We start from the raw sequence: 243,793 nt of genomic DNA on the forward strand, positions 1-243,793 counted from the left end.
CAGGAAAAATGAACAATATCTAATATAAACGAGTGTTTGTAGGAGGTGGAATTTAAACAAGCACATTGTTTCACAACTGTAGAGAAATGTCAAGAGGTCAAAATACTGCAGCTTTGTGCTACAGCATCAGAACTAGAAAGTGAATCTAACCAGACTAGTTTCATTAAGCCTAGCAAAGTGCAAAAAATAAACAAAAAGCATTAGTGTTAGACTTGAGATTTTGACATTAAAGGTGACAGTACCTCTTTAAAAAGTAGTTAAAAATTATTTATATGAAGTGTAAGTCAAGTTAACACATAAAACTTTGCACTGGTGCAGGATGCACTGCCGTAGTTTGTACTAAGATGCTTCTACACAAATGGGAGAACTTCTCTTCTCAATGTAGTTAATCCACCACCCCAAGAGGTGGTAGGTATGTCGGCAGGAGAAGCTCTTCTGCCGACATAGCGCTCTCTACACGGGGTGTGGAGGGGCGGGGGGGGAGGATGTGTGTTTAGGTCGGTATAATTATGTTGCTCAGGGGGTGTCGATTTTTCATGCCCCTGAGCAACGCAGTTATACAAATATAGGTCTCTAGCATAGACTTGGCCTTAGTAATGCTGACAATGTTGTATACTGCATTTCAAGTTGTTAATTATATAGCTTGTTTATATGATGGCTCACCTTTGTAAAAAAAAAAGTGAAAGTTTGTAAGTTAGTGAATAACCTATTTAGGGGAAGTAAACATGAATGATGTGCAGTTAAAAAAAGATTTCACAAATTATTAAGACAAATCAAAATAATATACTTTATTAAGTATCAACTTGTATACTAAATTAAAGCTTTTATTTTAAATGTAAAGCAAATAAAAATATATAAGAAAAGTGGCAAACATTCAATTTATATTTATAAAAATGTTTGAAGTCATACAATCTGTTGCAAGACCAATTGTATTTAGCCAGCTAAAATCATATATATATTTATTTCATATAAATCTATGAATATAACAGATGAGATAGAACAGTATATAAATAAGATGTCTTTAAATATTTACACTCATACAGAAACTAGCCAAAGTGGTGCTATAAAGAAGGAAATATTGACTGTTAGAAAAATGAGATTACACATTTTGCATACATATGCATTACCCTAATAGTTTTTTAACTTGTGTATTTAATATACTAGTTATTAACTTTAGATATATATTTGCATAGAATCACTTTAAAATATGACAATTCTGCATTTCACATCACAGTAAAAGCTATTAGAATAAAAATACCAGCTCTGTAAAAGCCAGTTAGCTTCCTTGCCTGTCAAAATGTAGTCTCTGGCTTCTTGCTTTTAGGAACAAGGAAGATGCTGCCATCTTTTGTTTGCTGCAGTGAGTATTCACTGGGAGAGTAAGGCTTTCCATTTTCATCATGTAGCATGCTGAAGACCTCAAGATACAAGTTGCTAAGCTGCTTTTTCATTAGACGGATGCTTTTGTCATGCTCTCCTTTTTGTTTAAGCAATTTCTCTTTTTCATCCTTTAAATGACCCAAGTCTTGCTCCAGTTCCACTATGTTTTCCAGTTTCCTTTTACGGCAGTTTTGAGCAGCCACTTTATTCTTGCCTCTCCTGCGTATATCTCGAATAAGTGCAAGCTGGGCCTCATTGAACTGCTCCTTAGACATCATTTCATTGAAGTCATCCACAGGAAGGTTGATGATTTTTTCTACAGAGAAAGGGATATGCAGAGCTTTTGCTCTTTGCTCATCTCTTGTGAAATGAGCTTCAAGGTAGCGTGAAGGTTTATCTCTTGTAAATGGAGCTTTGGGGTGGCCTGGACTGGCAGGTAGTTCTCTCTTTGGTGTATTTACACATTGCAGATCAGACTTTTGAGTGCTTGGCCCCAGGGAAGGAGAAACTGGATCATGGAACTGCAATGAATACATCTGAGCATTGCTCTGTTGCAGACTTCCAGGAGCACTCTCCATTTCTTCCATTTCAGAATCACTGTATCCAAAAGCTGTATCTCCAAAGACAGAGGATTCAACAGAATGTTCAGGTGATGCAGTACTGGAATGTGCGTTCAATGAAATACCAGAGTCAGAATCATTACATTCTGGTGCATTTCCTTGATGGTCACCATTAAAAGCTTTACACAGTGAGAAATCAGAAATATCAATAGGTTCATATGGAATTTCAGCAAATGACTCACTGACAACATGTGGTGCTGCTGTGTCACCATTCACCTTTGGATCAATGAAGGTGGAGTAGAAATCTTCAGAAAAGTTGGAGCTTAAACATGAAGTGGTATCTAAAGAGTCCAGTCTCAGCTGGCTGAGGTCTTCTGGTGGTAGGATGCTAGAAAAGGAATCCTCAAAAGTGTTGAGGAAATCTGAATTGCAATTAACAGTAATGGATAATGAGTTGTAGAAGTTACTGTGAATCTCTGATGGCTTGGTTTCTGGGTTTGCAATAGTGGTTACTTCAGCCAGGTTATCATTTTCAATATTAAGACACTATATGAAGAAATGTTACAAAGAGAAGTTTATCAATAATAAATTCACAAAATATTTTGATATCTATATCCACAAATTTAATATTGCCCTTCTGAGATCAATATACAGTACATATAAAATGGCCATTTAAGCATTGTTATACAACTTGGTGATCATAGCACTGCCAACTGCTGTGCTTATTTTATTACAAAGGATCAGTCTCTGGGAACTGCAAGACCTAGCAGAGGATGAATCTTTTTGTTCTCAGCAGAGTCACCAAGTAGATAATATAGCATTCTGGCACCTGTAGCGTCCCAAAATCATACCAATAAACCAAAGAAAAGACTTGCTGCAATATGCTCCCATTATATGGAAGCTAGATGCATCCATCCTGCTCTGGTAAATTGCCAATATGGATCTTGGTGCTGCCGAATCTGAATACACCTTAAGCAGCACTATAATACAAATAGATTTAATATTAATATAGCAACTTAAAGTCACAGCATACGATTTACTGAATGATATTAGCAAACAACTATCCCTTAAATGTCAAACTATGGAAAAGATTTTTACGAGATCTTTGGTCTTTTAGGTGGTACTCAATGAAGCAGCTGTTTGGTGCAGAGAAATTTAATTTACTATGTAATAAACAGTACTAACATGGGGCTTTACAAACATTAATTCAACCCACATACACTAATGTTAACCAGCTTAACTAAAAGAAGTGTTGAAGACTATTATTTGGATGGGCTTTATTGGCTACAAAAACAACATTCTTTCCAACAGGGTAGCAATCGTAACATTTATGGAAGGAAGCTGGTTTCAAAGTATGCCTTCTGTCCTTTCAGAATTAGGCAATTACAAAAATAATTCTAGTCCTCTTAAAGAGGGCCACACGCTGATTGTTTAATCACAAATAAAAATCATACCTAAACTAGGATTTACCAGATATGAGATCTTTTGTTTTTTTCTTTACTCATTAAACTAATCCTTTAAAGGGGATACCCTCAACTTAAATCTCTGTCTTCTCCCAGAAAATTTGTTCAACTTCTACTCAAAATTATAATAGTGACATTTAAGGGTTTTTTCTTTTTTTGGTTTACTTTTTGTATTGTCAGTTTCACTGTTGCCCCTATATAGTCACTCAATTCCCCATTTTGGTTATGTGGGTCTTTCACACAAACAAACAGGGAAGATTAAAAAAAAAACAAACAAAACACACCAAAAAAACCAAACCCACCACAGGAAAATTAATTGTAAAAAACACAAAAATTAGCAAAAGGAAGACGGGGTCAGAGCAGATGTAGTACCCGATATTATTTTCTAACTAAGTTTTGTTAAATGGACTTGCTTTCACATTGACAGTGTCCTTTTAAGTATTCCTTTGATCGGTTTGCAATCCAAAAAAAAACCAGCAGCTTTGTGCTTGTGAAAAACATTAAAATAAATAATTAAAAATAAACTAGTCTAATTTTACAGTCCAATTTGGGTGAAGTTCAAGTAAAAACATAGCAGAGGTGATTAAATAAATAAGCTACATAGTCTCTATAATGCTCAGATTAGTAAAAGAGCAAATTGATTTTTAGCCTGACATATTCACTGCATGTACTGCACCTAACAGAGTTTCACTGCAACTGAAATACAAATGTTTTAATAGAACAAGCAGCCATAATTAGTTTTGAATATACCAATACTATTCTTTTAAAAGCTTTTTTCTCCCACGATGGAAGGTAAATGCAAAATCTAAATAAAAGCAACTTCAAAGTTTCTAATTGCAAAGACAATCAAGAAATGCCGAGTTATGACCCCACCACATATGCAATATTCTGTTTTGTATTTTATATATACTGTAATATAATAATGTAAATAATATAAAGTTAAACATTATACCACAAAATACTTTTAGAGTAGTATCTGGGGATAGACTAATGGTTGCTGTAGGAACCATAATTTAGAGGTTCCTCACATTTCTGCAGGTACAATTTCAAATATGACAGTGTAGTAACAGGTTTCTGTATTTAACACAGAGCCAGCTCAAGAATCAATAAAAATAGAAACATTATGGCCAGGAAGACAGAATATAATTTTCATATAGTATTAGGTAAATAACCCTATTCTCTTGAAGTCTCCCCTCTTACACTACTTTTGATTAATTGTATTTTAGATACTCAATTCTTATTAAAGCAAACACTAATTTACAAAAACTCTGCAGCTACTAGCCTGATGGGCTTGTTACCATTCCTTAAGAACGATTGCACTGTTATTGTTTTGAATTCTTTGGAGACGTCCCAGAATACTCTGCCATTCTTTCAGCTGCTGCTTACATTAACCCTTACCTGTAGTTCTGGAATGGACAGTAATTCTTCCCAAACTTGCTCTATGTTTTGCATATTATCTACTTCAGCAATAGGAGATTGAAGGACTGATGATTCAGGTGGCTGAGTCTGATTAGAAGTAATGAAGATTGGGTTGCTATCTATATGAGCAGGTACCAACACTTGAAATGCAGCCGAAGAAACCTGGAATTTTATAAATATACATAACTCGGTAAGGCATCAAGCAAAAGCCATTCTTGGTGCTCTCTGTATTATTCCCATAGAACAGATCCACACGTGTCCCCTTGAAAGAGTATTAGATACATATAAATCACTGTATTTTGCCTAACATAGTACAATAATGTGAAAATATTCCATTAAAAGACTCATCATAATAACAGAAGTAAAAAAAAAAACCCCTCAAATAAAGTTGTGCAAAAGCAGATGTGTTATCATTGCCTCCCCGCAAAACCCCCCAACTATATTAAGCATTAGGTTGGTATTTTACCTCATCATCATCTACAAATGAGAATGTTTCTGCCAAAAGCTGCATGCAGTCATCAAAGGACAAAGCATCTGCTTCTGGTTTTGATATATGCGTAGTCTACATAGGAAAGATATGGAAAAAATGTATTAGTTTATTTTTGGATGACTGTGAAGATTCCTCCCTTACAAATACAAACTAAGTTTAGGTAACCAGCAGTTTTATCATCTTATTCACAAGGTGGAGAAATGAAGACACATATACATGATATATATCAGCATAAGAGAAAAAATTACTGTTTTTTACCTTTGAAAAATTGATTGGCATGCCTGTGTTGTCTGACTCAATGTGCTGGGCAGGCTGAATGGGAATAAATTCACCTGTTTCTTCATCCAGCTGCAGCTGAGCCAGTAAAGCTTTTTCTTGCTCTTTTTGGAGCTGTTCTTGTCTCTCCTTTTCAAGTTTCTTCTGCTTTTCGAGTTCATATTCCTTCTGTCTTTGACTAAAATCGAAAACTTCACGTCTTGCCCCAAGGTCTATATCTTGCCTCCAAAGAATGTCAATCAAGTTCATGTCCTGTGGATAGGAAAGATGATAATTTTTTAAAAGGACAGCCGCCTCTACAGCAAAATTGGTTTAAAATGTTAAAGCATAGTAATTCTGTACTAAACAGTTAAACTTGTATAACTGTCTGAGGTTTTCAGGCCTACCAAATCACCTAAGCAAAACGTATGTTTATTTCTAATTCCAAGCATTGATTTTGTTCTTTCTAAAACAGCTCCCAGTTTTATATAAAAAAATGTGAATAGGCTGGTTTCTCATTGTAGCAAGCACATGTGCGTGCATGCACACACACTCAAAAAATGTTTCCTCATAAAGCGCATCAATAATCAACACATTACAGTTGGTTACTGTAATGCATACAATTTGCAAGATGTGGTCATTTGTCAGCCAGCCAGAAGGGCATAAAGAAATCCTTCCTACTTAATTAGCTATTAGAAAGCATGAAGATGGAGGAAGAATTAAGAGACATGTGACTTAATATCAGCTGGGTGAATTCTTTCTGCATGTATTGCATACAATTTCAAAGTTGACTAAACATATATTGTAAGATGTTGAGTAAGGACAATTAACCACCATCTATATATTGTAAAATACAAGTTTAAAAAAAAAAAAAAAAAAAAAAGAGTTCTGTTCCTTCATGCTTTTAAAAATGAATATTCATTAGAGGCTACAGAATTTCAAAAAAAGTCACCAATCTTACTACCATTGTACCTGGAGGAATTTTCACTACACACACACACAATTATTAACAATAAATTATTACAGATTTGTAATTTAAAGGTTAAACCAGGTCAACCATACCAAAAGTGTTCCAGAGATGGATTAGCACAGTTTGTATAAATCAATAGGTGCCAAATCTGATGATTGTGGTTCTGGCTCACCACTTAATAGAGAGAGCTTATAAAGAGGCAACTACCTTTGAAATCAGATATCCCCATACATATTTAATTTGGAAAGTGCAACTCTATGTCGTCTCAGAATATAACTAAATTAAGTTTCACCATTTAGAAAATGCCACTTGATCAATGAATTTTGTTTGGTTATATATTTTCACTTTTTAGTTAATAAAATTATATCAATGTGCATTTTCTAGTGTTCAAATATTCAGAATTTTTAGAGGCTGAAATTTTGCGTATATTTTAGTGTGAACAAAATCAAACATCCCAAGAGATCATCAACCAAGAAATTAATTAAGATGATGAACATAGTTTATGGACATATAGTGCTAATGTCTGTGATATAATAGTAATAAATAATAATAAATAATAAATAATAATAATAAAAAGACTAATTTATGAATGGAAAAGATAAGGCAACTGTGTGTTTCAGGGGAAAAAAAAGTAATCTACACTTCAATAGTAGACACATGCAAACTCACAGCTTAGTCCTGAGCATTTGCATCAAGTTAGTACAACAATAATATTACACCAACATTCACTTAATTAAATCAAAATTGTACCAGTTCAGATAGCAATCCCAGAACTTGGGATAATTTACCTTGCCAAAATAGTAAACCAATAACTTCTCTTAACTTTATAAACTAGCTTCAACTAGAGCACAAGTTTAAGGCCAACATTTTAATGAGAGTCCATTTTGAACCACAGATAAGTTCAATAATCTTTGATTTCTTCACTGAAATCTTCTCTGTACCATTAGTAGCAATGCTTAGGGTTAGAAGGAATTATGATTTCTAATGATTATTAAGGAACTGATTGTTTTTAATTAATTGGTATATTTAGAATACCTGCTTGTAATACAGAATATATGCATTACTACATATTTACATATGTATTTGATATAGCTAACTGTAAGAGACTAAATTCTGCTTTATGGCCAGCAATGAAGAAGCTGAAATTATTAGAGTGGCTGTCCAAGACAACGGTTTGGTCATATTGGCAGGGTAAACCTAACTAATTAAATTGTGCAGTAAATGAAGATATTGTAATATGGTATGGCTTCATTCTGGGCCAGTAGTTTACCAGCTGCTCATCCTCTTTTCTTGTAGCAGATTTGAAACTCCTTTTTAGTGTCAGAGCATCTGCAATATGTTCTGGATAAACCTGCAGGATCTGGATTTTAGGGCACGTTTCTGAATTATTGATTTACAAGGCACCATGACAATTTGTGACTCAAAACATTTCTCATGATGTGTGGGAATGAGATAAATCAACTGAGCTCTATTTCTCCCTGGTCTCCAACAGACGAGGCCATTGGAACTACAGAACTGTTAATCAGTTTCAGTTTAAAATTTCAACAAAACTGATCAGAAAAATAGAATGTGGAAGGTACACTTTATTCTCTTTAGAGGAGAAACCCACAGCTTAAATATGAAAATGCATCTCCTAAAGTAGTGGTTTTAAAAACTTTTCGTCATTTAAGGACCCCCAAAACATTTCAAATAGAAGTGCAGACCCCTTTGGAAATTCAACCTGTGGTCCGCGGTCCCCTACCATAGAAGTCTTAGACTGAAAACTGACTGAACAGAATTCAACTATAAATGTTGCACATGCTTGGCAGCATGAGAAAGGGTGCTAAACTGTGGGCTTCTATGGTAACATCACTTCTGGGTTCTGACCTGTAGGTGGGGGTATTCACATAGTTTTGATTGATCAGAAAAACAGAATGCCTTTTCTGGGATCTGAAAACTTTATTTTCATATTTATTTTCACTTTTCATGGACTTCTTAGACATAGTCTGCAGACCCCCAGGAGTCCACAGACCACAAGTTGAAAACCACTGTCCTAAAGCCATCAGCCAACCCACTTCAGGCTGTGGGCTTCTAATCTCAAAGTAAGCGGTGCTGATCTGGATCAGTACTTGGGTGGGACACCTCCAATGGGAGACCTCCAAATAAACTCCAGCTGCTCAAAGAAGCAGTTTAGGCATCTCAGTAAGCCATCTTCTTCTGAATCATTTAGAAAGAATGCAGGATCATAATAATAGAGGTTCAGTTGTGCTGTCTTTTGGACAAGTAAGTCAGAGCGCTGACTATCTGAGGTCACTAAACATCTCCCACGTTTCATAAGAGGGTGGTTAGTCCCAGTGTCCTGACTGCATTCCAAAACTGTTAGTTATACTCTGCACATCTGAATTCTCTCTATCTAAAACTGTTGTGCGGTATTGCTATATTTTGTTACACAGTTGCTGTGTTCCCCTCGGGAGGCGACTGCTTTTTTTCCAGAAATACTTTACTTACACAAGCTGCACCTATCCTAAAAAGTGCTTGAGGTGTTTCAATGTACAAAATTAATTCTATGTAGTCTATAAAAGAAAAGGGCTTTGGAGTTCACTGGAATGAAAGGTGCTATAAAACTTTAACACTAGTAAAAATTCAAGCAAATTCGATTCCTGGGGGAGGGTCATGTTCTACTCAAGATATTTTAGATGTCAAATTTCCACTAGCAAGATATTTAAATATGTTATATGTATTTTAACATTGTAAACCAATAACTTGATAATGGCAATAATACTCAACAAAATGTACAGAATTTTGGGCATTATTCCAAAGCATCAGGTCAAAATATAGGAAACCCCTAACAATCTACTCTGAAGTGGTTTGATTAAAGCTATTTTAATATACATATCTGACTCTTAACAGTTATTTTCTAATTAACATATTTTCTACAAACATGTGTGTGTGATATGCTAAGCCAGAAAGACTCAAGTGGAAGTGCTGATAGGAACAGCAGGTGCACACTTATGTCCAAGCTAAATTAAATGAATTAAGAATTCCATATCAGATTTATAAATGATATGTGTACACACATGTCACTGCGCCTTTTCAGAGCCCTGCTTACCACATCCTTAATACAGAAGACATTTACTGTAAGGGCTCTAGTGGTTCACCATGTGACTTACTTCACAAGTGGCTGTTTGTTCTCTCCTCAGTTGTGTAAGCTCTTGCATCATATCAGAGGAAATAACTGTTTGGGCAAAAGCTAAAAAGAGGAATGCCAAAGGAAGAAGCTGGGCCATCTCAGTATTTGGAAAATAATCTGTTATCTGAACTAGTTTTCCCATCAGGGATATTTTTCCCTAGTTTAGGCTAATAGTTCAATCCTGCTCTCACTGAAGTCAAGGGCAAAACTCCCACTGATTTTAAGGGTGCAGGATTAGGTATTTAAAAAAAATAAATATAAATATATATATATAAAAAGTAAATCCCCACACCTCAAAAAATATGTTTTAATGGAAAATACAAAGCATTAGGTTATTGAATGTGTAGGTCACATTCCTCAGTATCATAGTACAAGTATTTTATGCTTCAAATGGAGCGGTGTGCGCACAGTACTTTTGAAAATTAGGCTAACAATGATTTTGGGGGATTTTTCTTTACCTATCTATACATGGAGGAAGAACCACCTCTCCAATCAGACATGGATCTGCTTTTCTCTCCCATGGTCCATGCAGCAAATGTTGCCTTCTGCTCAGTATTTGCTTTTTTGTTCATTTAGTGATAGGCTGTTCCAGAGTCTTTTCCAAACCACACTGCTAACTTCTACAGCTTTGGACTTGTAAAGGCAGTTTTAATAAGATAAGCATAAAATGTTAAACAGTTCACATTAAGCCACCATCTGGCCCCCCAGTGGAAATTTTCATGTTTTTAGATTTACATATCAGCATTTGCCATCTGGGTAGTCTGTTATACATTTTATGTCAAACTATGGATTGCAAAGTTTGACTATAAACTCTTATTGCTTTTAAGCAAACATATTTGCAATAGGGTAAACAGAGGAGAGGGATTCTAAATATATATCCATGTTGTATTTGTTATTTTCATGGAGTAGCAGGTTTTTGTGGTTAAAACAGTAATTTTAAAAACTGCTCATTGTGTTGGATTTGGGGTTTTTAATTCAATTTTTGGAGCACAAGACATTTACAGGTAGAAATGATAAAATTCAAACATCTGATGGCATAAATGTCACCCTGGAAAACAATCCACCATCCCAAATGGAATTTTCACAAGCCATTATTATCTAATCCCTTCTGAAAGGGCACATTAATGCTGTTATTTTAAGCAGAGTCACATCCTTTGACAAAGAACCCTACACAAATTGGGACAGCTTTAGCAATAGAGATCCCAAATGGAATGTTAATAGAAACGACATAGGAAAGAATGATGGGATGTCACATGTGGAAAAAAAAAAGTCAAGATAAAATTTCACATACACATAAATAAGTAAAGGTTGGAGCAACAGATTAAGGGATGGTTTACAAAGGTTCTGAATTCAGCAGAGGGAAGGCAGCCTTCAAATAAGGGGAGAGAAATGATACTTCCTTCAAACAGGAGAGGAGTGGGCAAAGCAGCTTAGGCATTGCTAGTTGTTTTTCAGGAAGTGAGAGAAGTGGACAGGGAGCATCTAGAGCTGCAGCTGTGTTCACAAGAGAGGAAGGGAAGTGAGGAACAGAGCAGGTTCTGAGCTACTACTCCACATACCAGGCGGGAGGAAGAGCACAGGGCCAAGTGCAAGAGAAGGAGCTGGAAGCTTTTTGCTTATTCAGAAAAAGGGGAACAGGAGGGGTAACAGTAGCAGTGGCTGAGCCATAGCCCACCACATTTTGCAGGACAGGACTGATTTGTTTGGGCACTGTGGGAACCACACTGTCAAGTCTCATGATTTTATCACAAGACTCAATATTTAGTTGTTTGGTTTTATTTTAAAAAATACTTAGACCCTGGAATCTTATGATTAGGATAAATTCTCTTATTTTGTTAAAAACACATTGCTACCCCTCATGGTTACAGAGAAAAGCTTGAAAAAATGACCCCAGACAACCCCAAAGGCCCAGAAAGCAGATAAAGAAAATGTTAAGTTCATTTAAAAAAAAATCTTGATTTTTAAGACCATCTCATAATTTTTGGGAGCCTGACTCATGATTTTTAAACATTTGGGGTTGGCAATAGTGGAGGTGGGGGGAAAAAGGATTGTTTGATGGTGGTGAAAAATGACACAAAAATGTAATTGGGCACAAGAATTGACTGGGAGAGCAGAAGTAATTTATTTTTGGAAGAATGAAGAGATGGCAGGGTCAATGAAACAGGCATGGATTTGGGGGCAAAGCAGTTCAAGTAATCTGATTCCAGACCACATGAAGAATGAGTAGAGCAAGCTGTGCCTCATGAACAGTAGGGAGGCCAAACCCCGACCCAGCCCAGCCATTATGGACCTGGCTGCTGGCCCACATTGTGAGCCAAGACATAACACTGGGTAAGTGGGGATATTGGTGTGGGTTGGGAGGTCAGAGGCCTCTCCTCTCTGTCAGTCATACTTGTTTTAATGACCCAATTATTGAAGATGATTTGACTGAGGATGAATCAACCCTTTGACCATTGCCTGCACAGGCTTCTGGATCACCTTTTATTCCTTCTGGACTCCATTGTGTCTGTCACTGCCAGTACATCCTCTCAAAAAATAATTTTAAGCATGGGGGGTGGGGAGGTTGAAATATTACATGAAAGGGGTCCCCCAGTGTGCCTGAACCACCCCTGGCTTTACAGAAAGGATGTTCCTCTTTATTAGGTAAATTCCATTCTCTGTCCAGGAGGCTATTCCTGCTGCGATATTGGCCATAGGTCCCATCCCCAGTCCAGAGAGCGGAGATAGGCTTATCCCTTCACATTTCAATGTTTGTTTAGAAACAAACTTAAGTTTGACATTGGGAGAGAAAAATCTTTTATTCCACAGTTTGTCAATTTACCACTGTTATCTAGACACTTATTTTAGCTTGTGCCAGCTAAAACAGTTATCTGATGCACTGAATCTAGAACCTCCCAGATACCATCATACACCTATGAATGTAGGCTCATATTATTTGTATAAGTATAATCACTATATTCAACACACTGTAGCTCTTGTTGTACACCAGTATGCTCTAATATAAATACACAGTTACCAGTATGCTCTGTTATAAACACAATGTTATCTTGTCTGAATTGCCCAGTGTTAAATAAAATTTGCTAGGAATGTTATCTTGGGTTATTCTAAATATGCATGGGAGGAGAAAGACATATTGATTACCTGATTTTATCCTTTGGGTGAAATACTCCACTAAAATCCTCCCTATCAACACGACTACTCCAGGAATATCAATTTTAAAAAGTGAATGATTAATATATTGTCTGAAATTAATCTTCCTGGAACAGTTTCAACTCATTCAAGGTGTGTGTGGGAGGACTGTACTCACTTGCTCCTCACAATTTGATACTCTTCCCCAACAACAACATACATTAGTTTATAATAGTCTCTATCATGCCCAACAATATGGAGGGATCCTCATAAGTTTCCATATTTACAAGACAACAAAAGTACTAGAAACAAGCAACATTTCACAAAGACCCCCAAAAGGATGTAGGGCAGTGTGATGGACAAGGTTAAGGAGAGCTGGAGAACTCAGTTAGTGCTTATGGATGATGAGCTAAAATCAATTTAAGATGAGACACAGCTGGGGAGAAGCTGGAGAGCTACTATAAAGGAGGGGCTTCAGGAAGCCTAGGGGCGAATAGACCATGGGATCCTCTATTCAGAAGAAGCTCTGGCAAAAAGTCAGGAAAGACATGGAGCATGCTCCAGTGATGAGCCCTGATTAAAAGATCTGGACTTCCTGAGAGACTCCAGGAGGTGTTCAAGAGAGGAATGGAAAGTCAAGCACAGGAATGCAGAATTTGGTGTAACTTTATATCTTCACCTGGAATTTTTTAAGAGGACTCCAGAGGAATCCCTCCAACCTCTGGATTTGAAACAGGGATGACCCTAGAGAGGCTGTGGATTCTGGTACACAGTGGCTTGAGGAAGATATGGAGAAAGGCCTGCTGACAGGCTGAGGTGGAAGGAAGCCCAGGGAGATAGCAAAGGGTGGGTCTAAATAGACAGACCTTGTCTGCTCACTATTAGGTTCTTGGGTTGGAACCCAGAGAAGAGGGAGAGCCTGGGTTTCCCTAGCTGCCACCAGGGAAGGTGGCATGAAAACCCCTGATATAAGGGGATAAAGTCTTTTGAAAGTCCTGACATTAGTTTAAGTACCATAGGGTCCGCAGTTCAAAGCCTAAAACATGTAAGATCATGGGGCTGGTTTTGGTGGGACTTCGTTGCTTCAGAGGGGGAAAGAGACTTAAAGTGATCTGGCTGGAGGGCCAAGGTCTGTCTACACCTAAAACTTAGTTGACCTAGCTACATCGCTCAGGGTTGTGAAAAATTTCATTACTTATGCAACATAGTTAGGTCACTAACCCCCACTGTAGACTATTCCTGAGGGCATCCTGTGCCAAAAATTTAAACATTCTGCACCAAAAAATTAAAAATATTTTAATTCTGCAAAATTCTACAAAATTTTATTTGTCAAATAAATGTGGAGGCTCCAGCATGGCACTGGGAAGCACAGACCACTGGCTGCCCAGAGGTGGGAGATCACTGTGCAGCTCCTCCTCCCCACACAGAACACAGACTCAGCAGTGAGGCTGCACACAACCCTGACACAGCACAAGGACTGGGCCTGCCCCAGAAACACCCCAGTGCCTCACCCCTCCGTGGTAGGTGCAGCAGGTGTGGGCAGGCAGTATCAGGAAGGCAATATCCAAGTGTGGAGGGGCTTAGTGTGGGGATCCAGGTGTCAGTTGAGAGGGTTCTGGGTGCAGGTGGATCAGTGGGAGATCCAGGTGCGGATCTGGATGCATAGGGGCTTGTTGGGGAATTCTGGGTGCAACAGTAATGGGACTCTGCTGGGGGGGTGAAGGTGGTTGAGGCTAAGCAGGGGGGTCTGGGTGTGGAGAGGATAGAGCTTGGAAGGAGGGTCTGGGTGTAGGGTCCAGATGCTGGGAGAGTGGGGCTCAAGTGCGGTGGGGATCCAGATGCAGCTGGTTGGGGTTGGAATCTGGGTGTGGGGGGTGGCTTGTTGGGGTGGTGCAGGTGGAGTGGGGCTCATCAGGGGGGATTCAGAGTGCAGAGGGTGAGGCTTGATGGATCTGGGAATGAGGGGGTCTGGACACATGGAGGATAGGCAGGCAGATGGGGGAGCAGCTCTCTGTACAGGGATCCCTTCCCCTGCAGCTGAAGAGAGATGGGTGCAGGAAGTGTGTGTGGGGGAGGAAGGGAGGAGTTTGCAGAGTTTCCTGCAGCTCAGGGAGAAATCTGGGGGTGGGTCTGACATGGCCCTGGATGCCATGCAGTGGAAGAGGAAGTCCCGTCCTCCCCAGCCCAGCTGGGACTAGCAGCTGAGCCCAGTGCAGGGTAAGAGCCACCAAGTCCTGTCCCCTACCCCACAGTGATTTACCTCTCTGCCAGCTGCCCTAGGCACCTAAAACATATTGCTGGGGAGGGTCTCATGACTGCTCTCGTGGCTTTCCTTTGCTTCCCCATCAGAAAGTCATTTTTCTCTGGGGAAGCAAAGAAATCTGTGGGGGATATACATTCTGCACATGTGCAGGGTGCAGAATTCCCCCAGGAGTAGTAGATGCAGCTAAGTCAATGGAGGAATTCTTCCATCAGCCTAGCTACTGCCTCTTGAGGAGATGGATTTACCACAGTGATGGAAAAACCTTCTGTCACTGTGAGAAAGTCTTCAGAGTAGCAGCTGTGTTAGTCTGTATTCGCAAAAAGTAAAGGAGTACTTGTGGCACCTTAGAGACTAACAAATTTATTAGAGCATAAGCTTTCGTGAGCTACAGCTCACTTCATCGGATGCATTTCAATGAAATGAAGTGAGCTGTAGCTCACGAAAGCTTATGCGCTAATAAATTTGTTAGTCTCTAAGGTGCCACAAGTACTCCTTTTCGTTTTGTGAGAAAGTCGTGACTGGAGCAGCATTTGGCAAGAGGAGAGCCTGCTATGCCATGCCCAGCCACTAGCTGGCTGTCATTTTACTGACAGGTCTCCCAAAACTTAAAGAACGTAAAATGCGTAAGACTGACCACAAAGAATAGCCATTCTAGGATGATAAAGCAATCTGATGTACAGGTCCAGTTTCATTCTTGTACTAATAGCTGCAGACACCTAATGCCAACCACGAGACAGGACCACAGTCAGTAAGCAAGAAAGGGACAAAAAGGGTGCTTCCTTTCTTCTCTTTCTCACAGATATATTTTATACACAGTACTATGTTGTAGTCACCATCCTTCTTGTGTGCAAAATAGATACAAATTCCCATCTCATTCTTGCTCCTTAAAAATTGCTTGCATGCCCGGAGCGGAGTATATTGCCTCATTAGCACTCTTTGCTAGAAAGTAGTGTAATTATATGATTGTCATTATTGTCTGCTAAGGCTGTTCAGAACACCAAGAGTTAGATCCAGAGGGATTTAGGCACCCAACTGCCACTTTAAGTGCCCATGTCCAAAATTCAGATCCCCAACACATCCCACCAGCTGCTGCCTACCCTGTAGGCATCTGCATTTCCAATGACAGTCACCTAGGTACCTAAAAATCTCCAAGTGGGCATGTGCACAGCCACTTAACTTCCGATACCCATCCATTGTATAAGAGCCTTATTTGGGCTGTGGATTCCATTAGGTGGCAAGGCACCTAAAGTTAAGCTCAGTGTTGTAATGCTCAAGTCCCTTTTGTGGATCTGCCCCAAGTCACCAGGTTGGCTTGTGAATATTATTTCTGGATGCTGACATCTTAAAAAGTGTTACATACTAGTTTAAAAAAGAAGTTTATTTCTCATACCAGTTGTTGCACTTCCTGAGAACCAAACAAGAATTAAACACAGTTGGTGAAGCTAATGGACACATGTAGGGAATTTTGAGTTTCTCTAGATTTTTTCAAGCAGATTCCTTGGCATTTTGCTATAATGATTCTTATCAAGCACATTCTAAATATTTGTCTTCATAAGTTTAGTGAATTTGTATCTAGTAATAGTTTTTAAATGGACTTCTGTTCTACCAAGTCCTGCCATATAGCATGGAATTTTAAAGAGCCAAGCAAAGCGACAATTCCTAGAATTATCTTCCCACAACACCTTCTAATCAATCCAGAGGGGAAAAAATATCAGCCCCTCTAATTTCTGTGCCTTGAAGGATGCTGACATGCCCCTACTTAACTAGAAGAATAAACAAACAGTGATTGTAATTATCTGATTTTTCAAAGGTCAGTCCTAGCATTCATTGCCATAACTGTATCATGCTGTCAACTTCCCCATTTCTACCCCTTAACTGCTAGGCCAAAGGAAGCCATTGGGAGTCTTGATTTAGTCTGTGAGTAAAGCAAACTTCCCCCTTGAACAAATCCAGGTTCAGTGTCCTACTCCTGGCTGGTCACCACTGCCTCCCAGGTTCTTGAAACTACTGTCCTAAATCACGAAGTCCCAAGTTGATTTCCAGGTTATCAGTAACCAAATTATATACAGTCCTACACATTTTCACTTCCTTAGAGTTTCAATGTAAGGCAGGAGATGGTGATCATACTTCATCTTTAAATCTTAATTATATTGTTTATTCAGGTTAATCTGAGATCCACCCACTGTGCACAAAAATTACTCATATCCCCTTAACTAGTCCAAAAAACAAAAAAAACCAACCAAACAAACAAAAAAAAAAAAAAAAACAACCACAACACCTTCTCTGGTCTCTGTTTTCATAAAAGAATTGGGCCCTGTCCACAATCCTCCTAATGTAGCTGTATCTTATATTGGCATACAAGTGCTTCTGCCTTAAGCTATACCAACAAAAGTGCTTTTATGCCAGTATAAATACATATGCACAAGGGCTTATACCAGCATAGCTATGTCGGTATAAGTTTTAAATCTAGATCAGGCCTTAGTGAATTAACATTATTTCCAAACAATATCAACACATTGAGTCCAGCCTCCTTTTGGTCAAATATAGCTCTTTGGTCAAATTATATATATATATATATATATATATATATATATATATATATATATATATATATATATATATGCACATATACATGTACACACATATACACAAACAAATCTGACGTTCAAATAAGTTTTTAAAAATGTAAGCCAAATTCAGAATCCATCTTTCAGCTGAACAAAACAGAGTCTTGTTTTTTCTATACTGTGTTTTATTGGCAGTATTACAACATGATTCTGTCAACTAGCTAACAGAACTAGTGTATATAGAGTTACAATAGATTACACAAGCTGCCTAAGGAAATTGGGTGGGTCAGGCAAAAAGATCTGTTAAGGATTGGGTTGGGCTTCGTTAGTTTTTACATGTTTGGTACAGCAACGAAAATCTGCACTGCTGCAAAAGCAAGTGGACTGAGCGGTTCTGTTGTGGCTCACTTTTGTAACTGCTGTCTAATCACTATATACAGTACCCAGCTCCATTTTGAAAGGTGTTTGAATAGCAGCCATCTCAGTGGGAGACTACTGTACTTTAGGAAAGCAAGTATTAATACGGTTTTCTTTCCAAGTTAAACTCAGTACAAGCCTATATTATACTAAATTCAATAAATGCCAACTTTATTTACATCCTTAGGTACATAAAAAGCAGACAAACACCATTAAACACACATTTTAATTCACCAGCATCTAAAGAATTGCTGCTATCTCAACCATAGCTATCCAGAAGCATTTGTTTGTATGTCAACCCATTTTAGACACTGAATCTACATTACTTGGAAAATAAATTACCTGTTAAATGATGTCTTCTAACTATCCTGCTAACCTAGCCATGCATGTACTATGTGTGGACAGTGCCACAAACTACAGACTGATTTATTAGGAGGGTTTTTATGATAATGGTGCAGTCATCTGGGAAGCATGGTTCAGCCAGTTTACATAACACTTGTTGTCCTTCTAGATTTGTTTTACGGTATATAAAAATGGATGAACATATAACCAAATAAAGAATCTAATAAACTGCAAAGAATTGGCTATTTGTCACTATTGTGGTTTCACCAGGATTATCCAAATTTTCCCTGTTTTGACCCAAACATAAGAACACATCTGTCCTTACAGAGATTCTAAATAAATGTATGAAAAAATTCTGTCTAAATAAACACCCATCTAGTATAAAATTACTATTTATATTATTTGAGCCTCAATTTAATCCCTCTCCAGTGATAGTTGTCCATGTCAGAGACAGACAGTAGATGGTTACTACAGTTATACCTTGCTGTAGGGGATGAAAGTGGGGTGTTCTAGTAGTAAAAGCAACATCTATCACTAGGCTCTCTCTCATCCCTTGTTTTTTGTACCATAGGGGAATTTTAACTAGAAAAGCATTGAAATGACTGTCCTCTGAACAAGTTAAATATCTTCTACGTAAATCAGATAAGCCACGCAGTTTACTAGATATTGCACTAGCACACAGAATTTTATCCCATCAGCCCCATTCTTAGGCATGGGAATCCATTCCACAAAGTTGAATCAAGTTCCAACATGAACCATTTCTACTGTGTTTCCTAACTGAGTGGACCATTACTAGAGCCCATCATATATACACACACAGCCAATCTAGGAGCAAAAGAGAGCTTAAGATAAAGTTACCTTTGTTGCAGCCTTAACTCTATCCACTTATGCATTACAATATTCTCTTTGCATCCGGGGAAGGATTAGAACAGTTCTCAACATCCCAGCATGTTGACACTTTTTCCTGGTGGCTGTCAACCTGTGCGCCAGAAACTTGGGTTCCATTTAAATAAATAAATAAAAATCCCTACCCTGATCATTAAAAAGACAAACTTCAAAATGTTACATGTAACATGATGCACTGTTATCCGGAGGCTTCAAACAGCCTGAAGTAGTAGAATTAATAGAAGAGAATTGTTGCCAATCGCTTAAATGGGAAGTTATCTCTGGATGGCGAACCACCACTTATTTTTATCCCAATCTGAAACCCATAGGTGCTGGAAATAGGGGTACTGCCACATACCCTGGCTCAAAGTGGTTTTCATTGTATACAGGGTTTATAGTTTGGGTCAATGTCTCAGCATCCCCATAATAAAAATAGTTCCAGCACCCCGGCTGACCCCTGCTTTAAAAAGGCATAATCATGCATTATTTCTCAATTAGTACATTTGTTATCCTCTTAAATCCACATGGAACATCTCCCCAGGATACTTAATTTTGTTAACACTCATGTTGATGCTGCACATTTTCTTCTCAACAGCACAGCTTTCCTTAGGTGCAATCCATATGAGTCAATGAGCTACAAAGTGAATTTTCTAGGATAAGCATGTATATAGAAGCCTTCCTTAGGTGCAATTCAGAGGACACAGTTACCTACAGAGATAGCTGTAACAGATGGGCAAACTTTCATTATTAGTCAGTTATACTTATCCTGTACCATACTTAGAGAGAGTTTACTGTGTACTTTTCATAATCCATGAGTCTTCTTTATGAATGCCTGGAATACACAGTAGTACACAATACTTGAAAGTATGCATTTGTAGTACCCAAGGTTATAGAAAAAATGTATGATATTGTATTTAAGAAATAGCATGCATTTGTGTATTTGAGCCAGCCCATAATGCAGACACACAAAAGCAGAGTTCAGGATTCAGAGTAGCAGTCGTGTTAGTCTGTATTCACAAAAAGAAAAGGAGTACTTGTGGCACCTTAGAGACTAACCAATTTATTTGAGCATAAGCTTTCGTGAGCTACAGCTCACTTCATCGGATGCATTCGGTAGAAAATACAGTGGGGAGATTTATATACACATACAGAGAACATGAAACAATGGGTTTTATCATACACACTGTAAGGAGAGTGATCGCTTAACATGAGCTATTACCAGCAGGAAGGGGGGGGGAGGAAAACCTTTTATGGCGATAGTCAAGGTGGGCCATTTCCAGCAGTTAACAAGAATGTCTGAGGAACAGTGGGGGATGGGGTGGGGTGGGAAAATAACATGGGGAAATAGTTTTACTTTGTGTAATGACCCATCTACTCCCAGCCCTGGTCTACACTAGGTGTTGAGGTCGAATTTAGCAGTGTTAAATCGATGTAACCCTGCACCCATCCACATGACGAACCCTTTTTTTCGACTTAAATGGCTCTTAAAATCAATTTCCTTACTCCACCCCCGAAAAGGGGATTAGCGCTGAAAACGGTTTTGCTGGGTCAATTTTGGGGTACTGTGGACGCAATTAGATGGTATTGGCCTCCGGGAATTATCCCAGAGTGCTCCATTGTGACCGTCTGGACAGCATTCTCAACTCTGATGCACTGACCAGGTAGACAGGAAAAGGCCCGCGAACTTTTGAATTTCAATTTCCTGTGTGGCCAGTGTGGCAAGCTGCAGGTGACCATGCAGAGCTCATCAGCAGAGGCGACCATGATGGAGTCCCAGAATCACAAAAGAGCTCCAGCATGGACCGAACGGGAGGTACGGGATCTGATCGCTGTATGGGGAGAGGAATCCGTGCTATCAGAACTACGTTCCAGTTTTCGAAATGCCAAAACATTTGTGAAAAATCTCCCAGGGCATGAAGGACAGAGGCCATAACAGGGACCCGAAGCAGTGCCGCGTGAAACTTAAGGAGCTGAGGCAAGCCTACCAGAAAACCAGAGAGGCGAACGGCCACTCTGGGTCAGAGCCCCAAACATGCCGCTTCTATGATGAGCTGCATGCCATTTTAGGGGGTTCAGCCACCACTACCCCAGCCGTGTTGTTTGACTCCTTCAATGGAGATGGAGGCAACACGGAAGCAGGTTTTGGGGACGAGGAAGACGATGATGAGGTTGTAGATAACTCACAGCAAACAAGCGGAGAAACCGGTTTTCCCGACAGCCAGGAACTGTTTCTCACCCTGGACCTGGAGCCAGTACCCCCCAAACCCACCCAAGGCTGCCTCCCGGACCCACCAGGTGGAGAAGGGACCTCTGGTGAGTATACCTTTTAAAATATTATACATGGTTTAAAAGCAAGCATGTTTAATGATGAAATTTGTCCTGGCATTCGTGGCTCTCCTGGATATGCTCCCAAAGCCTTTGCCAAAGGTTTCTGGGGAGGGCAGCCTTATTCCATCCACCATGGTAGGACACTCTACCACTCCAGGCCAGTAGCACGTACTCAGGAATCATTGTAGAACAAAGCATTGCAGTATATGTTTGCTGGTGTTCAAACATCCGTTCTTTATCTCTCTGTATTATCCTCAGGAGAGTGATATCATTCATGGTCACCTGGTTGAAACAGGGTGCTTTTCTTAAGGGTCATTCAGAGGTGCCCATTCCTGCTGGGCTGTTTGCCTATGGCTGAACAGAAACGTTCCCCGCTGTTAGCCACGCGGTGGAGGGAGGCAAAATGCGACCTTGTAACGAAAGCACATGTGCTACGTATGTAATGTTAACAGCAAGGTTTACCGTGAAAGTGTACCCATTGTTCTATAAAATGTGTCTTTTCAAATACCCCTGTCCCTTTTTTCCACTCCACCAGCTGCATGTGTTTCAAGGATCACAGGATCTTCTCCTTCCCAGAGGCTAGCGAAGATTAGAAAGCGAAAAAAAACGCACGCGATGAAATGTTCTCTGAGCTCATGCTGTCCTCCCACACTGACAGAGCACAGACGAATGCATGGAGGCAGACAATGTCAGAGCAGGAAAGCACAAAATGACCGGGAGGAGAGGTGGCGGGCTGAACAGAGGGCTGAAGCCGAAAGGTGGCGGCAGCGTGATGAGAGGAGGCAGGATTCAATGCTGAGGCTGCTGGAGGATCAAACTAGTATGCTCCAGTGTATGGTTGAGCTGCAGGAAAGGAAGCAGGAGCACAGACTGCTGCTACAGCCCGTGTAACCAACCGCCCTCCTCCCCATAGCCTCCTCACTCAGACGCCCAAGAACGCGGTGGGGAGGCCTCCGGCCACACAGCCACTCTGCCCCAGAGGATTGCCCAAGTAACAGAAGGCTGGCATTCAATAAGTTTTAAACTTTTAAAGTGCTGTGTGGCCTTGTCCTTCCCTCCTCCACCACCCCTCCTGGGCTACCTTGGTAATTATCCCCCTATTTGTGTGCTGAATTAATAAAGAATGCATGAATGTGAAGCAACAATGACTTTATTGCCTCTGCAAGCGGTGATCGAAGGGAGGTGGGGAGTTGTTAGCTTACAGGGAAGTAGACTGAACCAAGGGGTGGGGGATTTCATCAAGGAGAAACAAACAGAACTTTCACACCGTAGCCTGGCCAATCATGAAACTGGTTTTCAAAGCTTCTCTGATGCACACCACGCCCCCCCTGTGCTTGTCTAATCGCCCTGGTGTCTGGCTGTGCGTAACCAGCAGCCAGGCGATTTGCCTCAACCTCCCACCGTGCCATAAACATCTCCCCCTTACTCTCACAGATATTGTGGCGCGCACAGCAAGCAGTAATAACAGTGGGAATATTGGTTTCGCTGAGGTCTAACCGAGTCAGTAAACTGCGCCAGTGCGCTTTTAAACGTCCAAATGCACATTCTACCACCATTCTGCACTTGCTCAGCCTGTAGTTTAACAGCTCCTGACTACTCTCCAGGCTGCCTATGTATGGCTTCATGAGCCATGGCATTAAAGGGTAGGCTGGGTCCCCAAGGATAACTATAGGCATTTCAATATCCCCAACGGTTATTTTCTGGTCTGGGAAGAAAGTCCCTTCCTGCAGCTTTTGAAACAGACCAGAGTTCCTGAACATGTGAGCGTCATGTACCTTTCCCGGCCATCCCACATTGATGTTGGTGAAACGTCCTTTGTGATCCACCAGTGCTTGCAGCACCATTGAAAAGTACCCCTTGTGGTTTATGTACTCACCGGGTTGGTGCTCCGGTGCCAAGATAGGGATATGAGTTCCGTCTATGGCCCCACCACAGTTAGGGAATCCCATTGCAGCAAAGCCATCCACTATGACCTGCACATTTCCCAGGGTCACTACCCTTGATATCAGCAGATCTTTGATTGCTTTGGCATCACAGCAGCCCCCACAGTAGATTTGCCCACTCCAAATTGATTCCCGACTGACTGGTAGCTGTCTGGCGTTGCAAGCTTCCACAGGACTATTGCTACTCGCTTCTCAACTGTGAGGGCTGCTCTCATCTTGGTATTCTTGTGCCTCAGGGCAGGGGAAAGCAAGTCACAAAGATCCATGAAAGTGCCCTTACACATGCGAAAGTTTCGCAGCCACTGGGAATCGTCCCAGACCTGCAACACTATGCGGTCCCACCAGTCTGTGCTTGTTTCCCGGGCCCAGAATCGGCATTCCACTGCATGAGCCTGCACCATTAGCACCATGATGCCCACATTGCCAGGGCACGTGCTTTGAGAGAAGTCTGTGTCCATGTCCTCCTCACTCTCGTAACCGCGCTAACGTCGCCTACTCGCCCGGTTTCGCTTTGCCAGTTTCAGCTGCTGCATATACTGCTGGATAATGTGTGTGGGGTTTAATGTGCTCCTAATTTCCAAAGTGATCTGAGCGGGCTCCATGCTTGCCGTGGTATGGCGTCTGCACAGAAAAAAGGCACGGAACGATTGTCTGCTGTTGCCCTGACGGAGTGAGGGGCAACTGATGACATGGCTTACAGGGAATTAAAATCAACAAAGGGGGTGGCTTTGCGAGAAACTGAATGGCCGCCTCAAGGCTAGAACTCAAAACTGGGTTTAGCAGGCCATCGATTTCACAGAGGGAGGGAGGAGAAAATGAATACAAAACAAATCTGGTCTATTTCTTGTTTTGAGCCACCTCATCTATCTTTATACATCTTGCTGGCAGCAGACTGTGCAGTACGACCGCCAGCCATCGTTACCTCCTGGGTGCTCGGCAGAAGATGGTGTAGTATGACTGCTGGCCATCATCTTCTGCTGGCTGCAGATTAAAAGACAGTGCACTGCTGGTAGGACTCAATCGCCATGAGACGAAACAAGGGAAATGACCTGGCTCAGTCACTCCCATGTTTACCCAGGCCCCTGGTTAAAAGAGCACCCAGGACTACGTTGACGATGGCTACCAATCATACTACACTGTCTGCTGCCAAAAGGCAATAAACTGCTGCTGTGTAGCAATGCGGTATCACGTCTGCCAGCAACCAGGAGACATACGGTGACGGTTAGTTGAGCGGGCTCCATGCTTGCCATGGTATGGCGTCTGCACAGGTAACTCAAGAAAAAAGGCGCAAAATGATTATCTGCCCTTGCTTTTACAGAGGGAGGGAGGGAACAGGGGCCTGACGATATGTACCCAGAACCACCTGCGACAATGTTTTAGCCCCATTAGGCACTGGAATTTCTACCCAGAATTCAAATGGGCGGTAGAGACTGTGGGAACTGTGGGATAGCTACCCACAGTGCAAAGTTCCGGAAGTCGACGGTTGCCTTGGTACTGTGGACACAGTCCGCCAACTACATGCACTTAGAACATTTGTGTGGGGACACACACACACTCGACTGTATAAAAACGCTTTCTACAAAACCGACTTCTATAAATTCGACCTAATTTCGTAGTGTAGACACACCCTCAGTCTCTATTCAAGCCTAAGTTAATTGTATCCAGTTTGCAAATTAATTCCAATTCAGCAGTCTCTCATTGGAGTCTGTTTTTGAAGTTTTTTTTGTTGAAGGATAGCCACTCTCAGGTCTGTAATCGAGTGACCGGAGAGATTGAAGTGTTCTCAATCAGATGAAAAAGCCTCTGATAGTGTGGCTGAGGTGATGCATTCACCTGCGCATCTACCAATGTGAATATGCCATCATGTGCCAGCAATGCCCCTCTGCCTTGTACACTGGCCAAATTGGACAGTCTCTACGTAAAAGAATGAATGGACACAAATCAGACGTCAAGAATTATAACATTCAAAAACCAGTTGGAGAACACTTCAATCTCTCCGGTCACTCGATTACAGACCTGAGAGTGGCTATCCTTCAACAAAAAAAACTTCAAAAACAGACTCCAACGAGAAACTGCTGAATTGGAATTAATTTGCAAACTGGATACAATTATCTTAGGCTTGAATAGAGACTGGGAGTGGATGGGTCATTACACAAAGTAAAACTATTTCCCCATGTTATTTTTCCCCCCACCCCACCCCACACTGTTCCTCAGACGTTCTTGTTAACTGCTGGAAATGGCCCACCTTGATTATCAGCATAAAAGGTTTTCTTCCTCCCTCCTGCCCACTTCCTGCTGGTAATAGCTCATCTTAAGTGATCACTCTCCTTACAGTGTGTATGATAAAACCCATTGTTTCATATTCTCTCTCTCTCTCTCTCTCTCTGTGTAAATCTCCCCACTGTATTTTCCACTGAATGCATCCGATGAAGTGAGCTGTAGCTCACGAAAGCTTATGCTCAAATAAATTTGTTAGTCTCTAAGGTGCCACAAGTACTCCTTTTCTTTTTGCGAATACAGACTAACACGACTGCTACTCTGAAACCTGTTACTACACTTGCTTGATGTGCAGTTTTTTTTCCTCCAGTCAGTCATGTTTTGATCTGGCAAAGTTGTTTTCATTGAAATGGCGCTTCTTACTGATGGCTCTTTTCCATTCCAAAATTCAGCCTCATACCTACAGACATTGATATAACCACACCAAAGGGAGGGGCAGGAGGAGTGGAAATCACAAGAGCGTTTTTCACTGTAACAGGGAAAGTGTATATTTTGTTTATTCTTTTCATGGTCAGAAACTGATTATTAAACTTTCCAAAAGTTAATCAGTCTTTCATGACACCAATTGTGTACATCTTCTGCCCTAAATTGAAAGTTTCAGAAAGCTATGAGTGATGAAAAGAAGGATTTGGAAAGGAAACAGTTATGTAACCATAACCTTTGCCATCTTCTCTGTTTCCAGTCCCACTTAGAGGTATTGTACAGTTAAAACGACCAAGACAAAAGAACCAAATATTAATGATACATAGTTGACAACAAGTCAAAAGTCATAGTGCAAATGCAGATACTTCACCAGTGCACACAATCATGGCAGTTGTGCAGGAAAATATAGGCCCATTATGGCACATAACTGCACTTTATAAAATGATGGGTCTTTATGTCCTCACTTCTTAAAAGTTCTTAAAGACATAGTACTCAGTTTATTACCTTGGAGTGAGACCATCCTACAAAGATTTTACCCTATTGTTCCAGTACAACTTATTCTTACACCATTCACCAAATTAAATCAAACAATTCTTTACTCCTACAAAAACAAAACAAAATGAAAAAGGCTGCCCCTCAACGGATTTTGTCCCCTACCTCTTTGCAAGGCTCCTCTCCTACGGCTACCCTTACTACTCCCCAGTGTGCCTGGGAGATTTTCTGCCTCCTAGCTCCTCTATAGCTAAGCTATCTGCTCTTGCACTGCTACCCCTTCTTAAAAAAGAACTAGTAACTCTGGGACTGTACTGCTCCCTGCCTCCCCCGAAAAAGGGGCCTAAGTATTGAATGAGTCAGGCCCCATAGAGCTATGCTGGCCAAAACAAAATGGTTGGCAAATATGAATAAGATTATATCATTATATCTTTCTTACCCCCAAGATGTAGATCTGTTCTATTCACAAGAAGATGTTTTACAAATACTCATTTCTGAAATAAACTGTTCAAACAGGTAAGGAAATCATGAGACTAAACCCAAGGCCACTCAATGCAGTGTCTGTTAAATATTTATTAGTTTTATGTAATAATTGTATCTGTTATCTTAGCAGAAATGGATTGCTCATACATTTATAATCCACATATTTATACAATAAATATGTTAAAGGTGACCTGCAGCTTTGTTTTAAGGTACAACCTTAAAATCAAATGCTGGCTGAATGCCCTAAACAAACAACGCAAGAGGCATTTCTGCACACTTTAAACATTTTCTAGGGCTGCAACAGGTTATCTCCCACAACTGCTGGCTACAGTTCGATAAGATGCTCCAATGTGCATTCTATAAGGGAGGTCATACTGAATGTTGAGCTATGATAGAGAATACAGGCTGCCTGTAGGATTAAGAAAGTCTAGTTCTTCCCCAAACCAGTATTGTGTAGCTTTGTAAGTTTTCAGTGTTATTCTGTATGCTATAGGACAGAGATGACAAGTCTTTTTTTGCTCTAAGAGTGAAAGAATGGCATTTGAAGATAAAACTGGTTTTCGTTGTAGTTCAGAACCACAGTCCATTTTATACAGCCTTTCCCGTCTACCTCTTATCACAACAACTGTCTTTGGTTGAAGAAAGTTATATGGAATTCCTTTGGGAATTCATCAATACCACCCTTAGCTCAGCTAAGAAGTCTTTATTTCCCTACAAGGGTCAAGCTCTCTGTCATTACAGAGCTCGGTGAAGAAATAGGCGAGGCTGGTAAATCCAGCAAATAAAAGAAGGTTATCCCCAGATACAGCACCCTTGGCTTGTTCTCCTTGTTCAGTCCAGCTCTTTCCTACTTTGTGGTTCCCCTGAATGAGCTTACCTCTGCTGCCTCACCTTCTGTGTGCTATGTTATACAGGTGGGGGCGTGAGATAACCCGCGCTGGCTGCCACCTCTGGATGACTCTCATGGTAGTGTTAATGTTGACACCACTGTTAGAACAGAGCAAAAGAACTTTACAAAAAAGCACTTTGGGGGCAGAAGAAGGAGAAAAACATACTTATCTTGCTTCCTTGGTTGCATTCCCTAAAAGGTGTGGCAACATTACCAACAGCAACAGCACAGTGAATGCTGGGGCATATTATTCAAGAACTGAAGGATGGCAATTTACTGATGTACAAAACAAAAAAAGAAAAGGAGTACCCGTGGCACCTTAGAGACTAACAAATTTATTAGAGCATAAGCTTTCGTGAGCTACAGCTCACTTAGCTGTAGCTCACGAAAGCTTATGCTCTAATAAATGTTAGTCTCTAAGGTGCCACGGGTACTCCTTTTCTTTTTGCGAATACAGACTAACACGGCTGCTACTCTGAAACCTGTCATAAAACAAAAAAAGCACAGTTATCCTGAATATCTGCTGACAAATTACGGTTTGTGTGCTGAATGTCTCAAGTCAACAAGATAACCTTTTGTTTACTAGATCACTTCTATAAGTACTTGCGTTAATTTTCCAAAGGAAGATACTATGGAAGAAGGCAGAGATTTAACTTCTTCTTGTCTAAAATTAGAAGCAGCTTGTTAGGCAAAGGAACAGAATTCTAACATATAGGTCATGGCTTCAGGAAAATACAGTAGAAGGAGGATCCCAAATTCTAATTCTGGCTGAATCATTTTTTCCCCTTGGGCAAGTTACTTGACCTCCTTGTCCTAAAGTGAGTAGAAGGAAAATTAGATTAAAAATAGCTTGTAATTAAAAAATATGAGCTAAAATATTCTGGGCAACACAGTGAATTCACATTATAAAAGATTAGTAATCTTTTAAACATATTTTAAAATAGATGTCTGCTAGAGTCTAATATTAAAATATGGTCATATGTCATAAGGATTTTTTAATATTCTGCCACAACACACACAATTTATTAAAAGCTTATTTTTCCAGAGTACCACATCTATTTGCATTTACAATAATTCTATGTTTCTGACGTAAACAATACAAAGATCTTACAGAATGATCTGGACTATATTTAGAGATTCCTAACAATAACTTAATTACTTAAATGGCTGCCATTTTTCCTTTTACCAGCAAACTAAATACAGAGGGTTATCTGTAGACATCCAGAATTGCTAAAAGGGGAGCAACGTTCCCCAGCGTGGGCTGGAAAGGCCAAGTTCCTAATGCAACAGATGGAAAGGGGCCAGAACTTCATTGGAATTACACAGATGTACGCCAGATGAATTCAGTTGAGCTATACCAATTTACACCAATTGAGGAACTGACCCATTTAAATTATATTCCCAAATAGAATTTGAGAGGGTTATAGAACGCAAGAGAGAAACTATTGTGTTTTCCTTTCTGTTAAAATGTCTGTCGTTGTGTGTCTTATGCTGGCATAACATAAGAACACACTATTTCTACATGCAAGGTTTGAAGCCCAAATGGTCAAATTAGAAATTCAGAATCCAACTGTCAGAAGTTTCTGACTCTGACCTTCCTAACTTTTAACAACTTTTTTCAAGTTACAACACTGTAATGAGATTATTTTTAAAGTACTTCTGCTTTCAGTCTTAACGATAATGATGATATGGGAATCTACTTAGGAATCTAAAAAATAAAAAATCACCATTGGCATCGAGATAATTTATACTTTTCAATAACAAGTGAATTTGTTTCTGCTGCATAGTGCATTTGACTAGTGATGCAACACTTGAGTCTGTAAATTTAAACCTCTTACTAACTTTTGAGTGCATGACCATTCCTCTGCAGAATTACTGTTGAAAATCTACATAGCCTGATGTATAAACAGCTATTTTGCTTGAAGATGTTAAAAGTATTCCTTGAATTGAAGGAAATTCCTTGAATTGAAGATGTTTGACTAAAAGAAACAGAATTGTAAACAGTGCACACACAGATGATCATACCACTGACTAAACTACATTTGCTCTAAAGAAGTCTAAGCACCGTATCATCCACCACTATGTCAATCTCTATCAGTGCAACATCAGTGTAGACGACAAGCACTAGCTGCAAAGGAACAATTAGTCCACTTACCACCGTTTCAGAATATACCAGTCACTCCTTGGGAGGCTTCTCTGGTTCAGTTTGCATGAGATCAAGCTTTCCCAGAATCCTGCCACTTGTAGAAACTGAGCTGCACCAATCTTTAGATCATGATGCACTTAACTCTCTAACCCACAACCCCTTCTTCGAGATTACCATGTTACAAAGCAGCTTTTGGAGCACAACACTGAAGAAGCCAGCCTGTGAAAATGCTGCAAGATGGCCCAAAGCAGAAATTAGGGCACTTGTTAATGTGAAATCATGAGATGATTTAGGTGCAACTGAACCTAATTTGGAATATCCTGTTTTATGACAGTGTCCCCAAGCATTTTGCCCAGCAGGGTATCTATCACTCTGGGAAACTGCCAGAAGATAAAGGGACTGAAGATCCAACATACTGAGATGTGGAATGCCAAAAGCAGCTAGGGGCAGATAGAAAATCCTGACCAGTTTATGCCATGCTGCTTGTAAGTTTTGAGCAGGATACTTCAAACAACATCCATTCCAGTGGTACAATCACTGTTCCATTCTAATTCCAATGGCAAGCAGGCAAGTACCACTCTTAGTCACAAGCATTTAAAAAAAAAAAAAAATAAAAGGAATTTCCTCTTAGCTTGTTATGACCAAGCAGCCATGAAAATATTGAATAGCTCCATTTAGTCATAACTTTTCTTTAGATGAGTTATCTGAAGATTTTTTCGAAGTATCATAATGGGATATTAATCTCAAATGCAGCAAATAGGCAAGCCCTCAAGAGTAAAACAAAAACTGATTTTTTTAAAAAACGTGTCTTGACAGATTAACACACAAGCACAGTCAACTTGTCAAATATGTAAACCATGTTTTACAAGAGGCTCTGCCTGGATTATATCATACTTACAAAACATAGCATGCAATACCAATACAATAAACAGTACTAATTTTTAAACTGCAGGTGGGTAACTTTTTTCAATGTCATACAGCAACAAAGAAGGCCTTTTCTTAAAAGGTTTGAAATAATTTAAATTTAATTTTCAGCTCCAGTTTTAAATCCTGGAAATTTGACATTTTCAGTCTGACTGTATACCACCTGGGGCTGAGATACTGGGATGCCATTAAATTCAACTGATATTTCTTTACCCCTCCTCTTTAGTTTTATTGCTCATTTAAAAAAAAAAAAAGTTTGTCTTGGAGAGTGATGTCCTCTGTCTATAACACAGGTACAGAAATGGTTGGACAGTGCAAGCTGCCCTGTAGTAATGTGCCTCAGTTCTGACCTGAAGGGACCACATCAAGACAAAAAGAGCTTATTTCAGTACGGAACCTTTTAAGACTGCTGACAATATTCCTAAATAGCACTAGCTGTGGTTGTTTGTGTGGATAAATGTCAAGTTAAAAACTGGACTTAGCAGAAATTAAAAAGGTATATAATCAGTGTAGAAAGACCTCATGATCTTCACAATATTGTATATGCGGTTAGTCTCCTAAGCAAAAGTTGCAACACTGCTAAAATCCCAGCATTTTATGCGTATGACCACAGGAAACTAATTTACCATATCTGACAGTGTGTACATGGCCATCATTTCATCGCACTGTTCTACCTGCTTCCCCATGCCTGCGACGTATCAGGGGACTGACATTCAGAAAAGGCCTGCTCCCAGAGGACTTCAGAAAGTAGATTTCATATCAGTTTTTATCCCCTGCCCACTCAAAAGAATGAAGTCGGTCAGGAGAGCACAATACTCTCATGGCTGTTGCATTTCTTGTTGGAGGGCCATTCAGCTACTGATCTAGGATTAAATTGTTTTGGAGGACTAGCATTTTGCCTCCCATTATCACAGGGGCATTTTTTCAAACAAAGCAACAAATACTGTAGGTTTGGTCAAGGGTAAGGTCTTTTTAAAGGAACACTGCTAAGGGATATAGCCATTATTGTATTTGCACAGTAACATTTCTAAAAAACTTTAATATACATTCCAACTGCACGGCTAACTTTACACTGAACCAATTAGTCTAATTTGCATCTTCATCCTGCTCTGCAGCATATAAATTACCCCAACCTATGTATAACCTCTGAATTTTACTTAGTGTCACATTAATATCTGTGCTAGGTATTAAAAAAAATAAATTGATTGAGAGGGAGCAGTTATACTGTTACCAAAAATAAGCTTATTTTAAACCTTTATTATGAGGCCCACTTATTAACATTTCCATAGTATGGCTCTGATGCATCAAATTGTCATTTTTGTGTTAATTGTTATGAAGTGAACGTAAGACAAGATGTAACATAAAACCAAATAAAAAGCAGACATAAAAACATGTATTCAATCACTGTTTTGGTTTATCGGTGCAAGAGCTACAATAAAATGTCTGTAACAAAATCTGAGCAAATATTTTAGAAAGAATTCAAAATGGCTGGAGACTATAAACAGAAGAGCTTCATAAAAAAGAAAAACTGTTCATAACTACACCACCATTTTTCTCCACATTTGCTGACAGATTTCTCAGTTACCCAAATAACTTTATAAACCAAATTCACAGCCCTAGTTAGGGCTTCAGACAGTTGCGTGCTTGGAAAGGGCTTTGTTTAAAACACGTACTTTTGGGTCACAACGATACAAGCTGAAAATAAAACAGTGCACTCCTTTGCAGAATCCATACTTTCCTCTTGTTCTAATGTTTTTTCATTTTACTTTTCTCTTTATAAAAATTCTAAAGATTAATTTTAAAAGAAATCCAGAGTTAAGGTATTCACTGCACATGCTTCACTAGTATATTGTATACAGCAGGAATCGGCAACCTTTGGCACACGTCCAGACAGGGAAATCCGCTGGCGGGCCAGGACGGTTTGTTTACCTGCACCATCCACAGGTTCGGCCGATCGCAGCTCCCACTGGCGGCGGTTTGCCGTCCAGGCCAATGGCGCTGCGGGAAGCGGTGCGGGCTGAAGGATGTGCTGGCTGCCACTTCCCGCAGCCCCCATTGGCTTGTGACGGCGAACCACAGCCAGTGGGAGCTGAGATCGGCCGAACCTGCGGATGCCGCAGGTAAACAAACTGTCCCGGCCCGCCAGTGGATTTCTCTGATGGACCGTGTGCCAAAGGTTGCCGATCCCTGGCGTACAGTAACCTGCTATTCTCAGGACTTCAGCAATACCTAAGTTTATGGTTAGTAAACATATTACCAACAATTAAGGCGTGACTGTTGCTACCATTGCTTTTTCCTGTCCAAACTCCAACTCTAAGTATAAAAAGATTAAAATACATTGAGTACTTTAACTCCAAATTCCTTTGCTCATTTTATCTTCAGACTAGGCTTTCATGTTTTAATGTAGTTATATATTTATATACCACTAATAGTTCTATTGGCTACATTTCTTATTGGTTGATTTAATTGCTTAGCCTTATTACATATTTGTTTTACTAAGCTATTAGGTAGATTGCTGCTGATCAGTATTAAAGTTCTACTGTAAATCAATCTGCTTTTGAAAAATGCCAAGTTTACAATTTCATGTTTTCAACTACTCTTATCTGACTCTTTGCTTTAAGTAAAAAGGTTGCATAAGCAGTAGATGAACTTTTTCCAAAACCTGTTAAACTAGATTACTACAAAGAAAAAGAATCTGTACAATTTGTTGTGACTTTCCATTTACCTAAATTTGCTCTTTGCCACATCCTGTATACACAATCTTTAAAGTTTGACAGAGAAAGTTATCAAAAAAAGGAATAGATTTTTGAAACATTTTGTTTCCGTTTTTTTAAGAAACTGTTGAAGTAAAGAAATACATTATTTAGGGTTGGAAAGTGATGCTTTTTGAGTCCAAAACAAACTTTAACTAGGTGATTAACCTGGTGACTTTGGAGGACTTTTTGCTCATTGCAATTCAAACACAGCAGCAAAGGATTAATATTTAATTGATGCCAACAGGGTTACTGTTGAGACTTGTGCTCCAGTAAGCCTCAGTCAATACAATTATTGTAAATACACTGCACCTTCAGAAGCTGGCACATTTATACTCAGTGGTTTAACAATACTAAACTTATATTTGCATCATTTCAAAGAGAAAGGGAAAAAAAGCAAATGTGGCAGATACAAAAGCAAATTAAAACCCCACCTTCACCCAGCCCAAAGTCATTTTTACGTAACTAAACCTTTCCTGACACCCCTAGTTTCTTTGATTTAATATACAGATGCAGAAATGTGAATATGTTTGTTAATAAACAACACTGATTAGAAACGGCATTGTACGGTACCATTCTATAGTCAAGACAGGCAACAATCTTGCTACAGAGTAGTTAAAATGAAATATCTTTATTTCCCCCCTTTCCATTAAAAAAAATTGCATAGCTCTGATGTTATAATAAGAAAATGCATATTTCCTTCTTAGGTATAAAGAAAAGGAGTACCGGTGGCACCTTAGAGACTAACAAATTTATTAGAGCATAAGCTTTCATGAGCTACAGCTCACTTCATCGGATGCATTTGAAGTGAGCTGTAGCTCACGAAAGCTTATGCTCTAATAAATTTGTTAGTCTCTAAGGTGCCACCGGTACTCCTTTTCTTTTTGCGAATACAGACTAACACGGCTGCTACTCTGAAACTTCTTAGGTATGTCAGTTTCCCATGTTTCTGTATCCACAGACTTGCGTTGTTTTATTAAGACAGTCTCCTATCAATACTTTTTTGATGCTTTTGAGAAGCTTCTACAGCTTCTTGTTGAAGGTCCAAAGTTAATATTAAGTTTGGTAATTATCAGTAGAACAATGGTATAATTCAGAAGTAGATAAATGAAGTGTCATGTGTTCATTAGCTGCTGCAAAATCCTACCTCAACATGGCGCAGCAGTTAGCCTGGCTTATCTGACAGCGAGGATAGAGGAGTGTATTCTTCAATAGGTTCAACCATGCTATTAAGGCAGAGGTGGACAAACTACGGCCCACGGGCCACATCTGGCCTGCGGGACTGTCCTGTCCAGCTCCTGAACTCTTGGCCCAGAAGGCTGTCCCCCATCCCCCGCAGCCACACCGCTACGCGGCGCAATACTCTGGGAGGCAGGGCTGCAGAGCCCAACCCTACCCAGTGCTCAGCACGGCTGCCTGTCCTGGTGCAGCTGCACTGCCAACCATCAGTGCTCCAGGCAGCACGGTAAGAGGGAAGGGAGAGGTGTGTGGGGGAGGTGGGGTAGGATAAAGAGCAGGGGAGGAGGGGTTGGATAGGGCGGCGGTCAGGGAACAGGGAGCAGGGGGGGAATGGATGGGACAGGGATTTCAGGGGGTCAGGAAGGAGAGGGGGGGTTGAATGGGGTGGAGGGGGCATTTAGGGGCAGGGGATAGTTAGGGGCGAGGGTTCCGGGGGCAGTCAGGAGGGGGGGAGGGTTGGATAGGGCAGGGGTCCTGGGGAGGCAGTCTGGAAGGATGGGGGGTTGGATGCGGTTGTGGGGGGCAGTTAGGGGCAGAGGGTCCGGGGGTGGTCCCCAGGGGGGGTGTCAGGGGGCAAGAAGCAGGGGCTGGTCCATGCCTGGCTGTTTGGGGAGGCACAGCCACCCCAACCAACTCTCCATACAATTTCAGAAATCCGATGCAGCCGTCAGGCCAAAAAGTTTGCCCGCCCCTGTATTAAGGCGTCAGACTTCCAACCCAGGGATAGGACAGCTGTCTTCTGTCTTGAGGCTGGGTGCTATGCAAGTTGAGGAGGTAAACACACCACTAACAGCATAGCCAGTGGATGGATGAAAAAATGGCTAAAACCACATGAATAAATGGGCCCCAACTCCTCATGCACACCTCAATCTGTTCTATGACGTTGGTAGGGAGTTCAGTTGATGAGGCTGTCAAGAATCTCAGGAGCCAGAAAAAGGACTGCCCTCTCAGCGTGCACCTATAACTGCAGGACACTGACGAGAGACTATTCTATCAACCATCAAATGGAGGAGAAGGCAAGGACAGTTTGGGATGGACATCTTTGGTCTCTGTGAAACACGGCGAAGAAAGGAGATGGAAGTTAAGTGGAGATACAAAAACACCATCATGTTGGGAAAAGGAGAAGGCGTGAAAACCATCATCATCAACAAGGAATGGTTTTCAAAAATCATCTCTGCAAGTTCAAGTCATCGTGCATCGGAGTGCTACACCTCCAACTGAACAAGAACAGCATCTTCAAGATTATTAAGCTCTATGCTCCCACAAGCAAAGATGCCAATATGGAGGAAATCTATCAAGAGTTCGAGGAAACCCTCACTCGAAAATCCACATATACAATCATGATGGGAAGATTTCAATGCCAGAGTTGGAACCAGGAAAAAAAGTGAAAAGTTCATTGGAAGGTATGGCATTGGCAAACGAAATCCACAAGGAGAGTGACTGGCAACTCTGGTGGAGACAAAAGAAATGTTCATTGGTAACACCTGGTTTAAGAAGAAGGGTTAGAGGAGGTGAACATGGATTGTGCCCAATGCGAAGAACAAGAATGAGACTGACTATATTTTGATTGATAAGTGGCGTATTGTACTAGACATCTTAGTAGTACCATCATTTAACACCAGTAGTGACCATCGCTTGCTCAGAGCATGGCTCAACTTCAACGAAAAGGTGGAGAAGCAAGCGCTACAGATAGCAAATCAGAGACAGCGGCCAAAAATATTTGACGAGGCAATCTTGAAAGCAAACATTTCCAAGGAAGACTGGAGTCTTATAGATAACTGTGACGAGGATTATAAAAGGTAACTAATAAATTGAGGCAATGTGTGAAATTAACCAAGGAAGAAAGACCGAAACGAGCGAAGGGAAGAATCTCGGAGGAAACTAGGAACTTGCTAGAGAAGCGGAGGAATATGAAGCAAAATGATGGTGACGAACTTCAGTACCCCCTCCTCTGCAAGTTGATAAGAAGCCTAAAGGAGGATTTTGAGAAGTACAGAAATGAAATTCTCTAAAAGATGGCTGAAGATCGCAGAAGCCTAAAAAATGCAAAAGGGAATTGGCGCTGTACAGGTCAACAATAATGACACTGAAGAACAAGAATGGAAAACCAGTAATTGACAGAACATGGATGGAAGCGGTCTTCAAAGATTTCTACATTTATCTGAGACACAAACAGTTCAGGTTTCAGAGTAGCAGCCGTGTTAGTCTGTATTCGCAAAAAGAAAAGGAGTACTTGTGGCACCTTAGAGACTAACAAATTTATTAGAGCATAAGCTTTCGTGAGCTACAGCTCACTTCATCGGATGCCAAACAAACAGTTCAATGTCCCAGCACCAACACTTCAATAGACCAATGAGCATGTATGCCTAGTCCTTGTCAGCAAAGTTTGACATGCAGTTCGACAAATGAAGGAAGGAAAAGCCCCAGGTAAAGATGGACTGACAATCAAAATTATAAGAGCTGGAGGCTAAGACCTCTGGGAAACCCTTGCTCAGAGGTTTAGCTGTTACTTGGAAATGCAGAAGATACCATCTAGCTGGAAGGAGTCCAATACCATTCCACTGTACAAGAAGGGCAATTGTGAAGATCTAAAGAACTATCGTCCAATATGTCTACTCTCACAAGTCTACAAGCTGTTCACCAAAATAATAATAAAATGACTCTCACAGAGTCTGGATGAGCAGCAGCCGAGAGAGCAGGCAGGCTTTCGAAGGAATTTCAGCACAATGGACCATATTTTCCACTATAAACCAGCTATTGGTATGCTAAAGGAAATACAAATTCCATTTATGTATTGCCTTAGTCAACTATGGAAAAAGCATTCAACAGCTTAGAGATCAATGCAGTGTTGAAAGCTCAAGCAGGGCATCAACACAAACTATTTCAAATTATTAAAAGCAGCAAATTTTGACTGCACTACAGATATAACTTCATTTGGCACTCCCCTTCACATCCCAGTTAAGAAAAGTGTGAAACAAGGAGACACAGTTTCACCAAAACTCTTCACCACCTTCCTCGAAATGATAATCAGGTGGATGAATTGGAAGGGTGGAATCAACATCAAGGGAGAGCAGTTAAACCATCTCAGATTCACAGATGATAGTGTGTTGATCGCCGAAAATACTATCAAACTACAGAAAATGCTGCGAGAACTCAACACAAAAAGCAGCCAAGTCAGACTGAAAATTAGCCATTTCAAAACAAAGTTTAGGCAGTCTGATACCTTGCCAAAAGTCCAAACAACAATCAAGGGAGAACAAATAGAAGAATTTGAGCAACATGTCCATTTGGGCCAAGAAATTAACATGCCACACGATCAGGAAGGTGAACTCTCGCGAAGAAAGCAAGCAGGTTGGTGCGCATTCAGGTCTATCCAGGATGTCCTCCAAGGGGGAGAAAAAAAAACAACCCAACAACAACAACCAACAAGGCAACATGCGCCAGCCTCTTCAACTCAACAGTACTGCCAGCAATGTTGCACGGCAGCGAAACATGGGCGCTGATGAAGACAAAGGAGTAGTAACGGTCTGTCACAGAGAGGGCGATGGAAAAAAGAATTCTGGGAAATTCAGTGTGCGACTGAGTCCCCAGTGAAATGATCAGACGGCAGAGTGGAGTGCAGGATGTCATCACTGAGAGCAGACATAGTAAACTGCAATGGGCCGGGCATATAGCGAGGCTTATTGACATTGATGGACTGCAGCTGTCACCGAGTGTTACCCACGGGAACTGAAACGACCGCTCAGCCAATCTCCAAAGAGATGGGAAGAATTTATTGTGAAAAAAGACATGGCTGCATATGGAGATGGAAGGCCAGGATACGAGAAGAATGGAAGATGTGTTGTGATCGGTGCAATCTATATGAGGGTCTGAAGGACCGATCGATCAAAGTGTTGATTAGAATTTTCTTCTTCCACTTCCAGTGTTTCTCAAACCAGGTAGTCTTATCTATTCCACAGAGGTTCCATGGAATTTAAGAAAATTAATACCCTTCCCCACTCTGGCTTACTAAATTGATTTTGGTCAGGACCACAATGGCAGCATTATCCTCCAAACAGTAAATATTCTGTTTATGGTGAATTCTAAAGGGAAATGACCCAACAGAAAAGAACAGAACAGATTTTGGATATAGGAAATGGTATAGTTTGTAAGTATTTTATTTTGATCAGTCATTCATTTTCGGTTACATATTTTGGCCTTTATGATTGAGTAAGGAATATTCCATTGTTGATTGAGAGCCAATGTAAATTTTCCCCCTTTTTCAGAAAAGGTAGGGATAAGGAGCCAAAGTTATTCTTCCCACTGAAACATTGGTGGGAAATGTAGACAAACCTCCCACACAGTACCATAAAAATGGCTGTACTTCTTCCATGCAAGTGAGATAATCCAGCTGCTCCTTGCCTACACTGAATGTTTTCTTTTCCTCCCAGTTTGGTCTCTTGAAAACATTTTTCAAATTTTAGGCCAAACATCTCTAACTTTAGGTGCTAAAACTTGAGTTCTTTAGGACCGGATTTTAAGAGGTGCTGAGCACTCACACTTCTACTCATTTCAATTGTAGTTGTAGATTCTCAGCAGGACACAGGACTGTGTACACATTTTAGATATTTACAGAAAAAATCCTGCCTATTTGAAATGGTGGGAGTTAGAGCTTTATCAATGCTACAGCAAATTCTGGTATTTTACCACCATTATACCTAGACCCACAGAAACAGTTAAATACATCAGAGACTCCTGGAGCCTTGTCTACACTACAGCTTCTACTGGTTTCACTGAAGGAGTGAGTTTTTGTTTGCTTTGTAAATTTTCTTAGTGTAGACAAGAGCTACGTCTCAAGTTTAGCACACTAAAATGGGGACACCCACAACTAATGGACACTTTCTAAAGGTTGGGTACCAATTTTTTTAATGTTTTTTTTTTTTTTAAGAGATTGTGTTTTCTTTCCTCCTCTACTCCTCTGTTAAATTTTGTCCTTATTTTTAGAGACATGGCTTTATTCAGATTTTAATACTTATCCTCACATGCCATAGAGCTGCAGAATTCCACTGTCAAGGGATAATGGTGAGGCTCTTTCACTGACTCAAAAGTTCTCCGTTAGTGTGACAAATGGGGTTTCTGTCTGTATCACTTCTGATACTGTATCATGAAATTACTGTCATGCATGATGGATCCCCTATGAGTTACCAGGGTTGTTTCATGTCTCTGCCAGGCCAGAGACTATGGTGAATGATCAGAACTCAGCGATCATTAATTCAAAAGTAAAACACTTTGAGACAACAAGCTCTACCTGGGAGAAGAAGCTTCCTCCTCCTGTCTGAAAGGAGTGTATTTTGGGCAGAACAAAAGAAGGAGAGGAGAAGTCTATAAAGGAGCTTACAGGGCAGAACACACAATCCTATAGACTCTCCCCCCCACCCCTCCCACACAAAGACAACCCCAACCAATCATACAGCCCCATATGGAACCCCCCTTCAGCAATACAACCCATGCAGGAGCTTACCCTCCCCCTCTCTCACACACACACACAGACACAACACACACACACACACAGACATATATAACACTTGCACACAGAGAACAGGCATCTCCTCTAGGCCTTTCTGTACCAGGCTGAGCTGAATTGCAACAAGACCAATGTCTGCCCATTTGGAACCAGCGTGGGACTCCCTCCCCAAGCCCAGCTCCCTCTGGACTCCCTTCCTAGAACAGACAGTTGGGAGAATCTGTGGAAAGCTGCAGTAAAGGGCCCACACCCCAGCACCTGGCACATTGTGACCATTCTCCAAAATAAATACTGAACAATGACAATAGGACCCTGCGCTGATGAGAAGCCACTCCTCAGTCTCCCAGTGGGGGGAAAGGGAAGGATCATCAGCACATAACACCCCAAATGTCTGTGTGTAGTCTCTGAAGCCCACAGCAGCAGACAAACATTCTGGAACAAAAAAATCCAGCACAAGAGAATGAGAGAAAATAGAACTGTCCCATTACTGTGAAGTTGGGGAAGGCACAAAGAATGGGACAAATGGCTTCCCACACTAGGGAACATCAGATCCAATACAGCCCCAAGATGGGGAATGGGACATGAGGCCTTTTCCCTCTAAGGGGCACCAGCTTAGGGGCACAGCATCCAGCAAGCCAGTTCTTGGAGACAGTAGCACCTGCTCGAGGATTTGGGGTGTTCTGCAAATGATCTGTTCTGTGCCTCCTGGGCAGGGCTTGGATCCACCTCTGTATATAGCATCAGGCACAGAGCCTCTCCATTTCTTCCTCTTAAACCACTGCCCCTGGGAATCTGGAGTGTAGAGGTAGTGGTTTGGTTTTCCCCAAATCAAAGGCTTTAATCCTTTTCTTTTCTCTATTTAAAGAAAAATAAAATTGCCAGGAACTCAACACTCCTGAGCAACCCTACAATAATAAACCATTGAGTACAAGTAACCCTACAATAACAAACCAGTGTGGATAACCTGCAGAGCCCAGCACTGCTGAGCAACCCCATAATCAAAATACAGACCAGGCATGCCAAGGGAGGGGAAAGCATTGGATGGGAAAACACATTTACGTGATAAGTTCCTGCTCCTCTTTGTTCCAAACAAATATGAAGGACAGAGTACACAGTGACCTGACAGGGGAATCAGAGCTGCCTGCATGGAGCATCCACCCCATGGTAACAGGCTGGGCACGGCACTCATCTGCCACTGCAGATGACAGGGAAGAGGCAGTAGGGAGGATGAGGGTCAAGGAGGGGGTGACTGAAAGGGAAGCAAGGGGATGGCAAGGGCAGAAGAGAGTCAGAGGGGTAGAAGTGGTCTTTCTGGGAGAAGAGAAAGTAAGAAGTTGAGTGGCTCAGTTTGAGACTTCAAGTCCCCAGCTCCCTAGGGCCTTACTCTGAGGGCCAGCACAGATGCAGGCTGTGGAGCTGGGGTAGAGCCATTTTGCACCAGATGACAACGACAGAGGATGCTGCAGGGGCAAGGAAAGCAGAGGGGTGAAGGATCCTGCCTAACGAACACAAATAATCCCCCCAGGACTCCCAAGGGAAGGGTGAGCTAGTGAGGGACATTGCATTTAGAATGTTTTATTGTTTTGGGTATGATCTATACTTTCCTGTGCTTTTCATAATTAAATATAAAGAGCATAAATACAAGACTGAACAAAATGAGTGTACAGACTGCTTCACAACTGCTGCATGCTGCTGAGTGTTAAATTATAAACCAGAAGCCTCACACCTTATGGGTGGAATTCTGTCAGAAGGGTGTGTTTAAATACTAGGGAGTCTGAAGGGCCAGTACTGCGTCCAGAGGAACACAGCAGCTGGATAGCAGGTTCTGACACTTGGAGGGGCATGCCAGAGAAGGTCTGCACCTTAAGTGTGCGCCCAGGGACCCAGATATTGGGGCAGTGGCTGGACTCCATTTGGATTTCAGGAGCCTGAAACATTGTGGGGATCCAGAGCACAGAAGCTTGGATTCCCTTCATAGCGATCCTACTGGACGGCCAGGACAGAATGCTCACTAGCATCTGTTGATGAATGTCATAAATGGCTGCAGGATATATTTGTTTGTCTTCTCCTGAAGTCCCTCTCTTATATGCAAGGCCCTACCAAATTCACGGCCCTGAAAAACATGTCACGGGCCATGAAATCTGGTCTTTTGTGTGCTTTTGCCCAATACTATACAGATTTCATGGGGGAGACCAGCGTTTCTCAAATTGGGGATCCTGACCCAAAAGGGAGTTGCAAGGGGGTTACAAGGTTACTTTAGGGGCTCATGGTATTGCCACCCTCACATGACACTGCTTTCAGAACTGGGTGGCCAGAGAGCATCAGCAGTTGGCTGGGCACCCAGCTCTGAAGGCAGCACCCTGCCAGCAGCAGTGCACAAGTAAGGGTGACAATACCATACCATTCCACCCTTACTTCTGCACTACTGCCTTTAGAGCTGGGTGGCCAGAGAGTGGCAGCTGCTGACTAAAGGCCCAGCTCTGCAGACAGCAGCGCAGAAGTCAGGTTGGCAATACCATACCACGCCATCCTTACTTCTGCACTGTGCTGGTGGTGGTGCTGTCTTCAGAGCCGCCTCTCTCCAGCTGCCCAGCTCTGAAGGCAGCGCTGCTGTCAGCAGCAGTGCATAAGTAAGGGTAGCAGTACCACAACTCCTGCATAATAACCTTGCAAACCCTCCCCCACTCCAACTCCTTTTCAGGTCAGAACCCCTATAATTACAACACTGTGAAATTTCAAATTTAAATAGCTGAAATAATTAAATTTACTATTTTTAAAATCCTATGACTGTGAAATTGACCAAAATGGACCACGAATTTGGTAGGGCCCTACTTATAGAAAGGTGATCCAGCATGAAGATATGAGACAGAAATTCATTTAGTTGGCAATTTAGTTAAAATCCAACAGTTTAACAAGTAATTTGCTTTGTAAAAACTTGGTAAAATCTTTCTGTACTACAGATAGCATGACAGCAGATTCATATTCTTCAGGATACTTTGCCAGGGGAAAAAACCTAACACATTCCCCTATTCAGATACTCTAATATTTTCCGAGACAATTTACCAGTTTTTACTATTGGTCTCACTCCAGTCTAAACTCTTAACTACATAGCTCTCCCTTCCTCACAACTTTAATCATATTGGGAAGATGCTCATTTTCCACTCTTTCCCATCATGATGCTCAAAACTTACAAGTCAGTAACATTTGTTAAGTTCACCTGGATACCTTACAAAGCTACAAGAGGTATACACCACTATCTCTCCATTTAATTCAATGTTATCCGTCATCCAACAAGACCTTTAAATGAGGCCCAACACAAATCTTATACTATTCCTTTATCTTTCCTTTCAGAAGTGAAGCACTTGACACTTATTTCATTGTACTCTTAGATTCATAGATACTAAGGTCAGAAGGGACCATTATGATCATCTAGTCCGACCTCCTGCACAACACAGGCCACAGAATCTCACGCACCCACTCCTGCGAAAAACCTCACCTATGTCTGAGCTATTGAAGTCCTCAAATCATGCTTTAAAGACTTAAAGAAGCAGAGAATCCTCCAGCAAGTGACCCATGCCCCATGCTACACAGGAAGGCGAAAAACCTCTAGGGCCTCTTCCAATCTGCCCTGGAGGAAAATTTCTTCCCGACCCCAAATATGGCGATCAGCTAAACCCTGAGCATATGGCAAGATTCACCAGCCAGACACTACAGAAAATTCTTTCCTGGGTAACTCAGATCCCATCCCATCAGGCCTATTTACCATGAATATTTAAAGATCAATTAATTACCAAAATCATGTTATCCCATCATACCATCTCCTCCATAAATTTATCGAGTTAAATCTTAAAGCCAGATAGATCTTTTGCCCCCACTGCTTCCCTTGGAACGCTATTCCAAAACTTCACTCCTCTGATGGTTAGAAACCTTCATCTAATTTCAAGTCTAAATTTCCTGGTGGCCAGTTTATATCCATTTGTTCTTGTGTCCTCATTGGTACTGAGCTTATATCATTCCTCTCCCGCTCCGGTATTTATCCCTCTGCTATATTTATAGAGAGCAATCATATCTCCCCATAACCTTCTTTTAGTTAGGCTAAACAAGCCAAGCTCCTTGAGTCTCCTTTCATAAGACAAGTTTTCCATTGCTCGGATGATCCTAGTAGCTCTTATCTACAGTAAGCATATTCAACGACCTGTTAGCGTTTAATAGGGGGGAAAAAAAGCCATTTTCACCTTCCTACACACAAGTAAAATTCACCCCAAGAACCATGCAGAGAGGGCTATCGTCATTCCCTCTCCTGGGGTTTGGATCAGAAGAAAGCAACTTAACATTTTATTTGGGGCTCCATCCTGGTCCCATTCCCTCCTGGGTCTCTCACATTCACTTTTTAGAGCTATGTCAGGCCCTTTTTGGAGCAGGGATTGCTGGCTGCTTGGACATCTGCCCTGTCCCTCCACAAACAAGTGGGCATATTGCTTTGAGGGCCCACACCTCAGGTTCTACTGGCTCACAGAAATCAAAGGGTTAAACTGACAGTGTTTTAATATACCGTCCCCATCCCTTGTTATAAATTTAAATATTTTATAGAATATTAGAATTTTCCATGTAATAAAATTTAAGCATTAGTTTTATTACACAATAAAATATGACAACGTATTAGAATAGCTAAACAAAGAGTGGGTCTTCAGGAAGAGAGGATTTGTGGCTCTGCAGACCAGCTCGGGAAAGGTATTACATGTTTAAGGGGCTGCATGGAACAAAGGATGAAGTCACTTATAGAAATGGGCAAGCAGGCAATGAAAGCTAGCATTACTGACAGAGCAAAGAAGATAAAAGAGTAGATAAGTAGGAGGAGGCAAAGCCCTGGTCTACACTACAAACTTACATCGATATAACTGTTGCTCAGGGTTATGGAAAATCCACTCCTGGAGCAACATAGTTACACCAATTTAACTCCTGATGTAGACAGCGTTATGTTGACCAGAGGGCTTCTCCTGTCAACACAGCTACCTCCTCTTGGGGAGGTAGAGTCCTACGTCAATGGGACATGCTCTCCCATTGGCATAGGAAGCATCTTCATTAAGCACTACAGCAGCACAATTGCACTGGTGCAGCTGTGCCACTGCAGTGCTGTAAGTGTAGACAAGCCCTATAGTTGCTAAAGGCCTTAAAGATGAGAACAACAAAAAAAAAAGCTTGAATTTGATGCAGTACACAAGGTGGTACCAGGAGTCATTCAGAGGGGGCCCGACAGTCAAAATAAGCCAAGAAAATGACCTTAGCAGCAACATTTTGCAAGGAACTGATAGGTGTCAACCAAGAATGAGGCCAGACACAAGGCAGTTATAGTAGCGAAGTTAAGAGATGACGAAGGCCCAGGTGGAACTTTTCATGATATGAACAGAGAGAAAAGAAGCAGTGTTGGATAGAAGGAGACAGGTCAAGAGTGGGGAGGTAGATTTGCGATATACTGGCATAAAGGTTTCAGAGTAGCAGCCGTGTTAGTCTGTATCCGCAAAAAGAACAGGAATACTTGTGGCACCTTAGAGGCTAACAAATTTATTAGAGAATAAGCTTTCGTGGGCTACAGCCCACTTCATCGGATGTATAGAATGGAACATATAGTAAGAATATATATATTAATTACACACACACACACACACACACACACACACACACACACACACACACGGTGGAAGTTGCCATACAAACTATAAGAGTCTCTATTCTGTGGCAATTTTGCAACAGAAAAGCTTCAAAAACACACTCCAACAAGAAACAGCTTAACTTGAATTAATATGCAAACTAGATACCATTATCTTGGGTTTGAATAGAGACTGGGCGTGGTTGGGTCATTACACGTATTGAATCTATTTCCCTATGTTAAGTATCCTCACACCTTCTGGTCAACTATCTAAATGGGCCATCTTGATCATCACTACAAAAGTTTTTTTCTCCTGCTGATAATAGCTCATCTTCATTAATTAGCCTTACAGTTTGTATGGCAACTTCCACCTTCTCTTTCTGTGTGTGTGTGGCACCTTAGAGACTAACAAATTTATTAGAGCATCCGATGAAGTGAGCTGTAGCTCACGAAAGCTTATGCTCTAATAAATTTGTTAGTCTCTAAGGTGCCACAAGTACTGCTTTTCTTTTTGCGAATACAAACTAACACGGCTGCTACTCTGAAACCTCAAAGAAACTGCGGAACCACCTGATCAACATCCTCTACAGCAAACAGGGAAAGATTAAGAATGAGCTCTCAAAACTGGATACTCTCATAAAGAACCAACCTTCCACACAAACTTCCTCGTGGCTGGACTTTACAAAAACTAGACAAGCCATTTACAAAACACACTTTGCTTCTCTACAAAAGAAAAAGGACACTAAGCTATCTAAACTACTATATGCCACAAGGGGCCACAACAATGGTTCCCGTAACCCACTCAGCAATATTGTTAATCTATCCAACTATACTCTTAGCCCAGCAGAAGAATCTGTCCTATCTCGGGGCCTCTCCTTTTGCCCCTCCACCCCCACGAACATGATACAGTTCTGTGGTGACCTAGAATCCTATTTTCGACGTCTCAGACTCAAGGAATATTTCCAACACACCTCTGACCAACATATTAACCCACAGAGACCTTCCTGCCAACACTACAAAAAGAAGGATTCTGGGTGGACTCCTCCTGAAGGTCGAAACAGCAGCCTGGATTTCTACATAGACTGCTTCCGCCGACGTGCACGAGCTGAAATTGTGGAAAAGCAGCATCGCTTACCCCATAACCTCAGCCATGCAGAACACAGTGCCATCCACAGCCTCAGAAACAACTCTGACATCATAATCAAAAAGGCTGACAAAGGAGGTGCTGCTGTCATCATGAATAGGTCGGAGTATGAACAAGAGGCTACTAGGCAGCTCTCCAACACCACTTTCTACAAGCCATTACCCTCTGATCCCACTGAGAATTACCAAAAGAAACTACAGCATTTGCTCAAGAAACTCCCTGAAAAAGCACAAGAACAAATCCGCACAGACACACCCCTGGAGCCCCGACCTGGGGTATTCTATCTGCTACCCAAGATCCATAAACCTGGAAATCCTGGACGCCCCATCATCTCAGGCATTGGCACCCTGACAGCAGGATTGTCTGGCTATGTAGACTCCCTCCTCAGGCCCTTCGTTACCAGCACTCCCAGCTATCTTCGAGACACCACTGACTTCCTGAGGAAACTACAGTCCATTGGTGATCTTCCTAAAAACACCATCCTAGCCACTATGGATGTAGAAGCCCTCTACACCAACATTCCACACAAAGATGGACTACAAGCCGTCAGGAACAGTATCCCCGATACTGTCACGGCTAACCTGGTGGCTGAACTTTGTGACTTTGTCCTCACCCATAACTATTTCACATTTGGGGACAATGTATACCTTCAAATCAGCGGCACTGCGATGGGTACCCGCATGGCCCCACAGTATGCCAACATTTTTATGGCTGACTTAGAACAACGCTTCCTCAGCTCTCGTCCCCTAATGCCCCTACTCTATTTGCGCTACATTGATGACATCTTCATCATCTGGACCCATGGAAAAGAAGCTCTTGAGGAATTCCACCATGATTTCAACAATTTCCATCCCACCATCAACCTCAGCCTGGACCAGTCCACACAAGAGATCCACTTCCTGGACACTACGGTGCTAATAAGCGATGGTCACATAAACACCACCCTTATCGGAAACCTACTGACCGCTATTCCTACCTACATGCCTCTAGCTTTCATCCAGATCATACCACGCGATCCATTGTCTACAGCCAAGCACTACGATATAACCGCATTTGCTCCAACCCCTCAGACAGAGACAAACACCTACAAGATCTCTATCATGCATTCCTACAACTACAATACCCACCTGCTGAAGTGAAGAAACAGATTGACAGAGCCAGAAGAGTACCCAGAAGTCACCTACTACAGGACAGGCCCAACAAAGAAAACAACTGAACGCCACTAGCCATCACCTTCAGCCCCCAACTAAAACCTCTCCAACGCATTATCAAGGATCTACAACCTTTCCTGAAGGACGACCCATCACTCTCACAGATCTTGGGAGACAGACCAGTCCTTGCTTATACACAGCCCCCCAATCTGAAGCAAATACTCACCAGCAACCACACACCACACAACAGAACCACTAACCCAGGAACCTATCCTTGCATCAAAGCCCGTTGCCAACTCTGTCCACATATCTATTCAGGGGATACCATCATAGGGCCTAATCACATCAGCCACACTATCAGAGGCTCGTTCACCTGCGCATCTACCAATGTGATATATGCCATCATGTGCCAGCAATGCCCCTCTGCCATGTACATTGGCCAAACTGGACACTCTCTACGTAAAAGAATGAATGGACACAAATCAGACGTCAAGAATTATAACATTCAAAAACCAGTTGGAGAACACTTCAATCTCTCTGGTCACTCGATCACAGACCTAAGAGTGGCTATACTTCAACAAAAAAGCTTCAAAAACAGACTCCAACGAGAGACTGCTGAATTGGAATTAATTTGCAAACTGGATACAATTAACTTAGGCTTGAATAGAGACTGGGAATGGATGAGTCATTACACAAAGTAAAACTATTTCCCCATGGTATTTCTCCCCCCCACTGTTCCTCTGATATTCTTGTTAACTGCTGGAATTAGCCTACCTTGCTTGTCACCATGAAAGGTTTTCCTCCTTTCCCCCCCTGCTGCTGGTGATGGCTTATCTTAAGTGATCACTCTCCTTACAGTGTGTATGATAAACCCATTGTTTCATGTTCTCTGTGTGTGTGTATATAAATCTCTCCTCTGCTTTTTCCACCAAATGCATCCGATGAAGTGAGCTGTAGCTCACGAAAGCTTATGCTCTAATAAATTTGTTAGTCTCTGAGGTGCCACGGGTACTCCTTTTCTTTTTGCGAATACAGACTAACACGGCTGCTACTCTGAAATCTGAAACCTGTGTGTGTGTGTGCGCGCATGATCGCTTACTATATGTTCCATTCTATGAATCCGATGAAGTGGGCTGTAGCCCATGAAAGCTTATGCTCTAATAAATTTGTTAGTCTCTAAGGTGACATAAAGGTGTAGCTGAAACTTTGTGAATGGATGCTATCCCCTAAAACAGTGGTTTTCAATCTTTCCAGACTACTGTACCCCTTTTAGGAGTCTTATTTGGTCTTGCATACCCCCAAGTTTCACCTCACTTAAAAAAGACTTGCTTACAAAAATCAGACATAAAAATACAGATGTGTCACAGCACACTTACTGAAAAATTGCTTACTTTCTCATTTTTACATTATAAATCAATTGGAATATAAATCTTGTACTTACATTTCAGTGTTTTGTATATAGAGCAGTATGAACAAGTCATTGTATGGAATTTTAGTTTGTACTGACTTTGTGCTTTTCATGTAGCCTGTTGTAAAACTAGGCAAATACTGTATCTAGATGAGTTGATGTACCGGCTGTAAGACCTCTGTGGACCCCCAGGAGGTACACATACATATCCCTGGTTTCAGAGTAGCAGCCCTGTTAGTCTGTATTCGCAAAAAGAAAAGGAGTACTTGTGGCACCTTAGAGACTAACAAATTTATTAGAGCATAAGCTTTCGTGAGCTGCATCCGATGAAGTGAGCTGTAGCTCATGAAAGCTTATGCTCTAATAAATTTATATCCCTGGTTGAGAACCACCGCCCTAAAGAAAGGGTATAGGATATCTAGCCCCTGAGAAACATATATATGCTCGCCACTGTGTTATCTAAATGTTTGTACAAGCATAATTCATATGACCAAGATTAGAATGAACCTAAACATAGGACATGAAATTTAGAATACACAATTTTACTCCTGAATTTATTCCACATATTTCCCTATAAACAAGAGGGGAAAAAATGAACACAAGACATCTATAAACTGAAACTGGAGAATAAATTGGTTTACTTTTCAAACTATTCTCTCCACCCTTTAAAAACTAGTTTTCTATAAAGGAGTGAAATAACTTCGATTAATTTTTTCTGCATTTAGACAATTGATACATTTGGTAGCACAAGATTATGAAACAGAATGTCATTTTATGCCCCTGAAGAAACTTGTTATGGAGTGAAACTACTCCACTCTACATATAATTTTATGCAGAATCAGGAGATAAAGCTAGCACAAAATAGTTGAAAGACAATTTTTAATATTTAAAACTTATGTTCAGATAGCAAAACAGAGATTATACCCACCACCCTTTAAATTAGCTAAGGCAACACAGCACTATATATGCTCGTTTACACATTTTGAAGCTGCACTTGAAAGGCTAATTCCAAAAACATAACAGCCCTGGGGAACTAAATGATTGTGCAATAGCTCCAACTTGTTCCTGGCTCAGCACACTAAAGATCGCACGCTAAGGGCCCATTTAGGGAAATTGTGACAGACGACAATCAACTTTCAACTAAAGCCAAAAGCCACCCACACTAAGATAATTCACCTAAATAAGGAATAAGAAATGCAGGGCCTTCAAAATTCTAGTGCAGTGACATGTTTTATATTTTATGCAGACTAAATATCACACAGATCCATGGGGTCTTGAGGGCCACCAAGGTGCTGAACCAATTTGTGTAATGGAGATGCTGAGAGCTATTGAACCAAACTGTAAACCCTGTATATGATGGAAATGACTTCAAGCCAGTTCCAGCATCTCGGAAGGCCACTGCCCAAATCAGCATTGCAATCTCTCTTACCCATACTAGCTATCCTGAATGTTACCAGGTACTAAAGTGATGTAGTTAAGATTTTCAAGGCTGTAGTAAAATTTGGAAAGGAGTCAGCTGTTACAGTGCATGCTGGGGGAAGTGGGGACGTAGTAAAAGAAATAATCTTTTATATTTAGTTAAATCTGTTGCGGTTAAAGAGACTCTTTGAAAATAATGCTTGCTATGGCTTCTATCCCTTACAGCTAAAACAGAAAGCTTTGCAACCCATTTTCACTCACAGAGCATTTTGATCTCACCCTAGCTTCCTCAGTCGATAGATTTTTCAGAAAATCAAGAGGATCTGATCTACATCTCTGGGAGGTGAGGCTGACTAGAAGTGGGAGGGTGCAGAGGATCCACTCTTGACCCTCCCACGGCTCCTTGCACGGAGGGGCGGCCCCTGTATAAGATTTGTTGGCACCACAGGTGGCTGTTACTGGCTTTGCCTGACCCACATTTCAGGCTTCTTCCAAGGGGAAACATTGTGCAGATGGGGAAACTGAGTCACAAAAGGGTAAGTCCCAAGCTCTCAGAAGATCAGAAGCGGCTGCTAGTTTTGGGCGCCCACCACCCCGACGCGCCAGTTTCCCAGGAGCACAGGGGACTCCGCGCCAGGGCTGCTCCCTGGGCCCAGAAGGTACCGTGCTCGGCTCCGCTCTGCCCGCCCGCCTTGCCCAGGACCCAGCGGGAAACAGCCTACCCCCTAGCCGGCCCCAGTGACTCATCACGTTCCCGGAGCCGGGGGAAGCCGGGCAGGCCCCGTCTGCAGAGGCGGGGCTGCCGCTCTTGCGCCACCCCCCTTCGCCTGACATCCAGCAGCCCCCCGTGACCCGGCGTGTCAGCACCCGGCCGGGACCGCCCCACAGCTTAGGGCAGCGGGGGCTTCGCTGGGGGCGGCACGCGCCAGCGGCACCCCGGCCTCCCGCCCGGGAGCATCTCCCTCCCGGCAGAGGGGCCCGGGGGTCCAGACCCCGGCTCTCACCTGCGGGGCGGGCGGCACCTCGAGCTCCATCATGCTGGCGGCAGCGGGCACAGCCACCCCCGGCGCGGCGACCCTCGCTCACTGTCCCGCTGCTCGCTTCGACGCTGCTGGGGGGAGTGAAGCGGGCGGCCCCGGACGCGGGCGGCTGGGACAGCGAGCCGCCTCCCGTTCCGCCCCGCCTTCGCCCCAGCCACTCACGGGCGCGGGAGCCGGAGAGGCGGCCCTTATCCCGGCAACAGCGGTCACACGGAGCAGCGCGGGGGTGGCAGGCCATGCTGACTCGGCCCGGCCGCGCCCCGCTCATCCTCACAACCCTGTCCTGTCACAAACCACCCTGACCCCGTCCGAGTCCCTCCCTGCCCTAAACCTGCCAGTCCCCCCCAGAGCCCTGCTACAAAGCAGCGCGTCTGGGCCCCTCCTCTTTCCTCCCGTCACTGCCACACACACACACACACACACACACCTGGCCCCCATCCTCTCACATCTCTCCCCAGAACCACCCACCCCCATCAGATCCCATCCCTGCCACAAACATCAAACATCAAGTAAAGGAGTACTTGTGGCACCTTAGAGACTAACAAATTTATTAGAGCATAAGCTTTCCTGAGCTACAGCTCACTGCATCGGAAACATCAAGTGATTCCCAGATCCCTCCCCATTCCAACATATCTCTCCTCAATCTATTCCAACTCACCAGATCCATCTCCATGTCTACCACATTGCTTCCCCATCCAGATCCTTTATCAACCTATCCCCACCAGATCCTGCCACAATTTATCAAACCTTTCCCAGTTTACCATAACTCATCCCATTTCCACCAGATCTGACAGATCCTTGCCTGCCTAATCTCAGCAGATTCCAATGTACCAGATCCATTTCCCCATCCCACAATATCACAGCCCAGCAGATTCACTGGATACCTTCCCAACTGATCCTGCCACACCCCAACTGATCAGCTCCTTAACAGATCATACTAGATTCTTCCCCACCCATCCCACCAGATCTCTTCACCATCACACCCCACTAGATCCTTCCATGTCACCATCAGTTCTGTCCCCACATCTCTGAGCTGATTTAGCAACCCTCACAGGAGTATCTAATAGAATTGGAGAGGAAAAGGAATGTCACTCCCACCAGATCTCACCCCACAGTTATTAACTAATATGGCAGCTGCCATGGAAGCACCAGGCATGATAATAGGAAAGCAGGGATCTATGGAAATTCCAACACATTTCTCAAAACTCTAAATATAAACTGATAACCATAATGGGAACTCCTGAGACACTCATAGGAGAGGATTGCTCTGAATGACTCTCCTAGATACTTCCCCACAGCTCTAAGTAACTTTGCTTAGTTCCTTGCAACCCACCAAAGAATTATTACTTTACAACGTTATTTTATTCCTACTCCTAGAAATCCTGTGCTGTTTAGCTGTGGAACAGTACTGTAGTTTGCAATATGAAGCTGTACATCAAGGCGTATATGGATCTACATCCATGAAGAAGTGTGCATGGTGCAATTTTACTGCCTGTTTTCACAGAAGGTATTGGAAGGTAAAGGTAAACTCAGTCTGAGTTAAGTCCATAGTTTTGGGTTTGAGGACATTACCCTGGGAGGTATACTGTTATGCTGGCCCTGCAGTAGTACGACCAGGTCTCACAGTTTATGCATGTTCAGTTCTTGGAAGAGAGGCCTCCAGGAGAAACCCCAGAGTTCTGAAAGTGTAGATTTAGTAGGTAGCACCAAGAAAAGGAGTACCTGTGGCACCTTAGAGACTAACAAATTTATTTGATCATAAGCTTTCGTGAGCTACAGCTCACTTCATCGGATGCATTTGGTGGAAAATACAGAGGGGAGATTTATATACACACAGAGAGAACATGAAACAATGGGTTTTATCATACACACTGTAAAGAGAGTGATCACTTAAGATGAGCCATCACCAGCAGCAGGGGGGGAGGGAGGAAAACCTTTCATGGTGACAAGCAAGGTAGGCTATTTCCAGCAGTTAACAAGAACATCTGAGGAACAGTGGGGGGTGGGGGGGGAGAAATAACATGGGGAAATAGTTTTACTTTGTGTAATGACTCATCCATTCCCAGTCTCTATTCAAGCCTAAATTAATTGTATCCAGTTTGCAAATTAATTCCAATTCCGCAGTCTCTCGTTGGAGTCTGTTTTTGAAGTTTTTTTGTTGAAGAATAGCCACCCTCAGGTCTGTAATCGAGTGACCAGAGAGATTGAAGTGTTCTCCAATTGGTTTTTGAATGTTATAATTCTTGACGTCTGATTTGTGTCCATTCATTCTTTTACGTAGAGACTGTCCAGTTTGACCAATGTACATGGCAGCGGGGCATTGCTGGCACATGATGGCATATATCACATGGGTAGATGCGCAGGTGAACGAGCCTCTGATAGTGTGGCTGATGTGATTAGGCCCTATGATGGTGTCCCCTGAATAGATAGATATGTGGGCAGAGTTGGCAACGGGCTTTGTTGCAAGGATAGGTTCCTGGGTTAGTGGTTCTGTTGTGTGGTGTGTGGTTGCTGGTGAGTATTTGCTTCAGATTGGGAGGCTGTCTGTAAGCAAGGACTGGCCTGTCTCCCAAGATCTGTGAGAGTGATGGGTCGTCCTTCAGGATGAGTTGTAGATTCTTGATGATGCGTTGGAGAGGCTTTAGTTGGGGGCTGGAGGTGATGGCTAGTGGCGTTCTGTTATTTTCTTTGTTGGGCCTGTCCTGTAGTAGGTGACTTCTGGGTACTCTTCTGGCTCTGTCAATCTGTTTCTTCACTTCAACAGGTGGGTATTGTAGTTGTAGGAATGCATGATAGAGATCTTGTAGGTGTTTGTCTCTGTCTGAGGGGTTGGAGCAAATGCGGTTATATCATAGAGCTTGGCTGTAGACAATGGATCGTGTGGTATGATCTGGATGAAAGCTAGAGGCATGTAGGTAGGAATAGCGGTCAGTAGGGTTCTGATATAGGGTGGTGTTTATGTGACCATCGCTTATTAGCACTGTAGTGTCCAGGAAGTGGATCTCTTGTGTGGACTGGTCCAGTCTGAGGTTGATGGTGGGATGGAAATTGTTGAAATCATGGTGGAATTCCTCAAGGGCTTCTTTTCCATGGGTCCAGATGATGAAGATGTCATCAATGTAGCGCAAGTATAGTAGGGGTATTAGGGGATGAGAGCTGAGGAAGCGTTGTTCTAAGTCAGCCATAAAAATGTTGGCATACTGTGGGGCCATGCGGGTACCCATCGCAGTGCCGCTGATTTGAAGGTATACATTGTTCCCAAATGTGAAATAGTTATGGGTCAGGACAAAGTCACAAAGTTCAGCCACCAGGTTAGCCGTGACATTATCGGGGATACTGTTCCTGATGGCTTGTAGTCCATCTTTGTGTGGAATGTTGGTGTAGAGGGCTTCTACATCCATAGTGGCTAGGATGGTATTTTTAGGAAGATCACCAATGGATTGTAGTTTCCTCAGGAAGTCAGTGATGTCTCGAAGATAGCTGGGAGTGCTGGTAACGAAGGGCCTGAGGAGGGAGTCTACATAGCCAGACAATCCTGCTGTCAGGGTGCCAATGCCTGAGATGATGGGGCATCCAGGATTTCCAGGTTTATGGATCTTGGGTAGCAGATAGAATACCCCAGGTCGGGATTCTAGGGGTGTGTCTGTGCAGATTTGTTCTTGTGCTTTTTCAGGGAGTTTCTTGAGCAAATGCTATAGTTTCTTTTGGTAACTCTCAGTGGGATCAGAGGGTAATGGCTTGTAGAAAGTGGTGTTGGAGAGCTGCCTAGTAGCCTCTTGTTCATATTCCGACCTATTCATGATGACGACAGCACCTCCTTTGTCAGCCTTTTTGATTATGATGTCAGAGTTGTTTCTGAGGCTGTGGATGGCATTGTGTTCAGCACGGTTGAGGTTATGGGGCAAGTGATGCTGCTTTTCCACAATTTCAGCTCATGCACGTCGGCGGAAGCACTCTATGTAGAAGTCCAGTCTGTTGTTTCGACCTTTAGGAGGAGTCCACCCAGAATCTTTCTTTTTGTAGTGTTGGTAGGAAGGTCTCTGTGGGTTAATATAAAGAAAAGGAGTACTTGTGGCACCTTAGAGACTAACAAATTTATTAGAGCATAAGCTTTCGTGAGCTACAGCTCACTTCATCGGATGCATTTGGTGGAAAAAACAGAGGAGAGATTTATATACACACACACAGAGAACATGAAACAATGGGTTTATCATACACACTGTAAGGAGAGTGATCACTTAAGATAAGCCATCACCCACAGCAGGGGGGGGGAAAGGAGGAAAACCTTCCATGGTGACAAGCAGGTAGGCTAATTCCAGCAGTTAACAAGAATATCAGAGGAACAGTGGGGGGTGGGGTGGGGGGGAGAAATACCATGGGGAAATAGTTTTACTTTGTGTAATGACTCATCCATTCCCAGTCTCTATTCAAGCCTAAGTTAATTGTATCCAGTTTGCAAATTAATTCCAATTCAGCAGTCTCTCGTTGGAGTCTGTTTTTGAAGCTTTTTTGTTGAAGTATAGCCACTCTTAGGTCTGTGATCGAGTGACCAGAGAGATTGAAGTGTTCTCCAACTGGTTTTTGAATGTTATAATTCTTGACGTCTGATTTGTGTCCATTCATTCTTTTACGTAGAGACTGTCCAGTTTGGCCAATGTACATGGCAGAGGGGCATTGCTGGCACATGATGGCATATATCACATTGGTAGATGCGCAGGTGAATGAGCCTCTGATAGTGTGGCTGATGTGATTAGGCCCTATGATGGTATCCCCTGAATAGATATGTGGACAGAGTTGGCAACGGGCTTTGTTGCAAGGATAGGTTCCTGGGTTAGTGGTTCTGTTGTGTGGTGTGTGGTTGCTGGTGAGTATTTGCTTCAGATTGGGGGGCTGTCTGTAAGCAAGGACTGGTCTATCTCCCAAGATCTGAGAGAGCGATGGCTCGTCCTTCAGGATAGGTTGTAGATCCTTGATGATGCGTTGGAGAGGTTTTAGTTGGGGGCTGAAGGTGATGGCTAGTGGCGTTCTGTTGTTTTCTTTGTTGGGCCTGTCCTGTAGTAGGTGACTTCTGGGTACTCTTCTGGCTCTGTCAATCTGTTTCTTCACTTCAGCAGGTGGGTATTGTAGTTGTAGGAATGCATGATAGAGATCTTGTAGGTGTTTGTCTCTGTCTGAGGGGTTGGAGCAAATGCGGTTATATCGTAGCGCTTGGCTGTAGACAATGGATCGAGTGGTATGAACAAAAAAAAACAGACTCCAAGGAGAGACTGCTGAATTGGAATTAATTTGCAAACTGGATACAATTAACTTAGGCTTGAATAGAGACTGGGAATGGATGAGTCATTACACAAAGTAAAACTATTTCCCCATGGTATTTCTCCCCCCCACCCCACCCCCCACTGTTCCTCTGATATTCTTGTTAACTGCTGGAATTAGCCTACCTGCTTGTCACCATGGAAGGTTTTCCTCCTTTTCCCCCTCCTGCTGTGGGTGATGGCTTATCTTAAGTTTCAGAGTAGCAGCCCTGTTAGTCTGTATTCGCAAAAGGAAAAGGAGTACCGGTGGCACCTTAGAGACTAACAAATTTATTAGAGCATAAGCTTTCGTGAGCTACAGCTCACTTCATCAGATGCATTTGGATGCATTTGCAAATGCATCCGATGAAGTGAGCTGTAGCTCACGAAAGCTTATGCTCTAATAAATTTGTTAGTCTCTAAGGTGCCACCGGTACTCCTTTTCCTTTGGCTTATCTTAAGTGATCACTCTCCTTACAGTGTGTATGATAAACCCATTGTTTCATGTTCTCTGTGTGTGTGTATATAAATCTCTCCTCTGTTTTTTCCACCAAATGCATCCGATGAAGTGAGCTGTAGGTCACGAAAGCTTATGCTCTAATAAATTTGTTAGTCTCTAAGGTGCCACAAGTACTCCTTTTCTTTTTGCGAATACAGACTAACATGGCTGCTACTCTGAAACCTGTCATTATGCAAGGCACTGAATTTAGCCGTATAGAGTGGAAATCTGTCAACTTCATGAAAAAACTCGCACAGATACAGACAGACATCATCTTCCTCTCCAAATGCAAACAGATGGACATCATACCGAAAGGACTGAAGGTAAAAAATCCATTACAATCTACATACCACACAGACTATGCTGACAGCTTGTGCCACACACTCTCAAGGAAACTGCGGAACCACCTGATTAACATCCTCTATAGCAAACAGGGAAAGATTAAGAATGAGCTCTCAAAACTGGATACTCTCATAAAGAACCAACCTTCCACACAAACTTCCTCGTGGCTAGACTTTACAAAAACTAGACAAGCCATTTACAAAACACACTTTGCTTCTCTACAAAAGAAAAAGGACACTAAGCTATCTAAACTACTATATGCCACAAGGGGCCACAACAATGGTTCCCGTAACCCACCCAGCAATATTGTTAATCTATCCAACTATACTCTTAGCCCAGCAGAAGAATCTGTCCTATCTCGGGGCCTCTCCTTTTGCCCCTCCACCCCCACGAACATGATACAGTTCTGTGGTGACCTAGAATCCTATTTTCGACGTCTCAGACTCAAGGAATATTTCCAACACACCTCTGACCAACATATTAACCCACAGAGACCTTCCTGCCAACACTACAAAAAGAAGGATTCTGGGTGGACTCCTCCTGAAGGTCGAAACAGCAGCCTGGATTTCTACATAGACTGCTTCCGCCGACGTGCACGAGCTGAAATTGTGGAAAAGCAGCATCGCTTACCCCATAACCTCAGCCATGCAGAACACAGTGCCATCCACAGCCTCAGAAACAACTCTGACATCATAATCAAAAAGGCTGACAAAGGAGGTGCTGTCGTCATCATGAATAGGTCGGAGTATGAACAAGAGGCTACTAGGCAGCTCTCCAACACCACTTTCTACAAGCCATTACCCTCTGATCCCACTGAGAGTTACCAAAAGAAACTACAGCATTTGCTCAAGAAACTCCCTGAAAAAGCACAAGAACAAATCCGCACAGACACACCCCTGGAGCCCCGACCTGGGGTATTCTATCTGCTACCCAAGATCCATAAACCTGGAAATCCTGGACGCCCCATCATCTCAGGCATTGGCACCCTGACAGCAGGATTGTCTGGCTATGTAGACTCCCTCCTCAGGCCCTTCGTTACCAGCACTCCCAGCTATCTTCGAGACACCACCGATTTCCTGAGGAAACTACAGTCCATTGGTGATCTTCCTAAAAATACCATCCTAGCCACTATGGATGTAGAAGCCCTCTACACCAACATTCCACACAAAGATGGACTACAAGCCGTCAGGAACAGTATCCCCGATACTGTCACGGCTAACCTGGTGGCAGAACTTTGTGACTTTGTCCTGACCCATAACTATTTCACATTTGGTGACAATGTATACCTTCAAATCAGCGGCACTGCGATGGGTACCCGCATGGCCCCACAGTATGCCAACATTTTTATGGCTGACTTAGAACAACGCTTCCTCAGCTCTCGTCCCCTAATGCCCCTACTCTACTTGCACTACATTGATGACATCTTCATCATCTGGACCCATGGAAAAGAAGCTCTTGAGGAATTCCACCATGATTTCAACAATTTCCATCCCACCATCAACCTCAGCCTGGACCAGTCCACACAAGAGATCCACTTCCTGGACACTACGGTGCTAATAAGCGATGGTCACATAAACACCACCCTATATCGGAAACCTACTGACCGCTATTCCTTCCTACATGCCTCTAGCTTTCATCCAGATCATACCACTCGATCCATTGTCTACAGCCAAGCGCTACGATATAACCGCATTTGCTCCAACCCCTCAGACAGAGACAAACACCTACAAGATCTCTATCATGCATTCCTACAACTACAATAACCACCTGCTGAAGTGAAGAAACAGATTGACAGAGCCAGAAGAGTACCCAGAAGTCACCTACTACAGGACAGGCCCAACAAAGAAAACAACAGAACGCCACTAGCCATCACCTTCAGCCCCCAACTAAAACCTCTCCAACGCATCATCAAGGATCTACAACCTATCCTGAAGGACGAGCCATCGCTCTCTCAGATCTTGGGAGATAGACCAGTCCTTGCTTACAGACAGCCCCCCAATCTGAAGCAAATACTCACCAGCAACCACACACCACACAACAGAACCACTAACCCAGGAACCTATCCTTGCATCAAAGCCCGTTGCCAACTCTGTCCACATATCTATTCAGGGGATACCATCATAGGGCCTAATCACATCAGCCACACTATTAGAGGCTCATTCACCTGCGCATCTACCAATGTGATATATGCCATCATGTGCCAGCAATGCCCCTCTGCCATGTACATTGGCCAAACTGGACAGTCTCTACGTAAAAGAATGAATGGACACAAATCAGACGTCAAGAATTATAACATTCAAAAACCAGTTGGAGAACACTTCAATCTCTCTGGTCACTCGATCACAGACCTAAGAGTGGCTATACTTCAACAAAAAAGCTTCAAAAACAGACTCCAACGAGAGACTGCTGAATTGGAATTAATTTGCAAACTGGATACAATTAACTTAGGCTTGAATAGAGACTGGGAATGGATGAGCCATTACACAAAGTAAAACTATTTCCCCATGGTATTTCTCCCTCCCACCCCACCCCCCACTGTTCCTCTGATATTCTTGTTAACTGCTGGAATTAGCCTACCTGCTTGTCACCATGAAAGGTTTTCCTCCTTCCCCCCCCTGCTGTGGGTGATGGCTTATCTTAAGTGATCACTCTCCTTACAGTAAAAAGAAAAGGAGTACTTGTGGCACCTTAGAGACTAACAAATTTATTAGAGCATAAGCTTTCGTGAGCTACAGCTCACTTCATCGGATGCATCCGATGAAGTGAGCTGTAGCTCACGAAAGCTTATGCTCTAATTTGTTAGTCTCTAAGGTGCCACAAGTACTCCTTTTCTTTTTGCGAATACAGACTAAGACGGCTGCTACTCTGAAACCTCTCCTTACAGTGTGTATGATAAACCCATTGTTTCATGTTCTCTGTGTGTGTGTATATAAATCTCTCCTCTGTTTTTTCCACCAAATGCATCCGATGAAGTGAGCTGTAGCTCACGAAAGCTTATGCTCTAATAAATTTGTTAGTCTCTAAGGTGCCACAAGTACTCCTTTTCTTTTTGCGAATACAGACTAACACGGCTGCTACTCTGAAACCTGTGGGTTAATATGTTGGTCAGAGGTGTGTTAGAAATATTCCTTGAGTCGGAGACGTCGAAAATAGCACTGTTACTAGTCCTAAAGCAGTGCCCCAGCACAGGAAGCTGTTTTGGCAGAGGTGCCATCTTTCAAATGAAGTCCTGACCACTTTTGATAATTAAAGATCCCATAACACTTTTCAGAAGAATAGGAGCATTAATCCTGGTGCACTGGCTAATTTCCAACTAAGGTAATTACATTCTTCCTACTTTAATTCCCCCTGAAATTTAAATCTGAGACAGTATTCTTCACTTCTTGACCTCAAATGTTGCTGTATTAAACAGCTGATGTGTATCACTAGAAGTTTGTGCATTTCAGCAGTGGGTGAAAGTAAATCTTGTTAAATTTGTGATCTTTTGGGAGTGAAAGTCACTATAAGAATGCAAGATGTTGTTATTTGTTATAAATTTATAACAGGTCAAGATCAGTATCCATAATGCATATACGGTGGTGGAGCTAATGGCGGCCTTTAGGTGTATGTGTGGCTCCTTTTAAAGCCAGTAAATATAATTGAAGGTGGCACCAGTAATGACCCATCACCCATCCTTGCTCTGCCACTGCTGAAAATGTGGTTCCACTACTGTGCATATACCTGTTCTAAATGATATAGATCACTGTGTTATTTAATCCTCTCATATCTACTATAATAAAGGATGTTGCTCTGTTGGGACAAAACATACAAATGAATGTACATAGTGTCAGGTTTATAGATTTGAGACCATGGACAGAGAAAAGAGATTGAATTTCCTGTTTGTCATTTAAATCTGGAACAGCTGAAAATATGCTATTTTATATTTTAAAATAAGATTCTACGTGAATTATGTATAGCATTTATATAGTTAATTTCATCTGCAAAGTGCTTTACAAGCATTAACTGAGGTCTTCTTCTAACTGGAGGATTTGCAGCTGTGCAAATGTCTAACACAGATGTGCTGTCCCAGTATACTGATGCAGCTTCCCTGGTTTGAAAAACCAGGGTGAGCCACACCAGTGCAAAGTTTAAAGTTTCTCACCACAAACCTGAATATTCCCATTAATAAGAGGCTTATATAAACTGCAGAAATTTGATCTTATGTCTCTTTAATATTATAGTGCTTGGTGTATTTACACCACTCCTGTCATTATTATCATCATCACACATTTGTCACTGTAATCACTCCAGAAAACTATAATCAGAATGCCTTTAATTACATGACTCTCCTTTGTTAAATATACCAGGTTCCTTTACCTAGAATACACCTGCTCTGCTCTGGTAATTCAGGTAGAACATGCTGCAGTGTCACTGGACATATTCGGTATGTATAAGGAGAATTCATACGTTCTATCACTGAATGTACTGGGTATGTCTATGCAGTGTTATAGTAGCCATGTCAGTGCCGGGGTATTAGAGAGACATTGTATGTGAGGTAATATCTTTTATTGGACCAACTGTACGTGGTGAGAAAGATAATCTTTCGAGCAGAATACACAAAGCATTCTGGTTATGCTATGTCCTTGATTTCAAGGAGAAATATTGCATGACAGCAAGACAGCAATTGTGATGGAGGACCAGGAGCAAAAAAGTTAAGTCACTTTTTTTCTTTCACTGGTCAATTCCAGTTTGCTCTGATCCAAGAATGACCCCATTGGCAGTTGAAACCAGGTTGAATGCTGGAAACCCTGGAGAAACAGAACTTTAAAAAGGGAAAAGGCCTGTCAGTAGTTAAAAAACCTTTTGACTCCAAGTGCTCCAGTTCCAGACTATTTCCTTCAACATGGTAGTTTTATTGAATACCATTTATCGAGTTTTTCAATATCATAAAAGAACAGCACCAGGAAGACATGGAACATTAGCACTGAACAAATAACGCAAAGTGTCTGTGCATGAAAAATTGCATAGATGTCCTTTCCATATGATCCATCGAATGGAAAGTTGTACAAATAGTGAAAAGAAGCAAATATGAGCCATTAGAGTGGGCATATATATTGTATCACAGTATAGAAATACCATGGCAAACAGTTTGCTTGGCGAGTGTGGGGAGGATAAAAGCGAAAGCATACTTTCTGGCCAGGCCAGATAAAGGAGCATTGAATATATATTTTAGTTTGTGTTCCTTGTTAATTTATTTTTTCTTCCTCTCCTTGTCTTCACACCCTCAGTGCAGGAACCCTTTGGCCTTCACCACTTACAAGTAATGCAACCATCCCAATCTCATTTTAATTTAACTGTCTTATCACACTACACCATTCTCACTAAACCATAGGAAAGTACATTGAGATCTTTCTCTGTGAAAGAAGCTGTATGAAATGTGAGCTATAACTTTATTAAAATTATTGCTGTTATTTTCATTTGATTAGACTAAAGAGTCTGAGGCATTTTGACATGAAGTTCTACTGATTTGCTTGTTACTTAACCCTTAGCATTTTTCTGTTCTTCAAATTAAAACTTTTTAAAGAAAGTGTTTCTACCCAATACTTCTTCAATCCCAGAAAGAATCCTTGAGGAGCATTCAGCTTTTTTTGTGATAAAATAACATATCTCTATAGAGGCAGGTACATACAGGGCCTGAATATAAGACTTTTGGCCTCCACTTCTAGATATTAAAGTTTGTTGATGCACATGAATGTACATGCACTTTTCCACCTCTCAAATTTCGATGCATAGCTATGCATGTAGCTAATACAATCTGCATGTATAAATGCCATTAACTACACATGCTGATATTCATTTTTGAATTGTACACCTAGTTCTTATACCACAGTGATGAGCTTCTAAAAATGCAGATCAGTAAATAGATGTTACTGCTAGAAAATTTGCAGCAGGTGTGTTTGTGTGCTAACGAGCATGTGCACAAGGGCCATGTAAGTTGATGCCCTATGGAAGAATCAGGCCCACTAAATGTATGATAGCATATGCAGGGTTTTTTTATCAAGTATATATAAAAATACATAATTTATTAAAAAATTACATTTTCTCCATTGTCTCCTTTTATTCATTCTCTATATTTTTGTTCTGGCATTAAATCTTTCCCTACCATGTAGAGCTTCAATTAAAATTGATTTTTTTTTCAATTTGAGCAGCATTGTTTTAAATAAAATACTTTATTCTGTTGATTAGAATGTGTTTGCAGATATTGTCTCTGATTTTTTAAAGACAAGATTAGCAATTATAAAATGGAAACATTTGTTTTGGGATATTTCTGGATTAAAGTTATAGCATAAGAGGGCTTTGGAGAAACTCTGTTTTCTAAAAGACCTGAGTAACTATTCACAATTATTACAATATAGAAACAATATTATTGTGAAGGTAGAAACCACCAGTGCCACCTGCTGCTTAAAACATACAACTAAAAAAGACTTGCAAGTTTGTATATTTTCAAATTAAAAAAAATAAAATAAATTAGCTTTGCTTAAAATTATTTGAAAGATATTGAAAGATGCTTGAGATAGATTCTGAAATCCTGACTGGGGTAAAACTCTAATTGAATTTAATGAGAGTCTTGCTTGAGAACTGACTGAGCACTTTTGCCCTTGGTTAATTTGAGATCTGTGATTTTGTGTTGGAAGTACTTATTGATGTTGTATTTTTAACAACTCTTAACTTTCGAATTGATCACCATAACACCACTGGGAAAATATTGGTGTGGAGAAAGGGGTTCAATGTAAAAAGATTTATATAAACTCCACTATGAGGCAAAGTTCTATCTTTAATTGAGGGATCTGGACAAGACAGGAGGTTGGGAGAGTGAGGCCAACCACACATATGATACAAAAGCCACCTTGCTGTGTTAAGGCAGGATCACACAGATGTGGCAAATGAGCTGCTGACCACAATGTAGCTTGATGTGCTTCATAGCTGACAGACCATGCCCTCATGTGGCCAAGATGCAATAGGCGCTTCGTTTTCTTAACCTCTTGAGAAAGACCCTATTATACTATTAAGGGGAGAGCAAGCATACCCATGTGATCTCTCTTTCTCCTAGTTTGTTAGCACAGGACAGGATTTCTCACAATGTGTGGCACCATGATCACACTAACTTTATAACAGAAAAGAGGTAGGACTTTATTCACACCTATCACTATGATGGTATGCCATTCCTACTCTCCGACAGGAGCATGTAGCTGCTTCCATTCTCCATTGGGGACAACAGCTTTAAATTCTGCTCAGCAGAGTCAGAAACAATGCATTTTTTACAGTTCCTGGGCCCAGGCCCTTCTTAGCTGATCCTACCCACTTTGTAGCCCAGGGACCAGGACTGGGATTTTTTGGATTTGTGACCCTCAGGCTTTCTTTCTTATTTAAATGTTGTGTACTTTAAACCTTAGATTTTAAAACCCCTTCAAGACAAGAATTGTCTTTCCTGAGGCTAGCATATTTGAAATCACTAAAAGGATTTATGAGGACAATTCAGCTGCTTTGTGATAGAATTTTAGAAGCCACAAGAGGAACACTACACTGTCCCCTTCTTTATTCACACTGAAAAATGACTGGTGCTATGGCTATATCCATCGACTGTGATTGTCCCTGGCACAAGCAAACTCTTTTGCTCAATGGACTAGTTTTAGTTTTGAAAAGAATTTGGTTGTAATTCTTTTAAACTGCCGTTTCCATGCAGTTTTTGCCAGCAGTGGACATTATACAAGAAAAATTCTGTTCCTGCTGCCAAGGAGTTAACTTGATAACATTGTAATAAGTAAAAGGGTGTTTGTTTCTCTGTTATTGAACTGTCCCTGACTTCCACAAAGCACAAAATCATGCTGAGTTTAAAAAACAAGTCACGTCAAATTTGCTGTATTCACTTTCAAAATTTTTGTATTTCTATCCAGGCACAACATTGAAACTGCTGTTTTCAGGAGAAGGCGAAGGAGGCCACTGGCAGCCTCCTCATCTCTGGAAGGAGGAGCAAGATTCCCCTGATAACATTGCAGTCTAGAGATGGGGAGAAAGTTCTTGTTTGCCTCTTAGCTGCCAAGGAGCTCTGCTGCCCACACAGTTATGCAGCAAGTATCTTTCGTTTTAATATAATTCAGATTAAGTAATTACAGCAATGCACAATGTACTCTAGAAAAATAGAAAGGTTGAAAATTTGTGTTTTTTTTTTAATATGCACACACAAATCAAAATCAACAGGAAAATGAATGACCTATTTGGTGGTAGAATGTACCAACAAAATAGTGTAATAAAAATGAAATTATTTAAAGTAATATTCCGATCATATAGTCATCATTGATTTAGTTTCCAATTATACAGAGGTAATTGTATTAAGGAACTGCCTCATTCACTGCTTTCTGAGGAAATGCTTGAGTGTTTTAATGCCCTGGCATCTGCAGGTAATAAATGATCTAATCTGCACTCTTCACCTGACTGGAATCCTAATTCTTGTTTTACTTCAGGTGACCTAGGGCATATATTAGACAGCATCAGTATATTTGAGGATTTATGACCTGATTGTCTACACATGGAATAGTTCTATTCCTGAATAACTCTGTGCGTTTAGACACTTATTCCAGAATAAGCATGCCTTGTTCCTGTTTAGCTTAACCCACTCTGAAAGTGGATTAAGCTAAATAGGAACAAGGCACTCTTATTTTCAAATAAGAGTATCTACATAGAGAGTTATTCAGAAATAGCGATTGTGCTTTATTTAAATTTACACTATACCTTAATTATACATTAATGTTAGTCTCTCTGCACTTTCTCTCTCCACTGTGCTTACTGGCTGTTTGCACCAACCCTCTCCTTTCCCCTCCTCAGTGGTGCTCAATCTGCAATTTACTGACTATATAGGAAACATCTTTAAAATATTAGCACTAGACTAGTGCACCTTATGACTCAAGGAGTTATATATCTGTAAGGAAAAATATTATACAACAGATTGGGGGCTAGCACATGCCTAGTAGTCACAACTCCATGCTCAATATGGTATTGAGTTGCACTGCTGTTATTTAGGAATTTAAATCCAATTATAGCATAGGTGTCCTGACCCAAACTCTGTCTGCCTTTCCCACTCCATTTGGGGTGATGAGTGCTCCCAGGGACTCAGAGAGAGACTAGTTTCTGCATTAGCCCAGAAACTGCGATTATTCCTGGACTTTGCACAGAGCATACAAATGGTGTGTAGGGAGGGCGTGGGGAACAGAAACAATATGGTCCTATTGTCAAGGTAATTGTGGCCTTTCTTTCGCTGATATCAGACACAAGACAAAGCATGTGCTGGAACACTTCTCCTATTCAAGTATCCGAGGGTGCCACAGGTGCTTAAATAAATGTGTGCATGTGTGTCAGATTATCTACTATATATTCATCACCCCTCCTTAGCTTCTTCCTAAACTTCCCTAACCCATATTTACCCCAAATCATGAAAAGATTGCACAACAAGCAGGAAAACCCATGCTGTTTCTTATTTGACCTATTAGGAGAAGAAGAGGATATGGCTGCCATAGCCTCCAACTTCCTCTCTACCCGGGGTGGGGGGGTGCTTGACAAGCTCCGCCCTCAGTCCACCCCTTCCCCAAGCCCCCTGCCCCACCTATTCCCACCACATTTCTTCCCCACCCTCTCCCCGTCCCCGCTTCTCCTCCTCCCTTCCAGCACCTCCTGCACGCTGCGGAACAGCTAATCTGCAGCAGGCGGGAGGGGGAGAAGTTGATCAGCAGGGCTGCTGGCGAGGGTGGAGGCGCTGGGGGAATGGCTGCTAACATGACCAGCAGCTCTTCATTTATGAGAATTTCCTTCTGGTGTCTTCATGGTGTGGGAATACAACATATGTCTATCCCTCCTCCTGTGAGGGCTCACAGGCCTTGAACACAGATCCACAGGTCCTCAGGTAGCACTTGGGCCATGACTGCCACCCAACAGCTCACCTGAGTAACATTTAGCTTTCAGAGGGCTCCGCCTCCAAAGCTCCCGACTGGGGGAACCATTCAGATCCCAGTTGGCTAAGGAGTACTACATAAACCAGGAAGTGACAACAGGAAATTGTCTGAGCAGCTAGAGGAATCTTTGGCTGACTGCTAGTATGGACCCCTCTTGCTTCCCAGATTCCTGAGACTTCCTTCCCTGCCTGCTCCTGGTTCCTGTCCTCTCATTCCAGACTCCTGTCTACTCCCAGTCTTTCCCTCCTGCAGGCCCCTGCTTCTTCACCTTACCCCTGACTTTGTCTCTGGTTCTGACCCCGGCTTAGTACTTGATATTGTCCCTGGCTTGGCACCTGATTCTTCTCCCCCTCCTTCTGGCTCTGACCTTCGGCTTGGAACCTGATGCTGGCTTTGGTTTTGATCCTCTGTTCTGAGTGCCCAGGCCTCGGTCATTATACCTCCCTCCTATATATTTTAACTGTTCTGCTACCCAAGCATTGATCAGCATGTTTAAAGTGTATTGCAATCCCTGATTATTGATTCCTCTTTATCCTGTACAGGGGTATCAATAATCAGTCAGAGATAAAAAAAAAAATCCCTGTTAAGTCATCCAGGCCCAGCCATCTCCATGTCTGTACTTTTCCCCTAATGTTTTCTGCCTCTAAAGTGATGGGGGTTTTATCTGCTTCCCTTGTTCCACAGCCTATAAAGGATCTCACTGTCAGGAAATTTCTCTTGATATTCAATCTGAATTTTCCTTTTAATTTAACTGTTTACTTCTAATTTACATCTCCTAGTCCCATCCTAAATAATTCCACTTGATGCCTGGTTTACACCCATGAAATATCTGTAGACAGTTATTGGCTTGGACCCTGCAAATTCCTGTGTAGTGCTCAGCAAGGAGTGCAAGGATATTTTGCTCAAACATAAGTGTGAGTAAAGACTATGTTTTGGCACAAGGAATAAGCAAAGGTGTCTTCCTTTTCAGTGAGCAGAATATAAGTCCCTTGGGTGCCCACTCTTTTATTCTCAGAGCCTGGGCTAAGAAAGGGGAAAGGTCTATATGAAAATGGGTAGTTCTGAGGAGATACAGCTCTAAGCATGATTCTAGGAATGCAAATAAGGCATTTAGCTATCCACTCATTTTTTTTTGCTTGATTGCTGCTTTTGGCTTACTACTAGGCAGAAGTAATTTAGCTGTTGCTCAGCAGCCCTCTCTTCAAAGCAGGATTGGGTTGCCCCCTGCACTCCCTGGCTAACTCATGCTTTTGCTCTATGTTTATATACACTCTACAATATTGAACCCATCATGTATCCCCTCAGTCATCTTTTAGACAAGTTATATGAATTTAACTTTTTAACATTTTCCTTATAAATCAATCCATCCAGCCTGCTGATTATTTTTTGGGGGGTCTTTGAATTTCCTTCCATTTGTCAGTGTCCTTCTGAAAATATGGTGGCCACAGTTGAATGCTTAAATCCAGGTTCACAAAGAGAAGGTTTTTGACCTTCCTACTCCATGCTGTGATACCTTTCCATATACAGAGCTAAACTGCATTGGCCTTTTTTTCCAGCCATATCATATTGCAAACTCATGTCTAGCCTGCTGTCTCTTTCACACCCAGGTCTCTTTTGGCATTACTGCTTTCCAGGTTACTCCCTTGCATTAACTAACTGCTTTGGATTATTAGTTTTTATATTTATCAATTTGCATAATTCCATATTAACTCTCATTTTGTTATTTTCTGTATATTTTAGTAAACTCTTTAAATCCCATTTATAATTTCTCTGTCCTCACTATCATTTGCAGCTTTTTGCAGTTTACTATTATCTATAAAGATCAGTGACCTGATGCAATTTACTCCCCCTTCCAGATTATTGATGAAGATGTTAACAAACAAACAAACAGACCTGCCACCAAATCCTGCAGTACCCTATTAAATACCTCTCCTAACTCAGTGCATTTGTTTACAGTCTTTCAGCCAGTTTTCAAAGTATATTAGGGCGTTGTAATGAACCTGCAGTGCTAGCTCATTACTGGGTATCTCTCCCCCATGCTGGCAGAACTAAGGATCTAGCCATTAGATGGCACTATGTTACTCAGTTCAATATACAGCCTGTAGAGAGTATAGGAAAAGGAAGTAACAGCCTCCTGAGCTCAAAGGGACCAGTCAGAGAGAAAGAGAGGGCATGTCTACACTTACGGGGATCGATGCTGTGGTGATCGATGCACCAGCAGTCGATTTAGCGGGTCTAGTGAAGAGTCTAGTTGATGGAAGAGTGTCTCCCGTTGACCCAGTGATGCATAGACACCGCAATAAGTCGAACTAAGTTGCATTGACTCCAGCTACCTTATTCACATAGCTGGAGTTGCGTAATTTAGGTCGACTTACCCCCTGTAGCGTAGACAAGGCCAGAGAGAGAGCGAGGCCATGTGTAAACAGAAGCAGCAGTCTGGGAGTTGGCAGTGTAAGGAAGGCTGGCTTGCACGCAGCGAAATAGTTTGCTGGCAGAGCACTATTAGTAGCAGCAGGAGGATACTTGGAAGTAGGATACATGACACAATTTCATATATTGTTTGCAGGACCCACTGGTTACTTCTATACCCCACTACTGGGCTGCGCCAAGGGCTGGGTTAGCTATCACTGGGTTGATTAACGTGTCTACAGTAATTGGCCCATTTATTTCTGTCAACTCCAGTAAAATAATCCTGTTACTTCCCCAGACTCTGACAATGTTAATGTTGACCCACGGCGGGCTAGAGCCTAGTGCTTAATGCAAGTACAGCGTTTGCCTCTGGGACACAGAGCACACTGCCAGACATTTAGGGGACCGGTGTACCACAGCAACACCCTGCAGTGGGGGCAGTCATAGTATTCCTATAAAGCCAGTTTTCATAAGACATAGTATGAATCCTTTCCAAAACCCTAGTATATTACATCTATAGCCTTCCCTTCATCCATCACATTTATAAATCTGTCAAAAAAGAGCAATCAAGCTTGTGTGACAAGATTTATTCTTCATAAATTCATAGTGCTTATTGCTCATGCTTTCACTATCATCAAGGTGTTGAGTGATTATCTCCCAGTGAGAGCTGTATTATTTTACCAGGTATAGAAGTTAGACTTCTTATGACCCTAATGGCCAGCATTGTTCTTTTTGCTTTCTTTTGAAAACTGTTATTACATTTACTAAGTAAATGTGCCCTGGTTTACTAATGTGGCTACTTATGATGTATTTTCTTGGGTTACAAACTGCCTGTCAATGATGGAAGTTGAAGATATATTGCCTGACAAAAGCAGGCTCATGGGAATGTGAAGTGGTAATTGTTTTCTTGATGCTCTACTGTATTGAAGTGGACATTAGCGAACATATTGTGAATTGAACAAGCAGGCCTATAGCAGGCTGGTTGCTGAAAGAAGAGACATTTGGAGGCCCTACAACTAAACAAATAAGTATCTCAAAATAGTTTAATGTGCACACTTAAAATCACTAATCTCTGTTGGAAATCTGAGCTGTTTCCTTCAGTTAACATAGCAGTTTTTACTCTGCAAACGTAGCCTGGTCTACACTAGGAGTTTAGGTCAAATTTAGCAGCGTTAGGTCGATTTAACCCTTCACCCATCCACACAACCAAGCCTGTTTTGTCGACTTAAAGGGCTCTTAAAATCGATTTCTGTACTCCTCCCCGGAGAGGGGAGTAGTGCTAAAATCGACCTCGCTGGGTCAAATTTGTGGTAGTGTGGATGCAATTCCTCCCCCGGTATTGGCCTTCAGGAGCTATCCCAGAGTGCTCCATTCTGATTGCTGTGAACAGCACTCTCAACTCAGATGCACTGGCCAAGTAGAGAGAAAAAGCCCCAGGAACTTTTGAATTTCATTTCCTGTTTGGCCAGTGTGGCGAGCTGATCAGCACAGGTGACCATGCAGAGCTCATCAGCACAGGTGACCATGCAGTCCCAGAATCACAAATAAGCTCCAGCATGGAGCGAACGGGAGACATTGGATCTGATTGCTGTATGGGGAGAAGAATCCGTGCTGGCAGAACTCCGTTCCAAAAGATGAAATGCCAATATATTTGCCAAAATCTCAAGGGCATGATGGACAGAGGCTACAACAGGGACACACAGCAGTGCCACGTGAAAGTTAAGGAGCTGAGGCAAGCCTACCAAAAAACAAAGGATGCAAATGGTTGCTCCAGGTCAGAGCCCCATACATGCTGCTTCTATGATGAGCTGAATGCAATTCTAGAGAGCCCCCCTACCATTACCCCACCACTGACCATGAACACCTGCAAGAGGGGAGTCTCACACAACAGAGGGGAGGATTTTGTGGATGAGGAAGAGGAGGAGGAGGAGGTTGAGGATAGCACACAGCAGGCAAGCGGAAAATCCCTTATCCCTGGCAGCCAGGAACTCTTCATCACCCTGGAGCCAATACCCTCCCAACCCTCCCAAGGCGGGCTCCTGGACCATGAAGCCAGAGAAGGCATCTCTGGTGAGTGTACCTTTGTAAATATAATACAGGGTTTAAAAACAAGCATGTTTAATGATTAATTTGCCCTGAAGACTTGGGATGCGTTCGTGGCCAGTATAGCTACTGGAAAAGTCTGTTAACGTGTCTGGGGATGGAGCGGAAATCCTCCAGGGACATCTCCATGAAGCTCTCCTGGAGGTACTCTAAAAGCCTTTTCAGAAGGTTTCTGGGGAGGGCAGCCTTATTCCGTCCTCCACGGTAGGACACTTTTACCATGCCAAGCCAGTAGCAAGTAATCTGGAATCATTGCAGAACAAAGTATTGCAGCGAATGGGCCTGGGCTTTGGTGGCATTCAAGCAACATCCGTTCTTTATCTCTTTGTGTTAACCTCAGGAAAGTGATATCATTCATGGTCACCTGGTTCAAACACGGGAAATTTGTTTAAGGGGACATTCAGAGGTGCCTGTTCTTGCTGGGCTTTGCCTTTGGCTGAAAAGAAATCATCCCCGCTGTTAGCCACGCTGTGCAGGAGGCCTGTTCATGCTGAGCTGTTTGCGTCTGGCTGACAGGGATCTTCTGTGATACTAGCCACGCAGTGTGTGTGTGAAGCGATCATCCCAGAGAATGGGGGCGCTGGGGTTGGGTTGTGCTGCACATTCACCCTAAAACCGCAGCCGCTCCTTTTAAATGGCCAACCCAACGGGCTTTGCTTAGTATGGGAAAGGAGGGCACCGCTGTTTGAAATCGTTCCCACATGTTATGAAGGTTGAAGAAGCCAAAACCCTTTGCCTTACCATGGCTGCCTGCAAGCTGAATTCTGTTGCCCAGCCGAGCGTGTGTGATGTCTCACACCAAACTGGCAGGCACTCAATATAAGAGGCAAAATGCAACCTTGTGCCAAAAGCACATGTGCTATGTAATGTGAATCGCTTGATTCAGTGTGAAATAGTCTTCCCTTTGTTCTCTACAATGTATCTTTTTAAATACTACTCTCCCTTTTTGCCTCCCGCAGCTGCAAACGTTTCTACGCTCCCCCTATCATCTCTATCCCAGAGGCTAGTGCAGAGTAGAAGGTGAAAAAAACGCTCTCGTGATGAAATGTTCTCAGAGCTCATGCAGTCCTCCCGCACTGAAAGAGCTCCGCAGAATGCGTGGAGGCAAACAACGGCAGAGACCAGGAAAGCATTAAATGAACGTGATGAGAGGAGGGAGGAATGCAATGAGAGGAGGGAGGAGCATGATGAAAGGAGGCAGGATGCAATGCTGAATCTAATGGGAGAGCAAACTGACATGCTCAGGTGTCTGGTGGACCTTCAGGAAAGGTAGCAGTAGCACAGACTGCTGCTGCAGCCCCTGTATAACTGCCTGTCCTCCTCCCCAAGTTCCATATCCTCCTCATCCAGATGCCCAAGAACGCAAGTGGGGGGAGGCTATGGGCACCCAGCCACTCCACCCCAGAGGATTGCCCAAGCAACAGAAGGCTGGCATTCAATAAGTTTTGAACTGTAGTGTGGCCTTGTCCTTCCCTCCTCGCCTCGTCCACACCCCACCTGGTGCTTCCCTCCTCAGCCACCCCTCCTGGGCTACCTTGTGAGTTTTCCCTCTATTTGTGTGATGAATTAATAAAGAATGCATGATTTTGAAACAATAATGACTTTATTGCCTCTGAAAGCGGTGATCGAAGGGGGGAGGTCGGTTGGCTTACAGGGAAGTAGAGTCAACCAAGGAGGCAGGTTTTCATCAAAGAGAAACAAACAGAACTGTCACACCATAGCCTGGCCAGTCATGAAACTGGTTTTCAAAGCTTCTCTGATGCGCAGGGCACCCAGCTATGCTCTTCTAATCGCCCTAGTGTCTGGTTGTGCGTAATTGGCTGCCAGGCTATTTGCCTCAACCTCCCACTCCGCCATAAACGTCTCCCCCTTACTCTCACAGATATTGTGGAGCACACAGCAAGCAGCAATAACAGTGGGAATATTGGTTTCGCTGAGGTCTAACCTAGTCAGTAAACTGCGCCAGCGAGCTTTTAAACGTCCAAATGCACTTGCTCAGCCTATAGTTGAACTGCTCCTTTCTTTTGTCTAGAGTGCCTGTGTATGGCTTCATGAGCCATGGCACTAAGGGATAGGCTGGGTCCCCAAGGATAACTGTAGGCATTTCAACATCCCCAATGGTAATTTTCTGGTCTGGGAAGTAGGTTCCTTCCTGCAGCTGTTCAAACAGACCAGAGTTCCTGAAGTTGCGAGTGTCATGCACCTTTCCCAGCCATCCCACGTTGATGTTGGTGAAACGTCCCTTGTGACCCACCATTGCTTGCAGCACCACTGAAAAGTACCTCTTGTGGTTTACGTACTGGCTGCCAAGGTGGTCCGGTGCCAAGATAGGGATATGCGTTCCGTCTATCGCCCCACCACAGTTAAGGAACCCCATTGTAGCAAAGCCATCCACTATGACCTGCACATTTCCCAGAGTCACTACCCTTGATAGCAGCAGCTCAGTGATTGCCTTGGCTACTTGGATCACAGCAGCCCCCACAGAATATTTACCCACTCCATATTGATTCCCAATTGAACAGTAGCTGTCTGGTGTTGCAAACTTCCAGAGGGCTATCGCCACTCGTTTCTCAACTGTGAGGGCTGCTTTCATCTTGGTATTCTTGTGCTTCAGGGCAGGGGAAAGCAAGTCACAAAGCTCCATGAAAGTGCCCTTACGCATGCGAAAGTTTCACAGCCACTGGGAATCATCCCACACCTGCAACACTATGCAGTCCCACCAGTCTGTGCTTGTTTCCCGGGCCCAGAATCGGCATTCCATGGCATAAACCTGCCCCATTACCACCATGATGGCCCGGGTTTTGAGAGAAGTCTGTGTCCATGTTCTCATCGCTATTGTGATCACCCTATTGTCACCTCCTTGCCTGCTTTTGCAGGTTCTGCACATACTGCAGGATAATGCGCAAGGTGTTTGCAATGCTCACAACAGCAGCAGTGAGCTGAGTGGGCTCTATGCTTGCCGTGGTATGGCGTCTGCAGGAGAGTAGAGTTGCAGCGGAAGCGGTGGATGACGACAGATGCCACGAGAATAGATGTTTATACAGAACGACGAGAGGACCTGAGAGGTGGATTCATGGCACCAGGAGAGCAGGAGAGCAGAGTTGCAGCGGAAGCAGTGGATGACGACGACGGTTAGCAGTCCTACTGCACGGTCTGCTGACAGCAGTATGGCGTCTGCACGGAAAAAAGGTGCGAAACAATTGTCTGCTGTTGCTTTCATGGAGGGAGGGGCGACTGACAACATGTATCCAAAACCACCCGCAACAATGTTTTTGTCCCATCAGGCATTGGGAGCTCAACCCAGAATTCCAATGGGCAGCGGAGACTGCGGGAACTGTGGGATAGCTACCCACAGTGCAACGCTCCGAAAGTCGACACGAGCCACGGTACTGTGGACGCACTCCACCGACTTAATGCGCTTAGTGTGGACATACACAATCAACTGTATAAAATCGATTTCTAAAAATTGACTTCTATAAGATGGACCTAATTTTGTAGTGTAGGCATACCCTCAGTTTCCTGGAAAATGAAAAGTTGTTTAAATTTCAGGAGGGTTTATGATAGGATAGAAAAGAGTAAACTTCACTAAGGTCATCATGATGAAAGGGGAAAGAGTTGCAATAATAGAGAATAGGGTCCAATAAATAAATATGAGTAAACATAAATCACAAAAAACAATTAATAAATCATATTACTAATATGAACTGCGATACCAGATCTATCAGTGAGCTGGCAATAGCTGTTACCAGATATTTCAGAGGAAATTGCCAAAAAACCCATAATGAACAATTACGTAATAACATGCCTGTAGAGGAAGTTACTTCCTAATTTCAGGTTGATGCTTGATTTATGTCCTGAATTGTGAAGGTTTGTATCCCTTATGAAATTTTATGTGGACTAAACTAATTAGGGATCTTCTCATTCATTATTCGTATAAATGCACAACTTTTTAAAAATCTTATTAAGCACTTGAGCTCAGTGATACCTTGTGGCAGTGAGTTTCACAGATTGTGTATTGCTTTTTATTAGTTTTAAATTTGTTGCCTTTTAATTTCTCAGATGTCCCCTTTTTATTATAAAGATCAATTTTTAGGAGTGTTGCCACATCCCACTTCACATTTTTTTGTGGGGACTATCAGCTGTAACAGCTGCCCCTAGCATCTTCTGTTCCCACCAGTCACTCTCTGACCTGAGCAACCCAGGCTGGCCTTATTTAGGTCTCCCTGCTCAAGAAGGTGGTAGAAGGTTGCAGATCCCTTCCAGCTGCTACAGACCTATCTCCGTCAGACTGGTAGTCCCCACAAATGAACAGAAAGGATCCAGTCCTTACACTATAGGGCCTCATCCAAGAAGAAAATAAAGGAAAGATTAAAAAAAACAACAACAACTTTAGGATGAAAAAGCTAACGTCCATAAAGTTCAGTTTTTGTTCTAGTACCAGTTACTTCCTGAATTTGCCAAGTGTCACTGGAATTTAATATATGGTGGGAGAAGATTTCACAGTAGCATCCGTGTTAGTCTGTATTCGCAAAAAGAAAAGGAGTACTTGTGGCACCTTAGAGAAGAGTTTAGCTGAATGGGCGGGCAATTGCTTTTGATTGCGGAGACTGATGAAATCCATTTTGATTTGTTTAGGAGTGAGGGAAGCTGATTTGTGAAAAAATTTGATTGGGGACAGGAATTGATTTTGATTGTGGAGATATCAATTATAAATGTGCTGAGGTGGATGGGTGGGTTTGAACTGATTTTGAATTGGGTGGTAAGAAAGACTGATTTTTGTCTAAGGATGGAGCTTGATTGTACATGTGGGCTGACTATTGACTTTGAGAGGTCATCTGATTTTGAGTGGAAGGGGAAGAAGAAAGGAATGGACAGACAGGAGGAGAAAAACACATAGGAGTAGTAAGAAGGGATACTTATTTTTTTTTCCAAATGGTGAAAGTCATTTCACTCTAATATTTATTGACATTAACAGAATTCATACAGATTTCAGAGGTTAATGTACAATTCCAAATCTAAGTTTGATTGAAAAGCCATAAGAGAAGGTGGCTCATGAGAATGGCCTCACTACTAACAGATAGTCCACTTTATGAAAATGTTTAGGAATCCTTGAATTAATGAACCTCATAACACATCTGTGATTAAAGTATGTATTTTCTAGGTGGGGAAACTGAGGCAAAGAGGTATTATTCAATATGTAAGGTCCCCAGTTTGAGATTCAAATCTTGATCTAAATTTCCCCAGAGTTTGAGAATGCTCAGATCTGGAACTTTGGTTCAACTCATTATAGTGACCAGCTGTGAAGTTCTAATTCAGATCCAGATTTCTCCGGAGTTCAAGATGGTTTAGATCTAGGCTTTTGGCTTGGGTACATCTCTGATTTGTATTGAATATAAATTATTGCGATAGAACCACAACATGTCCAATCTATCCTCCATATTAGACAGCTGAGTAGCACATGCATAATTCTGTACATATAGCACTTTCTGTAATCTACTATGACAAATATAACAAGTGACAAACTGATAAATAAGGCATTTTGTTTTAGTCCTGAATCCAGACCCACACGCCCAGCTCAGCTTAAATATCAGGCACTAGCAAAAAATATTTGAGTTAATTGGTTTGAATCAATTCCAAATACAATCACTGTGCAAATTCAAAAAGAAGAGAAAACCTGAAGCAGAACCAGTGATTTATGCACTGGAACATAAGGCTAGTAACAAGCAGCAATCAAAGTAACAGTAGAACAGTGATGTCACGGAAAAATCCACAATTTTTCATTTGAGTGACAATGTTTCAGGGATTGGGAACAAGGATTGTATTTTGACACAAGGGTAATGACTGCAAGAAAGGAAGGTTCAGGGACCAACATGTATGCTTTCACCTACCATCTAAAAGCCCTCTCAAGGGCTCTGTGAAATGCTTACATATGATCTTTTAGATTCTAAGCTTTTCAGTGCAGTAGAAAAGGAAGCATATCATTAATCCTTCCGGAGAAAAGAACAAATAATTTTATTTCACCTCGCTGATGGGACTGTTATAAAAATAATAATATGATTTAAAACACCTATGTACAGTATGAGCTATATTCAGAAATGGGGAACCCCTTGCATTGAATTTGGAGCTTTTGAGACAGTGTTAGAATAATCATTGTTGGCATAACACCAAATCAGTATTGATTGGTCTGTTACTAGCGTGGGTTTAGATGGAAGGTACTGAATGGATTGCCTAAGCACTACCTAGGGAAAAAGCAGAGCTGATTGGAATTGTTTCAGCATTAAAAATCCTCAATGGCTAGTCATTAGCCAGGGTGCTTCTGTACTCTGTCATACTCTTACTTTTCTGAGGGCTTACTATAATATATAATAATATCTTTCAAATAAGGCTGTGTTTGTACAACCATATTGTAAGATTTAGTTCAGTAAGACATCCAGGATAAAATTCAACCCACTGTGAGCAAGCACAATTCTCACTGCAGTCAATGAGAGTTGTGTAGTTCTGCGTGCCCTGAACTTGGCTCAGAAAAGGGGCATTGGGAGTAATTTTAAAAAAGGGTTGCTCTCACAATTATAGCCATAGGATACATGTACCTAAAAAGATTTCAACTATATGTTCTCTGAAGAAATACATAGAAAGGTCTGATTCCCTAATCTCAGTTCAAGTGATTTGCTCCTGAGTCAGGGATCCATCCTCAGGTTTGATGGTTCTTGGAGGATTTTTTTTTTTTTGCTCTAAGTTGCTATGCCAAATAGTTGTCCACTTTATTTTTTCACAAAAAGGCTGTTGCAGTGGCTTCTGAGACCTTATCCACTCAGTAACCTCTGAGACATTTTCCATTTGGTTCCTAAGAACTCAGCTCAACTCCAGACTTGTCACTGAGGTTTCTTTATTGGCATAGAGTCAAACTATAATTGAGTTGATGAGGCTCAAGTGTAGGGAGTGGGTCCAGGGCATACCAAAGATCCAAAGTTACACAGCAAACCTCTTTATTTATATACAATTACACATTACATTGCATTTCCTATACATTGCATCACAAGTATTGGGATTGGCTTGGTCACTTTGTAAGAACCCATCCCTGTAGAGCATGCTCTGTCCATGCACTATCCATCCATGCCTTACTCATTACCTTGTCTTACATTCCAGGCTTATCTTATCCATTGTTATCTTGTCCATTGTAAAGGAGAACCCTTATCTTTGTAAAGGGAACCCTTATCTTAGCTAGTACAGACATTCTGTTTCTAGCATGCTGCTCCATTTACCTCCCTAATTGTGGCTCCCAAGAAATGAGGCCTCATCCATGTCCAATTTTGGCCTACAGGAACCTGTTCAATTTTAGATACTGCTCAGTCAATTCCACTCCAGCAGCCTGCATTGGTCCTCTGAGGGTCCTGAGCTCTTTAAATATTTTAGGTTGCCAACTTCTTTTATGTTCTTTTCTTCAGCAGCCAATTTATTCTGAAACTCTTGTGAGTGGGCCAAGTTAAGCTATTTTATAAAGGGATGGATGCCCTCTTATTACTGCTGTTGATGAGTCCCATAAGGGGCTGCTTATCTTTCTAGAGTGCTGTTATGTGTCATAAAGGTTTGAGTTAAAGCTTTACCTAATACTTGTTCATGCAGTATTAATCTATTGGCAAACTACACTGATTTCCGCTGATGACAAGTATTTCTTGGTTTATTTCCAATATAATTGTTGCTTGTTCAGATAAAAATATGACTGAATAAATACTTTCCGCTGTGTATGAATAAGAGGAGAGGGTAGATATCTGACTTCACTACAATACATGTATAAAACCAAAGCAATCTCTGAATCATTAGTGACAGGTTTCAGAGTAGCAGCCGTGTTAGTCTGTATTCACAAAAAGAAAAGGAGTACTTGTGGCACCTTAGAGACTAACAAATTTATTTGAGCATAAGCTTTCGTGAGCTACAGCTCACTTCATCGGATCATCCGATGAAGTGAGCTGTAGCTCACGAAAGCTTATGCTCAAATAAATTTGTTAGTCTCTAAGGTGCCACAAGTACTCCTTTTCTTTTTGTGAACCATTAGTGATTATCTGCAAGAACTGATAGAGAATGTCCTATAGGACTAGAGAAGAAATAGTACCTATTTTCAACAAGGGGAAAAAAGGAGGACCTTGGGTATTATAAACCAATCAGCTGAACATCAACAGAAAGTTACTGGAACAAATTATTAAGCAATCAGTTTGTTCAAATGTAGAGGATAATAAGGTGATAAGTAACACCCAACATAGATTTGTCAAGAACTAAGGTTGTCAAGTGATTAAAAAAATTAACCACGATTAATTGTGTGATTAAAAGTATTAATCGTGTGATTAATTGTGCTGTTAAATAATAGTAGAATACCATTTATTTAAATATTTTTGGATTTTTCTATATTTTCAAATATATTAAAATCAATTACAACACAGAATACAAAGTGTACAGTGCTCACTTTATATTTTTGATTACAAATATTTGCACTGTAAAAAACAAAAGAAATTGTATTTTTCAATTCCCCCATTAGAAGTACTGTAATGCAATCTCTTAATCATGAAAGTTGAACTTACAAATGCAGAATTATGTACAAAAATACCTTCATTCAAAAACAAAACAATGTAAAACTGTAGCACCTACAAGTCCACTCAGTCCTATTTCTTGTTCAGCCAATCACTCAGAGAAACAAGTGTGTTCACATTTGCGGGAGATAATGCCTGCTTCTTGTTTACAATGGCACCTGAAAGTCAGAACAGGCATTTGCATGGCACTGTTGTTTCCAGCTTTGCAAGATATTTACATGCCAGATGCAATAAAGACTCATATGTCCCTTCATGCTTCAACCCCCAGTCCAGAGGACGTGTCCATGCTGATGACAGGTTCTGCTCAATAACGATCCAAAGCAGTACGGACCGATGCATGTTCATTTTCATCATTTGAGTCAGATGCCACCAGCAGACAGTTGATTTTCTTTTTTGGTGGTTCAGGTTCTGTAGTTTCCACATCAGAGTGTTGCTCTTTTAAGACTTCTGAAAGCATGCTCCACACCTCATCCCTCTCAGATTTTGGAAGGTGCTTCAGATTCTGAAACCTTGGGTCGAGTGCTGTATCTTTAGAAATTTCACAGTGGTAACTTCTTTGCATGTTGTCAGATCTGCAGTGAAAGTGTTCTTAAAATGAACAACATGTGCTGTGTCATCATCCAAGACTGCTATAATATGAAATACATGTCAGAAAGCAGGTACATACAACTCTCCCCCAAGGAGTTCAGTCACAAATTTAATTAATGCATTATTTTTTTAATGAGAGACATCAGCATGGAAGCATGTCCTCTGGAATGGTGGCCGAAGCATGAAGGGCATACAAATATTTAGCATATCTGGCACATAAATACCTTGCAATGCCAGCTACAAAAGTGCCATGCGAACGCCTGTTCTCACTTTCAGGTGACATTGCAAATAATAAGTGGGCAGCATTATCTCCCATAAATGTAAACAAACTTGTTTGTCTTAGCAATTGGCTGAACAAGAAGTAGGACTGAGTGAACTTGTAGGCTCTAAAGATTTTCATTATTTTGTTTTTGAGTGCAATTATTTAACACTTTCATGATAAAGAGAATACACTTTCATACACATTGGACACAGTAATCCAGCTGAGACCTCACCAGTGCCAAGTACAGCAGAACATTTATCTCCTGTGACGTACATACAATACTCCAGTTAATACATCCGTGAATGACATTTGTCTTGTATGCAACAGCATCACAATGTTGACTCATTCAGTCTGTGCTACTCTATAACCCCCAGATCCTTTTCTGTAGTAACTAGCTGGGCAGTAGTATTCTCCATTTTGTATTTTTTTTCCTTCCTAATGCAGTACTTTATACTTGTCTTTACTGACTTTCATCTTATTGATTTCAGTCTAATTCTTCAATTTGTCAAGATCATTTTGAATTCTAATCCTGTCCTCCAAAGGGCTTGCAGTCCCTCCCAGTGTGATGTCATCTGGCTGTCTTACCCACGTGCTCAGGCTTTAGCTGATTGCTATATTTGGAGTCGGGAAGGAATTTTCCTCCCCGGGCAGATTGGCAGAGGCCCTGGGAGTTTTTTGCCTTCCCCTGCAGCGTGGGGCACGGGTCACTTGCTGCAGGATTCTTTGCATCTTGAAGTCTTTAAACCTTGAGTTGAGGACTTCAATAGCTCAGACTTAGGTCAGGGGTTTGTTACAGGAGTGGGTGGGTGAGATTCTATGGCCTGCATTGTGCAGGAGGTCAGACTAGATGATCATAATGGTCCCTTCTGACCTTAAATTCTATGAGTCTATGAGACATTATTTTAGTGCACTGCAGTCTGGCTATTCTTGGCTAGCAGATGGCTCCCTTGGGGGCAACTGTAGCTAGAACATAGTTCTAGCACAGGAATGAAAGAAGAGAGACTCTGCGCTAAAGAAAGAAGAGAGCTTCTGTGGATTTTACAATCTAAACTGGATTGAAAATACAACAAAAACAATAGCACATCTGTGTGGCAAGAGCAATAAGGACTGGGATGGATTGCTCTTCCTGTGGGAATGCATGAATGTATTGATCTGCATGGAGAACAGATCAATAGAAGCTGTTTTGTTTTGCATATTTCTTGTAAGTCCCACTTTATAAATACTTAACTCTTTATTTTATTAATTTCAGTTTCTTTCTTTGGGGGTGTGACGGAGTCTGCTTACATTGCACTAGCCCAGACAGGGTTAAGTCCATATTATTGACAGTGGAAGTCCCGCCTCCCCGGCAGGACTGGGCATGCTCCAAATGCTCTAGCAGTATAAAGGGAAGCCAGTATAAAGGGCCAGCCACAGCACCTGACTACACCAGGAATCAGAGCCTCCCGGGTCCGCTTGAACTCCGGCGACTGTAGGAGCCACAGGAGGCGATGGGCCCAGATGACCACAGAGAATCCGAAATCTCATGGGAGAACCCAACGCAGACACTGGTAGGAAGTGACCCAGGGAAGGTGATGGAATGGTACCTCCCACCCAGGAAACCTCAGCGTGTTTTGGTAGGACCCCCCCGCTGAGTCAGTGGCAAGTTGCTACGCCACTGTTAGGGCCCTGGGTCAGGGCCCGGTGGAGTTGGGTGGGCCTGGACCCCCTTACTGAGGCCACCACACCCCTTGGTGGGCTCCCCACCCCAATAGACTCTGGCCACTAGGCCCTGCTGCCCCGCACCTAAGGGCTACTTGATAGACTCTGGCGGTTAGTCCACGCTGCCCTGACCTAGGGGCATAAACTGTCACAGGGGGGAATTATGGAAAAGCTGTGATATAAGTGTTGAGGGAGGGATTTGAATAGATATGATCAAGTGGTCTAAAAATAGCAGACTTCTTCCATGCTCCCCTTTGATACCTGGAACAGGCCCAAATGTGAGAGGGAGAAGGGTCACAAAGGAAACAGGTAGAGGAGGAAACTTTGTAGAAGGGAGCCATAGAGAAAGGGCAGGAGGCAGTGTAAGCATGTGTTCATGTAACAAATGCAGAGCTAAGAGGACAGGGTTGTAGAAAGCAACTAACAGGAGGCTGATGACAGAAGCAGGCCCTCTCTCGCTTCCTCGTACATACAAATCTGGCTAGTTGCTTTATCTGTCACAACCTCATAATTCCATCCCCTTAGTATTTCCTAGCTCACATCAATTTCTGAATGTGTAAATTAGACCATTGTTTGTCACCCCTGAATTTCACCCTTTATGACTAAAATACATGATATATATAGTGTATGTTATGTTCATACAGTTTATATAACTTTTTCTGAATGGTCTAACCAATAAATAGTAGTATTCTAAAGTATTCTTTGTCCAGGTAATAAGAACTATTGTATAGAACTGTAATTCCAGATTCATGTGCGAATTGGATTGAAGTAGGTTTTATTTTAAGTTTGTTCCCCCAAATGCACTAGGAGATTTTGTATACAGAACAGCAAAATATTTGTCTTCAGAAGGTAAGACACATATTGTATTATCTTTTGGTTTAGTAGAGAGCAAAAGTGCAAGCACTCTTTGCACAACACATTGCAAATAGTGTTTATATAATGCAAAAAGCTTGTTTAAAGGGGCACTGTCAGCTTGAAATCTGGGCAGTTTCAAAGAAGTGTTTCAATGCTCCTTCAGTAACTATACCTGGCTTTAAGCTCCCCTGTCAGTTTTTGTAGTTTTGCAATCACATTTCATTTTTTTAACATTCTTTCCTATGTTGTCATATGAAAGGCCCGCCCACACAGGAAAAGCTGAATGATTGTATTGGGGAAACAGTAAAACTATTACACAAAAAGTGCTGTCCAGTGCACCAAATAAAGACATTGAAAGAGCAGGAAACTGTTTTTCTCTGAGCTCCTTAACTATAGTAATCTCAGGGTGATACTTGTAACTAAGGTAGGAAAGAAATTTAGACAAATGCGATTTCTACTTTGGCTGTATCCCTTTGTAGCTGTTTGATTGACGTGCCCTATCTCAGCGTTCCCCTTAAATAAAGGGTGGTCCTGCTGATCCAGAGGGATTGGTCGTAGGGGTAAAATCCTAGTTCCAGACCAGATATTCAGACTTCCATCTGGAAGACCCTTCCTGAGTTGAGGGAAGCAAATGCAGGAGAACCTAACTAGGTAGGATGACTAGATGTCCCGCTTTTAAAGGGACATTCCCGATATTCTGTGCTTTTTCTTATATATAAACTATTACCCCCCACCCGATCCTGCTTTTTCACACTTGCTATTTGATCACCCTATAGCTAGGCCTTTTAGAGCCCATAGAAGCCAAAAGCAGATTTCTGAGAAGAAGCTAAAACAGGGAGTGGTGGACAGTGAAATCTCTAGTTTTGTGCTTTGAGATTGTTGAGTTTCATGGAGGCAAAATGGCCAGAAACCATACTAGTTTTGTTCTAACTGCTGCAGAAAACCTAGAAATAAACCCAAAATTCCCAAGGAGGCTCTCTCTACTAGAGACTCCTGCTAAATTCCCACCCAGCTGCATGGACCTTGACCCTGACACAATGAGACTGGGACTCAGAGCTGTAACTTCAAGACAGTTGTTGATTCTTGCCCCTTTTTCATAGAATGTAATATTCTGAGGCGTTTTAATGTTACGGAGTTCAAGATTTTAAGTTTGTTTGTTACAGCCCAGTATCCTCTCTCATTTCTTCGGAGGGAGGCAAAACTCATCTCTAGGACACATATTACCGTTACCAGTGGCCTTGTTTGTATTTACTACTTAAAGAGAGTTGTCCCTAAGGGAGGGAGATCCTTCCCTGAGTACAAAAAAACCCCTAGGCTTTGAATTTTAAATTACTAGAGGTTTTTGAACAAAGCTGTCTTTCCTCTCAGCATGCCCAGCTGCAGAACTATAAGCTGTTAGCTAAGAAGCCTCTGCTTGGGTTTTATTTTCTGTTACCAGGAGCAGTCAGCCATCTGCTTGGTAACGGAAGAGCTGTGCTTTGCTGCTTTTGGAAGCCAGGGTCACAAATACAGCACTACAGTTCTTAGCAGGTGACGTGTTCATATGGTTTCATATCACAAAACTTGTCTGTGACTTCTCACATTTTTTCCAAGTTGCTATCCAGCCTTGTTTAGCTTGTAAGATCTCACAGAATCACAGCTTGTTGAGTGGGACTTAAACTATGTATCTTTAAAGATACTGTCTATGGAGGTTCTCACCATTTCCTCACTAACGTTGAGACAGATGAACAGATCAGTCCCAAACTCTGGGGTGCAGCCTCAGCTCATGCTACCACATGAGACATTTGCACCAGTAGAGAGCACCAGAGCCTGCTGCCTACTCCCCTTGAGTGCTATGCTAAATGAGGGTGCTTGGCATCTCCTCAGCATCATGGAGCTTGCTGGTCCGCCTTGGTATTAGAGCATATCGGTGGGGAAGGGGGGGCTCCTCAATGCATAGGCATCTGCAGGAAAATGTCCTCTGTACTCCACTGACTCCTGAAGAGTGCAGTGCTGGAGCTGAACTTGGTGCTAGAAAAGGCATTGATCCTAGAGAAAAATACCTGGATCATTTGCAGAGGAAGGGGTGATGTCTCAATAAGCCTTACCTGGGTAGATGGTTCATTTGGAGGGGACTCTTCACAAGTCAGCATTCCATGTACCTAGAAGACCACTGGGCTTCGCTACTGCTGACCCATATGAAAAGTCTTGCCCTATCCCACAGGGCTTGGAGTCTCTTTGCACTCAGTATACAAAATAGGACTGAGTGGAAGTTGGGACTCAACAGAAAAAGCAAGTCTAGCCCCTCATGGGTCACTACAGTTGGAGCTAAAGTTGTGGTGATTAGAACGGTTGGAGAGCTTCTTCACTGCCTGCAGTCAAAAAGTAACTTCCTGCAGCGGAAGAACTCGAGTTTAGAGCATACATGGAAAGGAACAGGCCTCAGACCTACCTACAGGTTCTTAAGAGCTAATGGTATTTTTCAATGACTAATGTGAGAGGCACTAAACCAAGGAGTGTGGATATCATCAAGGAAACAGAATTGTGAGGCAAATAACTTTATTGATTTCATTCCCTAATAATGAACATGTTTAGAAGCAACCTTGTAAACAAACACCTTTGAGTTGATTATGTAAAGATGGATAAAAGGAGCTTCCTATTGAAGGAAAGTGCTGGGTCGCTGAATTCCTGCTCTTGGATCATAGAAATTTCTGCTGAAGCAGTCAAATCCAGAGTGGGACTGCTGCACTTTCAATAAGGCTTCTCTTATAGGGAAGTCTGAGTACCACATGGAGGGCTGGATGATGGATGCAATACCTCTTTCCTAGGATTGTTCAGCATATGGGTTGTTCAGCATATGAAAAGGGCTAGAGCATGTTCACTTAAATTTTACTTTACTTTTGTGGCAAGGAGTGGGGGTTGACCAAATCTTTGGATTTTAGCAAGCAATTGTCTCTCCTTAGTCTGATCTAGTAATCTGCATATTTGCTTATATAACCAGGAATATTGTGTACATCAGTTTTCATGCTCTCCCAAATCCATGCATTTTAGTATGTTTGTGGCCTAATACAATCTTTTGTGATAGGCAGAGGTATATGTGGCTGTAGTTCTTGTTATACAGCACTGTAAATGTGCACGACATTTTATCATACAGATGAAAATAGAGATGAAGATTTTTTTTAAATGACCAGTGTCTCTTTAAATAAAGCACACGGTGACTAGCTGGTGTGGAAATTTTTAATCAACAATTTTCTTACACCATCTAGCAATGGAAGGCAAGTGCAAACAGAAAAGAAAATACACAGATGAAAATCGAGGCTTCCAACAGGAGTGGTAGAATAAGTACTTTTTCGTTGAATGTAAATGGTAAGGCCATGTGTTTTCTTTGCCAGACGTGTATCTCTCAGTTCAAATCTTCAAACTTGCAGTATCATTTCATTTCTAGCCATGCACCTATGGATCAAGAATTCCCACAAGGTTCTGAACTCCGCACTTTGAAACTGAAAACTTTGAAAAAACAAACAGCTGTAGAAGCCCAGTTCTTCACCAGATTTGCCAACTGATTGCAGACTGTAACATTAGCCTCCTATTATGTGGCTTGGCACATAGCCCATGTGAAAAAGCCCTACTCTGAAGGAGAACCTATAAAAATGTGTCTCACTGATGTGATTTCAATCCTGTCACCATAGAACGAGAATCTAGAGAAGAAAATTTCTGGCCTGCAACTTTCACGCCACACAGTAGAATACAGAATCTCCGACCTGAACAGTGACATCGAATTGCAACTGGACTCACAACTTCAGCAGTGTGAGTATTTGAGCATCACCTTGGATGAGTCATGCCGTGCACAGGATAAACCTTATTATTGGTATTTGTCCACACTTGTGTCTGATGACTGTGTTGTAAGAGAAGAACTCCTCAATATCATGTCACTAAAGGACAGAACTCATGGATGAGATCTAAAGGAAGCGCTGATGTTGGTAGTTGTGAAAAGCCACTTGCCTTTACGAAGCTCACTGCCATTGCAATGGATGGGCTTCGTCTATGTGGGGATCTGCGAATGGATTAGTAGGGCTTTGTAAGTCTGACGAGAGCTTTCCCGAATTTTGGACATTTCACTGTATTATTCATCGGGAGCAACTGGTATCTAAAAATCTCAAATTTGATCACGTCATGAAACCTGTCTTGCACAATATGAAATTCATTCTCTCAAATGCACTCAATCAGAGACAATTTCAAAATCTAATTGAAGAACTGGATGAAGACGACTCCCCTGACGATTTGCCATTTCACTGTGAAGTTTGATGACTCTCGAGAGGTAAAGTTATTTCCCATTTTTTGAGCTTCTGGAACCGGTAAAATTGTTTATGGAGGAGAAGCACAGAATACACTCTGATCCTGGATGGGTTCTTGACTTGGCATTTCTTGCAGACACGCTGCTACATTTGGATAAACTAAACATGGACTTACAAGGAAAATTCCGGTTGCTGTCTGATCTAGTGCAAGCTGTATTTGCGTTCATGAACAAACTGCAGTTGTTTCACAGACAAATGCTTGAGAGGGAGCTGACACACTTTCCCTCAATATGACAACTTCAAGCCAGATCAAAAGAAGAAGCAGCAGAACCCCTAAAATGGAGCACAATTAGGTATGTGAGCATGATTAGAGATCTTAAGGACAGTTTTGAGGAAAGATTCCAAGATTTACAGCAGAAAAGACTTCAAATCCAATTTCTGATTGACCCTTTTAGTGCTGAAGCCGATTGTCTGAAGCCCCCTTTAGTCACTGATGAAGCAACATCCTAAATGGAAATAACAGAACTTTTGGAAGATGACAGACTGAAATCTGTTGAGAAGACAGAAGGGACCCTTACTTTCTAGAAATCTGTACCAAAGAATAAATACCCCAACATCAGAAGTGCAGCCCTAAATTAATCTCGATGTTTGCTTCGACCCTATCTTTGTGAGTCTGTTTTCTCAACACTCAGACATTAAATCCAAGCACTGATCCGTTTTGACAGACAGCCACTTAAAAGAACAGCTGCATGTGAGCACAACTGAACACAAACCAAACTTCAAGGGAATGATTGAAAACAAAGATTGCCAGAAGTCCCACTAAGTAAAAGATTAAGTTGTTATTATCGTTAACTATTACATTTATAATGTATAATAAATATACATTATCAACTTATATAATGATTATGTGTGAACGCATATATCATTACATATTATTGTGGGTCTTTGGCATTGTACATTGGTAAATTCTGGCTCTTTCTCAGGCTCAGGTTGGCCACCCCTATATGAGAGAAACCTTGTGGCAATCATTCCCAAGGTCACTGGAGACTAACTGCATCATGGGGCAAGCATACTAAAGTCTCCAGGGAAAGAATGCTGGCACCCCTGGTATCTGAGGACCCTCTGCTGGCCAAATCTATAGATTAGCATTAAAGATGGCTACTAAAGAGAACAGTACTACCTCCTGACAGGAAGTAAAGTGAAACAGAGATAATTTGCTAATGGACAAGGAATTAGAGAATAAAGAAATGAAGCAGAAAGACTGTCCAGGTTGACCGAATGGTAGTACCTCTACTGGACATTTTAGTACAAACAGACTGATAGCACTTTTAGAGGCAGATCTTATGTTGTACCATCTTTAACAGTGCAGGTATTCAGGGCTTTGTACAATGATCTGCCCTCATTTCAAATATGTTTTGTTTTTCAAACAGGATAAGACCAATTAATCATTACAACCATTTTATTACAATGATGATTTTAAAGAGAAATCATTTATGATACTGTACTAATGAGGCGAGAGAGAGCACTGAAAAGATGTGGGATGTGTTGATCTTATTTTAGTGATTTTAAAGATCCACACAGCTACATATATAGACTAAACTCTTCTGGGCAGGGAACCAAGAGAAGATTTTGTTCAAATGACTAAGTGATATTGGGTGTCCCAATTTTGGGGTGCTTAACTAGATTTTCAGAAAGTGCTGAGCACTCACTCCCTGAAAATCAGGCCCCTTTATGGTGTCTTATGCTGGACCCCTGGCTATGTCCCAAGCCCCAACCCCCACCTCCGCCCTGCCTCTTTCCTCCCCTGAGTGAGCTGTGTCCTCGCTCCTCCCCTCTCCCACGCCGAGCCTCCTGCACATTGTGTAAGGGGACTGTTGCCCCCTTACTAACATTCAGTGGGGGTGTTTTGGTTGGCTAGCTCCCAGTACTAAAAAGGGGGAAGGGTCGATGGGGAATCAGGACCATGAGACTGACAGCCCCCAGGAACAATGGGGGGAGGCCAATGCTCCAAGTCAGCCTGAATGACAGGGCGAGCAGGCTAATCAGGGAGTCAGGAGGCCAGGGAGGTCCCGTCCTCCTCTGTGTGAGCTGGATTTGCCTGGGTCAGACAGAGTGGGGCCGAGCTAAGGAGAAAGTAGGGGTCCAAGCTAAGCTGGGGAGCAGAGCTGTGCCAGATCCAGAGGGAACAGAAAAGCAGCCCAGAGAGAGCAGACCCTGTCATGGGAGCAGAGCTGCAGCCCCAAAGCTAGAGGCACAGCCCAGAGAGAGAAGACTTGCCATAGGAGGAGAGCTACAGCAACCAGAGCCAGAGGGCCCAGAAAAGCAGCCCACGAAGCAGGTCAGTGCTGGGAGCAGAGTCACAGAAGCAGCCTGCAGAGCAGACCTGTCCTGGGAGCAGAGCTGCAGCAACTAGAGGCAGAGGGGCCAAAGAAGCAGCCCAGGGAGCTGGAGGCAGAGCAGCAACAGTGCTGAGACAGAGCGGTGCAGCTGGGGCTGGAGCAGTCTGGAGCTGGGTGTGGTGAGCAGCTGGGGAAACCTAGTGGGACCCTGGGCAGCGGGCCCAGCACAGGGAGACGCCTCAGCCAAGAGGTTCTGCAGGCCAGGCTTGGATCATAACCCCGACAGGGCGGGGGCGACACTGGGAAGAAGGGTCCTATCACTTAGAGCCTGAGAGCGTGTGGCCACCACCAGAGCAAGTGTCCAACCCACAGCATCCCTGCAGCACAGCCAGGCCTGAGAAGAAGGCCTGGGACTTCCAAGGAACAGACTGTGAACTGCCCTGACATTCCAGAGACACTGTTTGTGATGTTCCCTGCCACAGAGCGGGCTGGTGTGTTTCCTTTAACCTTTCCCATTTTTCCTTATTCTTTTTAAAATTAATTGTTGATTAAATAACTTGCATTTGCTTTAACTTGTATGTAATGGTCAGTGGGTCAGAGAAGTGCCCAGTGCAGAGAGTGTACCCTGGAGTGGTGACACCCTAGCCCCTGTCCTAAGTGACCACAGCAGGGTTGGGGGTTGAGCCCCCCAGGAATCCTGGGCCCAGCCTTGTTGGGGTTACGAGGACTCTGCCAGACAGAAGAGTGGAAGGGGAGTCCTCAAGGGCAAGGAGGCCACTGGGTAAAGGAAGTGGGAGCGAGGACTCAGATCCTTTCGATAGCGCACTTCACCAGGGTAGTGCAGAAGCCAGGAAAGTTCCCCACAAGAGCAGGACTATTCCCCCGCTTACAATTGCAAAACAGCGGGCAGGAAGCACAGGGAGGGAGGAGGAGGTGCTGGGGGAGGGAGGGGTGAGGCTGTGCACCATGTCCTCTCTCCTCCTTTCTCCCCACAGAGCCTCCTCAACACTGGGAAACAACTAATTGTGGTGGGTGGGAGGTGCTAGGGGAGGGAGGGGGGCTGCACGCCAGATACTTACTCCTCCGCCCTTCCCCCCCAGAGCCTCCTGAATGCTGCAAAACAGCTTATCACAGCAGGCAGGAGACATGGGAAAGGGAAAGGAGGGGAGGGCTGCCAATGGTTCCTGAGCACCCACCATTTTTTCCCCAGAATTGCCTCCTAGCGGGAGCTGCATATTGTCTTCTGAACAGCCACATGTGGCTCCAGAGTCACAGGTTGGCCATCCCAGCTCTCAAAGCATATGAACCTAAAGAATACCAGTGCAATTCTTTTTACTCCCAGTCATTCAGGATGTCTGCAGTAGCTCTTCTTCCCTCAACCCTCCTTGGAGTCCGACACTTCCTTTCCTCATCCTCGCATTCGGTTTTCATGCCTATACTTAGTGCTGAGGAACGTTGCACACAAAGAGCGACAATCATTTTTGGCAACATACAAAGAATGTGTTCAAGACAAATTAAATTACTTTTTTTTGGTCTCACTCATTTGAAAATGTCTGTCTTTTCTATAGGGATATCAGTGCATGTAATGGAGCAGTAAGCTAGCCTGCTATCAAACAAGGAAAAGTGGTATAGATTAATTATCTCACAAATATTTTGGAAAGTCAAGTAGTTCACCCATTTGTGCTGCTACATTTCCTGTGTTTTCAGCTGAAAGAGCAAGCTGCTGTCTAAATTGTTGGGAGCTTTTTCAGATGAGACCAGCATTCTTCAAAAGGGAGCTGCCATTGTTATCTCTTGTATGTTATCTCTATATTACCCTATTGTAAACAATATGTTTCTTTTCTAATAATAGTAGTATAGTGTTGGTGAAAGCTGTCTGCTTGACAGTGCTAGAGAAAGAAATCCTCTGTTTTATTCATGACAGGTATGTTGTTAGTGGCTGAACAAGCATATGGTTGCTATGCCAGAGCAGACTGGTTGTCCATCTAGCCCAGTATCTTATTTCCAACAGTGGGCTAAACCATTTGCTTTACTGAAACTGTAAATCTCACCCCTTAATGGACAAATTTAACAGTTGCAAGGGGGTAAATTCACTCACAATGTATCCCTGCTCACATCTGTAAAGGAGGAGAGAATTGTTCCATACTTGGCCTCTCAGATGAGTCTGCCAATGAAGCAGCCACTTGGAACGATGCTGCTTGTGATGTGATGTAGACACTTAGGCCTACAACTTCAAAGCTATTTAGGTCCCATTGGCAGTTAGGCATGTATCTGTGCCACCTATTATTAATATTATACAATGTTAATATTCTCTAGGTGGTTCATATCTTTTGTGGTTTTCCTTTTCTATGTTTGTACATTAGGGTTTTTTTTTCCTTTTACTGCTTGTATTTTAAGTTGCATTGTCTATTGTCAAAGCTACTAATTTTGAAAAACTTTTACATTCCAAATATACACTCTCTTCATTTAGAGGTGGACTCTGCCTTCTCTACAGCACGATGCAGGAGATCAATGGCTGTTGCTATACAAGAAGATGTCTTCCCCAAAACATACTCATTGCTATTATACTGGGTTTCCACATCTAAAGTATCGGAGAGAGATTGGATAGTTCTGCTACTCCAAGTTCTCTATTGTGGGTCTGCTGAACACTTGGTAAATTAAAACTAAAGATCTGATCCAGCATATATTTCTGCAGTTTTCTGAGAATCACAGCCCTAGAAAGACCATAGATGCTGGCATGCCTTTGAGAACCAATTTGTCCCATCCCTCTAGAAAGCAAAAAGTTCTTGGGGTTCCTCTGTTTATTCGTTCACATCATCATATTGTTGCACCCTTGCTGACCTCTGCAACAGTGAGGTGAGTTAGGGAGTCTGGTAACCTTGGACTGGTTCCTCTTTAAAAATTCTTTCCTGATGTTCACTCAGCCAGGAAACAGCCCAGGCCTGCATTATAATGTGAGCAAGTCCCTGTTGTCGACTGGACACAGCCATAAACTGCACCAAGTATTGGCCAAATTCTAGTGAAGGCTTTTCTAAATCCTTCCTGCAGTTTCATTTGAATAAAACATTCTTCACATCCAGCTCTAAATGTTTGTATCATTGCTTTGCACTCATTCCACCCCAGGGCCAGCTGCATTTCAACATTGGTTGATGGGATTCTGCATATCTTATACTTACATCTCAAGGATCATGATGCTATATTAGTTAATGTTCATAAATCCCTTCAAGAATTTCATATGTAAATCATTTAGAGTCACATTGTACCTGGCATTTATGAAGGTGTGAAAGTTAGGGGAGGATGTAAGTAGCCTTTTCTTTGCAGACCCTGGGCATGGGGTAGGTATAGCTGTATTACTTCCACACAGTGGAATGGAGGAACTGTTCCTTCTCTACTCTCCTGGGTGTGTACGAAGTAATAGAGCCCTCAGAGATTTTTATTGTGGATGCTTCCCTAAGAAAAGTAAAGCTCTATTATTTGTTTTTGTTTAGACTATGAGCTATTTTATTTTGATGTATTATGTGCTTTGAAATTTTTAACTTGCAAAACTCTAAAAATCCACATCTGTGTTGACTATACAAGCCAAACCAATGAGCTGGCATCACACCCTAAAAACAACATCCCACTTTTACAAATAGACCTTTAGGTGTGTTGGAGAAAGGATCATGTGCACTGAAAGAATATTTTAGTCTTGACCTGACAACAGCTTGTGATATGTCAAACTACCAGTTTGTAGATCTGCTAGATTTTTTATTGGAAATTGTATGAGCTCTCCCTTTTGTTACAATTATTGTACATTACAAGTTCATTTGTTTCCTAGTGATTATTTTCAGTACAAATATTAAGTAGTTAGGGTACTATCCTGCATATATGCATATAATTAACGTTAACAATGTGAATGGAACCACCCTCTTGCTTAAAGTTAACCAAATGTGTGTCTGTAGGATTGGAACCTTAGGTGATAAACTTTGCTTATCAGCTGTTAATCATTGTCCCAGGGCAGCAGTAGCCCTTTAAGAGGGATGACGCCAGTGCATCTGTGACAGGTCAGGGGATCTCCAGTTTGGCTATGAGAGAAGGTACCAGAGGAAGGGAGGATGGTCTGGTCTGAGAGTCATTCAGTCAGGAAAGAAGCAGGCAGGCAGCGATGGCTGGGGTTCCCAGTGCCTGCTCCTTGGGAACAGGAAAACAGGCTGAAAGCCTGGAGACCTGGGTAGTGGGAGAAGAAGCAACAAAAAGTTCCCTGGGACTGGCTGATAGTCCCTTAAGATGGCAGGCATTGGAAACCTGCAGGGAGAAAAGGGTTTCTAGGGAGAGCTGTGCTTAGTTGAGAGAGCATAGGAGAATGTTGCAGTAGGCCCCAAAGCAGGAGGAATTGAGAGAGACAAAAGAGCTATAGCCCAGATGGGCTGAGGAACTGTTTGTTGGGTTTTGCTTATTTTTGTGAAATAAAACTGTCTGGAAAAGAATTGCTGAGTGTGGCAGTGGGTCCCTCATGGGCTGGGAATAAGCCAGCACCCTACAGTCATCTTTTACCTTATTTTAATCTAGGGACTGCCATGACTAGGAATCAAATAAATTCAATTCTGGAATTATTACTGTTTATACATGGACTGTGATACAAAGACTCCAGCAAAGAATAAAGCTTCAGAGGATCAATTGGATGAAAGACTTTTCAGAGTATGCTTTGGCATAACTTAAAAATCTTTCCTGGGAAGTCACAGTAAGTCCCAGCAGTACTTCAGAAAACACAACCCGTCAGGACTTACATCATGCACACAGAGATGTGGAGAAACTGGCAACAGTTTCTTAGCTACAGTTCTTAGTACTTGAAATCTTCAGCTTTTGAGAATGGAGAATCTGAGTCTCTTTTCTATTTAACTCCAAGTCCATGTTCAAAAAACATTTTGACATTTTAATCAGATTTTAGTCCAACTGTGTGTGTTTATTTTTAATTCCATTTTCTCTTTTGAGACCAATCTTAACAATTGTGGAATCCATGCAGCACTTCAGGAGTAGAAGTTGTTTATGAAGTAAAGGACTGATGCTGTTTTCAGTCCTGACAGTTATCATTCGTGTGATGAGTGTGTGACTCTCTTTAAACTGCCCAATCCTATTGGCCTAGAGCTCTAAGCATTAATTGATTAAGCAATCTGATCACATGTTAATTCAACCTCTTTTCCTCCTAATTTTATTTATTTAAATACTTTGGTTTATAAAATATAAAAACTGTATATCCCATGCTCAGGACACAAAAAGTAATTAATTCTCACAATTATGGAAAGTTGACCCCATCTCCCTACTTGAGATTGCAATCAGCTTCCTTTATAAATTTACTCTAACACAATGAAGAGTGTTTTCAGAACCTGTAACTCCAAAACAGAAGTTTTTTAAACGTAACAGAAACAAACAACCCTGATTCAAAATGGTGTTTTCAGTCTAACATTTCTTTGTCTCCTTCTATTTCAAAAATGGGCTGTTACAAATCATCTCCTTGAAAACTCATGTGCCAGATATATTTAAAAAAATATAAGTTCTATTGCTGCAAAAAATAAAGTTTTATTGTGGATAACTGTGGTCCCAATCCTGCTCATATTTATTTCGGTAGAAGTTTTGGGCCCCATCCTGGCCCCATTTTATATTAATGGGAATGTATTCAAACTCACTTCAGTTGGCTTGTGACTGGGCCTATCAATGGTTCACTGTCAAACTGGGAAGACATATCTAGTGAGGTCCCAGATCTGTCCTGGGCCTGGTACCAGTGAATATTTTCATTAATGACTTGGATATTGGAGTGGAGAATATGCTTATAAAATTGCAACCCCTCCCAGCTTGCTGTCAAGCATTCTGGAGGATAGGATTAGAATTCAAAATGACCATGATAATTGAAGAATTGGTCTGAAATCAACAAAATGAAATTCGGTAACGCAGTACAAACTACTACACTTAGGAAGGAAACATCAAACGCACAAATACAAAATGGGGGATAACTGGCTAGGTAGTAGTACTGCAGAAAAAGGTCGGGGGATTATCATGGATCAGAAATTGAATATGAGTCAACAATTGGACATGGTGAAAAAAGCAAATATAATTCTGGAGTGTATTAATAGAAGTGTTGTATGTAAGAGAAGGGAGGTAATTGTTTTGCTGTACTCAGCATTAGTAAGGCCTCAGCTGGAGTGTTGTGTCAAGTTTTGGACACCACACTTTAAGAAAGATGTGGAAAAACTGGAGAGTGTCCAGAGAAGAGCAACAAAAATGATAAAAGGTTTAGGTAATCTGATCTAGGAGGAAAGGTTAAAAAAAAAAACTGGGCATGTTTACTCCTGAGAAAAGAAGGCTAAGGGGGGAACTGATAACAGCCTTCAAATATATTAAGGGCTGTTATAAAGAGGACTGTGATCAGTTGTTCTTCATGTCCACTGAAAGTAGGACAAGAAGTAATGGGCTTAACCTGCAGCAAGGGAGATTTAGGTTGGATATTAGGCAAAGCTTTCTAACTATAAGGATAGTTAAGTTCTGGAACATATTGCCCAATTTGTGGAATTCCCTTCATTGGTGGTTTTTAAGAACAGGTTGGACAAACACCTGTCAGGGTGGTCTAGGTATACTTGGTCCTGCCTCAGTGTAGGAGGACAGACTTGAGGTTCCTTCCACCCCTACATTTCTATGATTTGACACCACCTCACCTGCACATTAATGAATGGGGGGGCCAATATCATTCCTGCCACTTCAGTTTGGCAGCTGCTCAGAGATGGAGTCCTAAAGCAGCTCCAACAAAAAGGTGATACGCTGTATTGGGCCATTGCTCTGATTTGGCCTGAGGGCTGGGATTTTGATACAGACAATGCAGAGTACATTTTCATATGCTGTGTATAAATAATCCAAACCAGCATACCCACTAACTCTGAGTTTAGTCATTTATTCCTTTTAATGTAAACAAACTCTGATCTACTCATCACAAATTTGTATTAGTTTTCTTGAGAGGTGCAGTGGTGTCTTGTGGCAAATTATTTGGTAGTCTTGGATTCATTCTAATTAATTCTCTCTAATTCGGCATTCCATCAAGCCATTTAGGCAATGCCACCTGATTGCAGAGTGTTGGATGGTTTGAAGCTGGAATCCCCAATCGCCTCTGCAGGGGAGCACTCTCTAATCCCATGAGAGTATTCATAAACATTCTTGCAAGTGGAAACTCATTTCTGGACTTTAACCTGGGTTCTTCCTAAGTAGGGAAGAGAGAGTTCCAAAGACAGCAAGGGCATGACCATTTCTAAGAGCAGATTTGAGAAATTCTTCTTGAAAGCATATGTTTGCTAAGATTCCTGACAAGCTTGTATCTTTTCCTTTCCCCCTCAGCCTTGAGCTCTGCCTTCCTCAATTCTAAGGGGAAATAATGGTACTTTTTTTGTTGTTGTTCTCAGTAAGCAGATTTAATATCCTGGGAAGATTTGTGTTCCTGTCCAGGACTTTGGAACAAGACACTATCCCCACTGGTAACTTGACCCTGAGAAAAAGCCTAGGGAGAGATTTGGGGCTGAGTGCTGCTGCCTGACATAGGCTGGGAACTGTGAGCAAAGAAAATATCCTGTTGTTTGACTCCTCCTGTGCACAAGGAAACAGGACTTTGTACAGTCTTTGTAAATAAACAGGATTGCATCAAAGAAATACCTGTCTCCATCATCTATTTCTCCTCCTAACTGAAACAACCCACCAGATTGTGAATTTTTGCTAGTCACTCAGGTCGAAAAGAGTCAGTACTGGTGCTAGAGGTGGGATCTAGTTTTCAAGGAGAGAAATTATGAGCTAGTACTTTTCTTCTCAATTTGTAACCCACAGAGGCCTAAAGGGGAGAGTTGGATTGTCTCAATTCATGTGATATAAAACCCCACTATCTTTCAGGGGAAAACTCCCAGGGAGGCTTATCTGGCTCAGTTCAACATCAAAACCCACATGAATGTCTGGGAAGAGGAAGGGGGGATGGATTAGAAGCCAACATGAATAGTCCATCTCTGATATCTACTCCCAGAAAAGAGACAAGAGTTATCCAGACCTCGTAGAAGCTCTTGACACGTGTGGGGCCAGCAATCAATTTGAGCTGGCCAACGCTCCAGCTAAGGGCTAGAAGGACAGGGAAAAAAGAGACTTCATCTGAATTGGCAGAGGACTTGCAGACACCTATGTAACTGGCATATCCAGATACCAATGAGGACTGGATATATTGGCAGTGGACCAATTTGTAAACAGTCGGCTAGACTTGTGCTCGCAAATCAAGATCAGTGAGGGAGACCAAAGACCCTACAGGAAGCTACGGAATCTGCCATAGAACTTGAATCTTTCCATATAGTTGTGTACCAGAAGAGGAAGTCACTAGTGAGGAAGATGGAAGCTGATTGGCATGAATTCTGCAAGTACAGATGTGTATCGAATATGTATGATAGAAAAGGGGATTCCAATCTGGTTTATGACATTTTTGAACAATTAGAAAAAGTGATAAATTCAGTTTGTAAAACAAGGGAAATCAGCAATAATTCAAAAATTAAGGGGAGCAATTCAGTTAAATGGTACTGCTGGAACTGTGAAAAAATTGAGAACAGAAAGGAGGATTATTATAAATATAAGGCTGGCCAGGACAAAGTATCACAATTCCCTAGTGAAAGCCCCTCTCCCAGTTTGGAAGTGAGGGGAACCTAAACTGAAGGGACAAAGCGTGGAGATCCAAGAATCAGCCCTACAGTTGTTTTAGATCTGGGCATAAAACAACCTTAATGAGAATTTGGTAATTGAATATGTAATAGGATCTGTGAAATGTGTGGGAAAAGTGGACACTGGCTCAAACACAAGTTGTTAAACCAAATATGCTAAAAAGACTAAGGAATCAACAGGGGATCCAAAACTGAACCATCGAAGGAGAAGCTAAGCGAATTTCTACTGGGTGCAATGCAGGCAGGATATAGAAAATTAGTGCAGGAAATATGATGCTTGTGTAGCAAAGAAGGGTCTCTCTAAGACAGGGAGAGCCCGTATGTGGCAGCATCTCATTGAGGCAAAGGAGTGCATTACTCTTGATTTGCTTAGGCCTCTGCCTGAGACAGAGACTGGCAATCAATATTTGCTGATATGGACTGTTTCACATAATGGCCTGAAGCTTACCCAATAGCAAAGATTTTAGTGAAAAAATTCTTCACCAGAGTTGGGATTCCGGGTGTTATTGGCTTTATCTGAGGAGAACTTAGAAGGGATTTGAAGGAAGTTGGGTTAAGGGCTAACTTTTTTCCATTGGCTTTTCCACATTATTCAAGTTGCACATGGATATCAACAGGTGTTGCTGAAATGGCATTGAACATGGTTTATCTTTGTTTATACTTACAGCTAAACTGTAGCCAGCATGAGCTGAGTGGCACTCATTATTGACTTCCATTGTCAGCAATACATATTTTTTTCTGCTGTAGCTAAGCTCCGAGCAATCTCTAATGCTGTAGATATTTATTTCTATTGACTAGAAACCAGTAATTGTGTATTCCTAATATTTTCTGTTCCCTTTTTAATAGTTAAAGACAAATTTCAACTATAGGATTTTCCTGTTTGAGCAATATTTTCTCTGCTTTAAATCCTTAGCATTATAACTCCTTTAAGGAGGCATCTTCACTCTCACTCCTTGATTACATTTCCTAAAAGAAGATGAAGAGTCAGGAGAGGATTCACTATAGAAAATTTAATATCAGCTGACCGTACCATTATATCAAAAGGGATTAATACTGTAATGTGAAGAGCAGGTTCTCTCTTGCCTTCCCACAAGAGCACAAAACCAGGCAAAATAACTCAGCCACACAAATATACCAATGTGTATTATCAATTAATAGTTGTAATTTAAACTAAATATTTTTGAATTATTATATGTCCTTTAAACTTTGGTTCTTATACAGGCTGGGTGAGTTTAGAAGGATAATCTCATCTCTTAAGAGGGGGTGCAGTGGCTGTGCTGTAAGGATGAATGAGATATAGCATAGTCACTCCATGCACTGGGAGGGATTAAATTAGCAGAGATATCTAGTCTCCTAAATTGGGACAGGCTCCACATTAATTTATGAGTGCTGGCAGTAAAAGTTTAAAATGTTCTGGTAACATGACTAAGAAGATTTAGGCCCTCTTTGTATATTAGATTATTTTTGATGGTGCTATTTTGTTTCTGTGTACACATATGTGTACATGTTATACACATGTAACCCAGTTATGATTCCCTGTTATATATACCTGCCCCTCTACTTGACACCACCAACCCAAAGCTGCTGTGACCTATTCTTCTGCTTAACTGGCCCCAAAGCCCTGAAACTAGGCGAGGTTCAGAAGCTAGCTGTTTTATATATATTGGTACTCGGTAACTTCTTATTCTCCTCTACAAGAAACTATTATTGTGTAAAAATAAGTAGCACTAATTGATGTTAAAATACTAGTAATAGTCATATTATTATGTATGCAGACTATCATAACTATACAGATTAGAATTAATTAGGAATAGGCAAGGCCAGGGCCAAACAAGAAAATGGAGTTATATACATATATTGCTATGTTTAGGAACAGCTAAGAGCAATAATTTATACTGAATTTCTCTGAATCCTCTAATATCCACTAAATTGTGGATTATGTTGCAGGTACCTGAATATATTCAGCAGGAGGAACCCAGGTGCCTGCACTGAATGTAAGGAAGAATGAGACAAGGGATAAAAACACCAGGTGGTGCTGAGATGGTTTAGGAGGCTCTAATCCAGTGGTGGGCAAACTATGACCCACAGGCCACATCCGGCCTGCCAGCTGATTTAATCCAGCCCTTGAGCTCCTGCTGGGGAGCAGGGTCTGGGGCATGTCCCACTCCTGTGCTCCAGCCAGTGAGTGGGGTCGGGGGCCGCTCTGCACGTGCATGCCGCAACTTTGCACAGCTCCTGGAAGCAGCAGCACGTCCCTCCTCTGGCTCCTATGTTTAGGGGCAGCCAGGGGGCTCCATGCACTGCCCCTGCCCCAACTGCTGCCCTTGTAGCTCCCATCTCATTGACCAGGAACTGCATCCAATGGGAGCTGCAGGGGCGGCGCCTGCAGACGGGGCAAACGCCTGGCCGTGCCTCCACGTAAGAGCTGGAGGGGGGCATATTGCTGCTTCCGGGAGCTGCTTGAGGTAAGCACCACCAGGAGCCTGCACCCCTGAGCCCCTCCGGCACCCCAACCCCTTGCCCCAGCCCTGATCCCCCTCCCACCCTCTGATCCCAGCCCAGAGCCCCCTCCTGCATCCCAACCCCCTCATCCCCAGCCCCACCCCAGAGCCCGTACCCCCAGCCAGAGCCCTCACCCCCTTCTGACCCCAACCCCAATTTCATGAGCATTCATGGCCGGCCATACAATTTCCATACCTAGATGTGTCCCTTGGGCCAAAAAGTTTGCCAACCCCTGCTCTAATCCCTGTTCAGAATGGTAGGATGGCAGTGTTCAAACTCTTGAGTCAGGCTCCCTAAATTCTTGCAATTGGTTTGTAAAATGTGAAGTTTAAAAACCATACTCCATTTCAGAGCTTTTGATTTACCTTTTGGTTTTTGAGCCTGTAGGCAGGGGTGCTGCAACCATTTGTATAGTAGGTGGTGCTGAGAGCCACTGAACCAAACCATAAATCCTGTATATGATGGAAACCACTTCAAGCTGCCCCCCCGTCCCCAGTTCAAGCCCTTATGCCTGTAGGGTACAGTCAGCTCACGTTTTCAGACCCGTCTTCCTAACCACAGGGGCAGACCTGTACCAGGGCTTTTCCAAGGTGACAGCTAAAGTTATCCTCTCCTCCCAGGAGTGCAGACGCTGGGGCTGCTGGACAAACACCACCCATCCCACAGTTTGTGAACAGGGTGAGAGGGGGCCACAGCGGGCTGGACCGAGAGGGGTGCAGCCTCTGTTGACGGGGCGGAGGGTTCAGAACCAGCAGGCTCCACTCCTGCCGCCGAGTGCCTGGGCGCAGGGATGGCGGCAACTGATGAGCGGGTTTCCTTTGCCATGGAGAGAAGGGGGGAGGGGGCGGAGGCTCAGCTCTCCTGCTGGGCCCGGGCTCCACACGGCAAGGGGCGGGCTGGGCAGCGAGAGAACGCCGTCCTGGCGGGGGTGCCCTGGATGGGGACGGGATGCAGGGGAGGGGGCGAGGCGCTGCCCTCCGCACAGGTGCGAGGGGCGGGGCCCCGTCTCCGCCGGCGGGTGGGCTGGGAAAGAGGTGCATGCCGGGAGTACCTATAAGCGCTCGCCGCGCTCTCCTCCCCCTCTCGCCTGTGACCTCTTACCCGGCGGCGCAACGCGGAAGTGCGATGGCGGCGGCCGAGGCAGGCGGCCCGGGGTCCCAGCCCGCTGCCCAGCGGAGGCTGCGCATCCTCTCTGGCCACCTGCGGGGCTCGCCGGCGAGCCGGGCGCCCGAGGCTGAGCGGCTCCTCTCCCCGAGCCAGTGCAGGGCGGGGGGCGCAGCTGAGCGGCCGGTCGCATCCACCATCCCTAAGAAACGGTGAGTGGGGCGGGGCCCAGGGGGAGCCGGGGAAGGCGCCTCCAGGCGGGCAGGGAGGTCTTGGCGGAGAACGGTGGCCCCGGGGAGCGGCGCCCATGTCGGGGGCCTGCCCGGCCTGGGTGCTGGGGCAGTTGCTGTTGCCCCGGCCCTCGGCAGTGGGGAGCCACCTAGAGAGGGGTGGCGGGGTGTACTGGCTCTCTGGGTTTGTCGCCCGTCTGGAGATGGAGGCTGCCTGGGAGGGGCCGTGGGTGGACGCGGGGATCTGGAGGATTCACGTGTCCAGGTGAATTGATGAAGGCGTTAATTAGGGTGGCCCTGGCGGGGAGGGGGAGGGGGCGTAGGGTTAACCTGAGGCGGGGAAAATGCTGGGTAGGAGCGAGAGGAGCCCTATCCTTCTGGAGGAAGCTTGGGATGAAGGAAGGAACAGCAAGGATTTTCCCTGCCTGCTGGGGCCATGGGCTGCAGGAAATCAAAGGGCCTAATTTTCTCTCTGTTCCGCTAGTAAGTGGAATACTTATGTAGCTATTCAATGAAGAATCTGAGTGTGTTTTATCAAATTGGCAAGGGAAGCAGATCCTTGATTGATGTTGGTAAAACAGTTAAAACTGGTGGAAAGTGCAGTTTGTGTGAGGGGAAAAAAACTTAGAACTAGTTTATGTTAGAAATGCTACAGCTGCACCGATGCAGCATGTAATAACACAAGAATGGCCCTACTGGGTCAGACCAAAGATCCATCTAGCCCAGTATCCTGTCTTCCGACAGTGGCCAATACCAGGTGCCCCAGAGGGGATGAACAGAACAGGTAATCATCAAGTGATCCATTCCCTGTCTCCCATTCCCAGCTTCAGCAAATGGAGGCTAGGGACACTATCACTATTATAGTTTTGGCCTTCACAACATCCTTTGGCAAAGAGTTCCACAGGTTGTCTGCTGAAGACACTCTGTACTGACTGGAGAGAGCTCCTCTGTCAGCGTAATAAAACCACCTCTTCTGCTGTCATAGCTCTGTCCACACCAACACTTAAGTCAGTGCAACTTGTGTAGCTCAGGGAGGTGGCTTAGTCACATCCTGTGTGACATAAGTTATACGGACAGTATGTACAAGCCTCAGTTTTGTTTCTTCCTATGAGTTTTTCACTGTCCAGTTCCGAGTTATTTGCAGTTTCTACCTGATGTAGATACTATAGAAGAAACTTGTTTTCATATACTGGGCACTAAACTATGGGCTTCTGGAGTTAATAGCTTTGCCAGGAGGCTGAAGTTGGTTCTTTATATGTGGTTTTGAGTTCTTTATTTCAAGAACAACTTAAAAAATAGTGTAAGATTACCTTTTTCCAAAAGTCGTACTAGTAGTATTGGGTGGAGGCATTTCAGTTTCCAAATGGTCAGTGAATGATATTTGAAAAGGTGCAATTCAGTTCTTGGTGTAACAGTCAAAATGCATCTGGTTTTCTTTCAACTTTCTACCATGCACAGAAATTGCTGGAAATACAGTAGTTGAGAATCAAACTTTTGTGTTTTTCTGTGATCAAACTTAACTGGCTATGTAATAAGTAAGAGGAGGCATGGGTCACCATTAAAGGTATGACTTTTTTCATGGAAAATTCCAGTAAATGTCATGTAAGAGATGTGGGAAAATAAGGATGTGCCCTGGAAAGGCAGGGAGGGGGCTGTGTGCATGTGGAGGAGGAAGTTGTGTAGCTTGGGCTCTTGTCTTTTGGGGGTGGGGCTGGCTCCTTGCCCTGGGTGTTCTGACTTGGTTCCTGTGGCTGCAACACCAGTCAGGTGTGGTGTCTGCTTTTCTGTAGGTGGAGACAGAGGACTAGATTTGATTGGTGTTATGACCTAATCCACTGGGTTGCAATGCCAATCAAACTTGGCCCTCTGCCCCTGTATCTACACAGAGCTGGATGCGCTAAACCTGAATGGTGCTGCAACACCCGGAGGGGAAAGGAGCTGCCAGTGTGGTGGTCACAGAAATTATTCAAATTACTGTGAACACATTGACCTCTGCACCAAAATGGTAGCCTTAGTCACCACATTTATACAGTTGACATAATCCATTGCACTTGTGTAGTTTGACTCTGAAACTGTAAGTTAAGTTGCTGTTTGATATTTTAATTGAGCAGTTGTTGCTGATCATTGGTGTTGCCTACATTTAAGCATTCCTAAGGACTTGTATATAAGACCCTCGTAGACTCTAAGGCCAGAAGGGACCATTGTGATCACTTAGTCTGACTTCCTGCAGGTTTCTGGCCATAAGCTTCACCCACCCCTTCCTGTAATAGATCATGGTTTGAGGACTTCAATAACTCAGCCAGAAGTTACAGGTCTAAAGACTTCAAGTTATTCAAGTTTACTCTAGTTTAATTGAGCAAGTGTCCCATGCTGCAGAGGAAGGCAAACCCCCCAGGGTCTCTGCCAATCTGACCTGGGGGAAAATTCCTTCCTGACTCCAAATATGGTGATCAGTTGAACCCTGAGTGTGTTGGCAAATCCACCAGCCAGGCCTCTGCAAAATTAATTCTCTGTAGTAACTCAAAGCCTGCCCTATCTCTGACTATTGGGGATTTTTGCTATTAGCAGATTGCCTACAATGGTAAAAGGCCCATCTCATCATACTATCTCCTCCATAAACATTCCGAGACTGAACTTGATACAAGTTAGGTTTTTTGCACACTCTGCTCCCATAGGAAGGTTATTCCAGAAATTCACTTCTCTGATGGTTAGAAACCTTCATCTAATTTCAAGCCTACACTTGTTGATGGCTAGTTGATATCTATTTGTGCTTGTGTCAAATTAGTATTGGTAGGCCAGAAATCTTGCTGCAAGTTTTATCTAGGCCTGCTAACGGGTTCTGAAATACTTTGTCGTCCTAATGCGATATGAATACTGTGATCCTGGCAGACCAGATGCCAGTCCATGCCAAGGCCCGTGGCCCTCACTAAACGTTGACAAATGCTTAGCTGGAAACCAGTCTGGCTCACCTGTTAGTATTGTTAACATAGATATTAGTTATAAGTAAGGCTGCGAGTCTGTCAAGGAAGTCGTGGATTCCGTGACCACCATAACTTCTACAGCGGCTGATGCTGGCTCAGAGGCTGCCCTGCCTGAGCAGCAGAAGTTTGGGCATGTGGGAGGGGGCTTAAGGGCAGGAGGTTGGGGAGTGTGAGTGGGGGTGCGGTTCCCAGCCAATAGAAGCTGCGGCTTGTGGTGGGAGCAGTGGAGCCTCTGCCCTGGCCCCTGCGTCTGTTGCCTAGGAGCTGCAGGGATGTGGAGCTGGTAGAAAGCCCCTGCCAGCCCTCCCAGGACCCCTGCTGGTGCTGGGGGAGGGTGCTTCGTGGGGCCACAGCCATTTGCCCTGCTACCCACTAATGCTGACCCTGGCTTTTATATGAAAAACAGTTGTTGTGGCACAGGTTTTTATAGCCTATTGTGGGGGGAAGGCAGCTTGGAGAGAAAAAGACTGAACTCCGTTGTAAGGGATCATCTCTCTTAAAGGCAGGCTTGCCTGGGTGGCAAGATAGACTAGAGTGCCAAATAGTACGGTTCTTGACTCCAATTTAAGGCTGTTTGTAGTGCTTTACGAGTTCACGCTTGTTACTTGTTTTATAATTAAATTTCACCACAAGTTTGGGGTTCATGTCCTGTTTCCTGACAGTCTGCCCTGAGGTTGGCCGACACTCCAGGCAGCTTGACAAATACACCATCCTTCTTTACAGATACAGAACAGAAATATTTAACACTGTTGCTTTCCTGCATCATTAATGCTATTACCATATTAATTTACCAATGTGTTTATATTCTTGCTAGGGTTTCTTTTGTTCCTAATAGACATTAAAACTACATCCGATTGTCCTTAGCCCTGCTAGTCATGGATTTTTCCATATCTTTAGATTTCCTTATGAATTTTCTACACTTCATAACTTCTAATTTGACTATTTCCCCTATTTTCCATATTTTTTTATTTAATTGCTGCCTTTACTTTTAGGCAAAGTTGTCTTAATTCTTGATTGTGGACTCATGACTTGTAGGCCACCTAATAAATTCTTCTTTTTGTTAACTCTCCCAATTTTTTCCTGTATTTTTTTTTCCCCCTGCAATCAGTTTAGTTCATAATTTTCTTTAACTTTGGGAAATTAATTCTTTTGAAGTATCAAGTGTACATATTACTGTTGGAACTGTCTTCTCTTTCCCTATATTCAGTGTAATCACTTCATGGTCACTGTTCCCTGAACAGCCATAGTTGTCCAGTCCAATGCTTTCTTCATCTTTATCCATCATAAAGAGATACAAAGTAGTTACCCTCATGGTGGGTACAATAATAGTTCTTAGGAAACTATAATCTACAACTGTGTGTGGGCACGCGCGTGCCTTTCTCTCTGATCCTTGTGTATGCAATGAATTACCTTGGGAGATCCAGTGTACCTAACTTCATAGCCTATACAATGTAGTAATGTTAGTAGCAGAGTCGTCTTGTCATGGAGATTGTCAGCAATTAGGTGGGAAGTGAGTGTGGTCTGTGTATAATGAAGGATGACTGTTGTGTGCATAAGGATTAAGGGGATGTCAAAGGTGGGTGGGTGTTGAAGGAGTTGTATAATTTAGGCTATGTCTTCATTATGGACCTTATAGTGGCACAGTTGTATTGTTGCAGTTGTGTTGCTGTAAGACTGTGTGATTGACTGCTCAATCCTAGAGACTCTCCCAGTCAATCGTGATATCTGGCCACTAAAAGTCTGGTGGTGCAGCAGGACTGCTGCTAAGGCAGGCTCCCTGCCTGCCCTGGCCCCACATCGCTCCCAGAAGTGGCTAGCACACTCCCGCGGCCCTGGGGCATGTTGCTCCCTTCTGGGAGCGATGTGGGACCAGGGCAGGGAGAGAGCCTACCTTTGCATTGCTGAGCCACCAACCAGAAGCCGCTCGAGTTAAGTGCCGCCTGGCGGGAACACACACCCCAGGCCTCTTACTCCCTCCCAGAGCTTGCACCCTCAACCCCTTCTGCACCCCAACCTCCTGCCCCAGGCTCAGCCCAGAGTGCCCTCCCACACTCTGAATCCCTCAGCTTAGAGCCCAAATCCCAACCCCCTGCCCCAGCCTGGTGAGAGTAGGGGAGAGCGAGTGATTGGGGGTGGGGGGATGGAGTGGGCAGGGTTTCAGGGAGGGGGTAGGGTAGATCTTAGGTTGCACTTAAAATCAAAAAGTGATCTTGTGCATAAAAAGGTTGGAGACCACTACTGTAAGGTCTCCCGTGTAGCAGCTCTGCACCGGTGGGGGAGAGCTCTCCTGCTGGCATAATTAAACCACCCCCAGCAAGCAGCTGTAGCTATGTTGGAGGAGAAGGTCTCTCACCACCATAGCGCTGGACATATTAACTCTTGTGCCGGCATAATTTATGTCATTTGGGCAGAATATTCATACCCCTGAGCGACATAAGTTTTGCCAACATAAGTGGTAGTGTAAACCTAGCCTTGGAGAGTGGCTTATTGGGGCATTGCTCAAAGAAGGCAGAATTTAAGTTGTATGGGTGTGTAGCTTAACTGTGTTACCTGGCTTTCACAAGTTTGAATTTTGCTGAACTCAACTTGTACCCTTCCAGAATGTTATCACTGGGCAATCTTAACTTTGCATTAACAGTTTCTGGGTTTTTTTTACCATTTAATTTCCTAGTGTTTTAGCAGAAAAATAAATGTTAGGAGTTCATTTGGGCAGCAGTATTTGTTATAGGTGTGCAATTCAGATGCTCGTGTGGACAGGCAATTATAATTCCTAGTTCTTATTTACCACTTTTCTTCAGTATATCTCAGAGGGGAGTATCATTATTCATTTTATAGATATAGGGAACAGAGGTGACATGGCTTTTCCAAAGTCACCTAGCAGGCCCGTGGCAAAGCTGGGAATAGAGCTCAGGTTTTCTGAGTCAGTCGACTGATCTCTTCACAAGGCCACATTATTGTTATGTGTTCTCTAATGGTGTGCAGCCTCCACCCTGCAGCCATCTTCTGTACACTTTGTTGTAGTGGAATGGGGATAAGTCATGCATTGATATGTTTGGAGTGTATAATTGCTAACAGCTTGTGAGAGAAATCTCAGACATGGTCTGTGCACCAAAAACTTGAGGTTTTTTGTTACATGGTGGTTACAGTAACTTTTAAGCATGTGACAGAACACTGGGTGTACGTCGTCTCTTCCCCATTCCCACTATTCCCTGGAACATATAGCCCCCCCCCCACCCCTGACATTTCCAGCTCCCCCTGCCCTCACTGTCCCATTAAGCCATTAACAATTTAGAAACCAAGGGTGCACAAGAAATATAGAATCTGAGCTGTAAGAAAATCTGGGGGGTTTTGGTGGTGGGGTGTTTATCTCAAGGAACCCATTGGTTAAATGGCCCCAATACAGCTTTCAGATCAGTCAGATAAGGTCCAGTTGATAAAACAAGCTTGTTTTCAGTATAGGATTGGAATAATCCATGAAATTAAGATGGCAAATCAATCCTTGTAAATCTCAAGAAGGGACCAAAGGAGGTCACTATCTGCTTGATTGAAAGAGTTTTACCAAAGTCCATCAAATCTGTATCTTGGATTTGGTTCAGTATTTTGATATTGAAATCAAATTATCTAATGTCTACATCACAACCTCAGACAATTGTAAAGCTTCCTTCTTAGATTTCGTCTTTTAATGTGGTGGCTAACCCTTTCTTCCCCCACCCCAGGAGACTTTAACAGAGGAGTGATAAGTAGAAGTTTGACAATTCTTAAGTACTAAAATTTACATACGACATTAAAAAGTTTCTTAGGACCTTTTTTAAATACAGAATACTCATTAAAATATCTTCTGTATCTTTGAGACTCTTTGGGGCCGTTTAAACCTGGAAAATTTGCTTTCTAGCTCCTTCCTGTGTGGATTTTATAGGTACTAATACATGTGTGCATGCACAGCACTTTCACTCCCTAAAATTGTAGAATCAAAGTGCTGGTCTCTCATCTCCCAGCTAACAAATATAAAAGGCAAACCTGGAAAAGAAGATACATTAAGATAATGGGGTTGGGAGTTGTGAACTCTTCAGAAAAGAGCAAGAGCTGGACTTTTGTGGAATAGGAGCTGGAATTGCTCTCAAGGAGCCAGATAGCAATGTTCCTGCCATGGTGCTTTTCACTAGTAGATGTGAAGGCTCTGGGAGATCTTCTTGCCTTGTCTTCCTCTCCCCAAAGTCACTGATCTTTATGGGCAGGAACATTAGTCTGCCCTAAGGTGGCTTGTTGGCCCCGGTAAGTTCAACATGCTTCTTGCCCTTATCCTTGAATCTTATTGTTTTGCAAGTTTTATTCACTTTGCCTCCCTCTAAGGCCTTCAGCTAAATCAGGTGTGAGGTCTGCCTTGGAGCCATGCAGCTTGGTCCAATTGGGTTTAAATCCTTAACATCAATTTTTGGAAAGGTCCTACTTACACCAGCAAATTTCTAAAATACTTGGTGTGTTGTATAGCACAGTGTAAATTTATGATCCTCAAATGTACAGAACACAAGACAATTGTTGACTAGGCTGATGTGACCTTGTGCGTGAAAAGGTCATGATATTGTTTACAGCTTATGGGAAGTTCAGCTCAACTAAAGTAACTGATTGTGAGTTCTTTTTCCACAAGTAGTCACTTAATACAGCAGATGGATGGATGAAAGTTAAAACTATGCTTGGGCGTCTTACGATGAAGTTACTTTAAAACTCTCCTATGTCATGGCTTTTAGTCAAGGATTGTATCTTTAATTAAGAGTGCCTATAGCTTGGGACCAGTGTCTTAGATTTATTTTGTTAAAATGATTCTGTACTTTTGAGGCATCTACAAAGTGAGTTTGATAGGTGTTCTGGCAAATTTTCTTTGTTTATAGGTGACTTATGATATCTGAGTTTTGAATGTAAATATCTAAAAGTAGGAAAGGGAAAAATTTGCAAATATATATTGTCTAATAGTACTGTGACTGGTTCGGTCACAGAGACCCCCTTGGGACTGCCACCTGATGTGCTGAGATTGCCTCTGAGCCCATTTTCCCTGCTAGCTTGGGACTTCAGAACCCTGCCTTGTTGAGCCAGACACGCTCACCTGCTGCAAATGCAGACCCAGGTCTGACCTACAACCCCAAAGCTGCAGACTTAACTGAAAATGGCTTCGCAAGTGCTCCTGTCTCTAGCACCCAGACACCCAGATCCCAATGGGATCCAAACCCCAAATCTGTTTTACTCTGTATTAAGTTTATACAGGGTAAACTCATAAATTGTCTACCCTCTGTAACACTGATAGAGATATGCACAGCTGTTTGTTCCCCCAGGTATTAATTACTTACACTGGGTTAATTAATAAGCAAAAGTGATTTTATTAAGTATAAAAAGTAGGAATTAAGTGGTTCCAAGTAATAACAGGCAGAACAAAGTAAGTTACCAAGCAAAATAAAACAAAACATGCAAGTCTAAGCCTAATACATTAAGAAACTGATTACCGATTAAAATCTCGCCCTCAGAGGTATTCCAATAAGCTTCTTTCACAGACTGGACTCCTTCCTAGACTGGGCCCAATCTTTCCCCTGGTACAGTTCTTGTTAGGTCCAGCGGTAACTAGGGGATTTCTCATGACTGGAACCTCTTTGTTCTGTTCCACCCCCTTATATAGCTTTGGCACAAGGCGGGAATCTCTTGTTTCTCTGGGTCCCCACCCCTCCTTCTAAATGGAAAAGCTCCAGGTTTAAGATGGATTTCAGTACCAGGTGACATGGTTGCGTGTCCTGTGAGACCCCAAGCCTTCATTCTTCCTGGCCCGACGCACAGGAAGGCTTGCAAGTAAATGGAGCCACTTGCAAACAATTGTCCTAGTTGATGGGAGCCATCAAGGTTCCAAACCACCCTTAATGAACTACACTTTGCATAATTACAATAGAACCTCAGAATTGTATTTCATATTTCTAGTTTCAGATACAAGAATGATACATTTATACAAATAGGATGACCATACTCAGTAGATTATAAGCTTTGTAATGATACCTTTCAAGAGACCTTTTACATGAAGCATGTTCCAGTTACATTATATTCACTCTCATTAGCATATTTTCATAAAATCATGGAGTCACAAGTACTGTTTAATATTTACTCTTGTTTCAGCATATCTTGTGATCAAATACATTCAGATACTTGTGCTCTTGGGTTAGGCTACATCAAAAAATTGGTATGACGAAACTTGCTTATATCCCTGTTTTATGCTGGTAGAGCAATTTGAATTGAATCCTATAATTTCATACAAAAAAGATTTTGACACCAGATTAGAAAGTCCTTTCATAGATCTTTCCTGTGATTTAACTTTCCTGAAAATATATAGACTAACTTTTTGTATTTTAGAAAACTTCTGTCAATTAAAATAAGTTCACAATTACATTGATGTCCTCTGAACGTTTAAGTGTGTGTCTAAGGGCTTTTAAAAATACTGATCGTACTGCTTTAACTATACTAGTATACTTATGTTGTGCAACCCTCTTCCTGAGGATATATTTACACCTCAGCTATCCATATATGAGAATAAACTATACCTACACAAGGCACCTTTATACTGACATAAAGGTCAGTGGACTGTCTCCACACTAGAAGTTTTTACTGAAGTAGTTATACTAGTCAAAGTCATACCCATAACCAATATGATTACACCGGTACAAAAAATGTTTGTAGACCAGATTTATTTAGGTGCTGACTCGAGCGGCAAAGAGAGAGGAACTCTGTGCTTATTCCTGGAGCAAGCAATATCTGTGCAAGCTCTCTTGATTGACTTTACTATTTTATGCGGGAATTTCCTCTTGGTTGGATTTGAATGTCATTATCCAGGATGTGGATTGACAGCAGTTAATTTTTGCATAGGCTATAAAACAGCTGATCTAAGAAGTTTAGCCAAGTCTGTAGTCATGAGTTTGAACTAGTAATGTAGAAGTTAGAGGACCCATATTTCATTACCAGTATTAAGAGTCCTCTTTTTATTGCTGTGAATTTGCAAGCATATTACCAAGTAAAATTATAAAATATTTCTAATTTCCCTTTTAGAAACGCTTGTGAAACAATGGATAACTTTGTTTCTGATGATAAAAATGCTTTGTCAATTTCATACACCTTTTGATATATGTACATCCTCGTTGTTAATGCCGGTCTGCTAGGATTTAACTTCCCTTGCCATAGAATCCAAATAGTCCTAGGTTCTGCATTCTATAAGTTTGGCTCTTTATTTCAACAATACGAGTCTTTTTTTAAATATAAACTTGGGGATATTTTCCTATTAGATAAAACTAAAAGTGCTGGTTATATAAGAAAATAGTTTATGAAACCATGTTTTACATTTAAAATTGATTTTATTAAAGGAATTATCTATAGTTAATTGAACTGAGTGTTTCTAGTCACCAGGTCCTTAAGTTTTTCGCACTAGTAGATTTTGTCCTTATGCATTTTAAATGAATTGTATGTAAAATTAATCTAGTAAATAAGGAATGTATTTATTTAAAATTAATTTAGATGTATGTTAACCTATATAATTGCTTAAATAAACATGTCTAGATACACTGTATCCTCCTGGTTGCAGAAAGAAACACGAAATATATTGTAAAAACTATATTTAATTGAAAATCAACGTATTTTAATGGTAACCAACCAACGAGAATGAACCTTTCTTTAGGAAAATAACTTAAGTACAAATGCAAAATAAGATGAAAGTTGATCAAGGTTTTCTGCTTGCTCATTTTAAATTATTAAAATCTGTTTTTTAAATTGCCTTGATTTAAATCAGTCCACTCTGGTTTCCTTTCCCCTCTGTGTTTCTAGGTATGTCTACACTGGATTTTAAAACCCACAGCAGCCAGGCTCAGACTCGCTACCATGTGTTTTAAAATGCAGTACAGATATATCCTCTCTTTTCCCCTAAGAGTCCTCTTAAAACCTTCCACTTTCTCTGCCTGGTGACTCCTCCTAGATCAATTTTTTCAAGTGATCCCAGACCCCTACTACATGACTTCATTGCTAGGCAACCTCTCCCCTGATAAGCCAGTTCTCCCGAGTAGGAGACAGCCTTTTGTTTAGAGCTGACTCGGGGCTTGTCTACGCTACTGGCCAGATCGACGGGCAGCAATCGATCCAGTGGGGTCTATTGTCTAGTATATGTACAATAAATCAACTGTTGATCACTCTAGCATTGACTCAGATATTCCACTTCAATGAGAAGTGCAAGGGGAATCTATGGGAGAGCGTCTCCCATCAACACTCTGCAGTGAAGATGCCACAGTAAGTAGATCTAAGTATGTTGACTTCAGCTATGTTGTTCATGTAGCTGAAGTTGTGTAACTTGGATCAATATCCACCCCCTCCACACCCCATAGTGTACACCAGCCCTCAGTGGGAGAGCACTTAAGTCAATGACCCTCCTATTGTTGGCCCTTTGCTGCCAGATTTTAAAATTTCAGTCCAACGTGGAGCTAACTGGACAACAGAGAAGATTAAAAAAATCCATATCCAAAATGGAGTTTGCAGTCTGATAAAGTGTAGAACTTATGACTTCTATAGACTGATTTTTTTTCTTCCCTCCCTGCCCCCACGATATAGTCAGTTGCCTTTAGTTAAGAGAAATGCTGGAATTCTCAGGCAGAAAAGGGCAGGGATTGAATTGGGCTAGCTTGTGATAGGCCAGTATTCAGCAAGCCAGAACTTCCCATCTTGTATTTAAGAATCAAACATATTTAATTAAAAACTATTCATTATCCCTTGTAGTTGCCAACTTAAACTGGATTCACATTTTGAAGGTTAACTGGTGCAGTAACATCTGCAGACTCAGTATGAGTGGAGACACTGGATGGCCAATGTCAACCATAACAGTCCTCCAGCAGCTGTTGCACAGTACCCTCTTCCTGGTGACAATGCCTGCTCTGGTCACAATTTTAAACTCCATGGCCCAAGGGTCACAGAGACCAGAAGCCACCCTTGCCTTTAAAACCCTCCCACATGTTTTTGAAATGCCTTTTCCTGATTGCCCACTTGGAAAGCACACCCACCTGTTCACCCTTGTTGTGTACACCTGCCCAGGCTCTACATATAGAGGTACTACATACTTCCTGCCTACTTCAGGCAGAGCTGTATTTGATCTCCTGAGCCTATGGGGAGAAGAGGCTGCAAGCACAGCTATGAACAAGTCATAGAAGCATGGACATCTAAGAGCAGATTGCAAGGGGGATGCAGGCAAAGTGGTATGATAGGCATCAGCAATAGTGCAGCATGAAAGCGAAGGAACTTCACCAGAGATACCACAAGGCCGGGTGTGCAACAATAGATCTGATACTGAACCTGATTCCTGCTGCTTCTGCAAGGAACTGAATGCCATACTTGGCAGAGACTGCACCAGGATGCTGCAGACCACTTTCAATACCTTGGAGGAGCCTGAGACGGAGACCCTGCCATGAACAGCGAGGAGGGGGGGAGGGGAAGAGGCATCAAGGGACTCAGCAAGCCAGGACCTGTTTGAGACTCCTCCACAGTCGAGTCTGTCCTGCCGGGCAAACGCAGATGAGCCTGATGAAAGGGAAGGACCTTGGGTAAGTATGCCTGCATTTTTTGCTTACAGCTTTTAGATTTAAAGATGGAACCCAGCCCATCCCAAGTTAACAAGATACAAGTATCTTCATATTTTTTTTAATCATATGGGGAGAGGTAGAGGTACAACAAACAGAGGCAGAGTTGGCATCCGCTTTTAGTTCGCTGTTGAGTTAGAAGTGTTGGATGGGGGGATGCTGAGTGCTTCATGTGCATAGGTATGGCCCTATTCTCCTCCTGAGATCTTGATGAAACTTTCATTGAGAGATTCTGCAATCCTCTCCTAAAGGCTTTTAGGGATGGCTGCCTTATTATTTCCTCCACAGTGGGACACTTTCTCATGCCACTTACCAATGAGTTTGGTTGGCACCATGCAATAAACAGGATATCAACATATGGGGGGCAGCTTCAGGATGCCAGTAGCAGCAAATAGGGATTGAAATTTTAAAGCCTCGTGCAACAGAAAATTGTTCCCCTGCTTGCTCATGGTTGGCTGTACTCACCATGACAGCACAACACCACTCTCCAGCCTGAAGTGCTATGAAGCTGAAATGTCAATAAGCTTTTAAGTGTCTATGGGAATAAGGGGAAGGGATTTTGACATTTTCCCCTTTCCCCTGTGACTATAAGTCCAATGATACATCTGTCTGTCTGTTTTTAACAGCAGCTTCTGGCATGCCAACCTTGAGGATGTTGTCTCCATGCCCGCAGAATGCCTGACCCTGATGAGGAAGATGAGGACTAGGGTGTACTACTTCTGTGAGATCCTACAAGTGACTGCTGCATTGGACCATGAACAAAGGCCTTGAAGGGCTTATATGACAGCATGGAGAAAGACAGAGGATAGGAAAAAGGCCCAAGAATCTCAGCAGGACAAGAGAAGGAAATACACCAGGATATAATGGGTCTTCTCAAGCAGCAAATCCAAATGCTGCAGACTCTGGTTGACCTACAGGTCCAAAAATCCCAGACTCTTCAACCTTTGAGTCCTTGGAGAATTACATGGTTGCTTCTTCCTACATCCCCAACATACCATGTGTAGCATCGTAGGATGCTTCATTACCTCTACCAATCTGTGCCAGGGGATAGCAAGAAAAACCACAGCTTTTCACACACACAGCTGTGAGAACCATGGTTGACGTATGTGTATCCACAATGAACTACATTTGTGTTCTCAAATGGGCATAAATATGTTTCCTTTCTAATTTTAAAGCTTTACCCCTGTTAAGTTATGTTAAAAAATTTGTATGACATTGATTTTTCTGCATTGTTTTTCTCCCCTGCCCCTAGTCAATAAAGTTCTATTTCTGGAGGAACAAATCATCATCTTTATTAGTTCACAAGAACTACTGGAGAATGCATAGCGCTAGTCAAAGCAAACAATACTTGTTAATGCAAGTGCAACATAATTTATAAGTTCAGGAAAACACCCAGTCCTACATTAAAACATTCAACACGCAGTGCTCAGTTCAACTGTGGATGATTGTTAAAGTGGTTTTTCAAAGCCTCCCTCAACCCCACGGATCAATGTTGGGCTCTTATAATACCTCTTGTATCTGGCTGGTCAGAATCAGCAGACAGCCACTCCACCTCTGCTTTCCTCTTCTCCCCACTCCCCCGACTATGGCAGTTGTAACCATTGGGATATTTTTCTCACTGAGATTCAATCTAGTGAGTAAACATCCCAGTCTGCCAACAGCACATTCAGCAGCAGTCATGCACTTTCAGAGCCAGTAAATGAAACTTTCCTTAGTGCTGTTGAGGTGGTCAGTGTACTGCTTAATAAGCAGGGGTAGGCAGAGTCCCCCAGAATCACTATTTATGTTTCAGTATTGCCTATTATTTGGAAGTTGGAGGGTGGTGAGTTGGGTGGGGGGCGGGGAAGACTTCACACTTCTGCAATTATGGTAACTATTACTGGGAGTTTGCTGAAATTGAGGTCTCCAAGCCATTATAGGGATGTGGCAAAGTCCTGCAAGATTGGTGGTGGGCCAGAACTGGGTTATTGGTGTTTTTGCATGGGGTGAAGGAAGACATTTGCTGCCAGGGGAAGTTGGGTGTAAACTAGAAGAGAATTTTTTTTTATTAAAGGCTTGAACACTTAGATTGTTAGCATTTTTTTCCTCAATACTATAGAGCTATGAACTATCCTAAATACATTCGTTGTGAGGAGAAAGCAAGGTTCAGATACATTTCCAAAACATGAGAACATGTTCCTGTATGGGTGCCTATACACAAATATTTGCCACTAGGAGCCATGCCACTTGTAACAGTTATTCAGTTTTAAGTTTATAAAAAGTTGGTATAATGTTTGGTGTTAAGGATAACATTCAACCGTAACTCCCTACTTGTGAAATTATAGTTTAAAAACACTTTATTTTCCACACCAAGCTATTAAAATGATATTAAACAAGTGGTAATGTAGGCAGGACTAAATCATTTAACACTGCCATTTTCTCAGAGTGAGCCTTCATAGGAGGATGTTTAAAATGGTTTAATCTGGCCACGCTAGCACTTAACTATTTTCAGTGCTAGTTTATGCACAGCCATTGCGGTAACCTGTGCTGAATTTACTGATGTAGATGGGCACCACACTAGTGCAGTGAGAAATATGAGCTGCCCATTTATTTCATTATTACTCCAAAAAACCCATTAGGACAACTTTAAATGTTAGTGTATAATTTCACTGCTGATCGTATCAGAAGTATTCAGCTAAATTATTGATCTAGAATAACTAGACGTTCTTAAATGGAAAGAATGCTCTAAAAGGATAAGACTATGGGTTTTAAATGTGCAGATATGTTTCTATTGCATATTAAACATTTTTTCCTACACAGAGATTGTTTTTCCCTTCTCACAGGGAATTTTCAGAAAATGAATGAATCTGATAGAAAAAACATACTATAATATGCCTCTGCCTGTTGATTATTTCTTGAGATGGAGACAGATGCCCATTTTTGCCTCTCAGAATATCTTGATATCATTTGGCTGACACAGCCAGTAGATGAGGTGCTCCAAATCTTGGTGATGCATGCTTTGGGAATATGTTGCGAACAGTACAATTGAAAAACTGGAAGTTGCTGCTTTGAAGCAGCTGAATGATAAATTCATCAGAGTGCTAAAGTCTCTGCCAGGAAAGAAGTTGTAGTGGAGGAAATAGTCGTTCTACTTTCCATACAGGTTTTTCCCCCATAAAATAAGATTCCACATCTAGCACAACTTTCATATCCTTTCTTCCTTGTACCCCAAAGCCGCAAACTCCTTCTTACTCTTAGTGGAAGTATCTCCCAGCTAGGGTGACCAGATATTCCAATTTTTATAGGGACAGTCCCGATATTTGGGGCTTTTTCTTATATAGGCTCCTATTCTCTTTTTCTCTCCCTCCCTCCCCCCCCCCCCCCCCCCGATTTTTCACACTTGCTGTCTGGTCACTCTACTCCCAACCCTACCCATATAGCAACTTTTGGGCCCAGGAGTGCTGGTTGGGACTCCATTTGGGGCTCATTTAACTGCTTCAGAGGTTGCTTTGTAGGGCCAAGAGGCTTCCTTCTCAGCATATGATCATAAGATCATTCTAAGGCTTAGAACCCAGGTCTCAAGCAGTGGTATGTCACAGTAACTAAACCACCGAGGCCAGCTATTGCTTAATGTTTCCGCGAAATGTATTTGTTCATGATTTGTTTGGAAACTTTTCAGAATTTTTGAATACCTCAATCTATATAAGTAACTCTTTTTTTTTTTTTTTTTTTTTTTTTTTTTTAAAAGAGCTTACTTCACTTAATTTGAAACTTGTTAGGGTACATCTGGTACATCTATACTGCAATTAGACCTTGCACTGGCCTGTTTCAGCTAACTCTGGCTCAGGGGCTGTCTAATTGCAGTGTAGATGCTCAGGTTCGGGCTGGAGCCTGAGCCCCATGAGGGGGGAGGGTTCCAGCCTGAGCCCAAGTGTTTACACTGCAATTAAAGAGCCCCTGAGCCTGACTCAGCTGTCATGGGCAAGCTATGGGTTTTTAATTGCAGTTTAGACATGCCCTTAGATGAACAACTAAGTGCCCAATGAGAAACCAAGAAGGCTTGCTATATTTACAACTACTTTCCCATTCTCCATGTAATAGGAAGTAATGCTGTTTAATGATTTAGTGATATGACTTTCATATGCTGCCAAGGCACTGTGAAATATGAGGGGATTGGGAGGCTTCCTGCTGCAGAGCTGTTCCTGGATACTGTTTCACAGAATACTTTTGTCAGCAGAAACTTTAAATTTGTGTTCTGAACTTCTTGAATCCAAACCAATGGATAGTAAAGCAAACAGGTCTGCTGCCTGACTCCTGACACTAATTTAATGATCACATCAGATTTTAATTTTCTTTCGAGTTTGTAAAACATATTTACAGAATTGGACTCTACTTTCCACAAATTAAAACATTGTGTCTAATGCATCCGTTGGCCTAGTGTTGGGAGTCATTATTTAAATTTAGTAGTATAGCAGTACCCTCAAGGAAAATAACTGCCATCCCCTGCAGTAGAAAGTGTAATAGAAATTACTGTCCAGTTTCTTTTTGCAGTAGATTGAGTATTCTGTTGCATAGAATACATTGCTGTTGTGATAACGTGTATTTGTATCTTGGGAAACATAGTATTGTGATTCAGATTTAAAATTTCATATATTTAACTCTTCTTAATTGACTTAAATTTAATATATTGTAGAACAGACTACTAAAGTTTCCTTCTCCTGTGGGTGTCACTCTGCCCATGCCATTTGCTAAAATGATTAGCAATTAAATAGGTAAAACTGACACTTAATTTAAAAGCCCAATTACAACATTTTAACACCGCTATGGGATTACTGAGAGTTGAGGAGTTCAGATTCTCATTGCTTTAGGCTGTCTGCAGACTGAGGAAGACAACACTGCATCCATTTACCTTCCAAATGCGTGTCTGTGACAGATACCGAGGGCACAATCTGGAACTGTGGGGTTGCTGGGCCCCCTTAACTCTCCAGCCTGGACTGTCTCTTACAATGCTGTGCTAGTGACGAACACCCCCTCCAGGTGCTGTGATCATTCGGCCAATAACGTGCAGGGACATGCCCAGGTAATTTGCATGAATGCTCTCTAAGTCACTCATGAGCCTGCACACGGAGACACCAGCAAATCCCTCCCCTAAACCAAGCCTTGTACCCCAGGAATGTACCATCTTACACTGATCAAGACCTTGATTAATGTAAGCTCATTTGTCAGTTTGCTACTCCTTCAAAGCATAGTGGATATGCCTCAACCTTTTTAATCTGAGCAGATTCCCCAAGCACTTCAGACAAACTCACTAGTAAAGATAAAACATTACAGAAATAACTTAATTTTTAAGTGGTAGGTGTAAAGGCCAGAGTTGGTTACATAAGAAATAAAAAGTAAACACACATTCTGAATCCTAAACCTTAGTAGGCTAAGCAAGATTTGAATCAAACAGTTTTTCTCATCCTACTGGATGTTGCATGCAGAATTCAGTTCACACTAACTAGAAAATCTAGTTAGGACCATCCCTTCTTCCCAGTTTAAGGAGACTTCCCTTTGTCTTCCAAATGATCTTTCTTCTAGGTGTTGAGATGGAGGAGAAGAGAGGCTAAGTGCTGATGTCATTGCCCCCCATTTTATACTCTTCTAGGTGCTGGAAAGATCCTTGCTCTATCACGGGGGTTAGACAGCCCCCGTTCTGTATATGCTCTATCAGGAGTTTTCTGGGGTGGGAAGGGGCACTGGGAGAGTAGATTCTCCTTAATGAGCATCAACACATGTCTGACTACTACTGATGTAAATCTGTTTTGGAGATATTAGTTGCTCCTTTATCACTGAAAGGCTAACAATGGGTGTCTCCCAGACTCTCAACATATTTCAAAAAAGAAAAGGAGTACTTTTGGCACCTTCACGAAAGCTTATGCTCAGATAAATTTGTTAGTCTCTAAGGTGCCACAAGTATTCTTCTTTTTTGCGAGTACAGACTAACACGGCTGCTACTCTGAAACATATTTCAGTAACTCACAGCTTATCTTCAAATACAACAGTAATGCATATAATTCAATATGATAGTAAAGGTCAACAGATCATGACTTCTCAAATAATACCTCACAAGGCATACTTTGTAGAAAACATATCATAATCCTACAACAGCAGTGAATATGTGGATACAGGGTGTCATTTTGAGAGAGTATGTCACAATGTCCCTTAACGAGTGTATCTTTGCAAATGTAAGGGCTAGTAACCTTTTACAATGAATATTTTATTCTGCAGAATCTGAATATGCCTACAGGCTGCATAAATACATCAGTTGGGTCCAGTATTTGACATAACTGGCTTAGGAGGTAATTTTTTTTTTTCTTTAAAGTCTGGTTGCTGCAGGCAAAGGACCTGCAGAAGGAAGGGAAGAGGGAGAGAAACCATACACATGCAAATATCATTCTCTGTCCTCAGTACACCACCCTTTCCTCTACAAATGAGGCTTTAACAAATCAGTCCTATTAAAGGTTCCCAGGGAGGCTGTTCTTCCTCAAATTCCAAATGCTTGTTGATTCATCACCAGCCTCAGTCTCTTCTTCCGGAAGCTGGCTCACTTCCTCAGAGGCCTCTGCAGCGGATGCATGTTTCAAATGGGGACGCTTGTCCTACGGTGTCTTCCCAATGCTATTGACCAGGAAGTGAGTGCTATGAGAGTCTGAATATGCATTATAGTCCAGTGCCCAGGTCAAGTTCTGAGGTCTAGGCTCTGATATTGCTGGCATCTAGGGGCTGAAATATTCAGGTTGTGTCTCTCTATTGATTTACTGCTTGTGTCTAAAATCTGCTTAAATCTTGCTACACAAGATTTGTTCAATACTTTTTTATATGATTCATCAAAATTCTTCTCATGTGCTTTACTCACCTTACCAGAATGATACATTGTGGCCTAGTCCTTGCAATCACTGTATTAAACTGTCTTCTCCTTGACAATGTTGTAGTTCAGTATTGTAGACATCGGAGTGTGTGGTGCACATAATGTCCATGTTAGGCAACCGTTGACAAATTGATATGTACTCCCCATAACTGAGTTAAAAACAATGGCTACTATCTGCTGTGGTAGAGTGGTGCTTAGAAGCACTGCAGGAGCTCAGCTATTCCCTTGTGTTGCTTGTAAGTTCTGCAAAAGCTCTGCCACCGCAGGGTATGCAGAGTTTTTGCTGTGGAGCTGAGCTCTGCAGAATAAGGGAAGCCAGTCAGGAGTTTCATAGTTGGCTCCTTCCCTCCCCATTTGCTAACCAGTGCACTGATGTTTTTTGAGTAAGACAAATATTTTCACTAGGGACATGTTGGAGGATTTTTTTTTTAAAGGGTTGTTCCTTGGGTTCTGAAATAACTGGTTTGCTAGGTGGTTTTTGTCTCTAACATGGGTTTAGAATGATCAGGTTTTTTGTGATATTTGCTATTCACAAGTGGCCTTTTCTTTTCTTTTTTTTTTTTTTCTTTTTTTACTGGCTTCTCTTTGCACATGTGTAATCTATGCTAGCTCACCCTTAAAGAGAACAGTAAAGTTGTGTAAACAGTCACCTTTTATATCCATGTCCGATTATAGTATAAGGAGTGTAACAAGTAATATGGCTCTTTGTTTGTTTTTGTTCTGGAAAGGATATTGTCACAGCCCTGATTGAGCCCCTCCTTCTAGATATTCATCAGGCTGCTGTATCTGGGTCCTACGTGCTGGACTTGTGCTCTTAAGCTTCCAGAGTCTGAGCCAAGTCCAGTCTCTGGCTCTCGGTCTCTAGAGAAACTCTCTAGGTTTAGTTTCTCTTTCTAACACTCCTTTTTAAGAGCTGAGACCCAGTGGCACAACTACCTAGACCAGTACCAGCTCCCTTACTTCTCCAGTTGCTTATACACTCAGGGTATTTCTACACTACGAAATTAGGTTGATTTTATAGAAGTTGATCTTTAGAAAGTGATTTTATACAGTCATTGTGGATGTCCCCACAAAATGCAGTAGGTCGGCGGAGTGCATCCTCAGTACCGTGGCTAGCATCGACTCATGGAGTGGTGCACTGTGGGTAGCTATCCCACAGTCCTCGCTATCCATTGGAATTCTGGGTTAAGTTCCCAATGCCTGATGGGGCAAAAACATTGTCACAGGTGGTTTTGGGTAAATGTCGTTTGTCTCCCCTACCTACATCCCTTCTTGAAAGCAATGGGAAACAATTGTTTCATGCCTTTTTCCCTGGGTTACTGTGCAGACGCCATAGCATGGCAAGCGTGGAGCCCGCTCAGCTCAGCAGTTTTGAGCACTGTAAACACCTCGTGCATTATCCTGCAGTATGTGCAGAACCTGGCTAGCAGACACCAGCACACCCCCTCCCCACACAGTGTGGCTATTCTCTGGGATGATCCCTTTTAGCCAAGCACAAACAGCCCAGCATGAACGGGGTCCTTTTACCGTTCCCTTACAAAAATTCCCCTATTTCAACCAGGTGGCTGTGAATGATGTCACTCTCCTGAGACTGACACAGAAAGATAAAGATTGAATGTTGCATGAATGCGACCAAAACCCAGGACCATTCGCTGCCATGCTTTGTGCTGCAATGATTCCCGACTACTTGCTACTGGTTTGGCGTGGTAAAGTGTCCTACTGTGGAGGACGAAATAAGGCAGCCCTCCCCAGAAGCCTTCTGCAAAGGCTTTCAGAGTACCTCCAGGAGAGCTTCATGGAGATGTCCCTGAAGGATTCCCGCTCCATCCCCAGATACGTTAGCAGACTTTCCCAGTAGCTGTACTGGCTGCAAATGCATCCCAATGGTTCAGGGCAAATCAAACACTAAACACAATTGGTTTTAACCTCTGTAGTGTAATAACAAATGTGCACTCACCAGAGCTGCCTTCTCTGGCTTCAGGGTTGGGGATCCCGCCTTGGGAGGGTATTGGCTCCAGGATGATGTAAAGGTCCTGGCTTTTGGGGAGAATGAATTTTCCACTTGCCTGCTGCGCATTCTCCTCCTCATCCACAAAATCCTCCTCCATGTTGCCTGAGACTCCCCCCTCACAGGTGTCTGCGGACAGCAGTGGGGTACTGGTAGGGTCCCCCACCAAAATGGCTTGCAGCTGGTCCATAGAAGCGGCATGTCTGAGGCTCTGACCCGGAACGACTGTTTGCCTCCTTTGTCTTGTAGTAGGCTTGCCTGAGCTCCTTAACTTTCACGCGGCACTGCTGTGTGTCCCTGGTGTAGCCTCTCTCCACCATGCCCTGTGCGATTTTTGGCATATATATATATTAGCATTTCTTAGCTCTGCCTGCACAGATTCTTCTCCCCATACAGCAATCAGATCCAATGTCTCCCGTTCGCTCCATGCTGCAGCTTGTTTGCGATTCTGGGACTGCATGGTCACCTGTGCTGCTGAGCTCACCACGCTGACCAAACAGGAAATGAAATTCAAAAGTTCCTGGGGCTTTTCCTCTGTACCTGGCTAGTGCGTCAGAGTTGAAAGCGCTCTCCAGAGCGGTCACATTGGAGCACTCTGGATTAGCACCTGGAGGCCAATACTGTCGAATTGCACAACGCTGTGCCTGCACTACCCCAAATTCGACACCAGAAGGTCGATTTTAGGGCTACTCCCCTTGTTGGGGAGGAGTACAGCAGGCGATTTTTAAGAGCTCTTTAGGTCGACGGAACGGGATTGGTTATGTAGGCGCATTGCTTATAAAATCGACCTAACGCAGATAAATTCGATACTTTAATCTCGGTGTAGACCAGGGCTTAGAATGCAAACCTTGTGTTGCAGGTCACAGTGTCCCAAGTGATAGTTCCTGTCCCTCTACTGCTGGGTGAGTGCAGGCCACACTTGCTCTGCAACCCAACTACCCTGGGGGAACAATTTTCCCCTCCCCTCTGGGGCCAGATAAAATGCAATACCCCCAAATTATTGAAAAATAAATGAAAACTTGTGGGTTTAAAAAAAAAAAAACCTCATGGGTCTCTCTTTAATTGTATTTTAAAGATGCATTTAATTAGTGTTCATTTGGGGGTTTGCTAGTTTTTGGGTGTAAATGCTAACATTCTGAGGACTAGTTAAGTGTTTAAATTCTTAAAATATGGGAAATTAAGTAAATTTTGCTAATGTGCAAAGAATCCCTTTGAAAGTATACTTGTTAATGTGTGTTTAATATGCAATACATTTATGCTTTGGAGAGAACTGTTTTTGCTTTAGTCTTGTGTTCAGTGTCTCTTCAGGATACAAGATACTTTGAAAGCCTTGTTGATGTTCTAATACACTTGCTTAGATAAAGCTGTGGATAAATTTTATAATGAAGAAAGTTAGCTGACTTAACACTGACATTCTTCTCCTCTTGATATGCAGCTTGGTGATAGTGGAATAAGCCGTGAAGGAATTTCAGTCATGTTTCAGCTTCTTCACTGAGCATAGTCCTTTTTGGAAGTTGCTTACCCCATTTTACAGGTGGAAAAAGTTAGTACTTCAGGTGTTGAGGTTTAATCAATTTGTATAGGGTGGAAAATGTAAAGCGCTGTATAACCATTTATATTTGAAGTATGTAACACCAATTACTATAAGAAAGTTGATGTGCATGCTGGTGGGATAGAGTAGTAATGTTTCTTTGGGAAAATAAGAACTTAATTTTTCTTAGGAATATTTTGTATCTGGTTTCATGAGCTGTACTTTTAAATCTTTAACCTAAAAAAATTGAAAATCATAATTCAGAAAGCTATAGTTCTTGTGATGAAAACTGGTAAATCTGTTCTCCATGAAACTGTGGAAGTCAATTTCTTAAGGTTTTATACTGTTGCCCATTACCCTAGTACCCGAGCGTGAGATTTTAAGACCGATGCACTGTAACTACACCTAGAAATAATCTTGTTACTCTAGCAGTAAAAGCGTACTTCACTTTGATAACTGCTCATTTAAGAATACATTTTGAAGTCCATTTTATTTGTGGATTATTATAAGATTTTTTTGAAATTTACTGTACCAAGCAAATGAACCAGAAGCATAAGTCACTTCTGTTTTACTCCGTTTACATGGCACCCTCCTAAGAAAAGCTCACATTTCTTAATAAAGGGCTATGAAGTTTTTACTGTGATGGTGGGATACTGCCACCTTGTGGGCATGTCTTGCAGTTTTGAGACACCATTTTCTCTTGTAACATTTCTAGGGGACTCTACTGCATTTTGTGCTATAATCTGAATGGCTGCCATTATTCGATAGCAAGTAGCTCCATGGGGAGCGGAGAAAAACAAAAAAAAAACCCCAAAGAAATAGGTTGGTGGTTTTTCAGCAAGATGTAAAAATAGTCTTTGATTTTGAAAGAAATGCTAGTTCCAACAGAGATGCCAACCTTCCATAATTTTCCATAATTCTGATTTTTACATGTAATTACAAAATTACTAATTCAGGCTTAAATCTACTAATTTTGCAAGTGTGTGCATGCACACACATACGGTCTGTTTCGCCACCACTCGGGTCCAATGAATACAGCAAATAATGGCACAGCCATGGGGGCGTTCTTCTCCATCACTTCTATGAGACATGCCCAGACTGCACAGTGAGGGCCTGATAAGAGATAAGCCACAGCAATTTTGAATTGGTTGTGCAACGCTGCTGGAATCAGTGCCCAAGCCACAGGCTGCATGTTGTATTTAGAGCACAACGCGCAGCCTGTAACTTGGGCATTGAATCCAGCAGCACTCCAAACCCCACTAACAATTGCCATGGCTTGACTCCACTAGACTTTCACTGGGCAATCGGTGGAGGAGGAGAAGCTGAAGGGACAGGAGGAGTAGGAGGAGGAGACTGTGGTGATGGAGGAAGGGGGAGGGGAGGAATGCAACACAGGTGGGGGAAGAGGATCATCCTGGGAAGGATGTCCAGGCCTCGGACTGGCCAAGGTAATTAAAGGCCCAAGGTGGCATAGGAGGGCAGCTTTCCTAGGGCCAGTCTTTTCCATCTCCCAGTTTGGGGGTGGGGTTCAGGGGCATAATGGGCAGGGGAGAGCCCAAGCCCCTCCTCTTCGTCATAGACAAGAGAAGGGAAGAAAAGTATCTGGTTTCCAGGGGAAGACAGGAGTTCCAAGCACATTCTTTAATTCCTCAGGATTTTTTTTTCATAAACACTCCTAAAAGTCTCAGAATAAATTTGGCATCTCTGACTGCAGTACAGCTTTTAAAAACTTGAATTTTATATCATGTCAATGAAAGTAAAATATTTAAAATTACTTAAGACCCTATTTTCCATGCTATTTTCAGAACTCTAGTTCCTGTTGTCAGTGTTGCCATAGTAATTTGGTTTCGTTCCAGATGTTTTCTCTTCAGGCAATATCCTTATACGTATCCAAGAGCATGCTATCTCTTGTATTTAGAATTTCATATATTCAGAATTTCATCTGCACTAAAGAGCAGAATGCTTTTTAAAAAATACACAAGTGTCACACCAGAAAATGGCCAACAGCACCCTTTTGGCACTGTGTAGGAGGGAAGGGATGGGAACTGCTTCCACCTGCAGGGGAGGAGAAATGGGGGAAGGGATGACCTGGCCTATGTCTTTGCAGAGCTCATCCCTTCCTGTCCACACCGTGTGGAAAGGCAGCTGGCCACTGACATAACCAGTCTGCCTCCTGTCCCCTGGCTACTGCGTGGGCAGGAAAGGGTTAAGCTCTAAGGACACTGTGCACCATGGCCCAGGGAACCTGACTGCAGGGGCTTCAGCGGCCACAGAGCCTGGCCAGTGAGGTGGCTCAGCAAGAGAGGGTGCCTAAGGGCGGAGCTGCTCTGCACTCCCTGGGAACAGGACCCAGAGCTGCGGAGGATGGGGCGGGTGAAGAGGGTGCTTAAGCCCCTGCCTGGGGGGGCTGCTGTGGAGCCTGCAGGTTCGGGGTGGGAACATGCTGGAAATTGCTCTCCCCCCCCGCCCCTGAGCCGATACTCAGTGGGGGCTGCGCTGATGGACTGGCGGGGGAGCAGCTGGCGCCGCACGCTGCAACTTTGCCCCGCCACCAGTTTTGCACCCCCACCCTCATTGTCTGCCACTGGATCCCCCACTCACCACTGGTGGATGGGCGGTTGGTGAGCAGGGATCCAGCCAGCAGCAGGACCTGATGGTAGTGACGGGGGGAGGGGAAAGCAGAAAATATGGGACAATTTGCCCATTTTTAAGAAAAAGTCAGGACACCTGTTGGAAGCCTTAAATACGGGACTGTCCCATTAAAAACAGGATATCTGGTCACCCTACCTGTACTACAGTACCTGGGTATTATGAAGATCGTAGTTGCAGCTCAAATTAAGGCTGCACTGAGATCTTTCTTTCCCTCTTAAAGAAGCTTAATATCTGCTTTACATATTTGTGTCCAAAAAACTTTAACCTGAAGTTAAAATGATGGGTGATCAGCATGACCTTGTGCTATTCATACCCTTGCAGAAAGTGAGTTTAATTCCCAAAAGTTAAACTTTGGTAAATCAGGAAATGCACAGACTTTTAAGGAAAAGCTTTCTACATGATCTTAATTCTGTCCCCTTTGATTCCTGCCCTAAGAATTCCTTTAGGGAGATTACAGTACCATATACCCCTCTGTGTCTGCCAACCAGTAGTAAATAGATCAGTGGTGCTGTATAGAGCCAGTGAGTATCTGAAGATCTATATTAATAGAAGTGCTGAATTGGAGTTTAGGTTGGCATAGAGAACATGGGAGATTTGGTTAGGGAAAGATTAAAATATTGTCATATTCCCAATTTCTATTGTCATCCATATATGGGAGGGGAAAGAAGGGTAAGTTAGGTAGTGTAGACTTGATGACTGGGAAATGTCAGCTCTCTATTTCCCGGTTTTCCAATTTTCAGTTCCAGAAATTAAATTCTCATGTTCTGGAAGAAGCAAAGGGCAGTTCTGAAAGCCTACAGTCTTAACTTCACCTTAAAGATTTTGCTTGTGAGCTTCTCTTGTTTGAGAAGGTTCGGGTAGCAAAGGGACCAGGTTGAGGGCCAACTCAGGATATCATGCTTGTGGTATGCAGAATTTTCATGTGCTCTGTTCTCACCTCTGTCTGTGGCATGCAGAGCTCTCTGCTTCTCCCATCAAGCACTAAGTACAAGCTTGGGGAGTTTCCTATGGGGGGGGCAGGAGGGTGGGATTGCAGGCTCCCACTTTCCTGCTGCTGAGGAGGATCACAACTGCATTATAAAAACTGGTCTCTGGGCTTTTGTAGCCTTCCAAAACATCAGTTCTGTCTCCTGATGTCCCCTGTAAGCAAGATACGGTAATACAGAATGAGGGATCCCCAGAAACTGAAGAGTAATCAATGAGTTTCTTCCTGATCAACTCCTCCACTCTCTGTGCTTGTGGCATGCAATAAGTTTTCCTGTGCTTAGCTCACCTTGGTCTGAGTAATGTGTGTGCCACAGGAAGTCCTCAATTAGGGTGGGTGGCATGGGATTGTGAGGTTCCTTTATGCCTGCTCCTTCTATAAGAAGTTCAGGTACAATCTATAAATATTTTACAGCAAGCATAACACTGGCCTCAGGCCTGTTACTTCCCCAAACATCCCTCTTACATCTCCTCCTTTTGGCTCCCTTTTCCCCTTCCAGGAGGGTGTGATTGGATGTTGATTTTTCCACCTGCCCCCTTTCCCTAAGTCTCAAAGCTTCTCAGCACCAAATCAGCCAGAATTTGCCCAAGTTCTTTGCAAACCAAAATAGATTGGTTAGGCTTTTGTAGAGGCCAAATACCCTACATCTGGGGAGACAGAGGCATTTTTTAAAACAATTAAGCAATTTGGGAGGTCGCACAGTCAGCAATAGAACCGGTGTCTGAGACACAGGCCATTCCATTAACCATAAGACCATCCATCTGCAGTCGGAACTTTGAACCCCTAGTCCATCTCATAGCATAGTGGTGGTCTTTTGCCCTACAGACAGTCAGTGGGTTCCTTTCTGACTTTGTCCAAAAAGTCCATCCTGAATCTGAGAAACCTTCTTGATGAAAGTTGTGAAACTGAGATGTTCTCATGAAAACTTTTACTTTTTGGGTAATTGGATTTTCTGCCAAAAATAATTTAATTGGAAAATTCCTGTCCTGCTCTAATCACTACACTGATGTTGTGCCTGATTTCATTTGGCCCATGCCTTTCGAAAGAAGGGCTTGTTGCTCAAAAGGCAGCATGGCTCAGTGAATGAGAGAGCCTGCCTTACCAGAAACCAGGATTCTAATTCCAAATGCCTGATTTGACCTTGTGCAACCACTGTTATTTAGCTACAAACTTCTAGGACCTGTCAAGTGTACATGAATATTAACAAGAGATAGTAAAGGGAGAAGACTTGCACTCTTGGTCTTTGGGTTTGCGAATCTTTGTTCACTAGGCTACAACATATTGTACAGGGACACAATCTTAGTGTGCTGCACTGTGGCGGTTTAGTCTGGCGGATGGCTGTTTAGTGCATGGTGCACACATGAGCTAGTACCAGCTGAATGTTGCAGAGCATACCAGTAAATTTGCCCTTTTAAAACTGAAAAATAGTTAAGGCTGATTACTTGTAATTAGTTGAAGATATGTAGTATCACTAGGTAGAGTTCTGAGGCATTCATGTGTATTGCATTTCATTTTTAATACATTTAATGTATCATTAAGGCATCAAAAGAAATTTTGCCCTGTGGGGATACCCTTCAGTTACAATTGAGGTATTATAGTTTTGTGGTTCCATTTTAGAGGAAACATGAGGAGTTTTTTTTCCTCCTGCTACCCCTCAGCTACATAATGTCAATACTACAACGCAGAGTTCAGCTTCTTTGGGCACCTTAACTGTGAATTTCCATGCCTGAGCCTGTTTGGTTTTTCTTTAAATTTAACCTTTATTCTGAATTTCCTTTCTTTGGACTGATTTGGGCTACAGCATTAGAAAAAGGTTGTCATCCCATTTTACTCTTAAATTACTGTATGTGCTGTTAACTATATTATACTGGAGTTAAGTTTATTTTCATCTGGGACTAATGATTAAACAGTCATTGGTTTTTCACTTTCTTTGATGAAAATCTTAATTTTCCAAAGTAAAATTTACAGATTCAAATACTGATGCTAAATTGTTAAATAACAAACTCTTAAATTTAACACAGAAAATCTTACAAATTTTATATTTTTCTTGATTGCTGGCACCATAACTGTATGCATAAAAGATCTGTCTGCTGTAGGCTGGTTTTTGTTCACAGAATTATTTTTCATATACTAGCTTTTTTGTACTATTTTCTTTTATATGGAAGGTGTAACATCTGTGAAGCTAAATAGAATTCTACACAACTAGAAATATATCTTTATGATATGCATTTGACTCTTCAAATTCTAAACTAGTAGAGGGAGAGAGGAGAGTTAATCTTAAATTGTTGCAAAAGCCAAAACAATGGACGTCAACAATTTTACTAAATTGTATTAAAATCTTTTTCCCCTTTTAGTCAAGAAATTCTGAAGTGGAATGGATGGGGATACAATGACTCCAAATTTATATTTAATAAGAAGGGACAAGCAGAATTCACAGGAAAAAGGTAAATGAAATTTCTGGCATCACTGTGTAGCTAATATTATGAAGTTTCTTGTTTTTATTTTTGAGAATCTGTATTTGATTTAAAACACTACAGTCTATCTGAAAGATTGCTTTTTTGTCGCATCCTGTAGAATAAGCTTAAAATGTTGCTGTCTGCATTTTTAACAACTTTACTGGGTTATAAAATAGTACTTTACTAGTGTGGATAGTAAAACAAACCTTCACTGAGGGTTTCTTCATTGCATGCCTTATTAAAAGTTTAAAATGATAGAGGACAACTTAAGCAAATTAGTCTTCCCCATAATTCCAAGTAGTCATCCTGCTGACGATTTAACTTGATCTTGAGTCTCCATTATAACACTCATTTATCTAAGGTTTGGTCAGTATGCAGTATTCTTGAGTATTCTTCGGTTCTAAGTATCTCATGCGAGAACAAGCATGTCATTTTACTGATTAGTTAAATGCCAGTTTGTTTGTTATGAGGAAACCTGTATTCATGTGTAGAAGTTCCATTGGTGATCATAAAACGTTTCTTGGATCAGGTTTGTGGTGAGGATAAATACATTAGATTGTGAGATGCCCAGATACTACTGTAATGATGGGGAGGGGGCACTATAAGTACCCAATTAGGGTTGTCAGGCGTCCGTTTTTCGACTGGAATGCCTGCTTGAAAAGAGACTGTGGTGACTCCAGTCACCACCACTAACCGGGCCATTAAAAGTCTGGTCAGTGGCACAACGGGGCTAAGGCAGGCTCCCTGCTCTGGCTCTGCCCGGCTCCCGGAAGTGACTGGTATGTCCCTGCAGCCTCAAAGCACAAGGGCGGCCAAGGAGGCTCTGTGCGCTGCCCCTGCCCCAAGTGCTGGCTCCGCAGCTTCCATTGGCTGGGAACCATGGCCAATGGGAGTTGCAAGGGCAGCGCCTGCGTCTGAGGCGGCAGTGCTCAGAGTCACCTGTCTGCTTCTCTGCCTAAGGGGCACAGGGACATGCTGGACGTTTTCGGGAGCTGCCTGAGGTAAGTGCTGCCTGGAGCCCTCACCCCCTCCCACGCTCCAACTCCCTGTCCCAGCCCAGTGAAAATGAGTGAAGGTGGGGGAGAGCAAGCAATGGAAGGGGGGGGGGATGGAGTGAAAAAGAATGAATGGTATGCAGAAGGTAATTGAGTGCTCCTATTTTTGCTATTTCCCATAATACAAAAGAGAACATTCAAGAGAAATGAAAGATAAATTTTATATTAGTCAAAGGAAATACATTTTTGCACATTACATAGTTACCCCATGGAACTCATTGGCATAAAATATCATTAAGATCAAAAACTAACTAGGATTCAAAAATTACACATTTGTGTAGGTGGAAATATCGACATTTCCATTACATACAATTGAATCTGTTTTTAAGACACACAGTCTTAACATTTCTGTATAATTGTTTTATATTTAACACTAAATGTGCATAATTTTGCAGACCTGGATATGAATTTAAATCTAATAAATTTTTCCCTTGTTCTGCATAAGTACAAATAACTAAGATATTTATCTGATTTACATAATATTTCATATTAAGAATGTAATATAGATTTTGTTTCAGGTACAGGTTGAGTGGTATGGTGTTACCTGTTTTGAAGGAATGGATGGAAAAAACCTTAGGAGCAAGTCTGGAGCACAAAATTACCTCTAGAGTAAGTAAATAGCTGAAAAGGCAGTTCCTTCAAACATATTACACTCATGATGACATAACCATTCATCTATTAGACATGACTCATGCTGTTACCCTCCTTATGCCCTTGCATATAGTTGAGTGCCTTAGTATTAATACAATATATTTATTTTGAAAAGTCATGCCTCCTTATAGACTATATTGTATATCAAAAGCTGGGTGACTTAATTACTGAAAGTCCAAATTACTGTAATGTCACACTACTTTAATCAAAAGATTAGCTACTTGTACAGGGAATATTGGAGTTACTTTTTGCATGGTGATATATTGTCTCAAACAGACTGCTGAATGGAGGAGCCTACCCAGAAAGGAGAGAACTTTCATATCGGAGCAAATATTTTAATTACTATTTGCAATGAGAAGCAAAATACAGAAAATATAATAGTTGAACTGTTGCATACAGTTTTAAATAATTTCTGCAGAATGAGTGCTATTGAACCTACTCGATAAATTGCCCATGTACATAATCTGTTTGAGATTGTATAATATTTGCATGAGTCTCTATGCATTGAAGATTTTGGCTTTCCAGGGTAACTAGAATATTAAACTGATGTTTTCTTGAAAGTTGCAGCAAAAGCTTTAATAGATTTTTAGGGTTCTAAAGCATACCTAATAATTGCATTCAGTTAATGGAACATTAATGTTTAAAATCATTTGGTGTTATAACACTTAACAAAAATTCAACTTTGATAATTTTAAATCGGTTTTTAAAATCAAATTCACCTTTCACCATTTACACTTTTTTATTTACTTTTGAATGTGACTTGGACAATGAGCATAGACTAGTCAAAGAAGCCACTAAGTGTTTCTCTTTAGTTCACATGCACAATTATTTATTATTTGTATAATAGGAGTGCCTGGGGAGCCAGATGAAGGCCCAAATATGCTAGGCACCATACAGATAGGTAACAAAAAGATGGTCCCTTCCCTGAAGAGCTTAAAATAAAAGTGTAAGAATGTACCTGCATTTGGCTGCAGACCTAGCAGGGAAAACTAACACCCAAACAGACTTAATTTGGAATAATCATGTGGAAACTGTTCTGTTAAGTTTTGTGAAAGTTCTTAAAGCAAAACATATGTGGGTCTTAAACTGACAGTTTTCCCATATTTTTTTTAAATTCAAGCAATCCTTAATTTTTTAATATTTCTAAAAATCCTTCCAATTGGAAATCTTTTTTTCTCCTGTTTTTCTCCTTTCTCATTTTGATTTTTTTTTTTAATGGAAGTCAATTGTGGAGTATCAGGATTAGAAATTTCAGCCAGTCCTAGCTCAGAAAAGTTTAAAGACTGAAATTTTGAGTATTCAACCAAATTGATCCTCTTTAGGATACACCTCTAAGTGAAATTATAGTCTTGCTTGGAGAATTATTAAGACTTGTGTGTAAAATGGGAAAAGCCCAGTTGATTGGACAGTAACGTTTTACTTGTAACATAGCAAAATTGCTCAGCAATCATTGAAAAACAGAAGATGGAACCCCCACTGCCATTTTTAGTTTCTTTTCAGAGTAGAACTGCACTTAGTCTGTAAAGATCTTTCTTTGGTGAAGGACTAAATCCTGTAGTTTGCCCTGTTTCAGCTATCTGCTTTGTGATCTTTCCTTATTCTCACAGTGCTAGGGAGTAAGACTATGTTGACATGGTTTTTGTAAAGCACTGTGGACTATTGTACTGAATAGATCACTGGCTTTGACAGTGACATACTGGACAATTTATCTGAAAAATAAGGGTTAGGGGGATCAGTGAGGGGTCTAGTCTACAGAAGAAATGCAATTGAGTGGAGGAATCAAAAGGGACGGGTAGGTAGTGTATTTAGGATTGAGGCCAGGGATGATGATGACCACTTTAATTGGGTTAAATTCAAATACCCATATTTTGTTGAGTTTATCAACTGCTAACTCTAATCTGGGTAGTTGGGGTTGTCATGAGAGACCAACACGATTTAGGGGACTCCCTAGTAGTAGTGACTTTTTTTTCTTTTATTGTAGGCTTTCTTAAATACTAGTGATGTACCCCCATCTATTGTAAATGAAGAATTTCTTCAGGATCTTAGAGCCATTACAATTTCATATTCACGGGAAGCAGAAGATAGGATGTTCAGAGCTCATGGTAAGATCAAGTCAATGAGTAATTTTATTCTTTTAGAAGTATATATGACTTTTAAAAATTCTTGTAACTTGATTTTTTTTTTTGTACTTCAGGTCACTGCCTACACGAGATATTTGTGCTAAGGGAAGGAATGTTTAAACGAATTCCTGATATAGTTGTATGGCCAGGTAAAAACTTCTAAATTTTTTTTTTTTCTTTGCTCTGGAGGCTGTAGCTTCCCGTGACGACTGATGAAGGGTAGTAGTTTGGGAATCAGTCCTGTCACACTAGTTGGATATCTCTCACTTTGTCATTTGTTTGCAATAAATAAACTGAAATTGTTAGTGTCAAGGAATCAAAAATGGCTTCAGTCTCACCTTTTAAGAGTAGTCATTTTTACTTTGCAATCTAGATGTTCTCATTTCTGTATGTTACTATGGGGTATTCAATGCAGTGTTAGATTTATCCTAAGGACTTTAATTTCAGTTAATAGTACTAAGTAATGGTCTTTCATTGTAAGGTTAATGCTCATAGTTATAATCAAATGGCTGTATACAACTTCTCAATCTTTAATGAAGTATTAAACATTGTCTTGGTGCTATGTGCTTTTTTGTACTGATGACCAGCCCACTTCACGCATACTGTAACTCCTGAATTTCCTGGGGTTTCAGCACTTGCTTGGGGATAATTACAACATTCCTGTAATTCATAAGAACGGTCATACTGGGTCAGACCAAAGGTCTATCTAGCCCGGTATCCTGTCTTCTGACACTGACCAGTGCCAGGTGGTTCAGAGGGAATGAACAGGTAATCATCAAGTGATCCATCCCCCGTCACCCATTCCCAAACAGAGGCTAGAGATACCATCCCTGCCTATCCTGGCAAATAGCCATTGATGGACCTATCCTCCGTGAATGTATCTAGTTCTTTTTTGAACTGTTATAGTCTTGGCTTGGTCAAACTTGGATAGTTTTGCAGATCTCACAGATCCAGAATTCCAGCCCAGTTTGAAGGAAACCAATTCAGTCATTTTAAAAGCTATGAATGTTTTGTCACACTCCACTGAGAATTGTACTATTTAGCTATGCATGCATGTGCACATATACAGGCTTAAAGGAAAAAATCTAGCACACCTCTTCAGCACATGGTTTTCAAATGCTCAGAACTTCTGGTTAATAAAAGCCAATTTTTTCCCTTGCAAACCAAGCAAAGGTGCTAGTCCTTACAGACTATATCTAGGCGAAAGTTCAAGCTTCCGTCATTTTTACTTTACTATGTCTAAAACAGTATGGTCAAAATGCTTATAACGACTGTACTCTTCACTCACTGTACTCAAAAACAAGCAGCTTTTGCTCAAAAATAAAATTAATCTTCACAGGGAACAAGCATGGAAAATTTCAGCCCATACACTAAATTTTCTAGAAGATGAGCATGTGAAAATTGAGGACAGGGCTTGGAAACTAATTGTAGTGAGAATTAGTAGGTTCCCATTATAATGTAATAGAGATAATAAGAGCCCTAAGCATGCTTATGAAAGTGACAAACAGAAAAAGCTAAAAGGAAGAATTAAAGAAAATAGAGCTTGTATCGTTTTAATTTTTGGCAAAACTTAAAATCTAAAGAACAGCTGATGGAAAGAAATGACTCCTGGAAAACGCATCCTGGCTAGCTTGTCTTTGCTAACATTTTTGCAGGTTTTGAAGATGCACGTGCACAGTGTGTGCAGGTGCATCTTAATTCATTAAGTACATCTCTGAATTACTGATCTGTACTCTCCAACCTTAATGCCATTTTAACACCGTTTATCTGGGAATTTCCTAGGTGTGTTTTTTAGTTAAAAGTTTCATGCAGGAACCATATACACGAAACCAAAAGAGGATGTTGCCATGTAATATTTCTAATTTGAAGATGCCAAGTATCAATTTAAATCTTTTATTTTAACTTTTTATGGTCATATTCACAAGTATGCTATGGCTGCTTTGTTGTTCTGGAGCAGCATGAAAGCAGCCAGAGCTTACTGACCAGGTAACTAGGTTTACAGCTGCTTTGCAATGCAAAGCAGCCAGAGATGATACCCCGTTTCTCTGTCTTCTGCTCTCTAAATTCCTCCTGCCTTTTGCACCTCCCTACATTTCCCTCCATATGCATGCTCAAATCCCTCCTTGTCCTCCATGCTCTCCTGTGTGTACCCACCCTAGTTTCACCCTTTTTCTGGCATTCCTTCTATTCTCTTGCACATGCACACATGGCCCCTAATTTCTCCTGTCTTTTCTGCTGCAGAGGCATGGTACAAAGGGTAGCTTCTGAAAAGAAGTAGTTGGACTTATAATAATTGAAAACTTTTTTCCAGAGCCTGAGGCATAAAAAAAGCCTTTCCTTCAGAGAAATCCACTAAGAACTGCCCTCTTTCAAAACTGCAGCTATTTTTCATCTCGGTTGATACAATAGATACAAGCTCTAGTTTTCAGCTTGATGTAGTTTAGATACCTATTTAAAAATTAAATTAAAAAATATACCTGTAAAGTTTACACAATGAATAATTTGAATTGTCTGTCCATCTCTTTTGCTCTGGAAGTTCCCCAGCTGTTGAGGATCCCTGGTTAGGCCAGGAGTCTTATGCTTTCTGTATAATTTAAACGTGACATTGTTTTCAGCCTGGAATAATTCCACAGCCTCGGTATATTTGTGGTATTGTTTCACTTCAATTTTATCTATTTGAGCCCATTTATTCTTCTTGGATGTCTCTGCCCTCACTTTGAAAATAAGCTACTGCACTACTTGAATGCCTGGAAGTACCAATCAAGCCCTAAAGAATTAGCAGGCGACTAGTAAGTGTGCTTAAATTGAAGCTAACTGTTCAAAAGCCTGTTCTAACTGGAATCTATTTATTCTTAATTAGGTTGCCATGATGACGTAGTTAAAATTGTGGAATTAGCCTGCAAACATAATCTTTGCATAATACCATTTGGTGGTGAGTATTGTACCTTTTAAAAATTTTGGCAGGGTAAATTTAAACTATTAAGTTACATATTTCTTTAAGTTCAATTCAAGTGATTAGTGCTAGTGGCATGAGGTCATGCCAATAAATCGGTCAACTCTACACAGGTGTATCTTGAGCATTTAGAGGTGTTGAGTATATATTTATAAAGTACTGTTTAAAGAAGTAGTCATATGTCAAGACTTTGGCAAGGTTAATAATTAATTTAATTTTGAAGACAAATAGATCCCATAGAATTTATAATCTTATTTGCTGTGCTTGGTTCACTGAAATCTAGTGGAAACCTTTTACATCGGTCAGCATTTGAATGTCTCACTATATAAGATGAGCAGTTTATTCTTTGAGGTGGCATCTGCATATTCCCACTAGCACTGCTGCACTTTGGGTACCTTCTAGAAGAGCAGTTTCCGTTTGGGCCTGAATGAGCATGCAGCACCAAACATTTGGAGCAGAAGTTACAAGAAGACATGCAGGCAGTTCCTCCTTTTTTGGCAGTTAGCTGCGGGCATATATTTTTCTCTTGGTAATTTCATCAATAATCTTGTTGAGGCTTTTTAGACAGTGAACTTTAGATAGTTCATTGCTCAGTTATATTCTTGGATCATATTTGGCTCATTTCTGAAGCATCAAGTCAGTTCAGATTCCTGATGTCTGAGCCCAAGCATTTGATGTGCCTCAGAGAAAAACATTCCTTGGTATAGCATTTTACACGTTTGGCCTTTTATACAATAGGCTCAAAAGGAGAGGCACATTCAGATCTTGACACTTCTCATGAAGGAAGGTCTTGTGGCCCGACCCCCTCAGATATGTCCTCAGTACAGAGATGGAGAGGCCTTTCAGGTCCTGTGTTGGGAAACAGAAGACTCTCCAGTCCTGGAACTGACACCTTTTGTAAGCTTCAAGTCAGAGCAGTGTCAGGATCTGGGGCAGTTCTGGCATTGAGGAAACCACTTCCATCATCATCTGTCTGGTGCCTAGATTTGTCAGTGCTGGAGACTTCAAAAGTGCCTCTGTCCTCAAGGGAGTCCGTGTGTTTGTACAGACTCCCCATTTCTGAAGTCTTTCAGCTCTGTGGAAGCCTCTAACTGAGCTTGCGTCTATTCATGCCAAACAGAACTGAGAAACAGGGTCTTGGTTGGGGTTGACATTTTTGGAGACCTCAGTTGTGCTCTTCTTTGCCCTTAAGCATATACGGGTAAGAAAATGGGGCTAGGAGAGAATCTCTGCCTTGGAGCATTCTGTGCCATTACAAAAGAGAAATGTTATCGCATATCCAGGGAGTGCAATAGGCAGATTGGAGGCCCCTTTTCTGCCTCTCAATTCCAAGGGGGCCTCTCTTTAATTATTGCAGAACTTGAGGATTCAATCAGTCTTCACCCTTCTTTGGTGACTAGTTAGGTGACGACTGTCAGTGGGCCTGTCTCTTCCAACATCGGACTCCATTCTGTGCCAGAATGATCTAGTGGAGATCCATATATAGATCTAGATAGGAGTGGCCAACCTAAGCCTGAGAAGGAGCCAGAATTTACCAGTGTACATTTCCAAAGGGCCAGCAGCACCTCTCTTCTTCTCCCCACCCCTGGCTCCCAGAGCCTCCCACCCACTGGCAGCCCTGTGGATCAGCACCTCCCCCTCCCTCCCCGCACCTCATCAGCTGTTTCATGGCATGCAAGCGGCTCTGGGGGTGGGGGAGGACCGAGGGCACAGCAGGCTCAGGAAGGGGTGGAGTGGGGGCAGGGCCTGTGGCAGAGCCAGGGGTTGACCAGTGAGCACCCCCTGGCATGTTGGAAAGTTGGCATCTGTAGCTCCAGCCCTGGAGCCAGTGCCTATACAAGGAGCTGTATATTAACTTCTGAAGAGCCGCATGTGGCTTCGGAGCCACAGGTTAGCCACCCCTGATCTAGAGCAGTGATTCTCAAACTAGGGCCGCTGCTTGTTCAGGGAAAGCCCCTGGCAGGCGGGGCCAGTTTGTTTACCTGCTGCGTCTGCAGGTTCGGCCGATCGCAGCTCCCATTGGCCGCGGTTCGCTGCTCCAGGCCAATGGGGGCTGCAGGAAGGGCGGCCAGCACATCCCTCAGCCCCCGCCACTTCCCACAGCCCCCATTGGCCTGGAGCGGTGAACCGTGGCCAGTGAGAGCCGTGATGGGCCGAACCTGCAGACTAACAGGTAAACAAACTGGCCCAGCCTACCAGGGGCTCTTCCTGAATAAGTGGCAGCCCTAGTTTGAGAACCCCTGATCTAGAGGATATTCCAGAGTCTCTTGATTTGAAATTCTTTGTTTTGGGGCTATTTGGTTTGGCCTGTGTGCTGTCTGGCTTGATCTTCCAGGTTTACCTGGACAACTCAAGGAACAAGGCAACTTCACCTACCAAGAGTGAACATTACATGAAGAGCTTGCTCTCAATTCCCTGGGGTAACTTTATGCAGACTCGTTTTTCTTCTCCTCACTTAATCAGTGAATAATGTAGCCATATTATTAGAGACCTTCCTCAACTTCTTGAGGATCAGAGGACTGTTAAAAGGGTAGCTGAGATCTGCCTCTTTAACTCACAATTCTTCCTCTTCCAAAAGAGTTCAATTTCAAATTCAATTTCCTTTGCTACATCCATTTGTAGAATCTGTCTTTTACCCCACCTCTGGTTGGATTCCACAACAGGTATTTCATATACTCCTCTCTAGGTTCTTATGTGCTCTTTCTAGCCTTTGAGAAGTCTGAGGTCTCGAGCTGGCTGCTATGCAGTATATGACAAGTGCCTTAGATTGATATCTTGGTAAAAAGGGGTGTGACCTTTGGTTTTATTCACACACTCATGCAGTTCTACTCTCTCAACTTGGCATCTAGATTTGATGCTTGCTTTAGGATGACAGCTTTGCGATTCTTGTTTAACTAGAACTCCTCAGCCCACTTTCCTGGGGCATTGTACTACTAGTAAGACTCTCATGAGGGGGAACATGTAGAGGCCACTTGAAGGAAGAAAGCTTACTTACCAGTAACTGTGGCTCTTTGAGGGTAGTGCTTCTCTATATTTGCACCACACCTGCCTTTTCCCTCTTTAAAGTTCTATTCTGGGGTTTAAAAGAAGGGAATGAAATGGTTGGGGAAATTGATGGCCTCCTTTAGCCTGTGCTTTGAATGTTTGGCATGACAAAGTGAAATTTGTGCAATTGAACATGTACTCCTTTTGTGAACTTTCAAGAAAATCTGAAACTCCAGGGGAAGCTCCCACAAATGTGAATGTGCAAATGTAATGCACTCTCAAAGAAACAGTGTTACGCCACCTTTCTAAGTGACGCATACCTCATACCTAAAATGTATGTCTTAGTTAAATGTGGATAACCAAGATCAAGGGAAACTATTTCAATCTAAGTTGATATCTCCAACATTTGCAGGAGGAACAAGTGTTTCTAGTGCTCTTGAATGTCCTGCAGATGAGAGAAGAACTATTGTTTCATTGGATACGTCACAAATGGTATGTAATACAAATTTTAGGGGAAACCTCAGAGGATGCATCATTTAAAATGTACTGAAAATGTTTTAAAAGTTAACAAATTACTCTAGTATTTGGTTATTACCTGATGCTGCAGGAGTGAAAAAGGGGGAAAAGAAGTTTGCCCACAATTTTTTTTAAATAGCTTCAATATTTTATTATATATCCAAAAGCAAGTGGAATGCAACTTTGAAAAGCTGTATCCTAGACGTAAACTATGGTCACTGGAAGCACACCCTGTTCAGAGAGAGAGAGGTCCAGCATTGTTCTGTTGCTGGTGGTGGTAATGTATATTTTATGATGACCATTGTGAAGGAACCTTACAAAATAGCAGTACATTTTCTTTTCTATTGAATGCGCCTTGTATTCTTGCTAATAACATGTGAATTTGCAGGTTACTGTTTAAAGTAGTAGTATACATAAATTTGTTACAAATAGACAAATGCCAAAAAAAAAAAGTGTTAAGACTTAGCATTTCGCCCCGTGTAGAAGTTACAGGGGTCTTAAAGGGACAACAGTTTGCTAATTGTACTTTGGAAATTTTTGCTTGCTACAGTAACAACACCCAAGATTATTGTAAGTGAAATATTAGAGGGAGATATTCATTGTTTACTACCTGCATTTGAGTGCACTTTGCTTAGTCAGTTTCACTATGTAGTGTTTTTTGCACAGTAACGTTTACAAAACACAGGTTGGCAGGGGAGGACTTATGAATGGTCCGTGGTAGTACTTTGAACTAAACTTTCTTTAAATTGAGTAGATTTCAAGTTGACGGTGTCCCTTTAAATCAGTGAGTGGATGTATTATATGCTACGTTGCAGAATTACAAGGAGACGTCGAGTTTGTCACATGCTTAGTGCTATTGAAACTTTTGTTTTCTGTATTTACTAGTTTTTTCCATTGGTAGGAGGGATTGTACACTTGTAAAAACAGTTTTGTTGCTGTGCAATAATCAAATGCTATCTTTCAGAAAAGACATCCTATTTTTAATCTAGTATTGTGTTCTGTAACATTTTGCAAAGCTGTGTTGGCTTGCTTCTCCATTCTCCATCACTCCTCAGAGCACTTCATTGGCCTGGGAGCAAAGACTGGGTTTTGACTCCTTTTCTATGACACTTCGGGTGGCAGGGAAGATTGCAGCTTTCTCTTTCAACCTGGCTCAGGGAATTTCTCTTATAAAATAGCTGCTCCTAGTGGAAGCTGCTCCTTGCTTTTACAGGCATCCTGAATGGAGAGGAATTGAGGAGCAGAGACCGCAGTGCTCACATACGCGGACCAGAAGTGATCTGTGGCCCACCGTTTGGGAACCTCTGGTCAAGGAAAAACAACTTTTAAGTCATTAATTGTGCTATGATGCTCTTCTCAGTCATCCAGTTGCATTAACAGTAAATGAGTTTACTGTGACTTGATTAGTTAATATATCTGTTATGGACCTCGGATGTCATTAGTGAAACAGAGTAAGGTGAAAAATATTGTTGTCTGAACTACAAACTGGACATCCCTCTGAACTAGGGCTGTCGAATTATTGCAGTTAACTCGCGATTAACTCAAAAATTAATCACTATTAAAAATATTACTCACGATTAATTGCACTGTTAAACAGTAGAATACCAATTGAAATTTAACTATTTGGATGGTTTTCTACATTTTCAAATATATTGATTTAAATTACAACACAGAATACAAAGTGTACAGTGCTCGCTTTGTTGTTTTTATTCAAATATTTGCACTGTAAAATGATAAACAAAATAAATAGTATTTTTCAATTCACCTCATACATGTACCATAATGAAATCTCTTTATTGTGTAAGTGCAACTGACAAATGTAGATTTTTTTTTCTTGCATAACTGCACTCAAAAACAAAACAATGTAAAACTTTAGAACCTACAAGTCCACTCAGTCCTACTTCTTATTCAGCCAATTGGTAAGACGAACAAGTTTATTTACATTTACAGGAGATAATGCTGCCGGCGGCTTATTTACAATGTCCCCTGAAAGTGAGAACAGGTGTTTGCATGGCACTTTTGTAGCTGGCATTGCAAGGTATTTACATGCCAGATATGCTAAACATTCATATGCCCCTTTATGCTTTGGCGACCATTCTGGAGGACATTCTTCCATGATGATGACGCTTGTTTAAAAAAAAAATGCGTTAATTACGTTTTGACTGAACTCCCTAGGGGAGAATAGTATGTTTCCTGCTCTGTTTTACCTGAATTCTGCCATGTATTTCATTTTATAGCAGTCTCGGATGATAACCCAGCACATGTTGTTCATTTTAAGAGCACTTTCACTGCAGATTTGACAAAACACAAAGATGGTACCAATGTGAGATTTCTAAAGATAGCAACAGCACTCAACCCAAGGTTTAAGAATCTGAAGTGCCTTCCAAAATCTGAGAAGGATGAGGTGTGGAGCATGCTTTCAGAAGTCTTAAAACAGCAACGGTCAGATGCGTAAACTACAGAACCCGAACCATCAAAAAAGAAAATCAGCCTTCTGCTGGTGGCATGTGACTCAGATGATGAAAGTGAACGTGCATCAGTCTGCACTGCTTTGGATAGTTATTGAGCAGAATCAGTCATCAGGATGGACGCACGTCCTCTGGAATGGTGGTTGAAGATGAGGGACATATGAATCTTTAATGCATCTGGCATGTAAATACCTTGCTATGCCAGCTACAACAGTGCCATGCGACCGTCCATTCTCGCTTTCAGGTGACCTTGTAAATAACAAGCAGGCAGCATTATTTCCTGGAAATGTAAACAAACTTGTCTGAGTGGCTGAACAAGAAGTAGGACTGAGTGGACTTGTAGACTCTAAAGTTTTACATTGTTTTATTTTTGAATGCATTTATTTTTTGTACATCATAATTCTACGTTTGTAAGATCAACTTTCATATAAAGAGATTGCATTACAGTACTGGCATGAGGTGAATTGAAAAATACTATTTTTTTTTACAGTGCAAATACTTGTAATCAAAAATATAAAGTGAGCACTGTACACTTAGTATTTTGTGTTGTAATTGAAATCCATATATTTGAAAATGTAGGAAACATCCAAAAATATTTAAATGGTATTCTATTGTTTAACAGTGCAATTAATGGTGATTAATTTTTAAATGGCTTGACAGCCCTACTCTGAACGTGTAATAGGTGCCTGTTATTCTGGTAAGGACACATTGCAATAAAAAACACCATTTAAAGAGAACTTAAACACTGTTTCAAAGAGTACCACTGAAGAGGAACAATGATATAACATGCATAAAGATCTGTTTTCTGAGGCACTGAATGATTCAATTAACTTAAGCTCCTCAGATCAGTTAATTAAGCTGCATGTGTAAAGAAACTCACCTTATCCAATCACCTATTTCAAGCAACCCTACCAAATGTAAGCTAGTGCTAAACAAGATCTCACAACTTGCAAACACAGGAGCAATAGAATTGATATCCTCAGAAGAAAGGTTTTTAGGGCTGTACTCCATATTCATCATCTAGAAACATACACAGGGATGGGGGAGTCAGAGCCCTCCTAAATGTCTAATGACTGAACAAATGGCTGAAATGATCAGATTCAGGATGGAGATCCTAGTCTCAAGTAGCACCCCGTCCAAAGTGATTCCTTGCCTCAGTGGACATAGATCTACACATCCTCAAACATCCATGTCACCAGTGTCCATGAAGATTTGCATATTGCATGGCCCACTACCTGTATAAAATACTGCCATTCGGCCTTTCGTCTGGTCAGGACCAGACTCGCATCTCTGAGCACTCTCCTCTGTCTTTTCCTGGATGACATTTTGAACAGAACTCCACCCAAAGAAGCAGCATACAGTGCCACAACATGGATAGTGGAGCTGCTTCAACTGCATTGCTTTGTGATAAACACCAAGAAAAGCTCATTGATCCCTTCCACAGAGAGAGCTCAGCTGGGATGGATATAGGCGTGTATGGCCAAAGTTTACCCATCACTGGACAGATGAGAGAAAATCCAGAACCTGGTATCTGTTAAGGAATACACAGCTATCCACAGCTTAGTATCTACAGCCACTGGGCTTCCTAGTCTAATGTATAGAAATGACCCCCTGGCAAAATCCCATATCAAGCATCTCCAGAAGGCTCTCCTCATGGTGAGGAACCACAACAGGAATGTATGCAAGATAGATGCTGATCCCAAACCAGGTTCTCCCTTGGATGGTGGATGATCCCAGAAAATGTCCACACGGGTCTTACTATATCTCTTCGAGACCGACATACTCAGCCAGCCTGATGAGGTGGGGAGCATATCTGAAATAGCGAACAGTGCAGGTCACATAGAACTGCATAGAAAGGAATCAGCATCAACCTCTTGTAGATCAGAGTGGTGAAGCCCTTTGAAGGTTCCAAAGCCACATACAGGGCAACTACATTCTGGTGTGTCCTGATCCTGTCATGCTTAATGTCTTTCTCAGAGTGGTGAGAGACCCATATGAATCAAACCCTGTGTTCACAATCACAGGTTTTGGAAAAAAAGTTACTGGCCTGGGGTGCCACGTTCCTTATTGCAGATGTCAAAAAGGCTTTGAGTTATTGGGATAAAACCAAAGCACTTAGGAAATCAAGAAGTCAGCAAGATATTTGTATCCTTTTGGTATCTGTCTAAAAAACGGCAATTTCTTGTAGTGCCAAAGTACCTCATGGTCTTAAAGCTAAAGCAATGTTGAAGACCTGCCTCAGTAATGTTTCTACCATAGAAAGCTGCAAATCAACACTGTTGGGTGGATCTGATGCTTATTTTGAGAGCAGTTCCCAGTCCTTGTTTAATGAGAACTCCTCAACCCACCTTTCTTGAGGCCTGTCATTCTCTCTAGACTTCCACAAGTGTGAATACATAGAGCCAGCTTGGGGAGGGAAAAGTTACTATGGTAAGTAACTGCTTCTTCAAGAGTGTTCTTTGCATAGTCACACTGATCACCTTTCCCTTTTCCTGAGTTTGACTTCAATAGAAAGTATGGGTTTCGTGGAAGGAGCTTGAGGTGGCTGGGGCAGTTCATCCCTCTTTACCTCTGTTACAAAGGTTTGCTGGTTCAAACAGGCACTGGTTTTCAGAGGATTCCTGGGGCTCAGCAGTGATGAGATCCCCACACCTCCAAGAAAGAGCCTATAGATTTAACCTCTGGGCCACATCTGTGATTTTTTGGTCATCAGAACTAATTTTTACATAAAACTAAAAAAATAAAGCTTTGGGCCATGACACGTTGACACTGTGTGGTACAGAGTCTGGTAGATATTCCCTATGTGTATGGCAAAGATGCAGTTTTACTATCCTTATAATATTCAGTTACAGAAACAATCTAATTTCATTCAAGAGATCAACAGACACACACTTAGTACAATTACTACTTAGATTTTTATTAGTGAACTATTAAGTCATCTATATTTATTGTAATATACTAGAGACCAGTATATTTGGCATCTTAAAGCAAATGATTTAAAAAAATTGCCATTTTCTGTGTCTTCAAATCATCTTCATGATGTCACTTCTCATACGTTTTTCTCTGCCATCCTGGACAATGGGCTTGCATTTCTTATTGTTAGGTGAAGGGTGTGGGGGGCAAAGCTCTTGTGATGCCATTCCTCCTGTTACGGGGGCTGTCTGACTGAATTTGCTGATCCAGTTTTTTCTCCACCAACTCTTCTGGCTTGGCTTAGACTTCTAATTCTTATCTCTGGTTATTTTTTCCCAGCCCTTTCTTTTGTCAGACTAGCTAGTTTAGAGTTTGATGCATTTGTACTGAGGCTTTCTCTCTTCTCCTTATGTTGATTCGTGCATTCTGGAGTGAATGTAGAGCATAGCCTACTAGTTGTAGTAGTAACTATAGTGCTCAGTGACTTAAATATTTAAATTTAAGTTAAACTGAGCTAGGCTTGTACTTACCTTGACAAATACCTCATTTGTAGTTTTGTCATCTTGATGTAAAATACAAGAGGGCAAGGGCCATCCATGAAGGAATGGAATTTGAGCTGCCTAATTGAATTTGCTTTTTACTCCTGGGCTGCATCAGAATTTTTTTTTTATTCTTAGGTACTGAAATTTAGATCGTTCAAGATAATTGAATCCTTCTATGCCAGATATGAAACTCCTGGATGCTCCTCTTTCTCTAGAATTTTGTGATACCTCATTCTCTCTGGTTTTTCTTCTTCACATTGCTGTGCCTACACAAGCAAACTTTTCAGCCATAATTTACCACTGATGCATCTCCATTTACAGTAGCAGCCATGAAAACAGTATTGTAGACAAGACTACATGACATGAAGGTAAAAATGCCTGAGTCTTGTCTACTCAGCTTCTGCTGCTGCCACCATAGGTGGAGCTACACCGTTGGGAAATTACAATTTATAAGTTTGTTTATAAACATCCTTTGCGAAGCAAGCTCACTTATAAGTAAATTCCAGAACTGTAGTGGTCTAACATCAGATATATATTTTTTTTACAACAGAATCGAATTCTCTGGATAGATGAGAAGAACTTAACTGCTCATATAGAGGCTGGCATTATTGGACAAGATTTGGAAAGACAGGTATTCTCAATTTCTTATGAAATTTGCAATATTTCTTGTTTCAGGTTGATTATTCCTACCTTATTAAAGTTGTTTTAGGTGTCCAAGTCATTGAATTGTATTCTAATCCTTACACAAATTTTCATGCCCACTTTTGCTTACCATTTATGCTTACCAAATTTGTAAGAATTATATCCAAAGTTATGGACTGTGTCTAACTTTGGATATTTGTTAAATTTTAATTGGAAAAATCCTTGCTAATCTTAGATGCAAATCCCATGTGAAATATCCCAAAAGTGAGCTGTCAATTTTTAGCATGCAATATGTGCTTCCATTTGAGCGAAAGTGTGGCTGCAAGGCATCACACTTAGTATCAAATGCATACAAGTATGAAACTAAATATATAAATCTGCATTATACATTTCTGATATCCAGCCAGGTAGATGGGAGCTTTGGTGACTCTGAGGGAGAAAATTAAGGTAGTTTGGAAATACATAGTTAAGATAAACATATTTTCAGAAATTTGACTTTCTTGTAAAGTTAACCGAAACTCTACCCTTCTTGGCTTTTTAATGGTGATCTTCCTAATTAAGTGTTCTTGTAAGAATGTTTAACTTTCAGCTACTGATATGTGCTCTCAAATTTTAAGGTGAGATTAATAAAATCCTGGGTCTGGAAATTAGTTGTCTTTGCACTCTCTTGTAATGGAGAGAAGTTTTCCTTATTCTAATGTCTGGAAGTGATTCTAAAGTAGTCATAGGGCAAGTTGAGAACTCTTCCCAGGGGTAGGTTGTAATATTGTACGTGGATGGAATTTTGGCCTCGCTTTATAAGTTAACTCATTTCTCTTGGTTCAGATGCTCCTTTGGACAAGTAGTGATAATACCTAGTTCTTACATACAGCTTTTCTTCAAAAAGAAAAGGAGTACTTGTGGCACCTTAGAGACTAACAAATTTATTAGATCATAAGCTTTCGTGAGCTACAGCTCACTTCATCGGATGCATTTGGTGGGAAAAAACAGAGGAGAGATTTATACACACACACACACACACACACACACACACACACACACAGAGAACATGAAACAATGGGTTTATCATACACACTGTAAGGAGAGTGATCACTTAAGATGAGCCATCACCAGCAAGGGGGGGGGGGAGGGAAAGGAGGAAAACCTTTCATGGTGACAAGCAAGGTAGGCTAATTCCAGCAGTTAACAAGAATATCAGAGGAACAGTGGGGGGTGGGGTGGGAGGGAGAAATACCATGGGGAAATAGTTTTACTTTGTGTAATGACTCATCCATTCCCAGTCTCTATTCAAGCCTAAGTTAATTGTATCCAGTTTGCAAATTAATTCCAATTCAGCAGTCTCTCCTTGGAGTCTGTTTTTGAAGCTTTTTTAGCCTACCTTGCTTGTCACCATGAAAGGTTTTCCTCCTCTTCCCCCCCCCCCCCCCCCCCCCCCCCCCGCTGCTGGTGATGGCTTATCTTAAGTGATCACTCTCCTTACAGTGTGTATGATAAACCATTGTTCCATGTTCTCTGTGTGTTTGTATATAAATCTCTCCTCTGTTTTTTCCACCAAATGCATCCGATGAAGTGAGCTGTAGCTCACGAAAGCTTATGCTCAAATAAATTTGTTAGTCTCTAAGGTGCCACAAGTACTCCTTTTCTTTTTGCGAATACAGACTAACACGGCTGCTACTCTGAAAGCTTTTCTTCAGTATATCTCAAGTAGATCAGTAGACCCTAATAGATGGGCTGGGGCCATCTGGATCCTGGCCCCCACAGGAAGTGGGGCTCTGATCTCCCTAGATAAGGCCCACAGATCTCCGCTCACAGGAGGCAGGTATGGGGAGGGGTTCAGGCACGCCCATGGGCAGAGATCCACAGCTCCCAGATCACAGGGGAAGGGTAGGAAAAGACCTGCTGAAAGGCAATCCCTGCCCCACCCCTCCCCCTGAACCTAGCCTACACCTGGTCAGGCTCCAATAGATGGGCAGGGGTCATTGAGATTCTGGTGTGTGCACACAGGGAGAAGGGCTCAGAAGGCTCCCTATCGTGGCACACACCAGAGGGGAGAATGTGGGGTTTACAGTGGTCCCTGTCCTTCCCTGTACCCCCTATCACACACCCCCACGTCCCCCTTCCTGGTGTCCTGCCCATCACCGGATGTGCACCCCCCCGCCCATATCACCCATCCGTCTCTGTGAGGATTTGTAGGTGTAATTTATTCTCTTTTCAAAAAAATAATTTTAGCACCTTCTGAATATTCTATTCTCAGATTACACTTTCCAAAATAAAAAACAAACACCTTTTGATAGAGGCAGACTCTCTAGCAAGATGCAGCCTTTTTCTTAATTTCAGATTGCTATTGTTGGATTTGAACTCTCAGTGCTTGGGTTGTGTAGCTCAGGTCACTGGCTGAAACTTCCACCTTGAGCTATTCAGGCCTCGTGAGTTAGAGCTAGTTTTCAACCCCTTTCTCCGCCCCCATGCACAGTGTAATCTGTTTGTGTGAGCCTGATGTGTGCCTAGCTGGAGAACCAAAAACTTTGGCAGCTAATGTATGTATTTGATTTTCCCCAAAGAACTAGTGGGTGGCATGCACTCTATTTGGGTAAGTCTCTAGCATTTGAGGCCCTGGTGCAATAATCTCAGTCCTGGCTTCATCTCTATCTATACATGAAAAAAGTTGCCAAAATGTATCAACTTTAAATAAATAAATAAATAAAAGCGGCGTGTGGCTTTTTTTGGGGTGGCTGTATCTTGGGAACCTGGAGGTCAAATGGCTCTAAAATGTGCTCAGTCGTCAAGCCCCATTCTCCCAGAAGGCACACCATATTTCAAGGCAATCCAAGTAATCACGTGGATTTTGGAGCATTTAATAGTCTGTTTAAACAGAAAGTTGGTCTTAATCTTAATAATGATGTAACTGTAGCAATGTTTTCTGAGAAGCCCCAGCACCCTTCAAGGTCTGTGTTCAACTATGTACAACTGGTGGTAGATGTTTGCTTAACACCTTCTGGGGGTACACTTGCTTCCAGTGATAAAGCAGGTGAGAGTCCAAAGCTAGCTGCCGAACCTCCCTAACGTGGAAGAGAGCAATGAACTACAGGTATGCCATGGAATGGACTAATTGCTGACTTAAGAAACCCACCCTTTTAAGGCATAAATGTATTCTTCAGTACACCTGTAAGAAAAGATTCTGAAGCAATAAGACTTCTGATAAAGGAATTTAATTGAAGAGCAGCTTTTTATTAAGGGGTAAGGGGTACTATAGCTTTTACCAAAGAGATGTGTCAAAGACTTTACCAACAGAACCGTTGCTGGTGAGAGAGATGGCCTTTCATTCCTCTTATTTTATATCCTCTTATCACTTGATGTAATATTTTAACCTTTTCAAATCTCTGGGTTTTTTTAAAGGTTAGAATTAAAATGCACAGAGCATATTCCCTTAATTTAAATGACATTTTTGTAGGCTAGTAACTTCTGATATTTCACCAACTATTCCATTCTTTAAATGCCGTACAATTTTTCCTCCTTCTAGAGTATGGCATAATAGTCCCTCTCCTGCTGCAGCTGCCTTTCATAACTTGCAAATTGAAATAGTACATTAAACTTAAAATTCTTGCAGTTTTTCCTTCAGAGCTGCTTCTTGACTAGGAAATGGAATTTTGAATTGACCTTTCAGTGGAAATTTTCCTCACAGTAATATAAGGCTCTGGCTGACAATCTGGTCAGTGCTGAATATAAATTTGTATTCGTGGTAAGGTTTTAGCACATTAAATATATTTGGGAACATTAAATATGTTAGGGACTTCACTATGATTTCCTGGGTATGAAGGAATACAGAATTAGGCAATGTGTTAAACTTGTAATATATTTTTATTAAACAACTTGATTTGCAAGCTTATTAAAATATCAGTGATTAAGTTAATAACAGAAAATACTAAAGGGGGAGACCATTAAAACCAAAGTGTTTGGGTTGTGATTATTTTTAATTTAAGCACAATGTGCTTAACATTGTATCTGATATATAAATAGTCCATGCCCACAAGAGCTTATACTCTGAAGGGCAGATGTAGGGTGGGGGAAGAAGCACTGAGCAACACAGAGGAGGGAATAACAGGTTTTTATTCACTACTTCTCAGCAAGACTTCTTCAGTAAGTCTTTGGAGAATTTTTAGGAAATGGTAGGATGGCAACCACATGAAAAGGGCAGCATAAAAAAACGATGGGAGATGGAAATGAACAAGGTGTTAAAGCTGGTATCTGTACTGGAGCCGATATGAGGGTTGGTGAAAAGTTCTGAAAATGTAGACTGGAAAGTAAAGACTAGATCAAATGTAATGCAGTATGCAAGGTGGAACCAGTGGGTGAAATCAAGTGTAGCATGGGGTGGTGGTGAATGTTAGAACAGTGGGTGAAGACTATATATAATTTTAGGTTTCAGAGTAGCAGCCGTGTTAATCTTTATCCGCAAAAAGAAAAGGAGTACTTGTGGCACCTTAGCAACTAACAAATTTATTTGAGCATAAGCTTTCGTGAGCTACAGTTCACTTCATCGGATGCATGCAGTGGAAAATACAGTTGGCTGTAATTTGGATGAATTGGAGGGTGACTGATCTGGGTTTAGGAGGATGGAGAGGAAAAAAGATGCAGTAACTCTCAATATAGGAGATGGCCAGAGAATCAATCAACGTCTTAACTATCAAGCCAGAGAGGAAGAATTGGATTCTTGAGGAGGCAAAACAGCATACGTGGTCATGGCTGAGATATGTGGGGAGAAAGGGAGAGGAGTTTGACTCTCAGTTTATAGGGCTGGGTTGAGTAAACAGCAATAGAGGTATGGGGGAAAGTGGAGATAAACTGGGAGGGAAAATAAAGATGATTTCTTGTTATGCTTTAGATGCCAGTGAGCCATCCCAGGAAAAAAAAATCAATTAACAGTATGAATGACTACAAAAGTGATCTCTTCCCCTCCCTCCCCCCCGTGATATTCTACTGTTCATTGTATTATCATTTGCACTGACCCCCCCCCCCATTTGGTAAGGCAACTCCCATCTTTTTTGTGTGTGAGAGAGTGAGAGAGAGGGATACACCTGCTACTGTATTTTCCACTCCATGCATCTGATGAAGTGGGTTCTAGCCCATGAAAGCTTATGCCCAAATAAATTTGTTAGTCTCTAAGGTGCCACAAGGACTCGTTTTTGCTGATAGACTAACACAGCTACCGCTCTGAAACTTGAATCCTTGTGAGCAGATGAGATACCTTGAGTGACTTCTAAAGAGAAACTGCAGGAGAAGATGGATGGTGAAAGAGAAAATGGTGAGAGGAGGGTAAAAGAAATAGTGCCAAAGAACAACAGAATTAGGAGGGAGGGAGTGTTCAGTTATCAAAAATAGCAAAAAGATCAAATGTGGGGTAAAGCCTTAAGATTTATCTAGGTAGAAGTCATTGAAGACCTTGGAGAGAATTTTCAGTAGAGTGGAGAGAACAGAAGCTTGATTAGAGTGTATCCAAAGCTGAGTTAGAGGAGGGGAAACTTGGAAGTTGTAAATGGCCTGTCTGATTATTTTAAAGTGAATGAAAGAAGATATGTGGGACAATACTTGAAGATGGAATCAAGGGCCTTTCTCAGGATGTAGCTACTAGATCTTGCTTGTAGTTTGAAAGGAAGAAGCGAGAGCAGACACTGAAGAAGAGTGAAAGAGGATCTTGAGAGGAAATGGGGCAAGGGGACAGATGGAGGGATTGGAGGTGCAGAGCAGGTGAGATATTGGCAAATGATGGGACTCTTGGGTCATTAGGAAACTGTTCTGTAGACTGTTCCTTGAAACAACTTCAGTTAGGAGAGCCAGCAAGTTCCATCCTTTCTTTGCTGATCTTTCTTATACAGACCTCTTTAAGTATACATTAGTTCTGTACAACCTGACACCAAATTAATCCCTAGTGCGGTCACTGACTTTTGTCTGAATCAGATTATCTATAATAGTCTTCCTTAAAGATGCATTGGCAGCCAGGGAAGTCAGGTTACGCAAGGTAGATGCTGAAAGGGGCCGTAATAGGACAAAACATTCTATAAATCCCCTGGATTATTTATGGTTATGGTGGGCAGAGGGCCATGCTGTTTCCTCCCAATGCTTGTCCAAGTGCTTAGAATCCTGGGTAGAAACATGGCATACTTGGCTAGATCCAAGGCATGCCTTCAGAATGTCCCAGTTTATGGAAATGCTCTGCACTCTTGGGAGATTCCCATGTAGGTGTGGACTGAGCTGCAGGCAGATCTGTATTTGAAGGAGCAAAGTTACTCACCTGGGAACTATAGCTCTTCAAATAGAGTTTCAGTACAGATCCACACTACACACTTTCCATCTACGCTTTGTGGCTGATGGACTTGGAGGTGGTGGAAGGGACATTGTTATGCGGCACCATGTCTCCTTTTTTTTCCCCAACCTTTTCTTCCATGGCTTGACATGAGGTACATTTTTCTAACATGCTTAAGTAACTTATTTGAAACACATTTGAAAAATTTCCACAGGTCTGCATATTCAAAAATGATCAAGCTAGATGAGTCTGATACACAGATGTGCACCCAAAGAGTGGCAGTGGGTACACCAAACCCACAGTATCAGAATTTTGAGTTTAATTTCTCTTTTTGATTGTATGCGTAATTGCCTGAAAGTTCTATGCAAGAGTATTAGAAATAGCGCTACCTTTTGGCTCTATGAAAGGAAAAAGTTGGATACCTTTTGGAGTCTAATAATGCAATTTTTCATGGTCATGATTTTAATTAATGAGGAGTTGGAAGATAGCTACTTTTTTTTTTTTTTTTTTGCAAGTATGACAACTTGCATTCATAATGTTGTGTGGCTTAAATAGCTGCCATTTCAGAATAACATTTTGAATATTAGAATGGCTTCATTCTTAAAGGAAACTACTTTTCAAACTTAATTCCTAAATTAATTATTTTTAGCTTAGAGCTAAAATCTTTAGAACTAAAATGAACAGGCTGACAGATGTGGCAATGCTTATCTAGATAAGGGCAGAAGAAACCTCAATGAAGCTGAAAACCTGTGTGCCAAGTCAGACCTGTATTGAAACTACGAAAATATTGAAACTCAAATGCTGGAATAGAAAGATGTGAGTTTATAGGGTTTTTAAAAATGACTTTTATATAATCCATTAAAATGACTTGTGCTTTGTAGCAGATCTGTTAATGAGCAAGGCAGATAGATTTCCTAAAATATTAAGTTGCCTAACACTTTCTATTACAAGACCCTGTTCACAGTTGCTTATTACTCTGCAAACTTTTAACTGTTTGGGCTGAAATTTAATTATTCTGGAAAATGTCAGCAAAAATGATTCATCTGTTTCTCAGAACAAGTTAGGAAAAAGCATTGTTGTGCCCATTTAAAAAAAATCTTAACCATTTTGTTGAGAAGCTGTGGAGCCTCCATGCTTTGGAGCAGGGACTTGAAATTTGGTGAGGGGTTTTTCTTTGCATCAGGGTTGGTCAAATTTGACCAAGTTAAGAGTTGCTGAATGACAGTTTGCACATACTCAGTAGAGGCCTGTTCGTTTTGCCAATATTGCTGAAGATTTCATCTGAGCATGCTCAATCCCAGGACTGCATGGGCTCAGCAGGACTGTGCCTTCAGTTGCACCTCCAGGTATCCAGGAGCCATGTGGCACTGGAGCGGAGTGCAGGGAGACTTTCCTGTGTGCTTAAAGTGCCCCCTTCTGGCACCCAGTGAGGAGGAGGAGGATTGGAACAGCTTGAACAAAATAAAGGGGGGGGGGGTGAGGAGCCAGGCATGGAGAGGTATTACTGGGAGGAGGGAAGGATGGTATCGGAGGAAGACATGCTGAAGGGGGTCAGGGAGAAGGTTAAGCAATGAGCCTATGATCCCTTTAGAACCTGGAATAGAACCCAAGATTCCGGAGTCTCAGTGCTTCTCTGCCAATATCTAGAACCCTGGGTTTTATAGCAAATACAAAACACTTAATAAAAAAAAAAGAATATAAAACAAAATTAATTGGAAAAAATTCACCTTTCAGTAGTGGCTCCTGTGGCTCGGTGCTGGGCCTGGCTCCCCATACCAGATGTTGTGACCTGGCACATAGAGTTGCAGCACCACTCAGGTTTGGCCTGGCCACCTTCCCATCATGATGGGGGTGTGGGCAGGTCAAACCTGTGTGGTGCTGCAACCCTGCTATTTGGTCCTATTATCCCTATCCTCAGGGGATAATAAGACCAGATAGCAGGGTTGCAGCACCGCTCAGGTTTGACATGCCCATACCCCCATTATGTGAAGTGGATTTGGTTTGCAATCCCCACACCCTCCAGGGCCCGCCCACGCCACTCTCCCCTCCTCCCCTGGGTGTAGGAACCATCTCTCTCCTCTCCCCCCCCCCATCCCTCACTCTTTGCTGGATCAAATGAAATTCCAGAAAAATAAAACCATTATATTTATTAAAAAAAAAATTCTACAGGGATATACAAATAGCTGTGAAGCCTAGTGCAAAACATACCTTACCTTCCTCTAGTGGCTGGCCTACATAGGGTGACGGCCTACTACTGCTATTACTTGCTTTGTTGGCTCAAGTGGGAGAGCTCATGGATTTAAAGGTTCCAACTTCGTTGAACATAGATTTTGTTTTTTCACTATGGTTTTTAAAAACAACTTGGACTACATGCAAGAAACTACATTAAAAAACGTTGAGATTGAAAACTCAAACAAAAATTAGGAAATACCAGAATTAGTTGCCTTTTGACCTTAACTTGCCCCTTCCCCCACCCACTCCACGTATATGTAATTAAAGACCATCATAATGAATAATCACATTTTTTCCCAAGACTTCTGCCTTATTTAGTTGTACAGTTGATGTGAGCTGTAGCTCACGAAAGCTTATGCTCTAATAAATTTGTTAGTCTCTAAGGTGCCACAAGTACTCCTTTTCTTTTTGCGAATACAGACTAACACGGCTGCTACTCTGAAACCAGTTGATGGAAGCTATTTGTATGAAGGACCCTCACCTTATTTGTTGGAGTAGATGGAAAGTATGTAGTGAAATGAGGCAGGGGATATGAGGAAGAGAGGATGGTCCTGTGGTTAAGGTAGTTGAATGCCACCTTGAAAACTGCCTTCTGCTTCCACCACAGAGTTCCTGTGTGATGGTACTCACTTAAACCAAAATTTTCACTAATGACCTCTAATAGTGTGTTCCTCATTTTCTGGGAGTTCCCAACTTGACACAGGTTCCGGCTTGCAGTGCCAAGCGCTCGGCACCACATCTAAAGTCATTGAAAGCTGTGCTCTGAACAAATGATGTGCTATAAAATGCTAATTTCTCTGAAAAATCAGGCCATTGGCATCTCAAATAGAGCACCCAAAATTAGTGTTAAGTGTTGACCCTAATCTCTCTGCCTCAGTTCCTAGATCATCCATTGAATAGCTGCTCATTCACTGAGCACTGTCCAAACAGCTGTGCACTGAGACAGCAGTCCTGTGGGGAAAAAATAGTTTGTTCATGCAATTAAAGACTAAAATAAAGCATACACACAAGGGGGAGGTTGAATTAAGGTTGTGCAGGCAAACTAAATTCTGGCATTGAGTGCTACTTTTGAGTGGTTAACTTTGCAACCTTAATGTTTTTAAAGTGTTTTCAGACATAATAGTGTGCATGCACACAAGCATGTGCGCATGCATATGCACATGTGTGTACAAATATAGCTGCTGTCCGTTGCCTAGATAGCATACTTGAAAATGGCAAATGTTTAACTGGATCATTATCAAATTGGTCAACACAAATAGATGGTCTCAAGTATAGTAAATGCAGTTGGTGGGGTCAGTACCATTCAGCACAAGATTGCTTGGCTTTTTACATTATTTCAGTGGGACAGCTTTGGTGTTGCATTTTTAAGGGGATTCAATCATACTCGCGTGTTGTACAGATGGCAAAGCCAAGCTAATATAGAAAAATGAGAAACAAGTAACTATTTAATGTACAGGAATGCATGATCTGCATTACAGATTTGTCTTTGGTGTTGCATACAGGAAGCCCAACCAGATGGCTGTGCATTAAAACACATTCCTTCGTGAGAGAATTAAATACAAGCAATTTGCTCAGAATTTCTGCAGACTTCTATTGCACATCACATTAGAATAGAAAGAACAAAAGATTAAGTGCTTTATTTATTGGAAATGTTTAAGTGAAGTTGGAAGTTACTTATCTTTCTCCACATGTATTTGAATCGCATCTTTGCAAACAATAGCGGTCCTTGTTTTAAAGTGTGTGTGTGGGAGGGGGGGATGATAAAACTAGCCTCATGGTATGATGTACTGTTTAGCATATGCACAGTAGAAACAGAACCACTTAATTGTATCAAATTTATACTTAAATTTCAAGAGTTGGCTCTTTGTACCTGAATAATATTGGTTCAAGATACTTATTTTTTTCCTTCCTATCGTTAGTAGGTTTTTAATCTAAAATGTTTAAAAAAATATGTTGATTACTAAGCAAAAACAGACTATCTTACACCAGTAGAGTATTGCTTTCTATCTTTAGCTTGGTGAGAGTGGTTACTGTACAGGCCATGAACCAGATTCTATGGAATTCAGCTCCCTTGGAGGATGGGTGGCCACACGCGCATCAGGCATGAAAAAGAACATCTATGGAAACATTGAAGATCTGGTAATTTTTTTATAAATATTTCCTTTTATCTAGTATTTCCCTCCAATTTGAAACATTCAGTTCTGGCTTCTGTAAATTAGTCCTAATTGGGACAGACAAAGTGGGGTGTGTGTACAGCAGTTCTTTTAAATTACCTTTATATTAAGGCTGCTTAACATTTGGAATAAAGCACTCCCTTTTAGCAAACAGTGGAACTATAATATGATTCTGTCATCACTACTGTAAATTTTCTCATAAATAAAACGTTAGTAAACATTTACAGTAGTGACACCAGAATCATATTGTAGCTTCATTGCTTACTAAAGAAGTGCCTTATTCCAAATTTGAAGCAGCCTTAATATAAGGGTAATTTAAAAACTACTAATGCATCACCCATTCTCTCTCTGCTATATATACGGGTGGGTGTGTGTGTGTGTGTGTGTGTGTGTGAGGGACAGAGAAATTAGGCAGACTAAACTCTTTATATAAAAAGTATTGTCACCTTCTGTTTTGAAGCTTCATTGAATTTTTGTCGCTGCTGCTGTGTTCTGTGTTGCAAAAGAAAAACAGCTTTCTTGGGGAGGGTTTTTTTTTTTGTTTGTTTTTGTTTTTTTTTTTTAAAGGAAGGATATGTTCCTGTCAAAATCTCAGCTGGCCAGAGTCCTTGCCCTATTTTTTTTAAAAAAATCACTTTTAGAACAGAATATCTTTCATACCAATGGACCAATATGTAACTAACTGGATTTTGGTAGGCACGGGGGCAGGGAGAGTGGAGGTGGAAAAAGGTTTTGTACAAGGTGAGGTTAAATATTTTGATGGCTTACATTGTCTGTAGCTGCCAAATTTTTTTGTCTAGTAGTGCTTTACAGGACTGAAACAGTTAGGGTATCTGAACAAAGATGAATTTTTCTCAAGATATGACACCCGATTGTGCCCTGGTAACTGAGGCGCCCTTCTGTTTAACTTGTGTGTGCAGGGAAGAGTTATGCCAAATGGCTGGGGTATCTCTAGACCTTAATTTGCATCAAGCTAAACTTTGGCATGTGAAACCATCTTTCATTGGAGGAAGAATAATTTTCAAATCCATTTTAATCCATTAAAATGTACATATAGTTCAGCACCAGATGTATATTTACTTGATATTTGAATTATGTACTTATCTTTAAAAATGGTAAACAATTAGCTCTTAACTTTTTTGATGATGGTCCTGCAACCTACCTGCTGGGTTGGTAGTCCACTAAAACATTGGAGAATGTGGTATGTTTAATAATAGCCAGTTGGCTGATGTGCTTTAATCATTTTTTTGGTACTTTGCATAACAAATATTTAATAATGACTTATTATTTGCATGTAGTGAAATCTTCAGATAAATTTCATTTTGAGTCTATTTTGTTTCTGAGCTTGCTGTATCTAAATGTTTTTGTTGTGTTATACAAACTGCTTAAATAAAAGTGCACTTTACTATGTAAATATGCATGTTATGAAACTGTCTTCATGGTCTTATGAAGAGCTCAGGAGAAGCCATCGGGTTATATTGTTGAGCCACACATACATTTCAAGAGTCTTAAATTTCCATTGTGGCTTCAATGCAGTTTGTTGAATTTAAGATGCTTTCAAATTTCCGATTTTATTGGCTTTGAAAACTCTTACAGTAAAAATTTATCTCCATTATTTAATTCTGATATAGCAAGAAATAAAAAATTTATATAAAAAATACAGGTGTACAGTAAGCAATCTGGACACATTAGAGTAGAAACAAATATAGTGAGTTTAAGGAGGATTTTTAGCACTCTATCTGGATTGTCAATCTCCTGCTATCATGGTAGACTTAAAATAAGTGTTCAAATGTTTACAGGTAGTGGAGTTCTTCTGCTTTTTAGTCAAGCTGCTACGTAAAAATGCATTTGCAATAAATGTGGATTTTTTTTCATTTCCACTGGAAATAATTTTTATGGTGATACTCTCCTCTGTAAGCCAAATTTAACTATGTTAAAATTGCTATATCTGATAGATTGGGATTCTAAATAATTTAAAATTCCTTCTCTCTACTATTTTCCTGTGATATAGTAAGTATCTATATGTGAGAGTTAACCAATGCAATCATGAGGCATAAACAAAAGGAAGATACAGGCTAGGATATCATCAACATCATAATATCATGTTGATATTAAACATCAAAATGTTTAATTGTAGATTTACTGTGGATGCATACACAAGGGACAAAAGAGAAAAGTCTGATTTGTCAAATGAGAAGAATCTGTGCTTTCGCTGGCTAACTGAATTGTATTAGATTTATTAGTTGCTAGCAGGTTACACCACAATTTCTAGGGGGTAATTTTATAGGAGTTCCAAATTGTATAGTATAATTGCATCAAGTTTAAGTTGTATTTTGTGGTAAATGGAAATTTTAATATGAATATATTAATCCATATATGTTAATTACTTCAGTGTTAAATACTGAATGAATGTATAGTCATCGCTGTATAATGTGTTATAGGTGGTTCATATAAAAATGGTAACCCCAAGAGGAGTAATAGAAAAAAGCTGTCAAGTACCTCGCATGTCAACAGGACCTGACATCCATCATTTCATTATGGGATCTGAAGGTATAAACAAAAGTAATATTAAGATATAGTTTGTGAGATTACATCAGTTTCTGTAATGGTTTGAAAGCCTTTGGGATTTATTTATTCAAAACATTGTTTTTCACTTAATGGGTAGTAAGTACTACAGTGCAAGAACCTGCCTTTATTTTGGTACCACTTTGTGGCTCTCGTCACAGCCTCATTGTTGTGTTGTACAAACACAAAAAAACATGCTCAAAACAAGCCTTGTATCTCTAACTATAATCAATTTATTTTTGAACTCAAGCTTTTAGGAAATTCTAATAGGTTTACAAATCATTGCCATGTAAACATCTGAAAAAAATGTTAATTATAATACTGAGCTTATCTTCTTGTTGGTGTTTGTCATGCAGTAATGAAATCTCTATTTTAACCTGCTGTTACCATGTTACTTAATGCAGGACATGTTGTGGGTTTTTTTTTTTTAAATTTTTTTATGTAACTGACTCTACTTGTATTTAAAACTGCTTGGGAGTAATCAAATGTTCATAGTTAAATTTTGGCTTACCCATTTAGGTGAAACATGGTGCCAAATTGATGCAATACATTTCAAAAAGTTCTTAATATGTTGTCTTTTGGGTTTGTATCTCTCTTTGTAATTTAAATCATTCTAGTTGGCTTTGTTCAGGAAGGTTGCTGTGTTGAATAATTTCCATTTTCATAAGTGTAAGTAAGTAATATATTACATATGTGCATGGACCAAAATTTGTACTCAAAAAATTTAACTTAAAATGAAGTGTTCACATGGGCATATGAATAAAATTGTCCAGTAGTGCATTCTTTTCCTGTTTGGTCTCCTTTTATTTATTCTCATTTTTCAAAAAGTAATCTTTTAAACAGCCTAATATAAGGTAATGTTGGTACATATTAATTATTCCTGCAGGATTTCCTCCATGAGGTGGTGTCCATACTAGTCCCGTAGGTAACCAAAAACTCTGAAAAGCTTTTTAAATTAAAAGTTCCTGAGGAACACCTATTGCAAATGCTGTTAAATTCTTGCACAGAAAAAAATTGCCATAAGTTACAGTGAAAGAGAATTTTTTTCAGATGTTATACAGAGGAGGTGACTGTTTCAATAATAGTCTTTAGAACTCCCTGTAGCAGGTTGGATTTCTGAGAACTGAAGGGTTTAAGTTCTTAGAACAAAACAAATTTTCTTCAAATTCCATACATGATCTAAAAGTTCCCAAAGTCCAGAACTTCTGTTTCCATCTCCATGTAAGTTCATATTGACTACTTTTTAAGTCGTAAGAAGTGCACTATCATCCCCTTTGTTTGTTATAACTCTTAATCAAGATGAATGGAAGCTACTCATATCGGGTGGAGAGAAGTTCCAGAAACATTCAAACTTAGTCTAGTTATTAGCCTTTTTGTGGGATTTTGCTAAACTTGCCATCTGCTTACACCATAGACTTGTCACTGCATGCTCCACATTTTCCAGTTTGTTCATTATTTGTCATGCAGTTGCTCCAAAAGGCCCCAATCAGAATTATATCCCTACTGTGCTAGGCACTGCACAAATATATATACACACACACAGTTGCTCTCCTGAAGAGTTTGCAATCTAATTACTAAATTTGTTGAAACTGCAGGTTAAAAGCCACTTCTCCTTCAAGTATCTGTGCACATGTATATTTCACACTATAAAGGTGTGTGCAGCTAGTGTACTCAAGTCAGAGACTTTTGACATCAGTACCATTGGATAGTGCATGGCCTCTGCCATCCTCGTGTGGAGCAGAAGGCATAAAATGAGTGGCTATGGCCTCCCTCTATTTGTTCTTACTACCTGTAGCAAGAGTTGGATCTCCCCGTTGCCTTTGAGCTTCAGTTAGCAAGCTCAGAAAAGAGATTTTCTCCTTTTTGTATAGTTCACTTTACTGCAATTCTAGTTTAGTTTAAGAGTTGTTTTAGTAGGTTTTTTGCCATGCAGAAATCCCCTGGATTTCAACAATTTGATATGTGCAGGGCTATTATCCCTGTCACTGATAAGCATAAAAGTTGCTTAATTTGTTTAGGTGAGGGACATATGTCCTAGCTGTAGATTGTTCCCCACTAGGACAAAGAAATAGAAAAAGTTTTGTCTTAAATTTTATCTTCTCGAAATGGCAACATCTCCCTCCTCAGAGCCTGACCATGACTGAAAGTTTCCATGAGAAGTTCATGTCCAGCTGCCAAGGCGCCAAAGACAATTTTGGGTGAGAAATCTTGCTGTCGTGTGGCCTCCTTGCAGTGTTCAGAACGGTTTGAGATTGATAGAGCGTGCTCCTCATCCCACAAAAAGGCACTTCAAAATTCATCTAATTCTGGATCTGGTTATAAACACCAACACTCAGACTCCACGTCCGCCAGGGTTGTCGAGACTGGTGCCTTCTGCTTTACTGGAGAGATATTCAACCCTCAGCATTATTGGATCTGGTTCCATCTCCAGTGGCTGTACACTTACCTCCATTGTTAGTGCCATCAATGCCACAAGCCTTTCATGCAGCAAAGGATTTGTCTCCCTTTTCTGGACTCTACATTGTCTGATTCTAATTGTAGCTGCTCAGCTACATCGGCATTGTCTGCATCACCTGCCACCAAAACGTGATCAGTTCTTCCTGTATCTTCACTGCAGTCTGCATTGACACCATCAACTTACTGTTTAGCATTGCCAGTTTTCAGGCAACCCAGGATTCAGCTCTAGAAAGCACTTTGAATGTGGTTTGCTGATTACCTTGGAGTAACCCTAGATAGATTTCTCACATATCTTATCTACCCGAGGAAAACTGTGACGTGTAACAACCTTCTAGGCAAATTGGTCAGCACTTTATAGGAAGCAAATGCTCAAAATCGCCAATCATTTGGTTTAGCCCTCTCTTACTCTGCAGCAGAATACTGTGCTCTGGTCTGACTCCATCTGTCTCATGTAAAGGTGGTTGACACACAACTGCGCTTAACCATGCACATCATAACTGGGGTGATTACACACATTGCTCACTGTGTTAAACCACATCACTCTTCCACACAGCCCTCTGGTTGCTACAGCCAGAATTGTTGAAAAGATCAGTGCAAACCCAAGTCTACCACTATCACTATACACAGACCTCTTCAACGACCCAAAAGCATGCTGTTGTGGGCCCACTTGCCCTACCCAAATTTCTCTGAGGTATCTATGTGGTGTGAAGAATGATCTGCAGCTGACATCAGAAACCAGTCGCTTATTATTGACCCAACTATGTGTGTACCCAGCTTTGATTTCCCCCATTTATGGGCTGTTCTGAACGGATTTTGAACAGACCAATCCAGAACAGGGTCAATGTGCAGACAGCCCCCCAACAGTTGGGGCCAATGAGAGGATCCCACATGCAGCTGTGGCCAAAGACAATGTCTCACATCACTAATGACTGCCCTCTGACCAGATTTGGTGGTAGTCTGAGAGCTCTGCACTTTGCTGATGAGGTTGCAGCAAATTGGCATGGCAAGGTCCATATCTGACAAGAAGAATGAAAACCGCATTTCTGCTAGCAATTAGTTATGCAAGAAGGGTACTGGAGCTCGAGGCACTGTAAGCCAACCCCCCCTTTCTCAATGTTTCACGAAGACAAGGTTTCTCTTAGGCCACACTTGAAGTTTATGTATCTGTTTCTACCTCGGGCAACTCACCTTCTGGTGTATTTTTCCAAAACCTCATTTTAGCAGAGCTGAAGAGGAGTTTCATACTTTGGATGTTCAGAGGGCTCTTTAGTTTACCTGGACTTCAGTCTTTCAGATCATCTCCTAGAATTTTTGTGGCCTTTGCTGAAAGGATTAAAGAGCAACCCATTAAATCCAATATATATCTCACTGTATGTGAGTGCATTAAGCTCTGCTATAATCTAGCTAAATTTTCTCCTCCTGTGAGAATAACAGCCCACTAGGACCTATTATGTTTCATCAGTAAAATACCAATAGTTGAAATTTGCATACCAACAATGCAGTTGCCAGTACATACCTTTTCCAGATACTCTGCACTCACTCAAGCTTCCTGGGACAGTGCCAACTTCAACAAGTCAGTATAGCAATGCTGACTGCAGTCTCTTTTCAAATAATCAAAAGTCCCATCACCTGTAAGGAAACTGTTGGTGAGTCACGGTGGAATGTATATGTGCACAATCACTCAAAGGGGAAAAACTGTTACTTCCCTGTAGAGTAACTTTTTTGTTCTTTGTGGTGTATTGTACGCAGATACATTCCATGACCATTCCACCTTCCCCCACTATTTGAGGTATTAGATGGTGTAAAAAAATGGAGAGAGGGGGCGGTGGTTACACCCCTTTTATGGCGTTGGCTCCAGGAACAAAGATGGCTGAGGCACATGTGCTGACAAGTTTCTGACTCAAGTGCTTTGGATGCACATACACTTATGTTGTTTTTAAACTTTTTTCAATTTGTTTGAAGACACTGAAACCATACGTACAACACTAGTTTGAGTTGGTTTTAGCACCACATATTGCCATTTTATGGCATTCTAACACTGAATAACCCCCCATTAACAGTTAGTCAAATTCTGTGAGGGCTTCCCTGTAACCAGTTTAGACTTGAAAAGTTATGTTATTACTAGTCTACCAGACCTCCAGTATCTCTTGTATGATCTTCAGGTTAACTTCAATAATTTGAACTAGTTAACTTGTTACCTGAAGAAATCTTTTCTGTCCTAAATTGTTTGAGTCCTAATGTTAAAGGATTTTCAAACAGTCTTAACCTATTTTCCTAATCCAAATCTTTTAATAATAAACAAAAAAAAAAACCACCCTGATCTCCCCCACTACAAATCACTGTGTAGAATGGAAAAAATACTCATTTTTAAACCTCATTGTCTTGCACAGCTGGATATGGCAACCTGTTTTACTTGACAGTTCATTTAAAGCCTGTCAAAAACAGCTGCGAAGCTTGGTGTAAATGCAGTATACCAGCTGAGCTTTTGCAGAATACTGCATTAAAACTATTAGTTTTTAGACATCTTGAGCTTTGATTATTTTCTGAAAAAAATCTTATCCATGGTTTGAGAAACGTTGCCTTAAGTGTCAACTTCTAATTGGAGGCTTATGTAGAAAGAAAAAATTTCTAGTGAAATGATGCACAATAAAAATGCTACTCCAGGCTTGAAAATATGTTCAACAAATCTGACTTAATTTTCTTAAGGTTTCTCACTTATGGGATAGTATGAAAATACTCAAAATCATGTGTGTTAAGTCAGAAAGCAAGAGATTTTTGTGACATTGAAATGATGATTTTCCTTTCTAAAGGGACCCTTGGAGTGGTTACAGAAGTTACAATAAAAATCCGACCAATCCCTGAATACCAGAAGTATGGCTCTGTAGTATTTCCTAACTTTGAACGAGGAGTGGCCTGTTTAAGAGAAATAGCAAAGCAGGTAAGGAGAAAATTTTGTTTTTGAATTCTATTACACTTGTCTGTTTCATGCATGTAGTATCTGTATTCTAACATTAGATGTCACAGTAATGCTCTGGTTTGCCTCTGGATATTTTTGTAGTTGGTAAGTGGGTTTAAAGGGACAGCATCAATTTTAACATCTTAGAAACCTCCGTGTAATTTGTTTAAAAATCAGATTTTAGCAAAGTTTATAAAACTTATTTTTGTTTTGTTCCTATGCAGACTAAGGGAGTGGTACACATTTGTGGCACTTGCTATTCATATGCGCCAGCATGGTAATACGCTCATGCTGTTTTGGAAGATACGTGAACTCTCCTTAGTTCACTTTTTAGTAACTGGATCAATTGTTTTCTTCTATCTGCTAGAGATGCGACTACCAGAAAGTGTGGGGCGGTAACTAGCAGTATTTGGGGTGCTACAGGTTGAAGTGGTCTTTATCCTCCATAGCTACCCTGGGACTGTTCCAGTTTTCCTTGGAAAGTTCTGTAGCTGGTAGTATCGGCCTGGAGAGTTCTCAAGGTAGTGTTCAGCATACACATTCCCAGGCTAGTTTTCACAAAGGTCTTCACAATCCTAGTTATTTATCAGAGCAGCAAAAAAAAAAACCCTCCAAAAAACCCTTTAATAATGGATAATTCTCATGGGGTGGATTCTAAATATACATTACTAAGAAAAAGCACTATATAAGAAAAAAGTATTATAGTACTGTTTAAAAATAGTAAATGAGTTGATATCACCTTCGCTATAATCTGCACTAAAGCTAGCTTACTGCTGCATAGTAAATATAGCATAAGATAGATATGACAGACTATTTTTGGTAAAGCTCTGAAATAGCCATTTTAACTTTCTTGTGATATGCTTTCTCTTCTCTTGTGTTGAACTGTCAATTGCATTTATTTTATGCACAATTTAATGTCAGAATAAATCTGCAGTGAGAAAAGTAGCATGGATGGATAATAGTGGATCAAAAGTATTATAGTGTGGATCTATGGCTTCCTGGCACACTCTCAAAAATGGCATTACCTGTTTTCAAGTCACTGATAACTTGGAAGAAAATGATCTTGAATGCTTATGGATCAATGTCCTAATAGATAAATCACAAGATGTGGTATAAGTTGTCTGCTACTGACCATCCAGTCACAATAGGGAACAGGATGGCCACCTTCTTATGCATCTATCTATGTGTAGGGAAAAAAGCCCAGCATGATCATGGGGTACTTAAATTTGAGTGACATGCTGGAGGTCTCATTCTTCCCGTACTGAAACATGTTTGAAATTTCTATATGTTAGAGATGAGTTTCCTAACTCAGTGTTGCTTCCATCACAGTTAGACTTGTCCTAACAGATAAAGAAAAACTGATCACAGAACTAAAAATTAATGGTAGCTTAGGTACAAGTAATGATCATGAGTTGATCACATTTGTAAAGTGCAAGCAGAATAAAGTCAGACCAGGTAGATGTAGATATAATTGCTTCCTCCCAGCTGACTTGGCTCAGTTGTTTTTAGCTTTGTGAAATTGGCCCTGTTGAAGCACCACACACATGAAAGGGGAAGTTAATAGCAATGAATCGGAAGCTAGGAATTGTAGAAAATGGATAAGGAAAGCAAAGGGAAATAAGGAGAAATCTATCACCAGCACAGATAAAGACAATACATTTTTAATATATTAGGAATAAAAAATAGAGTACTGACAATGGTATTGGGCCATTACTAGATGGAAATTGTAGAATTATCAATCAACATGCAGAAAAGACAATGAAGTTCAATTAATTTTGTGCCGCTTTTGGAGGGGGAAAAAGATCTCATCATGTGGTAACACCCTTTGCATTCCACTAGTATCTCTGGAGGATGTTAAACAGAAGGTAGTAATAGGCATTTTTAAATCAGCAGATCCAGATAACTTGCATCTGGGAGTTTTAAAATAGCTGCTGAGCAGCTTGCTTTACTGTAAATGTTGTTTTTTTTTTTTAAGTCTCTTGGAGAAGTTCCAGAAAACTGGAAGAAAGCTAATGTGCCAGGATGACCCGGGTAATTATTAGCTTGTCAGCCTGACAATGATCCTAGGAAAGATAATGGAATGGCTGATAGGAGGCCTGATTTTTATAAAGAATTCAAGAAGGGTAATGGCCAATCAACATGGGTTTATGGAAAACAGATCTTGTCATACTAACATATTTTCTGATGAGATCACAAGTTTGGTTGATAAAGGGAATAATATTGCCCTACTGTACTTAGACCTCCGTAAGGCATTTGGCTTGGTACCACATGACATTTGGATTGAAAAACTAAAATGATATAAAATTAACATGGCACACACTAAATGGATTAAAAGATGGCTAAGTGATAGGTCTCAAAATATAATTTTAAATGGGGAATCATCATCAAGCGTTTCCAGTGGGGTCCCACAGAGAGCAGTCCTTGATCCTATGCTATTTAACATTTTACTCAATTATCCAGAAGAAAACACAGTAATCACTGATAAGACCCAAAAGTTTGGGGGTGGTGGTTGTGGTAAATAACATAGAGGACAAGTCACTGATTCAGAATAGTCTGGATTGCTTGATAAACAGTGCAGATTATTTTAATAAGATTAAATGTATACATTTGGCAACAAAGAATGTAGGCCATGCTTACAGGATGGAGGACTATATCTTGAGAAGCGGTGAGTCTAAAAAAGATTTGGGGGGGGTCATGGTGGATAATCAGCTGAATGTAAGCTCCCACTGTGATGCTGTGGCCAAAAAAGCTATTGTGATCCTGGGATGTATAAACAGGGGGAATTTCCCATAGAAGTGGAGAAGTTATTTTACTTCTGTATTTGGCACTGGTGGAATTGCTGCTGGAATACAGTGTCCAGTTCTGGCATCCTCAGTTCAGGAAGGATGTTGAGAGCCATCAGAGAGCGCTATGACCAAAGTGGATGCAGGTTGCTTGAGCTCTGAAGCAGCCCACAGGGAAGCCCCAAACATAGTCTCTTAAACCTCACCATCCAATGTCGAGGAATATTGCACCCAACTACTCAAACTCCCTAGACCCTCTAGCACTGCTTCTTCCTTTCCAAATCTGAAAGCACTGAAAAAACAGAGATCTGCTTTCTACAAACAAAATGGTTCCTGCACATTATGGAGCGCAGCAGATGGCTGTACTGTAGCAGGTGGCACAGATACTGTTGAAATTAAATCTACAGTTTCCATCCTACAGACCACCATGACTGAAATTCAGAGTGCACTACAAGCTAAATCCAGATGAATGAGTGAAGCAGAACACAGAATTTCTGAAGTGGGATTTCAACGAGAACAAATTAGTTTATGAAGAACTCTAGTTACATATCAAGACTCTAAGACCATGCTAATTCATCTAAAAGGCCACTCATAACAATGTAACATCAGGATTGTAGGTGTTCCTGTGGGAATAGAGAAAGGTAAATCCTCTGAATTTGTCCCTAAACTACTGAATTGATGAATCTGCTGGTAGATTTTTTTTTTTTGTTTTGATACAGAATAGGCACATTGGGCCCTTGTCCCTAAACAAGCTCCAGAAGGTCAGCTTAGAGCATTAGTTGTGAACTTCCTGAAGTTTACCACTAAGGAGCTTATATTGCAAAATCCAGAGGAGGGGGAGGGGAAGGAGCTGTTATGGCAAGAACCAGCAATTAAAATACTGCTCTTTTAAGATTTTGCACGTGTTGTGGTTGCAATGAGGGCAGCTTTTAGCCAGGCAGATGCTTACCTCAAGCAGCTCCTGGAACAAGCGGCATGCCCCCCTCTGGCTCCTACATGGAGGTGCTGCCAGGCGTCTGCCCTATCTGCAGGCACCGCCCCTGCAACACTCTCTCTCACACACACACACACACACACACACACACACACACACACACACACACACACACACACACCCCCCCCCCCCCCCCAAGCTCATTCAACATAGTCAAGATTGGATTATTTCTTAGTGTCTCTAGATTTGATCAATTCTACCACTTGTTGTGGCATTGGTACTATTGTTATATCTGACCATGCTCCTCGACACATATCTCTTAGGCCCTCAGAAAATGTGGGGATACATCATTTGTTAACTCTGTGCAGCAGGAGTTAGGACTCTTTTAAACTACCCCCACCGCTTCATCTGCTTCCATGCTTTGGGAAGTCTTTTAAGCCTTCATCAGAAGCTGTATCATCTCATATGCCACCTTTAAAAAGAAATTGAGAGAACATAGAATTGACCTCCTTTTGAAGGAAAGTAAAGCCTTGGATGTAGACTCTGCTTCTGCCCCCCTCCCCAGAGAAACTGAGAACACTTATCAATCTAAGACACGAAATCAACAAACTTCTGTCCCAAATGGTTGAGATTGCTTTATTCACTTTGAAACTAAACTACCAGGAATCCGGCAAGAGAGCTTGCAGGCTGTTAGCATATAGATTTAAGCAAAAGGCTTACAAACAAGATTGCTGTAATTTGCAATAGACGCAATAAATTATACACAACACAGATATTAATAAACAACTTCATCAGTTTTATTCAAAACCTATATTTTGCTGAAAAGGAAATCTGTAAAGATGCCTGGATAACTTTTTTTTTTTTTTAGTGAATTGTCTCTAAACTGCCTCAGATCCCTGACTCTCCAAAGGAATTTTTAGGTGCCTCTCTAAAATCATGGACCTGACTCAGACTATAAAAGAAATGAAGGTCCGAAAGACTTCTGTCTCAGATGAGTTCTCAATTGAATTTTACAAAAAGTTCTCAAACTTTAACACCTAGATTATTGAACATATTCAGTGAGGCCAAGAATGAGCAAACTCTCCCACCTACTCTAAGAAGCTGTAATTTCAGTTATTCCTAAATCTGGGAAAGAACTTGAACTGTGATAATTACAGGCCAATTTCTTTAATCAGGTGTAAAGCTAAGATTGTAGCTAGTGTTGGCAACTTTTTAACTGCACAAAACTGAACGCCCTAGCCCTGTCCCTTCCCTGAGGCCCTACTCACTACATTCCCCCTCCCTTGGTGGCTCACTGTCCTCCAACCTTCACTCACTTTCACTGGGCTGGGATAGGGGTTTGGGGTGCAGGAGGGGATTCTGGGTAGGGGGTTGGGGCACAGGTTTACCTCTATCAGCGGCACAGCGAGGAGGCTAAAGCAGGGTTCCCGCCTGTCCTGACTCTGCGTTGCATCCCAAAAGTGGTCAACAGCAGGTCTGGCTCCTAGGCGGAGGCGCAGACAGGCGGCTCTGCATGCTGCTCTCACCCATGGGCACTGCCTTCCCTCTCCCCCTCCCCCCCAAAAAATGGACACCTGGTCACCCTAATTGTAGCTAAAGCTCTTGCAGTGATACTAGACAAAGTTCTGTGACATTATACTCACATCAGGTAAGCGTTCCTCTTAACAGACATGACTCAGATAATGTGTCAACTGATTGATGATATTGTCACATCAAGAGCTTCTAAAAAATCCTTAGCTGACATTACTTTAGATGCCAAAAAGGCCTTTGCCTGCATAGCCTGGGACTATCTCTTTCATATCATAGCAAAGTTTGGGTTTGATAAAAATTTATTGGTTGGATTAATTCTTTATACTCTAACCCAATTTACAGAGTAATTACCAAGGGTATTATTTCTACCCCATTTTCATTAAAGAGAGGCATGTGGGAGGGCTGCCCCCTTTCTCCTTTTCTTTTAGATTCAGCCATTGTCAGATGAGCAAATCAACATATTCATGGTATCAGGGTGGGCCAAACAGAGCACAAAATTATGCTGTTTGTGGTGATGCTCTTGTATTTGTATCTAAGCATGGGCATACCTTCTAGCCACTACTAATAAGTTTGGACTCATCTCAGGATATATAATTCATTGGGGGTAAATCAGAAATCTTGGTCATTAAAAAAAATTTGAGAGTTGCTTGAAATAGAGATTTGGATACATAACTGTCTTTGACCTAATGGAATATAATTGTATGTAATGTTAAAAAAACAACTACAGCTTATTCACCAAAATACACTTCAAGTATACCGGTCCCCACATAGGCTAGTCGTAATGGTCCTCATAAATGCTGACTGCTATTGGAAATGTATTACCAAGGGAGTTACATTAGCTCATGTTTGGGTAGTGCTTATGTATCAAGAATTTCTGGTGTGAGGTGAGTCAAAGGACCAATTTGATACTGAATACTAAGTTGGAGTCGTTCTCCCCCCCCCCCCCCCCGGCCCTGCTTAAGTTTCATTTTTGGATATATTCCTGATACCTGGAGATTACCTCGAAACAAGGCAGTGTGGCTCCTATGAGCAGCTTTGGTTGCTAAAAAATTAAACCTCCAAAAATGGAAAAGTCAATCCTCACCAAATATTGATGTCTGGGTCAGTGATATAAGGCTGACCTCACAGCTAACGAATGACTGGCATGTCGCAGAAAGGGAATGCCCAAAAAATGCAAAGCAGCTTGTGCTGACTTCTTAGATGTCTATAATTAATGTAGACCCTGAAGATATATATGTCACTTCCACTCCACTCCCTTTATCTTCACTGTTTGTTTACATAGTGTTATGATGAATCTGGTATTTTGGTATATTATTGTATTTGGGGAAAAATTAAATAATAAAAAATTGGAGAAGGTTCAGAGATGTCATGAGAATGATTAAAGAATTGAAAACATGCCTTAGAGATTGACTGAAAGAGCTCAATATATTTAGCTTGACAAACAGAAGGTTAAGGGGTGACTTGATTAGTCTGTACTTACATGGGGAACAAATATTTTATATTTGGCTCTTCAGTCTAGCATAGAAAAGTAAAACACGATCCAATGCCTGGTAGTTGAAACTACAAAAATTCAGAGTGGAAATAGTCACAAATTAACTATAGGAACAATTTACCAAGGGCATTGATGAATTCTCCATCACTGACTTGTTTAATCAAGGGTAGATGTTTTATCTAAAAGATAATCTAGGAATTATTTTGGGGGAAGTTCTATGACCTACATTATATAGAAAGTCAGACTAGATTCCACAATGGTTCTTTCTGGCCTTGGAATCTACTAAGTGCTTTACACAGGTTGTACTGTATTGTGAGTGAAATACAATTGTATATCTATTTGGATCTGACTGTGAATAAATTGATTCGTTTTCCATGTACAAAGTAAAATCTCTAATCTAGAGTGAAACTGCAAGTCCCTGCGTGTCACTTTTAAAATGTTTTTTTAGGTACCTAGCACACTTCTGATGCACTTGAAAAATAATACACTGTTTCTTTGAGCGATTGCTCATATCGATTCTGATTAGGTATGTGCGTGCCGTGTGCAGAGTCATCAAAGTTCTGTAGTAACTCCTGTCAGGTTGGCTGGGGAGCCCCCTGGAGTGACACCTTAATGGCACTGGATGTATGCCCCTGCTGACACTTCACCTCCTCAGTTCCTTCTTACCACCAGTGACTGTCATTGGAATTGTGGTCGTTGCTTAGCAAGTGCTTCCCTTAGCATTCTTTCTAGTTGTATTTGTAGTTTAAGTCTTAGTAGTTTAGTTAGTTTTTAGTGTATATTGTGTATATAGCTGATAAGGTTTAGGGAGAGGGGTTTTTCCCCCAATCTCCTTACCTTCCCCTTGGGTTCCAGGGCATGCCTCTGAGCAACAGGTTTAAACCCTGCGGAACCTGCAGCCAGCCTATGCCAACTGGCAACCCACCACATGTGTCTGAAGTGTCTGGGGGAAGTGCACCAAGCAGAGAAGTGCAAGATTTGCAGAGCTTTCCAATCTAGGACCAGAAAGGAGCGAGATTTCTGTCTGAAACCACTCCTGATGGAATCCTCTTTGTCCTCAGCCTGCCGTGGACAGTCAGGATCCAGCACTGAGCGCATCCGTATGGCCTCTGTATGCGACACGGTGCCAAGGAAGGACTCTGACCTAAGAGACCCTCTGCACCAGTGCTCCCTAGCACCGCAAATTGCAGAGGCAGCCCACACCACTCTTTCACCAGTGCAGCACAAGTGGCACAGGAAGACTGACGGGGATCATTCCCCGGTCTTGAAGACAGTTGAGCCAGTAGGTGCAACAGCAGTGCATCCTATGAAGGAGCACTCGGCGCCCACAAAGCAAGAGTCGGGACCGTTGACTTCAGTTCCCATGAGGGGACTGTCGAGTCTGCTGCTCAGCAACTCCCCTGGGCAGGTGTGCCAGGTGGAGGAGTTAGCTACACTCCACCCCGAATACTTTTGATGCTGCCAGAGATCTAATTGTGATGACAGCTCCTCAGCTGCCAATGGTCAGAGGCTACAGGCTCAGCAGGTGCTTATAGCTGTGGTGGTTTGGGAATGAGAGCCAATTACAGGACTGATGATCTCACTCTGGAGCAGGTTGAAAAGCAGGAACTCGAAAATTGAGGAGCACCCCAAGGAGGCCACTGGGCAAAAAAGATATGGCATTGGCGGGAATCCCTACTGTGGGAATAATGCTGATCTCCGTAGCAATGATGATCCAAGGAAAATCTCTGGTTCCTGTGGTTCAAGAACAGTCTCCATTGTTGGCACTGCAAACTGCCTCTTCATCCTCTCCAGATGACTCTGCCATGCCAGGCTCCTTCTCTCCCTCAATGCCTGAGGACTTTAAGGCATATCAGGACTTCCTGAGGCATGTGGCTGTTACTTAGACATCCAGTCTGAATTTCTGCAGGAGAATATGGATAAACTGCTTGATATTCTCTGACCACCAGATCCAGGGAGAGTAGCCTTCCCAATAAATGAGCTTCTCTTGGAGCTTGGAAGGGCCTTACACCCTGGAATACTCACACTTCATTTATCTCCCATGGCTAAGTGTGTGGGAAAGTGGTACTTTGTCTCCATCCAGGGTTTTGAGAGTTTCTACTCCCACCTGGACACTGTCTTGTGGTAACTGCAGCAAGTGACCATGCATGACAGAGAATTTATAAACCTATGCCTAAGGACAGAGCCCAAAAAGAGGACTTGATGGTGAGGAAGATTTATACCGCCTCTTCCCTGCCGATTTACATTGCAAACCAGCAGACATTGCTCTATAAATACAACTTTAATTGGGCAGCCATGCCTAAGTTTGCAGACAAATATCCAGAAGCCTCCAGGGAAGAGTTTAAGGTGTTCATTGCAGAAGGCTGTTTGGTAACCAAGACTACATTACAGTCAGCTCTGGCTGTGGTGGTTGCTTTGGCCAGAATTATGGCATCAGCGGTGACTCTGAGGGCCTCATTGCTGCAGAATTCAGGCATTACACCCTGAATGTGTGCAGCAGACTACTGAGGACTTACTTTATGGTTGGGTATTGTATTTGGAAAAGACAAATGAAACCTTGGATTTTTTTTTTTTTAAATAATTCACAAGCTATTTTGTGTTCCTTGGGAGTTTATACTCTGGCTTTAGAGACACTGCTATAGCAGTCAGCCATAACAATAGCAATACCGCTCGCAGCATTTCTTCAGGCAGTCTCTTGTAGGGCAGCGGCGCTACCCCAGAAAGGGGGATAGATCCCAGACATGAAGGACCTCTGGTTCCAGATTTTAGCCAGCCAACTCATCCTCCCTCAGCATCAAGCAAGTATCCATCCTGACTTGTGTGTCCATGGTAGTGAACTGGTGGTGACCTCTTCATCCCTTTTTGGCTACAGGTTGGCTCATTTTTACAGTGTTTGGGACACAGTTACCATGGACAGCTGGATCCTAAGCACCATTAGATTGGGTTATGTCATACAGTTCTCCTCCCCACTGCTGTACCCTATCCCTCTTCAGGGACTCCTCTAACTAGACACTGCTCCTCTAGCAAGTTCAGTCTCTAATGGCTCTGGGGGCTGTAGAACATTCTCTTTGCTCGAATGTGGCCAAGACAGTGTTGGTCCTTTGACCTTCTTGCATTGTTGATTTTGTCTTCCTATAGCTCTGTTCTTCATCCCAAGCTTGTGACTCCGCATCATGGTCAGATTTTGCATCCAGTGCTCAGCTCCCCTGCATCTCATAGAGTGGATGCTGCATGGTTGGAGGAGGAGGAGGAACAATGTTTGGAGGTGGTCCGGCAAATCTTAATAGTAGAAATCCCTCCACTAGAACAGCCTATTTGACCAAATGGAAGTGGTTCTCAATGTGGTCTTTAGGCCAAAGAATTCAACCAGTGATCGCTTGTATCCAGGACATCATGGGTTGTCTGTTACACCTACAGTCTTCTGGTCCTGCACTCAGTTGAGAGTGCACCTGGCAATAATTTTGGCATTCCGTCCATCCGTGTTTCCGAGCTCTGTGGTAAAGTGATGCTCTGGAAAGGAGTCACTCTTCTCTACCACTGGTGTAAGAACTGGTTCCCTTGTGGGTTCTTAATATGGTCTGAGCAGTCCTTATCGGACATCCATTTGAGCCTCTGGCAACTTTTCTGCCTTCTGTGTCAGAAAATTGCTCTCCTTATGGCAATAACATGCAAGGAGTATGTGTAAGTTGCAGGCTTTGATGGCAAAGCCTCCTTACACACACTTTTCCAAAGACAAAGTAACTCTGCAGTCTCACCCTAAGTTTTTATCTAAAGTGGCATCTCAGTTTCATTTGAACCAAGTTATGTATCTGTTGGTGTTCGTTCTTAAGCCACATTCAACCCCAGATGAGTAGCATCCTCACATGTTGGATGTCAAGCGATGTTTGGCTTTTTACCTAGATAGAGCTCAGTCTTCCTGTTCATCTCATCTATTTCATATGCAGAAAAAATGAAAGGGCAAGCAGTCTCTTCAAACAATCTCTAGGTGGATAACTTCCAGTATCATTACAGCTCAGAGTAGCTACAAAGTAGCTTAGACTGCACCTAATCGGTGGGCGCAAGCTCATTCTGCGAGGGCCCTGACAGTGTTGATCACATTTCTAAAAGATGTTCCTTATTGGACATTTTCAGGGCTGCCACTTGGTCCTGTGTACATTCATTTTCAAACCACTGTGCCATTACTACTGCATCCAGATCAGATGCAAACTTTGGGAAGGTAATCCTGCAGTCCTTGTTTAGACTCTCTGAATTCCACCTCCTGAGAGTACAGCTTGAATCACCTACATGGAATACAGGGCTGAATCTAGTCAAATTAAAAAGTTACTTACCTGTATTCCATCTACTGATCTTCAAGATGCAATGCAGATATGTATTCCACAACCCACCCTCCATCCCCTCTGCCTCAGAGTCTGTAGCTCTTGACATTTAATGCAAAGAAAGTGAGGGAGATCAGGGCGGTGCTTCCCTTATAGCTGGGGAGGGGTTAGGGCCACAGGGCTTGAACGCTGTCCCTATGAGTACTGCTAGACAAAGTTCTCTGGCTTTGGTGCGCTGGGTGCACACATACTTATGTGGAATATATGTCTGCATCACATCTTGAACAACGGTTACTATACAGGTAAATATGTTTTCCCCTTAAAACGTGTAATAAATACGTTGAGCCAGATACTAGCTTGAGTTGATCCTCTAAGAATTCACAAAACACTCTTCAGGAGAAGAAGGATAGGGCAGAAACTATTCACCCTGAATTTCCCTTTTATGCTAGTATACAGTGTGTCTTCACATTCCCTCTATAGCCACAGCCATTGAAAAACATTCCAGAGCAAAGCTCAAGCATAGAGAGTATAACCATATTTTTAAGACTAGAAGAGCTCAGTCCCTGCCAGTGCAGATTAGTTCCATTTGGAATTCTCTGCAGAGGGCTCTTTGTTTATAGCACAAAACATTACCTTAAAATAATGCTGGATTTCTTTGGGCTATGTTAATGTATGCGTGTTTGTTTATAAACATAATTAAGCCTAAAGCCAGATTTTGGCCTGATGCTGAAGAGTTGATGTACATTAAAACTGAGATTTGTGAATTTGTCAAATGTACACATTAATATCTATCCTTGCAGTGAATATATGCTGAAGATAAAGGAAATAGAAATAAGGTACTAACGCCTTTTATATATGCTGGGTTTTTAATATGAAAACATGACTCTCATAGTTTAAACCACTTCAGCACAATTTTATTTACAAATTAATTTTTTTTTCTTTTTTAGAGGTGTGCTCCTGCATCAATTCGCCTTGTGGACAATGCACAATTTCAGTTTGGTAAGTTCACAAATATTGTGTCCAAAATTAGTATATATATTTTAATTTTTAGAGTGCCTTGTCTTAAGTGACATATCCAGACTGCTTGTCTGTCTTATTTCTAGTTTGAATTGTTTTGCCTTTTTGGAAGTGTGACTGTTAGGAGTAGGAAGAGTAGCCTACTATTGCTATCAAATAATGGAGTTTATCCTTTGTCTTAAGCAGTAGAAGTTTATGCTTTGGTGCTAAAAGTCCTAGGTTCAAATCTTTTTTGATGGACTTCTTCTGGGAGTCCTTATAGAAATGCATCAGTGTGTTCTGAAAATAATTCCTACAAAATTTCATATAGCAACTGTAGCTAGTGGACGGCTTTAGAGTACAGTGCTTGTAACAATAACAGTTCATAAAGCTTATTGACTAATGAAATGAACAAGTTGCATATTCTATGCAGTGTATCAACATGTGCTTTTATTTTATGGTGACAGATACCCTTTGGAAGTAAAAGGGCAATGTGTATGAAAGTGAGATTGATTATGATGTCTAGAGCTGGCTATAGTGCAAGGAAGCCACATCCTCCATGAACTTCTGCCACTGCATCTCAGTCCTGATTGTGTAATGCACTCAGGGCAGGTCTACGCTATAGGGTTAAGTTGACCTAAGTTATGCAACTCCTGCTACATGAATAATGTAGCTGGAGTCAACGTAGTTTAGGTTGACTTTTTGCGGCGTCTACAAGTTTCTCCCACTGATTTACCTTAAGCTTTTTGTTCCGGTGGAGTACCGGAGTTGACAGGAGAGCGATCTGCGGTTTCTTTAGCGGATTTTCACTAGACCCGCTAAATCGACCCCAACAGTGGATCGATCGCCTCAGCGTTGATTCACAGTAAGTGTAGACGTGCCCTCAGTAGTAAAGGGATACTTACTGGTATTTTGTGGGTGTCTGATAGGTAAAATATGCTGTTGGGATTATATATTCAAATGATTTGGGGTCCAGTTCTTCCCTCTGATATGCATTGTGTAATGGGAGTTGCGTGTGTGAATCTTGGCTTTATTTTAACACATTTTGATTTTAAAAAAAATCTTCAAAACTGATGTGGAATCCTCTTTTGAATATATCATAGAATCATAAGACTCGAATGGACCTCGAGAGGTCATCTAGTCCAGTCCCCTGCATTCATGGCAGGGCTAAGTATTATCTAGAGTAGACCATCCCTGTCGGGTATTTGTCTAACCTGCTCTGAAAAATCTCCAATAATGGAGATTCCACAGCCTCCCTAGGTAATTTTATTCTGGTGCTTAACTACCTTGATAGAATGTTTTTCCTAATGTCCAACCTAAACTTCCCTTGCTCCAATTTAAGCCCATTGCTTCTTGTCCTATCCTTGGAGGTTGAGGTTAACAACAATTCTCCCTCCTTGTAACAACTGTGGCAAAATACCTTGTTCGCCTCAGTAGGCTCAGTCCTTTTTAGCCTTGGAGACTTAGGTTTGGGGCAAGGCGAATCCTTATAGGTGGCACAGGGTCCTGCTACTCCTCTCCTCAGTCAGTCCCGTGTGCTTGTTTTTCTTCCCTTCTGGGTAGCGAGTGCAGCCTCCCTACTGGGAAGGTTTGGTGTCTTGCTGCAAACAGCCTACTGGCAGCTTCCCTGCTCCTCTCATTCCCTCCCTCCTTCCACCCAGGGGAGGGTTTAAAAAGTTCCCAAGTAGTTGGAGTTAGCTGAACCTAATTGGTTTCCTAGCAACCCCTTTTCCAGCTGAACCTTATTGCCCAGTGGTATCACTCCTCAGTGGATAGGGAGGGACCTTTTAATCTCCTGGGACTAATTACTACCCCCCCTTTGTAGCTGTTTGTCCTGGGTTTACCACACAACCTTTTCTGTACTTGAAAACTGTTATCATGTCCCCTCTGTCTTCTCTCTTTTCCAGACTGAACAAACCCAATTTTTTTCAATCTTCCATCATAGGTCATGTTTTCTAGACCTTTAATCATTTTTGTTGCTCTTCTCTGGACTTTCTCCAATTTGTCTACATCTTTCCTGAAATGTGATGCCCAGAAGCTACATAAGCTAACAAGGTTATACTCCACAGGCAAGAAACATTGAAGTGTTAGTATAGGATTGGTCCTGCTGCCCCATACTATTAATGTAAGTTTAAATACATTCATAGATACTAAGGTCAGAAGGGACCATTCTGATCATCTAGTCTGACCTCCTGCACAACGCAGGCCACAGAATCTCACGCACCCACTCCTACGAAAAACCTCACCTATGTCTGGGCTATTGAAGTCCTCAAATCGTGGTTTAAAGACTTCAAGGAGCAGAGAATCCTCCATCAAGTGACCTGTGCCCCATGCTACACAGGAAGGCGAAAAACCTCCAGGGCCTCTTCCAATCTGCCCTAGAGAAAAATTCCTTCCCGACCCCAAATATGGCTATCAGCTAAACCCTGAGCATATGGGCAAGATTCGCCCGCCAGATACTACAGAAAATTCTTTCCTGAGAAACTCAGATCCCACCCATCTAATATCCCATCACAGGCCATTAGGCCTATTTACCATTTGGAGTGTAATTAAAAGATAGGCAGCATTAGTTTAAGAATAAGAAAAAGATAGTCATTACTGTTGCTTGGTCCACTAAGCTGTCAACAGCACTTTCCTAGCAAGTTATGCGCTAAGGAATATAGTCGTAATTCAGTGTATAGGGACATGTGCACATGACTACAGTCAGTTTTTTAATCGTATGTAAATCTATGGGTGTCACAAATATAAAGGGAAGCGTAAACACCTTTAAAATCCCTCCTGGCCAGAGGAAAAACCCTTTCACCTGTAAAGGGTTAAGAAGCTAGGATAAACTCGTTGGCACCTGACCAAGATGACCAATGAGGAGACAAGATACTTTCTCTCTTCCCCTCCCTCCCCCCAGCTTTGAAACAAAGGTTCTCTCGGTCTGTGTGCTGAGAACAGAAAAGGAATGGAGTCTTAGAACTTAGTAAGTAATCTAGCTAGATATGTGTTAAATTCTGTTTTGTTTAAATGGCTGATAAATAAGTTGTGCTGAATGGAATGTATATTCCTGTTTTTGTGTCTTTTTGTAACTTAGTTTTGCCTAGAGGATTCTCTGTTTTGAATCTGATTACCCTGTAAGGTATTTACCATCCTGATTTTACAGAGGTGATTCTTTTACTTTTTCTTCAATTAAAATTCTTCTTTAAGAACCTGATCGCTTTTTCATTAAGATCCAAGGGTTTGGTCTGTGTTCACCTATGCAAACTGGTGAGGATTTTTATCAAGCCTTCCCCAGGAAAGGGGATGTAGGGTTTGGGAGGATTTTGGGGGGGAAAGACTTTTCCCTGTTACATATTTGTTAAACACTTGGTGGTGGCAGCAATCAAGTCCAAAGGCAAAAGGTAAACTAGTTTGTACCTTGGGGAAGTTTTAACCTAAGCTGGTAAAAATAAGCTTGGGGTTTTTCATGCAGGTCCCCACATCTGTACCCTAGATTTCAAAGTGGGGAAGGAACCTTGACAATGGGCAATGATATGCAAATCTACTCTAGAAAGCTATTTCCACTTAAAGTAAAAGCATATGCATTCCTTGTGGAGTTGTGTATGCATTGTATAGTGAGGAAATGAAAATGAGTGAATGCATTGTGACTTGCGTGCTAAACTTCAGTGTTTAATAGTCTTCAGTTACTGTCTTTTTTTTTTTATAGCTAACCCATATTTTTACCTTTTCAAAATGGAAGTTCTGTAATGTATTCTGACTGAGGCTATACCTGAACACAATACAGAAAATTAAACAGTTACAGAATAAACCAGCCCCCTTGCTTACTGGGGTATCTTGCAGGGAGCACATTGCATTTGATACTATTTGTTTATGGATGTGAATCAATGCAATGTGATTGACCCATGAAGACTTAGTTTAGATGCTGACTACCTGAGATTTCTCACTGAAGTGATAGCATGACAGTTAGCTTGAGACCTCTCATGAAGGTATCAGTCTCCTGATTTAAATAGGAGGATGCTGATGGCAACATGCTTAAAGTGAAGGACTTTAGTCCTGGAAGTCACTTACCCTTTGGTCGAACAAACTCGGGGTGTGTGGAACTTTAGGGTATGTAGCAACGTCCGCCGGTCCCTCCAGGTTTTTGAGGAAGAGTGCTTTGAGGGGTAAATGAAGTGGGGGAGTAGTAATGACTAGTCCAAGGGTGGGCAAACTTTTTGGCCCGAGGGCCACATCGGGGTTGCGAAACTGTATGAAGGGCCAGGTAGGGAAGGCTGTGCCTCCCCAAACAGCCTGGCTTCCGCCCCCTCTCACTTCCCGCCCCCTGTCTGCCCCCCTCAAACTCCCGACTCATCCAACCTCCCCGCTCCTTGTCCACTCCCCGGGACCCTCTGCCCCTTATTCAACCTCCCCACCCTGTTACCATGCTGCTCAGAGCAGCAGGAGCTCGCAGCCCCACCAGAGCCAGTCACACCGCCCACGGTGCCCGGCAGGAGTGGCTGGCCAGAGTGCTGGCGGCGCAGCAGCGTTGCTGGGGGAGATTGGGGACAGTGGGGAAGGGGCCGGGGATAGTCTCCCTGGCCAGGAGCTCGGGCCGGACAGGAAGGTCCCGCAGGCAGAATGTGGCCCACGGGCCATAGTTTGCCCGCCTATGGACTAGTTCCAATAACAGGAATGGGGGGGAGGGGAAATGCATAGTTCTTAAGGACTTAGATCTTTGATATCTTCTGTATTCTATTATAGTGAACGTGTACCTATAGCAAAGGACAGATGCATTTCTAAAATTTGAAATTGCAAGTTTAGATTTAAAATTTACTAACATAGTTGAAATGATTTGAAAACTGGTCCTCCACTCAGGCATATACCTGAGTTTAGGGTTGTTTCACTTATTCTAATTAACTTCAAGTACTTTAAACAGCTCTCTCCACTGTTTTAAGTGTTTGAGATAGTTAACGGCTGCCGGAAAAACATAAACTCTGAACCTATTTCTTAAGCATGCAAAACATCTTCCAGTTTCTTTTAAAGGTTGTTGTTGAGTAAATTGTTGTCCTTTATTGCCTTAACTGATGCAGCCTTTTTGTGTCAATTTTCCATGCACATTTGTCATTCATCAAATGTATATAGAGGTATACTTTTTGCAACTTGTTCTTATCTTAGTATGCGAAAGAGAGTTCTTTTTAGAGAAGAGGAAAGAAGGCTAATGAATTACTGAAGTTCATGCTTTATTCAGGAGAAAACACTTTGAAGTATTTTACAAGGAAGTATTTGGAAATACCATGTAAATAGTGCATAACTTTTTTATGAATTGGGCTCACAGCATGTAAGCCAGATGTAAGGTTATTAAAATGAAGCAGCTGTGGGAGTTCAGACATTGCTAGTAACTGAAAACAATGGAAAACACAGTAAAAGGCTTTCATCTCAATTCAACCCAGTCCTGAGGCATAGATGTTAATTTAACAGTCTCCAAGATGCCATTTATGTATTCTGGTAATTTTAATTCTGTGTATGTGATTAAGGAAGCAATTACTAGTTTTATGTAGAGAAATCTGCACAAGTGATGTAACCAAGAAGGGAAAAAATGCTATATGCTTTACTTCATTTTTGGATATCTGTTTCAATGGTTTGGCATAACTTAAAGAAATAAAACCAGCAACGATTAATTTCTATTCCATTAAAAAATGCAATGTGGTTTAAACTTTCTATGTGCCATATACTTGTGATGACCTGAACAAAGATTAATCAGAATTACATGTCTGAATGAAGATATGGTAATGGCATACATTTAACATGCTATTCGCCACTTACTCCTTTTGAATAACAATTAATGAAAAACATTTCCCTAAAGTCTCATAAAGGAGATTTCTTCATTATTAAATTTTAGGTTACAAAAACTAAAATGTTCAAAGTCCTTTCTCAGAGCTTAACCTATAAATTCCCTTATCAGAGTTCTTCATTACATGATGAAATAAGATCAGAATTCTGAAAATCTTGCTGCTATTATTGACTTACGGTTTCCTCTTTTTCCCACCCCCCCAAGGGCATGCTCTTAAACCACAGGTTGCTTCAATTTTTACATCATTTTTGGATGGGCTGAAAAAATTCTACATCACAAAGGTATTTATTATTTATTTTAATGCTATTTAGCAGTTTAGGATTCAGAAAGTTTGTAGTACATTGTCTCATGAATTGAGGTGCTCTCGAAATGTAATAGGTGTAACAGTGCAGAAATTTCGCATAATGGTTCAAGGATCTCAAGGAAATGGTGTGGGGATAGCTTGTTTTGCGATCAGGATTCCCATTCTGAATGCTACACTGCAGCAAATTAAATTAGTTGACTTTTTCTGTGCAATAATATTCATTTTAAAGTATAAAAACTAAATACTTGCACTACCTTATGTTCAGTTTTGCACAAACATTAACTAGTCCTCGTAACTCCCATATGAAATAGGTATTGTCTTTCTATTACTCACAGTGTAATGTGGGATAAGATGCATAGATTCATGGTTTCCAAGGCCAGAAGGGACCATTGTGATCATCTAGTCTTACCTACTTTATCACATAGTCCATAGAACTTCCCACAAAATAATTCCCAGAGCATATCTTTTAGAAAAACATCCAGGCTTGATTTAGAAGTGATCAGTGATGGGGAATCCACCATGACCCTTTTACAAGTTGTCACAATGGTTAATCATAGAAATGTAGGAGTAGAAGGAACGTCAATAGGGCATCTAGTCCAGTCCCCTGCACTGAGGCAGAACTAACTATGACAGGTCTTTTTGTCCACCGTATTCTTTAAAACTTCCAGGGACAGAGATTCCACAGCCTCCCTAGGCAATTTTCCAGTACTTAACTACTCTTACACTTAAGAAGTTTTTCCTAATGCCTAACCTAAATATCCCTTGCCACAATTTAAGCCCTTTAATTCTTATCCTGTCCTCAGTAGTTTAGAACAATTTATCATGCCCCCCTTTTTATACCAACTTTTCAGGAACTTGAAGATTATCATGTCCCCACTCAGTCTTCTCTTCTCTTTTTGGAATAAACAGCCCAATTTTTTTCAAGCTTTTCTTGTAGGTCTTGTTTTCTCTAGACCATAATAATTTTTTTGATCTCCTCTGGACTTTCTCCAGTTTGTCCAAATTGTTCTTGAAGTGTGATGTCCAGAACTAGACACAGTTCTCCAGTTGGTGTCAACTATCGGGGTAGCTGTGTTTAGTCTGTATCCACAAAAACAAGGAGTCTGATGGCACCTTAAAGATTTATTTGGGCATAAGCTTTCGTGGGTAAAACACCAATTCTTCAAATGCAGTTGAGATGCAGACTCCAGTTGAGGCCTTATCAATGCTGAGTAGTGCTTCTCATGTCTTGCTCACAACACTCCTGCTGATACATCCCAGAATGATGTTTGTTTTATTTGCAACAGTATTACATTGTTGACTCGAATTTCGTTTGTGATCTACTATAAAACCCCTATCCTTTTCTGTGGTACTCCTTCGTTGGCAGTCATTTCCCATTTTCTATTTGTGCAATTATTCCTTCTTAAGTGTAGTACTTTACATTTTGTCCTTATTGAATTTCATCCTATTTATTTCAGACCATGTCTCCAGTTTGTCAAGATCATTTTGAATTCTAATCCTGGTCTCCAAAGCACTTGCAACCCCTCCCAGCTTGGTATTGTCCACAAACTTTAAGTGTATTTTCTATACCATTATCCAAATCATTTATGAAGACAGTGAATAGAACTGGATCTAGGACACAACCCTTTGGCACCCCTCATGGTTTGCCCTTCTAGCTTGATTTTGAACCATTGATAACTACTGATTTCAGAGTAGCAGCCGTGTTAGTCTGTATTCGCAAAAAGAAAAGGAGTACTTGTGGCACCTTAGAGACTAACAAATTCGAAAGCTTATGCTCAGATAAATTTGTTAGTCTCTAAGGTGCCACAAGTACTCCTTTTTCTTTTTGATAACTACTGAGTATACTTTTCCAACCAGTTGTGCATCCACCTTATAATAGGTTCATGTAGGCTATATTTCTTAGAGTACTAGCATGTGTCCATTTTATGTTAAGTGTGCATGAGCTGCTTGCAGTCACCAGAAATTTTTCTCCCAGTAGCATCCATTGAATTGGCCCCAGCACCACTCCCCCGGTGCCACACGCTGGCGCAAGGGGTCCAGCAAAACCCTAGCTTCTTTTCCTCCTTACTACCTGTGACGGTCGCTGGAACTACTCCTCTTGCTGTGGCAAACTCTCCTTAGTGGTCTTGGCTTACTTCCTTTCCCTTTGTTTCTTTCATCCCCATTCTTTTTCTCATTTGAACTGTTGTCAATTTGATGTACATTTGTTAGTTGGCATGTTTCATTGTGTTATCAGCATTCATCCACTCCTGGTGTTGGGGAATGCCTCGGTTTCTGGGTTTCAAGCATAACCTGCACTCCAGTTGTCTGAAGTGCTGGGAGAGACTCATATCAGGGATCTCTGCCAGATCTGCCGGGACTTGAAGTCCCATACAAAGAAAGACCAGGAGGCCAGGTTAAAATCTTTCCTGATGGAGGCAGTGCTTTATCCATGACAGAGCCTAGCTAGTTGGACTCAGCACTGAGTACCTTGGCGTTGGTGTGGGGAGCTCTTCCTGCTCTGAGAGTCTCTCAAACCTGTTCCCCTTCACCGGTGTCAAGGAAAAAACCATAAGAAGCTGCTGGCTGAGGGGGGGTGTTCCCCAACTCTAAAGAAAACCAAGCACTGGGAGCACAGCAGAGTGCAACCTGAGTCTGGCCACTATTCTGCCCTCGCTCTGACGGTAATACCATCGACTCTGTCCAGTGTGCAGGCTCTGAGTCCGGTCCCAGACCAACCTTCAGCAGCGGAGGGACAATGTGGCACCAGCAGGATCATGGTAGCGTCTACCCCGGAGGCATTTGTTGTGGCCATTGACTTGCTGGCGCTTTCGGTACTGCAGCTGCCGGGAATACAAGAGTTGGTGGTGTCTGTGCTGGTGAGCAGAAAGGGAACATGTTCCAAATTCCCATGCGGTATCGAGGCCCCTTGAAGGGGTTTAGACACAGGCACCTGCCTCCATCTGCCTCAGAGTTCCTGGTTGGCCCAGACAGATATTTGGAGGCAGTCAAACTGAACTTTTTGATGGGATGCCCAAGAGCATTATAGCAATTCCCATGCCACTGGTTCCTATCCCTCCTTTCTTCGGACCGCCTATCTCGCTTCAGCTCGGCCTGGTCTCTTATCACCATCAGACCACTGGTTGCTGAAGGCTGTGAAAAGGGGTTAATGCGCTCCAGTTAATTTCCACACCTCCCTTCCCCATCCCTCTTCAGATGGTCAATGTAAACAAAATGTCTCGCAGTCCACCAGTAGATAACCCTGATGGGCCGTGTGCCAAAGGTTGCCAAGCCCTGCTCTAGGTGCTTACAAATTGTTTGTTTGCTTCATTATCTTTTCAGGTGCCAAAATTAAGCTGACTAGACTATAATTCCTTGGTTGTCCTTATTCCCATTTTATAGATAGGTACTGTATTTGCCCTTTTCCAGTCCATGGGGACCGCTCTTGTTCTCCACAAGTTTGCAAAGATAATGGCTCAGAGATCTCTTCTGCCAGTTCTTTAAATGTTCTATGATTTATTTCATTAGGCCCTGCTGACTTGACATCTAGATTGTCTAAGTAATTCTTAATTTATTCTTTTCCTATATTAGCCTCAGCTTCTATCCCATTTACATTGATGTTCACTACGTTAGTTATCCAGTCACTGTTAACTTTTTTGGTGAAAACTGAAACAAAAAAGGCATTTAGCACTTCAGCCATTGCTGCGTGTTTTGTTATTGTTTTCCCCTCAGTGAGTAATTACTCTCACTGTTAAAAATGTATGCTTTATTTCCTGTCCGAATTAGTCTAGCTTCAACTTTCAGGCCTTGGATCATGCTGTATCTTTCCCTGTTAGATTGAAGTTCTTGTTATTAAATATTTGTTCTCTATATAGGTAATTGTAGGTTGTAATCAAGTCACCCTTTAATCTTCCCTTTGTTAACCTCAATAGATTGAGCTCCTGGAGTCTGTCATTATAAGGGCATATTTGGCTAAAGGATTAGAATTCTCATGGCTTTGGTCTGAACTCCCTCCAATTAATTAACATCCTTCTTGAACTACGGACACCAGAACTGGACACACTGTTCCAGCAACAGTCACACCAGTGCCAAATACAGAGGTAAAATAACCTCTGTATTTCCACTCAAGATTCCCCTGTTCATGCATCTGAGTCACATGAGTCCTTTTGACCACATTGTCACCTTGGGAGCTCATGTTCAGCAGATTATTCTGGGAAGCAGTGACTAAAACAGATGTGGGAGCTGTGATGGATAGTCCCTCGTTCTGTAAGTATGACGTACGTTCTTTGTTCCTAGAGGTACGTGTTTATATTTAGCCGTATTAAAACACACATTGTTTGCTTGCACCCAGCTTACAAAGTGATCAAGATTGCTCTATCAATGACCTGTCCTCTTCATTATTTACCAATTTCTCAATTTTTTGTCATTTGCAAACTTATCAATGATTCGATGTTTTCTTCCAGGTCATTAATAAAAATGTTAATGTAGGACCAAAAACTGAACTATGTGGGACCTCACTAAAACGTACTTGTTCAATGATGATTCCCTGTTTACAATTATCTTTTGAGACCTATCAGTCATCTTTTAATCCATTTTATATGTGCCATGTTAATTTTATATCTTTCTAGTTTTTTCATCAAAATGTCATGTAGTACTAAGTCAAATGTTTTATGGAAGTCTATTACATCAACATTGTTACCTTTTATCAGCAAACTTGTAATCTCAATCTCAAAAAAAAAAAAATCAAGTTAGACAGGATCTGTTTTCCATAAACCTGTGTGATTGGAATTAATTCTATTACCCCCTTTTATTTTTGATTAATTGAGTCATGTATCAGCTGCTCCATTATCTTACCTGGAATCTATGTCAGAGTGCGAGGCCTATAATTAGCCAGGTCATCCCCTTTACCATTTTTAATACTGGCACAATACAAGTTTTCTTTCTGGGACTTATCCAGTGTTGCAAGATTTAATGAAAATCAACATTAACAGTCCAGCAAGATCCTCTGCCAGCTCTTTTAAAACTCTTGGATGCAAGTTATCCAGACATACTGATTTTAAAATGCCTAACTTTTAGTAATTCCAGAGATACCAGTGGAATGGAAAGAATGTTATCATATAAGACTACATCTGTTTTTTCCCAAAAACAGAACAGAAATGTTTATTGAACACTTATGCTTCTGCATTATTGAGAATTCTACCATTTCCATCCACTAATGGACCAATACCATTATTAAGATTATATTTGCTTTTAATATACTTAAGGCAGATTGGTTGAAACTGTAGTAAAGAACAGAATTATCAGACACCTAGATGAACACAATATGTTGGGGAAGAGTCAACATGGTTTTGTAAAGGGAAATCGTGCCTCACCAATCTGTTTGAGAGAGAATTTTCTGTAGTATCTGGCTGGTGAATCTTGCCCATATTCTCAGGGTTTAGCTGATCACCATATTTGGGGTCGGGAAGGAATTATCCTCCAGGGCAGATTGGAAGAGGCCCTGGAGGTTTTTCGCCTTCCTCTGTAGCATGGGGCACAGGTCACTTGCTGGAGGATTCTCTGCTCCTTGAAGTCTTTAAACCACGATTTGAGGACTTCAATAGCTCAGACATAGGTGAGGTTTTTCGTAGGAGTGGGTGGGTGAGATTCTGTGGCCTGCATTGTGCAGGAGGTCAGACTAGATCAGAATGGTCCCTTCTGACCTTAGTATCTAAATCTATGAGAGTCTGAACAAGCATGTGGACAAGGATGACTTAGTCAATGTAATTGATTTTCTGAAAGCCTTTGACAAGGTCACTCACCAAAGGCCCTTAAGAAAAGTCAGGAGTCTTAAGTAGGACTCTGCTATATTCATGACCATGAAAAATGCATCATGGACCTTGAAATCTGATCTCCCACCGTGAAATCTGGTCTTTTGTGTGCTTTTACCCTATACTATACAGATTTCACAGGGGAGACTAGTGTTTTTTAAATTGGGGATCGTGACCCAAAAGGGAGTTGCAGGGGGGGTCACATGGTTATTTTAGGGGGGTTATGGTATTGGCACCTTTACTTCTGCTTTGACTTCATAGCCGGTTAACCGGAGAGTGGCGGCTGTTGGCCGGGCGCCCAGCTCTGAAGGCAGCACTCCTCCAGCAGCAGCGTGGAAGTAAGGGTAGCAATACATATCATGCAGAAGGGTAGCAGTACCGCAACACCGCCCCCCCCCCACCACCACCACACACAACAACCTTGCAAATCCTCCACAACTTCTTTTTGAGTCAGGACCCCTACAATTACAACACTGTGAAATTTCAGATTTAAATAGCTGAAATCATGAAATTTTATTTATTTTTAAATCCTATGACCGTGAAATTAACCAAAATGGGCCGTGAATTTGGTAGGGCCCTAGTCATAAGTAGGAATGTCCTCTCGTGGATCAGTAACTAGTTAATAGATGGGAAACAAAGGGTAGTAATAAATGATCAGTTTTCAGAATGGAGAGAGGTAAATAGCAGGATCCTGCTAGGGTCTGTACTGGGACCTGTTCTCCAACATATTCATAAATGATCTGGAAAAAGGAGTGAACACTGAGATGGCAAAATTGGCAGACAATATAAAATTACTCGGGATAGTTGAGACCAAAGCTGACTTCAAAGAGTTAAAAAGGGAACTTACAAAACAGAGGGATTTGGCAACAAAAAGGCAGATGAAATTCTATAGCGACAAATGCAACGTCATGCTCATTGGGAAACATAATCCCACCTATACATACAAACTGATGGGATCTAAACTGGCTGTTACCACTTGAGAAAGATCTTGGGTAGTTCTCTGAAAACATCTGCTCAATGTGCAGCAGTGAAAAAAGCTAACAATGTTAGGAACCATTAGGAAAGGGATAGATACTGACAGAAAATATCATAAAGCCACTATATAAATCCATGATATGCCCACACCTTGAATACTTCATGCAGTTCAGTTGCCCCAACTCAAAAATATATATATATATATTCAAATTGGAAAAGGTACAGAGAAGGGCAACAAAAATGATTAAGGGTGCAGAACAGTTCCATATAAGAAGAGATTAAAAAGACTGGGACTGTTCAGTTTATAAAAGAGACGGATATGTTAGACGTCTATAAAATCATGAATGGTGTGGAGAGAGTCAATAATGAAATGCCATTTACCCATTCCCATAATACAAGAACAGAGGTCACAAAATGAAGTTAATAGGCAGCAGATTCAAAACAAAAGGAAGTACTACTTCATTCTCCTAGCCAACCTTCAGAACTCTTTGCCAGGGAAGGTTGAGAAGGTCAAAAATATAACTGGGTTCAAAAAAGGATTAGATAAATCCTCATGGAGGATAGTTCCATCAATGGCGATTAGCTAGGATGGTCAGGGATGCAATCCCATTCTTTGGGTGTCTCTAAACCTATGACAGCTAGAAACGGGGGTTGGATGATGGGGGATGGATCACTCAATAATTGCCCTGTTTTGTTCATTCCCTCTGAAGCATCTGGCATTGGCCACTGTCCGAAGACAGGATACTGGGCTAGATGGACCATTAGTCTGTCCCAGTATGGCTGTTTATGTTCTGAAAATGCCACCTTATTGTGTGCTCCCCCCGCTCCCCCCCGGCACTTTTTAACAATGTTTTGCTCTCATCAGCATTCTGAATTTCTTGGTTTAGAAATCTCAAGACCCCCAGATCTCTTTCCGCAGTACTCCTTCCAAGGCAGTCATATCCCATTTGTATGTGTGCAACTGATTGTTCCTTCCTAAGTGGAGTACTTTGCGTTTGTCCTTATTGAATTTCACCCTATTTACTTCAGACCGTTTCTCCAGTTTGTCCAGATCATTTAGAATTATAATCCTATCCTCCAAAACACTTGCAACCCCTCCCAGCTTGCTATTGTCTGCAAACTTTATAACTGTACTCTGTATGCCATTATCTAAATCGTTGATGAAGATATTGAAAAGAACCACAACCAGAACTGATCCTTGCAGGACCCCATTTGTTTTGCCCTTCCAGCATGACTGTGAACCACTGATAACTACTCTCTGGGAATGGTTTTCCAACCAGTTATGCACCCACCTTATAGGAGCTCCATCTAGGTTGCATTTCCCTAGTTTGTTTATGAGAAGGTCGTGCGAGACAGTATCAAAAGCTTTACTAAAGTCAAGATATACTATGTCTACCGCTTCCACCTCTATCCACAAAGCCTGTTATTCTGTCAAAGAAAGCTATCAGGTTGGTTTGACATGATTTGTTCTTGACAAATCCATACTGACTTATCACCTTATTATCTTCTAGATTTTGCAAATTGATTGCATAATTTTCTCCATTATGGTCTATAATTCCCTGGATTGTCCTTATTTCCCTTTTTGTAGATTGGCACTATATTTGCCCTTTTCCAGTCTTCTGGAATCTCTCCCATCTTCTATGACTTTTCAAACATAATTGTTAATGGCTCAGATATCTCCTCAGTCAGCTCCTTGAGTCTTCTAGGATGCATTTAATCAAGCCCTGGTGACTTGAATACATCTAACTTTTCTAAGTAATTTTTAACTTGTTTCCCTATTTTAGCCTCTGATCCTACCTCATTTTCACTGACGTTCACTGTTAGACATCGAATCACTGCTAAGCTTGGTGAAAACCGAAACGAAGTAATTAAGTACCTCTGCCATTTCCACATTTTTTGTTGTTTACCTCCTCCACCCCCGTGCCACCATGAGTAACAGGCCTACCCTTTTCTTGGACCTCCTCTTCCTTCTAATATATTTGTAGAATGTTTTCTTGTTACCCTTTCATGTCTCTTGATCTCATTTTGTGCCTTGGCCTTTCTAATTTTGTCCCTACATATTTGTGTTTATATTCATCCTTTGTAATTTGACCTAGTTACCACTTTTTGTAGGACTTTTTTTGTTTGGTTGTTTTCAGATCATTGAAGATCTCCTGGGTAAGCCAGGGTGGTCTCTTGCTCTACTTCCTATCTTTCCTATGCAGTGAGATAGTTTACTCTTGTGCCCTTAATAATGTCTCTTCGAAAAATTGCTGTCTTCAATTTTTTCCCCTTAGACTTGCTTCCCATGGGATCTTACCTACCAGCTCCTTGAGTTTGCTAAAGTCTGCCGCCTTGAAATCCATTGTCTTTATTCTGCTGTTCTCCCTCCTACTGTTCCTTAAAATCATGAGGGAGATTTTACCATTTCATGATCACTTTCACCCAAAAAGTGGGTGTCTTCCACTTTCAAAATCTCAACCAGTTCCTCCCTATTTGTCAAAATCAAATCTAGAACAGTCTGTCCCCAGTAGCTTTCTCCATCTTTTGAAATAAAAAATTGTCTCCAATACATTCTAAGAACTTGTTGGATTTGTTGCGCCTTGCTTTGTTGTTTTTTCTCAACAGATGTCTAGGTAGTTGAAGTCCCCCATTACTACCAAGTCTTGTGCTTCCGATGATTTTGTTAGTTGCTTTAAAAAAGCCTCATCCACTTCTTCTTTCTGGTTAGGTGGTCTGTAGTAGACCCCTACCATGACATCACCTTTGTTTTTTACCCTTTTATCCTTACCCAGAGACTTTCAACAAGGCTATCTTCTATTTCCGTTTGAACCTCAGTCCAAGTGTATATTTTTTTATATGACACTACCACCTCCTTTTTTCCCTCTTGTCCTTTGTGAGCAAGCGATAGCCTTCTATAGCAATATTCCAGTCATGCATATTATCCCACCAAGTCTCTGTGATGCCAAGTATGTCATAGTTGTGTTTTGTTTACTACCATTTAGAGTTCTTCTTGCCTATTCCCCATACTTCTTGCATTAGTATACATCTATCACAAATGTCTGTCTTAGTTTCCCATCTATGTAACTGGAATAATAACTTGCATCATAGCTATGTTGTGAAAATAAATTAATGTTTGTGACACATTCAGATGCTAGAGTGAGCACCGTAAAAAAATCCGTAAGGAAATTAGTAATCTTGTATCCAAAGAAGGGTTTGATCAGTGTGAAGTATATAAGGCCTAGGGCCACACATTGAATGATTAGCATAAAACAAAATATTGAATAGCTGCTTATTCAGTGAACTAGTTTGTTCTGTGCAGTAAACGAGGTAGTGTGTTGTGGAAAAAGTAATCATGTAATTAGTGTATCCTCATGCAAGCACTTGAGAGCTTAATTAAGAATTCACAGGTAACTTTTTAGCTCTGGCATTTTGCAAACTTTTGGATGTCTTTCTTTATCACCTAGGTAACATATTAATGTATGTTTGTATGTAATGTGCATTTTTATGTATCTTATATGCATACCTAAGCTAAAGTCCATTATTAATTTGATTGTTTTTATCAGTTCTGCCCTGACAGTAAAGTTATTCTCTTTTCATGTATCTCTTTTTGTTCCCCTTTTATTTCTGTTCGTGTGCTTAGCTCTCTCCCCTTATATGACACACTTCTTAGTCGGTACCCGTTTCTTTGAATTGGGAGGGCCTTCTGCAACCTCCTACTTTATATTCTTCCCCAATCCTTTCCTAAAATTCTCTACTTGGTGAAAGCTTTCTGGAGCCAATGAATACTCTTTCAGTGACTATTAAAGAGCAATATACAAGCCTGTCCCTCTCTTGGAATATCTTCATTGATCTTTGACCCTGCGCCTACCAAAGCTCCAAACTCCCATTCTTGGAACAAGAGACTAAATGCACTTCCAGACCAAGATAATATCAAACCACTTGATGAAGTTTCTTCCCCTTCTGCTTTTGCACTTGTGGTATACTCCTTTCCCACTTTTAAAATTCTTCTTGTTTATTTTCCTCCTTTCCTTATAGTGCACTCCCTGGTCCAAGGATTGTATGAATGATGATGCTTCTGGCAACAATGCTTGACCAGCATAGTGACTCGTGCTTCTGGTTGCTTTTCTTTAGCATTTTTGTAGAGTAATATTAAGTGGGAACAGAAGGGTGCACACGTTTCCTTCTAACAGCTTGGAGAATCAAGATTCCAAACAGATGGGTTCATCTTTCCTCTCTGCCCTTCTATTCAAAGTGCCTTTAGCAGTGCAGAAGCTTTTCCTCTGCAAGTCCAGTAGAATGAAACTGTCTGGGATCACATCACTGCCACCTCCCAGTGGTGTTGAGGTGAAAGCAGTAACATTAAAGGCATAATTTTCATATGAAAGGATTTCTAAGAGGAACATAAAATTCCCTTGTTCCTGTGTTGTGTAAAACACTTCCACTTAGTAATTTATCATAAACATATCAAATGTCTTTATTCTTCAGTTGTTTAGTATAGTGCACAAAAATTTCTATGAATGATGTCAAGAGTGCTTGAAAATAAACTAGGAATTATCTGAAATATTCTGTGCAACTTGTTTTCTTTAGTTACTGTCCTATTCCTATCCCACAAGAATACTTGCTAACCCAAAGTGACTTTGAGTACATTGTACCTATGTGTAGTTGAAGGAAAAGGAAAAAGTAGATTTACTTAAGCCTGGATTCTGCCATGTGGACTATAACATGATACAGATATTTTCTTTTCACAGTTTAAAGGATTTGATCCCAACGAACTGTGTGTAGCTACATTACTCTTTGAGGGTGACAGAGAGAAGGTTCTTCAGCATGAAAAGCAAGTTTATGATATTGCTGCCAAATTTGGGTATGATTTTCAAGGAATTTTATTTCTGATATGGAGTGTCTGTTAAAGCCCAATTAAAATTAGGCTACTGCATTTTTAAGACAAAAACAAAATGGAAATTTTTGTGTCTTATGTCCTTAAACCATTTTATAAAGTTAAAATGAAAATCTGTAGAATTAAATATGTAATGTTCCCTTTACAGTTAATAGCAATTTAATTTTCTGATTATCATTTTAATTTGAGAAACTGCAGGTTAGATATACAGTTTACTACGGTATCTGACTAAATATAGAATCTGAAATGTTGTTAAAGCTTTCTTGCATGCTAGTCATAGTATTCAGACTTGTAGACCTGGAAACGGGCTGCTATTCTGTGACACTAGAGTAGTATCCTTCCTAAAGCACAGAGGAGGGAGACAAAATTGTAAGGTTAATATTTGGAAATATTGACTAGAACATATAAAAAAAGGAAGCTTGTTTTAAGGGGAAATTGTGTTTAATCAAAGGAATTTGATGAATTAGCTGCATCCCACCCCTTGTCACTGATTGTGTTGTGCTGTTACAAAGGGTCAGAAAACATTTCACTTCAGTAACAGGCTGAGTAATGATAGGGTGGTTTTTGTCCATCTGGCTTGATTGATTACAAGATTGATGAAAATCATGGTGAAAATCTCATTTGTCAGAACTGCATTTTTATTTCCTTTTTAAATAAACTCTTTGCTATTATTTACTCTGCTTACTAACACTTTTTTAATTCTACTTCAGTTTCACTTTTCATATGTTTTGAATTAAGCAGTCAGTGCTGTACTTTATAAATTCATATTAAGTTTTTCTGTGCTTCTAGACAATCTTTTTGAACTCGCACTGTAAACCAAATTTTCCATAGGTGGTTCGGAAAAGCACGTTTAACAAACAATATGGTATCCTTTGGTCACTCTTGAATATATAAAATTCACTTGATTTTTTTTTTTAGTGCACTTCATTAGCTTTTTCTATTACATATAAAAATACAGAAGAAAGTAAGGTTGCAAAGACAAGCACTCATACGTTAGCAAACACCAGAATTAAAGCTGCTAGTGCAACCATAAATCATCCTCCTGTGTGTATATATTAGAACTCTTTAATTACATGATCACATACTACTTTTTCCGCAGGACCCCTGTTTCATTCACTGCATTGAAAACAGGGTCTTATAAATGGAAAGTATTAGGCAATCTTACCTATAGGTGGAGCTACGAGTTCTGCATATAGTAATAAAAGTGAGGCTTAATTTTGATCAGTTTAAGCTTCTAGCTCCATTTTTATTTGTAAATTATTTTCATTTTTCTCTCTCTTCATTGGGGGTTTCTTTTCTAGATCAGAGTCCTCAGGACTCTTGCCACTAAAACAATTATGATGCCCTTTGTTGCAGCCATAAGATTCAAGCCAACAAAAATAGGACACCTCATTCAGCACGGTTCCTCTATTGGTGGGTTTGTATTGCTGCTGAGCAATACAAGTCTCCCCATCTCTTGCCTTCTCTCTGGACCCAATGTCTTTGCTCACTCATGCCCAAAGCACCTTTGTGACTTAATAGTCTACTATTATAGCCATTCCAGTTTTGCTTACCTGGTTAGTACAAGATTATGTAAATCCAACCTATCTTAGTTATGAATTCAAGTAACCGTTATTAAGATATCTGTGGAATGGTGTAATTTCATATATTTGAACACATCTGTATTATGCTGAGATGTCTTGCACATACTACTTATTTTCTCAGAACTTTGTGGAAGAGCTAAGATGGAATTCTCATAATTTTGGATCCTATTACATCGCATAAAAACATATGTGCTGAAATATTTGTTTAAATACTCCTTAGAAGTTTACTTTCTCTCCACAGTTCTATTTTCATTTTAAAAATGAGTCAATTAGTTCAGAATTAGGAAATATTTAGATAATTAAAAAAAAACTGTTAATCATTCCAGGTCTTTTCAGTTATTTTTCCACAGTAGTAATTTGATGGTAGAGATTATTTGTAAAAATACTTAAAAAAAAAAAAAAAAAAAAAACACCCAAAACTAAGGCTGTCAATTAAGCAGTTAACTCATGCAATTAACTTAAAAAATTAATTGTGATTAATAGCCCTGTTAAACAATAGAACACCAATTGAAATTTATTAAATATTTTTGGTTTTTCTAAATTTTCATATATATTGATTTCTATTACAAAGTGTACAGTGCTCACTTTATATTTTGACAAATATTTGCACTGTAAAAATGACAAAAGAAATAGTATTTTTCAGTTCACCTCATACAAGTACTATTGTGCAATCTCTTTATCGTGAAAGTATAACTTACAAATGTAGATTTTTTTTGTTACATAACTGCACTCAAAAACAAAACAGTGTACAACTTTAGAGCCTACAAGTTCACTCAGTGCTGCTACTTGTTCAGCCAATCGCTAAGACAAACAAGTTTGTTTACTTTACAGGAAATACTGCTGAAAGTGAGAAAAGGCGTTTGCATGATATTTTTGTGGCTGGCATTGCAAGGTATTTACCAGCCAGATATGCTAAACATTCATATGCCCCTTCATGCTTTGGCCAGCATTCCAGATGACATGCTGCACATCTACCAATGTGATATATGCCATCATGTGCCAGCAATGCCCCTGTACAATGCTATGTACATTGGCCAAACCGGACAGTCTCTACGCAAAAGAATAAATGGACACAAATCTCACCTCAGGAATCATAACATTCAAAAACTGGTAGGAGAACACTTCAACCTCTCTAGTCACTGAGTAACAGACTTAAAGGTGGCAATTTTGCAACAGAAAAGCTTCCAAAACAGACTCCAGTGAGAACCTGCTGAGCTTGAATTAATATACAAACTAGATACCATTAACTTGGGTTTGAATAGCAACTGGGAGTGGCTGGGTCATTACACCATATTGAATCTATTTCCCCATGTTAAGTATCCTCACACCTTATCAACTGTCTAAATGGGCCATCTTGATTATCACTACAAAAGTTTTTTTTCCTCCTGCTGATAATAGCTCATCTTAATTAGCCTCTTACAGTTGGTATGGCTGCTTCCACCTTTTCCTGGGGGTGTGTGTGTGTGTAAAATATATATACAATAGTCTTACTATATGTTCCATTCTATATATCTGATGAACTGGGCTGTAGCCCATGGAAGCTTATGCTCAAATAAATTTCTTAGTTTCTAAGGTGCCACAAGTACTCCTGTTCTTTTTGCGGATACTAACTAACACAGCAGCTACTCTGAAACCTGTTAACAAAATGTGTTAGTTTAAATTTGTGACTGAACTCCTTGGGGGACAATTGTATGTCTCCTTTTCTTTTTTTACCCGCATTCTGCCATATATTTCATGTTATAGCAGTCTTGGATGATGACCCTGCACATGTTTGTTTTTTAAGAACACTTTCACAGAAAATTTGAAGGCAAAATGTGAAGAAGGTACCATATGAGATTTCTAAAAATAACTACAGCACTCACACAAGATTTAAGAATCTGAAGCACTATCCAAAATCTGAGAGGGACAAGGTATGGAGCATGCTTTCAGAAGTCTTAAAAGAGCAACACTCAGATGCAGAAACTACAGAACCCGAACCATCCAAAAAGAAAACAAACCTTCTGCTGATGGCATCTGACTCAGATGATGAAAATGAACATGGTTGGTCTGTTCTGCTTTGGCTTATTATCGAGCAGAACCCATCGTCAGCATGGGTGAATGTCCTTTGGAATGGTGGTTGAAGCATGAAGGGACATATGAATCTTTTAGAACATCTGGCACATAAATATCTTGGAACACTGGCTACAATAGTGCCATGCGAATGCCTATTCTCACTTTCAGATGACATTGTAAACAAGAAGAGGGCAGCATTATCTCCTGCAAATTGTAACCAAACTTGTTTGTCTGAGTGATTGGCTGAAGTAGGACTGAATGGACTTGTAAGCGCTAAAGTTTTACATTGTTTTATTTTTGAATGCAGTTTTTTTGGTACACTTCTATTTTTAAAAGCTCAACTTTCATGATACAAGTACTGTAGTGCAATCTTTTTATTAGGTTAATTGAAAAATACTATTTTATTACAAATATTTGCACTGTAAAAAGCAAAAGTGAGCACTGTACACTTTGTATTCTGTTGTAATTTAAATCAATATATTTGAAAATGTAGAAAATACCCGAAAATATTTAAATAAATGATATTCTATTTAACAGCACGATTAATTGTGATTAATTTTTTTAATCACTTGACAGCCCTAGAACAAACATGATCTGATTCAAGAATGTTATAATAATAATTTGTTAAACACACAGTATTTGGTGTTATCCAAAACACACAGAGATATGGTCTTTCTCTGAGAGGAAATCTTCAGTCTAAAACTAGAACCTGAGAAACCTCAAATGTTGCCAGGTTTTATTCTGACTCTCAGGTTTGATGTGTCAAAAGGTTCCCATAAACCTGTTGCTGAATCTTTGTTTTCTTGGTATCAGAGAGAAGTTTTCCTGAAACTAGCAAGTTTAATCATTGTCGTGTTACGCTAGCAACCTTAAGCTATTTAGCTACAAAAGCACCAAGATTCAGCAGTTTTGTAATGGTCAAACCCACTAATTTTTAGCCAATCAGAGTTTGAGGGTTTTTGGCTCATACAAAACTGAAACTAGGGAGTTGTGCAGCAATCTGAACTAAATCTAATAGAAAGATTGATCATGAAAAACTGATCTAGCAGAGCTGAATGAAGTATTTAAAAAAAACCCTGTAGAACTACGACCACTTAAAATTTCAATATTAACATAGAAGAGATCAGTTTTTGTCTAGGAAAAAACAACCAGGAATTAAGTCCCATTCACATCTAAGGAAGCAAAAGTACGTAGCATCAAGCACATTGCACTGATGGTAATGAGTCAGGTTTTGCTGTAAATGTAGTTTGATTCAAGCACCTGATTCAAGCATCTTTTTACATCCAGGGCTTAAAATTTAAATCTCATTTTTGCTTCAGAGTCTGTTCAGCAATGGGATAAGCAAGTCATTAATCACTTAAAGAAATACTGATGTTAAGCTACTAACATTTGTTTTGATCATATTTGATCACTGAGACTCGCATTCCTAACTTTTTACTAAATCTCCAAGTGAACAACAACAAATAGGCAGAGATCTTTATTTTAACTGATGCTGTTTAGAGAGATTGTTTCCTTTTCACATTACTTTACACTTTTACTACATGGCTGCAGAAAGTATATACTGAAGTATAAATCTTGCTTATGGAAAATAACTTAAAATTAACAGAAAAGCAAAGTTCACCTGTCCAAAACTCTTACCTTATATCCCTGTTTGTATGGAATGCCTTTTGTGTACTGAGAAAAGAGCAAGGCGAATGTTCAGGAAGACATTATCCCATTGACTGTAGGGGAGAGGCAAAGCCAAATTTAGTAGTTTAATCTAATCAAGCATATGGAGAGTAGGCTAAAGTTTTACAAGCTGTTCTGAGATTTTCCGGCTGCATTCCTTTAGTTTTGAGGAAAATGTTCTTTGAACTCTCCATTTTCAATGTGAATGATTTTAGAAACACCGGTGATTGATTTTAGAGGATTTTTTTGTCTAGGAACTGTGTGGAATCTACTAAGAAAAGCTTAACTTCATTTAATTTTTACTTCTTATGGCAATCCTCTTAACTTTGGAGTTATGGTCAACCTTTTATATTCTCTTGACACATGTGGAGTCTATCAAAGAACAATATAAATAAGTAGAAGTTTTTTTTTAAATGGAATCATGAAGATTTAAGCTGTTTCGTCTTCAGATCAGTGTTATAACTTGTTTTGTTCTAGGTTTTCTTGTTCAGTTCTTAATGCTGGTGATTTGTAGAACTGATACAGAAAAGAAGTTGGGGTTAATAAACCTCTGGTGAGAAAATATTGAAAAGGAATCAGGAACATCTTACACATAGGCCTATATTTTCAAAAGTAACAAATGGGGCAGGGACGGTGTTTTTTTGTTCTGTTTGTGCAGAGTCTTAACACAATGAGGTTCTAGTCCTAGGCACTATGGTAATACAAATAATATGGGGTGCTTCCATTTTTGAGTGCTCACTTTGAGATACCATAAAGGAGCTTGATTTTCAGAGGGCAGATGCTCAATACTTTCTGAAAATTAGGTCCATTTAAGTTGATGATAAAAGGAGAGGGCAGCCATTTTTCAAGAAAACAGTTCTTACTGGAATTCTTTGTAGAAGATTGTTGTTCATAATCTCCTGTTGGAGAAGAAGCTTTTAGTTACGAAGAATGGCAAAACCATTAATCCTAAATCTTTATTTTCCAAATCTGTCCATTGCACCAGACCTATTCAAGAGGGAGAACAGGAAGGAAGGGAAGGACAGGCACAAACTGAGGAAACTGGGAGAGTTGGATGTAGGTTAGTGAAGGGGAAACTGAATGTGTATGGGGCGGGGGGACAAACAGGAGCTGGTAGAAACTGACTTTTATGCTGCTCCAGACTGGAGTAAAGCAGGCAGAGCGTACTGGTGAATCTGGCCCAAAAAAAGATTTCAAACTGATATTACATGTGTTCAGATAATTATATCACATAGTAACACTCTCCATTTTTTGTTAACTGCTCATGTATGTAGTTTTTAATCTTTTAAAAAAAAAAGATAAAATTATATTAAATTGAAGGTAAGGTAATGGTGTGTAATTTATTCAAAAACACCCAACAAGCATTATAACTGAGGACAAGGTAGTCATACAATGTGATCTGGATTGCTTATTTTTAAGCTAGGTCCAGTCAAACAATGTATTTTAAAATAACTAAATTTTGAAGTCTTACATCTACAAACAAAGAAGGAAGGTCATGCTTACATAACTAGGTAATGCATCCTGGATAGCACTGATTCTGAAAAGGATTTAGGGGACGTAATGGACAAGAGCTCCCAGAGCAATACTATGGTTAAAAGGGCTAATGAAATAGTTGGATGTATAATCAGGGGAGTAGGAAAGTGGTTTTTACCTTTGTATATTACATTAATGATACATACACTAGAATGCTGTGTCCAGTTCTGGTTCCCACATTTTTAAAAGGATGTCAAAATATTGGAATGAGTGCAGAAAAGAACCACAAAAACTATTTGAAGGTTGGAGAATATGCCTTACAGTGAGAAAAGTAGAGGTCTGTCTGTTAATCTTGTCAGATAGAAGATTGGGAGATTACTTGGTTACAATGCATCATTAATTTTGTGGGGAGAACATACTAGGTGCCCAGGGGCTCTTTAGTCTAGCAGAGAAAGGAATAACCAGAATCAATGGCTGGAAGCTAAAGCCAGATAAATTCCAATTAGAAATAAGGCACAAATTTTTTAATGGTGAGGTTGAATGACACATGGAACAAACCACTAAATGCAATGGATTCTCCATCTCATATCTTCAAATCAAGACTAGAAGGCTTTCTGGATGATGCACTTCAGTCAAACACAATTTGGGGGCCAGACTATATGATGTAATGGTTCCTTCTGCCCTTAAAAAAAAAACTATGAAAATGCAGGAAATCCAGAAATCCAAATTTAAAGCTTGATTTGAAAGACAAACATGTTAAGATATAGAAGTGTACAATGAAGGCATCCAACAACTTTAGTGCTGCCTTTGTGACATGAAGAGGAAAATGAAGGAAAAAAAAACCCCAAAAACCTATTGTCTTTTAAAATCTGCTTAATATAGTCTATTGTACACACTAATCATAATTATGTTTTATTACATGGTATTGTTATGAGACAGAGTTCTGCTGTCCTAACTGTGCATTTCACTATATGTTTGCATTTCTTTTGTTTAATCTTAACTCTGAATTTCCTGGGATTATAGTGCTTGACTTCGGGATAATTGCAGCAATCTCTGTAATATGTTACCCTGAATTAATCATCGGGTCTTTCAATCTTAATTCCAGGTAGAAACCTCCTTATCTGGAAGGATGACAATTGCATGATTAGTAGTAATAACTTGTATTATAGTGGCAGCCAGAGGCCCCAATGATGGTTTGGGCCCCGTTGTTCTAGACCCTGTACAAACATCTAGTAAGAATACATACCTTTTGCTAGTTTTAGGTTTACATATATAATTTTTAATATTAAACTTTTTAGACTATCATCTTGATTACCCAAATTCTGTATCCAACTTAAAATGAGACGAAATTTTGGGTTTTACAAATAGAATAGATTTAAAAGTGTGTAGTGGACACATTTTTAACACTAGCAGTTTATTCTCTTCTAAAGGATTCAGTCACATTAAAAAAAATCACACTTCTGATGGAATTTTTTACCTACGATTTTTACAAGTAATGTCTATACTCTAGCATCGCTGAGAAATACTTCCCCCCCGCCCCAGTTTGTTAATTTTGTACATAACTCCATGTATAGCAAGTTTCACTGTTTACCTGGTCTATTATCAGTTCCCCTTCTCGTATGGGCCTTTCAACAACCAGGGATAAAACATTGTTTTTAAAAAAAAGGAGGATTTCTGCTAGGTGTGGTGACATGAAACAAATATTAACTCTGGTTTAAATTGGAAACATTTCAAGTTGAAGTTGTTGCTGATCTATTTGCATATAAATGTCTTGACCCAAAATATTTTATTATTTTTATTGGAAAGCTGTGAAAAACCATTCACTTGAGATCCATGTTAATAATTCACTGTCATCAATTGCAGTGGTCTGGCAGCTGGAGAAGATAATGGACAGAGAGGTTACATGCTGACATTTGTCATCGCTTACCTTCGGGTAGGTCACACTTTTATTCTCTGCTGCTGTGGTATGACTATTTCCGTACCCAATGAATCATATAGATACCATAAAGATTTTTTTCAAATTCTTTATGCAAACTTTCTTTAGACTGAAAAGATCAATCAAAACTCTGTTGGGGCTGTGTCTTTTTTTACATGTACATAAATTTAGAGAGAAGTTGGGTGAGGTAATCTTCTATTGGACAAGCTTCTGTTAATGAGAGAGACAAGCTTTCTAGCTTATTCAGAGCTCTTCTTCAGCTTCTGGGAAACTAACTCAGTATGTCACTGCTAACTAAGGTAAAAATCCATGATTTTTAGTGTCTAGCAAAGTTTTGCTAGACACATGCCTATCGCAACATGCAGTAGACCTCATCCAGTGCACTAAATGTCCCAATAGCAACTATGTGGGTGAACCAGACAATCACTGCGCTCTCAAATGAATTCACACAGGGGCATGATAAAAGATAACATCAGATCACGTGTGGGTGAACGCTTTTTTTTTTTTCCACAAAGCAATCACTCCATATCTGACCTCTCAGTCCCCTTCCTCAAAGGAAACCTGCACAACACTTTTTTTTAATGGCTGCCAAAGTTTAATGAATTTAAGCTCATAGGCCTGTCTTTTTAAATCATGGAACGAATAGAGACACTGGATTTATGGCTTATTACAGCAATCTGTAACCCACGAACAACCCCCCGCCCCTCAAGTTGGTTCCCCACCCCCTTCCTTTCCTCCCTATGAGTCTGTGTGTTCATGGGAAACTTCACCCTAAATGGTCCCTTGAAATGTGCTAACTGCGAAATACAAGGTGGAAGACATTTCAAGTAATGACCAGGGTCCTACCAAATTCATGGTCCATTTTGGTCAATTTAACAGTCATAGGATTTTTAAAATCGTAAATTTCATTATTTCAGCTATTTAAATCTAAAATTTCACGATTGTTGTAATTGTAGGGGTCCTGACCCAAAAAAAGGTGTTGAGGGGGTTGCATGGTTATTGTAGGGGGTTGCGGTACTGCTACCCTTACTTCTGTGCTGCTGCTGGCGGCAGCTCTGCCTTCAGAGCTTGGCAGCTGGAGAGCAGCAGCTGCTGGCTGGGAGTCCAGCTCTGAAGGCAGAGTTGCCGCCAGCAGCAGTACAAAAGTAAAGATGGCATGGTATGCTATTGACACCCTTCCTTCTGTGCTGCTGCTTGCAGAGCTGGGCCCTCAGTCAGCAGCTGCCACTCTCTGGCCACCCAGCTCTGAATGCAGCAGCGCAAAAGTAAGGGTGGCAATACTGCAACCTCCCCGGCAACTCCCTTTTGGGTCAGGACCCCCAATTTGAGAAATGCTGGTTTCCCCTGTGAAATCTGTAAAGTATAGGTTAAAACACACACAAGACCAGATTTCATGGTCCATGATGTGTTTTTCATGGCCATGAATTTGGTAGGGCCCTTGCAGTGAAGCTTTCAGTTAGTTTCCAAGACCTGAAGAAGAGTCCTGTGTAGGACTTCGAAAGCTTCTCTCACCAACAGATATTAAAAGATAAGATATTACCTCACCTACCTTCTCTCTCTTCCTAATACTCTAGGACCAGCTACAACAATACTGCATGTACATAAATTTGGCATTTATTTGTGGTTTTCACTTTTAAAACACTGTACAAACATTAATTTGCACCCCCTTTTATGGCAAGTTTTTTTCCAGACAGATAAAGAAATTGAATTGTAAATCTTAATGGACTGATCGTTAAAGGTGCTAAGCATCCAGGTGTCTCACTGACCTTTTGGGAGATGCAGATGCTCTTTACCTCTGAAAATCAGGCCATAAGTGACTTTCCCCAGGCCACAAACTGAGTAAGTGACAGAACCAGGATTAGCACCCAGGAGTTCCTGGCTCCAATCTACAAACTCAGTAATCAATGCTGTTTTTAACTGTAGGACTTAAGCATGTTTAAAAGGCAGTTATTCATCAAGGAAAGAAGACTTTGTGTGGTTAAGTCTCTGGATTGGGACTCGAGATCTATGTTCAGTTTCAAGGTTCTGACTTTCTGTATGACTTTGGGCAAGTCACTTAATTTCTCTGTGCTTCAATTCTCCATCTATAAAATGGGGATAAATGCATCCTTTCTACTACCCTTTGCCTTGTTTATTTAAATGGTAAGCTCTTAGAGGCAGGGACTGTTTGTTTGGTGCCTAGCACAATGTGGCCCGAATCTTGGTTGGAGCCTCCAGGTGCTACTGTAATACTAACCAGTCAGCAATAATTATTTGATGTATATGCACACCAGTAGTTTGGCAGGCCTTTCCACCATAGAAATGCACTTTTTTGTTTGCATTTCTCAATGAGTCGTCTGCATCCTGAAGGATCTATCTCATTACCTCCACTATAAACTACTTAACTTCAAGATGGAGACTTAAGGAGCTTGGCTTGTTTAGCCTAACTAAAAGAAGGTTGAGGGGAGATATGATTGCTCTCTATAAATATATCAGAGGGATAAATACAGGAGAGGGAGAGGAATTATTTCAGCTCAGCACCAATGTGGACACAAGAACAAATGGCCACCAGGAAGTTTAGACTTGAAATCAGACGAAGGTTTTTAACCATCAGAGGAGTGAAGTTTTGGAATAGCCTTCCAAGGGAAGCAGTGGGGGCAAAAGATCTATCTGATTTTAAGATTCTACTTGATAAGTTTATGGAGGAGATGGTATGATGGGATAATGGGATTTTGGTAAGTAATTGATCTTTAAATATTCAGGGTAAATAGGCCAAATCCCTTGAGATGGGATATTAGATGGGTGGGATCTGAGTTACCCAGGAAAGAATTTTCTGTAGTATCTGGCTGGTGAATCTTGCCCATATGCTCAGGGTTTAGCTGATAGCCATATTTGGGGTCGGGAAGGAATTTTCCTCCAGGGCAGATTGGAGAGGCCCTGGAGGTTTTTCGCCTTCCTCTGTAGCATGGGGCATGGTTGACTTGAGGGAGGCTTCTCTGCTCCTTGAAGTCTTTAAACCATGATTTAAGGACTTCAATAGCTCAGACATGGGTGAGGTTTTTCATAGGAGTGGGTGGGTGAGATTCTGTGGCCTGCACTGTGCAGGAGGTCAGACTAGATGATCAGAATGGTCCCTTCTGACCTTAGTATCTATGAATCTATAAGATCCCATGTTATAGCCAGCATTCTTTCAGCTGGGATGACAGGATGGACTTTCTCCATGGCTTATTGTTGCCACTTCTTGTTTCTCCAAAGGAGTCACTTAAGCAGTGTATGGCGCTCTTCCGAGCAGTTGAGTTCCTATCTTCGATAGAACTCTGAGCTGGGGAATAAGGCCAGGAATCAGTGTGTTCATGTGACACAGTGCAGGGAACTTCTTCGTAAGCCACAAGAGAATTCCTTAGACAAGATATACTCCATCTTAAAGATTAGGATACTTTATAATCCTCTTTTTCCATTCACATTGCCAAAAATTCAATACAATGAGCCAGTATCTGGCCTTGGATACACATGGATAGCTGCTATTGTTACTTAGAGCTGTGCATGTGTTTGGAGGTATACAGCTGGAGAAAATACTAAATATTGTGGGTGTTCAAATACTCAGCCATGGTTCTAGTAGAAATGCCTAAAATACAATGATTCAGATATTTAAAAAAATAAGTTTCAAATACGTGTGTCTCAAGTTTTCCATTCAGAATTATGAGCAGTCTCTGAGCCTTCTTCACAAAATGGCTAGTAAATTGCACCAGCATTTTGGGAATAGTTTTCTTCTACATTATGATTCCATGGTTTCAAAATTGCAAACATACTTGTGCCGTGTAACATTGTTTCCCATTTGTGATATTGTATCCCATAATCTTTATGGTAAACTTAAACGTTCTGCAAGCAGAAGCGCATTTTATAATGTTGGTTTCGGTGTGCATAATATAAAATGTGCAATCTTTATATCAAACAATATATACTATAATATATACTTGAATCAACATGAATTTAGTCCACTTTTACTTTATCAGCATTTTAGTTCCTTTCATTTGTCCTTTCTTCTGTTTATAAAGTGGTGAATAATGACACTTAATCAGCCCCATTCTCACATTGTTGTCCAGTCAATAACAACTCTTAATCTTCATAGGACAGCTGTTGTGAATATCTTTGTGATGGTAAATGTTCTGAAACTTTTAAAATAGTCACAGTTGGGCTGCTTCTGTCTTCCCCACTTCTTTATCTTTTTACTAACTGGTAGGTTGGGGGTTGTCTTATTTGTTTGGTGGGTTTTTATGTTTTGGGTTTTTTTGCTTTTTTGGACTTCATTAGACCACATGTTAAATTATGACTTCTAAGTCTTCTTGACTGTTTATCTCCTAGGCATTGGTATCCCTTTTTCTCGACTCCTGTAGTATTTTCTCATTTTTATGGCAATTTCCCTTCTAGGCCCTTCTCTCATGGAGTTGGCCCACTTGATTTCTCTCTCTAAACTTTTACTGATTTGAGTCTAACAAGGAATACTGTTTCCTTGCCAATTGTTGTCCAACTGTTTAGTCTGATTCTATGGTTACATCACTTAGCTTTATCATTATGTTCACTTTGTTGCTAACTTTCTTGGGCAAAAAGGGAAGGTGGTATCCAATAAAATAATTTCTTCCATTGAATCTTGATTCAGATTTATTTTTGTATTCCGTGAGTGAGTGCTATGTATTCGTGATTTTTTTTATTATGTGTTTATACTCTAGTCACATTTTTTTCTTTACATCCTGTGGTCTCTTAAAGTCTCAGATGCAGTCTGTTCAAAGCTGTATAGTACATCTGATTTGAAGAACCAGTAAACTTATTTTCAAATATCCTAATGACTTTCAACACACTTTAAAGATTCAAATTCTTTTAAAATTATTCAAGTATTTTACTTGTTTCTCAATTATTTTGCCATTAGGTTTATTACTGTGAAAAGTTTCTTGTTTGTTTGCAATGGTGTTTTATCTCAAATTCATTTATTTTATTCTCCGAAGAGTACATAAAAGCCTATCTTTTTACTTAGCATATAATTTTGGTGGCTTTTTTGGTATTTCAGGTTCATTGCAAAATTGTGTTTGTAACCTGTTTTTCTATATTGTCATTTTTAGGAAACTGATGCATATATTTGTGTGATAGTTTCACTATCAAAACCAATGTTAGGCCCCAGTCCTCCAAAGATTTATGCTTGTGCTTAACTTTAACTTGTTAATAGTCTCCTTGAGTTATTGAGTAATCACTTAAGTTTGCTAACATATCTGAATAGTGTTGCTGAAATGTAATGTTTACAGAAACAAAGTTACCTGATAACTTTCAAATGGATTACCTGCAGTGTTATGATTGTAGACAGATATACATATGACTGTTTTAAAAATCTGTTTTACTTAATATGATGCTATAAAAGCTGCTGGATTGATAGTCTGGGAAAACTGAAATCTTCTAACCACTAAACAGATACAGCACAGGTACTGGCAACTTTGTGAAGTTATAAACTGAAGGAACCATTTCTAAGCATGGGGAAGGTGGCTGATTGTTTCCATGCCCGTTCAGTCAGCCACTGTTGAGACAGACAAGAAGTGTGCTTTTGTGAATAGTGGCGGTTTTTGTTTTTGTGATATAAATACTTCTTCACTAAGAGACAGGAACAGTGCCCCCAGGTTGTTTAACATAGTTTATTAAACATGCGTCCATGGTAACAATGTTTGGTAGCTATCCGTTAGGGTCAGATTTGTACTATTTGCCGAAAAATGAAAAGCTTTGCATCCCACTACCAGTCCCTTTTAGCATTGTTCCTAATATTTGAAATTTAGGTTTGGTCCTGGTATATATATTTGATTTTTGAGATATGTAAATCTTGTAAGTGTAGATTGCCAAATCTGTCTTCGAGGTAAAAATCACACGAAACAGTGATTCTCAGTCTAGCAGCTGCCTGAAGTAAATTGGAATCCTGAAGCTAAAGATGTACATTAGGACACTAATTCACTGGTCCTTTCCTTTCTTTCTGTTCTTTAATAGGACCTCGGCCTGGATTACTATGTAATAGGAGAATCATTTGAGACTTCTGTTCCCTGGGATAGGTAAACATATATCCAAACAAAGTAGTAGTCTTTTGTTCAAAACTTCTATTAAAACTTGGTTATCTTGTAATGGATATCTATTCAGTTTGTCTTTGAGCATTTTTTTCTTTGGTTTGAGACATTGATAGGAATTTGAAAGTGTGTATACATAAAACATAAAGAATAAACAGTTATATTTACTTAAGCATGAATTCACTCCAAGCTATGTTAATATGAGCTTGTGTACTTCTGAGCCATTGTGAAGCATGAATTATATGAATTCTGTGGTCAGAAGTGTAGTCCCTTTTGGTATTGATGAATTAGAAGTGGCACTGGGCTTGAAAAATTAATGAAATGTTAAAAGTAAAATGTAGAATCAGAGCCATATTCTGTTTCAAACTTCATATACATAACCATTCCATGCAGAATAAATACTTTACAATATGCCTATGTTGCTTGCTTAGGATTGTAACTTTTTTTTTTTATTGTGGGTCTGCAATGTGACAATTCTGGTATTTAAACTGCTTTTTGAAAAATCATTCTTAAGAGGTTGAGTGAATGAGCTGATGACACTTGATGATTTTACAGTTAAAATTATTAAAACTATGTAGTGTGGTGAAGAATTCCTGAAGGAGCTAAATGTTTCCCAACTTGTTAGGTGAGCTCCCTTTCTGTGGATGTAAGATCTCCTCTTCTGGGGTTGTGGTATGGTACAGTACAACACTACCAGCAGTGCATCTGCCTTTACTGCAGAAGCAATTCTTAGCAGGGGTTGAAGTTGATGAGCACAGTAGTAGCTTACTCTTTTTAGCTGCCTGACTCCTCTACTTGTTCTCTTTGAATAGCCATCCATGTATATGCCTCTTCTCTGCTCCCACAGGAGCACACGAGATATCTTGATCTAAGGCATCATGAAACCTTGTTCTCTGCATGGATCCCTTTGTTGGGAGTGGTGGAAAAGTGCCGACATATCTGGTGGTAGTTCAGATTTGGAGAGGACATGTCCCGTATTTTAAAACCAGCATGAAAAACTGCTATCTCAGCCACTCTGTGGCAGGCAGATGCTCAGCATCTCCCCTTCTTGCTTGCTGCTTTTCTAAAGTTGTACTTGGCTTAGCAGGAACAGAATTGTGAGTAAGATGCTTGCAGAGAAGTGAGCTTGCCAGCAGGGGAAGGAAGTAGGCTTCATTTTGTATTACCTAATCTTAAACAATCATGTGGTTTAAGGTTTATATACCAGCTCTTCCCCTGCAATGGGGCAGCGCAAAATGGCCTTGAAGCCAGTTTGGCTGGCTGGAGTTCCCCTGCACAGAGACCACCACCCGTTCCTACAGCCCAACCAGGGAGCATGGCTAGGATGTCCTTAGACCCTGCTGATCCTTGGCTGCCAGATATCCCCTTGGGCAGCTGATTCAAATTACATTTACATCAGGGGTTTAGCTCAGTGCAGATGCCTCCAGTATTATCTCTCCATTCTAAGCTTCACCTCAGCTTTCAACCACAACTGAGGATCAAGTCCTAAACATATTTAAATAGGTCAAATTCTGGAGATCTCAAGTGCTATATAACCTATTTGCTCTGTACATTTTCTTTTTTTAAAATTCCTGTTTACCCCACACGTTAAACAGATTCTTATCAGTTTTGGTCCCCTGATAGCTTATGATTATAGAATTGATAGGAAATTAAGTTTGAAATGACTTGCGTGTGTTCAGAATCTCAACAAACCCAGCATCCTGGTTCTTGGATTTAGCAGCTGCTATAACACTGTTTCAGTCCTTGTTTTAGAGGCTGCTGTTTCCGTCTCTAAAATGTGTCGGTGGCATGAAGGATTTTAAAACAACTGAATTTAGTTAATTATCTCCCTTATAGAAATTTAATTTTCAGCTAGTGTCAAAGTATCCAGTCACTGAATTAGACTTTTCTCATTTTCCCCTTTACAGTTTGGTGAGCAGAGTGAACAGGTTTTTACATCTGTTGATTCAAACCTATTTTTCACTCGTTCTCCTCACTTACTAACTCGTTTCCGGATTTGGCATTGGGACCTGTACCTTCCTTCAGAGTCTCTACCAGTGTGTCACTGTAGATTAGCTGATAAAAGACATTTTGAGGAAAGTTATTTTAATTTCAAACGTTCCTCCCTCCAAATCCAAATGTTTTTCCAAATACAGATCTGTATAAAACTTCTAAACTTAAACAATTGTTAAATAGCATTTCTCTAGTTCTGTGTGAAAGCTTACCTGGAGTGATTTAAATTAAATGAAAAAAAACACCTTTCAAATTGTGTTTCAAAGTTTTGAATGCACCTGGATCAGTCCCAGAGAAATGCAATAATAAAATTAAGTAAAATTAAATAAATATCACTGGTTTTATGACTTATTTTAATAGTTTAGTGCCAAATTATAATTTTAATAAGATTCTAGCTGGTAAATTAATATACATCTTCAACATCTGGAGGAATTCCTTCTACCTCAGCCTTGCATAATATCAAAAGGATGTTGTATTGCATAGTGTGTGTACATGCTTCTATTTTGAATTGTTTTCTAAGCTGTTGTGCCAAACACCTTTGCCACACTTCAGCTCAGAAGAAAATAACCAACACATTCCTCTTCGCTGATAGTACAGTGCTTTTTTATGTCCTCTGGAAAAACGATAGTCTCAGGAGCTAGCATGTACAATCAAAATTATAAACTTGTCACCCAATAGATGCCCAGAAGAGGAATAGCACTATTTTTATAAAGATCTGATGGGCATTATTTTTTCTTATGCTTTTTATTTAAATGAAACCAAACCTAAACTGTGATTATTAAAGTGTATTGTTTTAGACTAGTGAGGAAGATTGAGTTTTAAACTAGAGGCATAAACGTAATAAGGGAATATTGCTAGTTGAAGACAAATTAGTGTATAGAGTGCTGCATAGGAAATGTTTTAAATTTTTGTTTTATTTTTTTGAACTGTATATTCTGTTACAGGGTTATAGACCTCTGCAGGAATGTAAAGGAAAGAATAGTGAGAGAATGCAAAGAAAAAGGTGTCCAGTTTGCTCCGTTTTCCACCTGCAGGTAAGACGCACATCAACTTTGTTTTCACAGTTCTGGGATTTTTTTTTAGCAACTGAAGTAAATTTTACTAGGACTATATTTTTACCAATACTTCCATACACAATAGATAACTTAACCTACTACTGGTTTATCCAAGTGGCGCAGTTTAAAGTGCATCCACTAATGATCTTGCTCTTGCTCTCTAACCTATTCACTAGAGTTATCACTTCAAGAGTTTACAGTGGCACTTGGTTAGTCTTCTGACATTTATTTTCTGTATATCCATCAGGCAGCTAGGTATAACCAGATAGACTTGAGCCCTTAAACTCACTCTAATAGTCATAAGATTGATTGACATGAAGAATGAGTAGAAGACAGGTCAAAATGTTTAAGACTAGTTGTAAGAAATGAATGTAAATCGTGTGAGAAAACAAATGTAAATTAACTTCTTGTTCATTGAATTTAAAATTCAAAATGATAGCAAGTTATGAAAATAGGTACTTAAAACTGATAACATTTCCCCTTAGAAAAAATGTTTAACTTGAACTGTTCTGTTAAATCCTTTGTCTCAACTGCTTTTAATGAAGTGATGTAAAGCAGATTATATTTTTAAAGTGAATAACTGCAAGTGATACGGCCTACGCTTATGTTTGCATATTATATGCAGATTGTTAGTGTTCTATCGTCTCTAAAATGCAAGCAACCTGAGAATATCAAGGGGCTGAAATAAAGGGCTATGTTGTGTAACACTCTGATAGCCATATCAACTATCTCTCTACAGTTGGAATCTCCATGGAATATGACAAAGGAATGCAATGCTCCCGTGGTTAGACCTGTTTTTTTCGATCATTTTTATTAAACTTTCAACTGAGCTAATTAAAATGGGTTTGTCTGTGGGAGTATTGCCTTCAGTAGGGTTCCCAGAGGTACTAATGTTGATTCCACTGACCTTCTGTTAGCACAAGTGATTTTTCTGTAAATGTTCAGTTCAGACAGCCTCCAGTATTCACCTGTAAGTGGATGTTTAAAAAGCAAGATTTTCTCAGTTTTTTTATATAGCCCCTCTTTTGCACCTTGTGACTTACATATACAGGAATCTGTGTTTTTACTGTATTCTTACAGCCCTGATTTCAGTAACTAGATAATAAGCAATTACACTCCATCAATCATGGGATGGGCCCAATGTTCATGAGATATGATGGCTTTTGGGAAAATAAGTTGAGAAACTAGTTAATTGTCTTTGCATCTTTTTCTAGGTATGCCAAGTGTGAATCTACAATCATGAATTGAAAAGCTGAAATGAAAATTGACTTAAGCACAGATTGTGCTTACTGACCCAGTAGCCAGGTTAAGGAGGATAGTTAGTGCAGAAGCAAGTACAATTGAAGGGGGGAATCATTACAGTCATCTTGTCACTTCCCAATTTTGCTGAAAATATTGCAGAGTTGATTGTTCTGTGATACCAGGAGTGTCGTAACCCATTGTCTTGATGTTGCGCATTGCATCCTGCAAAATCTTCAGCAAACTAGGAAGAGCCAAGAGGATTTGTAAGGATTCCTCACCACTCCTTGAATTTAATTTAGCTTCTGTGCTGAAAGACTCAAAACTTATGCATTTCTTGTGGTCATGTAAAGTAAAGATGTAATTAACCACATTGCACTCAGTTTTATAGTAAACACACTAGGTCTTAAATTTTGAAAAAAGCATTGAAGAGGTTGACCAAGTTAGCTTGAATATAGCTTATATTATATTATCCCATTTCTGACTTGCATTCTAGACTTTTCCTAAGATAATGAGACCTAGTAATGTCTTCATGTAGAGCAGACAACAAACTTTATGCTTTAACCCTACACCCTTCACGTTTTTTTGTCACCAGTGCATCCTTGTTAACTTGCTATATCCTTTGTAAACAGTAGTAGTAATTATTGCCTGTATTGGGTATTCTAGCTATATCTTAAAAATCAGCTTAGCCTGTCCCCTTGCCTTTACTTTTATTTTAACCACCCAAAGCTGCTCCACATCTGGTGGTTCAATATTAACAAAGATCCTCAGTTCTGATTCTGTTCATCATAACTTGTCCTATATGATTTATAAGTTTTAGAATGTATTTTTTATTATCCTAGAGTCCATCCAGAGTTGTGATGCTGAAGTCATCTTTATCTATTGCTGTTGAGCTCCTGTCAGTCTTTTATTCAAATCCTTTTACTGACTTCCTTTTGCCTAACATTCAAGGCATTCAGACTAAGCCAAGGTGATAAACTGGGCATAATAACCTAGATAGAGAGAAGCTTTATTGATGTGCTCAGTTCCCACCTACATCTTTCTCACTTCTTCCTGACCTGGCCAAACGTTCCTCCAAGCATCATTACCCTACTTTTCCACTGCTGCCCTTATGCTTGGAGCAGTATGCCTCTTCTAGGATACCATTCAGTATCTCTTCATGCAGATCCCTCCATAATACAATCCTTTTACAAAGCATCTACAGCGATAACCCATCAGAGAAGCTTAGTTATACATCTGCATCACTTAGAGAGTGAGTCTTCCAATTTCTGTCATTAATGACTCTTAATTGTGTTGTCCACTTTAGACTATGACCTCCTTGGGGCTGAGACCATGACCTTCTTTGTCCAAATTAAACACTTAGTCTATGTCAACACTTGTGAGTGAACACAGTTACTTGTCCATGAATTGTTAGTGTGTACCCCGTACCTGCACTGAGTGTTCACATATGCTGAGCTGAGCATGGATATATGCTGTGCACTGGCATAGTCCTTCATCCACACTGCACCTTTTCGGTACATGACATAAGTGGTACACAACATTTTGGGGCGGTATCCCAGAATCTTGTGCATCACAAGAAACACTCTTTTTAGAAGGTACCTTGCTCCATGTTGCTGGAACTGTACGCTGCCATCACATGTTTGACAATGTCAGCTCCCTGTCATCTTTCCCTTCTGCCAAACTGCATTGGAGACATGGAGCACGTCCATAATGAGGATGATCTGCTCATGCTATCGCTTGCTGGACAAATATTCATGCAGCGCAGTACCAGATACCGGGTAGAATTGGTGTGGAGAGATTTCAGATGGTGAAAATCGTTGGCCCAAAGGGGGAATGAAAATCCACTTGGATCCCTTGGAACAGGTGTTTTGGATGCCAGGACCACAACAGTATGCCCGGGGTGGACTGCTGCTTCTTGTCCTGGAAAATCATCTTGGAAACCTGGAATGACAACCATAGTTGCAGAATTTTGAAATGAGGAAGCAGACATTAATCAAGTTATGCAAAGAGCTTGCACCAACCCTCCAGTGCTAGACCACTCATTTTCAGAAACCCATACCAGTACAGAAATGGGTGGTGGTTACCCTTTGGAAGCTGCCAATACCCAACAGCTGCCAGTCAGTTGCAATCCAGCTCAGGGTTGGAAAGCCAACTGTCAGGGCAGTGGTTGTACAGATTTGTGAGGGTATCAATACTGAGATTTACCAACAGGTGGTTGCCATAACCGAAGTCCCTGAAATGATTGATAGAATTTCAGAGGATGTCGGAGCCATCAACGGAACAAACATCCGTATACTTGAGCCACTGAAAAGGGCCAATGAATACATGAACTGCAACGGTTACCGTTCACTTGTTCTTCAGGGCTTAGTGGACCATAGGGTTTGGTTCATGATGCCAGGGTGCTCAAGAGGTTGGAGGTTGGCAGGTGGAAGAAAGGACTTTATTCCCCCAAGATGACATAACTGTGGTGGGGACCCTGCATGTTCTCTCCTGCCAGAGTTTGTGAAGCCTTACCCCAACATTGCCAACCCAAGTAAAAGGGAATTCAACTATAGAATAGTGGTTGATTGTGCATTTGGGTGTCTGAAATCCCATTGACAATGCCACCTTCCCATCTGGATGCCAATGTGGCTAATGCAAATCAGATTAAAATGGTGTGCAGTGCTTTGTATAGTTCATGTGAGGTTAAAGGGGAATACTTCCACAGCAAGTGTGCACAGGACAGAACTACTTCCCCAAGCTTGTACCTGCAACTTGATCCCATTTAGGCATTGTTACTTTAGATTTTTAAAAAATTACTTTTTTGGGAGGGAATTTACACATTCCTTCCTCACAGTGTTTTCTGGCAGGGTTGCTCACAGCACTTATCAAGTGCTGTGCATTAGCACTCCCATGGTTGCCAATGGTAATGGTCGGGTGGAGTGGGGGTCATAAAAGCACCCTCAGTGTCAGATATCTTCAGTGGTGTTTTTACTTTTGTTTCCTTCCTCTGTATTGGCACTTATTAACAAAGTCATAAAGATATTTCAGTTAAATTAGCCTCTGTTTTTCTTTGGACGGCAACAGTTATTTCATGGCTTACTTCATTGTCAAGAACCCCTTTTTTAAAAAATCAGCAAATTCATAGGTAGGGGGAGGAATGGGTTTATGGGACAGATAAAATTGTTTGCATTTCCATGGCACCAGACTTTTGCTACCCCATCTCAAACCTCTAGGGAGTATCACATTGATCATACTCAGGAAACAAGATGCACACAAGTGAAATGCATAGTAACTTTTATTTACATATATTGAACCTAGGATCTAGGTTAACTTTAACAGGAAAAACTGAACAAAAAAAATTCCCACCAGGGAAATGGGCAAACATTTAAGTCTCTGGAAACATCTCTTCTCTGTTCCCTCACCCTGAGAGAGGGAATGGCTGCAGATTATTATGCAGGGGGACAAACGGGATGTCTTCTGCATGGGGTTTGGGAGTTGAGCTCACGTTGAGCTACAGGGACAGGATGAGGCTCTTCCCCAGAGCATGGAGAAGGGAGGGGTTCCCCTGCAAGTGGTGGTGGCAGACCATATTGTGCCTGGTGTTGAGCATGTTCATCCCTGGCAGTGGGGAGGAGTGAAGGGGATCCAGGGCCTCAGCAGCAACTTGGGCAGCTGCTGGAGGAAGAGAAGTGGGAGGTGGTGGTGGTGCTTGCTCTGGAAGAAGAATAGCAGAGGGTATTCTGCCACCAGTTGGACTAAGTGAGTGCATGATCCCCTTCCCTTTTTGCATGCTTCCATTGCCTGTGTTGTCTGTCCGTTTGCAGGAATGGCTCATCCTTCCTCAGAGCCCAGTCCTCCCTTGTCCTAAGGAAGTCCAACTGCTCTTGATTCCTTCTGTCTGTGCCAACAAGCAGGTCCTTCAGAGTCCTTCAGTGTCGTCATCTGTTGTCTCTGTGGTGCCTCTCCTGGCTGAATGGTTCCCTGGCAGCATTGGAATGTCCTGCCAAGTCAAACACAAGGCTGGCATAATATTTCATTTCATTTCTTTAAAGAAACCTAAGAAATTCCCATTCACAACATAACTATGCTGCTGAACACCCCAATATTGATCCTTTTAGCATCCCGGGAATGCTTAGACTCCTTCCTTCAGACTGCTTTTGCTGCCCATGAGGAGGGAGCTGAGGATACAAATGGTAAGATACTTGCATTACTTTTTTATTAAAAATGGTTTAATGTGTGCAATGCCTCAGTGGACCACCTGGGGTACGGTTCGATTCCTTTAAAGTAACATTACCAGTCATCTTTTTCTTTAAAGGCTGGCCATCGTTTGGAGAATGTAGCAGTTTTGCTATGAATGGAAAAGAGAAGTAGCTTTCCAGCACTGTGGAGGACACCCAGCCACCTATGCCAGAAAAATGTTTCTGCTAATGGTGACCCTGCTACATATTGCTGAATGGAGGGGTTTGGTTAACTCTGAAGATGGACCAACCACATTTGCCCTGCTGGTTAAAGAATCAGCTTGAATTTCTGCTATACAAAAGATTTGATAAATTTTTGTTTACGCAACTGGATGGCAATTTGAAAGGAAATTAACTAAACTATTCTAAGACAGAATTTCCATGGAAGAGGAACAGAGAATCACAAATGCCACCAACTCTCTCCTGCATTGCCAGAAACTGTGGCCCACATGTCCAGCAAACAGCATTGAAAGGGACGAAAACAGAGTAACACCACAAATTTAATTTTCTTCCCTGAATTTTTGGATTAACACCACAAGCTAGTTGTCTCTCCACTACTAAGGGACTCAGAATGATGTTTGTGGAACCCTAGGAGTGGATGGTTCATCCACCCCCACTTCTCCCAGCTTCTGCAGAATGGCTCAGCATGGGAACAGGACAGATGCCAAGTAATGGGAATGGTACATAACATTTGAAATGGTCACAGGGTAAATAAATAGACTGTTCTGACTTTCTTCAGACAAATTTTTCCCTTTCCATTCCTGGACTTAAGTGGGCCTACCAACCCCCTTCCATATGGCTCCCATTTGTAAGGAGAAGGAAGAATGGGTTGCAGGGGTGGTGTGTGTGCACCTTGTGCAAGAAAGCTAACAAGTGTCATTAAACTTTCCTTTCCCCACCCAGGCCCTTTTATAACCTGTTCCCTTCCCTTCCTCCCTCCCCATCGCAGCTCAGAGACTATCAGTGCTGGCCAAGGTGTGCAGAGACATAAGCACAGTGATGGCTTGTTAATATTCTGTTATAGTTTATGCTAAATGCTTTATGGTGGCTATTGGGATTTCAATAAAATCATTTACAAACTTGTCAGGGACCATGTTGGAATGGAGCATAGGTGGAATGTGGTGAGGGGAGTGGCTTCAGGAATGTATTTCTGAAGCAAGAGGGGAATATTTTTGGACAGTGTGAGGGTGTATTATAACTCATCAGTCTTGGTTTCTGGTTCCTGCTGTTGCCTGGGTCCTCTACAAGGGGGGCTTCTGTAGCTGAGTCTGCTGAGTAGAGGTTCAGAGTGATTGCTCCTCTTCCTCTAGGTCAGGAGTTCTCAAACTGGGGGTCGGGACCGCTCAGGGGGTCGCGAGGTTATTGCATGGGGGGTCATGAGCTCTCAGCCTCCAACCCAAACCTTGCTTTGCCTCTAGCATTTATAATGGTGTTAAATATACAGTGTTTTTAATTTATAACGGGGGGTCGCAGTCAGAGGCTTGCTATATGAAAGGGGTCACCAGTACAAAAGTTTGATAACCACTGATCTAGGTCTCCTGGAGCTTCCTCTGAGGTTCCTACTGCTTCCGTGCCCTGCCCCTCATAGAGGTGCCATTGTATAATGTGATTGGCAGTGTTCATGATTGAATTCTGGTTCAGTACTTGCAGTCCTGGAGAGCAGTTGGTCCAGTTCCTCAAAGCAAGAGCATATGCTAGGCCCTCTCCCTGAGCAACTGTCAGTCACTCTGATAGAGGAGCCTGAGATCCTTCATGCACTCCTGGGACGTAGTCCAGTGAACATCTGCCTTCTCCACCCTCCCTGAAACCTCCTAGTAGAGGTGAATGTTCCTGCTGGTACTTGTGAAGTCATAGAGGACAGTGTACACTGAATGTGCAGTGTTCAGCACCCAGATGTGCTCTAAAGACCAGGTGGCAGCTTTCGGAACACGCTCCATGATCACTGGTGCTAATCAGTACAGTTCAAAGGAGAATTGAAAGTGCTCAGTGAACGTTTCTAGTACCTCTGGCAACAGCGAGTCAGAGACCTTTTTTATAATTTTGGGTAAGGATCAGGCAGCCAAGCGATCAATGAATTGGGAAAATGGGCCTGGAGGGCTATCAATACCTGTGACCTGCTGTACGCTCCTTGCCCCCATCCACGCTGTACTGTACAACAGGAACAAAGCCATGCCACAGTGGAGGCATGTTACATACCCACACCCCTCATGAATGCTAGCTTTCTCGCATTAGACTGTCCCTCAGGAACTGCTTCAGGACGGTAGGGGGGTAGTGGCACAACAACACACGTGTAACCATGTACACTTGCAATTGTAGACACACCATCATAGTGCTTATGCGTTTTTTAAAAATGGGCATGAATTAATATTTGAAATGAATGGCTGAGAAGTGATTACAAGACATAATGAAACACTTAAATAGTCCATCTCTTCTGTTGCAAGATTCCTTCCATTTGGCTTGAAAAATATTTGTTATAGATTAGACTTGATTTATGTCTTATGATTTTAAGAAGTATTTCCTCTGCAGTAGTGTCATGCTTGCTATAATACAGTTTGTCGGAACTTTATCTAGCTCACATATTTGATTAATTAAGAGTCTTTTCTTTTCAATTAAAGATTCTTGACTTAGGGGGACATTAAATCCTCCTTAACCAGAGCCATATCCTTGATCTTTGACATACTTGTCAATTAAGTGCTTTCCTAATTTGTAGATTAGATGAATACCATGAGTTGGGTGGAGATGCAGTATAAACTACATGTTTCTTGACCATTCATTCATTATCGAGAATGTGACATTTCAATGATGCCCTTCATTCAATTTTGTGGAAAGTATGTGCTCTTCTTGAGTCTATAGATTTTTGTCCATTTTGGATCTAGCAGTGTCCACTTACTATGTTTTTCCTAAGTGCATAAACCCTAATGTCACTAGATGAATTTCACTTGCTAGTTGATGCATAGAGTTTTCTGTCCTGAAGAAAAGGAAATGAAATGAAACCTTACTCTTCAGGCTACAAACTTGTTTCTAGCACATGTATTTTTATTAGTGTCTTCTGCTTACAATAAAAATTGGCATGCCATATTTGATGCTTGTGTATCAACATAATGCCATCACCAACTAGGAACCTAATAAGTCATCTTATTGTTATATAAGAAGTGCTGTGAAAATGCCAAAATTAAGCATTGTAAAGGATTTATTTCTCAACAGAAATTTTTGGTAGTTTTGGTTTTAAAAAAAGGGAGGGGGGAGGAAATTGAATGTAATTAGAAATAGTGGTTAAAACTGTATAGTGTAAACTTTTCCTTTATGCCTTCTCATCCATCTGTTTGGCAGAGGTGGCAAAGGTAGTTTAATAGATCCAGATCCTTCACAATAAAAATATAAAAATGAGACACAGCATTGTTCAATAATTAACATAGGAACTAGTGAGATCTAGAGTAATATTGTGAATCAGCTAGTGTTAAACACTGGATAGCTTATATGACAGTGTAGTACTACTTACAACACATTTTTTTCTTCAATAGGGTGACACAGACTTACGATGCAGGTGCATGTGTCTATTTCTATTTTGCCTTTAACTACAGGGGAATTAGTGACCCTATACGTGTCTATGAACAAATTGAGGTAATGTACATATGAATAACTTCATTTTTTTATCTTAAGTGTTAAATCCTATATGAATAAGAGGATTAATAGTGTATTATGGCTCTGATAATTGGCTTCTCATGCAGGGAGGCTCTATGATCTTACTTCGCACTGTTTGCAACGCACCTTTCTAGCCTTGGAGTTTTCTTCCCATCTATTAGTATTCCTATTCCCTACTACCAGATAATATATCTGCCTGCTTTAACAGTAAAATTGCATTCCGGTTGCTGAGCTGTAGAGAATAATACAAAGACTCTAAAATCTTGTCTAGACTTGGAAATTTATCATAATATAGCTGTTTATCTCCAGAATAGCTATTCCAGAATATGTAAAATTGTATAAACCCTATTTGGATATTCTTAGTCTGGAATAAGAGTGCCTTTTTCCAATTAGGGGAAAAGTAGATTAAGTTTAATCAGGAAAAGACACTCTTATGTGTACCGCATATTAATAATTAGTATACAATACTCTTATGTGTACCGTATATTAATAATTAGTATACAATACAATACCATCAGAATCATATAATGTACCAAACTTTGCATTTAATTAATATTTTTAATGTTTTCTTCAATTTAGACAGCTGCTAGAGAGGAAATCCTTGCCAATGGAGGAAGTCTGTCACATCACCATGGAGGTATTGTTTCTAGTTCTCAATGTTTATCTATTTTATTATAAACCATACAAAATATTTTCTGGATAGTTTTTATTTTTTAACTTTGTAAGAATTTTTCAGAGACATTACTTGAAATTACCCCACGAAATCCTCCTTGTAGGCCATACCCTGCTCCTTTATGAGAGTTCCACAGGAAGCCTGGCTGGTCTTGGCTGCCTTGCCGCTGGACCATGGTGCTACACATTTTACATGCAGTACATTCTTGGGAACCCAGAACATTTGATAAGAGATTTCCCATATGATTCAGAATAACATTCATATTTGAATGGCCCGTATTTTTGTAAGTGGCTTATGCTGATCAAGCACACGTAAAGATTTTTAGATTCATGTACATAGAATCTCAAAATAAAGTAGTAAGATTATAATTTGTTTTTCTTGAAAGCTATTATAAAACCTCTTGCTTTTGTTATCTACATTAATGCTGTAGAGTCCTAAATCCCACTAGAATATTTGTTGATGGTGGCAAATTTACTGGCAGGCCTTTTTATGGCTAGAACAGTTACGATTATAGTGTAGAAAATATTTTCTACTTCAGGTATATAGTACATTGTAACAGTAAAAGAAAATGAGGCTTAGGTTATGGGTTCAAATGATTGCACATGTCCATTCCAATGTAGGTGTATGCAGACCTAGAGCACAATCGCAGGAAGTTTTTTCCCTCAGTGGTATCTGTCCGGTCTGATGCTCTCTAGTGCTCAGCGACACTACAAGGGGCCAGCTGACCCCACATTGCTTCAGTTCCTTCTTACCGCCTGTGACGGTTGATGGAACTGTTCCCCTTGCTCTGTGCCAGGCATCCTGTTTTCTTGGCCCCAACTATAACTTTCTGTGGTCTCTAATGTGTCAGCGCTAGGCTGGGGAGCTCACCTATGGCCTTTGGTCTCAGGAAGAGCTCGCTCTGCATATCAATATCAGAGCTCAGGACAGTCCATTTGGCATGTCAGATGTTCCTACCTCATCTTGTGGACAAGAATGTCTTGGTTCTCACAGGTTTCAGAGTAGCAGCCATGTAAGTCTGTATTCCCAAAAAGAAAAGGAATACTTGTGGCACCTTGTAGACTAACAAATTTATTTGAGCATAAGCTTTTGTGAGCTACAGCTCGCTTCATTGGATGCATTCAGTGGAAAATACAGTGGGGAGACTTATATACACAGAGAACATGAAACAATGGGTGTTACCGTACACACTGTAAAGAGAGTGATCAGGTAAGGTGAGCTATTACCAGCAGGAGAGCGGGGAGGTGGGGGGGGAACCTTTTCTAGTGATAATCAAGGTAGTCCATTTCCAGCAGCTGACAATACATCTGAGGAACAGTGGGGGGAGGGGGAACATGGTAAAATAGTTTTACTTTGTGTAATGACCCATCCGCTCCGTCTTAATTCAAGCCTAAGCTAATTGTATCCAGTTTGCAAATTAATTCAATTCAGCAGTCTCTCGTTGGAGTCTGTTTTTGAAGTTTTTGGTTGAAGAATTGCCATTTTTAGGTCTGTAATCAAGTGACCAAAGAGATTGTGTTCTCTGACTGGTTTTTGAATGTTATAATTCTTGACATCTGATTTGTGTCCATCTTACAGACAACAGGACAGCCATGTTCTATATCAACAAATAGGGAGGGGCTTGCTTCCCCGCACACCAAGTCAAGAGGTAGTTTGGCTGTGGGAATTTTGCATAGCCTATTTCATTTTGAGGCTTCTTTCATACCAGGAGCATAGAACAAGCTGGTGGAGCGCCTCAGCAGGTCTTCAGTCATCACAAGTGGTCACTTCTGCTGGATATCATGAAGGACACTTTCTAGTAGTGGGGGACTTGCCTTGTAGACTGTTTGACCCGGTACAAAAGGAAGCATCATCGGTTATGTTTGCTGCAGGGTAACAGCCTGGGGTTGCTTACAGCTGCCTTTCTTTTTTTTGTGGAAGGGTCACCTATACTATGCATTCTGTCCTATTCCGGTCGTACATAAGGTCCTGCTAAAGATTAAATGAGACTGAGTATGGGTCAGCCTGATAGCCCAGCATAGTCCCACCAGCATTGGTTCGCCCCCTGCTAGATCTCTCTATGGCAACCCACTTCCTCTGCACCTGATCTCTCAGGACCATGGTAATCTCCACCTAAACCTTGGCTCCCTCGACCTGGTGGCCTGAAAGCTTCATGGCTGAAACCAGGAGCGTGGGCCTGGTCAGAGCATATTCGACAGATCCTGTTAGGTAGTAGGAAACCCTATAACAGGGCTGCTTACCCCACTAAGTGGAAGCGATTCTCCCTCTGGTCTTCCCAGCCGGGCAATTTTGTCACTGCAGCTCATTCCAGACTACTACTATACCTGAAACAGCTCGGTTTGAATATCTCCTCAATCAAGGTTTCAGAGTAGCAGCCATGTTAGTCTGTATCCGTAAAAAGAAAAGGAGAACTTATGGCACCTTGGAGACTAACAGGTTCACCTGACAGCAAAATTGGCTTTTCACCCTTAGGTTTCACCCTTTGTGTTCTCACATGAGATGTCTGTGTTTCCTTAAGGGCCTAGAGAGGATGTACCCCCAAGTACGAGAGCACATCCATCCTTGGAATCTCAATCTGGTCTTATTAAAGCTTATGGGCCCACCATCTGAGCTGATAGCATCATGTTTCTTGCTATACCTCTGCTGGAAAGTGGCCTTCTTAGGGGCTATCACTTCCACTAGGAGAGATTCCAGAGATCTGGGCTCTCACTTCAGAACCGCCATACATTCTTTTCCTTAAAGATAAGGCACAGTTGTGTCCTCACCCCACATTCCTCCTGAAAGTGGTTTCTCAGTTCCATAGCGATCAAGCTATCATCTTGTCCGTTTTCTACCAGAAGCCACATGCAAACAGTAAAGAGCGCCTCATTCACTGGATGTTAAATATGTGCTAGCATTCCACATAGAAAGGGCCAAACTGTTCTGGAAGTCCACCGAGCTATTTGTATCAGTAGCAGACAGAATTGAAGGTTTTTCTGTGTCTGCTCGGAGAATTTCCTCATAGATCACATCAAGTATCCTCACATGTTATGAACTAGCAGGTGTTCCACCCTCACCTATCCCAGCTGCTCACTCCACGAGGGTACAGGCATCCTCAATGACATTTCTGGCACAGATTCCTATTCAGGACACTTGCAAAGCTGCAACTTGATCATAGGTGCACACAATCTCTTTTCACTATGCTATCGCCCAGCAGGCCAGGGATGATGCCAGATTTAGTCGAGCTGTGTTGCAGTCAAGCATGTCTGTGAACTCTGAGCCCACCACCTATTCAACTGGTAGGGAGTCACCCACATTGGAATGGACATGTCCAATCACTTGAAGAAAAAACAGTTACTAACCCTCCGTAACTGTTGTTCGTCGAGATGTGTTGCACATGTCCATTCCAAGACCTGCCCTTGTTACTCCTCTTATCGGAGTTGGCCGAAAAGAAGGAACTGAAGGGGCCTGGGGTTGGCCAGCCCCTTTATACTGGCGCTATCAGTGTATGGCACCAGGGGGCACCAGAGCTGACTCAACAGATACCACCGAGGGAAAATTCTGACTATGCTCAGGTCACAAACACAGCTATATTGGAATGGGCATGTGCAACATATCTCAAAACAGCAGTTATGGAAGGCTAGTAACCATTTTTTCTAGGTATAATATCTTAAAACCTACTTAACTTGTATCTTTATATAATGTTTCTTCTGCTTAACAGGACTCTTATTTATTACTTAAGCTTAAACTATTTCAAATATTTAATGTTGTTTGGCTTTCTACTTATTGGTGAAGCTAATAGTGCCCCCTATTATTAAGATTGCCCAATATTTCCCAACCTAATAGACCTTGTTTTCAGTTGGTTATAATTTTGCCAAATTTTAACTATTTGGGTTGAAATTTTCTGGGCTGGCGTCGTCTTCAAGCTGAAGGCTTTTGAGATTTTTTTTCTTTTTTTAGCAATTCAACCAAATGGTTAAGACACTTAAGAACAAGGTAGAGGAAAATATTTTGCCAATGTTAAATTCTGGAGACCTTTACTTTGAAATTCTCTAATGCCCCCATACTTTGGTACAGGGACTTGAAACTTGGCAGGGGGTTATCCTTTGTGTCATAGATGTGCATTTTGGTATCTTCATAAAATACCTCCCAAATTTGCTGAAGTTACAAGCCTTAGAAATCTCAGTTTGTGGATGCTTAGTAGAGATTTCTTTGATTTTATTTGCTAAAGTCTCCAAAGATTCTATCCTTGCTGAGCATGCTTGAGCCTCTCACAGCTCTTAATGCTGACCAGACTGCATATGCAGTATCCCCATGGAGAGAATGAGCATGTTTTATTCCCTCCCACCTGCTGCCTGTGACTGGACTGTGCATGTGCCATTCCCATAGTGCAACCTGGCATGCTCCAGCCCTGGGCTACAAGAGCAAAGCTGGATTTTTGTCTGTAATGACTACTCTCAACTACTCCAGGCTGGGATGAGGCTGGTCACCAGATCTTGGAGCAGGGAGTCTCTCTCTTCTGTGTTCTCAGTGACCTTCCCCTGCTGGTGTCCAGGAAGTGTTGAGGAGAAAGCAATCTCTGATTTTGAATGCAGGGGGATAAGAGCCTGGCCGGTGGGAGGGAAAAGAGTAGACTGGAACTGGACATAGGGGAAAGGACTGAGACTGGAACTGAGAGCTAGGGCGGGGAGGAGGAAAACTCAGACTGGGAGCCTGTGAAGGAAACAATAGAAGCATGGGATTGGGGTCGACAGTGAGATTGAACGAGGAGCTAAGGGGAGAGAGCGAGACTGGGTCTGGCTGGACCAGGAGGCTGGGCTGAGAAGCAGTATGGGGAGAGAGGGGAGACACCTGACAAGGTGCAGGGAGAGAATTGGAGATTGGCTGGGCAAAATGACTAGAACAAAGACCCATGGGGAAGGGAAGATTGAGATTGGATGAAGAGCCCAGGGAAGGAGACAAGTACTGGAAGAAGAGACTGATCAGAAGGGGAGCTGAAAGAGGAGAAGTGGGACTGCCTGGGCAAGGGAAGTGGATGTGGGAAGAATGAGACTGAGAATTGGGGAGGATTGGGACTTTGACAGTGATGCGTTGGAGGGAGACAGACTGGTTGGGTAAACAGGCTGGGGTAGCAAGGAGAATGGGACTGAGGCAAGGAGCCATGCTTGGGGAAGAGGGACAGGGCAGAAGGGGTCAAACCTGTGGGGAAACACAAGTCTGCACACTAGTGCACAATTTCCCAGTGTCCCAAGAGAATGGAATGGAACCCAAAATTGAGTCTTGCCATTCCTCTGCTGTCAGCAAAAATCACTGAAACCACTGACAAAGTGTGTCTCATCTCCCTCTAGTGCTGGTCCAACAGAGGATGACAACTCACTACTGGTATCAGTTGCTCCGTTAGCTCAAGTGTCGGAGGTCTGTTCTGTGGATCTAAAGGTTCCACCCTGCTGATGAACCATATGTGTGTCAATATGATGCCACATGATGGAATTTGTTTTTACAATTTACTTTTTTAAACTTCTAGGAGATTACATACAATGTTGAAAGAACATTATTAAGTTTGCAAAGTCAAGCACTGAAAAGCTTGGAAATGCCAGAATTAAGGTCACCTGTGCAACTTTAATTTGGCCCCCATATGCTTATGCATTATGATGAGCCTAGACTATGTAGACTATCGGTCCTTCATCATTTGAAACTGAGCCTATAACAACAAGTCTTCCAGTCTTCTCTCACTCTGGCCATCTTTCGCCATGCTTGTTCATATCTCCTTGTTAGGAAATCATCCCACCTCTTTGGAGGCCGAATGCGTGGCCGTTTTTGTTCTCGCAGATACCACTCGGATATAGCTGCAGTCCATCTGTTGTCGCTGAGTTGAGCCACATGTCCCGCCCACCGCATTTTGCTGAGCCTACTTTCAACAACAATGTCTCGCACTCCAGACTGCTGCCTAATTATTTCATTGGGGATGTGATTGCAGAGCAAAATGCCCAGAAATGTTCGTTCCATCGCTCTCTGTGTGACAGACAGTTGATGATCAGTCTTTGTCAGCGACCATGTTTCGCTGCCATATAACATCCCTGGAAGCACGGTAGAGTTACAAAGATTTGCACAAGTTGTTTTGCTGATCTTTCCTTGGAGGATGTCCTTGATGTCATTGAATGTGCACCATCCTGCTTTTTTTTTTCTGTGCGACAGTTTGCCTTTCTTATCATGTTACATATTGACTTCCTGGCCCGAATAAACGTATTTATCAACCTCTTGGATCTGCTCTCCTCCAAGAGTTGTTTGGGTTCTTGGCAGAACATCTGATCTCATGTATTTCATTTTCAACTGGTTCATTTTTAATCTGACTTGACTACTTTTCGCGTTCAGTTCTTTAAGCATTCTCTCAAGCTGGGCTGTATTTTCGGCTATCAGCACTATATCATTTGGAAACCTGAGATGATTAACGCCATTGATATTAATCCCTCCTTTCAAGTCTGCTCGTCAAAAAAACAATTCAAGACAGGCTGCGAATAATTTTGGTGAAACTGTATCTCCTTGTTTCACACCTTTCTTGATGGGGATTCGGAGGGGAGTATCGAACAGCGATATGTCCGTGCTGCAGCCAGAGTTCGCTTCCTTTAGGAATGTGATATATTTTGCGCTGATGCCCTGTTCTGAAAGAGCTTCAATCACGGCGTTAGTCTCTACACTGTTGAACGCCTTCTCGTAGTCCACGAAGGCAATGCACAAAGGGAACTTGTATTCCCTTGAACGCTCTAATAGTTGGTTTAGAATGAAGATGTGGTCTATCATGCTATAATTCCTTCAGAAACTGGCCTGCTCTCTAGGTTGCTGTTCATCCAGGTTTCGCGACAGTTGATTTGTTGTTGTTTTACTGAACAACTTATAGATATGCGAAAGCATGTAGATCAGGCGATAGTTCTTCAGATTTTCTGTAGTTCTGTAGATTATGATGTAGTCCTTAAAATTACATGATCCCATTATTTTTTCTACAAGATCCCTACCTCATTCACTGCACAGGATGGACCTGCTCTGGGGATGAATTAGGGTTGTGAATTAGGGGGCTGTTGTCTAAAGGACCCCACCTCATCTCTTCAGAAGCTGGAAGATGTGTAGAAAACGAGGCATGGGATAGCAGGAAGAAGACCGTTTCATGGTTAAGGTAGCTGAATGCTGCTCTAGAGAAATGGATTCTCTCCCTGCGTTTGCCACCGAGTTCTTAAGTGATCTTAGGTAAGTCGCTTCACAGGCAACCTTAATTCTGGCATCTCCTAAACTTTTGAGTGCTTGACGTTGCATTCTTAATGTTCTTTTAACATAGTCTTTTTTTGTGGAATTTTATTTCTGGTAAAGATGAAAAACTGAATTCAGTGGACATTGGGAATGGACAAATCCTTTAGCCTACTATTTGCTACATGAGAAACATTCATATAAAATCTTTGTGTATACTTTATGTATACATGTCTGTCTCACTCAGTATGCTGATTGACACTTCACATCCTGAATAAGGAAATGGGGAATAATTTGTTATGGATTCTCAGTCTTTTAATGAGTTTTTAGTCTCCTTGTGAATGAAGATGCATGTCGAAACAAAGATCCATCATGTATATGTGTAACCTGCTGACAAACCTTTCACGTGTGTAGAGTAAAGTTAATTTAGCTATGTAAACTTGATAGAAGTGTGTGTTCCCCCATGTCCACTCTTTTTTTAAATTCCAAGACCACCTAGAATAGAAATGCAGTTGTTTTAAAGTTTCTAGCTCTTGATTTGAGTTCAGATTTTGAAATGAATTGTTTAATTGTATTATCTTTCCCTTCCCCTAGCTCCACTCTCGTGGGGGATTGTCAAGAAACTGAGTCAGAATGAAGAAAAGGGGAAATATAACCTAAAAGAAAACTCTTAATTTTGAAGTTGAAATTGAGCTCTTTGTGAAAATGGAAAGACATAAGATGTGGGGAGTGCAAAGTTGGGTTTACACCACCTTGATGGCTCCCAGATCTTTGGGAATCACTCCAAATTCCCCGGCTAACTCCAGAGCTGCTCTAAGTTGTAGTTGATTGCCCAATGCTCCAAAGGGCGCTTTCCATAGCCTGGACACAGGAGCCCTTGGATGCGGGAGGCATGGCTGCTATAGAATGAGGGGAAACAAAGTATGAAAAAAAACCCACCTTTTTTATTTAAAAAAAAAGTGTCATTAATCTGGGACAACAAATACTTAAATGCCTTAATCATAATTGTACGAATATTGCATGGCATCACTATTGAGCAGAGTAAGGTTGTGTGAGTGGGTGCCTCAATTGCATTTCCATACCCTTGTCTGTTTGTATTTCTTTTAACACTGACTCTGAACTTCTTGGGTTTCTAATGCTTAGTTTTGGGTTCATTACAACATCTCTGAAATGTTTTATTTATTCCTGAATTACTGATATATATTTCTCTACCTCAACTCAATTTTTAAGTATTTTTGTCTTGTCAGAGGGGGGTATATTACGTAATATATGTAATATTGTGTTTTATATAATATGCAAGATGGGATTTTTGTCCCTTGTGCTACACAGACTTACTGTTGAGAATTAGCCTAAAAGTATCCATTTTATTTACTGACCTTCAGGCCTTGTCTTGACATTCTCAGCACTGCTTTTGAGTTCTTGTGTGGGGAAAGGGAGAATATTGATGCAATTTCTCTTAGTGTTTGTCCTGTAATTGTGATTAATAACAGTTGCTTTCCCTATCTGGAAACAGACAGGCTGGTTTGTCTGCCTACAATCGTGTTGTGATAAATGGAGCTATTTTAACTCTGGTTTTGTGTATCAAAGAAAACAGATGTAGTCTGGGACTTGAGGCTATAGGAAATACAAAGCCTGCTTAACTCAATCCTCATAGTGCTTGTTGTAATGGAAGAACTGATCAGGTTATAAAACAAAGTTTATACTAAAAATCTTTATAGCTATAACTTGTGTATGGACCCAAATCACACAGTCCACCACTTGCAGTGAAAATTCAGTCTTGATAAACTCAAGTTATAAAAAGTAATCTTACAAATATTTTAATTTGAGTTTAAAACAAAGCCCAAGACAGCTTTTCCTTCCGCAACCAATGTGAGCAAAACAACCCCCCCATCTAAACAAAAAAAAATCTTTTATTTTACTTTTTTATCTTAAAATATGCCTATCTCTAGAATAAGAAATATCTCAAGTGGAGAGAAATTCTTAATGGACAATGTGTGACACACCACACTGCTGAACACTATTAGAGATTGAAGTAGGAATTTGAGGTAGAGAGGCTATGTTGCAAATCATTTTCTCTGTTGTAGAATATCATGCTTTGGACTCTGATTATCTTATTTTTGGGTACTGTAAGGCATTCTAGTAAAGGTATAGAAAAAGTCACATAAGTAACCTACAAATATTGACTGTTCCTAGCAGGTGTATGGTATACTTCACTCTGTCCTTTTTACTATATCCAGTGGCCTACTTTTTACCTTAGTGTTCAGTGTCTTCTTTCTCTAGGATATATGTTTCATGGGAAAAATTACTCCCAGTAAGGCTAGATATTTAGGTCCCTGTAGAGAAGCATCCAGCTGCTAGGAGGAGTACGTGACAGTTGGATAAAGCTCATAGATTCATAGATACTAAGGTCAGAAGGGACCATTTTGATCATCTAGTCCGACCTCCTGCACAGCGCAGGCCACAGAATCTCACCCACCCACTCCTACGAAAAACCTCACCTATGTCTGAGCTATTGAAGTCCTCAAATCGTGGTTTAAAGACTTCAAGGAGCAGAGAAGCCTCCCTCAAGTGACCCATGCCCCATGCTACAGAGGAAGGCGAAAAACCTCCAGGGCCTCTCCAATCTGCCCTGGAGGAAAATTCCTTCCCGACCCCAAATATGGTGATCAGCTAAACCCTGAGCATATGGGCAAGATTCACCAGCCAGATACTACAGAAAATTCTTTCCTGGCTCCTTTCTTCATGGGTCCCATATTGCTGTCCTTGCTTTCTGAGTGAGTAGGAGATCCAACACCACCCAAGTGAAGAGGTATGGCTACAGTAGGGCTACATTGCAGTGGCATTGGGGTCCCTAGATTAATTTAAAGCAGTTCAGTGGGATGGATTTATGCCTGGGACCCACAGCTCAACCACCTGGCCTCTCTACCAAGGCCTTTTCTCTGTAGTCCCACTCAGTCCCCTTCCTCACCCCTCCAGTCGTACATTTTGCATCCCCGATGAGACAAAGCTCTGCCCAGTGCCTGTGGATCATTCACTATACCCCAGCTGCCACATTTCACCAACACCCACTCCTCCCCCAGTCACATATCTTCAAAGGTATTAAGGATGGCTCTGATGGAGAGTTGTCCCTCTGTCTGCTTCCACTGGGCAACAGGGCTTGTGCTGCTTTCAGCAGACGGAGGGGTGCATTACATAAGCAGCACAAAGGAGAAGCTACAGCTGAGTGCTGGTAGTGCAAGGAGCAAATGTTAGGTGCCTCGTTACAACAAAATGGCAGATTTCATAGTCGAAATACAGCATTTTCTGGCAGTTTGGCAAAATTCCATATATGCAGAAATGCAGAATATGTGGGGTACTGTATACAATACAGGGATCATTTCACACAGCTTTGAAAATCAGTCTCTTCTGGGTTTGGATGCAGCAGCTATTCTACATCACGAGTGTCACCCTAGTGTTTTCAGGACCGGAGGAGACCCATCTATTCATCCAGCTGATGCAACAGGAGAGTTTATTCTTAAGTAGGTAGAGTGAAATTGCTGAAGATCAAATGTCATGATGGCCACAGGAACAAGGATCCCTACTCCTGCTAAGTGTCAGGCCACCTCTGAATGCCACCAGTGATCAGACCTCTGTTCTGTATCTCAGTTGAAATATTGTCTTATACCAGCATGCTGCTTTTTGTCATGCTATAGAGTTAATACAGTGCTGCATCACCAGCTCCAATTCATGCAGTACCCTGGGTTTTAACTTGGAGGTCTCCATTTTGAGTAGTGGCCAGGCTCAAGCCTGCTTAGCTTGTAAGATTCAGCAGTGCCAAAGATAATGGAAACCGTGGAGATTTGGCAGAAGTGTCTAAGTCTTAGGGTGGCCCTTCATTCTCTCATGTGCGGCCACCCAGGCGCACTCCTTAGAGGGAAACTATCTGTGGACCACCTGAATGGAGCTTGGTCCACAGTTTGAGAATCTCTGGTCTAAGAAACTTACTGTTCAGGACTCGCACTTCTTTAAACTACTCATTATTTTTTACTTTGTTCTGCAACACCAGCCTTATCATTTGCAGTGTATTAAAAATGCTAAATTATGAGCATTTCCCATTATCTTTGCAGTCAGAAATTTGTCATTCTATCTGCTGCGTAACACCTGGCACCTTACATCATCAAAAATGGCTATTGACAAAAGTTCTTCAGAATACATTTTAATAACAGAATTGTAGGTATTAGTCAGTCAAAGGTCCTGAATAAACAGGTCTTTGTGACCTGAAGTTTGCCTAACCTTAGCTTTGGTGGATCACCAGAGAGCAGGTTCCCTAGGCATGGACACTCCATTGAGAGTGTCTTGCCCATCTGTCCTGCAGTGCTTCACCCCAAGCACAAAGTAAAATGATCCATAAAATCACAACTCTCATGATAAAACATGAGATAATGTCTCACAAAAGTGGGTTCCAAACTATTTAGGATACCCGTAGAACAGGGGTAGGCAACCTATGGGATTCACGCCAAAGGCAGCATGTAAGCTGATTTTCAATGGCACTCACACTGCCCGGATCTTGGCCACCAGTCTGGGGGGCTCTGCATTTTAATTTAATTTTAAATGAAGCTTCTTAAACATTTTAAAAATCTTATTTACTTTACATACAACAATAGTTTAGTTATATATTAGACTTTTATAGAAAGAGACCTTCTAAAAACATTAAAATGTATTACTGGCACGCGAAACCTTAAATTAGAGTGAATAAATGAAGACTCGCCACTTCTGAAAGGTTGCTGACCTCTGCCATAGACCATAACCAACGCTTTCAGGTGCTCTCGACCAAAAGAGTTGTCAGTGCATACCATGTGGAACATCAGCATTATGTGGTAACCACTTGCCTCATTGGAGGTTGGACTACTGCATTAGCTGAAGCTTCTAGGTATTTTTGAGGCAGAGTTCCAAATAGAGCACGTTGTGGTGATCTAGCCTTCAGGTTTCAAGAACCTGGATTACTATGTCAAGATGCATGAACAATCACAGCTGAAAAAGTACTGTTGCTTGAGGCATTCTAGCAATGGATCTGATGTGATGAGAATGTGAATCATATTGGCAAAAGTTGGACATGCACTTCCAATTGATGTATGCATATCTCCCTTCTCATATTTTAAAAAAAAAATCCAATTCATGAAAAAATTTATATTTTCTTCATGCATCACTGAAATAGCTCATTTATTAAGAAATCCTTCTGTTTTCATCCTATTTCAGTTGAAATCAGTGAAATATCCAAATGTATCAGTACATTTAGGAAGAGAATAAGTGCATATTTGCTTGGAACTTCATTGTACTTTGGTTATTTATAACCTAGTTAAAGGGTGAGAATCCTAGGATACACTTTTAAAATTTTATACGCAGTTTATAGATCTTAACCATATTTATGAGGAAAATGCAGTATAAAGATTGCACATAGATGTATAGACCTAAATGAGCTGCATGGCAGCTTTCATCTCTTCTATAACATATAGGGATCTTAAAAATAACATTTGTTTTCTCGGCTGAATTTGTCCTGTTCCATTTTGCAAACAGTGGATCTCTTCTTCCTGTTTCTAATGGTGCTTGAAATTACATGACTGGTTTTGATTACTTACTTATGCACCAGTATAATCAATTGTTAGCACATTTGTTGGGATTGGGCATTTGCCATTTGTTTTAAAATTTTAAAGTCAGTCCCATATTTTTCACCTTGGATAATTAGTCTCAAATGTCTTACGAAGGATATTATGATGTTGCATTGTGGTGAGGCAACATGATCCCACAAATAGTTTCTCCTGATAGGACTAATAGGAAAAAGAGTAGCAGCCCCAAAGTACAGCTATTGTGGTGAGATATAAAAGCATACATAAACAGCTGCTATGTAGTTAAAGATGTGCATGTTGGTTCAATTTTAGTGGCTTTTAAATATAACTTTTAAAATACAGAAACCTGATATCTGGAGATTTTCCTCTATTCAGAAGTAAGCTATTGTAATTCTTAATAGTTTAGGCTCAAAATTAGATCTCTGTTTTGTTTTGGAAGGTAGTCTTTCTTTCAGATCGATGTTTTCTTGTAGTTAGTTTTTTTTCACAACTCTGTGTGTCTCTAAGCTGCTCCAGTAATTTTAAGAAGCTTAATTACTTTTTTCAGTAAAACATCTCAAGGAATCTTGTTCTTTTCCTGCCCTTAAAAGAATGAATATATATCTACACAGACTCTAAAAACTTCTGAGATCCAGGCCCTTCAATATTTAATGTATATGAAGATGGTTAATTTCTTTAATATGTAATGGGGTATCCTGTGTAGATAAAACAAATGGAATAATCACAAGATGGAAGCAAACTTAGTGAGATACTAAAATTAGCACTGCCTTTCTGTATAAATGACACCATTCCTAGCCTCTGTAGTTGCATGTAAGATGGTAAATAGAACAATTTAAATTTGCTAAGGAAAACAATTACTTTAACTTTCCGTTTTTAACCTCTTGATTTAAAAAAAAATTAATTGCAATAGTTGATAAGACTATGTAAAACGCATTAGCCCTGGACAGCAGGAGCTCACAGCCCAGTGCTACCAAGGGGTTAAAAATCTTTTATCAAATATGTTCATGGAGGACCACTGATGTATCTTCTGTACAGCTTTTTTACTTTCCAGTTCACTAATCAAATGTATGTTAGATTTATTATTGTAAAAGTATAAACCATAGAAAATTTGACAAGATAGATGTGTAAATTATCACTCTGACAGAACTAATGATGCACTCCAAGCACCTTCTGTTTTCCAGCACTTGGTGAGTGACTTCATTAAATATGCAATGGCTGTTTGGTGTCTGCTCAGACGGTAGTTCAGTTCCTCATGGAATTGCATTATTACTAGGGGTGTAAAAAGAGGCAGGCATGCTAGCTGTTGGGCATCCTGCTGTGGTTCTAATGTGCTCCATCTTGTTGGAGCAGTTGTTTGCAGTCTTTTCAGGACAATTACATCCGTGACCACAGGACACATTCACTGAAACTATATTACAGATAACGGTTGAAAATGGCAATGAATGTTCTTCAACTCCTTGTCTCTAACTGCCAAAGTTAGATTGCTTGAAGTGATGGTCAAGCCATATCCACCGTCTTTATAGTTTTTTATTAATTTAACTAGGCAAAAATATCACTTTGCTTAGGAGACAATAGAATTGTAATGACAAGATATTATAGAGGGGGATTTCTTATGGGAAGACTATGAAATAAGACTGGCAGTTATTCTTATTGCATATGAATTTTAATCTCTACTACATACTTAATACACATGTACAAATAGTCATTTTTTACTACATTTCAGGATTGTTTTTTCAGCTTTTTTTTTGCAATATTTTACACTGCTTTCTTTCAGTCAGCACTGTAGCTAGTTTATATTCCTTAAGGTATAAACAAAAATATTCTGTTCTCCAGTGATGTCCCCATCATTCATTTTTCTGATGACAGTTTGATGGCTACCCTGAGAATGGGACACAAAAGATGGTTTGAATTTAGCTTCAGATACTCTTAAAGACTTCCGAGAGGCAGATGCTATAGTATATCGCCTCCTCCTGACAAATGGATTGTATCTTAGGCTGGCAAGCTAAATGCTATCCTGTAATGAAAGAATGTCCCCTATTTTGATCTATTAAATCAGGGTTGATTACTTAGTTAATTAATAAATAACATTCCCATAAAATGTCTATTTAAATTAACCATTAAAATAACTTGTTTATGTGACAGAAGTTGAGATAAATTGCTGTTTTATCCAACAAATGTAAATTTGTCATATATAATTTAGAAAAAACTGTGTAAAAACCTCTGAAAATTAGACTTCTACATTGTGAATTTATATTCACAACTACTGAGAATGTACTTTATGTTGAGATGTGTCTAAACTGAAACATGCCACTTTTAGGTGAGTGAATATTACATTTTATACTTTACCAGTTTTAATTTCTCCATTAGAGATTTCCATGAGTTTTTAGGCTGATCCTATTTTAAACCTGAAGATCACTTTTAGCATATTTACTTAGTGGTTAAAACTTACTTTTTCCTGCATAGAACTGTTTTTAGGCTAAGCAGAACAATTCTTTATATGTTTTATTTTTATTTATTTCCTCCTAACATTTTTCAATTTCTTAATAAGATGAGGGTCTGGGGCTCTTTTTTAAAAATGTATGCAGTTACCATTTCACTATTTGTAATCTGACACATGATTTCAACCTAAACTTCATCTAAATTTCATAGTTTGCAAAGAAAGTAGACAGTGTAGAACACAAGCTTCCTCTGGGAGTACACTGAGCTTAATGAGCTTGATAGTCTGGTAGGCTCAATAAATCAAATAAAGCAAAACATTTCTCATTTTTGAATAAAAGCATTTATCACACAGTGTTTATTCATTCATGGTCGTAAGATTGATTGGCTCCTAGTATCATGCCACATATTGAAGCATTTTTGTTTTTGTTTTTCCAGTGGGCAAGTTGCGAAAGCAGTGGATGAAGGAGAGTATCTCTGATGTTGGCTTGGGTATGCTTAAGTCTGTCAAAGAATATGTGGACCCCAATAACATCTTTGGAAACAGGAACCTTTTATAAAACCCTTACTATCTGAAAATTTCAAAATTACAATTTTTAGCCTCATTGTACTGTTATCCCAGTAATCAAATATAACATGGACTGAACTTCAAGAGCTAATATCTTTCTTTTATTGGTTTTCCTCCAATAAAATATAAACATTCACTATTAACATTCACAGATTTACTGACTCTACTCCTAAACCTCTTAAAACATAACCTGGCAGAGGCACATCAAGGTATATACCAGCTTGCAAATGCAGATATAGCATTCCAAGTTTGGTTAGGCAGTACTGCCAATGATTATTGTTTCCATGCTGGATGAAGCCAGCTGTTCTTTATTAAAGCATTCCCTGCAAGAACAAAGACTGACATTGGTGTTGTCTACATAAACAGCTGCTCACTCAGCCTCTTGCTAGAGGAAAGTTGCTGGGAAGCACAAGAGGTAGATTACACTAAGGGAATACTTCTGTGTGCTGAAGGGTTAATCAAGTAGCAGTATAAATGTAGGCTTTCTGTTTAAAAGATGCAACATAGTTCTGTAGGAAGTTTGGCTTCAGTCTCCCTTTCAGCATTGAAAAATTTAAAATCTTTGAGAAGAATACTTAACTAAAGTGTAGCCTGAGTTGTATTTGCATTGCTGGGATAATCTTCTTTAATATGCTAGTCAGTCAGTCATAAGTTTTGTACAGAACAGCAGACATTTCTCATTGTATATTAACAGGTTTGTTACATAAAATTATTGCCTTCATGAACACTGCACTCCTAATGTGTCTAGTTTCACTTTATTTTTATGTAGATGCAAAATAATCCTTTTTTCCCCAATAGCAAATGTTTTGGCTATTTTAAAACAAAACTTTGCCCAGCACTGTGTCTTGAAACAGGTCTCAACAGTGTCAAGGTTGAAACAGTTTTATTAATCTAAAATGGAGAATATACTGTCTGAAAATGAAGTTTCCAATTTTAATTTCTTATTGGCCTTTCTGAATTACTGGTTTACATAACTAGTAGCTGCAAATATAGTCCTTCATATAATCAAAAATATGGAACTTATTTTCTTAAACAATCTGTAAAACAATATCAGTCCTGAAATAATTTACATTAAAACCAGGATCTTAAAACAAATGAAATTAAAATTTAAAATTTTGTCAATATTCATTATTCATATTTTGAGATGGATTCTTTTCTTAAAGCAAATGATCCAACTTTTGATATTTAAAGTATTTAATCATGTAGGATAGTAACGCAAAATGTAAACTATCTTTACGAGGACATACTGTCTAATTAGCTAACTGCTATACAACTCTATGTGGGCAGTTTCGACACCTTTATAGAAGTCACCTTCACATGAAAAATCTAAATTTAAAATCAAGGCATTTGTGTTTTTAAACTATTTTAAAATAATGTTAGTAATAAAACATTAAAGATTATAATTTTATAATCTATAAATTAACAGATATAACACCATAGTCTGACAACATAATTTAATACTCATTTTATTTTAAATTGACCATACTCTCTCATCCTATTGCTTGAAAAATACTGCATATCTAACCAAAACTTGGAAGCTATTTTATAACTAACTTAGAATATCTGAGGAATTGTCAGATTGAAGTGTCACTAGAGGAGGTTTTGGAAT

At 41.1% G+C, this 243,793-nt stretch overlaps 2 protein-coding genes and 2 long non-coding RNA genes across 9 annotated transcripts; 2 read left to right on the forward strand and 2 right to left on the reverse strand.

Moving 5' to 3' along the window:
- Positions 1-763: 763 nt before the first annotated feature.
- NFE2L2 (nuclear factor, erythroid 2 like 2) lies at positions 764-52,904 on the reverse strand. 4 transcript variants are annotated; one of them, XM_043505389.1, is made up of 6 exons: positions 52,483-52,767; positions 41,368-41,564; positions 5,571-5,840; positions 5,289-5,384; positions 4,802-4,984; positions 764-2,486 (listed from the first exon to the last, which is right to left on the reverse strand). In XM_043505389.1, the coding sequence occupies exons 1-6, from the start codon at positions 52,754-52,756 to the stop codon at positions 1,293-1,295; spliced, it is 2,214 nt and encodes a 737-aa protein (XP_043361324.1). In that variant the 5' UTR covers positions 52,757-52,767; the 3' UTR covers positions 764-1,292. The 4 variants fall into 4 exon arrangements, with proteins under 4 accessions (XP_043361324.1, XP_043361325.1, XP_038278017.1 ...); XM_043505390.1 differs by lacking the exon at positions 41,368-41,564 and adding an exon at positions 19,860-20,029 and having other exon boundaries at positions 52,483-52,603; XM_038422089.2 differs by lacking the exon at positions 41,368-41,564 and having other exon boundaries at positions 52,483-52,904.
- Positions 51,502-67,118, forward strand: LOC122458138. The gene is made up of 5 exons (XR_006278019.1): positions 51,502-51,516; positions 51,742-52,014; positions 53,896-54,035; positions 63,000-63,076; positions 66,588-67,118. It is a non-coding gene; the product is annotated as an uncharacterized LOC122458138 (long non-coding RNA).
- A 16,297-nt stretch (positions 67,119-83,415) lies between these two features.
- On the forward strand, positions 83,416-242,916 carry AGPS (alkylglycerone phosphate synthase). Of its 3 annotated transcripts, none has more exons than XM_043505391.1 (21): positions 83,416-84,127; positions 133,317-133,406; positions 134,980-135,082; positions 137,106-137,226; positions 137,319-137,393; positions 140,105-140,176; positions 143,595-143,674; positions 150,172-150,252; positions 160,810-160,935; positions 163,412-163,520; positions 168,803-168,930; positions 180,951-181,002; positions 187,019-187,095; positions 198,613-198,725; positions 203,532-203,579; positions 207,398-207,467; positions 213,468-213,529; positions 216,478-216,567; positions 225,569-225,668; positions 226,269-226,326; positions 242,055-242,916. In XM_043505391.1, the coding sequence occupies exons 1-21, from the start codon at positions 84,078-84,080 to the stop codon at positions 242,174-242,176; spliced, it is 1,827 nt and encodes a 608-aa protein (XP_043361326.1). In that variant the 5' UTR covers positions 83,416-84,077; the 3' UTR covers positions 242,177-242,916. The 3 variants fall into 3 exon arrangements, with proteins under 3 accessions (XP_043361326.1, XP_043361327.1, XP_038278141.1); XM_043505392.1 differs by having other exon boundaries at positions 83,419-84,127; positions 134,992-135,082; XM_038422213.2 differs by lacking the exons at positions 83,416-84,127; positions 203,532-203,579 and adding an exon at positions 103,990-104,266 and having other exon boundaries at positions 134,992-135,082.
- Positions 230,464-238,214, reverse strand: LOC122458139. Its single transcript, XR_006278020.1, has 3 exons — positions 238,046-238,214; positions 235,205-235,209; positions 230,464-230,474 (listed from the first exon to the last, which is right to left on the reverse strand). It is a non-coding gene; the product is annotated as an uncharacterized LOC122458139 (long non-coding RNA).
- Positions 242,917-243,793: the final 877 nt, after the last annotated feature.

The sequence above is a fragment of the Dermochelys coriacea genome, chromosome 11 (genome assembly GCF_009764565.3).
Source record: "Dermochelys coriacea isolate rDerCor1 chromosome 11, rDerCor1.pri.v4, whole genome shotgun sequence".
Lineage (NCBI taxonomy): Eukaryota > Metazoa > Chordata > Testudines > Dermochelyidae > Dermochelys > Dermochelys coriacea.

Bases quoted from the DNA above. Each gene is read 5' to 3' on its own strand.
- NFE2L2 (XM_043505389.1), bottom strand. From the start codon at position 52,756: ATGGCCTGCCACCCCCGCGCTGCTCCGTGTGACCGCTGTTGCCGGGAT. The intron at 4,985-5,288 runs GTAAAATACCAA...ATAAAATTCCAG, and splicing joins CATTTGTAGATGATGATGAG to GTTTCTTCGGCTGCATTTCA. The intron at 2,487-4,801 runs GTAAGGGTTAAT...TTCTTCATATAG, and splicing joins TGTCCATTCCAGAACTACAG to TGTCTTAATATTGAAAATGA.
- AGPS (XM_038422213.2), top strand. From the start codon at position 104,076: ATGGCGGCGGCCGAGGCAGGCGGCCCGGGGTCCCAGCCCGCTGCCCAG. The intron at 225,669-226,268 runs GTAATGTACATA...TCTTCAATTTAG, and splicing joins GTGTCTATGAACAAATTGAG to ACAGCTGCTAGAGAGGAAAT. The intron at 226,327-242,054 runs GTATTGTTTCTA...TTGTTTTTCCAG, and splicing joins TCTGTCACATCACCATGGAG to TGGGCAAGTTGCGAAAGCAG.